Source organism: Mauremys reevesii, linkage group 1 (genome assembly GCF_016161935.1).
Source record: "Mauremys reevesii isolate NIE-2019 linkage group 1, ASM1616193v1, whole genome shotgun sequence".
In the NCBI taxonomy this organism is placed as follows: domain Eukaryota; kingdom Metazoa; phylum Chordata; order Testudines; family Geoemydidae; genus Mauremys; species Mauremys reevesii.
This window is the reverse complement of record NC_052623.1, coordinates 249,172,700-249,453,328: the sequence shown is the minus strand read 5'-3', so window position 1 is coordinate 249,453,328 and position 280,629 is coordinate 249,172,700. Positions and strand designations below refer to the sequence as shown.

Sequence of the window (280,629 nt, the reverse complement as noted above, 5' to 3'; positions counted from 1 at the left end):
ATAGGTTACCCCCCCCCCCCCAACTAGGGCTGCGATCCCATAGCCACATGACAGTAGACAGACAGCAGACGTCCCTCGTGCCACGGCTAGGGCCTTAAGAGTGCCACAGGGTTATTATTGAGCTGGTGCACCCATGACTGGGCACTAGCCCCTCCTGACCTCAGTCTGATCTTCAGCGCTCAACATGCAGGGACAGTCCCTCCAAGGCAGGCAACTGACCAAAAAAGGACCAGCGGGTGATGGCCAAGCATGACTTCAAGCCTCTTGAGGCCAGGTCTCAATGCTACAGCCCTATTACTGATAAAGAAAGTCAACCCCTCTTATACCCAGTAGTCACTGCTGGCAGTGCTGATGCCATACTGCTCGCCTTCTGCTATCTTGATCTGAAACGGCCATGTTTCAGATCCATATAAGAGGGTCGGAAGTACACAAGGTTGATAAATCCATGCTTTTGTATATCATTTCACCTTCTTTTGGTGCCAGCCCCTATGCAGGGCCTTCCTGGTTGAGGCCGCTAAACCTATTCTCCTTCAGATGGAACCAAGGTTTTGTCACTAGCCATAACTATTCTTGGCAGCATTGTTTTCAAACAACCGCGCTATAATGTTAGCACCACTGTCTAATGTATTGGATCTTTGTCTTCAGATTAGGGTAAATTTACTCACCTGAGCATGAATTTTCTCAGGTTGACACCCTGACGTTTGTTTCGCTGACAGGCTTGATGATGATTCTTCAGAAGTCTACTGGGTCCTATTGAAAAGCAAGAGCTTTTGACCCAATAAATCTCTATTGCTTTTAATGTTGCTAGCTATTATACTTTGAACCGTGAGACCTGTGTTTTAGTTCTACCAGTTGCATGGGTTGTGAATTCAGCTGTCACTCTGAAAATCTCAGGCACCAGTCCTCACCCACTTTGCAATAGTCTAGTTTATGGACAGGTTGCTCCATATACTATTAGTGTTGCTTACGGTAACTGTGTTGTCTTGATGGCTGCACCAAAGGCATCTGGATGTGCTCAGCAATGCACTGGGCTGTGCTATGAGCCCCATGCATTGGCTATATTCATTTAGCTACCCTGAAGGTATTGCCTCCAGTGCATGGATCATTTTTGCCTTTTGATTGGAGTTTTGTTTCACAAAGCTTGTGGGACTTGTGGTCTGCTGTTGGTCAGAGCGTCCTCTGTCCCATACACCTGGTTACTATGAGGAACACTCCAATTTACCATGCTGGGGGTAAGGGGACAGGAAAACTAAAAAGGTGGTACTAATAAGAGACCTAGTGAAAACCCTTGTGCCAGAGGCTGTTGGCCAGGGACTCAGATCTTTTTATTACTCAGTTCAGCCGGGGTACTGCGTACATAGAGAAATTCCCCTACTCCAGTGGGACAAAGCCCCTGGTTACATGTGGGAAAAATAGAAATGGCATTCTCAAGCTCAAAAAGCAAAATACATCTGTGGTCAAATCCTTGAGCACTGCAGGGTGCAATACAATGAGCTAACTGTTTCCCTGGTGATCCAATATAGCACAAAATTCCTGGTGCAGCACATGGAGGTGGTAACAGTTCTTTAAGAGCAAGCAACAGTAGCTATTAAGCACATAGACTAAATTGTAAATAACCTCCATGCATAGCTCCTCCATTTTCAGCAACTTTAAAAATAATGGCTAGGGTGTCTGATTAAAACTGATACCAAACCCAACTGAAGCCAACAGCTGCAAGCAGGTTTTAATAAAATAGCTATTGCAACTGCCTAAAAATTACCATGGTCAGGCTTCACAATTATTTGGGAAGTAGGAAGCAGAAGGGCCTCCAAAGCCCTCCCCGTCTCCCCCATCCCTCTTTAGTGGGAGGGCCTGGCTTTGGCAAGGGGCAATTGTTTTTGACAAAATTCAAGAGGAAACAAACCGGCCAAAAGTAAAGACCGAGTGCTAAAATCCTAATTATGGCTCTCAAGCACTGTCAGAAATTGGGAGCTTGAGGGGAAAATGGAAGAGGCTACATTGAATTCTGAGAGTTTGAATTAGAGGAATCACATTAAGCCACATTTAAAATGCAGCAAGCGTGGGATGGGAACACTGAACAGTGATTCTGTGATGCACATTTGATCAGATAACTGCAGTGTCAAATGTGCAGGATGGAAGTCTATAGCCTTACATAGAACATTTTCACCAGGCCAGTAACAAAATACAGAGACATTTCAATTTATTTATTTCAAACACTGAAAATATGTCACTAACGTGCTCATTCTGTACTGTAAATTCATGGCTACAGTCATTTTGCTATAGACCAGTGGTTCCCAAACTGGGGTTCATGAAATGTTACAGGGGGTTCTGAGGAAAAAGTTCCCTAATGGCGGACAGAGCTGTCCCTATGGAACCCCAGGCAGCACGGGGCCAGCAGCCTGGAGCCCCTGGACTTCCCAGAGCTAAGCAGATCAAAGCAAGCATATCTATCACATTGAGGGGATTTAAACTTCAAGACTCCTTATAAGAATTGGAAAGGGAGGTGGATATTTTTTGCTGTTTTTTAAATTAAATAGGCAGCTAGTGTTGTTTTTTAAATTATTATGAAGAACAAGTTTAAGCTTTGTTGTAACATGCATTGTTTGCCTGGACTGCTCAAGACCTGAATGCTTGTGTAGGAGGAACTCTTTGAGTTGGCTTCTTAAATACCTTCATGCTGTTTCACAGCTGATACTCCTTGATGACCCACAGGAGCCTTGTGTAACCTTGCATAACAGGCTTATTCAAAGTGATACAAGCTACAAAAGTGAGATCTTGGTAGAGTGTTGCCATTTTCATAATGTAATAAAAATACTGTAATGATAACTCATAATTAATAATAGTGTGTAATAAGCATGTCATTAAAAATCAATTTTATATTTCCAAGCTTTTATAATTTATACTCAGGTAAAGGAGCAAATCCCTGGAAATATTCATTTTTAGGAGGAGGTTCGTGAGACTTGACATTTTAGTGAAAGGGGTTCACAGGTTGTTAAAGTTTGGGAACCACTGCACTACAGTATCCCTGCTAGAAAAATTTTTCATAGCATACAAAAAATCGACAGAAACAAAGAATATTACACCAATGAACTGCCCTTCCCTGCCAAGAAAGGAAACTTGGCAGGAAAGTTAGAAGCACCATAGGCCAAATTAATTCCTGCGGTAGCTCCAGTGACTTCGGTGGGATTTATACCAGTGGTGAATGTGGCCCATTGATTGAAAATTGCTGCAAGGATGTATTGTTCAGGCCAAATGTGTCAGGTCATGCTCAGAAGTTTTTTGGACAAACAGAACAAAATACAGAAAAAGAGATGTCTCTTTAAAAAAAAACACAGCAACCCCTAAGATGACAGAAGCCGCTAAACTAGCCCTGGCTGCCACTGCAAACATTCATAAAACACTCGCTGTATTAACAGTTTTATTTCCCCAAACAACTTCCCTTAGCTTAGACAAATACACTGGTTCAAAGGAGTAGCTCTGGAATCAGATTGGTTTTAATATTAAAGCTAAAATTCACATCTAAAATAGATGTAAGTACACTATTACAGAACATACAGTAGAGCAGATGTGGGCAAACTACGGCCCTCAGGCCACATCCGGCCCACGGGACTGCCCTGCCCGGCCCCTGAGCTCTCGGCCATGGAGCCTAGTAGCCCGGCCCCTCCCCGCTGTCCCCCCTCCCAGGCCACTGCGCAGACCACGCTCTGGCCTGCCGCTCCCGCTGGGCAGAGTGGGGCACGCAGCTGCAAGTTCCTGCTGCTGGTAAGGGAGTGGGCAGGGGGTTGGGTAAGGGAGCGGGGGATCCTGAGGGGCAATCAGGGAGGAGGGGGCAGTTGGATGGGGCAGAGGTTCTGGGGGGGGGGGGCAGTCAGGGGATGGGAAACGGAGAGTTGGGAGTGGGAGTCCCAGGGGCCTGTCAGGGGGCAGGGATGTGGATGGGGTCGGGAGGGCAGTCAGGGGACAGGGAGCGGGGGGAGGGTTGGATAAGGGGGTGGGATCCCAGGGGGCAGTTGGGGCGGGTGGTCCCGGGAGGGGGTGGTCGGGGGATGAGGAGCAGAGGGCGGTTGGATAGGGGGTAGGAGTCCCAGGAGGGGGCAGTCAGGGGACAAGGAGCAGAGGGGGTGTTGGATGGGTTGGGAGTTCAGAGGGGGGCAGTCAGGGGGCGGGAAGTGGGAGGGGCAGATGGGGACAAGGGGCCAGGCTGTTTGGGGAGGCACAGCCTTCCCTACCTAGCCCTCCATACAGTTGCGCAACCCCGATGTGGCCCTCGGGCCAAAAAGTTTGCCCACCCCTGCAGTAGAGTCTGAAAAAGCTCTCTCTGGACTAGGGAAGAGAAGGATAAACTCCAGCATTGGGATAGAAGGGAGGGACTCCCTGAGTCTCTGCTCACACAGTCTAGGCTGGTGCCACTGATGGGATCATCTCCCTCTCCAGAGATTTCACTCTCTCTCTCTCTCTCTGTCACCCAACCCCCATTTCTACTGGATGAAATTCAAGCTCCTCCCCATGTACAAGGCCCTCAGTAGTTTTGCCCCTTTTCCTGCTCTGTTTTTCTCTTTTCATACTTCTTGCCTCATCCAAAGTCCACTGACATCAATGGAAGATGCAGATGCTCCGCAGCTGTCAGGATGAGCCCCTTAGAATGTAGCTGTTCAGGGCAAGAAGCATCGCTCAGTGCTTGGCCAGTGCTCTGTAAAAAGCACTTCTGTATCAATTAGTGAAGGCCCATATCTATTGCTGGTCAAACCACCCATAAAGAGGCAAATTCACTCCAAAACAGAAGGAGTTGAAGTGTGACAAGAATCTGTGGGGGTGGAGGGTGTATGCAGTTGGGAGTACATGATACACAGAGTACAAGAAGCACTGGCAATGATACTGAGGCCACAGTCCCACAGAATATTAACATGTCTTGTTACTCACTCCCAACTGTTAAATGGTTAAACTGTACCTCACCTGCAGCTAATTCCTATAGACCAGTGTTTTTCAACCTTTTTGAGATCAGGGACAGGCTTGCTGCCTCCCTAATCTGTGTCAGGGAGATCTCAGGGACTAGCACCATTGAGAGACACTGCTTTAAACAGAAGGCAAAGGGATTTCACTTCACTCCAACACTAAGGTACAGCCATTAAAGGACTTTTCTGCTTTCCGCTCCCCTCCCCAGCCAAATACACACACGCATGCTGCAAAATAGAACAGTCTACCAAAAAGGTTAGGCCCTTAAGATTCATAGACGACCATCATTTGGCCCAAGGTCACTCAGTGTATATAGCCAGAGGCTGCTCTAAGTGGTGCACTTGTTTTGGAGGGGTGGGGAGAAATAGTTTTTTTGCACCACTCTTTAATCCCTCACCACTTTTGGCTCATGCAAACAGACAGACTGCAGGATGCACTGGGTGTGCCCTTACTTGGCTAGAACCTGGATTTGAGAGCAGGGAGACGTGCAGGAAGGTCCCCTCCCTACTCCTCTACCCCTTCCCAAAGAAAAATGGCTTCAAAATCCTAATTAAAAGCCTTCGAGTGAAAAGTTATGGGTCAAAATACAGCACTGCCTCAGCAGCATGATCTTCAAGTAATAGAAGCATGTGATTAACTCACTACCAATGACAGGAGCTGCTGAAGGCCACCCTACACTCATAGCCACAACAGGTTAGCGGATCACACTGTTATAGCTATTGAGGCATCTAAAGATGCCAACAGGTACCTGGGCACTTTTGAAAATCCCACTAAGCACCTGCCTCCACCTTTAGGTGCCTAAATACCTTTAAAAATCTGGCCCAGAATGACAAGTGGAAGGAGTGACCAATAGTTATCAGTCAACAGCTGTTTTGTGACCCACGTCTATGTAAGGCTACTGCCTAGTGGAAAGCTGCCCACAGCAAAGAAGACCCATCATAATTAGCACCCTTACTGGCTGGCTATGTTGGGAGACCACAGACTGAATTATCATAGAGGATGAGCTCCCCTTCCACTGTTAGAGGTCACCCAGCTAGGTAAGGGTTGGGTACACAAGCTGAGACGATGGGGGCTGCTCTACAGCTAAACAGAACTTGTGCCCTTGTGATGGCAGGCTGGCACACATAGTAAAGGTCACTTAACACAGAAAATTCGCTTAGCACAGAGTGGCTCATGAATTTAGATACAATTCCTATGGCTGGAAAGCTTCTTCAGTGATGTATTAAGTCTAAAATCCTCCACATAAGCGACAGGTCTGTAAATGGTGTCATTTGGAGCAACACATATTAGCAAGACTTCTTTACACTTCCATAAACCAAGAAACTGAGAGCAAAGCCTCTGTTCTTACCACCACCCTGACTGTTCCCAGTAACACTTGACCCCCACTAAGACCTGTGGGGAGAACAAGCCCAGGTAGCTCCGGGGCGGCTAAGGAAGGAATAACTTCTCATTGTAACTTTCATAGGCCTTGCTACCAAGGATTCTCTGATGTTTGGCCTTGCCTGTCTTTTGTTAAAATGTAACTGTGACTGAATGCAGCCCTGTATTCACACCCTGTTGTAATAAGCTTTGTATAATATATGCCTTGTGAGGTACTATTTGAAAGCTAACCACTCTCTGGTCAGTAATAGCCTGGTGAAATATATGTAGCAACATTATATGTAAAGTTATGAACATAAGCTGAAATCATAATTGAAGTGTGTTTACCAGACAAACCTGGGGAATGAATAAACTTGTTTCTCAAACACAAAGGACAAGTTGACACCACTAGCCAGCTGTCATCAAAGCTGATGGGGCATCAAGTGGCCATTCTTTGGCAAGGAAGAGGGGGAGGAATGAACAGCTCTGCATCTTAGCACACAGCAGCATGAAACTTCCCCACCACCAGATTCCATAGCTTTCCATTGGAAAGAACGTTATCTAGGCGTCACTCCCAGGAAAATGTATTTCAAAGGAGGACTGAACTATAAACGTGAGGGGCAAAAACACCCCATGTTATCTCTCCATATCTGATGCAAGAGATCTTTCCGCTGCTCTATTGTGTGTAGAAATACAGCGCCAGAAACGCTGTCCTGAAAGCGCTGGAAGCAGACTTCAGCACTAAAAGTGCTGACCTGTCACCATTAGCTGAAGTTGGAAGCAATTGGAATTTGGTCTTGTTTGAATTACTAAAATTGGAGTGGTGACAGTGAAACATAATGTTAAGGTCCATATAAGTGTATAATTTGTTTGATAATTATAAGAGTTAAATGGTTAATAAAGATGGTTTTAAGCGGTTAGAGCTAAGGAAAACAAAATGGCATTGTAAGCAGTCAGTCAGATAAATCCAAAATGGAGATCTGGGAGAGATTCAACCAATAGCAAACAGGCAGGCTGAGGTGATACAAAGGTCACTCTAAAACCTGAGAAGAGGGGTTAGGCAGAAAACACAGGTCTTCAAACAGGTACAGCTTTGATTGACCAATAGCAGGCTTGAAGCTGATTGGTTCATGATAGGGATTAAAGAATCAATCAATCAGAACAGATCAAAATATGTATATAAGGCAGGGAGCTGATAGGCTTTAACTTGTTTTGTGAGGGAAAAGGTACTGGGGTGTGGGTGGCAAGATGGTATTGGAGAAAATAGAAACAGGAAAGAAGGAAGACCACTAAAAGAGCTAAATTGCCAAGAAGCAAGCAAGCAAAAAAAGCAGCTGCAATTAACATTAATGCTATTGCAGAAGGACCAGTTGAAGGGAAGAAACCTTGAAGAAGTAAGCATAGGGACATACAAATTTATACATTACATAGAGTATGTATGAGATAATAAAGCTGGATAATTGTGTGTGTGGTATATGTATAGTTTTAATGTTTAAGAGCTTGTAGTCAGCATCCTATATAACTGGCTATTGCACATAGAATGTAACCATTTAGAGATGTTTTCCAGTTGCAGGATATTACAATTTTGGGTACTTTAACATGCATCTGTGCTAACAACATTTTGTCTTTCTTAAGAAAAGGGGTGATTTATTTCTTTGATATATATTTTAGATCATCTGTGTTTTCATTGTTTAGAGTTATTGTATTAAAACATTTTTATTTTAACATTTTTGTTTTTGAAGAATTACTGCCTAAGTGTCAATCCTTTATGAGGACACAGATATAGCCTTTTTCTCAAAGGCTAACAGTCTGTTCTCAGGAGTCCTCCACAGGTTGGGTGGCAACCCCCCACTAAAACCCTGGCAATTCCTCTAGGGTGGACTATCTCCTGTTACCTACTAAACCAGATAAAACAGACAATCTATTTACTGATGCAGGCAGGCCATTATAGCTGTGCTTTAGGTTGGATTTTGGGGTAACATATCCAGCTCATCACCTAAGACAACAAAAGAAACAGCCAATGGATTTTTGGAAGCAAATCCGGGCCTGAGTTTGGTGAGAGTGCACTAAAAGCACGTGGGAAAGGATTTAACAAACTGGAGTTGGTTCAAGGTGAAGTTTAGAAAACATTTTATCTTTATTTTTCTTGTAACCATTTCTAACTTTAATACCTCATTACTTATACTCAGTCTCTTAGATAAACTTGTTATATCCTTTTTTAATTAAAACTAATCCAGTGTTGTGAATTGTTTGGGTAACTTCATTGAAGGTAGCAGACTGTTGTATGCTGATCACCTTAAAGGGGCAACAGACATAATATATTTGGACTGTCCAGGAGAGGGCTGGACACTGCAGAACACATCTTGAGGGAGAAAATCCAGGACTGGCAGTGTGTTGGGATCACCCTACAAGTAGTGACCAAAGCTGGTGAAAGCCACTGTGGCTGAGGTGTTGCTGGCAGGCTGCTAGGGTCAGAGCTGTGGCTATACGTGGGCACTCAGGGTGTGACCTGCATGCTGTTTGTGAGGAGCCCAGGTGGGAAGCTACAGTAGCTAAGTGTTGTGAGGCACCCCCAGTTACTGGTCAAGTGGTGACACAGCTCCTCCCTGGTCTGTATAACACTCCACAGTAACTAAGGGGGGAGGAGAAGACACATACTACCTCTTTGCCAGGGTCACTGACAGAATACACAGCTTGCTTCAGAAACTACGGCCCCCTGAATTAGTGTTTCAAGTGGAAGGAAGGAGCCTGGGTCCCTGTGCACCCCTACTAGGCTAATCCAGTGTTACCAAAGAGGAGGTATGAAAAATAAGGTGCTCCATAGGAAATCAACACACCTGAACTCTGATATTTTAACTGAGACCAAAATATATTTATGAAAAGATCACAGCTTATGCTCTGCATGAGTGGCTGCTTAAAAATGGGTATGTTTGCAAAGAGACTGGCCCTCAATGCTGATCTCATTTAGTGGTGTGAGTTGGTAACTCCAGTGATCTCAACAGAAGTGCAAAGGCACAAAAAACAGAGACATCAATCAGGCCTTTCCACTTGGTATCAAGAATCATTTGTGGTGCTGCCAGGGTGGAGCACATGAATCTTTAGAGGATTAAAATTAACCTGTTTCTGAGATGACATCTATCATAGGACTGGAAGGGACCTTGAAGGGTCATCTAGTCCAGTCCAGTCCCCTGCACTCATGGCAGGATTAAGTATTCAGGTTGAGTTTCATCTTTGGAAATTTTCAGATAGTCTGAAGCAGGGGCGGCTCTAGGCACCAGCGGCGCGCGCGCGCAGGCGGGGGGCCATCCTGGGGAGGCGCTCTTTGGCCTGGAGCTCCCGCCATGCCAGGCGGCGTCCACTCGGACGGGGGACGGGGGACCTGCGCGCTGCGGCCCTGGTCGCGCGGTCGGGCTGCCCCGCTCTCTTGAGCTCCGCGGAGGCGCAGGCGCGCAGGTCGCGTCCCCCGGGCCGTGCCGGACCTGGCATGCCGGCGGGAGCCCACCGGGAAAAATCTCGCCCCCCAGCATGCCCCAGGAGCCGCGAGGAGGACCCGCGAGGACTGGGGAGGGCGCGGCGCGCGCTGCGCTGGGCGCTAGGGCTTGGGGCGCCCCGAGCCGTGGTCTGAAGGGTTTTTAATGAAGACACAGGCCTCAAACTCTCCCCTAATAATGAGGGCTAAGGAACTGGAAGCTATCAGGGTCAGGCAAGGAAGGAAAGTTAAAGCAGGGTCTGGCAGTGCTGCAGCAGCATTAAGCTGCTAGCCCAGGGGTCGGCAACCTTTCAGAAGTGGTGTGCTGAGTCTTCATTTATTCACTCTAATTTAAGGGTTTCGCGTGCCAGTCATACATTTTAAGAAGGTCTCTTTCTATAAGTCTATAATATATAACTAAACTATTGTATGTAAAGTAAACAAGGTTTTCAAAATGTTTAAGAAGCATCATTTAAAATTAAATTAAAATGCTGATCTTACGCCGCCAGCCTGCTCAGCTCGCTGCCAGCCTGGGCTTCTGTTCACCTAGGCTGGCAGCGGGCTGAGCAGAGCCTGTGGCTGGGACTATGAGACCCCAGACCTGGGGGGGGGGGTTCCCAGGGGTCAGGGCAGAGGGCTGGGTGTGTGGGGGAGTTCAAGGGTCAGGGCAGAGGGCTGGGACTGTGGGGATGCAGGGCAGAAGGCTGGGTGTGGGGGGGGTGTCAAAGGTCAGGTCAGAGGGCTGGGAGGTATGGGGGGTGCAGGGCAGAATGCTGAGTGTGTGTAGGTGGGGTCAGGGCATCGGGCTGGGAGGTGCAGGGCAGAAGGCTGAGTGTGGGGGGGGGGGGGGTCAGGGCAGAGGGCTGAGGTGCTCGGCCTGTAGGGCTCATGGCAGGGGGCTGGAAGGGATGTGCCCTGTTCCACCCCTTCCCCCTCCCCCTCCCCCCAGGCTCTGTCCCTACCGCTCTCTGCGTCCTGCAGGGAGCTGCCTGCACACTGCTGCTCTTTCCCCCTCCCCCTCGCAAAAGCCATCAACTGATTGGCTCAGGGAAGGAGAGGGGGGTGGGGCAGGAAAGTACCATGCTGGGGGAAGCAGCAGGGGAGGGGGAAGCTTGGCTGCCACAGAACCAAGCTTCTGCCTCCTGCCCCCTCAGGGGAGAGCGGTGGGTGGGGGGCTGAGTTAGGGTGGGGGGCTGAGTTAGGCTGGGGGCCGGGACCGTGGCAGGCAGCTGCGTGCCGCTCAAAATCAGTTCGCATGCCATGTTTGGTACGCATGCCGTAGGTTCCTGACCCCTGTGCTAGCCCCTCCTGGAGTAGCAGTGACTACTTTGGAGAGCACTTCACTGCAATTTGGGGAGAGGAAGGAAAGGGAAAGAGAATTAGAGTTTAGAGGCATCCCTGAGGAGCGAACTACCTCTAGGAAAAAACTTCTGCATTTAAAAAGCCCAGTGACAAAATGTGGGAATGTCCACAGGCCCTAGGTGTGGCTGATGTTTATAGCTCCTCTCCCACAGGGCAATTTAACAGTGCTACATCAGAGAATAAAGTAAATGGGTGACCTATCACAGAAGCCAGCAATGCAGGGCAGGCTTGAGCTACTGACCCTAGCTCCCAGAACCCCTCCATGGAAGCAGCATCAATGTGTGTGTGCAGGGGAGGGGGGGGGGGGGGGGAGGAGAGAGACAGTAGGGGAGGTTTTATCACTCTTATGGATGATGCAAGGGTCCATTCTGGTGCTCACACTGACCCTAGTGGCGCTTCAGAACCTAGTACTGCTGCAAAATGCTGCTTCTTTGCCTCCGGTAGTTTATAATCCCAGGCTCATTCCTTGGCATCTTTGGAGCGAGACTACTTGTGTTTGCCCTTAGGCAGCAGGAGGGGGCCATTGGCAATCAGAGAATGCATTTAAGTTACAATGAGATTTTAATTCCACCTTTGGCACTGCACCAAGTTGCAGCAGCTGCCCAGGTTTTCCTATGAGCTAAACTACCCCCCACCCTTATGTTGCTGGGGAGCCATGAAACAGAGGTGAGGATGCAAGAGATAAAGTTTCTGATCCAGCACAAGGCCAGTAAGAGCACAGGAGCTATATCAAGACAACACTATGTGCACTCTCAAGCCCACGACAAACAGGTAGTTAGCAGGCCAGGGCATCAAAGCACGTTTGGAAGAGACATTAACCCTCCATTATCAATTTCACCCTGGGCAGAGGAGCTACAGCGGCCAGGCTCCACTTACATCCTACTTAAAAGGTTTGTGTAGGACATAACTGATGCATGGGTCTATGATGCTCCCCACCCCTCCGCCGTGTGTAACAGGGATAAGCCTCTCAAGCAGTGAGGGGATTTGAAAGGGAAAAGGGCTTTGGTCAAGCAGAGCCTCATAAACATAGGGGCAATCTTGTCCCCATTACAGTTTAATGCACAGGAGCAACAGTAGTGTGTAAACATGGACCTGGCCAGATTAAGATCATCATCCTGCTAGTAACAATAGACTGACCAACTGATATTAAGACAAGAGGCCTTTGGCATCAGGCCCCCCAATACCCTAGGAATTCCCCACCACCACCACTTTAGGACGAGTTAGGCTAGAAGATTCCCATCCTCCCCTCCCCTCCCCAATCCTGATGACTGTAGATTTTGCCACTCCCATTTCACTCATGGCTCCAATTCTCCTTCTCAAAGACAAGCTCCACGGCTTCATTCACATCCTGCACCACATAAGATGCCTCCACTAGGCTGGTGTCAAAGCGGAAATCCCGGTGCCCGTGAAACACAGTCTCCACCACGCTCTCGTATGGGTCAGCGGGCACATCTCCATGAGGACTGTAGACCCCAGTGCAGACCAGAATTGACTTGCAACTCTCCAACGAGACGTACCAATCCTTTTTCGGCTCTGAATGGTCCTCACTCCGGGGATCCGCCACCCCCACACTCCTCTTCACCTCAGCCTGGGCACGAGCCTGACACGCAGCCTTGAGGTAGCGATTGTAGAAGTTCGCACCATAGATGTCAGACATTGGATTATCCCTGTGCACGGCCATCAGATGAGGGAAAAATCAGTTACTTCACAAGTTTGACTTGAACATAGGCAGGCTGGATTAGTCCAGCATAAAGGTGGGTGGGGGAAGGCAAGGAATAAGCTAGTCAGGTACTTATATAGAATTGGGCAGGTCAGATCAGTGGCCTGTCTAATCCAGCGTACCAACTCTAGCAGAAGCCAATGCCAGATTATTGAGAGGAACATGGTAACAGCCCCGAGTCCAGCCATTTGCACAATGCTGATTACGAGGAAGATACTCCTTGTTTCCCCCATGCCCCCAAAGAATGTTTGATAGGCCTCGTCTGAAGTGGCTATAAAATGTAATTACTGGCTGGTTGATGCTATTGCACTGATTTGAAATCCCAGAGCTATGCTATGCATCTCAGTCACATCCTGTAGCAGTGACTCAAGCAGGCTGACTATTCCAGTCAATTTCATGGAGATACAGGGAGCTGTGATTTAGTGACCTTTTGTCCTAATGCAGTTCAGCTCAGCATTTAGAATAGGAAGCTCCAGAAATGCCTCAGGGGTTTAAATTAAAAACAAACACCCACCCACCCCCATAAAACTCTGCTACAAAAAACAGGGCTGAAGACCCCTAAGGAAACACTCAGGAAGCCGTCTTACCCAACAGCATAGAGCCTGCAGATGGGAGATGGCCACCCTCGTCTTTCCACCTGCTGTTTGATCAGATACTCAGCGTACTGGTAAGTGACAATGCTTGGTTTGCCGATTAGGGCCTCATACTTCAGCTCCCTGCCAGTCACTTTTTTGTAGATGTTCTCCAAGCAGACAAGAAAGGTGCCATGGCCAAATCTGCCCCAGAAAAAGAGTGTCATCAGTGCTCCCTGGCCCTTTGGCATTTGCATAGAAGCCATTATCCATCTTACAGCTATGATCATCTCCCAAAACAGATGAAACTCTACCCTGATCCACACCTACATGCAAACAACTTGAAAACAGAAGAACAGAAGTCCCCACCCTGCCATCCCTTCTTTTGAATTTACTTGGATATTAAATATGCAGAGAACCTACCCACCCCCAATACAGAAGCCCCTCCCAAAAGTGTGCATGACATGTTGATTCTCATGCTTATCTCATGTAGTCCTCATTGTTTGAGGCCATCTTACTAACTACTAGACATTGGAATATAAATAAATAACCTACCTTCGGACTAGGTTGGCTTAGAAACAACAGCAGCTGCAGACATGGACCAAGTTCTGCCTTTTTTAATGTAAAACTCAAGTTTTTTGTTTTTTTAATTTCCCACTTGGAATGAGATGTCTGGTGCTTGGGTTTGACCCAAGAGTGGTGAATCTTTTGGAAAGGTGTGAACTGAATTAAACCAGATGGCCCAGTTTATACAAAAAGAAAAGAAAAGAGGCTTTTTGCACTTAAATAAAAAGTGCACATTTTTCTGTTGCCTCAACAACCCAAAAAGAGTTGAACTTCAGAACTGTGAAGTCACCTAATCGTAGTCCTTGACACAGAAAGCCATCCTTGCTAAATATGAAGGTGTTGGGTTTAGCAGTACTGAAGTATCTACTCAGACTTAGGCCCAATTTTGAAAATATTGGTCTGAGTTCCCAATGTAACTTTGAGGCCTCTCCAAATAGTGCCACCTTTTCAAACAACACTAGAGAAACAAATATATACTGGAACCCCACTCAAAGGTCTCCTAGCCACATTACAGAGATGTGGTAGATTAGGTTTCAAGCAGAGCTCATCAACAGGGTATCTGAATAAACTAAGCTAAAAAGTGACCTTAAATATATTTTTCACCTTGGCATCTTGGCTTCTGCCATCCACAAAAGATCCATGTTACAGGCAAGGACAGGTATATGGGGATATGGCACTGCTGCCAGCTCTGCCCCAGGGTTCCCGTTGCTCAGGAGGACATCAATAATCAGCTGAAGGCTTGTCTCCCACCGGACCGGCTCCCCAAACAGAATCACCCCTGAAACATTTAAGAGATAGGGTACATGGAAGTTCAGAATGGTCACCCATTCAACAAATAAAATAAAAGGAACTCAGTCCACTACAATATACTTCTTCTGGAAGGGGATAAAAACAGCGTGTACTACGGCATCTGAATCAGTCATTCCATCAGGTGTCCTGTCACTAAACGGCTATCCAGCTGGCTTGGCTGAACAGCAAGCAGGATAACATCATAAACATGGACAAAGCATAGCACTTACCTTCTATGGTAGGGAAGTCAGTAGTCAGAGGAGGCTGCCGGAAAAAAAACAAAAACCAAGCAAGGCTGGGTTAATACAAAACTAAACAAATTTGATATTGACATAATGTGTTAGTATCATAGAATATCTAGTCCAACCCCCTGCCCAAGGCAGGGCCAATCCCCAGACAGATTTTTGCCCCAGATCCCTAAATGGCCCCCCTCAAAGACTGAGCTTACAACCCTGGGTTTAGCAGGCCAATGTTCAAACCATTGAGAGCCAAGAATTTCAGGAGTGACTAGTCATTTTAGAAGCCCCCATTTAGAAGTCTTCACAGGGTCTGATTTTTCAGACGGGTGCTCAATACTTGCTGAAAATCAGGCCCTTTTAAGAAGTCTTAAATTAGTGATTTTTAAGGGGGTGGCCAATCATTCTTGAAAAGTCTTGGTTGTAAACACTAGGGAACAGTGAAGAAATACCAGGGGTGGAGGGGGGTGGAGTGGGGGGGGGGGGGAAGAGGGTGTGTGTCAAAGCTACTGCAGCTCTAGCCTCTTCCAGCAGAGGCCATTGCAGAGAGCTATGCAAGAGTGCAGACCTCCAGGGAGCTCAGTAACAATCCCAACCTCCCCCCAGCAGGAGTCACTCTAATGAATGGTGTAAAGAGGGCTAGTTATAGATGATCTCACAGCTATTCTATCAAAGGCCATAACATACAAATGCTATAATCCCAGGTCACCAAGTCTCACACACAAGTTGATATTTACCAGCTCCTTTGGTCTACGGCTTTGATCAACCATGTCCAGCAGGGGAAATGCCTTCCTCACATCCCGCATGGTAACCACATTCCGGAACCCCACACTATTTCAGACAGTCAAGGAAGGAAATAGAGCCTGCTCTTTATACATTATGGGCTGATTTACAAAACCCCTAAGGGCAGGGGCAGCTCCAGGCACCAGCACGCCAAGCACATGCTTGGGGCGGCAAGCCACTGGGGTTCTCTGCCGGTCACTGTGAGGGCGGCAAAATGCCTAGAGCCGCCCCTGCCTAAGGGATTTAGGAGCACAAATGTCAGTGACTTTCAATAGGACTTCTGCTCCTAAGTCATGTACATGATTTCAAACAGCTCACCCCAAGTTTTAAATCCCATTACCCTATAAAAACTGGGTCATTTCCTTCCCCTACAGAGCCTGCTTGAAGTCCAATATTGACTCAGGGCATTACTGGAAGACCATCCCACAGCACCAGAGATGACAATTCAGATCAAATCCATTCACAGCAGCTTTGGAAGTCTCCAGAGCACAGCAGGACAGTGACTCTCAGAAACATTAGAGAAGGAAGGCTACCGATTCAGACCTGGTAAGTGGGTTCAAATTCACTAACTTCAGTGGAATTGCACGTGTCTACATCAACCTAGTGTGGCCTATTAGGTCTAAAGGTTAAAAAGAAAAAGAAGTCTGGATAAACTTGTGCAAGAGAACACATGGTGGAGTCTCCATCACTGACAATTTTTAAATCAAGATTGGATCTTTTGCTTTTAAAAAAAAAATAAAAATAAAAAAAAAGCTCAAAATTATTTTGGGGAAGTTCTATGGCCTATGTTATATAGGTCAGGCTAGGTGATCACAATGGTCCATTCTGACCTTGGGATCTATGAAAGAAGCTTACCCACCAATAGTCTCTGGTAATGAGACAGGTGCAGCAGAGATGGAATAGATTCATAGATTTTAAGACCAGGGACCATTGTGATCATCTATGTAATATACGCCATCATATGCCAGCTATGCCCCTCTGCTATGTACATTGGCCAAACCGGACAGTCCCTACGGAAAAGGATAAATGGACACAAATCAGATATTAGGAATGGCAATATACAAAAACCTGTAGAACACTTCAACCTCCCTGGCCACACAATAGCAGATTTAAAGGTAGCCATCCTGCAGCAAAAAAACTTCAGGAACAGACTTCAAAGAGAAACTGCTGAGCTTCAGTTCATCTGCAAATTTGACACCATCAGGATTAAACAAAGACTGTGAATGGCTTGCCAACTACAAAACCAGTTTCTCCTCTCTTGGTTTTCCCACCTCAACTACTAGAACAGGGCCTCATCCTCCCTGCTGATTGAACTAACCTCGTTATCTCTAGCCTGCTTCTAGCTTGTGTATATATATATATATATATATATACACACACATATACACACACACACACACACACACACACACCCACCCACCCCTGCCCCTGGAAATTTCCACTACATGCATCTGACAAAGTGAGTATTCACCCACGAAAGCTCATGCTCCAATACGTCTGTTAGTCTATAAGGTGCCACAGGACTCTTTGCTGCTTTTACAGATCCAGACTAACACGGCTACCCCTCTGATACTTGTGATCATCTAGTATGACCCTGCATAACACAGGGAAATTATCTAACCTGTTAAACACTGGTAGCTACAGGTCAGAATAGAACAGATATATTTTGGCAAAGCTTTTGTGGGTGGGTTCTAGATTTGGAGCAGCACAGGGAGTTAAAGATCAGACACATCAGCAGAGTTGGGGGAGCCTGGGACCCAATTAGCAGAGGAGAAGAGTACACTGACAAAAAACTGTGTAAGGAAAGATTGCACAGCACCTGCCTATAATATGCCTGACTGCTGCCTGGCATGGACTGTGTTATAAGAGATTACAGAAGCTAGGAGTCTTGCACCACTCACAGTAACATGGAGGTAGGAAGCATGGGCCGTAACTAACCCAAATCAGTGCAAGAAGCAAAACAGGCCACAAGGGTGCATCCAGAGGAGAGACTGCAACTTAGTCCAAAGTTTCAAGTCTTCCAAAGGGTCCCCTCCCCACAAGATGCTCAGAATGAATCAAAAGACCTTTTTCCATTCCCCCACCTCCCGCAGGCTGGCCACACAAGTGTCCCAGTACGTATCCAGATATCACTGCTCCCCGGGCACAGCCAACACAGCACAGTTGTGAAGCTCTGATGGCACAAGCAGGGTCCACAGCCTCAGAACTGCAAAGGATACTCCCTGGCATTCTCCTCCACCGGCCCCTGCCCGGACACCAGCATACACTTCTCATGGAACTGATGGAAGAGATTCAGGGGGCTGTGGGAGAGGATCACTTGTTCTGGAGACACCTGCAGGAGGAAAAAAAAAAAGAGACCAGAGTCAGCAGGATGGAAGCTCTCCATTCCCCACACAACACTCAGCTGTTCAACCCCCCCCCCCAACCTTACAAATGAAATGGGGGGGGGGGGAACCACACACCACACACAGCCTATGCTGAGGTGGACTACCAGGGCAACCCACAGCTGCAGGCTGAGTTCCAGCTGGTTGAGCCAACACAGAGAAGAACTCTGCATCCACAACCACCACCCAAACCAACCTGCATACAGATAATACTCTCTACTCCACTGTATTCTATTCACCATGGCACTAGGAGCAGATTCTGAAGTGGAGCTAGACCTCTGAGAGCAAGGCCACCACACGTTCCACCCTACTGAATATCTGGGGCTAGAACCAATCCAGCACCATCTTTTCATAGCCTTCTTACCAGCCCCAGATGTCTAATGAACTAGGGACCATCATCATTTAGATGGCAACATTGGGGTGCTTGGCAGTGTAAGGACTGAACACATAGGGCCTGCCCAGAGGCGTTTAGTCTAAATATTCAGCCACTATCCTTCTGAGCCTGGTGAATTAAAACACAGCTTTGAGAAGTAGTCTGGACTGAACAGCTTTAAATCTTTGGACTCAATGGGTTGATCTGACAGCTCTAGAATGCTAAGTTGGAGAGTATGCCTGGCTACCTTGCTCCACTGGGTCTTACTTGCTGCTCCGATACAAGGAACACGTGGATGAATTAGCTCTATGGTAAGGTCAGAATTGGCAGCAAGGCAGTGCTGGTGTCAGCTGTGCAGCTACATAACCATTTGGACTTGTTTTGTAGCAGTAGAATAGCTCCTTCCTCCAGCTCAGACATGATATTTTCAGTTAGACACTGGGATAGGTGACTGGCCAGCTCAGGGAAGTGGAGTTGAGATGCGAAGCCTTTTGACAACTACTGAGCATGCTGTTCTTGTGCAATATACAGCTGGTCACTTGAAACTAGTCTGAGATCACATTTCATACACCCTGCCAAACAGCCATCAGCAGGGAACATCTCCCCAGGGCCTCTAACTGGCTCTCTTGCTATTTACATGCTTAGTTTCTAATTTTGACTAAACTTGGATTCTTCTTTTAGCTTTGGTTTTGCAATCCTATAGCGCTGAAGAAAGTTAAATAAAGTGAATGACTGATGACAGTGGATTCCCACCAAGTTTCTGCTAGGGGGACACTGATGAAAAGAGACATGGGATTTCTGCTGTTGAAGTGAAGAGTCTCCCGCACATGTAATCAGCATTTTTACCTGTATACCTTCAATTTAAAACCCAAGGTCTCCAACCAATGCCCCAGAACAGAGGAGGCGGATTCTCTTGTTACCTCCAATCCCAGAGCATCGGAGAGTTCCTTGGCTTTGACATGCTGTGAGCAATTTCCAGCATTTGTCACAAAGACTACCGGCACCCGGAGCTGCCCATTAGAGTCTACCAGTTTCCGGAAGGCCTCCTGGGCAGCAGGAATCACATTGCGTCCCCGAACAAGCACTCCATCAATGTCAAACAGGAACCCAAAGGTCGGAGGAGTCTGCAACATAAGCAGATTTATAGCAATTACTGCGGCACTGAGAAAAAACAGAAAGAGGAAGAACAAAAGGTTCTTTTAAAAAGTGACCAGCTGCTCCTAAAAAAAAAAAAAAATCCACTGGTGGAAAAAAAAAAAATGAAGGTTAAGAAGGAGTATTATTCCCAACCTATCCCAGGCAATAAACACTCATCCAATCTCACCACATTCCCTCTCCCCCCTTTAGTAAGAAAATGCCAACATGTGTAATTAAAGGGAGGCAACGTAATCCAGTTTCTGAAAGTCAGGAGTTTTAGCTTCATTCCTGACTCTGCCACTGATCTACTGTGTGAGGCTGGCCATCATCTGACCTCCGTGCCTCAACTTCTGTATTTGTCAAATAGGTCTAATGATACTTACCTTTGTGAGCGCTTTGAGATCCGTGGATAAGAAGCCTATATAAAAGAGTGGCATGTGCTATTAATAGAAATGAGTCTGAACCCGAACACCACCAGGTCCATATCTCCCAATTAGGGGCTAAGTGAATAGATCCCATCTCTGTGGTTCCAACCCATCTCTGGCTTTTGCTTATTATGGTAAAGTGATGCAAACTGATTTGGACTGCACCATGCTCTGCTCTTACAGAAATCAAGGAAAAAATTCCCCTGGGAAGGAGATGAGATGGTCTAGAAGCATGATTACATTAAGAACATAAGAAAGGCCGTACCAGGTCAGACCAAAGGTCCATCTAGCCCAGTATCTGTCTACCGACAGCGGCCAATGCCAGGTGCCCCTGAGGGAGTGAATCTAACAGGCAATGATCAAGTGATCTCTCTCCTGCCATCCATCTCCATCCTCTGACGAACAGAGGCTAGGGACACCATTCTTACCCATCCTGGCTAATAGCCATTTATGGACTTAGCCACCATGAATTTATCCAGTCCCCTTTTAAACATTGTTATAGTCCTAGCCTTCACAACCTCCTCAGGTAAGGAGTTCTACAAGTTGACTGTGCGCTGCGTGAAGAAGAACTTCCTTTTATTTGTTTTAAACCTGCTGCCTATTAATTTCATTTGGTGACCCCTAGTTCTTGTATTATGGGAATAAGTAAATAACTTTTCCTTATCCACTTTCTCAACATCACTCATGATTTTATATACCTCTATCATGTCCCCCCTTAGTCTTCTCTTTTCCAAACTGAAGAGTCCTAGCCTCTTTAATCTTTCCTCATATGGGACCCTCTCTAAACCCCTAATCATTTTAGTTGCTCTTTTCTGAACCTTTTCTAGTGCTAGAATATCTTTTTTGAGGTGAGGAGACCACATCTGTACACAGTATTCGAGGTGTGGGCGTACCATGGATTTATATAAGGGCAATAATATATTCTCAGTCTTATTCTCTAGCCCCTTTTTAATGATTCCTAACATCCTGTTTGCTTTTTTGACCGCCTCTGCACACTGCGTGGACATCTTCAGAGAACTATCCACGATAACGCCAAGATCTTTTTCCTGACTCGTTGTAGCTAAATTAGCCCCCATCATGTTGTATGTATAGTTGGGGTTATTTTTTCCAATGTGCATTACTTTACATTTATCCACATTAAATTTCATTTGCCATTTTGTTGCCCAATCACTTAGTTTTGTGAGATCTTTTTGAAGTTCTTCACAATCTGCTTTGGTCTTAACTATCTTGAGTAGTTTAGTATCATCTGCAAACTTTGCCACCTCACTGTTTACCCCTTTCTCCAGATCATTTATGAATAAATTGAATAGGATTGGTCCCAGGACTGACCCTTGGGGAACACCACTAGTTACCCCTCTCCATCCTGAGGATTTACCATTAATTCCTACCCTTTGTTCCCTGTCCTTTAACCAGTTCTCAATCCATGAAAGGACCTTTCCTTTTATCCCATGACAGCTTAATTTACGTAAGAGCCTTTGGTGAGGACCTTGTCAAAGGCTTTCTGGAAATCTAAGTACACTATGTCCACTGGATCCCCTTGTCCACATGTTTGTTGACCTTCAAAGAACTCTAATAGATTAGTAAGACACGATTTCCCTTTACAGAAACCATGTTGACTATTGCTCAAGAGTTTGTTTTTCTATGTGTCTGACAATTTTATTCTTTACTATTGTTTCAACTAATTTGCCCGGTACCGACGTTAGACTTACTGGTCTGTAATTGCCGGGATCACCCCTAGAGCCCTTTTTAAATATTGGCGTTACATTAGCTAACTTCCAGTCATCGGGTACCGATTTAAAGGACAGGTTACAAACCTTAGTTAATAGTTCCGCAACTTCACATTTGAGTTCTTTCAGAACTCTTGGGTGAATGCCATCTGGTCCCGGTGACTTGTTAATGTTGAGTTTATCAATTAATTCCAAAACCTCCTCTAGTGACACTTCAATCTGTGACAGTTCCTCAGATTTGTCACCTACAAAAGCCAGCTCAGGTTTGGGAATCTCCCTAACATCCTCAGCTGTGAAGACTGAAGCAAAGAATCCATTTAGTTTCTCCGCAATGACTTTATCGTCTTTAAGCGCTCCTTTTGAATTTTGATCATCAAGGGGCCCCACTGGTTGTTTAGCAGGCTTCCTGCTTCTGATGTACTTAAAAAACATTTTGTTATTACCTTTGGAGTTTTTGGCTAGCCGTTCTTCAAACTCCTCTTTGGCTTTTCTTATTACACTCCTTCAGGAAACAAGCTGCCATATTTACCCAATATCCAGGTGACTACCCAGGAGTCTGGCTGCCCCTCTCCCAGAGCATCTTGCCCAGAGCCAGCCTTAGGAACATGCAAAATAGGTGGCTATTTGGGGCTTCCTGCAGTCCAGCATAAGTTCTGTCACTAGGGCATTGATTTGGTCAGAACGGTGAGAAAATAAAAGCAGAGTGAGCTACAGTTACCTTTAGCCCAGTTCTATGGACAGTTCACAGCTGTTAATGTGTCAGAATGCATGACACATGACAGTGGCACCAGCTCACGTTGCACTAGGGGCTGTAAAGAAGCAGCCGTCAGATTGCATTAGAACAGCCCAGCAACCACAATAGAGCACTAAGAGGCATTTTAAAGCATGCCCTTCATTAACAGCTATGTGTTCCTTAAGGGGCAGGCAGTGAGTGAACACTTCCCAGCATCCCTGTTGGAATTCTGCTCTACAAGACAGGATCAGGACAGGAGCCACTGCTCCCCGTGACTTGTGACCAGCCTTCCTCTCCTCCTGGCACAAGCTGTGAGCCTGGTTTGCAGGCTCAAAGGGATAGATAAGAAAACAGAAAATATCATATTGCCTCTTTATAAATCCATGGTATACCCACAGCTTGAATACTACATGAGGATGTGGTAACTCCATCTCAAAGAAGCTATATTGGAATTGGAAAAAGGTTCAGAAAAGAGCAACAAAAATGATAAGGGGTATGGAACAGCTTCCCTATGAGGAGAGATTAATAAAACTGGGACTTTTCAGCTTGGAAAAGAAATGATTAAGGGGGGGGGGGTAGGACAGAGGTCCATAAAATCATGACTGGTGTGGAGAAAGTAAATAAAGTGTTATTTACTCATCCTAACCCAAGAGCTAGGGGTCACCACATGAAATTAATAGGCAGAAGATTTAAAAACAAACAAAAGGAAGTATTTCTTCACATAATGCACAGTCAACCTGTGGAACTCTTTGCCAGAAGATGTTGTGAAGACCAAGACTATACCAGCATTCAAAAAAGAAGTAGATAAGTTCATGGAGGATAGGTGCATCAGTGGTTCTTAGCCAGGCTGGGGGCAGGGAGGGTGTCCCTAGCCTCTGTTTGCCAGAAGCTGAGAACAGGCGACGGGATGGATCACTTGATTACCTGTTCTGTTCATTCTCTCTGGGGCACCTGGCATTGGCCACTGTTGGAAGACAGGAAACTGGGCTAGATGGACCTTTCGTCTGACCCAGTAAGGCCATTCTTATGTTTTTGTGGACATATTCATCTAGTGTATTTTTAGTCAACAATTAAAGGAGCCTCTTGTGGTGATTTTAAAAATACAAATAAATCAATGAACTATTTCTGCTTGTCCCAGGACCAAGAGAGGGAAAAAAACAAAAACCTCTCACATTCTACTGCTACCCATTGCTTTAACTGGAGCTTCTGGTGGCTTCATAGGGAACACTGTACCAGTCCGTATGGAGCAAGTCACACTTTCAAAGCACTTCAAAACCTACCCAGATGGTGCAAGTTTCTGGAGACCCCTGTGACACAGCTGGAAAAGCAGAGGCACAGACATGGGGAGTGTGTGGCACAGCTCAGGGGTCCCACTCAGGCCACCTCCCCACCCCCACACATCCTTGGGGTTTTACCCCCTTGGCCTCACCCACCAGCCAAGCCCCACCAAACAAGAAGCCAGCTGAGCTCTCGCCCTCTGTACCAGCAGGCTACGTCTCCCCCTGCTCTAGGGTGACCAGGTCTCCCAATTTTATAGGGACAGTCCCGATTTTGGGGTCTTTTTCTTATATAGGCTCCTCTTACCCCCCACCCGATTTTTCGCACCTGCTGTCTGGTCACCCTACGCCGGCTCCGTTATCTGCCCCCGCGCCCCGCAGGCGGCAACCCCCAGCGCCCGCCCAGCCCAGCGGGGCTCTTACCTCTCTCAACCCCGGGGCGCCCGCGCCCAGGCCCCTCCGGCTGCTCGGGGGCAGCGCCCGAGGCCCCCCGCGCCGCCATCGCCTCATAGCAGCTTTGCTCGCGCTGCGCAGGCAACCCAGGACCATCCCCCGCCGCGAGCAGCCCCCCCTGGCCCCCCCGCCGCGAATCAGAGGCCAGGAACGGGGCGGGGGGCGCACGAGGGAGTCAGACTCTCTCGCTGGGGTTTGAGGGAACTACAACTCCCAGCATGCCTCACAGAACGCGGCGCCGGTTCCATGGCCCCGGGCGCAAGGCATCATGGTAAGCGGTGGTTGTATTTCCGCCGGCGGCCGACGGGGACGCTCCAGGACTCCATCTCCCAGAATGCAAAGCCCCAGCTCAGCGCGGGCAGGAAAGGGGGTTTTCCGTCCCGGGGCATGACGGGCGCTGTAGTTTTTGTACGTTAGCTGGCGCACGCGGCAGAGGTCATTATCCGGGCCGCGCGCCCGCTGCTGTCCCCAGCTGGCTCTCGCGCCTGCGCCCTGGTGCCGGCTGCGAGCCCTGCAGAGGCTACGGGCGGGAGCCCCGCAGCTTGGGTGGCACAAAGCCTCTTAGGTCACAGTGCGGTGAGATGACGTCTCTCCGGCCCAAACCCTCATGACGTCACAAGGCAGCGCGCACGGCCTGGCGGGGCTGTTCTCCCCGGGCTTGAGCTCGGGCGCCCCGAGCGGCCTTGTCGCCATTGTTGCCCGAGATACAGACAGCCAGGGGGGGGCCGCACACAACCGCAGGTGGTGGGGAGAACGGGAGAGCCTAGGGTGAGGAGCGGGGGAGGCAGCGGGAACTGGGGGCACACGCAGCCCCTGGCAGATGGCAGAGAGGGAACAGAGGTGGGAGGCACACAGAGCCTGTGGTGGCATGGGGGAAAAGGGGAGGGGGGTTGCAGGGAGTCACTGGAATTGGGAGGGTGGCAAACAAGGAGCTTGTGGGGAAGATTGCAAGTCACCGCAGGTATGTGTGATAAGCTCAGCCTACAGAGGCAACAACGTGTGCCACCCTCAACTAGCAAATACTTTCATTCTCATGCCCATGGCAAAGGGCAGCAAGTAGATTTTGTGTCCAGGCTGGTAATTTTTCCATGATAAATTTTGAAAATTTAGTATAAAGGTTGCTTTGCAGATCCTGGTACATCCAGGGTAAAAAGCAGGATGAAAACACTGCTTATTTTCAGACCCATTGTACACCACATTCTAAGAACAGGCCAGTTGTGAGTTCTGATACCCCACACCAGATGTCTCCCACCACCTGCAGAGATCACCCTGCATTTCATTCGTGCCAGGAATTCAAACACAATGTTATTCTAACTGGCCAGCAGGTGTCACTTTGTACCCCAAGAATACAACCACTGATGCATTAATAAAGTAATAGACGTTGGAGATCACAGTTAGAGAAATTAGCATACTGTTGGCACTCAGTAAACGACAGTAAAACAGAAAATGCCCACCCATTAACTAAGTCCATCCCCACTGCAGGTCCCCAGAACATATTGAATGATCTTAGCAAAAGTCCACCTCTCTGGAAACGGTAGCAGAAAGAGGTCCAAAGTGCCTACATTTAATATGGGGATATATTTTAATAGTTTATAACAAAAATTGAAGTTTTCTTGCTGTCAGTTTTTCAGGTCAGTCGTGAGGACAGCCTCAAAATCTTTAATTTCCTATTGGAAACAGATATGGTCCCCGTTAAAATTACAGGTTCAGTAACCCCAGATTGAAAGAACCGTTTCCTCCCAAAATATATTAATATTTTGTTAAATAAACATTTGATTGGGTACATATATTCTTGAGTATTTTCTGCCCAGGAATCATGTCAGTGAAATTGAAAGCGGCTGGTATTGGGTAACACTTTCTTGAAGCTTCTAAATGCTGAAGTGAACTAGGGCCTTATGTTCAGCACAGAAGGGTGGGTGCTGGAACCATGTTCTAGGGGCAGATGTCTTTATGCTCATTACTCCATATGACTAATGCAGAGATCAGCCTTTTGTGCAATGGGGGTTGGTTCTGTGATGGGTGGGGGGAGGAGAAGCATTGCTCACTACAGAGTTATTGCATTTGGACAGGCTCCCACAAATGACGTTTGCCCTCCAGCCAGTTACAGCAAATGTTCCTGTAAAGGTAGGAAAGGAGACTATACCTATTTTTATAAATAAGACTATCCAACAAGCTGAAGTTTGCATGCCATTCACAATAATCTACTACAACATGGCTGCCAAACAAATATCTGCCCCTCAACACACACCATCCATTGGCTGCTGAATCCAGATAATTCCAGCATCAGCAACTGCCATACCTTGATTCTCTCATCTCTGCACTAAATCCCTTCTGGATCAATTGCCATTCACAGGATAGCAAGACTCCCATTAAGTCCAATGAGAGTGTTCTTTTTTCCTGTAGGGTGACATTGGGCCTTAATCCTCCTTCCCCACACAATGCAGCTGCCAAATTCCAGCTCCCACTCCACAGCACCCCATCATTGCTACCTTCAGAGTCCTCACCTCCACCACCCCACTGGAGCACCAGACCTTTCTCTTCCTGCTCCACCCATCACCACCGGGGCACTGATCCCACTTCCCCTTCTTCACTCTCAGCACTAGTGTTTAAACCCAGATTTCTCTTTCCAGGCCTGGCTTTAACAACAGACAAAGCACTCAGTTGCTTGGACCCCTATTTTTTGGGCTATGTATAGTCTGCAATCCAAGTGATTGTCCTGTAGCAGAAGCAGTAGGCACAGTAATACCCACCTGTAGATCCTTTCACCTTTGACCACCCTGCTCTGTTAGCCTTCTGGCATCAGCCTCAGAAGAGCCAGCACTTAAGCCTGATTTCCTCCTCCCACACACTGGCTCTAATAACTTGAGTCCCTACCAGCGGTAGGGCAGCCAGTTGCCTTCTGCCTCTCCTCCTCTGCACAGCCCTGCATAGCTACTCAGCCTGCACCATGCTCATCTAGTGATGGGCAAGACAAAGGGAAAGAAAAATATACTAAAATACATTTCATATACTGTAATAACCAATGGGGAGGGCACTACCAGAAACTAGTGACCAACCAGAAGTGGTGAGGGCCCACACCCATCCTCTCTATTAATAGACAGAAGATGCTTGACCCTCTTGTCAGTATTGAAGCTATAACCCCTGAAAACACAAAGTTCTGAAGAAGAAGAAGAAAAAAAAAGAAATAAATTAATTACCTGATTAGGCATTACAGGGCTTGTTCGCATGGCTGTAAGGTTCTGTTCAAAGAACTAGTCTTTTCCTAGCAATGAGAGACTGATACAGTGACCAAGGCCAGAAGGGTTTGTTAATGTATTGAGGCAGGCTGAGTGGTGGTTGCTGATTGGGCCACATCTCAATAGCATTATGAGTTCAGGTGTGATGGTTAGAGGTGGGGCTGTGCTCTAAAGGTCAACTACAAAAACTTGGAGCTGGAATTTACTCAGTCCCATGGTTGAGATTGTAGTTGACAGGAAGTTTAGATCTAAGGGCTTAACTCTAGTTTCAACCATTTAAAAAGCAGCTATTTATTTTCCTTCTCTTAATGTTTTTATTTGCATGATTTGTGACATCAGTGGTAGGTGACCATGTGTACCTTGTTTTAAGAGACCATCCCTTATTTGATTGATTTGTCCTTACAGTGATTACCCTTATTTTAAGATGTATTGAAACATTAACTGTTAAACTTCAATTTAATGTTTAATTGCATTGTAAACTTGAGGACAGTGGAAATGCACACTTGAGAGAAAATACATGATATGCTAAGGGAAATGGTGTTTCACTAAAATGTCCCTTAAAATAAAGTATTTTTCCTTTGTGGTTTTCCCTTATTTCCATCCAACAAAGATGGTCACCCTATGATGCATGCCCAGAATACAGGATGTGGGCCCTCATTTTCCCTGTCCCCACCTGCATGACCCCACCACTGCCAGAATACATGTGAGATCCTACTGGCAGAGGTGGAGCAGGGTACTCTGCAAAATGGCCTCCTCTGTGCATGCTACAGGACAAAACCATGTCTGGTTTTACATCAGCACTGGATAGGGAACAAACCAGACAAAAACAGGACTATCTAGCTTGTTAAAACCAGACAAATGGCCTGCCTAACAACCACAAATGTGTCAGGCATTTCCTGGCTATTAGTGATCAGGGCATAAACATTTAATTTATTAAGGTACTTCCTAGCCAAGGCACTCAGGCCACTGTGCAACACCATACAAATATGATCACAATACATTTATAATGAAGAGCTACCCACTTACCATTCAAACAAATAAAACCAAAGGGGAAATATTACAAAATATTGAGAGAGTGATGAGGAAAGATAATAAGTGTGGGGCCTGCTGTAGTCAAAATAAAACCCATTTGAAGCAAGTGGCAGATTAAGGCCCCATGGGTTTTCTGTTCTACAATATCTGAACACCTCCTGAGGATTCATCTCAGCCCCTCAATTCTTCCAGCTGTTCATTCACTGACAGGAAGTGCTGTCCCAATGATCATTATTGCTTAAGGCAGAGGACCTCAAACTTGCTGAGCTGGTCACATGATGCCTGCTCTTTTCTTTGATTCCAGCTAATAAACTGTTAAAAGAAGCTAAAAATATGCTAATAATAATTAAAATACTGATGTACATAGAGTAAGAGATTATAATGATGAAACATTTACTCCTTTGTAAAGAGCTGTGAGATTTACTGACGAGAAGCTCTGTATATTATTATTATTATTGTTATTCGATAATTCCTTTTACTTTCCCACACAGGCAATAGCTGTAGCTGCCACAGGAATCTTACGTGAACACATGGGAGGCGAGGTGGTCCCGGCAATTGTAAATGGGACAGGAGGCGTCCATGAGACAAACTCTGTACCAAGATTTGGCACACATGTTGAACAAAATTGAGAATCCCTGATTTAGGGGCATGATTTTGAAAAGCCCCATGCACTTTCAACTCCTATTGTACCTCTCAGGATTAAGTCTGAAGTCAAAAGATTTTTTTTAAAGAGCAAGAAACAGAAAGAAACCCATGGAAACAGATTTTAAAACGTAAGTTTATTAAATTTTGAAAGAAATAAAGTAGGAGTTATTACTTACTACATGTCTGTAGAGCCCTGAGTATAATGTGGAGGATGGTATCAGGATTCTTTAGACACCATCACAAATAATAAACGATGGGTCACTCTAAACCAAACCCCACATCCAAACTACTTCTCAACTCTGAGGACATTTGAATCCTAACCTGAATATGTCTGACCCTTTCATTATAAGGAGTCAACCCAAATCCCTAGATGTTAACACACCTGGAGTTGGGGAGGTTTGGCTCTGGAGCCAGACTTTGTGGCCCATCTCTAATATAAGGCAAACTAAAGGAGAGGACTGTTCCCCAGCAGGGAGGCAGTCCAGGCCATTCCCCCTTCCATCTGTCACTCAAGAGAACTGGCTGTAGGACCTTCTCGAGGTGAAATTCATCCACTGCTATAAAGGTCTCTGGAAGACCTGATCCTGACATGGAGTACAGATCCTGTTCAAAAAGAGATGCGAGGAACATAGTGGAAATTCACACACAGAGAAGTCAGGGCCCTCCATTCAATTCAGACTTACTACATTAAAAACAAAATCTGATTGGGATAGTGATGGGGAAGTGTCTACAAGCAGACCTAACCCAAACTGGGATACCTCAGGTGGCAGGGCAATTGCTGGACTGGTCACTGGTCCAAAGATGAGCCATTTAAGGCAACACTTCATTTATTTGCATTAAGCATCTGGAGAATTTCAAATCCCATCAGATCTGCACAGTATAAACCTTCCTATAATTATGAAGAGTACCATCCACTGAAAGGTGCCAGGCTCTGAGAGCCTTGCACCACACTGACTGTCAAGAAGTAAGAGTCCCTGAACACTTACATCATGATTCATGCCAGACATTTGACTGGATCCTTCATAGGAAGGTGGGGGTACACTGGTTGCCAGAGCTGGCAACGGTAGAGCAGACATTGCAGAGAATGCTTGCAGGTGATGGCTAGAGCAATGTTTCTGGCCAAAAGGCCATCAAAGATTCAAGCCCGCAGGAGAAGATAAGTACAGCGTGTGTGTGCCACTACTGCTATTACTAAAGGCTTTTTGCCAAGGTGGAAATGGAGGGGATACTGGTGAGCCTGTTAAACAGCTCATTGCTTTTTTCACAGTTATACAGCAATATTATCATTTTCACCCCATTAAAGCTAATTCCCCACTCTGGCACTTCGAGTGCAGAAGGTGGGGGCCTGCAAGGATTCTAAAAATTAATACTGCAACTCCAGGCTTGTATTAAACTCCCAAGGTTACAGTTTTTCTCTGACTTTGGATGGGTAGATGCTGCCACCACCCAAGTGCAGAACCCCTTTGAGAACCCAGGAAGGCATACTTGGAAATTCCTTCCTGTGGTGTACCGTCAAGCTCTTCCTCCTCCCCTCCCCCCTGGGGAAGAGCTGAGGGGAAAAAAAGGGAAATCAGCTGTTGGCACCAGCTAATTAAACAACGTATGCACAAACCTCTTAGGACACAAAAATCCAATTCTGTTCTTAAAAAAAGGTGAATTTTATTAATAAAAAAAAGAAAGAAAATACATGTGGGAATTCAGAAAAGAGCAACTACAAGGATTAAGCACCAAGAATAACGTTCTTGAGGTCCAGCTTAAAGGTTACAAGCAAAACAAAAGCGCCTGGGGTTAGCACAGAGGAATCCACAAGCCATAAAGAAATAAAAGGGATAAACCTAATCACATCTTCCTAGACATTTCCTGATCTACTTACATATCTGGGGTTTTAAATGAGTAGTTTCTAGGTATGATACTGATGATTTTTCATACCTGGCCCAAGCTTCTTACAGCATAACTGCTACCCTATCCGCCTCTCCCTGGGAGAACAACAGACAGACAAAAGTGGAGTCTTTTTTTTTTTTTTTCAATTTAAAAAAGTTCTAGCCTTCCCATTGGCTCTTTTGGCCAGGTGCCCACTCACTTCCTTTTACCTATGCATAGCAGTGAGACTTTTTAACCCTTTACAGGTAGAGCAATTAGAGAACAGCTACTAAGAGGGATTTTATAGCTACTAGCTGGCTGGGTGTCCATAAAAGGGAGCCACCCCTCCCCCCTCATTTATTACACCCCTGTATCAAAGATTCACACCTAAGGGAGTCCCAACTCACTGGTGAATACAGGCTCCTTCTCCACTCACATGCAGCAAACTGAAATCCACTGAGCATGCTCAGAAGGACCTAAATTTAGACTAGTCACTAACACATATACCCTTTTCACGTCAGTTTCCCCAAATATTACAATAAAAGCATGTTTCACAGCCAGTGTTTGTGATGTGGTGCCATAACTCACTCACATCAATACGGAATGAAATACTCTATCACTTATGAGAGTCACAATAACCCCATATTAATGAAAATGTGAACATATAACCAATAAAACTTGATTGGAGTTTAAGAGTGGCTATTGGATGTTCAGGAGGAGGGTAGAGATATGCAGGCTGTGGGTTATGATATGGAGGCAGTTGTGGTTGAGAAAGGAACTGATGAGTGAGGTGTAGATGGTATGTTAAATGGACTTCATTGCTTACTTCTGTATTTTTTATGGTTTGCATTGGTGGGCTGTGTGGTCTAGCAACCTTAAATTAACCATCTTTTTTGCATAGGAATATACATACACAAAAATACGCTCCATGGAGTTTGGATTATTTAAAATGCACACAATACAGATGAACCACTTATTGTGGTAAATATATTTGTGCTCTACTGAAGCATTGTGACTGAGATTAGTGAAAATAAACACTTTGGTCAGACAGCTCAGGATAATTAGTATATGAGGTAATTAACCTGAGGTGGACAGACCTGGAAATGACAGGTCTACCAAGTCTTATGCATTGGAGAAAAATACTCCGTTAACTGGGACCAATTTTAAGAACATTTTAAAGTCTCCAGAGCAGACTTTGAGCTGGAGTAAATTGGTGTAGCTCCACTAAAGTCAACAGATCTATGTGAATTTACACCAGCTAAGGATCTGACCCCACAACTCTTATATTGAAGGATTTTGCTAAATCCATTTAATTGAGACAGCCAACATCTGAATCAGAATTTTTTTAAGTCTTTCCTATTCAAAACTGTCAGACCTGAAATCATCCTGGCACAATCACTTCTACTTCTGTAGTTTTTGTCACAGTTATTTCAAAGGACTCTATCTAGTTACTATTTAAATTGTGCTGTTGCTGCTTTGTCTTTCTTCTGCAGAGCTGATAACTGTGAATGCCACTGGCACTGTACTGAAGCCATATCGAGGGACTAATTCTTTGATACATCGGAGATCTGATTGCTATGGACTCAGGGGCTCACTGAAGGCACACTGGGACCAGATCCTGCAGTGGGATCTGCCAGTACACGTTGAATCCCATTGAAATCAAGAGTACTTCATATGGGTGCAGGGGCCTATACTAGTAGATTCCAGTGCTGGATCGGTGCTTTATTTAATATGGATCTGAGAGATACCTCTTGAAGTCAGGGGTTCTTTTCCAATTGAAAAGTGTATTGAAATCCCTACAAAGGTGGGTCCCAGAATGAAGTGCATCTCCTTTCAGCAATCAGTGCTTGCATTCTTTGCTGATCACTGCTTAATAAAGTATACAAGTTTTGAAAGCATTTGTAGAGGTCCATCAGCTTGTTTCTAGCCCTTACATCTTGAGATGTCAGACCTTAGACCTGGTTCCTCAGTCTAGCAGTACTATTTTGGCACTGGGCCCAGGGTCAAACATAACCAATCACAGATCTCAGACAAGAATCGCTTTCAATCCTTGCCCTCGTGAAAGTCAAGGGGCTCCGATGGTGGGATGTTTGTACTAGCCGTTTCCTGAGGAGATATTTATTTTATAATGATGTGAGGCAAAATCATGAAGTCCTTGCTCAGGGAAAACTCCCATTCACAATAATTAAAAAGTGAGTAAGCACTTCACGATTTTAATGGTATTTTGACTTTAGTTATATTGATCATTTACAGCATTTTCTGCTTCTGTTTTAAAGGCTCACTGCTCTGCTTCACCTGCACCCAAAGACATTAATGCATAGAGGTGTGGGCAATTGCTATTAACTATAATTGGCCAAAATCACCCAGCTCCAGGCCACAGCTTGAGCGCTGTTTGCTCAAGTGACATAGAAAAATAATTCTCTCTGCATTAGCAGTAGCCCCAGTTCCCTCCACCGCGCAGACATTAGAGGAGCCTCCTCCCCACTACAGCTCCCTTGGAAAAGCATTGGAGAGGTCAGCAATAAACTGGTCCCATTTTTTCTGCCAGACCCGTTTGGCCTGGGCTTTCTCCTCTGGTGGCAAGGAGCTGTATCTGTGGGATCAAAAAGAGCGAGGATCAGACATGGGATTGGGGTGGGTGGGGAAGGGAAACTATTTCAGGATCCGAATCCAAAATGAAAAGGCAGGAAGCTAGGAAAGATTAACCCTTTGTGTTGCCTCAGATAAAGATTAAAAATGTCTCTGTCACCTGTTCCTAATGGCAGGAAGTACCAGATTTGTCCTCCAAACCCCTATAGGGTGTCTAGGATTGATACAGGCCTGGGCATCAGCTTTGGGAAAATAGACAAAGCTTCAGGTGCAGGCCAGAATGCATTAGGCATATTGGCCAAGCCATCAGAGGATGCATAATGGGCTCTGCAAAATATACAACTAAGTAAAATTCAAACAAATGAAAAGTGACTTGAAAAAAATCACCTCTCTCCCTCCTGCTGGAGGCCAGGCTCCATAGGTAAATTGGCACTGGATGGGGGAGGGGAGGGAAAGAGACATACACCAAACCCCTCAAATCCTGCCTGCAGTGGGACAGCTACCCTACTCCTGAAGAACAGGGGGGTTAAAAGCAGCCCTGGAGAGGGCTGCAGCTGGGAAAGGCTGGGCTGATTGGGGAAGCAGCCATAGCTGGGGCCACGCCCCAATCAGGCCACAGCTGGCCCTATGAAAGTGCTGTGAGGCAGGTGCTGAAGACTCTCTCTCTAGCTTCAAAGAGAGAGAAGGACTGGCTACCTGGGAGAAAAGGGTACCTGGAGTGGAGTAGGACTGGGGAGCTCCAGCCTGGGAAACTCCCAGGCTGCAGGCCTTGCTAAAGGCCAGGAAAGGTACAGGGGCTACAGAGGTGCAGCCTGGGAATAGGCAGAGGCAGCTGGTTCAACCCCCCTTGCCGATGATGAGTGGTTTACAGACTGCAGACTGCCCCAGTGAGTGGGGGCTAGATGGTGACTGGCAGTAGCTGCAGAGGCAAGATGGGGATAGAGGGTTGGGGAGACCCAAATTGTGGGTTACTGCTGGGAGCAGAACCTGGACGTAGAGGGGCACCAGGGTCTGGGAGGGACACGGGGGCCAGTGGCAGGCGAGACACCAGCAGAGGGTGCTCTGGGCTGGAAGAGCTAATTCCCAGGATGACCAGCAGGAGGCACCATGCTGGTGAGTCTCACTTTGCTACACTGCTCTATGAAAGACATGGGGAGGACTTTGGGTCAGCAGGACCCCAGCCTGAGTGACAGAGGAGACTCTGGGGCTGAAAACAGAATAAGGTGGCTCTCTGCAGAGCAGGCAGATGTCACTCCTAGTGCGAGAGTGTGTGCTTACTTTAGAGAGTTTAGTGCCAGTTGTTTTAAAGTTCTCAGGTCAGCGTGCATCCCGCCGATGCCCATGAACACCTCATAGAAGTCATACGACACACCCTTTGATCCAAAGATAGATGGATCGTCTGGACTAACCACCATGGGGTGTCCCTCTGCCATCAACGCAGCAGCAGGATGGTTCCTCAAATCTGCTACTAACAGTAGGACCTTGGGATGAGGGGGAGGAAAAAGCAAGGATGGGTTATTCTTACAGATATTTTCAGTATATATAGTTATACTTGTTTGGAAGCTGTTTGGGGCAGAGACTGTCTTTCTATCATATGTTTGTACAGCACCTAGTACACTGGGCCTGGAGCCTGTGGACAGGGTTTCCTTCCCCAGACCACCTATCTTAGTGGATGGCTAGCTTAGTTTTCCCTACTTCTGTGCCTCTGGGGTACTTGCACACCACACAACGGATGTGGGGTCTGGTTAATTAATACTATGAAACAAAAAATATCTACCCTACACAGGAAGAACTCGCCCTGTACCCTTGTTACCCAGGCTTTCCAACTCCTTTCTGGCCCTTCTCCCAAGGCTTCAGTCACTTGTTTCAGGCCAAGTCCTTCCTTGTCTCTAGCCTCAAGCCTCCAGCCTCCACAGCGGAGAGCTGTCTTCTCCTCACCCCGGTGTCCCCAGCCTTTTGTAGAGTAGAATTTGTAAGGTATTAGCTAACACATGTTAACAGCCTAGTGTAAAAAAAAAAAAAAAGCAGTGTGCCTTTAACGTGTTAAACTGGTCAAGGCTTTAACTCTGTTTAACACATGTCAAATGTGCATTGCTTTGTCTACACTAGACTATCAACACGTTTTCGTTAACACCTTACAAATCCTAATCTAGACAAGGCTTCACAGAGTGAATCAAGAGTTCTGCTTTATATATTCTCACAGACAGACATATGATCCCAAGTAACCTGATCCCTTAGACATGTGCTCCATCTAATAACTAAAAGTCCCAAAACTCTTGTCTTAAAGGAGCTACTTCCCTGTAAGAAGCCATGCTAGATTGCACACATATCCAAAGGACCAGCTTCCTGTACCAGGCGTCTAGACACTACCACGATACAAGTAAATAATCATCATAATAGTTCGTATGCATATTCCTAATGTTATGCTCTGAAGGGGGAAAAATCCACCAAAGAGACCATAATGAGGGAATAGGTGAAAGAAAAAGCAGAGACCACATGTAATTTCCAACAAGTGTGGCAATTAAACTGAGCAGAGAATGTCTCCATAATGGTTAAGTTAAAGGACAGGGACTCAGTCTCCAGAGTAGTCCTCTGTCCGCCCTCCCCCACAGTACGTTCTTTAGAAGCTCCCACCTTCCAAAACTGCAAATATCCTCTACATAATGTATCTCCCTCTCAGAATGACCTTCTATGGCCAATGAGACAGGAGAGGCAGTCATGGAGAAGGATAAAGAGCACCTGGAGAGTGGTAAAGGATAACACAGATACATCCTGCTCTTAACTGGTATCTACACAAAGACCAATATATGTTGAGCAACACCCTGCTGCAGGTCATTTATCAAATTCTAAATTTCTGGTCCCAGCTCCTGACTTGAGACATAAGGTTACTCAGGTAGGTCCTACCTGGTTGGAGATTGGGCAGAGTTCTATAGGAACATCCATCTTAAGGGACAAATTCTTGGCTACTGGATGTTTAATGAGAGCAAATCCATGGCCAATCCGACTGGTATTGAACAGCAAAGCATCGAGCACATTGATGTCTACAGAGGTGCCCTGCCAGTCTGAGGAGAGAAAGATGGATCCAAATCACTGCCATGTTATATGGAAACAGATCTTCTCAAACAGGTAATTGAATTATTCTTTTTTTTTAAATAAATGCCTCAAAAACAAACTAACAGGCTTCCTCATGGCTTGTCTCCTTTGTCTACCAGGGACTACACCCAGCTTGGAACTCTCTACAGCACCGCACATCATCTGGTGGGTGAATAATATATTGCATGTAAACACGTTATTCCAGCAATCAAGGACAAAAGGTATGTTTAATTATTTGAACTAACATATTTAAGCTAAGATATGTAGCTGACTCAGTAACGTTCATTAACAGACAGGCTTAAAAACATGACTCTGGCTGGTGATGGCCTCAAAAATTCCCTCTCTGGTGCTGGTGCATGTGGGAGGAGACAACTGATCACACGTCTTTGGGAAGGCGATGGCTGTGCCACACCAGCAGCACCTCCTGCTGTCTGACTCCAGAAGAACAGGCCCAGGAACATCCCAAGATGAGGAAATCAGTGTGTTCAATGCAGAAGACAAGTGCAGGGGACAATGAGAATCAGACACAGGTAGAGGTGGTGGTGAGGGATATGAAGCCAATGGGAGAGAGTAGGGAGCATGTAGGGGATGTGGAACCTAGAAACTGGGAGGAACCATCCAGTGTGCTATGGCAGTGAGCTGATCTGCTGCTGATATAGAAGAACGATGGGAAACAGAATATACCAGACCACTTCTCATGATACGACCACCAGCTCTCCTCCTCAGTATCCAAGTATCCACTCCCCCACATGGCCTGTGTTCTCATGCTTACCAGTCTCACCAGCATGGAAAAAGTAAGACAAATTGACTCCTTGGGAGTGTGGAATGGTCAGGGCATCCTTCAAGTCCCACAGAGAGTGTCCTGCATCCTCATACCCAACCTGGGGAGAAGAATAAAGACGTTTCTGAACATGCTCCAGGTGATCACTAGTCTTTTGACTTGAAACTACCCTACGTTGCCATCTGAAATTCCTGTACTGTATTTCCATGTTTTGTTAAACAGATCCTCCAGTGGTGAAAACTAGCACAGTTCCATTGACTGACTTCCACAGAGTTATCCTGGCTTGCAACAGCCCGGAACAGGCCCTATCTGTAAAAGATAAGTCATACATATGTTTTTAAGAAGAGCATAGTGCAGCCAGTAAGGATGCTAGTGCATGTCGCTGCCACTGCATCTCCACCAGTAACAGAATTCCCTACATTTCTGCACTCGTGCCAACATACACATTCCCAATCCCCACCAAAGCTCTTACTCTTGAGATAGCAATGAACACAAAAGCAGCTTGAGAATGACTTTGCAGAAAGTCTAGGATACTGGTTGCTGCTCCCTTGCTTTTCACCTTGACAGATAATCAGGTTTTAGACGCTGTGTTTGGTGTCATGAAGAAAGGTAACTTATATCCCATTTTTCTGCGGTAGTTTCATTAGGTACTCTTCCTCTGTCTCAGTCCTAATAGTAATGGCCAGCACGCGTCTTATGCTGCAGATACAGCTGCTCGTGACTAAGTAGGTGGCATTCTTTTCTCTGAGTTAAGACTTAGGGCTTGGCTACACTTACAAATTTGCAGCGCTGCAGCAGGGTGTGAAAACACACCCTCTGCAGCGCTGCAAATTGCGGCGCAAAGCCCAGTGTAGTCAGCCCTCCCAGCCAGCCTATTCCCCCACAGGAGGGGGAGAGAGGACATGGACAGCGCCTTTCTTCTTTCCATGCTTTTGGCAGCGAAGTGCGTGCCAAGCCCCTTAGTAACATACCTGCAGAGTCTCAGGAGACACTGCACTGAAGTCCTGATTAGAACAGAGATCAGGACTACTTGTGGTCACTGAAAATCCCACTGCATTTTCTACAAGATTTGGCAGTTTCCTGGCCAAGTTCCAACTCCCCAAATTACATCCTGCTCACCTCAATTTCATCTGCAGTTTAAATTAAAAAAATATTTTTCACTTCACTTCCTAGATGCAGTTATAAAGTATAGCTGTGAGTATAGCTACTTCTCTCCAGAGGTGGCTGCACTGCAGTGGCTGATGCCTATGCAAACAAAGTTATTTGGGATTCTGCAGGACGAAAGACAGTGGGGCAGCATTTCAACAGCATGCTTTGCTGCTTTTCCCCTCCGAAATCTTTGTACCAATAATCACAACTCAGCCCTTGTGATATTAAATACAAAACCAAGTAAGAAATAATACAAAGATACCAGGTCAAATCCTGCCACAGTGTTTGGGAACATGGCTCGGAGGTCCATGGCCTTATTGACGGCTTTTTTAATCTCGGTAACGTTCTGCTTTCTGAAAACCAAGAGACAGAGAGAGGTGCTGATGCACATTTCCATGGAACCAATTTCTCAGGTTCTGTCTGTATTATGACCAGGAGCCTTAAGGGAATATCCAATATTTAAAAAAAACACATAAATGCCTAGGAAAAGCCCAAATGACTGGAGTTAACCAGCATCATACACACTGTTTGGGACTAATTGGCCAACCTGCCCTGTATCAATAAGCCAATGAGGGGGCAGAACCAGAACAGCTGTATAGGTAATATTTAAACATGCTCTGTGTATTATTTTGCTGGAGTTTTTCCATTTTAATTGTGTTTTTTAAATTAATCCAATACAGACCATCGGAGTCTATTGGATTTGAATGTGTATAATGGTTTCTCGGAAGGCAGCATTTGCAGGGTCTCTGAAGGAGCTTTGAAATATACAGTACCAACCCCCCGGCTGTTCTGCTGTTGCTCCTGCTTCCATAGAAATAGATGATGCATCAAGACTCAGGGAGAGAAAACGTAAGGCTTTGAGAAAACACACTCACTTCTCATGTGCATGCACAGAGAAACAAAGCCTCCTGCTCGCTCATTGCCACTCCCTTCAACTCAAGAGTAATCACTTTTCCATACACACCATCATTGCTAACAAACCCCAATCATCTTACATGTACACATACTCGCTTCTACGATCAACTGCACACATTCACCCTCAGTCATTTCCACTTGCAGGTGTTTATATGCTGGAAAGCATTTCAGGAGTTAATATTCTAGGCCTCACTACACTGGAAGCAATGCAATCTGGATCACTTCTAGGGTTTCTCTGTTGTAACCACTGGTGCCACTTAATTGTTCCTGCCTGCATGACAGCATGACCATTTACACATAGAACACTTCCACACTCGCCCAATGCAAGCAGCATCTACCTGTGTGCTGTAAATATAATTTTTGCTCCAATAAAATCAGGGTGATCCTTAACAAACTGCTTCGTCACCTCCTGATACGTTGCCACAGACCAGGATTCATTGTGTTGGGTCCCATCCAGTTCATACACCTGTGGAAAGAAAAAGCACATGCAAAAAAACAAAAAAAAAAAGAGAGAAGAGGATAGTGAGGAGAAAAGTGACACTACTAAACTTTGAAGGAAAGAGAGAACAATTCTGAAGTAGTCTGTGGCTCAAATTAAAAATGGCAGGTGTATAAGGCCAGAAATCCAAACTGTGTCCAGTGCCAGGAAGAAAAAAAAGAATCAGTAGTTAAATTGGGTCCACTTCAACGTTGACACTGATAAACAACAAAAGCATTTTGACATTGCAACTGTTTTCTCTTCCCAGCTGCCACAACAACAGACATTTGGGACCAGTAGGTCAAGCAAAATTGGCCAATCACCATCCTCTACAAAGCAAAACACACAAATCTGTGTCATTTTTTTTCCCCATTCAAATGTTAGTGCTGGCAGAAAGTGCCAGAATATCTGCTCTGGGGATACTGTACAAAGAGTTATGTATCTATGCAGGAAAGAATGTTCCTAAAATATGTTTTGGGGATAGCCTTGATAAACAAGCCTTCCTTAGACAAAGGAATGTGGATTTACCTGCCTGGGCCAAGCTTTGTAAGCCATACATATTAAAGTACATTTACATACAAGATAAACAAAGCAATCAAGCTAACAAGCAGCGGAGGAAACAGCTTAGGAAACAAACTGGGGGACAGAGTCTGCACCCCAAGGAAGTCTTCATGGTTCTTAAGGCCAAGACAATGGATGTTGGGAGCTATAAAGGGAGCAAAAAGGGACATTCTAGTGCTCCATCACTTAGGAGACATAGGGGACAGCAAACTCGGAGCCTGTGAATGGTGGATCCTCTTGATGAGGCAGGCAAGAGCTGCTGGTGGCTAGCTATAAGCGAGGAATTGTTTTAGGCCAAGATATAGCTTGTTCAAATTAAGTTTTAGGCACTAGAAAGCATGTTATTTTTGTTTTGTTTGTAACCCTTTTCCGTCTCTTTTCTTCTGCCTCGTGCCACTTAAATCTCTGATCTTTGTTACTAAACTTATTCTTAGTTTTACTATAGACTGTGTTAGCGCTGTTGTATTGAAGTAAAACATGAGTCTTCTGCTAATCTACCAGGCTGGTGTGTGCTCCCTCTCTTTGGAGGCAGCAAATGTGAATACCTTCTGTGAGTGTCCAGGAAGAAGGACTGGGCACTACAGAGACATATCTCTGGGGGAACTCAGGAACAGGGGTTCACTGGTTGTTACCTGCAAGGCAAGGTTTTGACTGGCACGTCTCAAGGAGTTTGCTGGCAAGGCAAATAGACTGTAATGTCAGGGAGCTGACCATACACTTTAGCAGCAGCCAAGCTCTCACTTGCTGAGCCAAAGGGTGACACAGTGGTTTACGGTTCTGGGTTCCCTGAGGAGACTGTCATACCAAGTTCCCAGCAAAGAGCTTTCAAATGAAGCAGATTTTTCCACCCCCATATGGTCAGCTGTGCCAGGGTCTGAATCTAAATACAAGACAGGACTGGAGAAAAGTTAGAGAAACAAGATTTTAAAATAATATTAGAGCAGTCAAAAAGTGTGTACCGGTGGCAATATAGCTCTTATCTCGACATACTGTATGTTATCCTCATAGAGCTCCAACAGCCCCTGATAGAAATAGGCCTTGAACACAGGTGCATAGCAGATGAGGCCAGAAGCAGTCAAAAAGGTATTCTCAAATTTGCTCCAAATTAAAGTCTGCGTTGGGTATGCCACCTCAGGGTTGTCAGTCACCAGGGTCAGGTTCTTCAGCAAACTACAGGAAGAGAAACAGGACAGCTGGATTTAGGAGTGTACACAAAATGAGCTGGCAGCTCTGTAGCCAGGAGTCACAGAACAATATAATCCCTTCTAGTTAAATATGGGCCTTCCCACCAAAGGCCAAGCTGTACGGATATGGGGATCCGCCATCCACAGTCACCTCAGAGGTGGAGTGGGGGAGCTTTTCTGCATCAGCAGCACTACCCAGTGTGTTTTAGGTCACATACTGGAGGGGAAGGGACAGGAAGGAACATGAAGAATACTGTCTCGCCCAATGGGGGCCCACTTCCTGACTGGAGCCTCTAGGCATATTATCACAATACAAATACTTTCCAATTTAAACTACAGAGGGGATTGTTTTAAAGTAATTACCTTCTGCCTCCCAAATTAGAACATGGCTGACATAGGGTTAAAAACTTAATCTTGCAAATATAACCATCCCCATCACCTTAATTACAATGATTGGGATCTCAGTTCTATTCTCTACCAACTCCAATAGGGTAACAGCCTCTAGTCACTAGGAGGCAGCATTGTTTCAATATCAGCCCCTTACTAAACAAGTTACTTTCCTTAATGTCAGAAAGGCACTACAGTGTGACTTTTTGAATCTACAGAATAAAATGGTTATCTATCAAAAACAAAACAACAACAAACCTGTAGTCCTACTGAACCATTCTGGCTACTCCATTATACCAATCCAAAACTCATAATTTGCCGACATCAGCAATGGATTTGATTTTTCAGATTTGCCACCTGGGAACCAACTGTCATGACTCAGTTCCTGCATGTTTTTTACTGGGATGGTATTCTGTTTACTTTACAGAACTTGCCTGAGCATGCATTTCCTCACCACAAGCATAGAGGGCACCAAGTAGTAATAACCAGGGGAGTTTGGTGGAAATAGAAAAAACTTGATTATCTTGCAATTACCATGAGCAGCTGCAGGCAATTCTGTTCGCATTTACACTGCGGTAATAGTTATCCTCTAAACAGCTCCAATCCTGAACCCCGGGTGGTCACTTTTCCTATGGCAGTAACTCTCTTAACTTTTCAACTTGCCACCTGAACATTAGTTTATCAAATGTTCAAGCTGGACGTATACAATCAAAATAGCAACACAACTGGTAAATAGGTTCATTTGGGGATGGAAAAATTGTAGAGTTACCATAAGTTGCAACCGAAGGGGAAATAGCTGGATGCTTAAAAGCTGACAGTCTTATCAGTCTGAGAAGGTCTGATTTTATCTAATATTAGAAGCTAAACAGGTTTGAGCCTGGCTAGTACTTGGATGGAAGATCACTGGAGAATACTCTCAGGGCTTGTTGCTTCTCTTTGATAACTGTGACTGCTCTTTAATGCTATTTAATGTGTGATGTCTTCCCTGGTGGATTAGCGATAGTGCTCTGCTGTGTTACATAGAAGAGTTAGATATGATTCACACTCTAATTATCTTGTTCCAAGAGGCATCAGTGTCTAGAATGAAAAGTCACTGTCCTATTGCTATACGATGTGATCTTGTCTAACCTCATAAACAAGCAGTGCGGGGCCTGGTCAGAAGGTGGAACAAGAGACCTCAAAGGGGTGACCATAAAATGGAGTCTGTTCACCAGACATCTTGTGCACTGGTTGCTTTTTTAGTCACTTAAGGAGCCCCTTCCTGTCATTCTGGCTGCACTTCTTCCTCACTTTTATTCATGTGGGGGGTTGTTTTTATTTTTTAAAGCAAAATTATATACAAGTGACATTCTTACCACCTTAAGAATGAGATTTTAACTGCACAAGAGTCAGGAAATTCAGAGCTAAGGATTCCACAACAACTTTAGCTCTGTACTCTTGGGCATGACAACAGGGCCTTCGTTCCATTAATACACATCAGCCAACACAAGATCCTGTTCAGGAAACAAGACAATAAAATGGAAAGGAACTGCACCTTAACCAGGGAGGCATATGTGAAGTATTTTGTATTACTGCATGCAATGGCATTCCGCATTTCAGACATGTTCTGGGGAGCACTGAGTGGTGACAGTGGAGCATCACCCTAGAAACCAGGAATGCAAGCACCAGAGGCATCTTTTCAGAAGCTTATCTAACTGAGTTCAGCTGCAGACTGGCCTTAAGTAGAGAGGGTGTGCTCCTGCTCAGCAGGGGAGGGTGGAAAGATTTTGTGTGGGAAGAACCTGGACTGCATAGCAAGCCTCTAGGAAAACAGATGCAGAGTTCCAGTTGAAGCAAACTCCCCCAGATACTGGCTCAAGGAAAGCTATTCTCAAAATGCAGAAGGTCAACTGAGAACACCTGCCTGTAGGGTGAGCCTGGAGTTTGTCCTTATCAGGTGTAGAAACACTGAAGGAAAACCTCAGGGTGGGTCAAAAGACCATGTAAGTCTATTCATGTGACCATGTGAGTCTATTCATGTGACCATACATAGTTTACTTCTAGATAAGGACCAATAAGCAGTTATTTATCAAAGTAATTTTTCCATAGATTTTCCTGGACACACAGACTTCTTCAATAAATATGTGTAGTGCTCTTTTTCCCCCTGTATATAGGGGAGAAAGAGTGGCCCCTTACATAGATTCTCTTATATATAACCTGTTGTGTCTATGTAGCCTATGCTCTTGTGTTAGAACTAGTAAGAAGCCACCAACACCCCTCCTAAAAAAATTAATTGTTACATTTCTTACAAATTCCCCTTCCCTTGAAACTAATTATTCCTATGTAGAACTGTGAGGATATAGCGATCCATCCTTGATAACATGCTACTCTTTTAAGGGATCACTAGGCCAACTTTGCCACGAATAACCTTCGCAGACAAATCTGAGGATTGCTGATTCTCTAGGGAAAAAAAGCAGGTGAGTGGTTGGATTCGGCTAGAACAGATGTGGGCAAATCTGCCAGCCACCGGTGCTCCAGGCAGCACGGTAAGGGGGCAGGGAGCGGGGGGGAGGGGTTGGATAGAGGGCAGGGGAGTTCAGGGGGCAGAGGTGTAGATAAGGGTTGGGGCGTTCAAGGTGGGAACAGGGGGTTGAATGGGGGCAGGGGTCCCAGGGGGGCAGTCAGGAAGGAAGGGGGGTTGGACAGGGCGGCAGGGGGCAGTCAGGGGCAGAGGTTCTGGGGGCAGGGAGAAGGGGTGGTTGGATGGGGTGGCAGGGGTCCGGCAGTCAGGGGACAGGGAGAGGGGTGTGTGGATGGGGCGGGAGTCCCGGGGGCCGTCAGGAATGAGAGGAGGGGTTGGATGGGGCGGTGGGAGTCCAGGGGCGGTCAGGGGACAGGGAGTGGGGGTGTGTGGATGGGGCAGGGGTCCGGGGGGGCCGTCAGGGAACAGGGGCGGGAGTCCGGGGGGGGGCAGATAGGAGGTGGAGGGTGGGTCACGACCCCCTCCCCTAACTGGCCCTCCATACAATTTACTAAACCCAATGCGGCCCTCAGGCCAAAAAGTTTGCACACCCCTGAGCTAGAAAGACCCTGCTTGGTTCATGTGTGACTATGTACTGAACAATGCTATTGCAATGCATAGGCACAAGGGGGCAAAATCACAGGAGACCTGCAAAAGTCTGTTTTGCTTCTTCATGGTGTAGAATGAAGGCCTGAAAGGTTTGATTGCTTGTTTTCTATTCTATATGGGTCCTTAGACTGCAATCATCACCATAGTATCTAAGCACCTTCCGGTGATGTATTAAGCAACATGTCTAGCATCTATCACATGTGGTTCATTTTCTCTCTCATCCTCTTTCTAAGGGGAGAACTGAAAGTGCAATGAAGTTTTGGTTTGGTAACACACACTCTGCTCTGAGTTTCTGTTAAAGAAAGTAGGCTGAAGAAGTGCACCTGGCACTTGGAACAGAAGGTGGTGAGGTTTGTGATGGTCCTTGATTCCCATGGAAATTGCCTGAGACCAGCACCCAAGAAAGCTCTATCTCCTACACTGACGAGCTTTACCCTTATGGCAGAAAGTTCCATTGTGCTCAAGGAGTGAAGTCTACATCCTGGATCTTTAGCTGATCTTTTAGATACGCTGGGCCCCGGCCACGGAGCTCTTTCACCTTATGAATGAATACCAGCAATGTCAACTTTGCTTCCCTGAGTGTCTCCGAGAATGTTTATTGTGAGCACTCAGCTAAACCACAGCATCAGAGGTATTGAATATTTAACAAAAAAAGTCTTTCCAAAGTGTTAATCATTGGAATTAAATAGGGGAGGATTTTTTAAAATGTTTCTAAACTCCCTGACCACAAACCTCTTCCCCTCTCTGTTGCTCGGCATTCAGTCTCTTGCAATATCACCACTTCACTAGCTCTCCAGCCCCCGCAGAGTACTCTAGGGTCAGGTCAGACAAGACCTGAATTTCTAATATGAAAAACAAACAGAAAAAAGAACGGAGTGGGGTGGAAATAACACACACTCTTCCAGGGCCTCTCTACATTACAAAGCAGCAAAAAATATAAAGACATGTCCCTTTAACTTTGCAGATCACCCTTAAGCAGGGGCATCATTTCAAAAATAGTCTGGAGAGGGAGGCAAAGTTGTGTGTCAGCATACAGAACATTATATGTGACTATATCATATCCTGCAATGGTGGGGGGGGGTGTATAGGATGTACACCTATGAAAAGTTGGAGGGGGAGGCAACTGCCTTTCTTCCCCATAGCAAATGACATCCCTACTTTTAGGAAGTAGTTCTATCTTCATAACCACACTGTAATTTTTGGAAGGAAGACTGTTGTAATAACCTGTCTTCCCCACACCACTTTTAAACTTGAAAATAAACAGTTTGATTGTAGGGATTGTTTGGTTTGTCTGTTTCCAGTCCTTCATTCCAATTTCACATTGAAAACTAGTGGAAGGGGTACAGTCCCTGGAAACACTTTCTCCCTTCCCCTCAGGCTTGCTGATCCTCCCCATCTTGTACGTAAGAGAGCCTGGACCTTCCCCAGATGCCATATGCCCTTGACACATATTTGCAGGCACCCAACTAACCATCAGTTCCCACCCACCCCAACATCTTCTTTCCTTCAGCCTGTTGATGCTCAGGGCAAACGGAAGGGAGGTCACTTGCGGGGCAAATGTTCAAGGGACTGGGAGCGTTTCCAGAAACTTAAAGCCATAGCAGATTGGGGCTCATTCCTGGCAAGACACCAACTCCTCCATTGCCAGAACACCTCCCCAACCCCCAGATTAGTACTCAGGGAAGAGATCAAAATAAGAGGGGAGCTCCTGAGTATGGTGGCTGTGATCATGTGCCTGGCCTTTATGTGGGGACATTGCATTACATCATCTTGTGGTGATGGACCTCTTAAGGGTTGTGAGAAGCAGCACAGTCTTGTGGATAAACCTGGTGCTGAGTTTCAGGAGACCTGAGTTCTGTTCCTGCCTCTGCTGCTGGGTGAACTGGGTAAGTCACTTCACCTCCCTGTGCCTGTTTCCATCCCCCCAACCCCTATTCTGTTGTGTATTTAGATTGCTTCTTTGGGGCAGGGACAGTCTCTTATTATGGGCTTGTCTACACTTAAAATACTACAGCTGCAGCACTTCAGTGTAGACACCGACAGGAGGGGTTCTCCCATCAGCATAGGTAATCCACCTCCCTGAGAGACGGTCGGTAGGGCGATGGAAGAATTCTTCTGCTGACCTAGTGCTGTCTACACTGGGGGTTAGGTCAGTAAGGCTACATCTCTCAGGGGCCTGGATTTTTCCCACCCCTGGGAGACATAGCTATACCAATGTAAATTCTTAGTGTAGACCAGGGCTATGAGTCTGTACATTACCTTACACAATGGGTCCCTTAACTCAGTTGGGGCCTCTAGGTATTACTGTAAAATAAAAGATAAGGGGACACTGAATGGCGATAAGTGTCTCTGAAGTAAGTTCATGTTCCAAGCAGGCAACTAGCCAGCACAGCCAAGCATGTGGTGTGGCGTCCTCTGCAGAGGTACTTCCCTGGTGCTCTCCTACCCTTATTCCTATAAATGGGGTTCTCTTGATTAGATCAGGAGGGAGAGTCAGTATTCTGTAAAATACAACGGAATGGGGGGCTCGAGGGATGTTCCTCAGAGCACACTGAAACATCCAGGGCAATCACCTCTGTTCAGATATTTCAAAAGGAGATTTGATGTAAAATCCCTCTTGTCTATTATTTCTCTCCCCCTCTTCTGGAGAGGCACCCCCATGTGAGCTGGTGTCATGGTCTCCCTTTTCCCCACTCTACCTTGGAAGGGGTGGAAAGCCAGCAGGGGAACAGCCTTTCCTCTAGAAGAAGCTGATGGAGATGGGACTTGCTGCTGGCAAACATCTGCTTCTCCCATGAGGTGCTGCTGCTTCTTAGCCTACTATAAAACAAGGCTGGGAGCCCTAGAAACTCCTCAGCCCCAGCACCACCTTCTCCTTCTGATTCCATTTCCAGTTTCCTCAGCTTGCTGACTTCTCAGCTCACCATCTGAGGAGGAGGGGATGCTCTGGGGAACCAGTGCTCTCTAGCCCAACAGAAGGCAGAACTCTCCCTCTGCTTTTAGCAAAGGAAGGGGAGCTGCACTAACTGGCATTTTAATGCTTGATAGCTCCTCAATCTGAACTGTCTCACAAATCATTAATGCTCCATTCCAAGGTATCTTCCATCTGATAAGTGATCAGTGCCCTAAGGAGCAAACAGTCTCTGTTTAAATATTTGTGTATATTACATTTTGAAAAACCCTACATTGAAAGACCATTAAGATTGGACAGTCAAGCACTCAAAAGTTAGGAAAAGCCAGAATTAAGGTTGCCTGTGCTCATGCATTATGGGAAAGTCTTTCGTTACAGGATCACATACAGGGAAACCCCACTATAATGCGCCCCGCAATAACGCGAATTCGGCTATAACGCGATCGTAAGGTGGCTCCGGCCGTCCCAGACCAAAAAAAAAAAAAGCGTCTGGAGCGCCACTGAAGCGCAAAAAAGAAAAAAGAAAAAACCGCCAGAGCACTGCCGAAGCATTAAAAAAAAAAAAAAAGCGGCCGGAGCGCCGCGGAAGCACAAAAGAGAAAAAAAAAAGAAAAAAGAAAAAAAACGCCAGAGTGCCGCGGAAGCGCAAAAGAGGAAAAAAAAAAAAGAGGCTAGAGCGCCCCCGATGAAAAAAAAAAACAAAAAATGGAATGTGCCTTCCCCACTGCCTCTTCCCCCTTACCCTCGCTTACCCTTTTGGTGAGAAGAGCAGTTCTCCTCCCCAGCTGCTCCTCGCTCTTCCTCTGCCCCTTGCACATCTCCCCTACTCTCCCCAAGTGTTTCCCTCTCTCATTGCACGGCTGAGAGCCCCCGCTGCTGGAGCTGCACCCTTTCAGTTACTGCTATGGGCAGTTCGCAAATGAAAGTAGTTTTCTGCCCAAGAGAAATTGACCGGCTTGAAACTGACCAGCTTGAAATGGTAAAACCCGCTATACCGCGACCCCAAATTTAGCGCGATCGAATTTTTTGGACCCCAATCATCATGTTATAGCAGGGTTTCACTGTACTATTTTTTCCACAGGAACCCAGTCTCATTCAGTACACAAGATAGACAGTGCATTCCCTAACTTATGCTTGTTTGACTTTGCAACTATAACATGCTTGTTACTGTGTGTGTCTGTGTGTAAAATGCAATTTTAAATTGAGAGTCGGGTGTGTGTGTGTAAAATGCTATTTTAAATTGAGAGTCCAGTTTCCAGAGCAGCCACCCCAGAAGGATGATGGGCCAGAGTGACCTGGCAAAACCTGTGCCCTGTTAGCAAATGACCAGCAAGCAAAGAATAATAGTGCTATAAAACTCCAGAGTGCCTCAGATCATTGCTCACACACCTGTTATCGAACTCACTGATGTTGTGCAGCTGCTTCCGGTAAGTCTCTAGCAACACCCACTCTGAGCAGTTCGGTGGCACTGGGCTGGGTGGTTGAGGCTTGGAAAACTTAAACTGAACAGTACCCGCATGGGTGAAGCAGATGTAGCAGTCAGGTAGGTAGGTGGCATAGTACACCAGCCAGTCCACGCTCAATATTGCAAAGTCATGCAGGTGTAAGACAGCACCTGTGGGGGAAAGGGCAAACATAACAAGAAAGGGCTGCTGAAGTGAAGGGGAAGGATGGTCAACATGACGACAATTAAATCCACCCATGTGGGTGTGCCTGGAGGGTCTCATAGATACAGTCATGAGCAGCCCCCATAGCAGCAAGACTGCACACCTGCCCTGCCTCCCCCCATGTGAGACACAGATAGCACATTCCACATCAAACACAGGCCAGGCAGAGCGTGATGGCTCAGTTTGAGGGGAGGGGGGAAATCAATAGGGAGTTCTACGCTCTACTTCTCCACTGGGATGGAAAATGCACTGAGTTATTAAAGGTCTTTCAGACACACTCCACCATGAGAGAGCTGGCTCACACCCCACTGATTTAAAGAGGAACTTTCACACTAAGCAGCACTTTACAACACATACTATTTAACAGACAGACCTGAACCAAATCCCTGGATCTAAGCAGTTTGGATTCAGATGTGATTTTCTTCATCTAGCCCCTATTTTTACTGTGGGCCAGACCAAAACCTCACATACTGACATGTTGGGGAATTCTGAGGTCAGAACAGAGACCTCTATTCATCTCTACTACTTAATCAAACACACACACACATTTCTGTCTTGTATTCATAGATTTCAAGGCCAGAAGTGATGACTGTGATAACCACTGACCTCCTGTACAACACAGGCCATAGAACTTCCCCAAAATGAATTCCTAGAGCAGATCTTTTAGAAAAACATCTATTCCTGATTTTAAAATTGTCAGTGATGGAGAATCCACCACGATCCTTAGTAAATTGTTCCAAAGGCTAATTACCCTGACTAAAATTTACACCTTATCTGCTGCTGGCCATCGCTACCCACACTATCCTGCAGTAGATTGGCAACCGGCAGAGCTTTTACTGCGACAGTCCATGGAGTGTGAAACTCATTCTCCTCACACACACATCCCTCTGCATTATCAAATATCATCCTAGAACTCTCCTTTTCTAGAGATTTTTTAAAAATCATAGAATCATAGAATTCGAGATCAGAAGGGACCATTATGATCATCTAGTCTGACCTCCTGCAAGATGCAGGCCACATAAGCCGATCCACCCACTCCTTAAGCAAGCGACCCCTGCCCCATGCTTCGGAGGAAGGCGAAAAACCTCCAGGGCCACTGCCAATCTACCCTGGAGGAAAATTCCTTCCCGACCCCAAATATGGCGGTCAGCTGAACCCCGAGCATGCGGGCAAGACTCTCCAGCCATACCCTCTGGAAAAAGGCTAACAATATCCTATCATTGACCCATTGTACTAATTACCAGTGTGGCACTTAATTGACCTATTGACTAAGCCCGTTATCCTATCATACCATCTCCTCCATGTTAGCTCTTGTGTAAAACCTCCCTTTTTAAAAGATGCTGTGGGATCTGGATTTTTTTTATATATATTAATTTGCATATCACAGCAGTTTAACTGACTGTGGATTACCCTGAACTCCTTGAGTGTTAAGAGGCACTTTATAAACACAATAGTTACATTATTAGAGTATTTGTCTTAAAGAAAACATGACTATGGGTACGTCTTCACTACCTGCCGTATCGGCGGGTAGCAATCGATTTCTCGGGGATCGATATATCGCGTCTCATCTAGACGCGATATATCGATCCCCGAACGCGCTCCTGTCGACTCTGGAACTCCACCAACCCGAACGGCGGTAGCGGAGTCGACATGGGGAGCCGCGGACGTCGATCCCGCGCCGTGAGGACGGTAGGTAATTCGATATAAGATACTTCGACTTCAGCTACGTTATTCACGTAGCTGAAGTTGTGTATCTTGTATCGATTTTCCCCCATAGTGTAGACCAGCCCTTAGTTGTTAGGATGCAAGGCTGCAGGTCAGAAGATCAGGGATCTATCCTAGGCTCTGCTACACATTTTTGTGTGTGACTTCGGACAAGTCACATAAGGCCAAAGTTTCAAAAGCACTCTCTGATTTTGCATGTCCAATTTCAAGGTGCTGAGCAACCAAAGTTCCTGACTTAAGTAGAACTATGGTGGTTTAGCACCTTTGAAAAAGCAGGCCACAGCAATCTAAAGTTGGGTCCCCAAAATCTAGACAGCACTTTCTGTGCCTCAGTTTCCTATATGCAGTCTGGAGTTAATATTACAATGTAATATTTGTATTACCATAATGGTCAGAGGCCCCACCCTTGATTGGGGCCCCAATGTGCTAGGCACTGTACAAATATAGAGGCAATCCCTTTCACAAAGGACTTACTATAAATACTGTAAAGAAGCTACAGGAGATTCACTAGTGCTTGGGAAGCAATTTAAGATCCTTTGGAGGAAAGGGATGTAAAAGCAAAAAGAGTTAAACATTTTCCTTGCCATTTTTTCAAAAAGCTAAGATACTTATATTTTTAAACCGCAAATTCCCTGCTATTTGATTCAGCAGTGAAGGGATAATGGTGAGTTGAACATCTCAGTTATTTCTGTGGTAACCAATCATGATGCCATAAACCCCGGAGTCTGACATCACCGCAGGGACACGCTAGCTGATTAGGGAGACGGCTCTTATTCAGACAGAAACAACAAACCAATTCAGAATGGTGGGAGCAAAGCAGTTTACTTTTTGTATAAATGCACTCTCCACAAATTTTCCCCAGAGCAAGGCTCCGCCTTGCACCACAATAGCCAGACTGAGAGGGTTCCAATATGGGATCTGGTACCTAGAACAGATCAATCTGAAAGGAGAATGCATTGCACAAGAGGGAAGTGTGTTCTCAGGTTTCAAAGTGAAAGCCTTCTGTCTTCACCTAGAAAAGGAAGCCTAATTAAAATACTTTTCACTGCATCAGAGAGAGAAGTGGAAGGGTAGAGAGAAGTCAGTCAGCTGAGAGTCAAGGCCTTCAGATGTACAAATACATTAACTCTTTGCTTCCCACATGGAACTGTTAAGGTCACAGAAATTCAGAGAGTCAGCAATAGCTAACCCCCTGCTGGTTAGACTGGATGGCTTAGATTTCAGATGGTCAAAAATATCTGCCCAACCACTCAGTATATTATAGTTATTAAGGATTAATTCTTAGAATGCCGACATGTTCCAGACTGCTAGCAAAACAAATGCTTAGGATGACACTGTGCATGTATTTTACACTCATATAGTGTCTTTCATCCTAAATCATCCCAAAGCACTTTACACACTATGTATGCACCATATGGTGTAATGCAGCCATCTCTGAGGTGAAAGGCTGTAGCCAGCTTGTACACAGCATGCTGCACAAAGGTGGAGGGAGGGGAAGTTTCGGCCAAGGACCATAGGGCAAATTCCTGCACTTACAAACAGAGATCTTTCTCATCTGTGTGGATCAGAACTCAGTTTTTAAGGTCTCAACTGAAAGGCCCTAACAGAAATTCAGTTTTCATATAGATGTTGTATAGATCATACAAACACACAGTCTAGGGTGACCAGACAGCAGGTGTGAAAAATCGGGACAGGGGGTGGGAGGTAATAGGGGCCCATATAAAAAAAAAGCCCCAAATATCACGACTGTCCCTATAAAATCAGGACATCTGGTCACCCTAACGCAGTCTCCAACACATTAATAGATCTATGCTGTACACCGTACTTGTATAAGGACATGTGTACAACACCACGTGGCAGCACGTTTGTTTATACAAGATCCGTTGCAGGCCTGGGACGCACTGGAAGGATGAGCACCCCCAGCGCTGAAGCGCACTACACAGAGGTCAGTGTCTTTCCCACATTATATTATTTTGTCTTCTTTCTCCTCCCAAGTGAGGTAAATGGTGCTGGAAAGGTCCATGCTGTACAGTTATACAGGATACCCACATGTTTGGAAACCCTCCCTGGCCGGTGTAATTCCTCCTTTCCCCCAGCCCAAAAGAGCCAGCCCTAATACAGCTCCTTTCAGGATCTGAAGTTGCTCTACTCAGCACCTGTTATAAGGTCCTTTTAGTTTCACACCGACAGATTCTTGCCCCCCTCCTGGTCTCTGTTTTATCACAGAAAGCATTGGGTCAACCAAGAACTCTCAGGCCAGAATCCCTACCTTTCGGCATACGTTTCAAGATGCTGAACACTGCACTTTGATCAATGAAGGCTTTGGCCCTGAAGAAGTGCATGCTGGGTGGGAAATTTCCATCCTTCCAGGCCTTGGCCACTTCCTTCTCCTTGAGGCTTATTAGATACTCATTGACCTGCTGTTCCCGCATCCCCAGCAACAGGTTGCCGCCAATACGGCGGACGTTCTCCTGCTCCATCAGGTAGTCCCGCAAAGGGATGGGAAGGCAAAGAGGAACCAGACTCAGAACAAGGAACACCAGCCAACCAGCCTGAGGCTTCATGTCATGGACACACCTGGGGAAAAAACAATCAGAGCTGTAAGTGCAGGTCAAAAGGTGACATCTCAAGGGTGGTGTATTGGATCTTTAACAAAGAAATGGCAGAATGATGTGTGCTAGGCCATCCTGCTGAAGGGCCCTTACAGGGGGGGGTAGGAGAATCTGAGATGAATCCAGGGAAATACCCGACACTCCCAAGTATTCAAAGGAATCAGTTTTGAAATGCATTTGATTCATAACCATTCAAGTAGGCAGTAAGATCCTGTGAGGAGAGGATTTATCCCTGTTGGATCAGGCTGACAGTGCATCACACTGTCCAGCTTACTCAGTGCTATGGGAAGGGGGTCTGTGGCAAAGGATTGGTCCTAGAAGCAGAGATTTGTGAGATCAAGACATTATGCTTCTGAGCCAGCCCTATGGTTAACAGACCGACTAAGGGACACCTAAAGACAGGGCACCATGCTCCTGGACCAGCCTGTAGGTCAGAGTATGTATGTGTGGGAGGCTGGGTGGAGGGGGATAAGGAGACAGGTTTGTTGTCATACAGAGTATGCTGAACTTCAGAACCATTCAGGTTCTGTTACTCGACAGTCCAGGAGAGACTGAGCTGATCTCACAGCAAAATGCATTCTCACAGTTAAAAGGGGACTTCACATCAAGCTCAGAGGGGAGAGATAGCTGCGTGGTTTGAGCATTGGCCTGCTAAACCCAGGGTTGTGAGCTCAATCCTTGAGAGGGATCTGGGGCCAAAAAAAGTCAGGGACAGTACTTGGTCCTGCTTGTGAAGGCAGGGGACTGGACTCAATGACCTTTCAAGGTCCCTTCCAGCTCTATGAGATAGGTCTATTACCACAGTGCACTAACTTCACACCAGGAGTCAGGCATCTCTAGTGCCCAGATACCATCTGCCACAACTACTGGTAGAGGGGAGAGAATGTGGTGAGTCAGAGAAGACAGACACATGAGAAATTACTCTCCCTCCCCAAAGAGCATTGTTGGAATCACAATCTTCCAGCAATGGGCACCAGTCTGGAGGGTTCCTAATCACATCAGACCAACCCAGTCTTGAAAAGGACTCAGGGCTGCAAGATGGTTCCCTTTGTATTACATTTCCTGCTTCAGTCCTCTACCCAACTCCCCCCTTTTTGCCTGCTGCCCCATCACACTCCTCTCCCACACTATAGCTGGCAGCAAGATGGAATCTCCTATACAATTTAGCTCAGGAATGAAGGGGTTAGATACAGCTCTAGAGCCAGCCAGTTCTGATCCCAGCATAGCAAAAGCATCTTAAAAAAAACACAACAGCCACAGTGAGACAGACCCACTTACTGTCGATTTTCTCTTCCTTGCATCCAGAGATCATCCAACTGCAACCGAGACAGCAGGTCCTAGTCACCGCTCCTTCAGACTACAAAGCAAAGCAGCTATTAAAACATGGAACAAATCAAACAAGCCAACACTGACAGTTCCACTTCCTTGTTTCAGTTTCACTTTTATGCTTATGGCTCGTCTAGAGACCCTCAGGAATATATTTTAAAAGAAGAGGAGGGGAGGGGGGCAGGAAAGGTTATGAGAAAAATAAACTAAAGGAATGTAAGGAGCAGAAAGCCTTGGCTGGCCAGGTGAAGAGGGCTGAGGTAACAATAGGCTGAGCTAGCAGGAGGACATTCCAGAGCCTCATGGAGAATGGGAAATGGAGACCCAGGGCAGCAGAAACATTCGACACATCTCCACAAAGGATATGGTCAGAGGAAAGGAGTGTTCTCTGGTGGTTCTCAGATAGCCAGCTGGTCACATAGCACTTTCTCATTCTTCTATCCCATTTGCTAAATTTTAACCTCTTCATTGCCCTCATGTGAGAGGTCATTGTCATCTCTGTGTAACTGCCACCCACTCATAATCTGACAGTTTTACATAGATGACAAACGTACTCTCAGGAGAGGCCTGGGCCCAGGCTATTTTACAAACTGCATTGCTTCCTACTCTGAGGCCCCACCCAAACTGTCACAGAAATACACATCTGCTGAGCTATTTTAACACAGTTCAGGGTAAGCCAGTTTAAACACAGTTTTGCCTGGCTATTGAAGACCAGGAACAGCTACATTGCAAACACCATTTAAAAGACCTTTTTAGACAAGATCCCCAGCTAGTCGTATTTAAACACACTTTTAATGGTTTTTGTCCAATCAACATTGACTATAAGAAAACTGGGCCAAAGTCATCCCTGATATAATTCCATTTTTACTAGAGCTGAATTTGGCACACAGGGCCAATTCTGCTCTCACACTAGATGTAAATCAGGAGTAACTCTGAGGTATAGTAGCATCAGAGCTGGTCACACAAGAAATCATGACAATTTTTATAATTTTGAGGGTGTTTCCACTTTGCGTGGTTCAAAATGGACCCCTTTGGGGTTTTTTTAAACATTTTAAATAAAAAATGTTAGAAATTGTGTTTATCAACGACTGTTTTCAGTACATAAAAAGAATAACAATCTAGATCAGAGGTGGGCAAACTACGGCGGGCGGTTGGATGGGGCGCGAGGGGCAGTCAGGGGTGGGGGATCCGGGGTTAGTCAGGGGACAGGGAGCGGGGGGGGTGGATGGGGAAGGGGTCCCAGGAGGCCATCAGGGAACATGGGAAGTTGGATGGGACAGGAGTCCCGGGGATGGGCCATCGGGGGGCAGATGGGAGGGAGTGGGCTATGACCCCATCCCCTAACCGGCCCTCCATACAATTTCCAAAACCTGATGCAGCCCTCAGGCCAAAAAGTTTGCCCGCCCCGATCTAGATAATGATTTTGTAACTTTAGCGCCCTCGTGGCCAAGATGGAGTCTGCTCTGCAGGCAGCTCTGGCCGAGAAGGCGTGTGCAGGAACAATCCCTTCCACCCCAGGGGCACCTGTTCCAAACCCCGCAGAGTGAACACCCACCCACCCTCAGGAACGTACAATGGATATAACAAAGGGGGATATTTATTTACAGAGGGATGAGAAGCGAAATACAACAAGGGGAAATATAGGGGGAGCAGTAAAACAGGGCTGCATCCAAACCAAGGCCCCCCAGGCCCAGTGGTGGCACCGTCTGGACGGGCAGACACCGAGCAATGTGTCTGCACACAGAGTTCAGGAGGCCTGAGCAAAGTTCCAGTCCGGTGCTGAGTCTTGGGTGCTCCTGGTCGTCTTCGGCGCCAGTGAACTCTCCCCAGCAAACCCCTCTGGTGCCCTCTCCTGCCGCTCTCTGCAAAGCCCCACAGAGCGACCACCTCCCCACTTAACTAGCTACAGCCTCCCTCCTTGTTCCCAGTGCAGAGTCACCAGCCCCAGTACTCACAGCCCCACGCAGCTCTGGGGAGCCGTGATACTGGGTCCAGCTCTGGCCTGTCGTCCTCGGGTGATTCCCCCCGGCACAGGGCTCCTCCTGGCTCCTGTCCTGGGCTGTCCCCGACCGATCGGGCCTGTTCTCCTCAGGCCTCAGGCAGGTTCTCCTTCTTCCTTCTCCAGAGCCCGCCCCGCTGCCTCTCTCCCTCCCTGGAGCTCCAGTCCCACCCCCTGGCTTTTCCTTCCTTTTTTCTTACTCTCCCCCTCCCACCTGGGAAAAAGATTTAAAGGGGCCATGCTCTCTAAACCCCAAAGGGGTTACAATTTAAATTACAAATGTCACCAAAAATGAAAAAAATCAACAGTTCTTGAAAACAAAAACAAAAACCAATCTCCAAACAAGTAATTTTTAATAATGCTTTATATTGCAAGATTTCAGCTGGCACTAATTGGTACTAACCATGATCAGAATCAGGTCCCTGGGGCTTAAACCCCTGTTAGCGTGGCTGCCCTCTGAAAATTCCAACTGTATTCGACAACAGGTGCCAGACCTGTCTCTTCCCCCTCTGACTCCACTCAGCCAAAAGTGACAATGGTTTCTCATGGGTGCGCACAGGTGGAACGGAGTTCAACACCTGTGGTATGAAGGGGTGACCTACCTGTAGTTCTATCAGGGATCTACCACACTGTCTTGCAACAACTGTTAACTTTGACTGAGCCTTGTTTTCAACTCCAGCTGAGGGAGCATATATGGAGGGCATCAGGGATCCATGCTTGATGGCCAACTTAAACATGGCAGAATGTTTTTTAGTGTGGATACAGCCTAAGATGGTCTCTCCTCTGGGGCAGTTTCAAGGAACTGGAGAGTATAACCTCTCACTGAACACCAGAGACGCACAGTGCTCCACAGCAACTATTAGTTCCCTAAAAACAATACAAGGATCAGAGGATAAAGTGTTTGAGGAGAGGTGAGGGAAGAGAAATGCATGTAGACTAGAAAAGAAAGTTCAGCAGGAACAAGAGCTCTGTCTATAAATACCTTCAAGGGAACAATATAGATGAAGGAAGGGAATTACTCCAATTATCTGAAAGTAGTAAAGCAGAGAGCAACAGCCTAGAGCTAGAACCATAAAACCAAATTCAGGTTAGGCATTAAGAAAAATGTCTTTACAGAGAAATAGGGCACTAGAGACAGACTCCAAGAGAAGAGTGTTGAGACATCATCAGTGCAGAGAGCTAAGGAAATAGACAAGACACATGTACGGAGAAACCGTAGTCCACAGAGCACTGACTGGTGGTTCTCAGATAGCCAGCTAGTCACAAAGTATTCGCTCATCCTTACATGCCCATCTGCTAAATTTCATTTAAGCTACAAATGCACAAAATACTTCCCTAGCAAGACTTTTCTATGTAAGCAATTGCAGTAGTTGCCATGAGGATTGTATGTAAATGCAAGGGGAGGTAATCTGTGAGATCATAAATAGGGGGACAGGTATCCTATGAAAAAGTTTGAGAACTCTGCACTAGCAGGAATAAGGACAATGAGATTGCATTTATATCATATGTAAAAGGATCCCAAAACACTTTATTAACCAAGCTGTACCAACTATCCATATAGAAGTCACTCCACCTGCTACTAAAACATAGCCCTCTCTGGCGTGAAACATGACAGCCATTTTAAGCCCACAGCAGTGAACAAGATGGAAAGCAGAGGGGAATTTAGTGAGATAAAATGTAATTACTCAAGTTGGAATTTAGCCAGACACCAGAGTTAACAGGCCTATCCTTGTGAATATCATGGTTTCTTTAATGTCAGGGCCTTAATTTTAGGCCTCCTTGGAAAGCCAGGCATGACACAGGGAAACTTGAACAACACAGAGGATCAATACAGATTAACTAGGAGGTCTTTTCCATAAACAACCACCTCTAACCTCAATTCTGCCAATCCCTCACTTCTCTCATTCAACCAAGACCCACTGGATAACATGGTCCACATTACCACTGGATAACATGGTGTGTGGCTCCATAACACAGCTTTAAAGGCACATTTGTGCCCTGTTGCACTGTGGGAAAGAGGACTTTTACAAAGCTTTCAATTGTCTTTTAGCAGCAGGCAAGTATTCTCAGTGAAGTACCCTTGATGCAATTTCATTCCCACACTCCAACCCAAGAGAGCCAGTTTTCATTTTATTCATTCATTCTGCAAAGTTCATCTTTCTTCTCCAGCTTCCGCTTTCAGGACCAACCCAATGCATCACAGCTCAGCATGATAATGTTGCAACCCAACATCATTGCACTAGCCCAAAAGAAATGTTAGGACACTTTGATGGTTTGCAGGGCAATGTGAAAATCAAGGCAAAGCATACACAAATCGTGTCTGGGTAATGTGTTCCTACTAACCCAGTTTTTAAAAGCAGTTTTGCTAATCCACAATGAAAGTGAAAAGACGCTCCCTGAATAGTGGTTTGAGAGTTGGAAGATTGGTGTTCTAGTCCTGGCTCTGCCACTGGCACGCTGTGTGACCTTGGACAAGTTACTTAACCTCTCTGCTCCAGTATCCTTATCTGTAAAATGGGGATGATCCTTTACCAGCTACTTCAAAGTGGCACTGTGAAAATTATGATTATTTATTTGTATAACCATAGTACCTATCAACCGCAGTCATGGACCAAGACCCCATTGTGCTAGGCACTGTACAGACACAGAACAAAAAGACAGTCCCTGCCCCAAAGAACTTACAATCTAAGATTAGTTAGTGTGTGTAAAGCACACCGAACATGCAAAGGGTATAAGTAAGTATTAAGTATTATCAGTTATTAAGGATTGACTGTCTCACAACACTTGGGATGACTAAAACATCCCCACCAGCCTGATAAATAACTGATACTTTTGTCTGGCTGGACAAATGAGGTGGTCAGTGGGAGATCTGCGGGGAGGAAGAGGCATGTCTGCTGTGGCCTGTGCTTGCAGCTTAGCATCCGAGCCGGTGACCCATCAAGTTCACCTACCTTTGCTTCATCTATGCACATAAACTCACCCTCAGGCTGCCTCTTCATCCATCCTGAGCTGCATCTACACCCACCTGATGACATTTAAAAAGAGAATCACAGTTACAAGAACTGAAATCTGGTAATGCAGAGCCAGAGAAAAAGCTACACTCCCAGGTTAACAATTAATCACACAGGGAATGAAGCCACTGATTTGTAATCATTGCCTGGCTCCCAAATATAATAGCCGTGAATTCCTGTGACCACCGTCTGAGACAAGGCGCTTTGGGCTATTCCCAGTGCACTTGCTAAAATTCAAATCGGTTGCAGAGCAAGTCTCTTAGCTGTGAGCTCAGCCGCTTAGCAGCAAGAGGAGTCAGTGGTGCTAGCCAGCAGCAGTCTGAATAACCTCCCCCCCATCACTGTGCTGCTACTGAGCTGAGGTTTCATTTTCAAGTAACCCTAAGTAAGAACTGCATCATCTCTCCCCTGCCTCCCGCCAGGACTGTTCTTTGCTTCCATAACCCCAGGCTTGTAGCTACAGTAACTGAAAGGACAAAGCAAAGAAAACCTTTGTATGGTAACACCAAGTCACTAAGGGCCAGTGCTGCAAGGTCCGGAGCACCCTCAATTGTCAGGAATTGATGTCACCCTTCAGAGTAGGGGCTCCGCACCCCACAGGACCAGGACCCAGGCTGTTTCCAAGGTTTCTGTGCAAGGCACCTAGAGAACATTAGCAGGGCCCCAAGTCAATTATTTGTTTTTTTCCCCCACCTCTCGTCTCTCTCCAATCTTGGGCAGTAAAAAAAGAAAGCAAACTGGGTAACAGACTGCATGTTGTACCTCCTGCTCTCAGGGTTACCGAGAATCCCTGTCCTGCTCACTCTCTCGCTTTAAAGGAAGGAGAAAACCCAATGAGCTCCTGTCTATGTGGGAATTTTTTCCATTAGTAATTTCACATCAGTGCCTGCCCCCACTGTCTAACCTTCACTCCCCACCACACATTAAAAACCACTTATCCTCTCTAGAGCTTATGCTACACATACTGTTGCTCCCCAAATATCAGGTAGAGGAGTTCTCTTCCTTAATTCTACCTACTATATAAGCTGCAACCTGCTCCTGTGCATGAGGCAGGGAACAGAGGAAGAGACTATAAGGGCTTGTCTACACTGGCGATTTACAGCACTGCAACTTTCTTGCTCAGGAGGATGCAATTCCTCCTCAGAACTTATACCTGTTTTTGCCTGAAGTTTATATGCTAGTTCTCCCACTCCTCTGTACTGTTTACCCTCTGGGAGAGAGAAAGGCTGGATGCTTGACACAGATAGTGATGCAGCTTCATCTGGCTTTGCTTGAAGGTGCAGGGAGCTGGAGGAGAGAAATGTTTTTTGGTGTTAAAGAAAGACAGACGTTTGTTGCTGCTTTCCCTCCTTTCTTTTGTGAAAATTCACTGCTGGAAAGAAGCAATGAAAGGTGATGTGGAAAGTTAGTGTAGCCAGGGCAAGTTCATAAAGCAATTGCCTGTGCTACAGAAATAAACAGATTTAAGCATAGTTTTGAAACACAGGTAGGGCTGTGGCAGGAAGCACAGTGTAGGAAACTGTGTTTTAAGCATTGTATAATTACACCGAGGGTAAAATAGCATTCCTTTTCATTCATGATACCACACTGGAGAAAGAAAAGTTTTAGAGCCCAGCTGAGCCACTTTATACCAGTATAATTCACTCCACTGACTTCAATAGTTTTTTTTCCTGATTAACACCAATGTAAATTGGACCAGAAATAAGCTCTTAGGAGCATCTTGTAAAGTGCATTCAGACTAGGATGACCAGATAGCAAGTGTGAAAAATCGGGACAGGGGGTGGGGGGTAATAGGTACCAATATAAGAAAAAGTCCCCAAAATCAGGACTGTCCCTATAAAATCGGGACATCTCGTCACCCTAATTCAGACCTCACTCTTGGATGCTGAAGGGTGACAAGACAAGGAGGATCAAAGTTACCAATAATTGCTGGAGTCTTTGGGATTCCTTGCTCAGGAAAGATGACTTAACATCCACCAATAGCCTTGCTAGACTGTCCTTTTCTCCTTCACAGCATCAAGGTGAACATTTTTCAAGGTATATTGATAAGGGGCAGCAGGCAAGCTGGCTGGCCGACATAATAGGTTCAAAAACTTCAGTCTAGGAACGTTCAGACTCTGCCCAAATGAAGGCCACATTGGAAACTTGATAGTAACATGGGGGGAGTGACTAATTCGCATAAAATAAATCAAGAGCAGCCCCAAGGCTACTTGGGTGAAGTTGGACCATAGCATGTTGGAACCTGCAGGCTCCTTGACCACACTAATGCCTGAAGGAAGAGCGCAGCTTTGAACAACACAGTAGAATTCCAATGAGAGCAATCTGGCCTGAAGGCATGTTTTAGCCACCCTAGCATTAGTTACCATTTATTTCACTGACGTAAACCCGTGATGGCTACACACAGTGATCGCAGGGAACAGGGATACATCCCTGTGTCCACTGAGCCAATCAGGCTCTCTGGCAGTGTATCAATTGCTATGCCTGTTAATCACTGAAGCTCAAGGAAATACACTTAAAAGAAAACAACAAACCGCTAGATACACTGAGCAGCCAGAACAAGCCTAGCCTGTTGAAATTACATTGTAATTAAAACATAATAAAAACTGGCATTTATTGATGAGTTATATTAACCCTGTCTGAAACCATTTGAACAAATTAAGCCTCATAATGGTATTTTTCTTCACTGTTAAAAGCATTAAGACATGACATAGATCAATAATAATACCCACGTTGGCTCTTTGTTACTGGAAGAAGAAAGCTTTGCTGCTGGAAAGCTTCAATTGGCATGGCTTCAGCCAATAAGAAGGCACCTACAAGGGACCCTGCTGGCAAGCCCCAAAAGATAATGCCAGGGTACTTACATGGGCATATAAAGCATGCTCTCAAAAACACTGCCAGGAGCCCAGCTGTCCCACTCCAGGGGACATTTCCAGGGTATTTGCATGAGCAGATACCAATGTATGCCCCAGAAACCATTGCCAGGGCCCCTGCTGGCACATAGCAGTGGATGCTTCCAGGGGACTTGCACAATCATATACCAGTGCCTGCCTCAAGTGCCAGTGCCCCCCTATACATATACCACAGATCCTACATGGGCACAGACATGTGGGGGGGAGGTTTCTGCCAGGGCCCCTACAGGAAAATATACTAGTGAATGCTGGGGCCTGTGTCCCAAGTGAATTGTTCTCTAGTTGTTTTGCGACGGTTACAAACCTGTAAGGCAGAAAAACTGATAGACCCTGAGCTCCTTCCTTCCTTCTCCCAGCTGCTTCTGTCTCTCTCAAGCCACACAACAGCTGAGCAGATAAACAACTTGCCACCTGCTCCCACCTCCAACCCCACCCCCTAAATCCGATATGTCTCCACCTCCTCGTCCGGCTCTGTTCCTGTGTCTGTATTCTCCTCCCTTAAGGCACAGTCCCCTGCAGCAACACAGCAGCCACTGCTGCCTGCCCGCCTCTTTAGCTAAAGGAGAGGCACCTTGTGAAGAAAGCAATAGAGCTGTCTGTTCTCATTGCAAACAAGCTGACACCTTGAAATAACAACTTAGCCTGCATCCAAACTAAGACAGGCAGGAAATCCCACCCTCCGTCTTTGCAATGCCACAGCATATTCAGATTCTGAACAGCCTGACCCTCCTCCCCTTCCGCCTGTGCAACTGGGCAGAGAAAGCAGGAGAAGATAAATAGTGAGCATGGAAGGAAGTCCAAGGGAAAAGGAGGCAAAGCCTATGAAATAGTTAACTGGGTGGTACCTCAGTTTCCCTGCCTGTAAAATGGGGATAATAATGTTTCATCAACATTGTAAAGCACTTTAAGACCTTCAGATGAAAAGTCATGAAGAGTGGCAAGTATTAATTATTATTACTACCATAAAGGGCTCCTAAACATGAATTAAAATAATGGAATGAACCATCCTCCATGCCCAGCAGCTTCTTTCAGCTTCCTCCTTATTTCTGGGGCAGATAAATCATTCTGTTGTGTTGAGTGAAGTATATAAAATAATGAATGGTCTAGAGAAGGTAGACGAGGAACTTCTGTTCTCTTTGTCTCATACCACCAGAACAAGAGGACAGTCAATTAAATTAAAAGGTAGGAAACTGAAAAAAGGAAATACTTTTTCACACAATGTGTGATTACACTGTGGAACTCACTGCCACAGGAAGTCACTGAGGCCAAGAACTTAACAAACTGATTGAACAGATTGAACAGATCCAGAGTGATCATGATGAATGACAACAAAAATGTTAAACCTCCTACTTCAGGGTTTGGACCCATCGCTGACTTCTAGAGATCAGGATGAGCTCCATGTACAGGGCAGATGATCCCACATCTGCCTGCTGCAGGGTTCTTACACCTTCTTCTGAAGTACCTGGTGCTGGACACTGCTGGAGACAAGATACTGAACTAGATGGACCTCAGGTCTGATCCAGCCTGGCAATTTGTGTGTGTGTGAAGCACCCACAGGAGTGCAATGGGGGATAGGTTTGGGCATATACAGTATGACTTGACATTTTGCCTAGGAACATAGGATCAGACCAATGATCCAATACCCTGTCACTGACAGTAACAAGCATGAGATTCTTCAGGCAAGATGTAAGATCTCACTGTAGACAGGAATAGGATTAACCTGGTCCCTGCGAAAATTACTCCATAACCCCAAATATCAGAGGTTAGATTTAGCCCTGAAGTATGGGGCCTTACATTGTTCCCACAATTCTTGTGTATTTTGTAACATTTTCTATTTTAACCCCTTTTTAATCTAGCTAAACCTCTTGGTCTCAATTAAATCTTGTGGCAGCAAGTTCCACTGGCTAAGTGTGAAAGAAAGTATTTCCTTTTATCGGGTTCTGAACTTACCACCTTTCAATGTCATTGAATGTCCCTCTGTTCTCATGCTCTGAGACAGGGTGAATAGAACTTCCTGATCCATCTATTTTATACCACTAATATTTCTGTATGCTTTTATCAAACTAATTGAGGGGGGGGGAAATTGCTTAGGTCCAATTTGACTCAAATGTGACTGTGAGGAAAATGGCCCTGTTTTATTGAACAATTCTGTTCCCTGTGTGTATTCAAAATGAGAATTATTTAATCTAGTGGTAAGAATAAGTTTTCATTGTTTTCTACCCCTGCAGAGCAAGTACAGATATAGGAACGGAAGCCGTCTTCTAGTGTAGTTGTGTGTTGCCTAACACCAAAACGTTAACATCCCCCCACAATCTGTACGTAACCCCCAATGACACAATAACTGACGCATCTTCCACAGAATTGTTGGCCAAGCTTTAACTGCAGAGCCAAATTCCATCCTGAGTTGTGCCCATACAACCCTGCTGAAGACAATAAGGTTGCACAGATGAAAGCAAGTGAAGAACTGAGCTTGCAGGATCTTATATGCTAATGATGATGCATGAGGAGGAAATAAGGCGATGAACCGTCAGATCTCATGCTGAGTTTGCAGGACTGCAAAGTACAAGAATATTCTCTTTATAGTAAACTGAGGAAATTTGCCCTGGAACAACTGAGAGACAGACACAGAATCCTAAGATGCCATTTTTACAGACACACTTTTCAGACTGAACAATACTTTAAAATGACAAATTAATCACTCAGAATTGTGGAAAGCAAAAAGAGCTTAGCTTTTATAAGGGGGAGGGATAGCTCAGTGGTTTGAGCATTGGCCTGCTAAACCCAGGGTTATGAGTTCAATCCTTGAGGGGGCCACTTAGGGATCTGGGGCAAAAATTGGTCCTGCTAGTGAAGGCAGGGGGCTGGACTTGATGACCTTCCAGTTCTAGGAGATTGGTATATCTCCAATTATTACCTTTTAACCCTGACATTTTCCAGACTGCCAGCCATATCCATGTGTAGGATGCCATGTGCATATATACCCACAGTCTCCAAAGGGATAACTAACACAACACACAAGTGGTTTTCAGATGTGACTGATGTTCTTCTAGTGGGTTTTGGCAAATGAAGTTGCAGGGTAGAGTCCAGTGCATCTATACATCTAATTAAGATTACAGTAGCATCCAAAATGTGGTAGGTACTTTACTACTTATAGAAAGAAACAACCCTTGCCCAGTCTACAAAGACAAAAAACAGGGGAAAGTGATATTATACATGCAGAGGTACTATTCCCAGTTGCCCTTCCACATAACCATCATTAGTTATTTTTGCAACTCTTCCCTGTTTACTAATGTGAATTTAGTTTACCTATGCCTATGTATGGTTTATTTTGTCATGTCTCCTCCCCCACCCCATATATAATGCAATAATTTCTGCCAAACAATGTACTGCATTAGCCACTTCTAAAATTATCACCTCCCCACCAGGTTGTCTCCCCTCAGTATGGGAGGATGGAAATGGCTAGCCTATCAGCTCCGAAGAGATTTTTCCCTCCCCAGTTAGTGGTATTCCCTGAGCCCAGCTGATGAAAGACACAGATGTGTCTGCTGAGGAGCAGCTCTCGGTGCCTGCCATGTTCCCAAGAGCCCTCTTCAGCCAGTTTGATGTCTAAGTGGAAGGGAAGAAAATAGGCTGACAGTAGGGTTACCACCCAGACGATTTTCTGAATTGATGAGCTGCTTTTTCATAGATCTTACAGCTAGACAAATAGTGATCTTGTTGGATCTCACAAGCTAAGTAATGACCTAGGACAGGAGTGCTCTAGGGAAAGCGTTAGGACTGAGACAAAGAAAAAGCAAAGGAGAAACATCATCAGAGGAACTAAATACCAGCAACAAGAAGCAAGGGAAGTGCAGCCTGCAAGTCAGAAGCAAAATGACTGCTGGTTTTGTCTCTAGTTTTGTATTTAAAGGGCCAGCAAGGCAGGCATGCTAGGAAAGGCTACAAACTACAGACTTAAGAGATGGCTAGGTGGGAAGAGAAAAGGGAGCTTAGGGTGACCAGATAGCAAATGTGAAAAATCGGGACAGTGGGTGGGGGTAATAGGAGCCTATATAAGAAAAAGACCCAAAAATCAGGACTGTCCCTATAAAATCGGGACATCTGGTCACCCTAAGGGAACTTGAATTCTCAACTTTTTGAGGATCAAGCCTCTGAGTGGAAAAACATACTAAGCAGGAGGCTGGTATTAAAAATAATTATAGTGTTCTTTGGTTTTGTTCCGATAAATGTGATATTCTAATAAAATCCAGATCCCTTTTGGACATCTCTTACTTCCCATGCTTAAAGTTCACTATCATATCATCACACCAAGGGCTGTCAGAAGTGGTGTTGGTGAATCAGGATATGTCTTCATTGCAAAGTTAACTCAAGTTACAATCTGAGTGTTTCCTCTAATTCAAGTCTTGTCCACATATAACTCTTACCTCAAGTGTGGCAGCACTTTTGACTCAAGTTGGTTCAGGGCCTGTCAGTGGGTAAAGGCAAATGTGTGAGTTAGCACAACTCATCAGCTGCTATGGGTTCTGCAGAATACCCATATTGTGCTATGCAGAGGTATTCAAAACTGTGTCACTGAATGAAGAGGATCTTTTTCAAGCATCTTGGGCCTAGAATGATCGCTGAACACAGAGGGCTCGCTTCATTCAAGTGCTTATAGTCCTCCAGTGCCTTCCCAAAATTTCCCTGCCCTGTGTGTCCAAGACAGGACAGACAAGTTCTCCCACAGTTCTCTGGAAAAGAATTCACAGAGCAGCTCATCTTACTGCAGTGAAAAGAACCATGAGATACGTCCCTAGAAGTTTTAGAGCTACACAAAAGTGAGTGCAGTGCTAGCGTGGACACAGCAATTTAAATGTTATTTGGCAATGGGGCTGTTCTCACTTGAGCTAGGTTAACTCAAGAGGAGTAACTTGAGTGTGATACTTCAAGTCAACTGCAGTGAAGACATACTCAGTAGGTGGCACTCTTTCCTCTGAGTAAGTGTGAACCAATGTCCCTGCATGATGCTAGGCTCCTTGCTGCGGAAGGTGTGGTCTTTCAGAGGAAATTGTTTATGATCCAATAGCACTTTTTTTCCTAAAGTGGGGAGTATTGACTTCAGCGTCCTGAGTATATTCCAGTTCTGGAAGAACTAGTAAAGAGGCAGCATGGTCTAGGGGAGAAGGCACTGAGTTAGGACTCAGAAGACCTGTGGTATGTTCCTGGCTCTGCTACTGATCTATTGTGTGACCTTAGGCCAGTCACTTCACCCTCTTGTGTATCTGTTTTCCCACTCATTTTGTGTCTTGACTACTTAGGCTGTGAAGTCTCTGGGGGGTAAGGGCTGCCTTTTGTGTCTACAGCACCCCGTACAATGGGCCCCCAATCTCAGATAGAGCTGTTAGGGTGCTACTGTAATACTACATCTAGCACTAACGGCGGTTATAGCAAATACGTGCATTTGTGGGGATGAGCTCCAGAAGGTGCCACCTTCGGCCATACAGAGTGCTGCTTTGATGCAGACCTTCCATAGTGGCACTCTACCTTGATACAACAGGGAAAGGTGCATTTTGCTGTACAATGGATAAGCTCAGGGAAAACATTGTGGAGAAATTACGTTGGATCCCGTAAGCCTTGTTTTTCTACACACAAATTGGCCTTAAACACTACACATCCAGATATAGGAGGGAGGACGTGGGCCAGACTTCCTCCATTCCCCTGGACTTCATATTGAAGCTCTAAACTAAGGCAGATCTGGTAACTGAGAAGCCTCATCTCATTGTCCTTCCCCAGCTGAACTGTGCTGCTCCTGCCAGAGGTTTTATTTGATGAAAAATCCTGGAAATAAAACCCCACTCTCTCTATCCCCTCTGCAACAATCTTCCCACCTCCAGAACTGCAGGCTGCTGCTTTCAGCTCTTCTAATTAGCTAGGCAAGGCAGTGCTCATTAGCCCCACCTGAGTCACTCAGCTACTTGGAAAGAAGAGTATTAACCCCCAAATAGCCATGTGGCTCCTGAAAAATAGGTGACTAAGAGAACTACCCTCAGTTGCCTGTACTGTCAGGCACCCAGGCCCAGACCCTCTACGGTTTTTGGCACCTCCCTCCCTTTGTGGATCTGGACCCAAGTGGCAACAGCACGACTAAAAGAGGTCCTTATTCTTACTGCAGTCTCAGACACTAAACAAAACCATGTCACCAGTTCTCTGAGGGACCCCACCATTCCCCCCTACTCCCTTTATAAAATCTTGGGTACATTTTCTCCAATGCTGATGCTTGGCAAGTAGGGAGAGGTTGGCACCCACAGAGTTAATGGGAACCAAAGCTCCTCTCAATACCCTCACATCAGAACTTCGCTGCCAATACACCCCAGCCTCTCTCAAGGGATTACCGGTATTTGGATTGTAGTAGCCTCTCAGGGTCTCAGTCTAGATCAGGGCCCCACTGTACAGGGTGTTGTACAAACAGATAAGAAGACACAGTCTCTCCTCTAAGGAGCTTACAATTTATAAGTAAAGACAAAGACACCAGGGTAGTATCAGAAAACAAGATAGAGTGGATATGATACGGGTAAACAAGATCATGTGGCTCCTTGCATAGTTGAGCACATCACTAAAATTGTATATTTTAAAAATCTTAATCTATAAGGAAATTGGGGCTGAAGCTTGGAAGGAGAATGGCTGGGAAGGAGGAGACTATCGAACAGAAGAGGTATGCAGGAGATGGAGAAAACTGATAGGAGCAGGAGCTGGAAGGGTGTTAGGAATATGGCTATTCAATCTTTCTCTGTGCCTGGCTACCAAGAAGTAGCACTGGCAGAAGAGAAACAACAGCCAATGGCAGATCAGAAAAACAAAGACAGAGTTTCAAAAATTCAGTGAACCTGATAGTATCTGCAGGCTGGATGGAGGTTGGAAGCAGGGCCGATGCAACCATTTAGGCGACCTAGGCAGTCGCCTAGGGCACTAGGATTTGGGGGGCGGCATTTTCTTCTGCAGTGACCGTGACCGTGGCGGCCGAATCTTCGGCCACCCCGGACGCTGCCGGCATTTAGCGGAGGGACCTGGGGCAGGGGAGCGCGGGGAGGGCCGCCTGCAGCAAGTAAGGGGGGGGCGGCATGCAGGGGAACTCCTCACTCCTCACTCCAGCTCACGCCTGCCCCACCTCCTCTCCGAGCACGCCGTGGCTGCTTCACTTCTCCCGCCTCTCAGGCTTGCGGCGCCAATCAGCTTAGGTGCCGCAAGCCTGGGAGGCAGGAGAAGTGAAGCAGCCACAGCGTGCTCGGGGAGGAGGCGGGGCAGGGTTGAGCTGCCGCAGGGGGGGCACCTCAGGGCGGGGAGGGGGGCTGCAAGGTGGAAGTTTCGCCTAAGGTGCGAAACATCCTTGCACCGGCCCTGGTTGGAAGTGCAGGCATGTCCTGGACTCCTGACATACCACAGCCATCCCCAGAACACAGCTAGTGAGTTGGGGGAGATACCTTTCATCCAAGTATCTGAGACCTTTTTATAGACCTCATTTAGGGCAGAGAGGACCTGGTTGGAACCTGGCCATTTGCGCCAACAGGCAAGTGTTATAGGACCAGGAATTATACTAAATACACCAAAAGCACCCCATTCACATCCTGCCCCTCCCTCCATTCGTTCCCAAAAGCCAGGGCCAGAGCAGAGTCAGGGAGGGCAATCCAGTTCACTAGGGCAAGATAAGTGAAAAATTGGTGATAATACTGCAGCAGAGTCCTTCCAGCCAGCAAATGACCAGAGATTCCAAAGAAGCCCCTCAAAGCAGCACTCAGCCATTCCCATTGGCCATCCTCTCCGCTCCGGCCCTGATCCTAAAGGCTGTGATGAAAAGAGGGGAGGGTTGGCAAACTGAAAGCAACAATCCTAACCTTACTTGGCAGCTAGCAGCAGCTGAAATGGTCCTCTCACAAACCTTGGCCTTTCCCACAGCATTTAAGATGAAGAGTCACACACACCTTTGGGCATGTGGAGACATCTCTGTTCAGGTGTTTGGCATTTTAAATGCAACTTGCTAACCTGAAAGACACTAAACGGACACTGTCTAGTTAAGTATATTTGTACAACTTCAAATAAATCATAATAAAAAATAATCCAAAGTCACCTATGACTTTGCAGTTGCCACTTTATTGCACACCATAATTACACAGAACATTAAGGTGAGAGGAGGGATAGAATTCGGATCTTCTGTCTTATGGCACAGGCACCTGATACTTAAACTAAAGGGAAATCTCTATGGGCTGTTAGCAGTATCGTGATTATGACACATAGTTAAGCAGCTCTGATTCCATCCAGCAAGGAGCAGTGGCACATCAGGCAGTTAATTACAATAATTTGCATTTCTGTAGCACCTTTCATCCAAGTATCTCAGAGCATTTAACAAACATCAATTAATTAAGCCACACAACTCCCTAACAATAGCTATGCATCTCCATTTTACAGGTAAGGAAACTGAGATACAAAGAACGAGGAGTACTTGTGGCACCTTAGAGACTAACACATTTATTTGGGCATAAACTTTCGTGGGCTAAAACCCACTTCATCGGATGCATGGAGTGGAAAATAGCCCACCTTAATTGATTAGTCTCGTTAGAGTTGGTATGGCAACACCCATTTTTTCATGTTCTCTGGGTATATATATCTTCCTACTGTATTTTCCACTGCATGCATCCAATGAAGCGGGTTTTAGCCCACGAAAACTTATGCCCAAATAAATGTATTAGTCTCTAAGGTGCCACAAGTACTCCTCATTCTTTTTGCTGATACAGACTAACATGGCTACCACTCTGAAACCTGAGATACAAAGATCATTGTTACTAATAACATCTTCGACCACTAGAACTGAGAGCATTTAAAAAACCTCACTTACTTTTCACTGTTTATGCTGCTTGATTACTTCTTTGTATTTCTCTACGTTTGTACTATAAAAATACTATGGCCAGTTTCCCTAGTATTTAAAGTCAATTTCACTTTTTGGATCTTATTCTCTAGCATACTCCTGCAATGTTTGGTTGTTAAGACAGCAGGGGAATATTTCAACCCAAACCAAAGAACAACTGTCACTTCATTGTATTTTTAACTTCATTGAAGCATTTGTATCATTATGCTTTAGAGAACCTGTTTTGTTTTATTTTATTTTATTTTGGGCCTAAACCACCTGTCCCTTTAAAGAAAAGCAGTTAGTCTGTCCCCCACAGTGCAGAAGATTAATTGAAAACAGGACTCACTCCAGAGGAAAAGGTTCCCAAGTGGGGTGCAATTATGATAGTGGTTTAGAAATGCTATTTACAACTGAAAGAGAGGTTAGGTAAGCAACTTCAACCTAAAAACCTTTGAGGAAAGGATACATTTAAACCAGAAAATGACAACTACGGGACCTACGGAATTATATACAGTCTTCCATATATCAACAAGATCTTCGACCAGCTATGCAAAATTCTATTCCCCATATGCTTGGGACGAGTGAGGGTTTTTGTTTTGTTTTGTTTTGGACAGGTGAGTAAAATATCATTTGACTTTTTCAACATCCATGATACTTACTCCTTAAGAATTTGGAGAATCCACCACATATAACTAATAAGCAAATAGTGGACACAAGGTAGAATTCTGATCACAGACTGTAGGACATTTCAAACTATTAGGAAGCGTGCCCTTAAATCCACAATAAAACACATCATAACCTGAAGCCCAACAGCTTCTGTTCTGGCTGAACTATGCTTGGTGCAGAAAGGGGTGGGGAGGGAGAAGGGGCACGAAAGGGCACTACATTTGTGCCTCCCCATGATTAGGAGTCATCTAGGGGCCTATTTCACCCCCCGTAAGTTTGAGAGGCTTGGAGGCTGTTGTACTTGTTCACCATTGTGGCATCCAAATATAGTGAAGCACAGCAGCGATCCAGAGATGTCCTTACTCCAAGGATGGCTCTATACCATCCAGGGATATCCCTGTGCTAGAGGAATTCCTCGGTGTGTAGATACACTCTCTTTATAGCCCCTCTACACAGCAGGAGGGGCGTAAATGGGATATAGAGCAATAATAAATTAAGCTCTGCTCCCCAACCAGTGAGACACCTGAACAGGTGCTGGCCCTGGCACAGCCCTTCTCTAAGGCCACAGAGAGCAAAGCATCCAAAAGTACTAATCACTACGGGTATGTCTACACTATGAAATTAGGTCAATTTTATATAAGTCAATTTTTAGAAATTGATTTTATACAGTCGATTGTGTATGTCCCCACTAAGCGCATTAAGTCAGCGAAGTGCGTCCTTACTACCGTGGCTAGCATCGACTCACGGAGCGGTGCACTGTGGGTAGCTATCCCACAGTTACCTCAGTCTCTGCTGCCCATTGGAATGCTGGGCTAAGCTCCCAATGCCTGATGGGGCAAAAACATTGTCACTGGTGGTTTTGGGTACATGTCGTCAGTCTCCCCTCCTTCCCTCCCTCCCTCCATGAAAGCAACTGCAATCATTTAGTGCCTTTTTTCCTGGGTTACCTGTGCAGACGCCGTAGCACGGGAAGCACAGAGCCCGCTCAGCTCACCGCTGCTGTTGTGAGCATTGTAAACACCTCGCACATTATACTCCAGTATGTGCAGAACCTGGCTAAGAGACGGCAGCATGAGGACGATTGTGAGGAGGACATGGACATAGACATTCCTGAAAGCACGGGATGTGGCAATTGGGACATCATGGCGGCAGTGGGGCTGCTTGATACAGTGGAACACTGATTCTGGGCCCGGCAAACAAGTACAGACTGGTGGGACCGCATAGTGTTGCAGGTATGGGATGATTCCCAGTGGCTGCAAAACTTTCACATGCGTAAGGCCACTTTCCTGGAACTCTGAGAGTTTCTTTCCTCCACCCTGAAGCGCAGGAATACCAAAATGAGAGCTGCCTTGAGAGCTGAGAAGCAAGTGGCGATAGCCCTATGGAAGCTTGTAATGCCTGACTGCTACTGGTCAGTCAGGAATCAATTTGGAGTGGGCAAATCTACTGTGGGGACTGTTGTGATTCAAGTAGCCAGTGCAATCACTGACGCTCTGCTATCAAGGGCAGTGACTCTGGGAAATGTGCAGGTCATAGTGGATGGCTTTGCTGCAATGGGTTTCCCTAACTGTGGTGGGGCAATAGACGGAATGCATATCCCTATCTTGGCACCGGACCACCTTGCCAACCAATACAAAAATTGCAAGGGGTACTTCACAATAGTGCTGCAAGCACTGGTGGACCACAAGGGACGTTTCACTGACATCAACGTGGGATGGCCAGGAAAGGTGCATGACACTCACATCTTTATGACACTCACATCTGTTTGAGCAGCTGCAAGAAGAGACTTACTTGCCAGACCAGAAAATTACTGTTGGGGATGTTGAAATGCCAATAGTTATCCTAGGAGACCCAGCCTACTCCTTGCTCCCATGGCTCATGAAGCCATACACAGGCAGCCTGGACAGTAGTAAGGAGCAGTTCAACTATAGGCTGAGCAAGCGCAGAATGGTGGTAGAATGTGCCTTTGGATGTTTAAAAGCTCCCTGGCACTGTTTGCTGACTAGGTTAGACCTCAGCGCAACCAGTATTCCCATTGTTATTACTGCTTGCTGTGTGCTCCATAATATCTGTGAGAGTAAGGGGGAGACGTTTATGGCGGGGTGGGAGGTTGAGGCAAATCGCCTGGCTGCCAATTTTGAACAGCCAGACACGAGGGCGATTAGAAGAGCACAGGTAGGCGCGCTGCACATCAGAGAGGCTTTGAAAACCAGTTTCATGACTGGCCAGGCTATGGTGTAACAGTTGTGTGCGTTTCTCCTTGATGCAAACCCGCCCCCTTTGTTGATTTTAATTCCCTGTAAGCCAACCCCCCTTCCCGCTTCGATCACAGCTGGCAAAGGAAATAAAGTCACTATTGTTTTGAAACCATGCATTCTTTCTTTATTAATTAAAAAAAAAAGGAGATAACTGCTAAGGTAGCCTGGGTGGGGTGGGGGAGGAGGGAAGGACGTTGCTTATTGTAGCCACACTACAAATCAAAACTGTTTGAATGACAGCCTTCTGTTGCTTGGGCCATCCTCTGGAGTGGAGTGGCTGGGTGCCCAGAGCCTCCCCACCCCGCATTCTTGGATATCTGGGTGAGGAGGATATAGAACTTGGGAAGGAGGGCAGGTGGTTGTACAGTGGATGCAGCAATGGTCTGTGCTCTTGTTGGCTTTCCTGCAGCTCCACCAGATGCCTGAGCATGTCCGTTTGCTCCCCCATTAGCCTCAGCATTGCATCCTGCCTCTTCTCATTGTGGTCACTTAATGCTTTCCTGGACTCTGCCACTGAATGCCTCCATGCATTCAGCTGTGCCCTATCAGTGCGGGAGGACTGCATGAGCTCGGAAAACATGTCATCGCGAGTGCAGTTTTTTTGCCTTCTAATCTGCGATAACCTCAGGAACGGAGATGATAGGGGGAGCGTAGAAACATTTGCACTTGCGGGGGATAAAAAGGGAGAGTAAAATTTAAGATGATACATTTCTGAGAACAAAAGGGAGACTCTTTCACAGTGAATCAAGCAATTCACAGCAGACAGCACATGTGCTTCGGGTACAATCTTTCATTTTGCCTTTTATATTGAGCGCCTGCCGGTATGGTGACACATCACACACGGCTGGGCAACAGAATTCGATTTCTAGGTAGCCATGGTAAGCCAAAGGGTATGCAGGTTTGGCTTCTTCCTCCTTCATAACATGTGGGAATGTTTTCAAACTGCAGCACCCTCCTTTCCCATAGTAAGCAATGCTGGTTGGGTTTGCCATTTAAAAGGAGGAGCTGCAGTTTTTGCATGGATGTGCAGCACACACCTTCCCCCACCCCTCCACGTGGCTATTTGGGATGATCCCTTCACCCCTCCCCCTGCCATGTGGCTATTCTCAGGGATGATCCCTTTTAGCCAAGAACAAACAGCCCAGCATGAACAGGGTCCTTTTACTGTTCCCTTACAAAAATTCCCCTATTTCAACCAGGTGACCATGAATGATATCACTCTCCTGAGGCTAACACAGAAAGATCTAGACCGAATGTCACTTGAATGCGACCAAAACCCAGGAGCACTTGCTGCCATGCTTTGTGCTGCAATGATTCCAGACTACTTACTACTGGCTTGGCATGGTAAAGTGTCCCACCGCGTAGAAAGAAATAAGGCAGCCCTCCCCAGAAACCTTCTGCAAAGGCTTTCAGAGTACTTCCAGGAGAGCTTCATGGAGATATCCCTGGAGGATTCCCACTCCATCCCCAGACACGTTAACAGACTTTTCCAGTAGCTGTACTGGCCGTGAATGCATCCTAAGTCTTCAGGGCAAATCAAACATTAAACACTATTGCTTTTAAACCCTGTACTCTAGTTACAAATGTGCACTCACCAGAGGTGCCTTCTTCACCTTTAAGGTCGGGGATCCCGCCATGGGAGGGTATTAGCTCCAAGGTGATGAAAAGGTCCTGGCTGCCAGAGAGAACGGATTCACCACTTGCCTGCTCCGCATTCTCTTCCTCCTCCTCTTCCTCATCCACAAAATCCTCCTCCATGTTGCGTGAGACTCTCCCAAGTGTCCACGGACAGTGGTGGGGTAGTGGTTGGGTCCCCCACAGAATGCCATGCAGCTGATCAGAGAAGCGTCATGTATGGGGCTCTGACCCAGAGCGACTGTTTGCCTCCTTTGTCTTTTGGTAGGCTTGCCTCAGCTCCTTGACTTTCATGCAGCACTGCTGTGTGTCCCGGTTGTAGCCTCTGTTCATCATGCCCTGTGCGATTTTGGCATATATATTAACATTTCTTCTTTTTGATCGGAGTTCTGCCTGCACAGATTCTTCTCCCCATACAGCAATCAGATCCAGTGTCTCCCATTCGGTCCATGCTGGAGCTCGTTTGCAGTTCTGTGGGGACTGCATGGTCACCTGTGCTGCTGAGCTCGCCACAGTGACCAAACAGGAAATGAAATTCAAAAGTTCCCAGGGCTTTTCCTGTGTACCTGGCTAGTGCATCAGAGTTGAAAGGGCTGTCCAGAGTGGTCACATTGGAGCACTCTGGGATAGCTCCCAGAGGCCAATAACATCGATTTGAGTCCGCACTACCCCAAATTTGACCCAGTAGCGATTTTAGCGCTACTCCCCTCGCCGGGGAGGAGTACAGAAGTCAATTTTAAGAGCCCTTTAGGTTGACGGAACAGAGTTGCTTGTGTAGACACATTCATTATAAAATCGACCTAACGTGGCTAAATTCAACCTAACCCTGCAGTGTAGACCAGGGCTTAGACTACTAAGTGCTTGGCAGGAAGTAGTGGGAAATGGAGAAAAGAGGGGCCAAAGTTAGAGGGCCTTGACAAGGAATCCCCAGCTCCTTCCAGCATCACGGTGATCAGGTTTGTTTCTCTTCCCTGGTCTCTTCACTTTCCATCTGCAGCTACTGCTAGGATTATGGTGTTAATTTTATATTCCAGAGGACCCATTACAGTGCCACTGCCAAATCTTCTATGAGCACTGTTCGATACTCTGGGGCCAATCCCATGGTTATGGTGAGCTGCACTTTGTCACCAGAGGAGTTTCACTTTACTGCTATGTCCAGTTGCTGGAAAACTTCACATAATCACTTTCAAACACAAATCTTTCAGGCAATAGCAGAACAATTTGCTGCTACTGCTGTCACCGACTAGGCTGCAGCTCTCTACTTCATCATGTCCATGTTGGCTATTCTCTTCTCCCATCTAATTCCTTCAGGCATAGCCACATGGGCTGATAACAATACTTTTAATATATGCAATGCCTTTCATCCAAGAATCCGATAGCTCTCTCTGGGTATTGTAGTATTTCCCCTTCTCATATCAATTCAGCCAACTCTGGGATGGAGCATGTGCAGTAGCACACAGGAACATCACACCTTTTTAGTAGAGAAAGGGAGGGATAACTCCCCTCACTGAAACTGCCTAGAAGTGTTTTAGACTAGCAGGATATAATTGCTCAGATTGCAATTTGGCTGGAAACCGGGGCTCACACCCTTCGTCGTGGGATTTTTAGTTACCACGAATGGTCAGGACCCAGATATTACATCTCACCTGAAAGACAGGACCTCCAGATGCACAGTACACCCTAGCATTGTGCTGTTAGATTGACTCAGCACTGACTCAGAGACAGGGGCGGCTCTAGACATTTCACTGCCCCAAGCACGGCGGCATGCCGCAGGGGGCGCTCTGCCAGTTGCCGGTCCTGCGGCTCCGGTGGACCTCCCGCAGGCGCTGGTCCCGCGGCTCCACCAAAGCCGCAGGACCAGCGGACCCTCCGCAGGCATGCCGCCGAAGGCACCCTGCCTGCCGCCCTCACAGCGACCGGCAGAGCGCCCCCCGCGGCATGCCGCCCCAACCACGCGCTTGGCGTGCTGGGGCCTGGAGCCACCGCTGCTCAGAGAGAAGACTGCTGTCTATTGAATCACTTCCTGTCCTGTGGTATCCTGGGAGAACTCCCAGATTGACCCAACCTATCTTATGGAAGCTAACAAGATAACAGCTAACCAAGCTTTTATATCATGCTCATCACTATAGTATCTGAGTGCCAGCTCAGGATGGCCTGGTTAATGTGACAGAAAAGGACAAGCCCTAGCTTTGTTGTAGGGGGTGAGAGAGTGCGAGGTTAGGATTTTCTGTTTGTCTGACACTCGAGCTCTCTGATTTAAGTCTCTAAACCCCCTCAGGCTGAGCTGTGACTCACTGACAGTGTTTGATCATATTTTCAGAGCAGGATTAATTTTGTTTTATTGCTTGTCCACATAACGGACTAATATCATCTTCAAAGGGCCATTCCTCAGAAGGGAAGGAAGGAGACGTGCTCCATAATTTACTGACCATTGCTTCTAAATTAAAAGGTTAATAGCTTGACAAATTCACATTTTAACCCTCTAGCCTGTCTCCCTCTCTAATTGCAATGCACAACATTTTTATTTGAATATAATGAAAGGTCACTAGAGAGATTTGTGTGTATGTCTATATCTATGTCTATATCATTAAAGCTTTACTTCTTCCTTTTGGGGCACATTCTGATTTCTCCAACACCAGCACAGAGATGGCGCTACCCTGATAAATCAATGGAGTTTCTCTGGTTGTATGCTAGTGTAACTACGATCACGATCTGCAGCCCCTGTGCTGGAATGAAAGAGTTGACAAACGAACAAGAAGGGGAAAAAGGGTAACTGGGAAAATCAGCTGGAGCTGTTGCATGCTGAGCACTTTTGAAAATCAGGCTTCTTATTTAGGTACCTAAATATGGACTTAGGAACCTAGCTTCAGGCCCTTTCTTTTGAAAATCTTGGCCTAGCAGTCTGAGATAGTGGGGTGTAGGTCAGACTTGAATTGTAGGGTAACCAGACAGCAAGTATGAAAAATCAGGACTGAGGGTGAGGGGTAATAGGCGCCTATATAAGAAAAAGCCCCAAATATCGGGACTGTCCCTATAAAATTGGGACATCTGGTCACCCTAGTGAATTGGGAAGGCTGCAGTGGAAGTTCATGGCTTGAAATCATACTAGAAACAGAAAAGACATTATGTCATGTAACTCATCACCCTACCAATGCAGTGTTCTTCCCTATTGCATATTCACTAATGTTTTGTCAAGTAATTTAAAAATATCTCAGGCAATGGGGCATCTACCACATCCTTAGGGTGACGACTATTCCACAACTTAATAAGTTTTACTATCAGGATGCTTTTCCTGATAGCTTGAATTTAGCATAGAGGACTGCAGGTTAGGCTTGAAGTGCACTGACAGAGCTGCTTGGGGACCAAGGACTAGAACAACAGGTGATTCTCAGATCAGGATTGAGATGTATTGGCAGAGCTTAGTTTGTGAACTCACATTTCACCATCCCACTCTATGCCTAGCTATAATGAGGACTTGCAGCTCTCACATTTATAGTCCACCACACCCATTTACCTGCCTATTGTACTGAAATCTGATTGGGTTGGTAAGCAAGGGACTTAGCTGCAAGTTTCATGGTGAACCAGAAGTAAAAGCGAAAAACCTGCGGGAACAGATGGCATAGCCTTTCATCTACATACGGCCAGTTTATACCAGACTAGGGACCAAAATTGGTAACCATCCAATAACACTTTTATGGCCTATGTACAATAAGTTTGGTGGTCCCACTGCAGGCCGTGGTAGACAGAGATTGCTCTTGAATGATATTTGCTGCAGAGAACTCAAGGATTGCAATTAGGCATGCCTGGGATGGTCACTCCAAAACCAGGCAGAGGCACTTTGCTGGGCCAGCATAGAGGAAGTTTGCACTTCTGTTGCCCATGTCGTACCTGTTCAAACTGAGGACTTCAATTTCCAGGGCCGTCAGAACCAGCACCTTTCACCAGCACTGGAAAAACAATAAGAAAAAAAGTTTCAGTTAAAACTGTAGCAAAAGCTCTGGGGGTGGGGGGGTGAGGTGGTGATGGTGTCTGTACCGTGTAATATACTGAGGGGTCAAATTCCGGGAGTGACAATCAGAGTACAGTGGATGAGGGCCTGAACAGTGATGCTCAGAACGTGGTACTTGTGTGGAGCAGGTGCCTGAAGTATGTGGCAGGTGCCCTGAAAAAGTGCAGAGTGACTATCCTCATGGCTCCTTGCTGACACATGCAAAATACAAGTCTACTTCCAAGCACCAGTAAATGTATGTTGGGGATGTTTGTCTTTGGCCTGATGAGTGTCATCAGACCAAATAGTCTAGCTCCATGGAGCGCTGTCGGTATTAGAGCTGCTTCATGAACAGGTATTTGAGAGGGTAGGGGAAAGGAGTGGAGAAAAGGATCCCAGCACCCAGCCCACAAGCTGCCAGCATTTTGGGTCTGATCCAATGCCACTGAAAGAAACTAATGAAAATGCCCATTGGGCTCCTGCATATTTTCAAGATTATCTTTACTAGGCTGATGGAGTAAGGCCCAGACATCCTGTAATTCACTAGTTACAGAGACTATTCTGGGAAGAGTCTGGAGATGACTAAATGGATTAGTCACCAGCCCTTTCCCTTTGTCACTGTACCAATTAAAATCCCCTCTCTCTATGAATCAGGCAGCTGTAACATGCACATATGCTGCCCAGAACAACCTACACTCCATCCTCTCACACTAGCTTTATGTCCATAAAATCCATAAAGGACTTAATGGAGCTCATCCTGATTTAGATTTTCCTATATTAGTTACACTGGTGGAAGCTGTTCAAACTGATTTTATTACATTGGTATCAAATCCTAATGTAGATGCATTTAAACCAGTTTAAATTGTGTTTACACTGGTTTATCTTAACTACATTTATTGAATTAAGCTGAACCAGTAGAAATGCTACTTCAACTGGCTTAAGAGCATCTATATTAGGGGCTTAAATCAGCAACTGAATCAGCTTTGTGACACACCAGGGCAAGGTGCCTTAGACCAATGTCACTGACAGGATAGTCAGCCCCCTTGTGTTTGGTACTTATGGAGAAACTGGATTAAGTGTCTCCATTTCACCTGGAATAATAATGATATTTAGCATTTAGATAGCACTTTACAATTTCAAAATAATGAATGAACACTCAGGTACTGCAGTGATTTGGGGGCATAGGCTTTTATACCACCTCGCTAGATACTAGCATTAGCTAATTAGGCCTCACAACTTCCCTGAGGTAGTTAAGACTATTCCATTTCACTGATGGAGAAAACAGGCACAGAGAATTGACTTCCTCAAGGGCACATGGTGATTCAGTGGCAAAGCTGGGATTAGAACTCAGGGCTACTTGATTCTCAGCTGGATGCTCATTCCCTTATACTGTAGTGTCTGGTTTCCAGACTACGTATCAGTCTGATCTAGTGTCCCATTTCTAAGGACATAGCGACACTGCATATGCAGTTCATATTTGCACCATCTGTAGAGATATCTGAGCTAGCTTTGATCTATCCAGCTGGGGTACTGATCACAGTGAAGACATAACAGGATGGGCCAGCTAGCTGGGTAATTACCCAGGTATCTGGGTGGGCTTGCATAGCCTCTGCTTCTTTAGATATACACTAAGGCATTAGTTTTATGCAGGATTTAAAAATAGACTACTCTTACATTCTACTTATGCTGCTGTGCTAGAGGTGGATCCTGCATTTCTTTAGCCAAATTCAGCAATGACAAACAGGGTTATAAGTAGAGTAAAAAATGCATGTTGGTAAAGTAGTTTAACTTGCACCAATTTGGCACTCAGCAGTTGTAAGTAAGGAAGTAGTTGAGCAGGAAAAGCAACTACCAGGTGGGTGTCAAATGAAGTGGGGGGGGGGGCAAGGATCTGTTTGATCTTATACCTTCCTAGTAGTTGCTTTTCCAGCCCTCTCGGTGTCTAAATTTGCACACCCACTAACTATCAAATCAATAGATGTCACACTGCTTTATTAGTTACACCCAACATAACTTACTCCACCATAGGGTGACCAGATGTCCTGATTTTATAGGGACAATCCCGATATTCAGAGCTTTGTCTTATATAGGTGCCTATTACCTCCCCCATTCCTTGTCCCAATTTTGCACACTTGCTATCTGGTCACCCTACTCCACCATTTACATCAACATTGAATCTGGCCCAGAGTCTTCCATGGAGGTCACATCTGCTTACACCAGGTTTGAATATGAACCCTATTGTCCAGGACAGAAAGTTGCAGTGCAAAACTTCCAGTAGCCTCTATTCGATCAGTGGTCTGGGGCAACCCAAGATCTCACATCGTGTCTTGGAAATCATGAAGGGGTTGTTAGAACAAAGGGAGTTCTAAGGGGAGCTTATATGCAGTTGGGAATTAAGGTATCAGAGTAGTCCTGTCCAAGGGGGTGTTATAATTGAGAACCTAATAGGTTGTAATCAAAACATTGTTTTAACTCCCCCCCAAGGAAAACAGTCTATCCCCCTCCCCCTCCCCCCACCATAGATATTGACAGGGCGTTGCTCTGTGCACAGAGTACCGTATTTTCCGCACTATAAGGCGCACCTAAGAGCCTTAAATTTTCTCAAAAATTGGCCGTGCGTCTTATAATCCGGTGCGCCTTATGTGTGCACTGAGTTCCAAAATCTGTAAAAATGTTGTTGTGCGACTTTGGTAAGCACTTTGCTTGATTGACTGTCGGACCATTTTTCGCTGACACAGGGACGTAATACGTAAACTACGTACGCTGGCAGCGATAAACCAATCAGAGAACATTACGTAACACGTACAGTACGTACGTTTACCTTCTCCACTCCTCCGGTAGGTATACTACCGGTATGCTGCAAAACAACATTTGTTTGTCTAAGGACCCCCGAAAATGGCACCAGTGAAGAGACATGCTTACGAGGCACAATTCAAACTGCAGGCTATCAGTTACGCGGTTGTAAATGGGAATAGAGCAGCTGCGAAAGAATTCAACATCAATGAATCTATGGTTCGGAAGTGGACCGGATGTTTTAGCATGCGCCTTATAATACGGTGCGCCTTATGTATGGGTTAAGTACAGAAATAGATCCCGTAATTCAGACTGCGCTTTATAATCCGGTGCGCCTTATAGTGCGGAAAATACGGTACTTCCATACTGAGAAATGTCCTCTTCAATTCATTCTGGGGCTGTTCTCATTGCTTTGAATAACTTGCCTCTGCAGCTCTTTACACCTTTACAGCAGAACAAACTGAAGTTCCAATAGTGAACCCCATGACTCTTTCACTAGGTGTTCTGACATTGTCTAGGAACCGGCAGCAAAGCGGGTGGTACCCCGTTCCTCTGTATCAGTGCTATCTGTACCATTGCTACTCAATGGACTAGAAACAATTAAGGCCTCTGTTTATCCAGACCTGCACAATATGCGGCCCGCGGAGCCTCACTGTGCGGCCCGCGGGGGGATTCTGAATCCCCCCCCCACAGCGCTCTGCGGGCAGCCCAGAGCCCTTTGAATCCCAGCTGCGGCCGGGAGTCAGAGGGCTCTGGGCTGCCCGCAACCGCGGGGAGCCCTTTAAATCCCAGCCGCGGCCAGGAATCAAAGGGCTCTGCACTGCCCGCAGCAGCAGCGGGCAATCAAAGGGCTCAGGGTTGCCCACAGCTGCGGGGAGCCCAGAGCCCTTTAAATTCCAGCCGCGGCGGGGAATCACAGATTTGAACACCTCCACTGGAGAAAGAAAGAGTGGAACAAAAGAATAATAAAGGCACTCAAACTTTTTCTCATTATGAGAGACAGTCTTATAATATGCATCCAGATATCCTCCAATCACACAGCTGGAAATTCTTCCACTTTACTGCAGCTCTGTAACCATATGGGAACCAATCCTGTCTGTGTTTTGTGCACATCCAAAATTCCTGCTGAATGACCCACCCTGGGAGCAAGTTACCAGTGACCCAGGGCTGGGGCGGCAGGAGGTGTGTGTGTGGGGGGGGCACTGGTGGGGAGCCCAGGGCTCGGGCAGCAGTGGGGTGGGGGGAGGGCAGTGGTGGGGAGGAAAGGAGGAAGCCCAGCGCTGGGGTGGCAGGGGGTGTGGGTGGGGGGAGAGCCCAGGACTGGGGCAGCAGGGGGGCACAGGGGGGAGCCCAGGGCTGGGACGGGGGGCAGCCAATTTTTTTTTTTGCTTGGGGCAGCAAAAAACCTAGAGCCGGCCCTGCCGGGTTCCCCCAGCCACCAGAGCCCCGGGCCCTTTAATTTGCCCCTGAGGGCTCCCAGCCACCTCTTCAGCTGGGAGCCCCTGGTTGATTTAAAATCAAGTATCACCTTCCCACCCCCAACCTTCCTTTTTGGCCCACAGCTGTTTTGGTGGGGCGGCGCTGGGGAAGGAGGGTTTGTTTTCCCAGGGCTGGGCGGCCCTGGGGCGGGGTGTTTCTGCGGGGCCGGGAGGTTTCGGCCCTCAGCTGTTTTCTTTGGAGGAATGTGGCCCTCCATGCTTTAAGAGTTGTGCAGGCCTGGTTTATGCCAATGCTGCTTGTTGAATGGCAGAGGACAGCAGACGTGGCGACAACAGACCTGGAGAGACTTGAAAGCATTTGGATCTGCATGTCTCTCCACTCTGCTACTTGTCAAGGATTCCAAATCAGATTGCTAGCTCCCATCTTTTGTCAGTTGTTTGTGGCTATTCAAGCCATCATGTTTCTCACTTCTCTGACAGAGCTACCTATCAATGCTTAGCAGTCACTCTCCGCCTCAGCTGTGCCCATAGCCGACCACAAAAGAACAGATACACATTGGGATCATTTTAGTTCAGCTCTTTGATCTTGAAGAATTCTGAAAGATCCAGATTCCAGAGCTAAAAATCCATTGCCACAGATTTTTGTTATCCTGATGATTGCTCTCCAGGGGACAAAACATCAAGTTACAACCTGTGGTTTTCAGATTCAATGGATTAGGAGCAGAAAATCTGTTGAGACCTAAGGTTTAGATCTCCTAGCTTGATATGTACTTCAGGAGAGGAGCTATAGTGGACAGGAGGCTTTACCATATCTATCCTAACCACATTCCCACTGGGTAATTACTTTCTGACTGCCTAAAATGCCCCCTTTAGTTTAAATTGGCTATGGTATTCCTAACTTTCTCTCCTAAGGTGCAGGGACGTAAGTGCTGTTAAGCTTCTGCTATGTTTCATCCCAGAGGTGGCTGCAATTCAGTAGTAGGTGAAGTTATTCCTGAATATTTGTCTTGCAGTGCATCAGCAACATTTTCAGCTACGTTCTAACTGCAAAATCTTAAATACTGTGACATCACAAGAGGCAGAAAGAGCACCGGTAGCCTTTCAGATGCTAGGTCCGACTTGCAGAAGCAACAGTCCCTGCCTTGTGATTTACAAATCATATTTTAACTTATAAACTGAGCAGATTGGATACAGAAATCCTGGAGGCAGAATAAATATGGAACTTCACTTTTGCAACTGCATTTTTAAAAGTGTAACAATTAGGGTATGTCTACATTTTAATTGTTAGTCATGTTTTAACATGTTGCTGAACATGTGCTAACATGACTGCAAATTCTAGTGTGGATAGGGTACAAATGTTTGCTGCTAATCACGTTTAACTCTTGGCTGCAGGACTGGTGTATGATCTCCTGAATCCTAGTGTTATGTACAACTAGGAACAAATTATTTGTGTCCTGTCCAAGCTAGAATTTGCAATCATACATATGTAAAAACAAAGCTAAAGGTTTAACCCTAGACATATCCATAGCATGCACCTCATTCAAGCAAGAGAAGGTGTGCCTCTGGTTGACTGCACCACAGCTACAAACTAAGGGCTTGTCTACACTACAGGTTATGTTGATACAACTTACGTTGCTCAGGGTGTGAATAACCCAGAGTGACATAAGTTACACCAACCTAAGTGCTGGTGTGGACAGCACTATGTCAGTGGGAGAGTTTCCCTCGTCAGCATAGCTACCGCCTTCCACAGAGGTGGTTTTATTATGCCAACAGGAGAGCTCTCTCCCATCAGCATAGAGCATTTTCACCAGCCATGCAGCTGCACCCTGTAGTGCTTCAAGTGTAGATAGGGTGACCAGATGTCCCGATAAAATCAGGACTGTCCCGATATTTAATCTTTTGTCCCACATCTCAATCAATGTACGATCGGGATGCCATTTGTCCTGATATTCAGGTAAGGAGGCAAGCGAGAGAGAGGCACTGGAGCACCCACGGGGGAAAAATTGCAGCGAAACTCCCCGCTCCTTCTTCCCTCCTCCCCACAGAGCGCTGCATCCCCGCTCCTCCCCTCCTCCAGCGCTTCCCACCACCTAACAGCTGTTGGCAGCACTTAGCGCTTTCCAGGAGGGAGGGGGGAAGAGCGGGTACACAGCGCGCTCAGGGGAGGAGGCGGAGAAGAGGCAGGGCAGTGGCGGGGACTTGCGGGAAGGGGGTGGAATGGGGGCACAGTGAGGGTGGGCAAGCACCCACCTGGCAAAGGGGATGTTGGCACCATAGGGGTGAGTGGCGGGCGGGCAAGTGAGCAGGCAGGGAGGCGAGCGGTGGGTGGGGGACGGAGGAGGGACGCAGCAAGCCAGCGGCAGGCCGATGGATGAGGAAGGGCGCGGTGGGGGGGCCGAGCAGGGGGGACCTGGGGCAGAGTGGGGGAGGAGCAGGGGTGGACTGTGGGCAGGACTGATGGCACCCCAATGTGTCCCAATATTTTAGTATGGTGATCTGGTCACCCTAAGTATAGACTAGCCCTAAGTGTGCTGGGTGGGGATGTCAGACTTCTCCTCTCATGCTACTCTGGCTTCCAACTGCTCCTCTTCCCCACTTCTTATTAGAGCAACACTCCATCAAGCCCTGTTCTCTTTTCTGCCTTTGTATAGTTATTATCTGTGCCCACCCAGCTCCTTACTGCCCTTCTTTGACTCTATCATCCGGTTCTCCCTTTCACCACACTCTCCCACCCTTATCCTCGATTACCTCAACTTTCACACTGATTTACTGTCCAAACCTCTCATTTCACATCTTCCTGATTTCACCTACTTGTTCCACCCTAAGACCTGCATTAACTCTCCTGCTCCCCAAAATAGCCACCTGCTTGACCTCATCTTTACTAAACACTGCTCCCTCCAACCATCTCCTTCCACATCCTCCTCCTGTCATTGCCCCCTCTCTTCCGCGCAAGCTTTTTCTTCTTCGCCTTTAACTCACAGAGCAGGATGTCTACAACTCCTGCCTCATGTTCCTTTCCTTTAACTCTATGCTAGATCTTCTCTAATCATGCTTCAGCTCTCTTCACTCCACTGAATTTGCTCTCCCCAGGGTCTCCGACAACCTCTCCAAGCCTCTGCTCCAGTTTCATCATCTCCGCTGCTTTTGACAGTGTCAGTCATATTCTCCCCTTCTTGAAATCTCCTCCTCCTTTTGTGATACTCTCCTTGTTCTCTGCCTACATCACTGCTATTCTGCTGGCACCTTTCTTGGTGGATCTTCCTCCTCCCCACACCCACTCTCCACGAGTGTCCCACGGGACTCTGTCCTTAGCCCCCTGTTCTGATCTCTTATGGACAGAGCATCCTTCCCAAATTAACTGGCAAAGCCGCTACCCTCTCCTCACGACCACTTCTGCTGTGATGCCTCCAAGAAATCAGCCAACCAATGATTGTTTCTTCGTGTGGGAGTCTAGTATAGCTGATTTAGTTTATTTCATATGGTTTGGAACTGTCAAGAAGATATGTAGTATGTAAGTCAGTGGCTCACAAACTCTGTTTGGCAGAAACTGTGCTGGGCCTGCAGCCAGCTGACTGGGCAGGAGGTGGCCCATCAGACTATCTACTAAAATGTGGTCCACACGATAAAAGTCTGAAAACCTCAAATCTAGCTTGTGTAACCACATTACCTTGTCATTAGCCTTGTCTTTCCTCCCCCTCCCTTTTTTGGTGTCTCACACTAGTATCTTGTCGAAAATGAAATTATAAACACTTTGAGGCAGGGACTCTGTATCTATATGTTTGTACAATACCTTGCACTATGAGGGCCTCATCCAGACTGGGGCTTATGGGCACATCCACAATACAAACAATAGCGAATACTTCAATAATGTCTGTCAGCTAAGAATCTCAAAATGTTTTATGACCAAGCTTCAAAACACCCCTCTAAGAAAGGTCACTATCATTCTCATCACATTACAGACAAGGAAACCGAGGCACTGACAGATCAGATAACTTGACCAAGGTCACAACAGAAGTCCATGGCAGATCCAGGAAATAGAACTCAGGCACCCTGTCTCCAAGTCCTGTGCGTTCAGCTACAAGATGTCCTGTGGTAAAGAAGGCTTTTGAACGGTACCATGTTCACCACCAAATCTATACACTCAGGAGGCAGAAGAGAGGGAATGAGAAACCTAAGGACATATGGAATTGGTTGGGACATCTGAGACAGATCCCTAGAGAATAGAAGCATCTTGGGATGTAGGAAGGTGACTAGATTGGAAGTATCTTCTATTTTATACATCAGTGAGTTAAATGAAGGAGTGTGCAGCAAAGGTGATGAGACTTGCTGATAATAAACTACTGAGGGAACTCAATACAAACCAGGGAGCAATAAAATTCAGAACTGTAGCTAGAGTAGTGAGCTGAAGCAATTCACACAGAGAATGTCAGGCAGTGGTTCAGGTGTTAAGAGTTCGACAAGTTATGGCTGTTTTGAATAAACTGATTTTAATCTATGTTTAAAACATTGTTCTCCTTGATTTTTATGAAAACTTGGACCACTCTGAAGCCCCATGCTCCTGGGAATGAGCCCCTTGTGAGAACAGGGCACTTCAGGTTTGGCTGGCCCTTCTGCAGTGCAAACAGTTTGAACACTCCAAAAATGGCAGACTGCAGGGATTTCTATATAGATTTTTTTTAAAATCTCTTCTCATATTTTGTTCAGTAGAGTTTAACCTAAAACTAGAAACCCTGAATGTAAAGGGAAGGAAGCAATAAAAATTAGAGACCCTTATTGATTACAGCACCACAGTAGTTAGAGATGGAACAGGCCTATTCAGTCACAATCCATCCTTGTCCAAGGGCAGGATACAGGCCCCTGACAGAAGACATATCTGACATTAAACTAATGCTGCATTTAATTTATGCCAAAGCAGGTCAAATATCTCAAGCCTTTCCAGGGGAAATGGAAAATATTCCTCCCTTTCCCTTACCTCCAGCCAATTGATTCCTTCACACAGGAGCTGGGACTTTTCAGTCCCTAAGTCACTTGGAAACATTTGTTTTAATATTGGCACTTGGAATTTGGCAGATTTCTTCAGGAAACAAGATCTGGAAACCCAGTGTTGATCTCGAACAAAGATGTGTGGATCTCCTTTGTTCCATCAACTCAGAGTTCCCTCTCAGTACGGTTTTACATAGTACAAACAACTCAGCTGCTGGAGGATTTGGGGTAGGAAGGAAGAAAGAGTATGTAGAAAAAAGGTGTAGGGGCGGGGGTATGCGGAAACAATAAACAGAAGTGTAGGGGGAGAAAGAGGACAAGGGGGAGAAAAATCGCTGAGCAAGTGGGGCATTAGAGGTGGCACAGAGAAACAACAAGCAGGAGAAGATGCTTGAGCGCAGTAAGGAAGAGACATTGGGCGTAACATGCTTTGCTTGTGAGATTGGAACACTGAGTATTTGCAAGAAAACACAGATGAGGTGTGTGCGCATGTAGGGGGTAGACAAGGACAAAGAGGAACTGCCGTCTTTGCACTGTGCACAACAGCAGGAAAAAGGCAAATCAAATCTGCGAGAGCACAGGCGTTTGTGTTGAATATAACACATCTAAAAAAGTGATTCAAGAACAGCTTGAGAGTCTGTCAGTACATACACTGCTGTGGGCAGTTCCAGGCACCTTCATATAAAAATAACATTATAGCAACAGAATGGGTTCACCATAAGTAACAGGGATGATAGAGGGAGCCAAATTAATCCAAAAATTTTAAGAGAAATTAGGACTGTAGCTCTTTTGAAAAGGAGAGATTAGGAGACTTCATTAAGATTCACAAAATTCTTAATGGGATAGAGAGCTGGGATGGTACAAAGCTGTTTGACCTAGTGTCAAGAACAAGGGGAGATGCGACAATAAGATAAGCCACAGCCGGACACTACAGGAATTCAAGAAGGAATGTCAGTACGGAGGGAAATGTACATACAAAATAAACTACCCTATGCAGCAACAGGATCAAGAAAGAGTTCTAAGAAGAAATCAGACCTAATTTAGAACACAAATAATATTACAGGGTTCACAGAGGCCTTATCACCCTGAAATTTCTCACACAAAGTTATTGTATTTTGTGCTGCACTTGTGTGTTGTTAAAATGCTATTTGCTAGGCTGCAAGCCTGCAACCTCCTCCCGCTGCATTTACCATAGGATAGCTGGAGCTGGATTAATCCAGCACAGGCAGATACAATACACAAGAGAGCAGCAGCCTCCCTGCTTAGTACTGAGTCTTAGAGTCCTCGCTTATTGAAAAAGGCTGAAATGATCCTGCCGCTAACATTTTGGTCTCATGTAAATAATAGATTGCCTGTCAAAGGACAGGGTTTTTTTTAAATTAACTCATGTACAGTTCTGGGGAGACTAGACACAAAGACTGTACTTAGAAAGGTAAATAATAAACTGAGAAACAGCATGTATCTAGGCAGGCAGCTTGACAAGGTAAGGAGCAAAAGAGTGCCTGGGAAATCTCTGCAGCAGGTGTGAAATTTACAACAAATGAGAATGAGGTCTATGTCTGAGGAATGCCTGATGCCAGCTCTGGTAACACTGTAAAACATGTAACACCATTTATCCACATCACTGCCCCATTTCAGTAGTGACATTCATAGCCCTTATCCACATAAATACATAGGAATTAGCATACCAGATCAGACCAGTGGTCCCTCTAATCCAGTATCCTCTCTGGACAGTTGCCACTACCTGATCCCTCAAAGGGAGGTGGAAGAAACCCTGGACAATTATAGAACACGCTGCATGAGGGACCTTTCTCCCTAATCCACAACCATTAGTTCAGTGGTTATTTTATGCCCTGAAGCCTAAGGGTTTACATCCTTTCTAAAATTTATTTTTATCCTGTCTAAAGTAACCATAAATGTTCTCAATATCCATATAAATGTCTAATCCTTTTTGAAATCCTACTAATCTCTTTGCCTCAATGATACCTTATGGTAATGAATGCCATATGTTAATTATGCATGGTGTAAACTATTTCCTTTTCTCATTTTAAATTTGCTACCTTTCAGTTTCATTGGATGTTCCTGGAGGATCTAGTATGAAAAAGGGTAAACAGGAGCGCACAGTTTGCCTTCTCTAGACCATTCATTATTTTATATAGCTCTGCCACAGATATTTTCAAACTTTTTCAGCTGAACCCCTGCCCCCAGTTACAATTTTGGCTACAACCCCCACCAACCCAGAGAAAAACAGACATGTAAAAGTATGCTTAATAGCTTACATAGACCTAACAGAGACCTTAATACAACTTGAATTAAATTACCTACACCTGTAACTTTCAAATACACAGATACTTACCAGTGGCACAGCCAAGGCTTCCTCAGCAATGGGCTGCTTCTACTTCACAGCGAGGTTGCACCATTAGGGCAGGGCCAATACCTGCCCCTCTCCCATCATGTTTTCAGGGTGGGGGAAGGAGCATGCGGTGGTCTCTTGGGGAGGAGCCAGCACTAGGCATGGAGGCTGTCAGGAGTGGAAATCGGCACGGCCATGGCAAATGTTGATGCTGACCCAAAGGCTGGGTGGCCCACTGAGGTGAGTCAGAGGGTGGAGGTGGCACTCCTTCCCTGCCCCCGTCATGCAGGATTGGCATGAGCTGCCTGGTGTTTCCGCTTGCCCCCCAATGTTCCTCCATGCCCCCATATGGGGGGGCACACTCCATAGTTTGAAAATCTCTGCTCTACCATGTCCTCTTATTTGCCTCCTCTCTGAACTAAACAGTCTCACTCTGTCTTCTCTAAGGTATTTGTGAGGGTTCACTTGGGCCAAATATGCGGTGGTACAGTGTACCAGCATGTCTCTCAAGCTGCCTTCTTTTTCTCCAACGTCTCAGCTTTCATTGTAAGACAAAGATTACGTGTCTAGCTATTATGGTTGAAAAGAAATTTTTTAAAACTTGAACAGAATGCAAAATGACATGATGACATCTGCCTGAGTTTGCAGAGAGTCTCAAATAGTAGGCCCGAGAGGAGTGAACTGTCCTATTTATCTCATTTGCCAATGATGATACCATTGACTGAATGATGCCACTAATCTCCCTCTCTCCTCCCTCCCCAAATCAAGGTGCTGAGTTCAGCAAGGTGCTTAATCTGAGAGCCACCAAGAGGAAGCCAACCTTGAGGAATGCCATGGAGACCGTGGGTGTATTTAAACCCCACTGAAGGGGAACAGAGCCAAACCCAAAGAGCCTACAGACATGTGTGGTCATACTTTGATCCCCTCCACAATCTACTGAGAGCATTATCTTATTTTGCTGTCAAGTAGGTGGGACTTGAAGGAATACCAATACCTTTCCCCCAACCTCTCCATTTTGACCCCAAAGTATTTCTAATGCACCCTCCCACATTTATACACGTTAGTCCATGCAAACATGAGGCGATACGTGTAGAGCGATAATCACTTGCTCTCTGCTTCTATTCAAATAGCAGCTTTTGGTTAACGCCTTACGTAGGAGAGGAGAGATGGAAAGTTGGAACCCAAAGGTTCCATAACAGCCAGTGGCAGCAGTCCAGAAGAGGAGGGGACATGGGAAGGGAAGAGGAGAAGGAGCAGCCGGTAAAGACAATACATGAAGTGGCATGGTCAGGTAAGGCACGTGGGGAGGACAAGGTCAGAGACAAGAAAGTGAACAGAATAAAGGAAAAAGGGAGATAGTGAAATTTAAAAAATGACTAGAACCAGGTGGAAGTATGAAGGAGAAAAGGGGGGAGGCTAGCCAAAGAACTTGTATACACACAGTCATTTAGTTGCACCAGTTCAACTAAAACTATGATGCTTAAACCCATGCAATTGTGTGTGTCAGCACTACGTGGCTTACATCTGTTGAGCTTGCCTTTGTAAAGTGATGTAAGCCAGGTTTAAACTGATGTATTGCATGCATCATCCCTTTAGTTAAGCTGGTGCAACTTCTGTTTTTAACCTAGGCCTCAAGTAGCAATTATATCTAGGTCTTATATGGTGCTTTTCATCAGTTGGTCAAGATCATTATCTCCATTCTACAAAGGGGGAAACTGAGGTGCAGAGACATGAAGTGACTTGCTCAAGCTCACCCAGTAGGCCAGTGGCAGAGAGAGAGCAGGCAAGCAAGCTCCTGGCTGTGGCTCATTGCACTGGGAAGGTGAGAAGAGTGAATTGCCAATTGGCCTATCTTTTGCTTAATATTAAAATAAATTAGAAAATGTTTCTTTTTCTCCAGTGCACTAAGTCAGGCTTGTGTCTCAGATACTGCTGATGCACCCAAGCACTAGCTTGAGGATAATTAGTTTAAATGGGGGGAGGTTACATTATTTACAGGGCAACATTAGTGAAGCAGAAGGATGATGCAATGTGGCATGGGGATTTAGGTGGCACATCTAGGTTTACTAGAAGAGAACTATCATAGAATATCAGGGTTGGAAGGGACCTCAGGAGGTCATCTAGTCCAACCCCCTGCTCAAAGCAGGACCAATCCCCAGACAGATTTTTGCCCCAGATCCCTAAATGGCCCCCCCTCAAGGACTGACCTCACAATCCTGACCTATACCCCTCCCCCAGCCTGCCTGGCCACAAAGAAAAGCCTGAAAACATGAACCCAGGTGCACCCTAAAAAGCTCAAAACCCACAATAGAGACTCTCCCGCCCCTTCACAGATTTGTTAAAGTCATGATTTCTGTTGAAGGCTGATTCCTGATTTTTGAACACTGGGTATTAGCAAAACTGACTCCTCCTCCTCTTCTACCTGATTCCCCGCTGACCTCCTCCCCCGCACCGGCTGCATCACCCATGTGCTCTGCTACCTGCACCTTCCTAAATCACAGCACCCCTGGCTCCCCAGCCCAGAAGCTCCAGGCGCCCACGCCCTTGGGCAGCGCCCCCAGCCCAGCTTCCAGAACCCTCCCCCCGCAACGCCCCAGCCACCGCGAGCCCGCCCCAGTGGGGAGCGAGCCGCTACCCCTCAGGGCGCAGCGCCGCGGAGGGGGCGGGGCGGGGCGGTCCCCCCCCTCCGGAGCACTGGTGCCTGCGCCTCTGGGCCGAGCCAGGCCGGGCAGCGAGCCGGCTCCTGTTGTTGTGATGAGAGCCCGGCCCCGCCCCCTCCTCGTGCGCGGCCCCGCATCGCCGGCCCCTTTGCTCCCCAAGCCCCGCCCCCTCCCCGCTTCTAACTCGCCAGCCAGCCAGCCAGCCCGCCCCCTGCTTCGCCCCGCCTCCTCTCCGGGGCGGCCCCGCCCCTCTTTTGTCCACTCCCCAGACCACGCCCCTCCGGCCCCGCTATCTCCCAGTCCCCGGCCGCGCCCCACGCAGGCCCCGCCCCTTTCTCCAGGTGGCCCCACCCCCTCCCTCGAAGCACCACCCCAGTCCAGAGGCCACGCCCCTCCCTCCCCCCTCCGATCCCCTCGGAGCCCCCTCCCCTCCCCCCGGCCCCATCTGTTTCCCCGGCGGTGCGATGGTTACATTGTATGGAGAGGGCAGCAGCGGCGGCGGCGCGAGGAGGAGGAGGAGGATGGGTCCGCGCGGCGGCCGCCAGCAGCAGCAGCTCCCCCCCGTGCAGCAGGGGCAGCAGCGCCACCGCCGGCCCTAGAGACCCCCGAGCCGAGGCGCCAGCCCGGAGCCCCATGCGCAGGCGAGGGGGCAGCGCGGGGCCGCCGCTGGTGCTGGGGGGCTGCTGCTGCTGAGCGGAGCGCGGAGACGGAGCGGGAGATGTGCCCGGAGGAGGACGGAGGCTGCGGCGTGGTGGGGACCGGGGGGCCGGAGGGGCTGGGCGAGCTCCGCTCCTGGTGGGAAGTCCCGGCCATCGCTCACTTCTGCTCCCTCTTCCGCACCGCTTTCCGTCTGCCCGACTTCGAGATAGAGGTGAGCCGCGGAGGGGAGCGGGGACCCGGTGGGACCGCACCCTCCCCCCAAAGGGCTGCCCCGGGGCAGGAGCTCTGCCCGCGCCGCAGCCCCGTGTTCCCGGGCAGCTGCTCTGCCTTCCCCGCCTGGTCTCGGGGCTGAGAGGGAGCCGCTGCCCGAGGTCCTGGGGGGCTGGGCGGGGAGCTCCCTCGCGGTCTCTCGCTGGCTGCTCTCGGGCTGCGTGGGTTGTTTGGGGAGCGGCCCTTCTGCCCTGCGGAAAGCCGCCGCCCGGGCTTGGTCCCTGCTCCGTGCCAGGGGGTTGAAGCCGGATCCTTGCTGGGCATCCCGTGCACACGGGGAAATTTCTTTGGCGGAGACTTTGCCTCAGGAGGGTCTGGCTGGAGCCGGTCTCTGCAGCCCCGGGAAACCGGCGATGCCAAGCCTGGATCCGGATCTGAACTGCCCCCAAGTCCCAGGGACGGGCCGGATCCCGCTTCGCTTCGGCCCGTTCTAGACAGACCCAGAGCCGCGTCTGCTCCCGGGCCGCCCAACCCGCCCCACGCGACAAACTTCGGGGCGGACCAGAGCCGGGAGCTGCCTGGGTGCCCACCTCCCCCAGGAGCTGCTGATTGATGCCAGGCATGTGGCTGCCTGCTCGCCATGAGCACCGACCCCTGCGGAGGGAGGCTGCTTCCCCTCCCCACACAGTCTAAGGCGAAAGATCCGGACTGGACCCTTCTAATCTCTCTCCTCCCACCCCCCTTCCCGGCCCTACCGCTGTGAGTGAGGCTAGTGTCCCCTCGGACGGCTGGCTTGGAGTTTGTTGTTGTGCCACCATTATCCCTGCAGGGACCAGGGAGGGGAGGGGAGGGGAGCGGAGCTTGGCTTCCCCTCCTGTGCGTGGAGGTGCCACTGCCCCAAGGCTTTGTGACAATTGAACTCAAGCCAGAAGGGTCTACGCTACAGAGGGTGGTTGTTCGTTAGCTATTCCCGTCTCACGCTGCCCCTACGGGCTTAGCTTGTTGTGGGGAGAGGTGTTGTTTTGGAGGGTGTCATGTTGAGACAACTCCAAATGTCGGTAAATCACGTTAAGGGTTTGGAACAAGTAATGGTGATGATGATTTTTGTCCATCAGTGCGTCTGAGTATAGCACTGCAAACTATCGAGTCAATTGCTACACTCTTAGTTACAGAAAGGAAAAAAAATCATTCTGTTATAGAAGCAAATTGCAATGCGAGTTCTGCTTTCCTTATCCCCCATTCTTAATGTTTTCTAGTAACGTTTTTTGGCTAGCTCTTTACCAGGATATTCATGGCTATTCTTACTTTTGTTTAAAAATTAAGTTTCAAGTTATGTTGATGTACTCTTTACATTGTTTGTTTGTTTTTGCCCAATGTCCCCAAACGTTTGAAATGCAGTACCACTTGCTGCCTTAATATTCTAAACTATAGAGTAAGTGTGTGAATTTGTGTGTGTTTCAGAATTTATGAATTCTGGAGAATAAGAAGATGAAAAGAAGGGAGGAATGAAGGGTGTACCCCAATAGATCTTCCAGGGCCTCTAGCTTTTACTCCCAAGATCATAAGCTGCTTAGACCAATGTGATTAAACCTGGGGTTTTCCATCTGTTTGTAACAGATGTAACAACTTTGGTGTTTCTCTGATGCTTTTTCAAACTTTAAAGTGTACATCAAAAGCAAAGGTTTTGCCAAGTAGCAAAAATGACTTCTGAGGGTTTTGTGGGAAAGATGCATGAGTAAAATATAGAGTAGATGGCTGGGGGAAGGGGGAGCTGCTTGGTGAAAGTGCAATGGTGCAATATGGTAGTGAGGAGAAATATTAAAGTGAATGGAAAGGGCATATTAAAGAAATTGAGAGAAACAACCTGAGATCTCATAAGAAACCAGGATATTTAGGGTCAGCAACTACCCTCACATACTGATCTGTCAAATAACAGATTATCATAGCACTGGGATTTTATCATCTGGTTTGCTATTATGAAATATAGTGTTAGTGTTGGAAACTTGCACAGTGCTTTGCAGAATATAAAATGTGTTCCCTTCCCCAGTCACTGCCCAAAATGGTGGTTGTGATAGGAGGAGCTTGTCCTGCAGTGACCTACACTGACTAGTGTCACCCTTGGCTGTAGAGATACAAGAAGACCATGGATGGGGTTGGAGTTAAGCAGAAATGAGCATAAGTTGAATATAGCTAAATATGTTTTGTTGAAATGTGGTTGCACAAGAAAGTGTGCAGCATTAATTTTAAGTTGTTTGGTCTCTTCTGCTAAACTGGTAAGAGTCTTCCTGCCTGGACAGTTTTTTCTTTTTGGTGGGGTCATACTGGGGGATGTTGGATGTTTTAACTTAATGGTGGATGATGCCAGTTTTCATGATTTGAAATGTTGAGAAATCCTGTTGGGATAGATGGCTGCATTAGGGGAACATTTATGTTCATTGTGCAACTTCCAAATAATTTCTGAAGTGATCTGAATGGAGTGCCACAAGCACGTAGTCTCTCTGCAGTGCACTATTTTCTAAATTGAAATATATTTTCAGATATATATGTATGGTTGTGGGCAAGTATCAGAGGGGTAGCCGTGTTAGTCTGGTTGTGGGCAGTGTCTTGTAAATATTTTGTATTTTGGGTGGTAAATGCTGCAAAGTTTGGTACAGTAAGAATTTTTTTTCTGTTTGCTTCTAAATGCTATCTTGGTAGCATATCGGCAGTAAACTGAGAGAACAGTAAGGCGCGGTGAGCATTTTTTTTAAGACAGTAATTGCCCCATGAATGTGAATTCCAAAGGCCCCTTTCCAGAGATGCTTAAGGTTCAACAGGATGTGTGAATTCTTAAAGGGCAAAACTCCTTGAGCAGGATGTGAATTTCTGAAGAGGGGGGAATCCCGTATGCAGTGTGAAATCTTGAAAGGGGAGAAGGTCTCTCAGTGATGCAACTCCTTTGGAAAGGGAACTCCCCTCCCCCTCCTATTGATGCAAAACACTAAAGGGGTGGGGTATGGAGGCTCTTTGGTCCAGCCTTGTGAAGTCTTCCAAGGAACCTAAATTTACAATGACAAAAAGCCAACTCACTAGCATTTCAGCTTAGCAGGCAATTAGCATCTGGCTTGCTTCACCAGTGAAGTGAATTTGAGCTCCACATCAGTTCCTAGTGGGGAAGCTAACATCACCTGGAAAGAAATTGGGAAGGAGTGTCTTATGTCTTCACTAAAAATGCTGCAGTTGCGACATTGTAGTGTTCAGTGTAAACACTCACTACAGGAACAGGTGGGGTTATCTGGTCACTATAGTTAATCCACCTCCACAAGAGGCAGTAACCGTCTACACTGGGGGTTAGATCGGCTTAACATCTCTCAGGAGTGTGCTTGTTTCTAACCTTAGAAATATTATACATATCCCGTCTCGTTTTCCCTTGGTTTTGCTGAAGGACATTATGGGATGTGGAGGAGTGTCTCTGAGATGTATATTTTGGTCTCTCGCCTTAATTGAAGGGGCACTGGTGTGCACCTTTCCACAAAGAGATCCTTTCTTCCAAGTGGTCATAGGACACTAGTGTTTATAAACAGGTGTTATCAAAAAATAAACAAGCAAACAGAATCTGAAATTAAGGGTTAATCCACACTTAAAGTTTTATTGGCCTGCGTATGTCAGTGATGGCTGTGTGTGTGTATGTGTGTGTGTGTGTATGTATGTATATATATATATATATATATATATACACACACACACACACACAAAGGGGATATATATATATATATATATATATTTGTTGACGTGATCCTGTCAGTAAAAGCCCTCGTGCAGATGCAGTTAGATGCAATATAAGGTTCTTTACATCGATATAGCTTAATTTGGTTCCCCAACCGGTATAAATTATACCAGTATAAACATCTTTATAACTGTCTACACTAAGGGGAGATTTGCAGGTTAAAGTTTTGCTGCTTTAACTATAGTGGCATAGTTAAAGTGTAGACAAGTCCTAATTCTGTGTTTTTATTTTTTAAATCCCTTCCTTTCTTATTTGCTGGGTTTCAGTCTCTTGCAATGTTAGATTTCACTAGTTCTCCAGACAGCATAAAGTTTCCTGGGTAGACAAAATCTGAATTTCTAACATTAAAGGTTTTTTTTTCTGATTTTTTAAAAAATATCTTTATTCATCATAATAAAAAGTAAAATCGACACAGGCAAATTTTTCCCCTTTGTATATCATCTTTAATTGGAGTACAGGGAAGGATGGGAGGAAGGTAGCCTTATTGTGTAGACTGCTTGATAATTCTTGGAAAGTTCTCTGTGATTTTGGTATAGTGATACATCTGAGCTCTTTTGTTTTTCTTTTTAAATGCAAACCTCTTGCCCTGTACTTACTGAACTGAAAAAAAAGTGAAGCTTCCAGATGTGGGCTGCCATCAGCAGCTGTACGTGTCAGAAACCTGGGAAGCAGATGTTTTGTTTTCTTTTTCCTGGACCATTGCGTGGTGAGAGGCTGGAGAAGGGGAGTGGGTTTATGAAGCTGGTTGGCTCAGATAAAGAAGTGCATCCATCAGGCCAGGCTCTGGGTATTGTTATGGGAAGGGCGGTGCTGAACACCAAGCCCCCATGCTGGCTTCAGCAGATGCAGTTGCCTGACAAGGCACAGGGCTCCTCTTTTCAAATCTACACGGCATCACACAGCAGTGGACTCAGGAGGGGTTCAGCTACAACCAGGTCAAAAGTTCAGTGGGGCATGAGTGAGTGCATGTGTGTGCATTGGAACATGTTTGGGGTCATGCAGAATTTTGCACACACTTTTATAAAATTAGGATACTACATACTGTTTTTGAGGAACAGCCTGTGAGCCAACTGTTATGTACAAACTTGTATTCCCCTTTAAAAATCAAATTATTTTTGTTTTCTTGCTGCTGTTAACATTGGTAGCACACTGAGAGTTTGCCCTCTTCCCCTTCAAATATTAGTTTGGAGTGAGGGCTGACCACAAACCCCTATTGCAGAGATTATCAACTTTCTTCCTAGGCTTTGTGTTGACATGCAGAAAAGGTGCTTTCTGCAATCATATTAGCTAACATGAATGAAGAAAGCAACTCTTTCCTCCCTGTCAAGACATAGCCATAGTGTGGACCACATCCCGATACAGTGTGTCTCTTGGACATTTACCCCTCCCATTTGTAATTGCATATAGAAGCATCTCTATGACAGCTACAGCAATTGTTTATGAATAAGATAATACTTGTGTTTAACATTTTCAGCTGTATGTTCATGTAGTTGAGAAACTGGAAATTGGCCAGAATCATGTCACCACTCAGCTGTTTTGGTTCCTTTAGCAAGTGCATGGGGGCCGTGAACTACAGTTTAAGAATATCTGCATTGGTGGGTCAAAAGGGGGTTACTTTCAAGTATGTGCTTCAAAATAATCAAAACATTGTTAACTTAGTTGATTTGCAAAGGAAAGCCACATTGCATATGGGAAATATAAATCTTTTCCTGTGGGTTTTAAAATTGCCTTTGGGCAAATTGCCTCTGTCACTATGGCTTTAAGATGCTTCTCTCCTCCTGCCTCCCAATGTAGTTCATACACTGACTGTATTGTTACTTACTTCTCTCTCGCCCTCCGAAAGAAAATGCACCACTGTTCTAACCTATCTATCTAAACTACCTTCTCTATCTAAACACGTATCTGTTCAATTTTCTGACCTGTTGCTCTTTATCTATTTCATGCTACTTCCATTGCCTCCCATGTGTTTAAAACTACACCTGCTTTGCTACACTAAGATTTTGTCACATGTTAAAAATATACCTTTTTTTTCCCCTAGTGAAGACAAAGCATCAGAGTCAGAATTTTGTGACCTCCATTAGCCTATCAAAGCACTACTTCTAAATGCACTTTTGTGAACAGGTCAACATTAAAATGATAGTTGCCCACACAAGGACTTATTACCATGCCTTTAGGGTTCTCCTCATTTTCTGTAACCAGGGTCCTTTATAATCCATGATGTTACAGCCACAGAATTTACTGTGGTATCTTTCTTGCCCCAAAATAGTGCTTTGGAACCTAAGGTTACATTTATAGTAAATAACTGCTAGATATATGCCAAGGTTGTCGAGAATATCTTAAAAAAAGAACAGAATATTAAACCAATGCAGAGTTTATCTTCCTGACTCTGCCATCAGTATTAAATGATATCTCTGAAATGTTTGAATGGCCCCATTCATCTTTTTGGATTGTTTACTCTGAAACCTAAAGACAGCACTTTTAAATATCAACAGTTCACCGCTTAACATTTTAGCAGCATTTGTGTCATCTCAAACGGCCTCTCATGCCTTCTTGGGTATCAAAATCTCCAACTTTTCAGAACTTCTAGCTTCCCTGGCTATCAACTTCTGATTCAGTGAGTTGATGCAAAAAGTTAAGGCATATGGAAATTAAGCATCCTAAACATTTCCATTCTGTTGAACCAAAGTATCACTGAAACTTATGGTTTTGCTGCAGTTTAGGTCCAGCTTGCCGTGTGTGTGTGTGTGTGAGCTTTCACTGTACCCAGCAACATTTTCTTTTAATAACTTTTCCAGTGCTTTAACTGATTTGTATTGAGATAATTATGTAAATGATTCACTCCAAAATTATATTGTTAAAATATCACCCCACTGCTGCTCTTCCTTTGGGTCACCACCCATTATTATTATTTTATTATTTGTATTACAGTAGCATCTAGAGAACATATTGTGAGGTCCTATTGTGCTAGACATTGGGCAGAAGGGAAGATGGTCCCTGCCTGGAAGAGCTTACAGCTTAAGGCAAATGCAACAAGTAGGTGTAATAATCACTCAGTACAAACTGGCCAGAAAACAGTAATAAGGCTGTACATATACAAAGACCAGCTATGTTTATAGCTAAATAAGTTGAGTTGGTTAAATATTTTAAATTCGATGTAAATAAATTAGAAGTTACTAGCCATTTGCCTGTCCGTTATCAGTTAGTATTTTTCTATAGGTATCCTAGGTTGAACAGGACCTTGACATCTTTTGAAAGTAGACTGCACGGTAGCTTTACAGACTAGTTCAGGGAGCTTGCTCCATCCATGAGGGACATGGAGGTGCATCTGGGAGAAGCAAACATTTGCTAGCATTGTTGGCTGTGGAGAGGAGGTGAGGTGCAGTGGGCTAAGATACAGAACGAATATGTAGGCCGTGAATAAACTGTGAAGCGCCTCAAAGATAAGGTCTAGACAAAGCATTAAATTTATTCTGTGGAGAAATCCATAATCTGTGTTTAATTATGATCGTTGGGCTGGTATATATAACTATGGGACTACATGCTACTGTTGTTCAGCAGTGGATCTCTCGCTGACATCAGTGGTTTGCACAAACATCATGGTGGGGGGGAATGTGATGTTTTTGTAGGATCTAGGCTTTTAGTTATCAATCGTTTAGTCAGCACTTGATTTGCACATTCACTATAACTTAGTGGGGGAAAATATGCTTTAAGGCCAGAGCAATTTCTGCTGTCTGTTTCTCATCCTTTCCCTGTTTCTCTTCTTCTCTCTTTGTGTCTTTTCTCTTTATATTTCCTCTCCTGCACCAGTTCCCACCTTCTTGGACTTCACTTCCATCACCTGCCTTATTCTGTTTGCTAAATGATCAGAAGCGAAATAATTAACACTTAAAATGGCAGTGTGTCACATCCTGGGGGTATCAAGGGTTGTGAGTCTCCTCACTGTCACCTGCCCTTAGTGTGAGGAAGCCTTGTCTGTCCCTGCCATGGGTCAGCTCCACCGATCATGGGCAACACAAGTACTCCCCACCAGGTCTTGCAGGCCCTGCTGTCACTCTACAGATTAGCGATTGGCACATCCCAATCTTTGAGCCCTCTGAGCTTCTCCCTGGAATGTTCAGCCCTTGGTCCTTTGGACGCTCACAGTATTCACAGATTCACTGCTTCTGAAGAAAACAATGCACCCCAGCTTACCAATTCTACCTCAGATCACCACTGTGCTTAACACACAGCAACTGTGTTTGATTTCACTATAAATATATCTAAATTTATTTAACAAGACAGAGATTCAAGTAATAAGTAGCAAGTTGAAATATTGGAAACAAGTGGTTACATATAAAATAAAATCATAACACACATTCTAAAGTCTAGACTTAACTTATCAGCTACTCTCATGTCTTATAGAATATTGCTCACCCAAAATCCTTGCAGTGCTTTACAGCCAAGATTTCTGTGACCCTCTTTTCATGATCAAGCATGCTGTCCATTTGCCTCCTTGGTGAAGGATTCCATGTTTCCCCTCATACTCCAAGATACACCAGAACAATCCTTTATCTTTATTCCTAAACAGGGCACCCCCTACCTTGTTTCATCCTGTACATTTCCTTTCTTGTAGGTTTCGGGACATGGAAGTTCACTTCTCAGTTATTGTTTCAAATTGTCTGCAGACTGGAACACATTTGGTTCACATTTTCACAACCATGGGAGCTAGAAACTTTTTTAAACAAATGCTTGAATTCTGCATAATCTGAATATACCATGCCAGTCATAAAAATACATCAAGCAGTCTAGGTGTTTGACACCTCTGGACCAAGATCTTGTTTTCTGATGCACTTGAAGAAGGAAAGGATGTGGGAGTCGCATTATCAGAACAACAGGCCAGGAAGATTATTTTAGCATTAGTGTTTTGAATAGACCCAAGGTGTATGTCAGAAAGACTAGAGAAAGAGGGATGCAGTAGTCAAGATGGGAGATAATGAGGGCCTCAGCAAGAACTTTAGTGGTGTGGACAGTGAGAAAATGGCAGATCTTATAAATGTTATGGAAGACGATACAGTAAGAATTGGACACAATCTGGATGTACAGGTCTAGCGAGAGGGAGGTGTCAGATGATGCCTAGGTCATGGAAATAAGTGACAGGAAGGAGGATGTTCTCAGCAGTGACTAAGATAGGGAGAATGAAGGGGTTTTGGAAGGGAAAATGAGGAGTTCCATTTTGATCATGTGACAGTTAAATTGATGGCAAGACATCCAGGAGGAAATATCACAGAGGGAACCAGAGTTTCAGGATCGGATTGATACGGGTCAGGAATTGAGGTAGAATTATGAGATGGTAGTTGAAGCTCTGTATACTATACTAAGGTTGCCTAGGCTGTGGGTATCCTAGGGAATTTCAGAGGGATTGGTGGAAACCCTAGTGTAGACAAGGCTTCTGATATTTTTACTACCTGGGTGCTTGAGCTGTATTCCTGGGCTCCCACAAGTACACGGGTACAGCTATACTAGTGTTAGCCATGGCAGGAATTTTTTTCTAAAATTCTTAAGTGTAGTGTAGGCCCTACAGAGAGAGGGTGCTGGAGGAGTTGTGGAGCTGTGTGGGACGCTCTCAAAAGATGGAGAGAGGAGGAAGAGAAGACACCGAAGGAACGCTCAGAGGTAGTAGAATCTGAAGAGCACAGAGCCAGAAAAGCCAACAGGAGGGCAAGATTTCAAGAACGGTGAGGTGTAAAATCAAGAGGTTCAGGAGGATGAAGATGGAGATTTGAACTGTCTGTTTTGGTTTCCCTTTTACCCCTCTAATCCCATCTTACTCCTGTCATAGTTGCTTCTTTTTGCTGCCCAGGACACTCAATAGAATTTGCTATGGCTCCTCTTAATCTGCAAATCAGGGTCACTGTAAATCTGGGGTCAAGAGACTGAGGCCTGGTCTACATTACAGCCTTGCTCCTGCCAATGTAAGTGCCCTAATACACCGACATAGTAACTCCACTTCCACAAGAGGCATAGGGCTTACGTCGGTGTAGCTAGGGCAATGCAGTGTCTGTGTAGACACTGCGTTACTTACATGGCCGTTGGTTGTGGGAGCTGTGAAATTGGCAAGAAACACAGACAGCGGGGAACCTGGGTGACATTCCAGCTTGGAGTGGGGAGTCTGGGTGGCTGCTGGGCTCCCAGTGGGGAGCTCCACCCAGAGCTGAGAGCCTGGGCTTTCAGCCCCCACACTACCCCTTTTAAGTCAGTGGAAGTGCTCCTGGTGAGGACGCATGCCACTGACATAAAGAAGGTAGGGTGTCTGTGTGTCGACTTAACTTACATAGACTTAAGTTTTTAGTGTAGACATGCCCTGAGAATGGCTTTAAGGGGTTGTCTGCACATACAAGCTACACCAGTTTAACCTGAATGTGTTTAAAAGCCAAGTTAGGTTAAATCTCTGTGTATAACAGTTCAAACATGACATATCAGTTTGCTTGCACCTGTGAGGGTTTGTCTATACACAAACTTGCATCAGCTTGCTTAAACCAGTTTGGTTAAATTGGTGCAAACCCATGTGATAGATAGATATAGATATAGATATAGATAGGTTTAAAACTGATTATATGAATTAGTAAGCCAGGTTTTCAGTGGTTTGAGTATGCACACAGTTGTTGGCACCTGTGTAACTACACCAGTTTAAAATAATACCTTTAAAATGGTGCAAAGTTATGTGTAGATCTCATAGCACTGTCTGTTGCTGTGCCATTCTGCCCCTGGCATCTGTTAAGTGCCTGCATGATGGGTGAAGAATTAACCTTTATAATGTCTATGGATGCTTTTGGAGACTATTTGAAGAAAAACTTTCTCAATAAAAGAGCTAGAGGTAAATGACGACTGTCAAGCAGTTAAAAGTAACCAAATTAAAGGTTTATTGCTTTAAAGCTTATTGCAGATGTTTATGAAAATTAATTTTTCCCTTGCCACTATAAGCAACAGCATCTGCTGTGATTGTGAGAACAATGCAGCCTAGTGATTCCTCCTTCCTTACAGTAGCCAATTCTTTTAAACACAAGCTCTGTGGCTCAGGGAGTGTATCCTTTCAGCAGGCTTGTTCTTTTTAATGGGTGCCCATTCCTGGGGTCTCCATTGTTTCAGCAACAATAGCACTAGGGGCAGCTGATTTGGTTGACAGAAAATGTGTTAATTTAACAGATCTATTCCCCGTTAGCAAGTCTCCTTTCTATTGTGTCTTCCTTTTCTCTTGGTTCCTTGGAAGGCTGTGTTAGCAGATTCTCTTAGGTGGGACATTCCTGTAATTAGAAGTGCTCTGCAGTCCTTTGTTTAAATAAACAGATAAAACACTTGATAAGGAAAATGGATTTTAGGGCATTTTGTTTGTTGCCAAAGTTGCTGGAACACAAATTTTCCATTTGGTTTCATGCTTGTTTTGCCCTTTTCTCCTTCGAAGATTGACTTAATTGAACTGGGCACAACTCACAAACTACACCCAAGGACTTTACTTTGTGATTGTCACTGCAAACTGACTCTGAGTAGCTTGTCCTTTTAAAAGCGGTTGTATTTCTTTATGAACGTATTTTATTTATAAACTCTTAGCTAAAATGCAGCTTTTCCACTGAAAATATGGCTGTGAAATATCAACAAGAATGGGAATGCTGAAGCTGGCTGGAGAGGTTGGTCCCGGTACATAAAATTAACACATTTGGTTTTAAAGGTTACTGCAGGGAGAGTTGAAATATGAGGGCGGTAATGTCTCTTAGACCTTATCTATTCTAGAAAAGAGCACCAGTTTAACTAGATCAATTAAAAAAATCAATCCAGTTAATCAGAGCAAACCTCTGCTAGGCCTTGTCTACACTGGCAAGTTTCAGCGCAGTAAAGCAGCTTTCAGTAGTAACTCCTGGGTTGTACACACTGCCAAACCACTTAGTGCACAGAAACTGTGCAGTTGCAGCGCTGTAAAAAAAAAACCACCCCGATGAGAAGTGTACATCTTTCTGCGCCAGGGCTACAACACTGGGGTGCCAGTGTAGACACCCTGGTCGATTACAGCGCTGCAGTTGGCCTCCAGGAGGTGTCTCACAATTCCTGTTCTCGCCTCTCTGGTCATTGCACCTCTGGCCCTGCCCCCACCCCTTAAATTCCTTGGGAATGTTGGAAGTCCCCGTCCTGTTTGCTTGGTGATGCATGAAGTGGTCTCAGTGCATCTTTCCAGGTGACCATGTCTGCTCCATGCACCAGGCGATCCCCTGTTTGGACCAATGCCGAGCTGCTGAACCTCATCAACATTTGGGGAAAGGAGGCTGTCCAGTCCCAGCTGCGCTCCACTGTAGGAATTATGATACCTTTGGACAGATTTCACGATGCATGACAGAAAGGGGCCATGACCGGGACACACTGCAGTGGAGGGTCAAAGTGAAGGAGCTGTGGAACACCTACCACAAGGTATGGGAGGCAAACCGCCGCTCCAGTGCTGTGGCCACGAGCTACAAAGAGCTGGATGTGATACTCAGTGGTGACCCCACCTCCACTGCAAAGGCCACTGTGCATACTTCAGTGGCTTGCGTGCCAGTAGAGAGTGGATCGAGCCAGGAGGAGGAAATCTTGGACGGGGAGGGGGACGCAGAGGCAGAGGATGACTCTGAGGTCAGAGATGTATGCAGCCAGGAGCTCTTCTCTACCCCAGAGGACCCTAGCCAGTCACAGCTATCGGAGCTTTGTGAAGCGCAAACAGAGAGGAGGCCCCTGGTAAGTGGCTTGGATTTTGGGAATCGCTGAAGCCAGTTGCTGGGGGCAGGAGGGTTCCAGAAAGCAGGCTTGTCTGTATGATGCACGTACCATCACATGCCTAGTCTGAGCGACGGAACAGGGTGTTGATTGACTCCCTCACTTCACGGGAATCTGCATCAGAGATTTCCACGAAACACTCATGCATCTACTGGGTAATCCTTTGCCACAGGTTCTTTGGCAGAGCTGCTTTGTTTCTTGTCCCATTAAGGGTAACGTTCCCATGCCACTCTGTCATGACTGGCAGGGGGAGGACCATTGCTGCACACAGGCGAGCCGCATAAGGGCCAGGGTGGAAGCCACAGTCTTGGAGAAGAACCTCCCTTGATTCCCTGCTCACCTTCAGTGGCAAGATATCTTCCATAATGAACACAGCCTGTGGAAAATGTGGGAACAGAAATGATTATAAGATTCCCTGCCCCCCGCCCCCTACAGTGCTGGCTCTACCCAAGAGCCACATGCCCAGTGTTCAGTACGGTCCTGGAACATTGATTTCCTCTACCGCTGCTGTTACTCACCATTTTGGGGGGCTTGTGGCTCATGTGTGCTTGCCTGGGGTCAGCCACTCAGGTATGTGAATAGTGGCTGTGTTTTAAATCACTGAATCAGTGGTCTGTGTGTTGCAAACAATACTGCTTCTGCAAAATGTTGCATTTTGGCTTCAGAGATGACCTTGAGAGCCCAGCCTCCCTCTTTGTTATCGCCAGCTGAACGGCTGCGCAGAATTAGAAAGGGGCCATGCAGAACTAAAGAGGACTTTCTGTGTGATGTCATGATGCACTCCACAGCTGAAAAACAAGAATTGAAGGAGTGGCGGGACAGCGAGAAGAGGGATCGAAAGGAGAATGCAGAGCACCAGAATGAAGCCACAGAGCGGCTCTTAAACATTATGGAGCACCAAGTGGACACGCTGCAGGCGCTACTAGCACTGCAAACTGAGCAGCTCCGTGCCCGCCCTCCCCTGCAGCCGCTGTTGCAAAACTCTTTCCCATACACCTGGACACCACCAACTGACTCTTATCAACCTCCTGGCTCCAGTGTGTACCCGCTGCATTCCACTCCTCCCCCGTCACAGTCCAGCCCTGCGGACTCCCATTACCCACTGCACTCAACACCCGTCCCTCTGCAGTTTAGCCCTGCTGAAGTACAGTAGCCACTGCATTGTACTCCAAAGGAGAAGGTTGGATATGATACCTGGACATACACAAATCGACACAAATCTTTAACCGTCCCAGGACCCCACGTCCTCCTGGGACCCTCCCTTCCCCCATCCCCCTTTGTGCTGATGTGATGTTTTTGTTTGTCTCTCTCCTCTGGTTGTTGTTTTTTAATAGAAGAATTGTTTTGGTTTGAAAGCCATCTTTATTCCATTAATTGAAAGCAAACAGAGTACTGCAAAGCAACAGGCAGTTTTCTTAAACCTTCACCATGCATCGTCTGCACCAATCACAATAATCTCCTAGTATTACAAGCACTGCGCTCCTGAGCATAGCAACAAATATTAGTGGCTTTCAGCTTCAAATTGCTGCCTCAAGGCATCCCTGATCCTTATGGCCCCACGCTGTGCCCCTCTAATAGCCCTGGTCTCTGGCTGTTCAAATTCAGCCTCCAGGCACTGAGCCTCAGCGGTCCAGCCCTGAGTGAAGCTTTCACCCTTCCCTTCACAAATACAAGTACAGCACTCGGCTATAAGTATAGGAATATTGTCATCGACCAGGTCCAGCCTCCCATATAGGCAGCACCAGCGGGCCTTTAAATGGCCAAAAGCACACTCAACAGTCATTCTGCACTTGCTCAGCCCGTTGTTGAACCACTCCTTGCTGTCAAGGTGCCCCATGTGTGGCTTCATAAGCCATGGCATTAAGGGGTAGGCAGGGTCTCCGAGGATCACAGTGGGCATTTCGACTTCCCCTATGGTGATCTAGTCCCGAAAGAAAGTCCCTGCTTGCAGCTTCCTGAACAGACCAGCGTTCCGAAACACACGCGTGTCATGCCTCTTTCCGGACCAGCCTGTGTTAATGTCCGTGAAATGCCCACAGTGATCCACAAGCGCCTGGAGAACCATTGAGAAATACCCCTTCCTATTAATGTACTCGGTGGCTAGGTGGTCTGGTGCCAGAATTGGCATGTGTGTGCTATCTATTGCCCCTCTGCAGTGAGGGAAGCCCATTTGTGCAAAGCCATCCACAATCTCACGCACGTTGCCCAGAGTCACTGTCTTTCAGAGCAGGATGTGATTAATGGCCCTGCACACTTCCATCAACATGAGTCCAATGGTCGACTTTCCTACACCAAACTGCTTAGCAACCGATCGGTAGCAGTCTGGAGTAGCCGGCTTCCACAGTGCAATCTCCACGTGCTTCTCCAGTGGCAGGGCAGCTTTCATTCTCGTGTCCTTGAGCCACAGGGCTGGGGCGAGCTCATCACAGTCCCATGAATGTGGCTTTTCTCATCCGAAAGTTCTGCAGCCACTGCTCATCATCCCAGACATGTCTGACAATGTGATCCCACCACTCAATGCTTGTTTCCCAAGCCCAGAAGCAGCGTTCCACTGTGGTCAGCACCTTCGTGAATGCCACAAGCATTCTTGTGTTGTAGCTACTACATGTGGTGAGATCAGTGATGAACTGCTATTGCCTTTGTAGTTTAAGGAATAACTCCACTGCCGCTCGTGACGTGTTGGTGAAACTGAGCAGCATATTGGTCAACAGTGTAGGATCCATTCCTGCAGACCAAAGAGGCAGAATAGAGCATGCAATACATAAACCGCCAAATGCGGACGGACGCATAAGGATTGCTGGGATGGAAAGCAATGCATCACGGGGCATTGGGACAGGACCCAGGATGCTCCGCATCCCCCTCTGCCTTCCCACAACTCTTAGCGGCAGAAGAGGAAGAGATGCTCTGTGGGATAGCTGTCCAGAGTGCACTGCTCCGAATACCGCTGCAGGTGCCACAAGTGTGAACACGCTATTGCGCAGGCAACTGATAGTGTGAACATACAACAGTGGTTTCACTTCAGCACTCTCTGAGCGGCACTGTAACTGCCGGTGCTGTAACTCTGCCAGTGTAGACATACCCTATGATACACCTAAATCAATATAAGCAAGGGTTAAACCAATTTAACTTATGTCAGTAACTTACTGATTTTTTTAAAATCAGTTTGGTGCATTGTTTAGTATAGACAAGGCCTTGTGCAGTATCTGGGGCTCTGTAAAACTTAGGCCTTGTCTACACTTCCACTTACAGCACTGAAACTTTCTTCGCTCAGGGGTGTGAAAAAAACACCCCCCTGAGCGATGCAAGTGTCAGCACTGTAATGTGGCAGTGTAGACCGTGCACCAGCACTGGGAGCCATGCTCCCAGCGCTGTTAGCTACGCCCCTCATGAAGTTGGGTTTTTTTACAGTGCTGGAGCCGCAACTATACAAGCCACATTAAAGCACTGCCACGGCAGTTCTTTAACATCAGCTGTGTAGCAGTGCTCTTGATGCTGGGATTCAGGATATAATAGGAGCCTTAAGATTTGATGGTCTTTGCCTGCATTTATCTCCTCATTGGTGGAACAGTTTGTGCTATGGTCCTCCTCCAGTTAGTATTATGTCCACACTAGGAGCAGGAGAGGAGGAATAGCTTCACACCTCCAAAACAGGAAGCATCTGTAAAAAAAACCAACCAAACAAAAAACCTAGTATTTTCACCACAGGTGAACCCTGTGCACTCAAGAGCACAGGGTACAGATTTTACTTATCCATGAATCAAACCACACAGGTCTTTTGCAGGGAGGGGGAAGGGGAGGTGAACATTAAGCTTAAGAGCCTAAGCGCTTGAATGCTAAGTGGAGCTAGTCAAAGATTAGAATGCGGGAAGGGAGTTGGAGAAGAATAAATAACACAGCACCCTCTTCTCGTATGCTGACGGTTCAAGCTCCGTAAAAACCCTTGCTGAGGTTATTTAACATGTGCATCATCAATGAATTTTGGGCCCAAAATGTAAATTGCTTAATGACACTTCCAAAAATAAAAGCAGGGAGTGCTGTACTAAAGGTATTTACAGTAAACTTGAAAACTGCATTTCCATCTGAGAATTTTGGACTTTGTATTGTTATGGGTAACCCCTAAGTTTACTATAGCTGGAAGAAATTAGAAACAACTTTTGGGTTTTTTTGTTTGTTTGTTTGTTTTTTCCAGTTAGTATATTCCCTGTTTGAAAGCACTTAGCATATAATTAGTTTCAGGGTGTTGTTAGCGCATGTCCTGCAAAAGGGGGTTTAACAGAAAATACAGCAGCAGTAGGATTGAAACTGAAAAGGTAGCAAGAGGTGTTAGGTATGCCAATGTGTGCGCAGGGAGGGCGGGAGAGGAGTGATGAGCTTGAGCACAGTTGGTGGAAAGCACAGGCATAGCTAAAAGACCCTTCTTAATCTAAACAGGGGAAGAAAAGTCCCTAAAACATATCTTATGAAGAATTTTTACTAACCAGAATATATTCTTGTAAAGGTCCCCTTTAAACCTTCCCCTCCAGTCCTGACCCCAAACACAAAGTGAAATTGACTGGTTTAATTTCACTATCTAAGATGGCAGCATTGCACTGGTCAGACATAAATTGTGAAAAGTAAACTCGGTTTAAAAAACAGTCAGCAATTTCAGTAGTCTGAATTGTCCCGTTGAAATAACTCCCCTCAACTGTTGTGACTTCTAAATGGTCTTGGAGGCTGTGATCACACTGAGTCCAGGTACCTAACATCAAGGCTTCCTGTCGCTGCTGAAAGTCTGTGAATTGCATTGCCTTGTAGGACAGGGCAGCCATGTAGAATAAACCTGGTATAGCATTCTTGCTTTCTTTTCTTTCAGCCCAGTACATAGTGCTAGGGCATAGGGGACCATTTTGCCTTTAAGATAATTGTGTGTTGGAGAGGATCAAAGAGCTTGAGGGTTTCTTGGATGAAAGGGGATTTTCTCCATGGACAGCTGCAGTAGTGCATTAGTACTGCAATGGATTATCTTTCCATGATTTGTGGGATCTCAACCAGATATAGGGGGCCAGAGTGAAAGCCTTCTGTAGTAGGGAGACCACTAGACTTTTTTCTTTTTAAACAGGGTATTGCAGAATGTTCTTAAACTGGAAATAGTTTTGGGGAAGGTGGAGAAACCAAACACAACTCTCCATTATGATTAACCGCAGCTGGCAGTCTACATTTATCCTGTTCTGTGATGGAGCTGCTCTTTGAGGAGGGTGAGCATGGAGCAGATCCCAACTGGATGTCTGATATCCTGCAGTGTCAGTGTGTACTTGGGAGGGAGCAGAGGGTCTCCTCAGGTGAACAGACTGGTTGTGGTAGGTATCAAGATTGTCAGATGCCCAGACTTACACTCATTTTGTGAAACTTCTGTTAATGGTTGCTCTGAAAAGTGACCTTATATTGGGGGGTGCCCCTTTTGGAGCATGGATGGGTGTCTGTCCTCTATTGTTTCTCAGTAGTGGAGAGCTTTTTACTACTGTCTCCGTGGCTGGCCTTAGAATTTGTGCAGATGGAGGCACTGCCAGACATGGAGATCAGGTTGTGATTTGCCTCCCTGATCTGGTTCCACTGCTAGAGAGAGAGAGAGAGAGGGGATCTGAATGTGCATTGCAGAGCTCTGGAATGTTGGTCCCCAGGTGGCCTGCTACCTGCTTTGCTTGTGTTTAAATCTGGCTGGATTGTATCCTTTTACTGCTTAGTTAACAAATGTTGAAATCATGCTGGTCTGGTATTAGTCATGACTAGGTTGTGCACTTCTTCAGAAGTGTCTTGAATTAATAGGCTGGCAGAGCTTGCTTAGTGTGGCCAGAAATATGACTGTAACAACAACAATTTCTTAGTCGATCTCTTTGCTCCCCTGTGTGTATTCAGAATATTTGCTGACTGTAATGACAAATACAGTATAAGTGATGTTACCTCTTTCTTAGACCTTGAGAGCCAGGATAGCTATGGGAGAGTGAACTGGGTTCTTTTCCAGCTTGTTATTCACAAAATAAATTTCAGTTATAGAATCTGTTTCACTAGTGATGTACGAGCCAGAAAGAACCCAACTTGACTTTCAGATCCCATGGCTTACAGTTAGGAAAAGCCTCTTTCCAGTTCTATTTGTAAACTGATGAGATTTAATCTGAAATCTTAAAGACAAACATGGACCTCCATATGCCATTTATAGTTACTTCTCAGAGGAAACACTACACTTTATAATTATAGCTTACTTAGCAGGAACTACTATGCCACGTGAATCTTGAGTATGCAGGACTATACTGCTAAGCAACAATTATAAAGTGTATTTTTTCCTCTGAAAAGTTGCTCCTTGAATTGTTAGGTGACATGCTTGACAGGTGTATTGGATAAGCCTCCTTCTAGCCAATCAGGAGAAATGCCATTATGATGTCGCTGATTGAATAGACCCTTTCCTGTTCCCCATGCTTGGATTTCTTGATATAACCTGTCCACTTCATCTGGAAAGACTGTAGTCAGTGGAGAGGAAGGAGGATGTACATCCTCCCAGTGCTAGATTTTGTCTGAGTAATGTGCTCAGGAAAGGGACGATTAAAATGTGATATAATGGAGGTTTCACGTAGAAAGCTGACACTCTGTCGCTATAAACAATATATCATTCTGGGAGTTGGAATTTCTAAACTGGATGCTGGTGTCAACAGAGGGTCATCCAGAAGGTGAGCTTGAACTGCGTCACTAACTTTGGGTGACTGGGGGTGGGGGGTGCTTATGCTGCTAGGACTGCTGGTGTCTGAAAGTAGGTGTAGAAGAGAATGCTGGATAGCAGCAATTTTAGGAGGAGGAAAACCCCCGAGCTGATACTTCAGAAGTGGTGAACTGGGACAGCCAGGGCTTGGAGCAGTGATCCTAGCTCTCTTTTCTCCTTCCTCCCCACCCCCAAACCCTCCATCACGCTGTGTGGAAGTGTCCCAGTTCTTGCAGCTGTGTTAATTGTAATGGGTCATTTAGTTCTGAAATCTCTGTTTATAAGGGGCAAGTCCTTGCCTCGGTGTGACAGCTGCCGCCTTGCACTTTCCCCCAGGCTGGAAATAACTGCATGTGACATCGGAGCAGAGTAGGGTGGGGGAGGGAGGAGATTTTCTGGCTTCCTCTTAGTGCTCTAATGGCTTTGCTGTGTGACTCTTTTCCCATGTGGACTATAGCCAGTCATGCCCCACATACTTAGCACATCTCTCCACTGGCAGTACCTAGGCAGTATAGAAACTCTCTTATGCAGTTGGAGCTCTGCTTCAAGACCGTTGCTGATTCCAGATCCGCATGAATGCTGCCGGACTACACTGTGGAGGTGCGGGGAAGCAAGTGTGAGGCTTCCTCTGAGCGTAAAGGAGGCCTGTTTGAAATGAATATATTTGCCTTTCTGGAAAGGGAAGCTGCACCACTCTGTAGAAAGGCAGGAAAGGCAAAGAGATTTGAATAGGGGGTTGGAAAAGGATTCCTTTCCCTACCCCTATCCAAAATCCAAAGCATGAGTCCATGGAAACCCTGCCAGCTTTTCCTTCTAGCTGAAGGGCCGTCTCCTGATTGGAATGACAGCTTTGAACTGGAAGACATTATTTCATTAGCCTGCTAATCAGATACAGAGATTACCTGATTGGCTACTTAATAATTAAATGAAGTTGCTTCTAATTCTTTGAGCACACACAGAACTAATTGAATTAACCCTTCACTGCCCTGCATGTCTGGGGTGCTCTTGTGTGAAATGGAGAGGGCTACAGGCAGAGCTGTAGAATTTGGGGGTGTGGGCAGAGGGGGTTATTGTGGGATGTGGATGATGGTACAGACCCCAAGATGTTGTATCCTTTATGAACGAAATGGCCAGTCAGGAGAGTTGTATATATACATTCAGCTTCAGGAACTAGACCTCAGGCAATGACAAATGCCCTCAAATTCAGTCAGTCTTTGATATCTTAACAGGAGCTGTCATCCTGATCATTATGCTTTGAGATGTCCATACTTAAAATCTTGTTTGAAAACTACCTCAGGAATTCCCCCGAGTTCACAACTGCATCTCTTGTCTAGGAGTTTGTGGATGGTGAATGGGCTGGTGGCTTCATATCCAACAGGGCTGTAAGTAGGAATGAAAAGACTCGGGTGGATCTTTCCTGAAGTGACTACTATCAAGTAGGGCTGAAAGATGCTTCCTGGAGCCCCCTGAGCAGTCTTCCTCCAAACCCTGCCACCACAAAAACCCAAAGATACCAGCAGTATTTATTTTTTTATTTTTTAGCAGGAACATGATTAGAATGATCCTCTGTCAACCAATATCCTGCTATATCAGTCACTCCCTTGGGCCTGGCTGTTTCAGTAGTTAGTTGTGTACACACCAGCAGTAGTGCGAGTGCGGCTCAAGGAGCTAAATCAGGGCATGCAATTTTCAGATAATGCTGTAAGTGTGTGGAATAAATATGGGAAGGGTGTTACGAAGAAGCATGGTCAGACTGGAACCCCACATCATCCTGTTCGTAGCCACCTTTCAGTGTCAGATGGGGAGACAGTAATTTTCATGAAAACAGATTTACACCATAATTCAGAAAGTGATGTGTAATATCAAATTTTTGCTGCCCAGACAGCAGTGCTGCTTTTGCTTATCTCTTACTGGCAGCTTGCTAGAGCAAGTTCCTACCTAGCAGTATGAAACATACAGTGTTAGGAGGCCATCAGATTCATAACTTTCTCAAATGCTTTCCATCACTCTTAACCTCCTAAACACCAAGTACCTAGTTACTAGACTAGTTGTCTTCCTTTTGCTAGAAGACTGGTGGCAGTAGTCTTGTGAGAGCCTGGCTGTCTATTGCGTGCTAGGTGTTTGGGCTGGCTGGTTTGTTTGTCTTTAAATCTTGCTCCCAACTGGTTCCACACATGGTGAGAAGCTGGAAATGTCCATGAAAACAAGGCAGCAGACTGCCGGCAGAATAGTGGGCAAATTTCCAGATAACAGTTGACATTTAGAGTTCTCTGCCCAGCGTAGAGCATTTGAGAGTGATGGCCCCCGCTATCTAAGGTCGTTATTAGGTTGGGATGGAGGTAGAAGGCTTTTTAAAGGAGAGAGAAATAAGTGAAAGGAGGGGAGAAGACAACTCTTAAATGTAGTGCCTGATGAGATAGGTAAGATCTTCATTCATAAGGTAAGCTAAGGATATACTTGTTTTCCTCACCCCATTGACCCTTCCTTCAAATTTCCACAAAATTATCTTCCTTTTTCCTCTCAAACCTCTAGCAAATCTGAAGCAGGATTTGCATTTTGTAAATTATCTACCTCTTTTTTTCTGTCCAAGGGAAGAATTGGGAGGGGGGGGGGGGTCTTGTCTGGCACGTGGGCCGAAATATATTGAAAATGAGTTTTTAGATTCACACTCACTGGGGCAGACTGGGTGTTCCTGGCAGAAACCAGTTGAGTTTTGGTATTGAGAATAATTAGTGCTGTGCTTTTTGCTGTAAAAGAGGGACGTGTAGTGACAAATGCCAGCCTAGCTTGGTCCATTTTAATACAAAGCTGTGTTCTGGCTTCATGGGGAGATTGCAGAAACGTAGCGAGGTACTCTAGTGGGATGGTGGATGTGCTCAATTGTGTGCAATTAACCATAATGCTTTTCTCTGACAGCAGTTTCGGTATTAGAGCTCTGGATGCACTCATGGAGGCAGTCCTCCTGCTCCACAGCATGCTTTGTATGCCAGAATGGGAGGGATTTGGAGGGGGGAAGGCTTTAGCCACTTCTCTCCTTTTTTGTTTTTGTTTATGGGTTTGCAAAATCAGATTAGCATTTCAATGTCACCAGCTTTGAAGCAAACGCCCCTGGGGTGTGGTGATAGTTTGGCTGTTTGAGCATAGCCAGTTTGAGATTGCCATTAATGTTTCTAAGCCCCCCACCCCACCGCAACTCCCCCTCGTCCTTCTGTGCTGGTGAGGATATGAAGCCTAAGGCCTTGTCTGCATTGAGGATATGCCCAAATTGCTCTAATCAGTGTAGCTGTGTTTGTGCAAAATCCTAGTATGGACAGGCAAAGTCACTATGCATTCTGATTTAGACTGGTGCTGCTTACTCCACTTTCAAGCCAAGTGTAGTCTGCATTGGTATGAATTGTGGAACAGCGATTTAAGCTATGTCTACACTACAGACTTTACAGCGGCTGTAGCTGAGCTGCTGTAAGATCTCCTGTGTAGCCAGCCGCTCTATGCCGATGGGAGCATTATCCTGCCAGCATAATTAAAATACCCCTCAGTGAGAGCATCTCCTGCCGACATAGCACTGTCCAGAGTTTTTGTCTGTGAAACTTACGTCGATCAGTGGTGTGGTTTTTTCCACACCCCTGACTGACAAAAGTGCTTGTGTAGACATAGCCTTAGCCTGCATATACTATGACTTTTACCTGTGCATCTACAGTGGTGGCAAAAATCGCTAGTCTGAACATCATCAAAAAAAGCATTTGTTAGAAGCTATTTTTGCTACATGGAAATCTTTCCTGCACTAGGAAAGCTACCCATTGATGACAGTGGGCACCACAATGAGTGCAGCTGGTGCTAAGCACTGTTTAGCTGCTAGCATGCTCAGCTAACCACAGTTCCTAATTGGTGTTGAGCATGGCTTGTCCTTGGCTATCTTTGCTGTTAATCTGTGGTGTGTACCAGTTCAGTTGTACCCATTCCTGGCACCCACTGTCTGCAATGGGTAGTTTTCCCAGTGAAAACGAGGCCTTAATGTTTAACAATCCTGGGGAGTGGGGGGAAGGGAAAGTGTTAACATGGTTGTGCCAGACAGTGCAGACACGTGCACAACTTTGTTAAAACAGTTTACAAGTTACCCTCCGGATCTGGAGTTCGTCTTTATTGTAATGTTAGCTCCAGGCATAACTTGAGGGTTGTCTCTAACCCAACACCCATGCACACACAAAAATCTCTGGCTTGAGTTAAGTTGCGCTTTAAACTTGAGCTAGCTGGTCCATCGAGGTCAAGAGCTGCTGACGCTTGAGCTAGTAATGCAGTTGGGGACTGGTGGGGGAGGCAGGGCTACTCAGTGATTGTATTAGCAACACACAGTGCAGCTTGAGTTGTTTTGCAGTGTGACTGCTCTCACAAGAGAGATCCTGAGCTAAGGCTGCAGTGAAGATGAGCCCTAGGACAGATTTTTAAAACGGGAAACACAGTCATCCCTTGTCCATTCTGACTGATGCAACTGCATTAGCAGAAGCAGTTTTTAAAAACCAGTGCATTGAAAGTAGGAGAGGTCCTTTCGTGCTGCCCTGTTCCCCTGAAGCTGCACTCATTTACATTGCTGCAAATTTGGAGTAAGTCCAGTTACCCCAAGTGGATTTATTCTAGACTTATGCTGTAGTCATTGCAAATGGGAGCATCCTCTTCAGGACACCATCTCGTTCTCTATATACCGCTACTTCATTACTGTGCGCCATCCAAAAGGCACAATGAATGAGGAAGGAATGACGCAGAAATAAATATGACCACATACTTTAAGATATATGTAAGGATGGCAGACTTAAGGTTGTGTGAGGGTAACATGTTAAAGGGAAAATATGGGTTTGTACCCTTTTTTCTTTTCTGATATAAAGAAAGCACGAGAGGCTTTTTCCCCTAACAAAATCAAATAAAATGATGATGATTTTTTTTACCACAGATATATGAGGAGTGATGAAACTGGTCCAAGGGTTTCTCAGTTTGTAGGTATTAACAAATGGAGTTTTAAACAGTCTGAATGAAAATTATTTCCCTTCTAAGCTAGTTTCACTTTCTTGGTATTTGTGAGGTTATCCTATCAGTCCTCTGGTCTTCAGAGAAACTTCTAGGTTAGACAAAACCTGACTAAAGTGGAGAAACCCCCCACCCCCAACGAGTAGTAAAATTAACCCCTCTATTACCTCCACCAAACAAACCAAAGCTAAAGAATCTTTCAGGCCCCTTTTACACACAATAAAGAAGCAAAAAGGGTACAACACATTTCCTTTTCCTTTACAGCTCACCATTAACTTTGGCATTTCAACTTAATGCTTCCCTTTCCAGCACCAACATTCTTTTAACATAAGTAAAACAGATCTGTACTCCAGCTACCTAAAGGAGAGGCCCCTCCCTTCCGAATTCTGGTTTTAAATCAGGGATTTTTTTTTTTTTTGGAATGGATGTGTGAAATGTCCCTTAAAACAGGAGATCTGAATGTTAGACTAGACAACTTTTGTGGCAGTGAAAAGGATACTTAGGATTAGAGGAGAAATGGCAGGATGGAATAGTGAGAAGGTGCTTGTCCTTCAGCTCTTACCGAAAGAGAAGAGCAGGAAACCTCCCCACCCCTAGGTTTGCGACTACTAGGGCTGTTGGAGCAGGGTGAGAGGAAATGCTCTAGATACTACAGGAGAATACAGGCTTTATGAACGGGTGAGCAGCTGAGTGATCTGGACCAGTTTTGTAGCCCTTATGGGTTTGAAGCACAGTTTGAAAATATGAACTGAATATTACAGATGCCATGACATCTTGAATCTGCAGACTGCCTGAAACAATAACTTAGAGATTGTGAACTTCCTCGTTCATTTCCAGTGGTTTGCTGTGCTGGAAATTTGAAGATGACATTTAAAATGTTGACATTGTTAACTATTTCACTGCTGATGGTTTTAGCAGAAACATGCAGTTAACTGGCTCCTCTCACAATCCCAGAGTGCCTTCTGAGGGGGCCAAAAATTCTAAACTGTCCTCTATTCAGCTGCAAAAACAACTCCAGCTTTGCTTTTATGATGCAGCTCTGAGTTGTCAATTCAAAAGTCTTTCACATATTGAAAAGTGAAAATATGGGGACCGTGTACATTTTTAAACTATAAAAATAAACAGGGTCTATTGCATTGAGTGTATTATTCATTTTATTTTTACTTTAAAAAGTACATTTTAAATATAATGAACCTGCTGCAGAATTTCCAGTCTGCCACATACACATACGTGAGGCCTAGAGTATAGGAAACAAGCAGAACTACTAGAAATGATACAGCTGTTAATGGAGATCGAGATCTAGAGAGCAAAAAACACAATTGTGCAGTATGGACATAACATTTGGAAAGCCAATCAAGACTGGTACACCTCTACCCCAATAGAACGCGACCCTATATAACATGAATTTGCATATAACTTGGTAAAGCAGTGGGGAGCCCCGGGCCCTTTAAAGCGCCACCCGAGCCCCGCTGCTTCACCACGTTATATCCGAATTCGTGTGGAGCCCCGGGCCCTTTAAATCACCGCCCGAGCCTGGCTGCCAGAGCTCCGACGGTGATTTAAAGGGACCGGGGCTCCCCACAGCAGCTGGAGCACCGGTCCCTTTAAACCCCTGACGGGGCTCTGGCAGCCAGGCTCGGGCGGTGATTTAAAGGGCCAGAGGCTCCAGCTGCTGCAGGGAGCCCTGGGCCCTTTAAATCCCCGCCCGAACCCCGCTGCCGGAGCGCGAGCTGTGATTTAAAGGGACCAGGGCTCCCCGCAGCGGCTGGAGCACCGGGCCCTTTAAATCACCACTGGGGAAGCCGGTCCAGTCCAGCACAGTGTACTGGCTCTTGCCGGTACGCCGTACTGGACTGAACCCGATATAGCGCGGTCTCACCTATAAGGTGGTGAGATTTGTTGGCTCCTGAGGACCGCGTTATATCAGGGTAGACGTGTATTATAAGGGAAGTGGCACGCAACTCCCCCTATATTTAAGTTGCCAAGTACTTTTTGTTAGAATTCTTCTAATGAAGTTCTTCTAACACCTCCATAGTTCAAGATTGTGCTTTGAAATTTTGCCAGGGTAGTTCTGGTGTAAATAGGGTTGCCAAGTTTATAATCGCACAAAACTGCACACCTTTGCCCCACCCCTTTCCCCTTGGCCCTGCCCCATCCTGCCCCTTCTCCGAGGCCCTGCTCCCCGCTCACTCCATCCCCCAGGCAGGGGGTTGGGGTGAGAGTGTGGGCTCCAGCTGGGGGTGCGGGCTCTGGGGTGGCGCCAGAAATGAAGGGTTCAGGAGGTGGCTCTGGCTGGGGGATGGAGCTGAGGGGTTTGGCTTGTGGGAGGTGGCTCTGGGCTGGGGTTGGGGTGTGGGAGAGAGTATGGGTTCTGGGCTGGGGGTGCAGGCTCCAGGGCAGGGCCAGAAATAAGGGGTTCAGGGTGTGGGAGCGGGCTCTAGGCTGGGGCAGGGGTTTGGGCTGGTGGTGCAGACTCTGGGAGGGAGTTTGGGTGTGGGAGGGGTCTCAAGAGGGGATGAGGGGTGCAGGTTCCAGGTGGCACTTACCTCGGGGGGTTCCCAGAAGCGGCAACATATCCTTTGGCTCCTAGGTGGAGGTGCGGCCAGGTGGCTCTGCATGCTGTCTACACCCGCAGGCGCCACCCCCACAGCTGCGGTTCCTGGCCAATGGGAGCTGCATTGGCTGCAGTTCCCGGCCAATGGGAGCTGAAGAGCCAGCACTCGGGGCAGGGGCAGCGTGCGAGCCCCATTGGCCATGCCTCTGCCTAGGAGCCGAGGGACATGTCTCCGCTTCTGGGGAGCCACGCAGAGCCAGGTGGGGAGCCTGCCAGTCCTGCCAACTGGACTTTTAACGGACACCTGGCAACCTCAAGGAGGTGCCTCTTGCTGGCTTTATTCAGTTTTGATCAAATTATAAACTGCTGAAAATCACCAATTCTGCTTGTTTCACACAGACCAGTTTTTGTCAGCGCACCAAAATCCCTCAGAATTTCCATTAGCACTGTGCATGCAGTAGGCCTCTCTTCAGCAGTTAGTGCACACACACAGCTGAACCTATGGGAGGGTACATATAAAATGGCAGCTTAGCATAGATGCTGACTCTGTGGGTGCTCCGGGGCTGGAGCACCCACCGGCAGCTCCCTGCCCCCCCACCTCCTCCCCCTGCACCAGCTTACCTCTGCGAGCCCGCCGCCGTGTCCTGCTTCTTGCTCCCTCCCTTCCAGTGCATGACGGAGAGGGGGATTATTGCACATTAAAAATAAAATAAAATTAAAAAAAAACCTACTTTAAATGATTTAGAGTACAAAATCAAGTACTTGATCATTCAGAAGTATTAGATTTATGGTTGGCTGTGCAACTTTAATTCTGCTCCCTTGTGCATACGCATTATAAGTCTTTAATTACAAGATCACGTACTACTTTTCTTTTTCCAGAGGACCCCTGCCTCATTCAGTACTGAGAATAGATGGTGCTCAGGGAGTGAATCAGGACTGTGTAGAGAATGAAGGAATTGCTTGTAGGATTCCCAGGGGTGAAAGGAATATAAATGACTTACTGGTACAGGGGCCTGCCTCTGAGCCCCTGGAAGGGGCGGGGCCTTAGGCAGAAGGGGTGGGGCTGTGAGTCAGCCTCCCCCAGCCAGCCCTTCCACACTGCCCCGCCCACGCCACCTGGGACTCTGGTGGGGATTTAAAGAGTTCGGGGTTCTGGCCGCTGTCGCAGTAGCAGCACTTTAACATCGGCTGTGTATGGGCCAGTATCGGCGGCCACTTCTTACCAGTATGTCATACTGGCCCACTTTCACCTCTGAGGATTCCTACCTCATTTGCTGTAGAATTTGGAAGGTGTGTAGAAAATGAGGCAAAGGGACTGCTGGAAGAGTAAGATTGGTCTTTTTTTGGTTGTCAGGTGTATTGCATCCAGGAGAACTTCTGATATGATCCTGGGCAAGTCACTTAAACAAAAAATTTCCCAAGCGTCCATTAATGGTGTGTTCCTTATTTTCTGGGTTCCCAACTTTACACACCTTTTCAGAAATGCAGAAAACTCACCACTGTAACTGGACTCAGTGGGAACTAGAGATGCAAGTTTGGCACTAAGAAATTGTAGTCTGGAGGAATGAGCATTGAGGTTTTGGGGGTCATGAGGTCTTGAGTTCTAATTCAGTCTCTGCCACTGATTCACTGTATGGCCTTGAGCAAGTCATTTTATCTTTCTGTTTTCCCCATCTTTAAAATAGGGATCATGATACTTTCCCACCTGCCACCCTGGGGTGATATGAGGATTGATTGATTGATGTCTACAATGTTTTGAACATATTAGGTGCTGGAAAAATGCCAAGCATTCTGAAAAATCAGGTGTCCCAAGTTGGAGTGCAGTCAGCTATATTGGAGATGTTTGCAGATGTTGGCCTTAATCTCCCTGTGCCTCAGTTTCCCATCTGTAAAATAGAGTATTATTATTACCATCTCACAGAGGTGCTGAGATGGATTAATTAATGTATGTTTGTTTCAGATACTACAGTTATGAGCACTATAGAAAAGCCTGTGAGGCAATTAATTTTACATTCAGTAGCAGGGTTTGTATGACATGCAGTAGATAAGGCCTGGGGGCACAGTGAATGAGGAGGATAAAAATAAATATTGAACAGCTGCCTTATTCAATAACCACTATCCGTCCTGTGCACTGAATGAGGTCCTATGAAAAAGTATGTGAGCATGCAACTAAAGACTATATCAAATGCATATGCACAGCAGGGCAGAATTAAGGTTGCACAGGCAGACTGAAATCTGACATCTCCTTTTTCAAGCACTTGTCTTTACAATTTCAATAACACTTTCTTTAAGCATCGTGGGGGGGGTTGTTTTTTTTTTTTGCATGTAATAATCTGTTTAGGAGTCTGAAGGAAGAACAGGTGGATGGGTAATTCAATAAGGCAAAAGTACTTAAAATCCCAGTGACCTGCAGTTGAGCAATGTTGTGGTGAACTACTTTGGGCAAGGATGCAAGGAATGAAAAAAAGGGAAAACAGTGGGTATTTGTTTAGACTACTAGGATTGGGAGAAAATGAGAATAGGGGAGAACTCCTGCATCACTTTAAATACTATGCAGAACTACACTCTATCATTTTGGTGGTGGATTTTAACTACCCATTTATCTGGTGCATGTTTGGCTGTACTTTTTGGCCAACAAAAAGATACAATAAATTACAAAATATGCAACTCTATGGTCCAGAAGAGAAATTCCTACCAGAGGAGAAATGTTCTTGGACCTATTTTTTACTGATTGAGTGCGTGAAAATACTATATTAGCTTGAAATAGATGACACTTCTACAGCTCCATAGCTTCAAAATACAGTACTAACTTTAACACATCTGATTGGGTAGATTATAGGGAATGGACATTCTCAAAAAGCGTCTGCTGCCCAATCTCTTCAGACTAGGAGAAGTTGGGAACAATTAGGAGATAACCGGCTCAGCTCCTCGGGACAAGAGCACATATCCTTGTTTTTCAGCACCCCTTTGGCTGACTCATGAACTGTTTTGACTTGCTTGGGAAGCATACGTATCCAGCTCTCCTCCAAAGGGAGATTCATGGAGGCAAGTCCTACTTCTAAACCCCAGTCCTGCAGGACATACAGAATCTGCAGTGGATTCTTAGTGATTAAATTATTAGGCATTTTTTCTTCTGTTTTGAGATGGTCTATCCATCATAAGGACGACTTAGCTTATTGTCTGGATTTCATAGTCCCTGTTTGATTTAAATTGGAGGATACCTAAACTTAGACAAAGACAGCAAGATCAGCAACTTGCTAGAAACCAGAAAGCTGTAACTAATCTTTGTGTAGTATATTCAAAAATAAATGCAGGCAGCCCTAATGGTTGCTAGTATTATAATTCTATCCATTTTGATAAATAGAGAAACTGTATTTTTGGGGAGATTCACAAAGCAACGGATTATCTTTGTTCTTATTCAGTTGTTAAAAAACCAGGCATGACCATGGACTGCATTTTAGGACTGCAGGTTATATGTGGACACCTCTGATTTTAACACACTTTGTATTTGTACAGTGTCTTCCATCCAAGAGTCTTAAAGAGCTTTACAAATATTAATGAATATAGCAGTACAACATCTCTGCTATAGTTATTCTCATTTTACAGATGGGGAACTGAAGTAGGCAGAGGTTAAGTGACCTGCCACGGATTTCCTATGTGACTTTGGGAAAAGCTTAGACTATAGTGCAGATCTTCTGATTCCCAGTCCTGCATGTGTGAAGCACAAGATCGTTTTAACTCTGAAAATAGAAACCCTTTCTTCTTCAGCATGGTTGCTTAGTTCCTCTGCCAAAAGTCTGTCTTTGTAAAGGGACCATAATATTTTAACACTGTCTCACACACAAACTTCCGCTCCCCTTCATGATTAAAGAAAACTTGCATACACTCAAGCCTGCACAAGGAAAAGATGAATTGTAAGAGCAGGACCTCCCATTAACCAAATTTGGCTTAATAATCTGACAGTCAGGGAGGAGAAAACGGCCAGTAGGTGAATCTACTTCCAAAGCCTGAACGGGCGGATGACAGGAGAAGCCACTGGTGGAAAAATAATAAACCTCTGCTACTTCAAAAACACCCATGCAGAATGACTGTGGTGGGTGTGTTCTTTAACTTCCCAGAAGCTACAGAATAAAATAAAAAGGCAGCAGGATCAGCAAGTAGATGAAAGGCAGCAGCCCCTTTAACATTTGCTCCTGGAGTCCAGCAACTCTCAGCAGTTGGTTGGAGACTAAGCTGGACGGTCCTGTGGAGCTCCAACAAAGGGACGAAACAAACTCCCATCCCTTGGGGCCCCCCTCCCCGACAACGCGTGAAACAACTTGATAAATGATTGCTCTGTCAGGGGAGGAGGAGATGGAGAGTCTGGGAGCACAGGGGGAATGTATCTAATTTAGGAGCTGGAGGAGTTGGGGGGTGAAAGAAGAGGGAGGTGTGATTAGAAGGTGGGCTGCTGCCTTCCTGGCAGTACACAAGAGCATGCAAAAACCCTACCGTCCCTTTTACCCCCCAAAATAAGAGAGAAGCTGGGTGGATGGTAAACAAAGGGGCAAAGAAAGCTTATTCAGGAGGATTTTTCCAAGCGGAGTCTCTCTTGGGAACAGATCCCCACTGTAAGCAAGGACTTCGGGGAAATTCCTGCCCCACCAGCCTGCTCTCTTGCCTCCGGTCCAAGCTTTGGAGTCCAGCAGTCTCACATTACCTCATTTAATCGGGATGGCAGGAAATACAAACCTCCCCCCACCACTCTTAGCCCAGTCCAATAAGGCTGCTGATTCAGAATTGAAAGCTACAGAAACAGGAGCCCATAGCATGGCTCTATTCAAGGGAACATTAATTACCCTAAAACAAAAACAAGAGGAGTTCACAGCTGGGGCCCAACACTTCAGATTCCCCTCCCTCCCTCCCCCGCTGCTTCTCTAGAGTGTGCGCGCCAGCTATTTATACAGTCTCCTCGCATACGATTGATTTTGGGCCCAGAGGACCCTCATTTGCCCCCTCCTCCCCCATTGGGGTTATAGGACAGTGTTGTTGACTTGAACCCAGCCAGCTTTGCACAGGCATTTCAGAAGTAGGCATGGAAGGGCTTCCAGAGGCACAGTCTGCACAGTGAAACGGTGTTTGATTTACTGTGCAGTAGTTGTGGAAAGCTGTAGCAATCTGATTACAAACAAATCATTCTTGTAGCATGCTAGTCCAGTGGGCTATCCAGAGGAGACCCATGGTAGTCTGCTTATTAGAATGACCAGAGCTGTCGTCAGAGGTGGGCAATGGGACATTTTAGGGTGTATCACTGGAAGTGAATAGCTATCCTGTTTGGTTTGCGAAGGGGAGAGTGGAGCAGAGAACTTAATTTGGGTACTCTCAAGCTGCTGTTTTAACAGCAGGGCATTCCAATAGGCAGCTGACAGAAGCCTTATAAGGGGTCCTGTAATCTCCTAACCAGCCCACAATGGCATGAGCACCTTTTGCCCAAGAATAATGAATGCAATACATTAGAGTGCCCGTGTCCTGCGACGGTGAGGGCCATACTGACAACTTGATGGGAATTCAAGGGCTATGTCTAATTAGTGTCTAAATCTACTTCATCAAAAATAAAAGTTTGGAGTCAGTTTCTTTTTCTTGTCTATCTTCCATAGTTACATGGAAATGGCTTGAGTTTATTAGCAGCTGGCAAGCGTTATCACAGTGGCTGCAAGAAGAGAAGAGGGACATGAACTGTGTTTTAGGGCTCTCAGCAGAATTCAGTCCCTTGTCACTTTTGCCATATCCATGATATTAGTAACTTGCCTTGTGTACTGCGAACCCTACTTTTAGTGAAGTGGAGTGAAAGTCAGTGCATTTTAATGGACTTTCTTCACTGCTCTAGGCACTCACTATAAACTGATTTATTGGTAATTGTTCTGATACTCTTAGACTGCACCAATTGCCAGCTTATCACTTAGGGGTATGTCTTTAGGGCAGAGGTAAAAGTAAGCTGGTACGGTCCAGTATGGACTGGACCGGCTTCTCCGGCGGTGATTTAAAGGGCCCAGGGCTCCAGCTGCTGCGGGGATTTAAAGGGCGTGGGGCTCCCTGTTGCAGCCAGAGCCCCAGGCCCTTAAATCACCGCTGGAGCCCTGCTGCCACTACCCCAGCAGCGGCAGGACTCCAGAGGCGATTTAAAAGGCCCAGGGCTCCCCGCAGTGTCAGGGGTAATGGCGGCAAGACTCCCGCGGTGATTTAAAGGGCCTGGATCTCCCTGGCGGATGGAGCCCCAGGCCCTTTAATTCATCCCTGAGCCTTGGGGCTCCCAGACGCCTCTGCAGCTAGTAGCTCTGGGGTGATTTAAAGGCCCTGGGGCTCCCAACCACAGCCGGAGCTCCAGGGCCTTTAAATCTTGAAAGGCCCCGCCTCTTCCAATTGAGGCCACGACTCTTCTGATTGAGGCCACGTCCCGCTCAGGACTCCAGCGTACCGGTAAGTCCTTTGTTTCTTTCACCACTGCTTTGGGGGTATCAATTAGGGGCATGGTTTTACCCAGGCTCGTTCTGGTGTTGTCCCAACCCTCCTCCCATCCTGACACACACAACCTCCAACCCAAATTTAGCAGTCCTTTCAACCTGGGGTAGCTGGCTTCTCTCGGTCTAAAGCCTGGGTGCTGCTTTCACTCGAGTTAGTAATCTATCCACTTTGCAATGAGAACACAGGTTAAACCACTTGAATACTGATAGTCCTCTCCAGTCCCTTCCCACAGTTTCTCCGATGTGCCCAGAAGGCCAGACAAGTTCTCCCACAATTCACTGAGAGAGAATCCTAGAGCAGTGGCTCTCAACCTTTCTAGACTACTGTGCCCCTTTCTGGAGTCTGATTTGTCTTGCATACCCCCAAGTTTCACCTCACTTAAAAACTACTTGCTTACAAAATCAGACAAAAATACAAAAGTGTCACAGCCACTACTGAAAAATTGCTGACTTTCTCATTTTTACCATATAATTATAAAATCAATTGGAATATAAATATTGTACTTACATTTCAGTGTATAGTATATAAAGCAGTATAAACAAGTCATTGTCTGTATGAAATATTAGTTTATACTGACTTTGCCTAGTGCTTTTTATGTAGCCTGTTGTAAAATGAGACAAAAGTCTAGACGAGTTGATGTACCCCCTGGAAGACCTCTACATACTCCTAAGGGAACGCGTACCCCTGGTTGGGAACCAGTGTCATAGAGGGACTCAGCTTACCAGAGTACAAAGAACCATGGGATGTGCCCCCAGAAGTCCTAGCAACACACATGGGGAGCGTGGCACGAGTGAGGACACAGTAGACTATCACCAAGGCGAACTCTGCAATGAAGATATGCCCAAAATGTTGAATGTTCTGTTCCAATGGGCTGAACAGAGGAGGAAGGGGAGTAGCATTTGCCACTATCCCATACAGAGGGGTAATAGGGATTCACTGATCTCCAGTCATACTGCGGCTGCAGTAGAGCATAACTTTGGCCAGCCTGAGGGACCCCCATATCCAACAATTTCCAGTTCTCCCTGGAATAGAAATCCAGTTGCTAGTCTTGGGATGAAAGGAGGCAGGGAAATAATCTTTTGCCAGGTAGACCCCCTATTGCTTGAGTAACTCCACTTATAATGACTGCTCTGTCGGGTTGGAGGTGGAAATTTGAAGAATAATGTTAAGTGCTAACGAAGCCAAAGAGGATTCCACTGTAGTGCTGTGCATGCGATGGATCACTAACATTCTCTCACCGAACTTGGTTACAGCATGGTAGTGCCCTGAACATTTAGAACATAGGTTGATCTTGCAGCACAAGTGAGACTGGATTGTTTTTTAACAGCATTCCTGAATTGTTCTACAGCTATGGATTTTGCAAGCCTGTAGCACAGTAAAATACAGTTAAAAGCCAGCTCATTCTCATCTATACTGCCGAATACCACATAGCGCTAACCATGTAGTGCACTACCAGGTTGTATTCAAGTCCTGCAGTAAGGTAGGAGTTTGGAGTCCAGACAAGGCTTAAGGTGCTTCATTTTCAGAGGGGAAAACGGGGGAACATAGAGGTTAAAAGACTTCTCTGGGGTCATTCAGGAAGTAAGTAGCAGAGTCAGGAATAGATCCTGTGAGCCTTCTCTCCTCCCAGTCTCCTGTGCTAATCACTAGACTACACTTCTTCCACACTCAAAAGCAAGGTAATACAACACCTAGCTTAATACCAAATAAAGAATGCAGATTAATGGCATTTAGATACAGTAGATTTAAAAGTCTCTCTAGCCAAGAAACCAGTTTGATTTTTTTCTTTAATTTCATATTGCTGTTTCAAAATCAAGTGAAGCAGCTCTCATCCAGTGTTCTATTAAAAACTCAATCATTCAGGACAGATTAAGTGTAGTACTTCATTACTGTGGCATGTTTGATTTTTAGTAAAACATTTGATATGTCTCATGAATATTGTTTATAATTAATTGAAATTGATATGTGAATTAAACTGGCTGAAACACTATAAACAAAGGGTAATCATAAACAGCAGTGTGCTGTGCAGGGGGCTGTCTAGTAGAGTACCACAGGGATCTGGGTTAGTTCTTGTTTTAACTTCTCTAATGATCTAGAAGAGGGAATAAGCAATATATTAATGAAATTCATAGGTAATATTAATTGAGAGGGATTGCAGATGCCGGTCGTGGCGAATGAGTAATAGAAGAAGGACCTAGATAGAGATTAGAAATGTTGATTAAAAATTCAATTTAGAAAATGCAGACTATTATATATAAGGATCAATAATCCAAAACACAGATATTCAATAAAAAGGTGAAACTTGGGAATTGGTATTGCTAAATCTTGTAACTTTTTTTTTTTATCCCAGGTCTCTCCGTAGTTGTTTTATTTAAAAACCCAGCTCCTAGAGAGAGTTTTTGAAAATGACCTAAGTGTATCCTAAAGATTTGAAAATCAGAAGGCAATAGAAAGAACGCATTATTTTGTAACACGTTGTGATTAATTTTTTAAACCCAAATCCCATGATTTTTTGGGGGCCCCTCACTCATAATTTTTGAATATTTTGGGTTAGCAGTACTGAATGTTGCTGAGGGAGACCTAAAGGAGACCTAAACATAAGTGTTCAAAACATGAAAGCCCCCAAAAAGCCGGTGAAGTTTTGGATTGCATTTACAGAAGGCATCATGCAGTAGGGAAGATAATAGCCCTTCCCTCTGTGGCTTTTGTGTGTCTGCACCTGAATTATTGTGCTCATTTCTGAGCACCTGAATACCAAAAAGATTAAAAAAATGAGGAATTTATGGAACAAAAAAGGATCAGTAGACTGAATTTATGAGGAAAGATTGAAAGACCTAAACATGTACAGGGTGGCTATGTATTGATTATGCCAGAGGACATACTTCTTACATGTAGGCACCAAGGAAAGTAGAGAAATTGAACATACAAATTATGGAATGAAATGAAGGAAGAGTGAGTTGATTCTGAATACTGGGAAGAGCTTCCTGACAAATGTATTAGAGACGGTGAGATGGTCTCCCATGTGAAATGGAGGAAGCCTCCCTCTTGGGACACTTTAAATCGAGATCTGACAAAGCATTAGAAAAACATAGATGGTGGAGAACGTTCCTGGAATGGTAGGAAAATTGGCTAGAATTGGGATCTAACACACCTTTTGTGTCTCTAATATTGTGATTTTTTAGAAGACCTTTTGGAAGAGCAACAGAGAGCCTGCATTATTAACCAGTAACGCACCCATCCCATCCCACTGAACAATGCCAGGGTTGGTTGACAAAGGAGAGAAATCAGCACTCTTCTGACACACATTTTCTTAGTAGAGCTAGACTAAGGGCTTGTCTTCACATACAGTGGCACAGATGCACCCAGCACAGCTGTGCCACCGTAGCACTTTAGTGAAGACGCTACAATGGGTGAACTTCTTCCATCAGTGTAGTTAGCTCTCCTCCCCGAGAGGCGTTAACAATGTCAGCGGGAGATGCTCTCCTGTCGATTATAGCACTGGGGGTTAGGTCGGTATAACATCATCACTCAAGGGTATGAATTGTTCACACTCCTGAGTGATGTAGTTATACTGATATAGGTCTGTAATGTGTCAGGACTTAACGGAGAGTGGGAAAGAGGCAAACAGCAAAAATACTGTAGTCTTTCTGATGCATGTAAGCCAGTGCTCTGGGGATTTTGTGATGGGGAGGGGCCAGCTGGCTGTGAACCATGATGAATTTTTGATGGGAGTTCCTTTTCTTCCTTCATTATACAGCGAGAAGAGAAACCTGACAGCCTTTCCATTGAGTAAAGGCATGTCTACAATGTTCCTTATAAGCTGCATGCACACAGGGCTGGGAGCATGGCTGGCACCCAGGCCCTCAACCTGCTGGAATCAACAGCAGCTCCTCTGGTGGCCAAGGACCAGCACAAAGCCTTGAGCCAACAGGGAGGAGGGATAAGAGCAGAAGGAGGCAGGGGCTCTGGAGGGAGCATGGCCAGCACCTGGGTCCTGCTCTACCTGCCAGGCCCTCCTGTCAGAACCTGTGGCAGCTCCTCTTGGCACTGTGGGAAGCCTTGAGCTGGGGAGAAGGGGAGGGTGCAGGGGCCAGGGGCGCCATTTAGGTGGTGGTGGGGGGTGGGGGTGGTCAGGGAGGTTGTTCATGGCCCCGTCCCAGGGTGCATGGAGCCAGCTGCAGAGAAGCTGGATCATGGTACTGGCAGCAGTATCCCAGGGCTGGCACTGCTAAAATGAGCCTCTGGCCTGGCAGGGGGGAAGGGGAGCCTGTGCTGCTGCTAGGGCAGGGGTGCCTGGCCTGTGGGCTCCTGCTCTCTAGGCTGTGATGGCAACTCCCTCCCCACCACTCTGGGGATGGGGGGTAGGAGCAGGGCTGGCTATGGGGCAGAGAGGGGAAGACCCTTAAATCCCTTCTCCCAAGGAAGCCTCAAGCTAGCAGAGAGAGGCTCCTGGCAGGGAACAGTAGGGGGGCTTCCTGAAGGGCTGAGGACTAGGGGGATTCTGGGGGCACGGGGTGATGCTTGGTGGGAGTGTCTGGGTATGGGAGGTCCAGAGGCATGGAGGTTGGGCAGATGGGGGAGCAGCTCTCTGTAGAGTGACCCCTCCTCCTGCAGCTGAGGAGTGGTGAGGGCAGGAAGCAGGGGAGTATGCTGAGCTTCCTGCAGCTGTGGGAGGATTTTGCGGGTGGGTCTGACACAGCCACTGTTGCAGTGGAAGAGGAAATCCCATCCTCTCCAGCCCAGGTGGGACTAGCAGCTGATCCTGGATCAGGGTAGGAGCCAGTGGCTGGGATGTCCCCAGCCCTGCAGTGATTTACCTCTCTGCCGGCTGCTCCGGGTGCCTGAAACGATGTACCTGTACAGTTTAAGGAGCTTCCCTTTGCTTCCCTGTCAGAAAGTCATTTTTCTGCGGGGAAGCAAAGAAATCTGCGAGGGACATGAATTTTGTGCACACGCATTGGCGCAGAATTCCACCAGGAGTAAATTTGTTGTCAAAAGGGGATCGCAGTGCAATGAAGTTTGAGAACTTCTGAAATACAGTGTTCAAGGGGAGGGCGTACTACCTATTTATAGACGGGAATTGTGTGTTCAGTACTATTCTCTATCCCTGTATAATACAAGCTAACTTACCTGTTTGCTTTTTTGACTACCACTGCACACTGAGCAGATGTTTTTCCTAAGCTGTCCACAAGAGCACTGGGCTCTTTCCCCCAAATGGCTACAATTAATAAAGAACCCATCCATGTGTACTAGTAGTTCAAACTGTTCCTGCCAGTTTGCATTACCTTGTGCTTGTATAAGCTGCATGTTGCTTACCATTGTGTGGCCCAATTGCCTGGCTTTGTTAGGTCTTTCTGAAATTCTTCACTATCCTCTCTGTCTTGACTGACCTAAATAGTGTCACCAGCACATTTTGCCACCTCACTTTTTATACCCCTTTCCAAATCATAAAATATATTAAACGCTGATCTAAGCATCCATTCTTGGGGTTCCCTATTAACCCTGTTGAACGCTGGCCATTTGTTCCTGCTGTTTGTTTCCTCTTAACTAGCTTTAATCTATTGACAGATGTTTACCTCTTACCTGAATGACTAGTTTCCTTAATAACCTGTGGTGATAGATTTTTACCAAAGGGTTTTTGAAAATTCAAATTAATTGTATCTACCAGCTCTTCTTTATCTTGACTCCCCTCAAAGAATTCTAATAGATTGGAGGAGTTATTTTCATCTATAGAAGCCATACTGGTTTGTGCCTCTGGTATCATGTTCATCTGGGTATTTTATAACTACATACTTCAGCTATTTTACCTGGTACTGTACTGAAAGAAGGCTCACTGGTCTGTAATTCCCAGGATAACCCCAGTACCTTTTTAAAAAAGAAAGCCACAACAGTGCCTACCCTGCAGCCTTGCTGCATATAGTATCTAATTTTAATGATAGAGCTGCCAACAAAATATGTAATCTGCCACTTCATTCTTAAATTCCTTTGGAACGCTTGGATGAATACTATCAGGGCCAGTCCGTTCGCAGTTAAAATTAATTCGTTTCAACATTACCTTAAACACTGCAGTCTTACAGGACTTCATTGTTATGGTACCTACTTGAGAGGTACTCTTTTTACAGGTGTCTCTCCAACATCCTCTGGTGAAAACTGATGCAGAGAATTTGTTTAAATTCTCTGTATCTACTTTATCCTCCTCATTTGCTCCTTTTAGTACCAGATAGCCTAGAGAACCCACAATCTCCCTTGCAGGGTTCCTACTTCTAATATACTTAAAAAATATATCTTTTAATATCTCTGCCTTTGTTCTAAAGTTCTTAGCACTCTTAATTCCCATATTACATTTTACCTACTATAGTTTTGTTCCTTGTATTAGCTTCAGTTGGGTGGGATTTCCACTTTCTGAAGGATTCTTTTTGACTTGAATAAACTTCTTGTGCCTTACCATTTTAACTACACTTTTTGTTGTATTCCTGCTTTTATTTTTGTTGACGTATACATGCTTTTTGTGACTGTAATACAGTATGTGTAAGTTTCCTCCCTGCTAAGTCTAAAAGGATGTTAACCCTTTACCTCTTTTATTTAAGCTCTTTCAAAACAGGATATTTATTTTTTAAACATACAATCCTTCTTCAGAGAGTTTAGTGCCACAGTGCTAGTTTATGGAAGGGATCGTACCAAAAGGTTACTGAAGTTAATTATGTCCTGGTCACTGTTACTTAGTTGTTCAACTGCCAATTACTGCTTGAACCAGTTCAGGTACCATACTTGTGACTCCTGTTGTTTGCTCCAGTACTACAGCTGGTTGGAAGATTTTCTACAAAATAGTTTTCCTTTAGCAAATGCAGTTCTGTTGACACTGAAATACTTTGAAAAATCATGGAGATGTCAGTAACCATGTGTTTTTGAAATTTTGTATTTTAGAAAAGCTTTTGTTTTGGAAAAATTTTGAAATTTTGTTTTGAAACAATTTTCATTTTCAAATTTGATTTAATTTTCATACATGCACTACTACCAATCACTCCTTAAATATTAATTGCAAAACAAACATTTCATTTCAAACTGAAATTCCAAATGTTTTCAAAATGAAAACTTTTTAAAATGATTTTTTTCAGACTTTGTTTCACACGTAGTTTAAAATTTTTTTAGTTTCTATTCAGATTTGGAACAAAAACAAAATTTGAAGTGTCGGTTTACAGCAAACAGGAAATTCTGAGTTTCAGCCAGCGCTATTCACAACTAGCTGTTCCAAGAAGCAATTATTTATGTTGTTAAATTGTTTCTCTAAAGTGTCTTAATGTAATGCTTGAAACATTATTATCTGGATAGTTGAAATCGCCCGTGCTGCTGTTTTAGCATTTTTTTGGTGCTGTCGCTATCCTGAGGAAGAGGCAGGTTGTATAGTCTCCATTAGTATATTTGTATTCTTATAACTTAGAATTTGTATCCCAGAATCTACTGCAAAGTGCTTTTCCTTCAAATCACTTTTCAATAGAAATCTATGAAAATTTTAGATATAGTGCTGCCCCACCTTACCTGCACACCCAGGGCCGGCCCTAGACCAAATGGTGCCCCAGGCCAGGAGAGTCTTCTGCGTCCCTCCCCCCATTTGTTAAACTTCTGAATACCTTATTTGTTATTGCATTTGTAGCCCATTTCACAACTTTGATGCACGATTTGCATGATACATTTGCACACTAGGATCTGTAAATCTGTGAGCGCAGTGTCCCCCCCCCGAAGCCCGGCATTCCAGGCAGTGGCCTGGTCCGTCTGCCCCATAATCTTGTCCTGCACACATCCTGCAATATGTAATTTGCCTTTCATATATAGTTTAGATCCAGATATTACAATATAACATTCTGCTCAGTTTCTCCGTGAAGTCATGTTGACAGTTTCATGTCCCTGGCATTCGTTTTCAGAGGAATTGTAGTTTGTCATCACCTTAAGTAAGGCTTTCCAAGTCTTCTATCCTCGTGAATTTTAATATTCCTTTCCATTACGCCTTATTAGATTTAATTTCCCAAAATTGGTTTCCTGAAATCGCATACCTTTGTACTGCTGTGTTCTGTGCCTCATTCTGTACTATGCTGCAATCCAGTAAACCTGTGGCCAGTACACAGAATTCAAGTATTCTTTTTGGATACTTATGGTCATCATCCTAGTGTCTGAGGACCTGACAAGCATTTGCTAATTTATCTGCACAACACCCCCTGTGAATTAGGAAAGTATTTTCTCCATTTTACAGATGGGCAACTGAGGCACAGAGAAAATAGCTGACTTGCTCCAGGTCATGAGGGAAGTCTGTGGCACAGCTGGGAAGTGAACCCTGATCTCCTGAATCTGTCCAGTGCTGTAACCACAAGATCATCCTTCCTTCCCAAATCATTCTCTTTACCTCCTGCTCTCTTCCATTCTGTCCAGATTCAAATCACTGCCCATCTCTCATATAATCTCCTGGATATTGGGTACTTCTTCAAGCTAAACGAACACATCAAACTAAATATCATCTTCCTTTCCTCTCCACCTCTGTTAGGTTGCCTTGAGGAATTGGAAGGATGGTGGAGTTTTTACATCTTGGGTTTCCTCCTTCCCTCATCCCTTTTTTCCGCCCCTCTTGTCACATCAAGGCTCCCATAAAATCACATCTTTGCTCACTCTACATCTGAAATCCCCTTCCTTATATATATCTTCTGCCAAAATTCTCATCCATACCGTCATTATCTCTCTTCCATAGTACTTTAATTTCTTTTCAAGGCTCTCATCTCTTGTCTTTCCAAATCATTCAACACTCAGCAGCCAAAATTTTCTGTCTCTGCCATTTGAAGCTGCTTGAATCTCTCCACTAACTTGTCTGATTCTGTATCAAGTTTAAGCTGTTTGTTCTTACTTTCAAAGTTCTGCACAGTGCTACCCTGGCTACAAGTCAGCTGGCCTTTTCTCCTATACTCGTGTTGGTGCTCTGTACTCTGCCAGCTACTCTCCTTTCACAGGAATCTCCTTTTTTTCCCCACACACATCTGCTCCTTTATTCATTTCTCCTCTACACCTGGAACAGCCTCCCTCCTCTAGAGTTCTTAGTCACCTCACTCTCCAAATTCCTGCTAAAGACTCCTTCCAACAAGCCTTTCACCACTAATCATCCTCCCCCTTTCTTACCTACTGTACCAAAAAAAAAAAAAGGGTCGGAAACGTATTTGAAAGGGGAAAAAAAATCCTGGAACTATACAAGACTTGTCAAACCTAAAAACTGCAAATACACATTACTTGGTTAGATCCACTCCTCTTCTCTCCTCTCACATACATCATCTTATTTAGGCCCTGTCTACATTAAGGAGTATGTGGAGTACCCAGTAGCTTGAAATAAGAGGAAGCTGCTGGGGCTCCAAATTTTTGAAAAATCATTTTCATGCTTCAATATGGACTTCGGAGCCTAATTTTATGCACCCATAAAAAAACAAACAAACAAAAAAAAAGTTGACCTGAACTTTGTCTAGTCCCAGCTCAAGCATGGATTCGTAGTGTTCCATAGCAGCCTATAAATGTGGGGAGATGAGCTTAAAGCACTTCCTCCACTGCTTCTCTGGAACCAACAAGTTTAGTTGCACTGTAATTTGCAGTTTGGAGATGGCCATTGTTTTAGCCACACTTATTATGGAAGTGCTTATTGTGGCTCCATAGTTAAAGTTGAGTTCCATTGTCCACATAAAGCAGGTATTCAGTGTCTTGTGATGTATGGAAAATATAGCATAACCTCCTCAGGCTTCTTGAGTAAAGAATTAATTTTCTAAGAATTTATTAAGTAAATCTGTTAAGTAAGTTATTAATTAAATTTTACCTAAGTAAAAATGAATAATACAAAAAATGCAACCCTGGGTCATTTCAGAAATTTAATATCTGCCACTCTTTTCTTTGTCCAGATGTCCTTAATAGAATAACTCAAACACTTAAAATTTCCCATATACACCTCTACCCCAGTATAATGCTACCGATATAACACAAATTTGGATATAATGCAGTAAAGCAGTGCTCCCGGGGGGGGGCGGGGGGGGAGACGACTGCGCTGCGCACTCCGGTGGATCAAAGCAAGTTCGATATAACGCGGTTTCACCTATAATGCAGTAAGATTTTTTTTGGCTCCCGAGGACAGTGTTGTATCGGTGTAGAGATATACTTAAAATTCTGAACTCTTGTGCATAGACTATAGTTGGAGAAGTTAGGTTGAATTAAGTCAGATTTATTAAAGATTGTTGTATCTAATGGTTATGGTTATATAGGCTACAGGGCTAGCTCAGGGTGCTCTTAGGTGGGGCTGATATGTTTGAAAGGTAGCAAAACCAGTCATTTACCAATGATACCATGGGGCAGGGAATATGGGAATATAAATTGTCGTTAAAAATCAGTTTAATCTACTCAGGGTTTACAGACACTAAAATGTGCCTTAATCATAATCATATAGTTATTATATGACCTCACTACAGGGTAGAGTTGAGATGTTTGGATGTGCATTTCCACAGTTTACCATGTTTGGATTTATTTAAAGTGTAACCTTAACTCCCATTTTCCTGGCTTTATATTATAATATAATGCTTGGTTTTTTGGGATAATTACAACCTCCCAGTAATGGTTGGGGGTTTTTTTTTTGTTTGTTTTTTGTTTTTTTACACTTACATACTCTCAACTTTAACTCCACCATAAAGTAGTTTTTAGTCTGGGAGTAAGATCATACTAAATTACCCTGAATCTGTCCCCTTCCAGTATTTGGGACTCCTGCTTTTTGCCATTGTGTGAGCTTGTCTTTTAGAACTCTTAGCCATTTGACATTGTATATAGCCAATGGCGAGTATTAGCATTTGTGCAGATAAGCACGTTGTGCCAGAAAAGTTAGATACTTGTTCTAAGGGATGAATGCAGTGGACTAGGCTATATTCCAGCTCCTTCAGAAATGCTGCTAGAACAAAGAACTGGTCTCCCTTTTTGTGCCTTTTATCTCCTTATATGCTCCCTTTCACCTGGAAATCAGACTGGCACATTGGAAACATGCCCCTTTCAGTCCAAGAGGCAGGTGGGATAAGCTGGCTTTGATTCCAGGCCCAGCTTTGCAGCTTGGCTAGAAATCAATGTGGCTGCACTTTTGAAATGCTTTTAATGCAATGTTAAACAAGGTCCCTTGAGCTCTGGCCCTGCATAAGGAACTTATGTTTCTGGAAAGTGCAGAAAGTCAATGACCCAGGCCTGGCCTTGGTGGAATTCTGCTGTCGTTCAGCTGAGAATTTACTCTGTGCTGGGGGTTTATTTGAGGGGAAAATGAAGCTTGGTTGTTGTGGTTTGATAACTTCCTTCTGTGCGAGTAACCCTAGAATGGGCAGAGCTGACAGTCTCTTGAGTGGAGGCTCTTTTGATTGGGGTGGATGTGGTTCAGAGGTTACTCAGCTGAAATGACCTCTGGGATCTGCTGTGTGCTAGGAGAGAACGAGTTGAAAACAGTCTTTGGGTATGGAGTGTGGCTAAAAAAAAAATAAAAAATCTTATGCTTGGTTTGCAAAAAATACTATTGTGCCTACCAACGAAGGTGATATTCAGGCGCCTTTAATCCATAGATGAGTTGCTCAAGTAGGAACATATGAATGCCATAATCAAACTGTTTGTAAATCCCAACTCTGGAAGTGGGCAGTATTGGATCCTTGGCAGGTTTTGTGGGACACCTTTTGGTACAGTCTCAATATATATCACAGTATGGAGTGCTGATAATGCTTATGGCAACAGCATGGCTATAAGTAGTACAAAAACACGAGGATATCTGAAGAATTTTGAACAGAGATAGGGGGCCGCCTTCTCATAGAGCTATGTTATTTTTTTCCCCATTATTTGTACCATTCACGAAAGTGTGCTGGGCATGTTACAGAACACACAAGATCCAGTCCCTTCCCCATAGAACTTACATTCCATCCTGTTTAAAATTAGAGTGTATGCAGTAATAAAGGGGGAAGAGAAGACAAAGATAACTATGATGATCTCAGTTCCTCAGGTCTGTTGTGTACACATCTTAGTGGTTCCATTAGTCACATCTAACAAATATAAATGGTAGTTGTGAATATGGTGTTTGCATTCTGAGAAAACCCTTTATGCTGGAGCCAATATTGGTTTCCAGAGCAGAAACTTCTAAAAATGTACTTATTCTATGAAGCAAATCTATGGCGGCTGTTCCACACCCTGAATGTTATGTTTTGCCTTATTGTTTGTTATTTTGGTGTCTCTCTCTATTTTAAACCCTGAAAATCAGGGACCCTTTAGGGCACTGATATTTGACTTGTAGGGAGAGGGCACCATGCAAGGGAGATCTATCGATTATAGCCTTGTCTAAACTGACATTTTCCTTAAAATCTCCCTTCTCGTTCACTATTTGTGGTTCAGCCCCATTTGTGGTAGCAACAGTGGAAGTGTTAGTGTACACTGGACACAAGCATATTTACCACTGTGTCATCTAGAACTGCTTGGAGTGGGATTAGACAACGTGATGCAAATACTTGTGCCCTGAGTATCCTGGTAACGCCCATTGTTGCTAGTACCAGTTGAGATGCACCATTAGGAGAGGTTTTTTTTAAGAGAAAAGCCTCCTTAGACAAGATCTATATGGTCTCTCTATCACAGAGGTCTGTAAAGTATCCAGTGAGATTCTTGTTATATTAAGCCTGATAGGAGGTTTAGGTGCTCTCTCTGTTCTATAGATGTGGGAGACCAAAGCATAATGTTGAATTGACTTGCCCAGTGTCACACAAGCAGTCTGTAACAAAATGGGGAATAGAAATTGAGTTTCCTCACCCCCAGACCTGTGCTTTAACCACAAGATCATTCTTTTAAAAAAAAACCTGTATATGCAGAAAAGGTTTAATAAACCTGATATTAACCCTGGTGCTGTATCTAGTGAGGAATCTAATTTCTGTTCTGACAAAATAAAGCTGTTTCAAAGACCCTGGCCTTGATGCAAGTCACAGTCAGTCCTTGCTGTGTTCCACCTCCAAGGTCTGTTGCCACCAGTTTAATATTTCCTCTGCTAGGGGTCTCCTTAGTCCATCATTTCTGAGAAATGGAGAAAACCGTGTACTGCTGAGGGAAGGTTTCCAGTCAGCAATTTGCAGATAATTGAGGACAAGTTCTATGTAAATCTTTGTTCATTTAGCCACTACACAGAATGGCTTTTGTACAGAATATATTTGAGAAAAATATCCAGTCTATGCACTAGAAAGATAAAGGAGAAAGAGATGGAGCTGGTAAACACTTTACCATTGTTGTTATGTAGAACAGCACCTCAGGCCTAGGATCGACTGTGGAGTGTCTGACTACTAATGACTTATGAGATGAGCTCCATTTCACTCCTTAGTTTACTCTGGTGTTCACTATCTGCCCCAGCTCTGGAGGTAGCTCTGGATAGTTCATTGTCATGTCTGGCCAAGAGGTGTTACTCTGAGTTGTTTGCACTGATGTAACTGTAGTAATGTCAAGTTACTCACTGTGAGTCAGAAAGTGTTCCAGGACCTTAGGCCTAAAATTCGGTTCTTGTCTTAATTTAACAGTTTCAAACCTGCCCCCCAGATTTTGTCTTCTAACCAGACTCTTCTCCCCAGCTGTGATTAGTGGAATGTGAATTCCTGCCGAGATTCCTGGTTCTTTTCTCAGCTGCTCTGAGTGGTGAGAGCAGCCGTCTTGGTCACTAAGCAACACGTTGAGTCCTATTTTTTTTTTTTTTACTAGCATCCTGTGGAAGATGACTGCTCAGTGGAGCAGGGCAGAACTGTGTGTTCAGCAGGAGAGCTGAGGAAGTGTGGAATTCCAATTGGGATTGAGAGGCCAGCCTGAGAATGTTAGTGTGCAATTACTGAGGGACAGATACATTCAGTTTCTACCAGACTTTAAAAGTACCTTTGCATGGGTCTGATAACATTTTGACATGGAGTTGAAGGCTGTGCTATGAGTATTTGAAAAGGTAACTTCTCCTTAGATTAATTTTAATGGCTTGGATTCTACAGGGACAGGCACCATCAAAAAGAACTGAGATACATTTGCATTAAGGTCTCACATTAGACCTCTGACACCAGTGTTCCAATATCTGGCATTCTTCCTATGCCCTTTCCATTGACAAGACTGACCACTAGTTCATGTATCATATCAATACAATAGTGTCGGTGTATTTTGATGTCAAATTTAATTTGACATCAAAATACACAGACACTACTGTACTGATGTGATACATTTCCCCCATCTTTTATTATAAGACCATAGTTTTTGTATTAACGTATAACTCCATTGTGGAAGTTGTCTGGGGCAAAGCTGGTGCTTCTGGCAGCTAACTATGGGGTAGGGTTGTGATTTTTGCCACCTCGAACAGATGGAAAGCAGTTTGGGACTGTGAAAGAGGCACATTAGCTGGAGGTTTCTGCTAAATGATCAGCAGTGAGCTAGTTTACAATGTTTGTCTTCAAATGTCCTCTTTAGGCTTCAGACTAACCCCATTGAGAGAGGCAGTTTACACTTCTCAGCGTGATTGTTTCAGGCTGCCTACATACGCAGGATAACAACACTGCATTGATTTATTCTCATTTCACCTTTTCAACGTTTTCTTTGCTAAAACCAAAAGATTTTTGAAATGGAAGTTTGGATTTTGGAGTACAATTTTGTGCAATCATAGAATAGATGGGTCCCGATGCATACTGACAGCAAGCTTTATAAACTCCATAGTTCCAATCTGTTCAGCTTCAAACAGAGATCGGTGGCTTCTCCCTGCTTTTACCCAGATTAAGTATTATCCTTACTTTTGATGTTGCTAGCACTATAAGAAGACCAATCTCCCTGTTGAATCACAGGCTATGGTTTATTTGTGGTAGGTATTTAGATCTGACTGCACTGGAAGTAGCGGGGGATAGCAGCTGACAGGGAATTAGAATGGCTGGCTGGAAAGATGAAATTAAAGGAAATGCAGGGCTTTAAACCGTTTTATATCTTAGTGTGTTTTCCTTTAGCATTGCATCCTGCTTTCTCTCTGGGGAAGTGCAGGGTGGTGGGGGAACCTTTTCCTCAAATAGAAAAGTTGGACTATTGCTGTGGTTGAAGATGGGCAATAGAGCCACAATCCTGGAAACTGGGCTAATGGAACCTTCTTAATTCTTGGGAAGGTGTTCTCTAAATCTTTTTTGTCCCAGCACACAAGAAGATGGATCCTCATCAGGTGGTAATACAATATCCGTGTGTGATCATGTAGGAGGTGGGCGAGTGGTGGAGGTGCTCTTCCCTCTATGCAGAACTTTCATGGTGGTAGTGTTCCAAACCACTGCTCGGCTTGTATGGCTGCTGTTGTATCATCTCTGACAGGAATGATGGCAAATTGCAAACTTTAGCTGACACTTTGGCAACGAGGAAACGAGAAAAGTGAAAGTTGGCTTGAATAGACATGTTGTTTAGTCTAAATATGCAATGAATCATGCAAATCCCTATAGAAAGTTACTATTTCAACTAAGACTTTAAACCTTTACAGGAATTTTAGCCAAATAATCCACTTCAGGTATTGGTGCCCATTCTTTCTCTGTCCCCTATCCACATGCTGGGCGGCAGATGAGCACTACAGCCAGACCTAAAATGGAGAACATCCATGTCCTGATCTCATCCTCTGGCTGGAGAGGAGATGTTCTGAAATCAGATTATTACCTCAAGCCTTTTGGCTTTGGAGCTACAGCCTGTTCACCACATTGCCAATGGGTTTAAAAGCTTAACAGACTCTCAGCAGATACCCAGGAAGCCTCTTACTGTAGAAGATGGTGACATCACAGGATCAGCCGTTCTGTATTTATCACACTGCACTGTAGTCACTGGATCTAAACCGATGATGCTTCTGGGAATAGCATCAAGCACTACTGTATAGACAGCAGTGCTGATGCTATTCCCTAATAAGTATGTGATCGCAGTCATCTTACAACGCTATGTAAATGTAAGTGTGCGCAGACTCACCCGGCAGCGCCTCCTGCTGGCTGTCCTCAGGAATTAGCATCCAGCCTCCAGAGCGCCCTCTTCAGACTGGTATCTCACCGCCACTGCTGGCCACCGTGTCCCTCCCAGGACCTCAGTCCCCTTTTAACTGGGTGCTGCCCCCTGGCAATAACCCCAATAGTTCTGGGTCTCCCCCTCCCAGGGGAACCCCCACCCACTATCTCCACTTCGCCTCAGTCTTGGTTACTGCCCAGTCTCCATCTAGCCCCCGTTCACTGGGGCAGACTGCAGTGTATCAGCCACTCATCACAGGCAAAGGGGTTCGGACCTGCTGCCTCTGCCTACCCACAGGTTGCCCTGTTGCAACCCTGCACCTATTCGGCCTATAGTCAGGCCTGCAGCCTGGGGCTTTCTAGGGCAGAGCTCCCAGCTCCTCTGGCCCTTCCCCAGCCTTGCTCCCAATCTAGGTGTCTTGCTTAGGTCCTTGCAGCCAGGCCCTTCTCCCTCTCCAAGCAGAGGGAGACTTACTGGGCTGTGGCTCACAGCCTCTTATAGGGGCCAGCTGGGCCTGATTGGGGCATGGCCACAGCTGAGTCTACTTTCCCCAATCAGCCCAGGCTCCTTGGCCCAGCCATAGCCCTCTCCTGGGCTGTTTGAAGCCCAGTAGGGCAGGAGCGGGTAACCACCCTGCTACAGTAAAACATAGTTGCTACGAGCTTTGAGCTGTTCGTAACCACATGGCCAGTGAAGGGGGACATTAAATTGCAGCATGTGTGGACGGGCTGCCTTTACTAAGTGAAATCCAGCTAGTGGTTTGCAGATGGGTGCGTCTCAATTTTTTGGAGCTTAAAAACTTTCCATGGTTTATGCAGCAGTGTGTTAACTGCAGAAAAGTCCTAGCATCTACTTAGCCTCTTGCTGACCTCCATCCCTCTCCTCTAGAGAGCCCAACCTAGTTATAAAGTTATCTGTCATCCCATTTAAAAAATTGGAGCTTAAGCTGGTGTCAAATGGTGTGAATGCAGCTGATACAGGTGGTACTAATGGGAGAGATTAATTCTAGGCAACAAATTGTACCATGTCTATGAGGTACAAAATAAGGCTGTTCCAGATACTCGCGTGGTCTTTGTCTTCTCTCCTACTGAAGTGCTGGAGTTATTTTCAACTACAGAAGACAAATGTGTGGGTGGAGTCTGCACGTTTTGTCCCCCTCTTATTTAAAGCATGATCAGTGCTGTTCCATTTTAGAAGCTGATACTTATTCTTCAACCAGCATAATTGACATATGGATAAACGGTGTAGATGATCTGCTCTGGAGGAGAGGGATTATTTTGAAAGGGAGGAGCTATCTGTTAGCGAAAGAAAACAGCATGATCTCCACGTACTTTGTCTGCTAATAACATTGCTGAAAAACAGAGGTGATGCATTGGCTAGAACAGGAACCTGGAGTCAAGGCTCCTGAGTTTTCTCATCAGCCATGTCACTGAACAAAGTGTGCCCTTGCTAAAGTCAGTTGTTCTGCGGCAGTTTTCCCCACCTGTAAAATGGGGGATATTACCGCCTTCCCTCACAAGGGTGTTGTGAAGCTTCATTAAATGTTTGTTAAAGCTTTAAGAATTTTGGAGAAAGGTGTTATCGGAGTGCATAGTGCTAATATTTGATTACTGAATAGGAACCACTAGTTTGTTACTTCACTGCTCCAAATGCTCTGCAGCCCTGGTAAGAAACTGTTGTCAACACCAATTTTAAGCCTATTATTGTAAAGATTGAGACTGCACAGTGCAAAGCATAAAATACAAAACACAGCTAGACCTTGCCCCAAATGGCTTACAGAGCAGACAAGACATGATGGAAGCCCAGAGGAATGAGTACATTATTGTCATTATTGATACGCAGCTTTGGGGCACTGGGGGCACGTGGGTTGAACATTTTAAGCCCTGTTAAGCTAGACATTGGGGGCTGCTGTTATTTGTATTACTGTAGCGCTAGGAGCTGAAGCCATGGACCAGGATCTCATTGTGCTAGGTGCTGTACAAAGAACAAAAGCCCCAAAGCGCTTACAATGTAAGACAAGCGACAACAGATGCAGGCAGACAGACAGGAAGTACAAGGAAACAATGAGACACTATTGGCCAGCATGATAGGCAGCACTCTCAACACACCAGCATCCTCACCAGGGTAAGGTTTTTTTAGGGCTCGCAGCAAAGGAGAGTTTTAAGGCGGTACCATGCCAAATCATGTTTTTTAAATATTCCAGCCTGCACAAAAATATTCTCCCCTAAATAAAAACACACTCTGAGTCCATTGACACCGGACAGCGGTGTTGTAGTTGTGTTCAGCGTTTTCAAATCTAGTTACGTTTAACTGAACAGAATTCAAAATCAGTCCACGGACTCTGTTTTAGAGGCGGGAGTGGGGCTGGTGGAGAAGAGGAAGAGGAAGGTTTTCCCATCAGGCCTCTGATTCATAGGCAGCGGGTGGGGTTTGTTTTTGCCGTTGGCCGTTGATGGGGCTGTCAGGTTTGTCTGGCCATTGTGGAGGTCATGCCACAATCTCTCCCTGTTTTTCTGTTTGTAACCATCTCTTTTGTATTAAGCTGTAATCTCACACCTCTACTCAGCCCTATTGTAACATTATGCCCCCTGTTATAATAGACTCCAAAGTGTACTTATAAAAAGTGGAAGAGGAGGGGCAGAAACTCGGAAGTCTCAAAACACACTAGCATTAGAAACAGATTTGAAGAGCAAAAAAGAGGGACGAAGTTTTTTGTCCTCCTGCCACCTTCCCTTTGCATCAGGAATTGCTATTCCCCATGCAGAATTTGCTCCCACCCTTCCTATACCCCTCATCTCTGCACACAAGAGCCAGTAAGCCCAAAATGTTATCTGCTGGGGCCACTGAACTGTTGCCTGTTGTTAAGCCTCTTCCTCTTTCTCTGTGAGATGGCTGTAGAATGCTGGCTCCTCCAGAGTTAATAGTCCCCAGTGGATGAGGTGCCAAGAAGCTGTTTCCTTGAGGAGAGCTGTCGATTAGGTTCCTGTTGCCAGGAGTCAGGGCAGCAAGGTGGGGGGGGAGTTGACACTTAACTCTGGCATTGTCTTTTGTCTTTGCTGTGGAGGCAGTTCAAATACAGAATGGGGGGAGGGGGAGCTTTTAGCTCAGGAAGCCATAAAACACTTGAGCATCTTATTGAAAGTGGGTAATAGACTGGGCTCGCCAGCAGGACTGCAGGGAAGCAAGGACACTGAGCTGTTTGGGAAGGGGTGCTTAGCTGCAGCTGGGGCAGGCAGGAGGAGTGCTGCACAAATACCAATCTGAATGGTGTTGCCAAGCCACCCATCAGTGAAATGAAGGCACAGGAGCCAGAGAGTAACGTTTGTGTGGCTGAGGCAGTAGGAGTGGAATCTCCTGGCAAATATTTGGGAAATCGACATCCACTGTCCATGATGTAAAATAATCTGATCTGGAGACTCCATCAGGATCTGGAACCTTCCAGATTTCTTTCCATGACTTCTACCCTTTACCAAAACATCCAGTGTGCTGCCATCTGGGTTCCTGGAGTGGCGTAACCTCTAGGAATCCCATTTTTTCTCCTTTCTCTTCCATTCGTTGCAATTTCACAGGCAAAGAGGGCCTCTGGTTTTTTGGAGCCTGTTAGCTCTGCTAGGTGCTGGGTGGATGGTATGACTTGACAGCAACATAAAACACCCTTTAGGGCCAAGTATGCTGCCTGTGCAACAAGATCAAGATCTCCCCCTCAGGATTCCCCTCCCCTGTGGGGTAACATCATTCTGGGATTACCAGATCAGGCAGCCACTTTGGGCTCATCCAGATATAGCTGGATGTTTTCCAATCAACAATCTTTAACTGGGATGTTTGAATAATTTGAATGGTCTCTTCTTAGTTTACTCCTGGCGGTAGTGTGGAAGTGGGTCTTTGTGGGGGTCATTCCCTCCCCCAAATATGAGTAGCATGTTGCTGTTCATCTGTGGTTCAAGCTGTCTGGGCAGGTTAGTGACAGAATCTGTTGTAGCCTGTGGTCATTTTCCCTGTGTTGATTCCTCCCATTACCAAAATGGATTGAATGGGTATTCTCTGGGATTTCCCTGGTGATATTTGAGGATAAGGGGTAAATCCAAGCTCTGGGGTCCGGGGCAGTTAAATTGGGAGGTGATGTCACACTCTTATACCTGGAACATATTGCAAGCTAGTACTGTCTGCTTCCAGTGTCCAGATAAGGGTGGTTGCTTCTTTCCACAGCTATGAGAACAGCTGATTAAATAATGGGAGGGGGAAGTGGGAATGGCCAGGCTGAGATGTAAAGCAGATGTGCCAGCCTTGGGGAACCCTTGGATAAATAGTGTGGATTGGAAGTGTGATAAAAAACCAACTCCAGGTCTCCCCATTTTTATGCCTAATCTGGACAACTGTATTCCTTTCTTTACCCCTCCATGTGGCATGCCCTTTATCTTCTGACCAATTAATTTTTTTTCAGAGAAAAGCTTGCAGTCTTTTTCAGGCTATGTCTCAGATGAGGAAACATACTCTGTGAAGAACTTGATTAATCCTCAGGAATGCTCTCTAAACCCCTGATGTCCACACATGCAAAGTGTTTCATCGGGTTTTTATGTGTTCCACGGACTGTTTGGAGTAGATGCTGCTTTTCAGCAGGTCCAAGAACTGGCTCAGGCGAAACTGTTTCAGGCTACACTGTCTTAGCTACACTGTAGATGCCGAGTAGATGAAAGTGTGGAACTGTGGGATCAATACCCAGAAGGCATTGTCATTGAAAGTTTAGTACAGCAAGAGAGTCGACACAGAACAAAAGAGCATGGGTTATTAAACTGATTTGCAGTGGAGAGCATGGATATACCTAACCTTGTGTGCTAAACTGATTCTGTCACCCAGTTCAGTTACAGGCGGGTGAGTTCTCTAGCATAGACATAGCATTAGAATTCTGTCCCATCACCTCATCAGACCAGTCTGTGTGCCTTTCAGAGCACCTGCTCTCTGTGTCCTTAAACTTGTAGTGCCTGCTGGTTTGGGACCTGGCTTCCGAAGCAAAAGCACCCAAATGTTGTGCTCCGTGGTCCATAGTCAGGGCCGCCCAGAGGGGGGGGGGGCAATTGCCCCCGGGCTCCAGAGGGGCCCCAAGAGAGGAAGGCGGAGGCCCGCCCCTCCCTCCTCTCTCTGCAGCGCCAGCGCCGGCGCCCGGCCCGCCCGTCGCCCGCCCAGAGGCCGTGCGGGGGGGCGGGGGGGGAGGCTGAGCTGAGCTCTCTCTCCTCCTCCTCCGCTCCCCTCCCTCCCCCCCCCTCACCCCCTCCCCTGCGGGGGCTGCGCCGCCCGGGGCTCGCCGCGCCCGCGCTGGGCGGCTGCGCTGGCTGGAGGGCGGCGTGAGGGGGGGCGGAGGAGGAGGGGGGGAGGGGGGGGGGGGGGGGGGGGGGGGGGGGGGACGGCGGCGGCCGCAGCGCGTGGCGGCGGCCGGGGGCCCGGGACCCCGCCCGCCGCGACCCGCGGGAAGCGGGCGACACCCCGCCCGGGGCCCCGGCGCACGAAGCGGGGCAGTCGGCGGCGCGGGGCCGCCGGCAGCCGCGGGCGCCCGCCCGCGCGGGTCGCGCACTTCGCGGGGTCGGAAAGCCAAGGCCCCCGCCGCCACGCCCCCCCCCCCCCCTCCTCTGGGCCCTGTCCATAGTGACAGCTTGCCAGAGAGCTGGAGTGTCACCGTTACCTTGAATTGACCTTTCATCAGAAATAAATGGACACAAGCATTGTTGCTGGTTTCTGTATCATCTCTGAGTTGACGTTTATAACAGTTTTTAGGATATTCACTGCTGCAATATCAACACACTAATTTTCATTATTTTGTTCTTTGAGTTCACCAGCAGTAACCTGCATGTGTTGATCAGCTTTATCCTCACCTGGACACTGAAAGCTGCTTTTTTGGGATTCTGCAGGCACAGTTGCCTTTGAGCTGTACTTGTAACACTCTAGCTACTGGAAAGGACCCTGTACCTATGTGTATCCTACAGGCCCTTCAAGGAAGGAGTGAGGTAGAAACTGAGAACAACAAGACACAGCGGCAAAGGCAGAATGTGTTTTATAAAAGTTCCTTAACAGTCCTCACTTCACACACGGACTTTCAGGACTTCCAATAGAGCACTGAAAAGGTTAATTATACCTGCCCGGGGTTGTCAGTAAGAGGAAAAGTGGGGAGTAATGTGACTCCTAAGCAGGGCAGAGTATTTGCCTGGCAGACAACCTACATCTCTCAAAGCAGAACTGCAAGCTATTTCCCAGCTAGTGCTGAGGGATCTATTTCTGCCCTCTCGCCTCCCCCGGATAACCCTGCTTCAGGCCAATGCTTCTTGGTGAGGTGGTTACCCTTGCTCTGTGCAATGTGCTTTTTCCCAACAGCCATTGCATGACACAGAGGGATTTAGTCATGGGGCTGGGGGGAGGGAAAGACGTTAAACAGGCTTTTCCCTAATGAGCTGTGACGCCAGCTGGAGAGGGGGAGAATCCTGCTTTTCTCCTGTCCGTTGCTCTCTGAAACTACAGAGGAGGAGGAACTGGGTCCCCCCTCTGCTGATTTGCTGCCTCTTCTGTTTCCTTTCTGTTCTGTCCCCAAAGCATTTTGGCAAGGTTCAGATTTCTGTGCTCACAGCTCAGTGCTCAAAGAGAAAAGGGAAAAACAAAGGCTTGAGGGAGGGTGGCGAGGAGGGAGAGTCACTTATTGCCCTATCCCAGGACTGAGCTCTGGGACAGAGCGCTGAGGGGTAAAGTTAGTGAGAACCTTGTCTTTCCAGTGAGAGTTTCTTCCTGAAGTACTGTAATTCCTTGCTGTATCGTTTTATTGTCTCCTGCTTAAACACTGCACAAGCTATCATCCTGGCTGTATTTTCCCTTGTTTGGATTGAAGTTTAAAAATGTGTTCTTTCTCTCTTCATACAAGATCTGGGTTAATGGAGTAGATGAAAACATATTAAGAGTATCATGCTAATTCTTTGTTCTCGAGCTGAAACATTAGAACTGCGCTCTGCTTAGTCCCTTTCAGGGTGTGGTGATCCTGCCATGTGTCCATCCCCACAACTCCCCTTGACTACAGTGACAGTTATGCACGTGGAAGAATTGCAGGATTAGCCTTTTAGGTTAAAATCTTGCCTGGCTGGAGAAAAATGACATTAAATTAAATAGACCAGTCAGTGGACCACTCGGCAGGAATTAAACTAAAAACCCTGTTTGTGCCTGACTGTTCACATTGCATCACCCACGCATCAGTAGAAAGAGATCCCTATGGGAAAGATTATAAGTCATTATCTTTTTTAAACAGATACCAAAAAGATCACAAGAGCTGTTTGGGTCTGTCAAACATTGTCGGGCTGACACTGAGACTGTGACTAACCCCTCTTCTTGCTCTTTCCTAAAATTTGGTGTGGGTGGAGGAGGGTGATCCCAAGAGTCGGAGATGCTGAACTTCTGGAAGATGAGAACTCAGCTGAGTTTCCTCCTTCCCTAATCCCACTCCCGTTTTAGTTCTAGTGAAGTGTTTGTGTTGCAGCTTTAGAACTGCTTTAAAGCCCAGTTGTCCTTTTTCCTCCACTGGTTGCAAAGTGACTGGGACATATCTGAAAAGGTAATGTTGTTAGTGCCCTAGCTTTTTGTTTTGGTAAATAGGTAGATGCCACTGCAGTCCTGTTTGGTCTGATTCCTCATATGTATGACATCCTCCTTCAACAGCACTTTGCCAACGCCTTATAGAATGCGCATTGCATCTTCACTAGTGACTGGTGAACTCTGACTGTGTAAAGGTCAGAAGTTTTCTGGCCCCACCCCCCTATACTTTGAAAACAATCACAGTAGATACTAGGCTATCTTAGTGGATTGTGTCCACTGTTTGATGAGGGTTAGTCAAACAGCATATCGAAAAGGCTCAGGGGAAACAATTTGTATATACCTTGTTACAAAAGGCTCCCACATCCTGGCAAAGACAGAATGCTGAGTGACTGCTTTAATGCACAAAAGTAAGTGCCCCGGGGACAAGGGTGTTTTAGGGGGTGTGTGCCCTAAATGGAGTAATCTCATGGGTCTCCTTTCTTCCTGTGTCCTAACACTACATTCTCCGTGAGCTGGACTTTGTCCGTGGTGAGTTATCTGAACGGGCAGATGTCTTGTCACACCGCTTACCTTTTTTCCCTAAGCACATTTTATTGGAATCTGTAACCCTTTAAGCCCTGCAGAAGGTAGATACCGCCAGAATGTTGCCCATTTACCAAACAAATTTTTATGTACCTCATGGTTGCTATTAATATAGAGATAACATTACCTCATGCAGGTGATGGCAGGCATAACCATGGGACATAAAATCTTTTAATTATCATCAGTATTGTCTAAGCAGCAAAGAGTCTTGTGGCACCTTATAGACTAACAGACGTTTGGGAGCATGAGCTTTCGTGGGTGAATAAGGTGCCACAAGACTCTTTGCTGCTTTTACAGATCCAGACTAACATGGCTACCCCTCTGATACTTGACAGTATTGTCTAGTGGCTAGAGTAGGAAACAAGTAACTTCTAGGGCTTTGGCTACACTTGCATTTCAAAGCGCTGCCGCGGCAGCGCTTTGAAGCGCTAAGTGTAGTCAAAGCGCCAGCGCTGGGAGAAAACTCTCCCAGCGCTGTCCGTACTCCAGCTCCCTGTGGGGAATAACGGACAGCGCTGGGAGCGCGGCTCCCAGCGCTGGGGCTTTGACTACACTGGCGCTTTGTAGCGCCGCAATTTGCAGCGCTGCAGAGGGTGTGTTTTCACACCCTGCTGCAGCGCTGCAAATTTGTAAGTGTAGCCAAGCCCTAGGACTCTCTTCCTTTCTGCCACTAATGTTCAGTGTGGCCATAGGCAAGTCACTTACCCGCTCTGTGCCTCAGTTTCCCTATTTGTAAAATGTGTTTATCTCCCTCATGAGGGATATGGTGAGCTCTGTTTACAAACACAAAACCGCATTTAATCATTTTAATCTGTTATCAATAATTTTATTGTTGTAATAGCAGGAATCTAATCAAAGAGTTCTTGGCACTTAAAATGTTTTTCTCATTATTGATTATTCTTTATTCTCTAGCCATTTATTTAATAGTGTGTTGGGCAACATCCAGCCATGAATCTGTATTCAGTCCATTGTATACACCAAAACCATAAAAGAATAGTGTCTTATGACTAGGCTATCTATCCATACTAAATTTTATTCTATTAACTCTTGCTATGCACTCTCAATAATTACTAATGGAAAGCAGATTGCTTCGTGTCATCTTGTTGTGAAGTTTTTGAACTAAAATTAAATATTTTTGATATTGCATAAACTTTTAGCCATATTGAGTAAATATTCTGTGAATTACCAATAGAAATAAAATTACCAATACATTCTCTCAGTGTGTACAAGATTTGTATTAATCACTGTTTAAGAAGTTTATCCTTTTTGTAGGTCACTTCCTGTATTACATATTCTAAGTGAACTCCTTTGTACTGAAATAAGCCATGCTATTTTCCACTGTTCTTTCAAGGAAAGGGAGTTTGGGGACAGATCATGTGGTCTGACAGCACCTTTTCTCTTTTAAAAAAAGTTTTCTGAGAGCAAAATCCCTGCTTCCCTTCAGGGAAAGGAGCAGCAACTCCATCTGTGGCCTCTGTCCCTCTCACCATGCTTTCTCCTTTCTCTGCTTACCTATCTGAAATTGCTGCTCATCCTGGGTGAGTGGGATTTTCAGGCTGTGTTCCTGAACAAGTGTTTTAAATGAGCTCACCACTGATAACCAGGGGAAGTTTTCCTTACTTAAGGAGGAAATGCAGGCAACAGAATTAAATTGTTCAGTTTCTGCCTTCCTGCCTCCCATCATCCTCAGATGGGAGAGGCTTTGTGCTACTTACTAGGTTGCAGTGCCTCAACCTCACTGGAACAGGGGGACCCCATCTTCCATATCTGCTTCTGGACAGAAGGCATGGACTGATGCTAGTAGGTGTGTGGTAAAACCTTTTCAAAGTTTACTTGTGAGTCCTTGCAAGGAAAAAGTAATGAGGATTGATTATAGTGGAATTTGGTGTGGAAGAATGAAACTTCTACAGAAAAATAAAAATGCAAGTTCAGTTGTGATTGTAGCGGTGGCTGCAGGGGAACGGCCTGGCTAGTCCAGAGGATGGCACTCCCTTGGGTACAGTACGCATCAGTTAGGCCATCTAAGGCTTCCTGCTCTTGGTTTGCCAAGGGAGTATTTTAAGGAATTTGATCTTTGTTTCTCTCTCTTCCCTTCTCAATAGGAACTGGAAGCTGCTCTTCACAGGGATGATGTGGAGTTTATCAGTGACCTGATTGCCTGCCTCCTTCAGGGTTGCTATCAGCGCAGGGACATCACGTGAGTAATCTTGCTGTATGGTTTAAGCCCTTTTGCAAGGGAGCTAATTAACATGGTCATAGAGATGTTACTCATCTTCAGAATGATGCTATAGAAATGATCTGCAGTCACCGATGATCAGGCCAGATTGCTCAATAAGTGCAAGGGAGTCCCATTTCTCTTATACTCCAGCCCCTGCTTAAATCACACGTGGTTAATATTCACACACCCCACTCTTAGGCAAATTCTTCTTCTTTTTTTTTTTTAAATTATCTTTTACCCTGAACACCACACACCTGTCTTGTACTCTGTGTATTGTTTCCCTTCATTGTTAGTGATCTGAATATTTGTGTGTTCTTTATACTCTGCCCTGTGCCTGATTAATTTAGAAATGTCACAGTAAGTGTTTGCAACATCATAACACTTTCATTATGCTAAATTATTTGAAAAATGGCAAGGAGCTTTATCTTGGAATGAGTTGGATAGTAGGAGTAGAGAGTCAAATATAGCAACTGTTCTCTTCTTAGGAATAGCTAACACTTGGCCCGTGACATCAGAATGATAGGTTGTTGGTGTGTTGGCCAGGACTTTGAGGTATTCTTCTTGATGTTTAAAGATCCAAAGGCACTTTTTTGTCAACATCCACCTGGATAGCCCTTAAAAATTAGCAGAAAAGACTTCTGTAAAGTATCATCCTTTAGAAGATCTCCCTCCAACAGCAAAGCAATATGCTCTCTGCCCAAAGAGTGAAGCTTCATTTATAACGAAGCAAAACTGAAGTCTCAGCTTTCTTCACTGAATTCCTGTGAACTTGAACTGAGAGCAGAGCATAATTCTGGACATGAGGCAATCTTGCTGCTGGTGGTAGGTAACTGAGTGGGTTCCACTGTATTACTGGGTTGGCACTGAACATGGCGCAGAACCTGAATCTGTAAGCAGCTGACTTGATGGGTAGTGCCCACCCACTGAGCCAAACTGGTGCTTGCCCTCCCTGAATGAATCTGAGATGGAGAGTAGGCTGATCAGAAAGCATCTGAAACCATATATACTGATTCTATCAGAATAACCGTAACAGTGGTGTATAATCCTGATTGTTGATTTATGGTATCAGGTGATTTCTATTTCTTCAATTAGAATTAGAAGTAGAAAGGAAGAGTCTGGCCATCTCATGTAATCCCCATTAGCCAATGCAGGATTGCTTCCTAAGTATACTTTTCAGTGTTTTGTCCAGTTTAGTTGTAAATGTCTCAAGCATTGGAGTTTCCATAACTTCGTTTAGGAGATTACGCTGCGGTTTAATGTCAACATGTAAGGCACTCTTAAATTAGTTTGAGTGTGCATATGTGGGTGGCACCGATTTAACTACATCAGTTTAAAAAATGATTTTAGTTAAATAAATACAACTTCTCTGTGTAGATTAGGCCTTGGTTAATGACAAGATGCAACAGGTGGAAGAAACAAACCTGACAGTAGAAGGAAGAAGGAATAACAGGAGTGTGTTTTTGTGTGTTTGATGTACCTTGCCACCTCTGTAGCCATTCTTATTCGTAATGAGGCCCGCAGATCCATGACATGAGGTACTCTGCTGTATGCAGCCTTGGAGGCAGGCCAGACCTGTCTATCAGAGATACGGGTAGGTGTGGCTCCACCTCTGAGAGAGCACCAGATTTTGTCTACTTGTCCAGCTGTAGGCATGCAGACCAGCTCCTCCGTACTGCAGAGCAAACTTGAAGAAGAAGGGGGGAAAATGTCCTTAAAAACTCCAGGTTGTTCGGGTCTGCCTTTATTGGCAGAGAAGAGTGCCCTTCTCCTCTGTGCCCCTGCTCACCCATCCAAAGTGCAGCATGGCAGAGAAGGCTAAGAGAGAGAAAGCAGACACTCTGACTCCTGCATTTCCCTTGCTGATTATGTGCCTGCATGGAGATTTGTGCCTGTTCTGTGGAGACCCAGGCCCCCGTCAAATCCTCAACCAGGGGCAGGGTTTCTTGAGCCTCCTTCCCCAAGCAGGAGAGCTCCCAGCAAACAGTGACAGCACCTCAGCAGCAAAATCCCCTGGGTCTGGTACAGGCTTGCAGTGATGTCAGGACCAGCAAGCGGCAGCTATCCTCCCTCCCCCACAAAACATGGGTGGAGTGTAAGTTGAAGCACAATATCAAAGGGCCAGGGAAGTTTCCTGCCCAGCCACTGGAGCCTGTGCTCACAGCCATGTCTGTTAACCACAGAGCAGTTCCCTGGCACCTCCCTGCAACTACTGGAACAGCAGGGAGCTACTGACAAGGATCCAGAGACAGAACAAGGAGAGCCCGGCAAGGGGAGCTCAGGCCCAATCCTTCCCTCCATTCTACAGCTCGCCAGAGGACAGACATTGAGCAAAAGTGTACTGAGTATATTGAGTATTGTAAACTACACTTACGAGGTCTGCAGATGTCTCAGATGACCCATAGTTATAAATCCCTCCCCAGACCCCCTGTGAGTATGTGAGTGTGGAACATGGATTTTCCTGCTGCACCTAAAGATTGGGAAAGCATCAGGCTGCCCCCCTCAGCTTCCACTGCAGATCACCATGTCCAAACGATTGAGCTGTCGTTACCAGCTGCCGCCGTGAGTCTCCAGGCCCTAATGGTTCTGGTTATTGCTCCCAGCTTCTGTTACAGGTTGCCATGCCGTGCTTCCACCTCCCTCCCCCAGCAAATGGCTAGGGAGGGATGAGAGGGACAGCAGCCCAGATTGGAAAATTGCAAGGCAGTAATGGACCTCTTGGCCCCACCATTTTTCTTTCTACCTCACACTTCCCTCTGGCCTCCATTTTATAAGGTCAGAAGGTTCCTCAGTATGCACCAGGCAAAACGTATCCTGGCACCATTACCAAAGATAAATGGGCCTTTTTCCCTAGTGGTCAGGGACTTGTCATTTCTAACTGAGAGAGATTTTTACCCGTAAGAGTGGCTTCAAGAAGTAAATCAACTAACTCAGCATATTCCAGAGTCTGGTTGAGATTTACCCATTGGTACCAGGACAAAGGTCTCAGCCCTACCTTTGCATTGGTACCACAGATTGTCAGATTTCTTCACAATGAACTCAGGCTAGGCCTGGCACTGCAGACACTGAGGATCAAGTCACTGCTTTGTCAAAAATCCTTAGTGCAGTAAACAAGTAGTGAATATCATCATACCCAGATATCGAGCCTTTTTCTTATGAGAGCAGCATCTCTTCTACATCCTCCTGAAGTGCATGAAGTCTCTTTATGGGCTCTAACCTGGTTCTCAGTGCCATTACAGACCCTCAATTTGAACCACTCATGAAGCTGTCTCATTACTTTCTAACCACTAAGGTGGCCTTTTTGATAGCAATCTTGTCTGTTTGCAGGGTGCTCCTGAGACGGAAGCTCTTTTCCTGCAACCTCAGCACTACATTCCGTAAGGGTAGAGTGGTACTCAGATCCGACCATGCCTTCATACTAAAGATTAACTGCAGACTTCATAGAGCACTGGACATTGTTCTGCTATCCTTTTGCCCAGTTCCCTCACACTCCAAAAAGAAACTGGCATATTCTAGATGTCTTCTAAGCTCTCAAAGAACGTGTTCACCAAACAGGTCAGAAGGACAAAGTCTTTGTTTGTGCTTTATGACCTAGTGTCAAAGGGAAAGACGGTTTCAAAATCCTCTGTTTCCAGGTGGATGAAGTTTTGTATCTAGGAAGCATACAAGTCAAAAAGTGTAACTCCATCTTCCAATATCAGAGCTCATTCCCTCAGAGCTGTAGCAGTTTCATGGGCAGAAAGATAACATACGTCATACAAGAAAATCTGTAAAGCAGGCATCTTCTCAACTGTTCATACCACCTTCAAAATTCTAGAGGCTGGACTTCAGTCATTGTCTGATGCTGCCTTTGGTAGATGAGTGCTCCTCACTGTAGTATCCCAGTAACGCTTTTCACATCTGTACATAACTGTATATTGTTCCCCCATTATATTGTGTGGATAGTGGTATGAAAACCCCAGTGTCATAGACCTGCAGTCCTGAGAATGAATAAGAATAGGAAAATTTATCCATATCTTGCCTGAAATTTTTCTTTCTTGGAGTAATGAGGTCCACAGATCAAGCCAGCCTTGAATGGACTGTTAATTGGGAAATGATATCGGATTATTAATTGGCACTCAAGTTTGTTATTCAGGAGAATTGTTCTCTTTAGTCTCAGTGCTTAATTCTCCATACTGATACAGAGTGCTTAGTTTTTCCTAGGTATGGAAGTGTAGCAACTGACAGTTTCTCAGAGGTGGCATGAGCCACACCAGCCCTGCCTCTGATGGACAGGTGTGGTCTGCCTCCAAAGCTGCATAGAGCAGAGCACCTAATGTCATGGTTCCATGGCCCTCATTACTCCAAGAAAGGAATTTTTTAGGTAAGACATGGATAAATTTTCCTATTACTGTCTGGCAGTGTTCTGTAGGCATCATGGTACAAGTGAATTTGAAGGAGGATTAGGTAGTGGCTTTTTCAGTTTTGTGCGGGGGGGGAGGGGGGCGGGGGATGCTGTGCAAAAGAGGTGAAATGAGAAAAAGCATTGAGGTCCTTGTAGGAGAAATGGACAAATGAACAATGAAGACTGAGAATATTAGTAGTGAAGGCGGCAGTCATTTATATGGTTATAGGTAAAGAAGGGCTAAATTATGGTGGGCCTTAAACGTTGGATGATGCAGAGGAGAAGGGAGAGCCCATTTGGGGGGAGAATGGTGTGATGGGTAATAGGACTAGTACCTGACCCAGGACAAACTTCTGTGTGATCTCACTATGTGCCCCCAGTTTGATAGCGAACCATTGAGTATGTTTTTTCAACCAGTTGTGCATTCATCTTATAGTAATTTCATTTAGACCACGTTTCCGTAGTTTAGTTATGAGAATATCATATGGGACTGTGTCAAAAACCTTACTAAAATCAAGATACGTCATGTCTGCTGCTTCCCTCTGTCTACCAGGTCAGGAACCCCGTCGAAGAAGGAAATTAGGTTGGTTAGGGTGATTTGTTCTTGAAAAATCCATGCTCGCTATTACTTATCACTCTGTTATCCTCCAGGTGCTTACAAACTAATATTATATTTGAAAACGCATGGTGATCGGGGGAGGTCCCGGATGACTGGAAAAAGGCTAATGTAGTGCCCATCTTTAAAAAAGGGAAGGAGGAGGATCCGGGGAACTACAGGCCAGTCAGCCTCACCTTAGTCCCTGGAAAAATCATGGAGCAGGTCCTTAAGGAATCAATTCTGAAGCACTTAGAGGAGAGGAAAGTGATCAGGAATAGTCAGCATGGATTCACCAGGGGCAAGTCATGCCTGACTAACCTAATTGCCTTCTATGATGTGATAAGTGGCTCTGTGGATGAGGGGAAAGCAGTGGACGTGTTATTCCTTGTCTTTAGCAAAGCTTTTGATACGGTCTCCCACAGTATTCTTGCCGGCAAGTTAAAGAAGTATGGACTGCATGAATGGACTATGAGATGGATAGAAAGCTGGCTAGATCGTCGGGCTCAACGGGTAGTGATCAATGGCTCCATGTCTAGTTGGCAGCCGGTATCAAGCAGAGTGCCCCAAGGATCGGTCCTGGGGCCGGTTTTGTTCAATATCTTAATTAATGATCTGGAGGATGGCGTGGACTGCACCCTCAGCAAGTTTGCAGATGCCACTAAACTGGGAGGAGTGGTAGATACATTGGAAGGCAAGAATAGGATACAGAGGGACCTAGACAAATTAGGGGATTGGGCCAAAAGAAATCTGATGAGGTTCAACAAGGACAAGTGCAGAGTCCTGCACTTATGACAGAAGAATCCCATTCACTGTTACAGACTAGGGGCCGAATGGCTAGGCAGCAGTTCTGTAAAAAAAGGACCTAGGGGTTACAGTAGATGAGAAGCTGGATATGAGTCAACAGTGTGCCCTTGTTGCCAAGAAGGCTAATGGCATTTTGGGCTCTATAAGTAGGAACATTGCCAGCAGATCAAGGGACGTGATCATTCCCCTCTATTCAACATTGGTGAGGCCTCATCTGTAGTACTGTGTCCAGTTTTGGGCCCCACACTACAAGAAGGATGTGGAAAAATTGGAAAGAGTCCAGTGGAGGGCAACAAAAAATATTAGGGGGCTGGAGCACATGACTTATGAGGAGAGTCTGAGGGAACTGGGATTGTTTAGTCTGCAGAAGAGAAGAATGAGGGGGATTTGATAGCTGCCTTCAGCTACCTGAAAGGGGGTTCCAAAGAGAATGGATCTAGACTGTTCTCAGTGGGACCAGATGACAGAACAAGGAGTAATGGTCTCAAGTTGCAGTGGGGGAGGTTTAGGTTGGATATTAGGAAAAACTTTTTCACTAGTAGGGTGGTGAATAACTGGAATGGGTTACCTAGGGAGGTGGTGAAATCTCCTTTCTTAGAGGTTTTTAAGGTCAGGCTTGCCAAAGCCCTGGCTGGGATGATTTAGTTGGGGATTGGTCCTGCTTTGAGCAGGGGATTGGACTAGATGATCTCCTGAGGTCCTTTCCAACCTGATTGTTTAATAATTTATTCCACTATCTAGGTATCAAAGTTAGCCTGACTGGTCTATAATTCCCTCAGTCGTCTTTGTATTGCTTTTTAAAGATAGGTACTATGTTTGCCCTTCTCCAGACCTCTGGGACCTCACAAGTCCACCATGAGTTCTCAAAGGGTAATTGCTAACAAGAGTGCTTCAACTACTTCCTTCAGCACCCTAGGATTAATTTCACCAGGCCCTGCCAGCTTGAATACATCTAACATATCTAACTAGTCTTTAACCTATTCTTTCCCTATTTTGGCTTGTTTTTCTTTCCCCTAGTTCATATTAATTGTGTTGAATATCTGGTCACGATTAACCTCTTTAGGGAAGACTGAAGCAAAATAGGCATTAAGCACCTCAGCCATCTTGATGTCATCAGTTATTAGCTCTCCTACTACTTACACTTTCCTTCATCTTACTCTTGCTCCTAATCATATATATAAAGAACCTCTTCTTATTGCCTTTTATGTCCCTTGTTAGGTGTAACTCATTTTGTACCTTAGTCTTTCTGATTTTGTCTCTATGTGCTTGTGCTATTCTTTTGTACATCTCCTTAGCAATTTGTCCATGCTTCTGCTTTTTGTAGGTTTCCTTTTTTATTTGCAGGTCATTACAGTGCTCCAGATGGAACCATATGGGCCTCTTACTATTCTTCTAATCTTTTATTCATGTTGGATAGTTTGCAATTGTGCCTTAAATATTTGTTTCTGCATCTATATACTACTATTTAGCTGCTTCTCAGTGTTGAAATGATGAGTTAATTTTGTATAGTACTTTACCTCTTCACTATCCAAAGTATTGTGTATTTATATTTTCTTGCAATCTACTGGTAGCAGGCTGTAGTTCTCTACATGTCTAGTTTGACAGCATATAGAACTCGTAACTGGACTGGAGGTGCCTGACTTTAATTACGTAGAAGTATAAAACTGTAAAGTACTTTTGCTAATTGTGGTTTTGTAAATATTTTAGGTATCTAATATCTCTCTACCTCTTGTTCCCCTTCTAGCTCTTCTGAATACATCATACTGGTCAATGTTAATACGTTAATATAGCAGATGTGATTTGCCCCACCAAACCGACATCCACTAGGTCATAATCTCACACGTCTAGCTCATTTAATGCATTTCCCATGCCCTTTGCCTTTGTGTATAGACCGTTAAGTGTTTATGACTTTCTAGTCTTGCAAAAAATGACTCCAGGAAAAAAAAATCACTTATACAGAATATGCAATTTTTATATAAGAAAATTATCAAGTGGTATTTTAAAAATACTTGATTCCCCTGTCCCGTCCCCCCCCCCCCCCCCAAAAAAAAGTCCACTGATACAAATTGGGCAGCTGCATAATCCCTGCAGGCTACCACTTTAATTCCAACAGGAAATGCAGCTTGATGACTTGTATCAAGACAGGAAGATCAGAGCTGCTGCTAAAGGCAAAGGCCACAGCAGGAGACTTCTACAGCTGTTTTTAAGTAAGAAATGGCCGTGTTACATGGATGTACACATTAAATTAAAATAATCCAGAAAATCTCCTGCTGTTCTCTGTTTCTGGCTAGATCTGTTGTGAAAAATGTTGTCATGCTGACCATATAGCTGTTTCCTGTTTTTGTTTCATATTTACAATTTTTAATGTTTTAACATTTTAAAGAAACAAACAGTGATTTGATTATTTTACGTTGGAAGTTGCTTTATATTCCATTACTGTCCCCTCAAAGCTCCTTTTTAAATTCACCCTTTGTTGTAAAACATCATTTTATTAGGATTCCGTTTGGAAGAATATGTCAGATGGTAAGATAACAGAACCCACTCTTTTCTACTTTTTTTTCCCTTGACATCTTGAATCCTGAATCATCTCTTAATGTATAAAAAAACACCGTATTCCTTGAAAGGGCACAACTGATGTAACTGGGTCCTTGACATCTTGAATCCAGAAGATTGGTACCTCGCCTGCTTAGATGGACACTGTCTAACTCACCTTTCATCATGGAAGGCATTAATGTGCTTCGTGAATCCCAAACTCCCCTCTCTTCCAGTGCTTAGTGAAGAAAAGAGAAGAAAAATTTCCAAATAGATCACCTCTGTTGACCCAATCTTCACCTCTTTCCAGATCCCTAAAGCCAGCTTTGAATCTATGGCATCTCTTTTCAATAATGTTTTGTTCTATCATGGAAAATAGGAAGACCTTCCACAACATTCTCCAGGATCTCCTTTCCTCTCCCTGTCATGTCCTTTGTCCTGATGCCCAGAATGTAGCATCCCATCCTGTTCTATCAGAACCATGCTTCTCTGAGTTTTCATTCAGGATTACTTATTGGCACTTCTATTCCAGCGACTTCTTTTCAGGGCTTTCCATCTAATTACCTTCCTCCCAAACCGTAGCTGGGCCAGCAAAGGACAATCTGATCATCTCCTGACTCATCAAGGACAGAATATCTGTTGTTACTGACCAGGTTCAATGGCTCTATATATTTCACTTCTTTCATTCCTTTTGTCACATTTTTCTGTCTTTATTCCCTTGCATGGAACAGATCCTTCAAGCGTTCCCTCCATGACTACTCTCTCACTGGTTTGTTTTAAGAATAAATGTTAAATTGCCTTACAGTCTTCATGCAGCTACATCAGTTGTGCCCTTTCAAGGAATATGGTGTTTTTTTATACACTAAGAGATGAGGTTTGTGACAGATGTGGCAATTTATTGCAAAATCCTTGGAAAACTTTATTGAATTAATTTTAAGTATCTTTGGAGTCCATTATATTAAATGCAAATGTTATATTTTATTGTGAGCCCTGGGAATTATGAATTTCAAAGGACTATCTTGAACAATGGGCCAGACAAGAGTGGACTTATGGACAAACAATGTCAAGTGGTTCACCTGGAGCAGTGGTCCCCAATGTGGTGCCCGTGGGTACCATGGTGCCCGCCAGGGCATTTATGTGTGCCCGCCTAGTGCCCAGCAGGGGAGAAAAGCCGGGGCCCCACGCTTGCTGGGGACAGGGTACTCTGGGGCTGCAGGCTGCGGGCGCCAGTGTTCTCTGTCCTCCCGGCTTCTCTCTGCACTGCCCAGAACTGGCACCAAAAAAACCACAAAACACAAAAACAAAACAAAAAAAACCAAACCACTCCGATTCTGCAGAATGGACGGAATGCCGCCCCATAGCATGTGCTGCCCCAGGCACATGCTTCCTCCATTGGTGCCTGGAGCCGGCCCTGTATGTGAGTAATTGTTGGCAACCTCCACACTCTTCTGAAAACATGAATGTGGTACTGGCCACAAAAAGGTTGGGGACCACTGACCTGGAGAATGTCTAGTGGGAAGGTGAATGCAACCGCCCACCCCCTCTGGTTATGCAAACACCCACCCTTTAAAAGCTTTGCCCTGAGGAGGAGAACATTATTTACTTGATTATAGCTGTTCTAGGGATCCAAAGATCAAAGACCCAAATTATATAAAGGAAAGACAACCCATTCATGGGGTGGGGGGTGCTTGTTCCAAGCTAAAGCTGTTATGGACACAGAACCCCTCCTCCCTCCACCGCTTGGGTTTGAAGGACTGACTCCAACCAGAGCCCTGCTGGAGTTGGGGGCGAGGATGGTCTCCAGTAAGATTATTTGCATGCATGTAGTTTCTTTTATTATTTTTAAAAAAGTTTTCTCGGCAGTGCTTTCGCCTTAAGAATAAATGTGCTTGCTTAGAAGAGCTATGTAGTCACTTACAACTGTGGGCAATTATGGTGCGTATAGCCTCTGAAAAGAGAGCAAAGCATAGACATTGGCCTGTTTAGTCTATGCTGGGAATAACGCAGTGTAAGCAGGGAACTGTGCAACCTGGGAAAATCCCAGAGATACAAGTCTCCACCCAAAGAGAGGTGATGGCTGAGGATCTGGGAGCCTGGAGCAGGTGCCCTCGGTGGACCACAGAGATGAAATGCAGGTGCAGTTGCCCTGAACTGTGACAAGGTTGATTAGCTAACCTAGGTTGCTAGTTAACCTTTAGTCTCTTTTCCTGAGCTAGGCAAAGTGAGTACTAACATTCAGGCTCGCTGATATTATGGTCAAGGGGACCTTAGAAAAAGCTAAAGTGGAATATCCTAGTGATCCAGTGGATTTATCTGTATAATCCTGTGCAATAATCTTTGGGGCCTGAAACATAAACCCAATCATGATAGACAAGGGGAATACATGTTTGTATTAACCAACATTTACTGGCATGCTGCTGATCTTGGCTATAATAACTACACCAATGGCTGGTGCAACAGAAAACCACAAGCAAGCTGAGGCTCATACTTACAGAGTTGTGCTTCGTGTGTTACAGGACAGATGGAGGACGTGTTCCTTGCTCTCAAGAACTTCTAAACTAATTCTTGACATGAGACCATGAAAAGATTAGAAGGAAGAAAGGACAGAGGTTACAGCAATAAGATCACATGGCTAATCAAAGGCTAGTGGACAGCAGGGTGGAATGAAATTGTGGCGTGTAAGCGTGAATAGAGTTAGATAAATAAATATCTTTTGACTCACTACTTATAGACACTGCGCCAGAAATCAGTCTTAAAGAAGAAATTAAATGAGGAATGGTTGGTGATAAAACCAGGAAGAATGTCCCATGCATGTGGTGTGCAGTAATGAGCAGAGATTGTGGGAGAAGTGGACAAATGAAGCATGAAGGTTGGCACCGTTGGTGAGCATATAGGTGATATGCTAAGAGACTGGATAACTCAGAGGAAGAGTTATGGGGGGCATTGTGAATGTGAGGATGAGATGTTTACATTTGAAGTGATGTAGGAGGAGTCTGAGACAGTGACGGGATTCAGGGAATGAGATGAAGTGACCAGATTGCCAGGCCATGAAGATGTTCTGGACTGCAGCATTTTGCATGAGTGCAAGAGGGAATGATGTTGGGAGTCAGGGAAGCCTGTGAGGAAGAGAGCATTAATCGAGATGGGAGTGAAGTCCCTGGATGAAAGAATTGGCTGCTTGGACAGAAAGAAAAGGATGGCTATTCAGATTGTTTGTGGAGAGAGGTATGATAGGGTTTAGACAATCCGGATGTGAGGGACATGAAGTAGAGGAAGAATCAATAATGACTTCCAGATTATGGGGTCTTAGTGACGAAAGACAGTGGTATTGTCGACAGTAAGAAGGATCTGGGAGAGTGGAGGAGAAACAAGAAATAAGTTAAGCTTAAACTGATAGCGGGACATCCAAAGACACTGGAGACTAAATAGTTCAAATGCTGTTTGTGTCTAGGGACATGAAAATTATGTGATTGTTACTGGTTTAAAGACCACACCACAAGATACTTACCAGGGCTAACAGAACAACTGTCAAGTTTTTGGTAGAGGAATCCCTGGGATTCTTTGTCCTAAGAGTCTTTGAGTGCCAAAGTGGGTGAGACTTCCCACACGCTTTGTGCAGGATTTCATGTCCAGCATGACTGTTCTGCTCAGCTAGACACTGAAGCAGATCTTCAGCCCAGGGATGGAGATTGGCATATTAATCACTTCTATTGCCTGGTCCATCCACCACCTCCAAGCAGGGATGTAAAGGCTTTCCCACCTCTTGTCTGAATTCATCTTCAGAGGCTCCCAGATCTAATGAACTTCCTGAACATCCTTGGAGAGGGAGCTGTCCAGATGCAGGACCAGTAGGCTGACCGTTCTTGTGTCCCAGAACGATCTACTATCTTCAGTCACACACACTCTGGCCCTGTTATTATTTATTTGTATTTTTGTAGCACTTAGGAGCCCCATTATGGACCAGGGCTCTGCTCTGCTAAAATGTCCCATCTCCTTTCACCTCTTGTTTTCCCTCAGCACCTCCTGGGTCAACCACTGAACAAAGACAGTTGAAACACTGGATAGTAGAGGCTGTGAAATTACTGAGAGATGTCCAGACGCCACATGCAAAACAGACCCCTCTTCTTCAAAGTAGACCCCTCTTCTAATGGTGAAAAGCCAGTGAAGAGCAACTAGAGCCACTTGAAACCAAGGGAAACATTTTCAATTCTGAGTGCTAAAAGTTAAACTCCTAAATAAGTCCTGATTTCTGCCCAGCCCCCAAGGTATTGAGTACCTGCATTTCTCTGGTTTGAAATTTTAGGTCCAAAATTTTTGACCGCCTCTTTCAGAGAACGTAACGTGACCACACTGAAGCATGCAGTCATCCGATCAATTCTCAGTAGTCCAACTTCATGTCAACTACACCCCAGTCTCCAACCTCCATTTTCCTGGGCAGAATTATTGAAAGTTCACAAACTTCTGATCTCTACCCACAAAACCTTTCACAATCAGGCTTCAGACAGGCACATGACACTTGTATTGTTCTGGCGCTGGTGGATGACTTCCTTGTGGCTACGTACAGGGGACATATCTCTGTGTTCGCAGTACTAGCTCACAACAGACAGTTGGACACCAAGAGCTGCTGACTCGCATGCCACATCTCAGCAACTTTGTCTGCTCTGTCAGAATATGAGGCCTCTCGGTGTGGCTATGAGACTACATGGGTAACCCAGCAATAGGTCTGTTTCTCAGCAGATACAGCATCATCCTCCAAGTGACCCAGTGCTGGAAAGAAATGGATGAAAGGCAGCTAGCACAGACTACAGCCTGGTAAGCCAGAGGTAATACTAGCCAGGGGAAATGCGTTCAAGACCTGGTCAGGGCACTGACCTAATAATCTATCAGGGGGCATTTGCCTTCTGTCACACTAGTGCATAGGCTGTGAGGCAGTGGCAATAGATACCTTCTTTCATCCTCACCCAGCCAAGAGACTAATCATTCCTCTTGGATCCAGGTGTAGTCACATTGATCTATATTTCATTGCTTGTAGGTTGAATTATTGCAATATACTGAACGTGGGGCTGGCTATCAAGGTCACACGGAAGCTATTAACTAGCAAAAAAACATGACCTGAGCACAATAGAGCCATGATTCTCACACACTATAATGTGTATGTGTGACATAGGTTTCATTCTGCATTACCTGAGAGTGCAAATCTTTAGACTAGTCCATTAAAGGCTTTAACTATCTAGACTGCCTCTCCAGCCCCAAACCACCAAAGCAGGGGCTCTCAATGAGCATGCTGTGATTGACTGTGTTGAGGATGAAACTTTCAGGAACCTGAGAGAGATCATTCTCAGTGGAGGGTTGACTGTGGTACTCCTTACAACCGGAGATCAGAGGGAGCCAAAGCCCCCCTGTGACTGTTCCGTGAGGTGTACATTTTTACCCAAGCCTTTCATCACCGAGGGATGGACAACAGCCTGGCATTATTTTTCAGGGTTTAAAATCTAACAGCAACCGAAACAGGAAGACTGGAGCCATAGGGTCCTTTGTGGACAAAATAGGCAGTTCTGCTTCGTTTTTAGTGCCCAGATTCCGTGGTGATGGATTCACTAGAAATCATCATATCATGGTTAAAACACTTGTCTACTCTACAAGACAGAGCTGTGTTTCAACAGTGTCTGGAGACCACCATGTTCCTCCCAACAGTAGTTTCTACACTGTGGATGGGACCTGAGACGACTGTGAAGGGGTATGGTTTCAGGGCAGTACTCTAACACTCAAATCACTCACTGCGGGTGTGGGGCTAGTTGGGGTGTACATTGGCTGACTGGTGCACATAAATGGGGGAGGGTAGAGTGGTTTGGGGATTAGTTTACTGAACAAAGCCGTGTGATTGCACTTCAAGATGCATTCTCATGGGGACACTTGACTATGTACTGTTTCAGCAAACAATGACGGTATCTGCAGAAACATACATCAAGCACAGTTCATATTACAACAATGTTCCACTGAAGAAAAAATATTGAAAACTATTTAAAATCTCTTGCTTTTCCCATGCATTGGGTGTAAATAAGTTTTTTATTCACTTGTCACTGCTGACTAAATGGTAGTCTTGGCACTGGTGTTTTTATAAATATATTGTGTTGAAAACAAAAGGATTCAGAAATTTTTGACATTTTTTCCTTCAAGCCAATTAAGCACCTCAGAAAAAATGCAGCTGCCCAGACCAGCACTTTATCTTCAGCCAGTCTTCCCTAAAACTAAAGTGACTGTAGTTGTTGTTTTTTCCCAAACCCATAGGAATAATTTGCCCAGTAACTTGTCTCGGGGTCCAGTCCTCCTCCCATTAAAGTGAGTGACAAAACTTCCCTTGACTAATGAGTAAAGGATTGGGCCTTTGGTCAAAAATATGTTAATTTTAGGTTTTATTTTTATCCCTTAATGTTTTCTTAACTCTTTTGGGCCGTCGTTTGCATACACTCACCTGTCTTCCTCTTGGCTGTTCCTCCCCCATCCCAGACAGCCGGCAAATACAACTCCTCTCCACTTGCTAGCACGCCTCTTCAGCTGTTACTCTGGATTCCCTGACTGCTCCACTTTTCTTCCCCACTCTGCCCAAACCAACAAAACTTGTATACAATCCTGTCCTGGGTCAATTAAAAATACGACTCATGCACTTCCCACCAATGAACATCTTTAACCATGGATCTATGCTTTTCATCTTCAGAGTATTTTATAATCTTACTTGGGTCCAACTCTGTTTTTCTTTAGGGCTTATTCTCTTCTTTACATCAACTAGTTTCTCTGGATCATTTGGGTGAACAGACTGGTGCTTTGAGATGAGAGAATGTCAGAGTCCTGGAAGGGGAGGTGGCTGGTGAACAAAGCAGTTTTTAGGAGGGACATTGGCAATTTCATGTGGTGTGATAAGAGGTTTTTAGTGCATCAAGATCAAACATTCCCTGCCCAGCCTGAAAGTCACTTTCATGCCATGGGTGGGGAGAGTAGACTTGCAGTGCAGCACACGTCACCCTGACAGTTGTGGAGCCACATCCTCCCTGGCTTAAAACCTACATAGAGGACAGGGAGCTGGAGAACCCTCCACCCACCCAGAACTTCCTGGACTTGCCTTTCTGTTGCCTCCATCCTACTTTATGTATTGGAGAACAGCTCCACACTGGTACCCTCCTGCTGCTACCAGAGAAGGAGAAACAAATAAAAGAGAGGCTCACACATACATGGATACTTGGAGCTCGAAAGGGAAACTGACAAGACCGCTCAAAGTAACACGTATGTGTGATTTCTCCTGTGCTGCCTTTACCTAGCACATCCAGTTACAGGCGTTGTGGAGCAAAGATTGGCTGCTTCTGTTTTGTTTTAACAAAACAGTGAAAACTCTAGGTGAATGTGGGAGGTAAGATCAAATAGACTCTCCTTTCAGCCCCTGTGCTGTTCCCAGGCTTCTGCCAGCCTTAAGGGAAAAGCTTCTTCAGAACAGAGATACAGGTGAAGCTTTTTCTGTTTGGTCCAATATATATGTCCCTCTTTCTTCTCTCCGCCAAATAACATTCAGTCATTCCTAAGCCATTCCTCAGTATTTGCCGGGGTGAGTGGTGGACATGGAGAGGACACTAGCTAAGAGTGGAGTCATATGGAGTGTTCAGACCACAAGCTCTCCAGGGAAAGCTTGCGAATGCCAATCTACTACATTGGCTTGTGGGTGAATTCACTTCCTCCACTGGTGCTTTTGGTGAGCTGGGAAGACAGTTTCTGTTGGTTCAGTAGTCTGGCCTTGCCTCTGGTGTGGAGAAGGCGGGGTGGGGGATATATGAGATCAGTGGTAGGACGTTTTGGCTCAGAGCAGGTGAGAGGGTATCATGGTGTTTCCCTGGAGTGGATAAATGCTGAAATGTCTGAGTTGAAAAAAGTTTCTCTGTTGTCATTTATTTGTATTGTGGCTGCTGGGAGCAGCCTCTAAATGCAGAATTGGAACCTCTCCTAGGGGTTTGCAGCTGCGGTGACCTTGCTGCTTTCCTTTCTTCCTTCCTGCTCCACTTTTTGGGGGGCGGTAGAACAATATGCCTGCCTCAGCTGTCATATCCAGGTTAAGTGGTTGTGTTTGCTTCTGTCAAGCTAGCACATGCTTCTGTGATGTGATCTCTTATTAGATTAGACAGCACCCATCGGCTCTCCAATCCCGCAGCTTCCCTGGAGATTTCCCTCTGCTCCAACGCTGTTCCTGTTCTATCTCGCTGTGGGAGTCAGCATGCCAACTGGTCTCTTCCATAGCTTTTAGTTATGGAGGATTATTTGAGATGGAGTGGGAGTGATATAGGAGTATTTTGAGCCACACAAACCAAGCTGTGAATAAATGGTCTTGGTTTCTATTAACTAAATCCTTCCTTCCCTAAACTTGGATGGATCAAAAGTTCAGCTGAGAAAATACTGGATTCCCCAACACACTCAACTATATAAATTAAAGGTGGAGAATTACCTTGCTAAGCAAATCCTTCCCACCATCAGATTTCCTGCCCCCTGCTTCAACTCACCCAAACTATGGTACGCATACCCTGGGGTTATGCAAGACATCCTGGGGAGAACGTGGGAGAAATTGTGTAATGGTGGATTTTATTTATTAATTATTTTATTTATTGCATTTTCATAACCAGCTGCTCAGATGAAGCTTTAAAACTCTGTGGGAATTTGTTACATAAAATACGGTAATTAATTTACTTCAAGATGTACCAAGAAGAACACAGATACACAGAGACGCTCAATCACCATACAGCGCAGTGGTAGTATACAACCCAACAACTGTCCAGTCTAACTGAGCTCAGAACTTAGGGTTGCGGATTTTTTTGATCATATATGTCACACTATATCTGTATGTTACAGTGAAATATGGACAGATGGCTAAAGACAGGTAGTGTTAAGAAGAACACACAAAATATCAGTGATGAGAAGGGTAGGGGTATGCAGGCAGCTGGTAGATCTGGAAGGGGATACGCAACCAAAAAAGTTTAGGAACCTCTGCTGTAGAGGAAATTCCTGACTCACCCTATAAAGCCTATAGAGCTATAAAGTCTTTTGTTTTCAGTCTGTTCATAGAGCTGCCAGTTTAATAGAGGCTTGAAGTTTGTGTAAATGACACATTGGGGCTCTTGATGCAGATTCCAAGGCCAGGGTACGTAGGGAGTGATGATGTTGCCTTGACCTTTTCAGAAGACCCAGAGGCATTTTGCAGGGGTGTGGAAACTTCTGATCTCCCACACTTCAGGCTGTTGAATTCAGGAGACAGAACTGGACTCTGAGGCAGAGGCTGACTCATTGTTTGTCACCACTTACTAATCCAGCTGAGTTCATATTAATGGTTTGCGCTAATGGTTTGCAACAAAGCAGTGTGTCGTCCCCGTCCCCCCCATCAGAGGGGAAATGTCATTGGCTCAGTAAGAGTAGAAGGAAAGAGGTAAAGTGTGGGAGGAAGGCAGTGGCATTGTCCACCCTTGAACTCCTGGAGCCTCTTTCTTTTGTCCCTCCAGCTCCAACCCTCCCACATAGTCATGTACGTGAACCAAAGGAGTATTAGAGGGTTGATTATCCAGGTGCTGTCTCCATTTGGAAAGCTGGCTGTGTGGATACGAATGGGTTCTTTGACATGACAGGGTTTCTTGGACAAGAGGCCGGTCACGTTCCATGCCTTGAAATTGCAGAGAGATCATTTGAGCTTTGATTTCCCCCATTACGCTTCTTTTCCTGCCCTTGCCTAGGAACCATTATTACTAGTGACTCTTCGTTTGTCCACAGCTCCCTGCAGAGTCCACTAATGTTCTCCAAGCATGAGCCAGAAGAGTTCACGTCACCTAAGAGTGATGTGAGGCAAGGTGTTCCTCACCCCTGTTGCACTGGTTCTGCTATGCACTGTCCCTGTATAACTCTGACACCTATCTGGCATGGTAGTGCTAGACCATCAGGATTATTCCTTTTTCCATGCCCTGCATACAGTCTAAACCAGTGCTCTGAGGTTGCCTACTTTACACTGGCCTCCACCAATTCTGATAACTCTCTTGCATCACAGAAATCTCTGAAGGCGGTAGAGAATATACTAGTTAAACTATTTTCCCTGAAGGGGTAATACCTTGCTCCCCTCTATTCTGCCTGACTTCGCTTTTCAGTAGCTTCAAAGACTTTAGCCTAGGGTACAAGCTGGTCCTTCGAACTTCCCTCCCCCTCTAAAGATAAGAATGCTAATTTGTACAGTTAAAAAAAGGCCTCCATTGTTACCCCACTGCCCAGCCCAAGGCCAGGCCTGCAGCTGTAACTCACATTGCTTCTGATAAGGTCAGCGTAACCTTTCTTTTTTTTTGACAAGTCATGATAGACTGATTGATTTGTGAGGGAAAGAACCTTAGCTAGGCACTTACATTTTTTTTTCTCCTGAAGTAGTCTTTGCTTCTCCTGACCTCGCTAATGATATCTGACTGAGGTCATCTCAACAAACACCAGAAATCCTCCCCACTTCCTTCTAGAGGACTTGCCTTTGTGGGGAAAAAAAAATTCCCTACTTATTCAGAATTAAGCTCTCCTGACCTCAGCTATTACTACTGCCCTTACTGTAGAGGGGAAAATATCTTGTATTCACCTGTCTGTTAATGCTCTCATTAACACTGGAGTGACTCCCAAAACTAAGTTTGCCCCTTTTTGTCTGTACTACACGCTGCCAGCTGATAAGGGAAAACAAATGTCCTTCGCTTCCAAAATGGACTCCATGGTGGTCGTCTGTCCTGTTGAGATATTTGACTATTGAGCTAGAGAGAGACTTTCCAACAGCCTCTTCTGTATACTGAGAGTCATCTGTTCAGGAAACCTATAGACTTCTGCTGATAAGGACGTTGCGGGGGGGGGGGGGGGGGAAGGGGTGTGGGGCATTGTGCTGGGTAGCCAGAAGAAACCCAAGTCTGTTTCAATTTTCACAGCTGTAACCAGACGTAAATACATCTTTCATTATTTTCTCTTATTGGCCAAGCAGTAGAGGGAACTTGTAGAGTGACCATTCCTTTCACCCCAATGTTTCTTGAGGGGAAAGGTTGAGACTCCTGGTCTCATTGTTTCCAGATTCCTTCAGTCTACCATTCTGGAGAACTCTTGAGTAGGGGGTAGAGGAGGACTACTTCTGGGCCCCCATACAGTCTTGAGGTTATGTCACAGTTCTTAGTTTTGTCCCAAATAATGTTGTTTTCCTCTCAAGCTTAAAACATGCATGCCATTGTCCCAGCTTTCTGTGCCATTTACTCGTTCATTGTTACAAAGAATAGGCAAAATGGTGAAGTAGCATTTAATATACAAGAGATTTAAAATACAGTAACATGACAAATATTGTAGCAATGGGTCCAGCCAACTATTTGGCATCTGTGAACCTTCAGAACGCTCAACTACATGTGCCAGGGTTAGCTGAACATCAACCATAAAAAATTCTGCCTCGGGTATATTTCCAGTGCACTATCACACCTTTCCTTTTTGATCTAATATTGACAATCAGAAGTTGGTCTCGGTTTTTCCGTTACAACATTGGCAGTGGGTAGCCCTTGTAAGAAAGGATGATGTGGTAATAATTCTATACTTGGACCACTGTGAGGGGCCTGGGTTCTTCTTGATGGGAAGTGGAGATAGACTCTGGAACTGTGTTATTGAATCAGGTTATTGGTAAACAAAACAAGTCTTCTGTCTTCCAGTCACGCTCTGTCTTGGAGCCTGTTTCGGTAAAGGCGCAGTCAGCCTCTCTCTTAGAAGAGGACAGTGAAAATCATAATAATTTTTTAAAAATTGTGTCAATCCTAACAATGCTGCACTGCCTGAGAAGGGATTTCAGCTGTCTCAGACTGAGATCTTTCCCTGGACTGTTTTGTGGGCCAGATGTCTACAGCTCTATTATGTCTTCTCTCAGCCCCACCCTCCACAAGCACTGGACAAATCTTGCCATTTCCCCCGAGCCCTTCTGAAAGCCTCCCAGCTCCTTGTGGTTGTCTCCTGTTCCAAAGGATCTCCTTTGGGACCTGACTCTGCATACTGAGCACAGATAAGTGCCTGCAAGGAGGTTCACTCAGCATGCAAGATGGGGTCAGGAGAAATACTCTTTCTGAGAGAAAATTGCAGGTCACTGCACTAAAACATAGAGCTCTGAGAAGGGTGCTTTGAATGCAGGGAAATCTATTGTTAGGGCACATTGCTCAGTACTGATTATCTGCCTGTGGGAGAAGTGCCAAGCTTCTCTTTCCTTGAGTAGAGATGGTCTAAGCTGCAGTGCTGTCCTCTTGGGAGTGGAGTATGTAAACCCTGATGCCCAGATGGAGGAGCCCTTCTGTCGACCTGTTCCCATCCTCTCTATGCCAAACTGCCCTGAAACTTTTGCAGCTGCTACCACAGATCATGAGCCACTCACATAGTACCCATGTATTAGGTGCTCTCCAAATATAAAAGAAAGTGTGATAATACAAAGAGTATTAATGGCATGATGGTTTAGAAAACAAAGAGGAGGGCAAGGGGAGGGAGATGGGGTGTGTGTGTATATATATATATTGTTTTTTTTGTTTGTTACAGTTTGTCCAGACTGATGATGATCTTCTCTCTGTTTAAAGATTTAATGGGTTTTTTTTGTTACAGTTTTGTATTTATTTGATTTGTGGCTATTCTGCAGTTGTGGCATAGTTCCCTGCATTGTCTAGGGCAGTCAGCTGGTGCCAAAAAGGATCCAGTTGAGCTGCCTCCATGAACACCATATACATATACCGTATACGTGTGTGTGTGTGTGTGTGTATATATATATATATATATATATATATATATATATATATATATATATATATATATATATATATATATATATATATATGTGTGTGTGTGTATTATGGTTCCAAAGTATCCTGTAACAAGCCTTTATAGTTACTTATAACTGTCTTTGTGGAGGTACATCTTTGGGAGAGTTTTCTAACATTCCTTTGTTTTAGAGTTCTATGAAAAGCTCTGACTCGTTGGGTCTGGGTGTGAAAGGGTGAGATCTAGAGTTGTCAAAACTTGATGCTTTATGACTGGGGACTCGGTTCAAAAATTCCTTTCCAGTAGCAGCAACTTACCTTCTAGAGAGAGGCCAGGGTATTTAATCAAAACTATTTTTAGTCCCCAATAGAAACAGAGTGTTTTGACCAATATTGGACCTGTCTTCCCTGAAGCTGGCAATCAAATATACTCCTCCTTTCTTATGGAAAATCTCCTCTTATCATTCAGGATCCCCAGAAAGATTTTTTTAAATACACTGTTCTGAGATCTATAGAATATCTCAATCCACCAATTAATCCTTTCAACTTTAAATACCTTCATTATGCAATGGAAGGACACATTTTTCAGTATCTAGCCTTGCCATTTGGCTTAGCATTGTCTCCAGCAATTGAACTTTTGTCTAAGGCTATGTCTACACTACAGACCTTACAGTGGCACAGCTGTACCGCTGCAGCTGCACTGCTGTAAAGTCTGCTCTATGCCAGTGGGAGAGAGCTCTCCCTCCGACATAATTAAACCACCCCCAATGAGCAGCAGTAGCTATGTTGGTGGTAGAGCATCTCCCACCGACATAGCGCAGTTTGCACCGGTGCTTTTGTTGGTGAAACTTATGTCAGTCGGGGTGTGGTTTTTTTTTTCCCCAGACCTCTGACCGACAAAAGTTTTGCCGACAAAAATGCTAGTGTAGACAGAGCCTTAGTTATGGTGATTTTTGATAACCGCAGAAGAAGGAATTATGCAAATCTCAGTATCTAGATGATCTGTTGCTTTGCTCCCAGTCCAAACAGACAGCTCACTGGGATTCGCAACAAGTAATAAATCCTATAGACTCAAGGGTTTATGATCAGCTTCAGCAAGCGTTCCCTAACCTTTTCACCTTAGGACTGTGAAAATGGTCGAGATCTAGGTATAGAGTAGAACTTATCTTGATGCCCCACCTTAATCTGGTGATGATCCTTCAACTCCTGGACTCAGACACTGTTAATGGGCAATGCAACACAAGACCTAAGCATGTCCACTATCTGTAAGGGATCGCCAACAGGAGTCCTTGCACAGTCAGATCACAATCTTCCCAGCAGGTTCTTCCATCTCCAGCAGAGGAGGACTGCTCCAAAACCCTTTCCAGAGGAGAACCATTAATAGAAATATTAGAGGTGAGAAAAATCATGGGTGTTTTTCTGACAGGCTGTGAAATCCACATATGGACCCATGCTTGTCTGGGGGAAATGGCCAGCCTGAGAGAGGAGGATAAATATAAATTGGCTGGATGGAGTTGAGGGTTATTGGGAATGCCGTGAGACATCTGGTTCCCATCTTGTGTTCTCATTCTGTCTTGATTCAAAGCACCAAACACACAGCAGCAGCTTTTGCAAATTGATGAGAGAGACACTGAGCACTCCTGAGAACAGAGGCTGTGTGCAGCTGATATCGGGCTGACATTACGTCTAGTTCTAGCCACTTATGTAAAAGTAAAACTCAAAAAACCATTTTGTTGAGTCAACAACCCCTGTCCCCAGAGAGAATGTGAATTAAATGACCAGGTCCTTCAGATCATCTTTTGGAAATGGGGACCTTCATGGATCAATTTGTTTTCTCTGAGCAGCAACAAAAATGGAGAGCAAGGAAAATCAGTGCATTCTCATTCCAGTGGTCCAATTGTCTGACGTGTGCCTTGCCTTCTTTTCCAATTCTGGCTCAGATAGCCAGAAAAATCAGAACAGAGAAAACCATACTGCTCCTGATAGCTCCTTCTTGGCCCCATGGGCCCTTGTTCTCCAGGAACCTGGAAATGTTGGTTTGGTTCCCCTGAGATTCTGCCCTCATTAGATGATCTTCTGACTCAAAGTTCAATCAGATTCTGACATCTTGAACTTGAGAGGGTAGAATTTGGATGCTGTTAGTTTGTGGCTTTATTCTTTCAAACCTGGAAGGAAGTTGTCTGAGATGTTATATAGTTAGCATATTTCCAGGAAATGGGGTCCAGGCATGACATCTGTTCTAAAAGTGTGTCAAATATTGCCTCACTTACTTATTTGATGACTTTATTAAAGATCTAAATGTTTAAGCACTGTGTGTGATCAAATAGAAGTTTTAAGGGCGCTCAGTCTATAAAGAGAATCTGATATCCTCCTGTCTGCAGGTTTTCAAGGCAGTAACCAAACATTGCCCATTTTAAAGTTCCCAGTTGCAAGTTGGAAATTGAATTTGGCCCTGAAATGTGTTATAGAACAACCATTTGAACCAATGGCTGCTCTTATTTAAGATAGAAGGCTGTATGTGTTGATTATTTTGTCTTAACAAAAAACAATTTCTGCACTTTTTACCCCACAAAGTGAGTACTTCAGCTGGCACAGGAATTCTTCCTTAAAATAATCCCTCCTTCTTATGTCAGTAGAAATATTTCCTTCTTATTCAAGGAGGTCACATTGCATTTACTTGATTGGGAGGTGAGCTGAGCAGAATAAAGACATTCAGAAAGGCATGTGCTTTTTTTTTTTTTTTGGGTCATAGTTGGAAAAGAGCAACAGCAGAGCTGCTAAAGCCACCATATCCAATTCTATACAAGTATCTGTCATTGAATACTATAGGAGGTCAGGTAAAACTCCTTCAGGGAAATGGGGTCAGTCAACAAGGAGTCATTTTCCACTTTAGGTGCAGAAAGAAACAGGATCATATGGAGTAATCTGCAGAGTGGGGACATAGGCATCTCTTCGCTCATTTATAAGACACTGTCAGGTGGACGTTTCTTCCACAAAGGCTGTGGCCGTCAGGTCCTGCAGGTTGCTGTTCTATCTTTACCCCTCTTTCCTATCTTTTCTTTCTTCCTCCCTCTCTTAACATCTGACCTTTTTGCTAGTTCTCAGTAGTCTTCCTCCAGACTGATGATGATCTTTTCTCTGTTAAAGATTTAATGGTTTTTTTTGGTTACAGTTTTGTATTTATTTGGTATGTGGCTATTCTGCAGTTGTGGCATAGTTCCCTGCATTGTCTAGGGCAGTCAGCTGGTGCTAAAAAGGATCCAGTTGAGCTGCCTCCATGAACACATGTGGGAATGGCTATCTGATAGTATCCAGTCAGGCACACAAACTTCCTGTGTGTGAGAGAGAGAGGCATGTTTGCAGCTACAGACCACAGGTCTGGAACGCTGGCAAGTCACAGGAGTCAGGCAGTGGCACCACTCCAATAACAAAAACAAATAAAGTTTTAACAGTCGGTGCTTCATCTCACCTAGATTCTGTAGACTGAAGCTTCCACGCTCAGAACAAGCTGCGTCTAAAATTAGACACACACTTATTTATCTGAGCACAGTCGGCAATCTAAGGAGTGACAGGGCAGCGCTTGCACCAGAACTGTTACTATTTACAGCAACCTTCAGTGTAAGGTGAGGACAAGAAGTTTAATATGGTACTGTGGGCAAGGTGGGGAGATAGTGGCAAAGGATATTCAAAGAGGGGAGTATGGTGGTCCTATTGGCAGGCAAGGAAGATAATTCTGGTAACTGCATTTTGGTCAGAGAGGACAGAGTAGTCCGGACATGGAGAAGTGTTTTACCCTTTAGGACAACAAAGGGCCTGACTTCCAAAATGATTTGGAAGAAGGCGCAGGAGTTGGTAATTACCTGGCTGTACGGCCAGGGAAAGTTCCCCGGATATGGCCAGGGAAAAGAGAGAGATGGGTGAGCCTGGTAGATAATGATGGTGTCAGCTAAAATGGAGGAAGGCAGAAGAGGATCGGAATTGTCTGTGAACGCTCCATTGCATCTTCCCTTTATAAAAGTCAGAGTCCGTGCTGATGTGAACAGCTACCTAATGTGATGAAAAGGAGGGAGACTAACAAAGAGGTTTTAAATGATGCAAAATCCTGTATTGTTGCAGTTAGGAATACTACCAGCAGGTAGGAGAGGGTCAAGCCTAGCTGCTCCGCTTTAACTAGCTCTGGCTGTCCTAGGACTCAGCTCTTAAAAGCATTTATGAAAGTGTCCCAGTGTCAGTCGCTCCACTTCCTGCTACATACTAAGTTCAGTTAGGTTGTGCTGAGCCAGCAGGGCACAGTTTTCAGCCTTGCCAGGATCTTCTAATTTCATTTCCCACCTCCACTAAGTCCTGTCTTTTTTGCATATTAACCTACAATGGAGGGACTTGTTCTCTTGATTAGGTCACAGACGTTTCACAGCTACCTTGAGGACATTATCAACTACCGCTGGGAGCTGGAGGAAGGGAAACCCAACCCCCTACGGGAATCCACTTTCCAGGAGCTGCCGCTGCGCACCCGCGTGGAGATCCTGCACCGCCTCTGCGATTATCGGCTTGATGCAGATGACGTCTTCGACCTCCTCAAGGTGCTTTGGGCCACAGCAGCTGTTGGATGGGGAAGATGACAGCTACAGGGAGCTAGGCTGGGTTGTGAAACCTAGGTGGGGATGGAGGAAAATGTTTGCCTTCATGGAGGCTGTTTTTTCCTTTTTCCTGCCACTGCTTGTATACATCAGCGAGCCTCCAACCAAGGGAACAGGCCATTTAGGGGCTGATGCTCCTGTGGCATTTCTAGTCTGTCCATTTGGGGAGCAAGAAGAGACTGGGGATTTGAACTATAGCTTGGAAGTATTTCTCTCTAAAGTCCATTTTTTCTCTTTGTCTCCAGACCCAGCTTTGGAAATATTGGTGACTGGGTCTCCCCATTCTCTCTCCTTCTATAATGTTCAAGGGGTTGGGTTGGGGTGGGGATTTTTGAGCCAGCATCTTAGTGGGGTACATAGGTTTCCCATAGTCTGTGTATTTTATGGGTTTGGAGATGTAATTTCTTTTAATCAAAAAGAAATGTTTTAAAGTCATGTTCTTGGTGGTAGTGCAGTGAATAAATAGTCGTGTTTTTTCCACATCCTGGAGACCTGGGTTCAGGGGCGGCTCTAGACATTTTGCCGCCCCAAGCACGGCGTCATGCCGCGGGGGGCGCTCTGCCGCTTGCCGGTCCCATGGCTCCGGTGGACGTCACGCAGGCGTGCCTGCGGAGGGTCCGCTGGTCCCGCAGCTCCGGTGGACCTCCTGCAGGCGTGCCTCTCCACCAGAGCTGCGGGACCAGCGGCCCCTCCGCAGGCATGCCGCCAAAGGCACTCTGCCTGCTGCCCTCCCGGCAACCGGCAGAGCGCCCCCCCGCAGCATGCCACCCCAAGTACGCGCTTGGCGTGCTGGGGCCTGGAGCCGCCCCTGCCTGGGTTATGTCGAGCTACAAAGGATCTAGGCAAGTGGTAGGGTCTCTCTGTCATGGATGCATTCACAGCACAAACATCACTACGTAAATTGGCCTGACTGGCTACATCTCTGAAGACCGTGACTTGAATATCTGGCAGTGCTTCCAGGGTATTGATAGCTCTGTGGGAGCTAGGAGTGCAATTCTGTCCTGCAGCAGTGTCCCTACCATCCCCCATTATTAAAGTGTATTGGGAGAGCTGTATGTGGGAAGTTTCCACAGTGCCTCCCATGCTTAGCATGACGCTAGCCAGGGCTAATTAGGCCTTCACTGTCATGAGCACCAAAAAATGAAATATTAGAACTAAAGAGAGCGTGCAAATTAGAAATGCCAATCTAAATCTCTCCCTAGGTGGAGAGGGAATGTATTCTTTTCTCTAGAGTAATATCTTCCCAGAACTGCATCAGAACAGATGTGTTGTAGGGGGTGGGGCGGGGTGTTTGTGGAGGGATGTCAGCGTGTTTTGAGTGACAGTGCGGCTGTTTTTCAACTTGTCACTGTGTCTCTGACTGCATGCTCCCAACTGAATGCAGGGTTTGGATGCAGACAGCCTCCGTGTAGAACCACTGGGTGAGGATAGTAATGGCGCCCTCTATTGGTATTTCTATGGCACTCGTATGTACAAAGAAGAGCCAGTGCAGGGGAAATCAAATGGAGAGCTGGCTTCAGACAGGTAACAACAGCTTTGAAGTTTTCCTAATTTCCACACCGCCCGGGTAAACAGGGAGACGAGGGCAGGGCAAGTGGAGCAGAATGGACTATGCAGCAATAAATTGGAGTTAAATAAAATCTGTTTGACTGTCGCTGTTGCTGGGAGGGTAACGGTGGCCTGAATTTGTGCAGGTAAAATTGACAAATGCACCACTAACTAAATCCTGATGTAAGGCGACTAAAGCCATGCATAGCGTTCATGGCACTACAAAAATCTGCCAGTGGGGTAGGAAGATTCTTCTGCCACCACCACCGCATTCCAAGCAACTTGCCCCTCGGAGACAGCAGCAGTTACGAGTCACTGTCTGCTCCTGAATTAGTCACCCAGCTAGTGGTAGTCCGTCCTTCCCTCCCTCCCACTTGGCGGCTGTAGTTAATCCCTCCCCTAGTTGGGCCCATAGCAGCTGTTCTGATTTTTTTTTTTCTTTTCCACTCTTCTCTCCCTCCTCCCCTGCCAGCCACAGTTCCTTTCTTCAGGAGATATTTTCTAACCTTTCATTGTGTTCCAGGGGAAGTGGGGGCCAGACAAACACCCCAAATGTTCCTGGGAAAACAGGCAAGAGACGAGGGCGACCCCCAAAACGGAAGAAACTGCTGGAGGAGAATCTGTTGAGGTAAGGAAAAGGGTGTTCCTGGAATGGTTATGTGATCTACTCTCATATAAGGAGGAAAGCTGGCTGGTCTTTCTTGGCATTGATAGTACTGACGCACCTTTTGGGGCCTCCCATTGGTACTGAAGATCCCCTGCACCCCAATATGTGTTTTTCCATTTGGGAGTCCAAAGGTAATTCTCCCTGCAACCATATCCCCTGAAGCCAGGATCTCAAATCATCTTGTACAGACAGGCTGGGTGGGTACTTAGGTGAGGACTTTAAAGAAAATCCCGGTGCTGCAGGAAGCAATGTGGGTGAAACAGTGGATGCTGTTCTTCCCAATGAGTCCGTACTGACCCCTTTGAGCTGCATGTTGCTAGGGGACACATTGCAACTAGAGTGACTGTATTTAGATGCTATTTTAAACCAAAGTCCTGCCTACCTGAAGTCATTAACGATCTCTTGGTTCTATCCACAAGAGTAAGGGATGTTGTATCCTGGCCACATTCCAGTTTGGCCATTTACATAATTTTCCTTGAAGTTTCATTCAAATAGGATATTTCTACTTCCTGTACAAAATGTGTGTGGTGTTTGCATTCTTCCCCAGAAATGGCTGCATTTCAGCGGCTGGTGATGTCATTGCACAATTGCCTTTTTCTTTATAGGGAGAAGGCTGAAGAGAACTCGCTCATGCATGAGACCCAGATGAAAAATGGTAAAGACATTATGGGAGGGTGGGAGGAATTTGATCTGCTATTGCAGTTTTAAAATCATCCAAAGCTAAGAGAGACAAGATTCCCAGGAAAGGAGGAGGGTCTGCTTAGTGAGAGGCTTTCTGGAAGTGGTGCCCTGTGTCTTTAGCCCGATTGGTTCTGATTGTATTTGGCATGAGCAGTTAAAGAAATAGACTAACTTATTCCCAGGAGCCTAGGCAGCCAAATGCTTCCTGTATAACAAGGCACTGTTTTGGGATGAGGAGCGACTAATGAATTAGGTTATTGTGTGGGAGGCCTGAGTTTGGAATAGGCTTGCAGGGGGAACCCTCCTCTACTCACGCACTAAGATCAATAGAGAAGGACTATGTATGGACAGATGCTCTCCTGAGAGGGGGTGAGAACAGGCTATGTGGACACACATCCTGTTTGTGGTAGATGCATTTTGCCCTCTCTGTTAAAGGGAGAGAGTCACCAGGGTGGGTAGTATTGTAAGAGAACAAAGTATTCTCCTTGCCTGTCTCCCATCTGGTGTCAGGTGCATACACTGTCAGTACTGTGTAAAACCAGGAATTAGGGAAATCTATGTTCCAGGTCCTTACTGGGGAGCCCTTGGTCCACAAGGAGTTAATGAGGTGAGATGCTATGCTAACATATTGTGACAGTTTCTCCAAAGGGACTGGGTGGGAGACTCATTTCTCAAACAATCAGTGAGAATCCACTGGTCTGAATATTACTTATGGGTTAGACCTGCCTATTCTTCTTTGAGTGCTTGCTCATGTGCATTCCATATTAGGTGTGTGTGCTCGCCACATGCACCAGTGCCAGAAGATTTTCCCTCAGCGTTGTCTGTAGGGGACAAGCTCTGGCCGCCTTCTGGAGTGGCGCCCGCATGGCACAGTATAAGGGGCACAGTCGGCTCCCCCCACCTTCAGTTCCTTCTTGCTGCCAGTGACAGTGCTGGAATGTGTGCTGCTTCGGCTAGCGTTGTTTCGTTCTCCGTCCTTGCAAACTTTCTAAAATCCTGTACTATAGCTAGTAGTTGAATCAGTTACCCTTACTAGTAGTTCTTGAAGTCTTTGTTAGTCCCAAACAGGACTCAGCCTGGGGACGGGGCATGCCCCGGTCCCCAGGCTTTAAGCCCTGCGATCATTGCAAACAGCCTATGCCCATCAGCGATCCACATAGTAGCTGCCTAAGTTGCTTGGGCGAAGGGCACATAAGCGACACGTAGGTCCCTGCCTCAGCGGCACCATTCCCCATCGCGTGGGACATCCCGCCACCGCTCACCCACCCAAAGTCATCACGCCTCAGAGAGGCAGACTCAGCGGAGCCCTTTTCGGTTCCTGGACCTTGGGCACCGACAGCGGGATTCGAGGCGTACCTCACCGGTAGCTTGGTGTAGACCCACCAAGGCATGCGTCCCCCTGGCAGGAGCACCAAGACCTACCCCTTATGCTGCCGAGACCTCAGTACAGATCCCGGGACCGATCGAGGGACCAAAGCCACCAGTCACCAGACCGCTGTCAGTCTTCAAGATGGGGATTGCTGCAGTTGGGAAGTTACTCTCAGCAATCAGCTTGTGATAGCTCCCGGTCCCGATCAACATCCTGGCACCGGTCGGCTAGCATAAGGCTTAGATTGCCAGGTTTCCGATGCCAATCTGCCGAACACCCGTCAGTCCCTGAGGCCCCGACCAAGATGTTCGTCTCACTCGGACAGGTCTGCCTCCAGGCGCAGCAGCCGGCACCAGTCAGATAAGAGCCGCCGCTCTGCCCGATGCTGGTCGCCGGGTAGCGACCGCTCCAGCTCCAGCACCAAGCAGGGCTCCCTAACTGCGGGGCAGCTTCCGGTGCCTGTGGTGCCGCCTACATCATCAGCACCGAAACCTGTCCCATGGCCCCAGGCACAGTGACCAGTGCCATGGTACCCATGGAACCCCTGGGGGTTCTCCCAGCCTTCACAGGCTGCCCGATCGGTGTCGGGAACCTCGGACAGGCCAGCAGCCTCAACATCCTAACTCCCTCCAGTCCCCGAGACTTTGGGGGGAAGGACCCCACAGGTCCAGGAGGACCTTGGAGAGCAGCCTGCTAGACCACCAATGGACGTTGAGGCTCCTGCAGTACCGGCATCGTCCTCGTCATCGCCAGATGAGGCTATCACGGGGCCCCCTCGCCCAGTTCCTTAGGATGATGCTAAGGCGCACCAGGAACTATTGAAGAGGATCGCATCTAACCTGGGGCTCCAGGCCAAGAAGTTGAAGGAGGCTTTGGACTCCTTGTTTGATGTCCTTTGCACCTCGGCACCTGCCAGGGTGGCTTTATCCCTTCATGAGGGGGTATCAAACATTATCACTGCACTGTGGCAGACTCCCTCCTCGCCCCCATCTCCAAAAGGGCCAAGCACACAAGTACTTTGTGCCAACAAAAGGGCATGAGTACCTATATTCTCACCCGGCCCCCAATTTCCTGGTAGTTGGGGCGGTTAGCCACAGAGAAGCAAGGCCAACCCAGGGCTGCCCACAGGAACAAAGACTCAAGGAGGCTGGATCTTTTTGGACGTAAGGTTTATTCATCTTCCGGCCTGCAATTGAGAGCGGCCAACCACCAGGCCCTCCTTGGCTGCTATGATTACAACATGTTGCAGGCCATGGCCAACTTCGAGGCTTCGCTCCCCAAAGGGTCCAGGAAGGACTTCTGGGTGATCCTCGAGGGGGGCATGATGGTGGCCAGAGCAGCCCTCCAAGCAGCTTCAGACAGCCGGTGCCATGGCCTCCGCCATCTCCATGTGGCAAGCTTCCTGGCTGCTCCCCTCGGGCTTGTCCACCGAGGCTCAGCAGTCGATGCAGGACCTTCCCTTCAGTGGCCAGGCCCTGTTTGCAGAACAGACTGATACCAAACTGGCACAGTTTAAAGGACTCCCATACCACCCTGAAAACGCATGGGCTGTACGTCCCAGGCCTGGCACATAAGCGGTTCAAACCGCAACAGCCTCAGGGACAAGGGAGCCAGCCTCAACAGGACCCGCCTCACAAGAAGTCCAAGGGCTACAAGCGCCGCCTGAGCCACCTTCCGCCCTCAGTTGGGCTCCACCCGGAATAAGCAAGGGGCCAAGCTATCGTTTTGAGGGTGCAGCCAAGGGCTACCTACCAGACTGTTCCCTGGATCCATCTTCCCTGTTTTTTTCCAACCACCTTTCCTTTTTCCTCCCTGCGTGGGCCACTATAACCTTGGACCACTGGGTCCTGAACACAGTGGCACAGGGCTATACCCTCCAGTTTCTTTCTAGCCCTCCCTCCACCCTTCCCTGTCCCTCTTCAGGGACCCTTCTCACGAGAGTCTCCTCATGCAGGAGGTTCAAGGGTTGCTACATCTGGGAGCGGTGGAGGAACTTCCTCCACGGTACAGGAACAGGGGAGTTTATTCCCAATATTTTTTAATCCCAAAGGCCAAGAGCAGTCTACATCCCATCCTGGATCTGCAAGACTTCAAGTACCTAAAGAAGCTGAAGTTCTGCATGGTCCTCCCTGGCCTCTCTCATCCCCTCCCTGGATCCGGGAGACTGGTATGCTGCCCTCGACCTAAAGGACACATACTTCCACATAGTGATCTTCCAAGGACACAGACGTTTTCTCCAATTCACGATGGGACCTGGCCGCTACCAATTTACGATCCTCCCATTTGGCCTGGCAACAGCACCGAGGGTGTTTACCAAGTGCATGTCGGTGGTGGCAGCTTACCTCAGGCGCCGGGGTATCCAGATGTAGCTCAGTAGTTTGAGCATTGGCCTGCTAAACCCAGGGATGTGAGTTCAATCCTTGAGGGGGCCATTTAGGGATTTGGGGCAAAAATCTGTCTGGGGATTGGTCCTGCTTTGAGTAGGAGGTTGGACTAGATGATCTCCTGAGGTCCCGTCCAACCCTGATATTCTATGATTATATAAGTCTATGATCTACCCATACCTCGGTGACTGGCTGGTCAAGGGCAGCTCCAGATCTCAGGTCCAAAAGGATGTTGGGGTGCTGCAAGCCACGTGCCACTCCCTGGGCCTACTGGTGAATGACAAAAAGTCTACGTTAGTTCCAGTGCAAAAGATAGAATTTATCGGGGCGGTGCTCGACTCGACCTGCGCCAGAGCGTTCCTGCTTCTAGAAAGGTTTCAGACATTGACACACCTTATCACGGAGGTGTCTGTGTTCCCCCTGACTACAGCCAGCGTCTGCTTGCATCTGCTGGGCCACATGGCAGCTTGCACATATGTTGTCCACCATGCCAGGGTCCGGATGCGACCCCTGAAGCAATGACTGGTGACAGTCTATTCCCAGTCCAGGGATCACCTGGAAAAGATCGTTACCATTCCCCCAACAGTATTCACCTCACTGGACCGATTGTGAGACGGTCCTAGAGGGAGTTCTGTTCAATAACCCCCCTCACTCCATTGAGTTGGTGTTGGACGCCTCGGACCTCTTCTAGGGTGCATACCTCGGAGATCTCCAGACCCAGGGTATGTGGTCCCTGGAGGAGATGGTGGTACACATAAATGTCAAAGATGCGGTGTCTTCCTACCTCACCTGTTGCGCAAGGTGGTGAGAGTCCTGATGAACAACACAGCCTCAATGTTCAACATCGACAGGCAAGGGGGAGCGCGCTCATCGGCTTTCTGCCAAGAGGCTCTCCATCGACCACGAGATCCACCTGGAAGCTTGTCACCTCTCCTGGCATCAAGAACACGCTAGCAGATCACCTCAGCAGGGCCTTCTCCTCTCACCACAAGTGGTCGCTCCACCCAGGGGCGGCTCCAGGCCCCAGCACGCCAAGCACGTGCTTGGGGTGGCATGCTGCAGGGGGCGCTCTGCCGGTCGCCGGGAGGGCGGCAGGCGGCTCCGGTGGACCTCCCGCAGGCGTGCCTGTGGAGGGTCTGCTGGTCCCGCGGCTTCGGTGGATCATCCGCAGGCACGTCTGCGGGAGGTCCACTGGAGCCGCGGGACCAGCGACCGCCAGAGCGCCCCCCGCGGCGTGCCGCCGTGCTTGGGGCGGCGAAATGGCTAGAGCCGCCCCTGGCTCCACCTGGAAGTAGCCTACATGATCTTCCAGACCAGAAGTAGGGAACTCCCCAAGTGGACCTGTTTGCTACCAGGCAAAACAGAAAATGTCATCAATTTTGTTCTTGGCAAGGTCTGGGCAAGGAATCCCTCTCCGATGCCTTCCTCCTTTCATGGTTGGGGAGCCTGATGTACGCGTTCCCTCTGTTCCCACTCGTCGCCAAGGTCCTGGTAAAGATCAAGAGAGACAGGGCACAGGTTATCATGATCGCTCCAGCGTGGCCTCGCCAGCACTGGTATGCTCATGAACCTGACAGCAGCCTCTCCCTGGTCCCTGCCCAACCGACCGACCGGACCTGCTGTCACAGGACCATGGTCGGCTCCTGCAGTCCAACCTCATGTCCCTCCACTTCTCGGCATGGATGCTGCATGGCTGAACCCAGAGGAGTGGACAGGTCTACCTGGGAAGTAGGAAGCCCTCAACCAGACTGACTTATCTGGCCAAGTGGAGGAGGTTTTCCTGCTGGCCGTCCAAGCGTGGCATCTCTCCTTCGCGTTCTTCCATACAGGCTGTCCTGGACTACCCTGCTCCATTTGAGGAATCAGGGCCTGAAATAATCTTCCATTAAGATGCACCTTGTGGCCATCTCCGCTTTTCACCCGTTGATCCAAGGACAGATGGTGTTTTCCCTTGACATGACAGTCAGATTCTTGAGAGGGCCCGAGAGATTCTTCCCGCAGGTACAGGCTCCTGTCCTGCAGTGGGATCTTAACTTGGTCCTCTCTAGGCTCATCGGCCCGTCCTTTGAGCTGCTGGATTCCTGCTTCTTTTCCCACCTGTCATGGAAGGTTGCTTTCCTAGTGGTGATGACATTAGCGAGATGAGTCTCTGAAATTAAAGCCTTGACCTCAGAACCGCTGTACATGGTCTTCTACAAAGACAAGGTTCAGCTGCGGCCCCACCCAGCCTTCCTGCCAAAGGTGGTCTCCACCTTCCATATGAACCAGGACATCTTCCTCCCAGTGTTCTGTCCCAAACCGCACAAGACCAGTGAGGAGAGGCATCTTCACTCCCTGGCTGTCCAGAGGGCCATGGCTTTTTACTTAGAATGTACCAGGCCTTTCTGTAAATCAACTCAGCTCTTTGTCACTTCAGCGGAGACGGATGAAGGGCCTTCCGGTGTCTTCGCAGAGGATTACCTGTTACGACCTGGTGGGGGTTCTGCTGCCACCAATTGTCAGCACCCACTCACAGGCATCTTCGGCAGCCTTCCTGGTGCACATCCCTATCCAGGACATTTGTAGAGCCTCAATGTGGTCCTCTGTCCACACGTTTACCTCTCATTATGCCATCACTCAGCAGGCCAGGAACGACGCTGGATTCGGCAGAGTTGTGTTGCTTTGGAGTCACCTAATATGGAATGGACATGAGCAAACACTCGAAGAAGAAAAGACAATTACCTTTTCCGTAACTGGTGTTCTTCGAGATGTATTGCTCATGTTCATTCCACAACCTGCCCTCCTTCCCCACTGTTGGAGTTTCTGGCAAGAAGGAACCGAGGGTGGGGGGAGCCGGCGGCGCCCCTTTTACTGTGCAACGCAGGCACCACTCCAGAGGGCGCCAGAGCCGGTCCCCTATGGATACTGCTAAGGGAAAAACTTCCGGCACCAGCGCACATGGTGCGCGCACACACCTAATACGGAATGGGAATGAGCAACACATCTCGAAGAACACCAGTTACGGAAAATGCAACTGTTTTTCCACCACAATACAGGCAACTCTGGCTTTGTCTTTTCTCTACCCCTTCCTCAGAGTTCAGCTTCCCTCTGGACTGCTGCAGCTCCACACTCGGAATTCAAGAGAGAACTTCCAAAGCTGAAACTACATAAATAGAAATGTGGTAGTTTTATAGGATGGATGTTTACTGGTAGTTTGGATAGATTCCGCTTTAGAAGTTCTCTCCTGGGTCAGAGCGCCATGCTGCAGCAGTCCAGCAGAGGGAGTCTGAGCAGATGTAACCCATGAGTAGTGTCCAGACCCAGGTGATGCCTTCCATTATGAAAAATAAATTACAGCTAAGGAAACTAATTCTTCCTTTCCCCACTTGCCTTTTCCTCCTGTGGGCTGCTGGATAGACATGGGTGTGTTTTTAGTGTGGGTTAGGTTAATAATGGCATTTCACCCAAAATATTCCAGGTGCTGCTGTTGTTTTATTTCCCATTCCCGTGTACATTGGGAAATAATACAGGATTGTGTATTACTGGCACTAGGGGCCATACAATGCTCGTGAGAGAGCTTGGAATGAAGCCATAGCTATGCAGGTCTTCCCGTTACATGAACGATTCTTCTTGCTTCTTCCTAGACCACAACCCATGTCACCTAGGAGCGTGTACACAGTCAACGTCTTTCTTTCTTCCCAAGTTCTGGAGGGGAGGGCGTGGGTTAGAGGAAAGCCACCAACAATCATCATTGCAGAGCTAATATCCCTTTATGTTCCTGAAGGGTCCCAGGGACCAGGCCGTGGGACATGGTGGCTGCTGTGTCAGACAGAAGAGGAGTGGAGACAAGTCACAGAAAGCTTCAGAGAGAGAACCTCCCTAAGAGAAAGGCAGCTCTACAAACTCCTGAGTGAAGACTTCCTGCCCGAGATTTGCAACATGATTGCCCAGAAGGTGTGTGAGAGCACATAAGGCTGGGGAGATGTTAGCCTGCTTATCTCTGTATGGTGGCTGCTGTTGAATGCAGGGACAGTGGATGGCTGGGAGAGTGCTAAATCCAGCCAGCCATCAAACCCCCCTGGGAATAGGGAAGGATGTTTTATCTGTTGTAGCAGAGACACTGAGCAGTACGGGATCTCTAAACACTTTCAAGGTACCATGTAAACAGAGGCTACTAGGCTTTGTTTGCAGGGAATGGGATTTTTGGTGATGGAGTGGTGGCTAGAGGTGGATAGCTAGACTCTGAAGAGTGCTGCTCATCAGATAACTATTTTAAGATGGGACAAATTTGGTGTAAACTTCCTGAGAACATGCCTCTAAAATCAACTCCATAGCCAGTCTGGCCTTTGGAGAGGTCTGTATGACGCTACCCTTGTAAAGCTAATAGTAGTTTCCTGGTCACACCTAATACAAAAATTCCCCTACGAACATCACCGGTGTGCTCCAATCCACATCTTCTCCTTCTCTCCCTTCCTCTACCCCCATTTCAGGAGAAGCGTCTGCAGCGCACGGAGTTTTCGCCCAGATGGATGTCTGACCGTCAGCCCATTAAACCAATCCAGCAGGAGGTGAGAAAATTTGAAAATGGTTGCAAGCAAATACCTCAGGAGAAAAATAACCCAAATCATAGCTATTCAGTGGGAAGGGAAACTTAAAAAGCATTAATGCCGAAAGAGAGGTTGATAGCAGCCATCAAATTAAAGATGAATATGCAATGGTACCAAAAGAAGCCAATGCAATTATGGGATGCATGCACAGAAGCATCATATCATGAATCAAGGAAGTAACAGCCTTTCTCTCTAACTCAGAGGCAGCTGCACCCGCAGGAATGTGTTCACTTTGAGGAACTTCACTACTATAGAAATATTGACAAATTGGAGACTGTTAAGAGAAAATCTAAATAGGACCAGGGATAGAAGGATTGATTTACGAAGGGAAATTACAGAAGTGAAGAATGTATAGCTTAATAAAGGTAAACATGAGGCTACATATACTTGTCAGGGAGTAAAGACTAAAGGTGGAGATGAATTCTTTCATTTAGTACGCGAGGTGTAATGTGAAGAAATAGGATGGAACAGGGAGGGAAAATTTAGGTTGATTGTCCTAGGAAAGCTTAGAGTCAGATGTATTAGGTCATGGAATACTCTCCCAGTGGAGGTGGCAAAAACCCCATTACTTGCATGTTTTAAATTTAAACTGGACAAAACATTGGAAAACATCCTGTAGGGAACATCCCACATGAGCCAGGGGGCAGGACTTGATGGATGATTTTTGTCTGTTCTATTTCTAATGCCTGTTAGGGTTGCCAACTTTCTAATTGCACAAAACCCAAGCACACTTGCTCCGCCCCCTTCCTCAAAGTCCCGCCCCCCCTCTTTTACCCTCACTCGCTCATTTTCACCGGGCTGGGGCAGGGGGTTGGGGTGCGGGAGGGGGCTCCAGAGTGGGTTCGAAGGGTTCAGAGTGTGGGACGGGGTTCCAGGCTGAGGCAGGGGTTTGGGTGTAGGAGGAGATACAGGCTCTGGGATGGGGGTGTGGGCTCTGGGGTGGGGCAAGGGGTTGGGTCCACGGTGTGTGTGCATGGGGTGTGGGCTCCAGGAGGGAGTTTGGGTCCAGGAGGGGGCTCAAGGATGGGGGTTAGGGCATGAGAGGGCGTGCGGACTCCGGCCAGGCGGCGCTTCCCTCAGGTGGCTCCCGGAAATGGCCTCGTCCCTCAGCCCCTTGGCGGAATCACAGTCAGGCGGCTCTGCGTGTTGACTCCGCCTGCAGGTGCTGCCCCCACAGCTCTCATTGGCCCTGGTTCCTGGCCAATGGAGATGCGGAGCCAGCGCTTGGGGTGGGGGGCTGCACACTGAGCCCCCCTAGCAGTGCCTCTGCCTAGGGGCCGCAGGGACATGCCGGCCACTTCCGGGGAGCCAGGTTGGGAGCCTGCCAGCCCCACTGCGCCACCAACTGAACTTGTAACGGCCCGATTAGTGGTTCTGACCGGAGCTGCCAGGGTCCCTTTTCCACCAGGTTCTCCGGTTGAAAACCGGACACCTGGCAACCCTATTTCCTGTGCTACAAAGAAGCTTACCATCCATGAAGTGAGATGACACATTTATACGTAGGCAGCAAAAATCCAAATGTGCGGGCAGGGAAACACATGGAGTCTGAATGGCTGCTAATCAGTAACACAGGTGCTCCAGGTCCACGAGTGCAGAGGGCTGTTAATTGCTGCCTGTGTACCAGTACATTGGTTCCAGTGAGCTCAGGGCTATCCCTCCACTGCTTCTTACTGTGCTTTGGAGTTGGGGGTGCCAGCGGTTACTGTGTCTCAGGACATTCATATTTGCAGAGAGGGGGAGTCTGTTAGCTGCCCAGCATGACATTGCAGTGACATGTGCCACGTGGGAGCCAGGAAAAGTGCCAGAATATCTGGTGAGCAGTTTGCTAAAGGTTGGTTAGGGGCTGCATTGGTAAGATTCAGGCACAAAATGTCATTCCTGCTCAGTGTGGTGTTGTGTACATGACCCTTTCCCTCTAGCCCCAGGCTCTGGATGCTTCTTAAATCTGAGCTGTAACTGCTCCGTAGGCTTCTGACCCCTCCGGGGATTTCTCAACAGGTGGTTCAGATTAACTCCTCATTAAAAACCTTCTGAGCAGCACCCTCATTAAGGAGAAACTGCGGAAATCCTAGCAGAGAACATTCAGGGGATGAGGGGAAGGGGCACGAGCTGTGGGAGGCCAAGGGGACCAGTCCTCCATCTCCTTATGTTGACTGAATATCCTGAGATGGCCCATTTCGGAAGCCAACGTGAAAGGCAGAACCTAGGGATGGTGATGCTATGTCTCGCAGTGCCCTCTGTAGGAAGGAAGGAGGTGGTTACATTGAAATTGCAGAAAAAAAATCCTTGCCAACTATTGGGTTCAGAAAGTTTTATTTCTGTTCCGTGCTGGCATTTCTCATTCCAAACAGGTGTGCAAGGAGACACCTTCCAACACAAGACCTGGCTGCCTGCTTGGGTATCTGTGGCCTGATTTCCAAGATGAGCACCCATAGCTCTAGCTGACTTCATTGGAAGTTGCACACACTCAGCCCCTCTGAAAATCAGGCCACTATCCATCTAGAACATCTTAAAGCACCCATCCTATATCTGGTGTAATCAGACTTCTTGAGCAGGCCCGGTCAGACTGCCAGAGACACTGGGAACAAATGTTGTTTTGGGGTGGCTGTATGTTGGAATCGCAGTGCTCATTGTGTTGGGTTGGTGATTTTTCTGTTTTCCTCTTAACGCACACCAGAATGGCACCAGATCTGCTAGGGGAGGAAGGGGGCATCTTTTGGTTTGTTTAAAACTCTTGTATGCTTTATAAACACCGTCTTCTGTCCAAAGGGTAGTATAAGCCCTGTGGCTCCTGTCTCCACATTGTGGGGAGATACTGAATGTCATAGGAAAGATAAGTGCACTTGGACTAGCTCTGAAAACGGTCTTTTGAGAATTGCATGCTAGATGTTCGCCAACACCTCTCTAGAACACATTTATATGCATGACCATAACCATTGTGCATATAAATGTGGAGACTGAGAGAAGAGAGGATCGTATTAATAGCTTAGCATCTGCAGAAATGGTGTCTGGTGAGACATACAGATTGGCTTGGATCCACTGTCATGTGTATAAAAAAAACTGGCTGATGCATCATAAATAAAATCTGCTATGGACTTGCCACCGGCGCCTGGTCATCCTTTGTCTTATTGTCTTCGTACATGTTAGCACGCTAATGACATTAGCACATGCTAATCAGGGAGGTGGTTTGAACCTCATAGAGGGTAGAGACATGTAAGGAGACTAAGAATCTAAAAATATGGGGCCCAGTTGTGTACACGCTTATGCATATGAGGGACTTGACTCACATTAGTAGCCCTACTGATGTTAGTGGGATTACTCTCACCTCTACATTTATGTATGCTCCTGTTCATAGGATTGGGCCTCTGGTCAGGTCACAAAGCTAATGAGACCTCCGGGTGATAGAGGAAGTTAAATTAGAGAGACGTTCGTGTTTTGATATGGCAGTGCAGCTCTGAACCTCATACAAAGAGGCATCGTCCCATGGAACAAGGAGCTGATACTCCCTCTCTTTGCTGCTCTGTTGTGACTGCACTTGGAGTACTGAGTTCAGTTCTGGGCATCTTGAGACTAGGAGGATGTAAACCCACTGGAGGGGATTCTGAGAAAAGCAGCTACAGTGACTGAGGGCTGGAAAGGTTGACTTACAAGGAAACAGATTTAATTTTAGATTTAATATCAAGAGATATTGGCTAATAGTGGGGTGCATAAACCCATGGAATAGTTTCCCTTGGAAAGTGACAGGAGTCCTGTTGCTTGTGATATTACAACTGGGCAAAGATCTTACACTATAGGAAGAGTCCTGTAGTGGCTGGGGAAATGGACTACATGTTGTAAAGAGTCTTTACCATCTCTAATTGCTGAGATTCTGTGCTAATTCCCCTGGGATGCAGGCAGTGAGTCTGGCAGGATTAATTGGGTACTGTAGCCCTTTGGGGATTCTGAATCTTAATAACTGAGACCACTCCATGGGGTAAGGTAAGGCCCACAGGGTTCACTGCATTCTGGTCAGAATAGAACAGGTGTTTCTGTTTTTTCTTCAGTGTGCACTTTAATGTGGGATCCACTGGTAATGCTGTAAAGCACTCCAGGGCCCTGACTGAACAAATCTCTGTAACTATTGTATGAGTCTACTGGTGGGCAACATGAGGTGAAGAACAATTTCCCCTCAAGTACTGTTCCCGCCAGAGGCAGCGGGTAGGGGATAGTGTGGGGTGATTCTCCAAGGGGCATTGCTGCAGGACATTGCTAAATAGCATTTCAGGAAAGAAAGAAAAAATGGAGGCACTTACAATATGTCTGGGTTCACTGTATTAACCTTTCAAGCCATTTATCAAAGCACCCACAGGTCCTATTTCCAGGCAGGTGAAACAGTAAAGCAATAGTGATCAAGGTGCAGGGCTTTTTCTGGGGATTAATGGTGGGCAAGGAAAAGTTGATGGCCTGAGAGGCAGCTGAGGGACCTCATCTGATCATTAATCTTCAGGAAATGCCTTGTGCCTAAGTGATTGTTGCTGTTTATACCCTGAGACTGGAGGTGGAGAGCCTATGGGCATATGGGTTATTTCCAAGTGTGATAGTTTTCCTTGGTATGTTCAGGGCGTCTGTGCTTTGTAGAACTGTCAGTGGGATGGGAATGTTGATGGATGATCCAAGCATTCGGCTTATAATGAAATCAAGCAAATAAAGTTTTTCCCTTGGTGCCTTTTCCCCGGTGCCATATGTGTGCATGGCACTTCACAGATTAATAAGAGGATGTGGTACCTGCTCCGTGGAATTTACAGTCTAGCTGGATCATACACACGAATTACAACATGCCAGGGATCGAGGGAGAAGGAACTGGGATGGGATAAGAACTGTACACAATGGGAGGAGAATACAGCTCATAGAGTGTAGCCTCTTTGACAGAGAGATTGTAGGTGTTTTTGTTTCCATCACTTATTGTAGTTACATTTTTAAGTCTCCTTCAAAGTAAATCTGCAGCTGATCAGATCCGTATAAGCCCATGCCACCTTACGCTTACTCCCATTACAATTTCATATGTGGCCCTTTATCCCAGGTGACTCCAAGTGTGCTCAGCAGGATGGAGAAGCAAAGGCGCAGGGAGGAAGAGGAGGAGCGCCAGATCCTTCTGGCAGTGCAGAAGAAGGAGCAGGAACAGCTGCTAAAGGAGGAGAGGAAGAGGGAGATGGAGGAGAAGGTCAAAGCAGTGGAAGGTACCTGTAATTGCTGTGTGAAGTGGAGGTGGGGACATTGAAAAGGGCCCCTGATGGGGTTGTTAAACTGAATTGAGATATGTCCTTTGTGCTCCTTCCATGCCATAGACTCCTTCATATACGTCCAAGATGGAATCAGTGATTGTGTTACCTCAGAAGTGGGTTTGTTATTCTCTGGCCTCTTCTTGTTTGGGCGCCTGTATTCCCTTTTCCTTCTCCCTCCTTGTCCTCTTGTATCCCCTTCAGTTCTGTCTTCCTCCTACCATCCTGGCTTCATCACCTTCCGTAACTCTGTCCTTTCCTCCTCCCTACTGTTTATGCTCCTCTTGCAGTTCCCTCCTCATCTTCTGCCTCCCCGCCCCTCTTCCACCTCCCCACAGTCAACCTGCCCAGTTGGGTTTTCATTGCCTCTGAGCAGCACTCATTCCATTCTGCCAGAAGCAGGTGGACAGACAGAAACACTGCAAGGTGGAACTGCCTTGCAAGGGGGAAGGGTGGGTGCCGCAAGAGCAGAGTTTCCACATTGATGTGGGCCATTAAATGGCGAGCTCATAAATCAGGGTCCAGACTGGACCAAGGGTTAAAAACTAGGGGACAACTTTGTGCAGGGGACAACTTTAGAAGCTTTTCCAAGTACTAGTTCATGCTGTCCACACACCATTGCCTAACAGATAACTGTTTGGGGGTTAAGCAGTCAGAGGATGTGAACACCTGTCATCAGACAGGTGTGCATTGGCACTAGAATGTCACAGGAATAAGATGGGGTCTGAATGTCCTTCTGCCTTTCAGCTGAGTTACCGGGATTCATTTATTTGCTGTGGTTTGAGTCTATTTGCAGTTTATCCAACTCCTCAATCTCTCAGCTGAGCAGAAATTACTCTTCCTTTCTTCCTGCTCCTCTTCCCGCTGCAGTAATTCTGAGCTAATGGATCAGCAGGAAGTGTGAGCTTGAGAAGTCAGAGGTGGTACAGGTGTGGGGAGGACAGGTTTTTTCTGGGCTTAATGCAGCATTGTCAGGTTTCATTTCACTCTTGCTTTGGGCTGCTGCAACTGGGTGCAGGATGAGTCAGTCATTTCATCTGGGGACAGAAGTGCCAGATCTGTGGTTATCGCAACAAATGACTGGGTTGCTGCAGTGCCAGGAAGACCCAGCGTGTCCCCAGAAAACCGCTCTGGATGTAAATGTCTGGGGTAGTAAAAGTGCTTGTGAATTGTTTAAGATGATACAGAATTAGTGTAACAAAAAGAAAAACTAAGTACACAAAACCAGTAAACTTTCCAATACAGAATAGTCTGATAACCAGATGTTTGGTAGTAGGCCAGATATCCTGTAACAGAGTAGCTTCTTCTACCTGCTACCCCTTTAGCCTTTTAAAACGCAGTTACACAGATAACCTTTATACTTTGCTAGTTTTCAGTCCTAGCTAATCTAGTCAAAAACTAGTGCATTAATCATAAATCCATTCAATTCCAGATCTATCACAGACTTCCTGTGTCACTTTTCCAAGTGACGTAATTTCCTGTGCTTCAATTCCCCATCTGTAAAATGGGCATAATACTTCTCTACATCAGGTGTTGTGAGGATAAATCTGCAAATACATGGGAGATGCTCAGATACTGCTTTGATATCAGCCATATATGTACATAGAGAGATGAATAGAATCACTGCATTATCTGATGGTGTTAGGCCTTGTCTACACAAAAAAATTGCTCTGGGTTAGCTTAAATCTGTTTTTAAAAACAATTTAATTAAACTGGTGTCAATTTCTGTGTGGACTGTCTCATTTTGGTTTAAGAGTGGCTTATTCTGTGTAGTTTAAAGCTGCTCCCAATTAACTTAAGCCAAATCAAAATAAGTTTGTCTTAAACCAAAATAAGTGTCCATGAAATCTTACTGCATTGGTTTAACTAAACTGGTTTAAAATCAAACCTTTAGTAAAATCAGTGCATATTTTTATGTACAGTGGGCCTTAGAAACATCAGTTATCCAGGTAATATTTTGGGTTTTCCACAGTTCACTTTATTACTAGACACGCTCTCAATGAAAAGTTTTTTCATGACCGATCAGCAATGACCCTAAGATGAAGTAGTTTATTTTGTAAGACTGGATGTTCACATACATAGGTTTTCAGGATTACAAAGACTTTGACATTTATGGTTCATCTTAACTGAATTTTGTAAGGGGTACTGCAATGACAAAAAACTGGAGAATGGAAGCATTTGTACCATCTAATGAGACTTCACCTGCTTTTTAGTTTCAGGCTATGGGCAGACTTAGATCGTCTGTACCTTGTCAATCTGATATTTTGCTAGCCCAGGGGTAGGCAACCTATGGCACATGTGCCGAAGGCAGCACGTGAGCTGATTTTCAGTGGCACTCACACTGCCCGGGGGGGGAGGGGGGGGGCTCCGCATTTTAATTTAATTTTAAATGAAGCTTCTTAAACATTTTTAAAACCTTATTTACTTTACATACAACAATAGTTTAGTTATATATTATAGACTTATAGAAAGAGGCCTTCTAAAAATGTTAAAATGTATTACTGGCACGCGAAACCTTAAATGAGAGTGACTAAATGAAGACTCGGCACACCACTTCTGAAAGGTTGCCGACCCCTGTGCGGTATAACCCAGATTGTGAACCTCTGCTGGGCCCATCTGCATTTCCTTGGATTTATGGTTTTAACCAGCTTTCTGGATTTCCACCAGAATAGCTGTTAGAGATTTCAACTTCTCCTCTCACATGGCACTATATATCACCTAGATACGCAGTTGGAAAATTATGAAGTACCTTTGGGACACTGGCAACCTTTCAGAGTTTGATGGGTAGTGCCCCATGTAGGCCAAAAGCATTCCAGTGAATTAAAACAGTCCAACTGTAGGGTTAATGGCAGGTGCCTTTAACTGAGCTCCAGCCTGGAAATATGGTAGCTTTCCCCCAGATTCATAATCATCTCATCAGTGCAAAGCATCATCAGATTTAGACAGCTTCCCAAAGCCTACACAAAGTGAACACTCCCATTTTTCTTGGGCACTATCACTACAAGGCTTGTCCATTTAGTATTAAATGGCTCGGTTACTCCTAGGTCATTCATTTTCCTTAACTCATCGTATGGGTATCCATTGCACCTTTGGTCTCAGTGACCCTAATCCTGTAAAAAGTTATGTGTGATATTAAGGTAGTTCTTGCTGGATCAATTTAATGATCCATATATATACAGGAACATATGTTGGGATTGCTCTATTCCAGGTTCAAAGATAAGCCAGGTGGATTCCTCCTTCCCATCTTTCTGACCAGGCCAACTTGGATCCAAAGCCTTTCTTTCCCCTTTGATCTTCTGGATCAGCTCACAAGATGTAAATTCCCCTTTTGATTCCTTCTACATATGCCACCTTTTCTGGTTTCCCATATACAGTAGTTCTTCTGGAAAAAAGTTGTTTCTCTGTAGCTGAAGACCGAGTTACCACACATGATATTGGACAGTCTGCTACAAGTTGTGGTATTCTAAGTCAGGATAAACCAATTCTGTTAGAGGGGATGTTTATCAGCCATACTTTCATCAAAAATTTACTGGTCCTTAATTTCTATGCAGAACACCAGAAACCCATGTAATCTCCATGTACACAGCACAATTCCAAGATGTTGCTTACATCCAGACCTTCAGTGAGGATCCATTTGTGGTGGACAAAGGTCTGTGCACTACCTGTATCAAGGAGGCCTCTTAACTTCCTCTCATTTAGGAATCACACACACATCTGGATGCCATCACCGAAATGGCTAATATTAAGATTCCTCCTGGGAAAAGACACAGGTTCATCATCCATGACATTTTTCACTGGAGAGTACCCTGATTTATGTCACACTTGGTCACAGTAAAAGTATACCTTGGTTTTTATATCCATTCCACCCCTGTAGTATCCAGGTTTATCTTACACCAAGTCCCCTCTCGCCTGCTAGCCAGAGTCCTGTAAGAGTAAACTTGAAAACTCTTCACCATTCTTTGTTCTGACACACGCCCAGGTCTGAAACAGCTCCTGAATGATAATATCCAGTATCTCCTCAGTGGATTTCTTTGGATGTAGCAATCATGTTGTAGAATTAATTTTTTCTCAGGGTGCTGCTTCTGATGAACCCTTCAGCAGTATTCAGAGACCTGACCCTTATCTTAGGGTTAGCAATTTTTTCTTAGGAGTAGTCACTGGGGTGTCCTCATGTGGTGCAGTAGACCTCAGGTGCCTTCTCAGATAACAGGGGTACCAGGAAAGGAATCCACCAGCTCTGTGGCTGGTCACAAAATATGGACAGCCACACAAAACAAAGAAAACGCCAACATCTTCCCCCTTGTGGTTCTGCGAAAGTTTAGGAGGCGTTTGCACCATCCTTGATGGACATTCTCCCTCAAAAACATACCTTTGAAGACAGGAATGGTGCTTCTGGTGTCAGTGGGAGTAAGGTAGTTCAGAAACATTCATTCTCAGTTTTTTTCTCTTCATCCCTTTTCACCTCCCTCCTTAGTTGACAACCTGGAATGTAGCAATAGCTTTCCTTCAGGGTGTGGCATTTCTTGAGCCCTGCTCATCTTTTACTGCCTTTGTCTCGTGTCACTTTGGCCCTTTAAGAACAACTAGAAAAGGGACATGAAGGCTGCCATCTCACGGAACAGGCCTGAGGTGCAGAGGCTGTAGGAGGCAAATACACCAGAATCTCCTCCAGTCTCTCATCTTCTGCTACCCTTTCTTTGGGTCTCCACCTTACATTTCCAAGTCTCTGGTATTCTCCTCTGTGGGAGATCCCACCTTCATACCATATGTGGGTTGCTGCAGCTGCAGTGACCAAGGAAACAGAGTCTTCTCAGAAAACAGTTCTGGAGACATAATCTTGGTACAAAAACCATGTGCTTGTGAATTTAAGTGACTTAGAGCTGGTATTAAAAAAAACAACTAAACTCTCACAAAACCAGTAAACTTCCCCATCTGAAACAGAACAGTTGCTAACCAATGCCTGGCTGCAGACCAGAGGTGGTCTGAAAGTAGCTCCTACCATCCCTGCCACTGACCTCTTAAACCTCAGCAACACAGCTGGCCAGTTAAGTGGAAATTTGTTTGGAAACAGGCTAGCAGCAGCTTTGCAACAGTGACACTGCAAAATAGGTTGTTGTTAAGGTGGAGAGGAGAGGAGGAAAGGCAGGTATGGTGCTCCTGTATTCTCTGTTTCCTTGCTGCTGCCCTTGCTGGAGGGATGACAGCGTTTACTGGGTAAAGCCCTTGGCTGTCGGACCTCCTGGAACTGGCTGCTGAATAGCCTTCTTAGTTTTCTTGTGTCATGTTACTGATGAGGGGGCTAAACGGCTTTCTTTCTCTCACTGCAGAACGAGCCAGGAGGAGGAAGCTCCGGGAAGAACGGGCTTGGCTTCTGGCCCAGGGGAAGGAGCTTCCCCCAGAACTTTCCCACTTGGATCCCAGTTCTCCTGCTAGGGAGGAAAGGAAGACCAAGGATCTGTGAGTACATTGCAGTGTGTGCAACATGCCTGTGCAGTCATACGCTTTCAGGGTAGGGGATAGGAGGAATGTGGCCAGTGATAAAGTAAATGGGGTGGGTGGTAATAAGGATGGTGAGGAGGGGATTGAGGTGGGAGGAATGTCTGAGGGGTGTAGAGTGCGGTACAGACAAGAGAGTGTCTGTTTGAATGAGTGTTCATAGTGTGGATGCACGCACGGGTTCTTCTGCAGAACCTTACTGTTGGCAGCACCAGGTATGGGGTGGAGGAATGATGCAGATAAGAGTGTGTGTTCATTATTGCATTTCCCATTTGCAGCTTTGAACTGGATGATGAGTTCACCGCCATGTACAAAGGTCAGTCTCCTACTCTCGCCTTTCACTTCGCAGGAGTTAAAAATAAGTGAATGTCTGCCTGGTTGTGCGTAACAGTTTCTCTTCCTTTTGTTGCGGTCAGTTCTAGATGTGGTAAAGGCTCACAAGGACTCTTGGCCCTTCTTGGAACCAGTTGATGAATCATATGCTCCAAACTACTACCAGATCATTAAGGTATGCAACATGGTCCAACCTGCTCCATCGGTCTTGTATGTGACTCTTTGGATTGGTAGAAAGCTAGGTCTTTAGTCAGTTCTTTGCCCATGTGTTAAGCAGGAAGTCAGACTAGATCATCATAACAGTCCCTTCTGGCCTCTTTGGGAAGCTAGTAACACCACCTTCTGGACCTCTCTCATGCTTTGTTGTAATTGAAGGGAGATCTTGATGTGTTTCAGGCTCCCATGGACATTTCTAGCATGGAGAAGAAGCTGAATGGAGGTCAGTACTGCGCCAAGGAAGAGTTTGTGGGTGACATGAAGACCATGTTCAGGAACTGCCTAAAATACAATGGTGAAGGCAGCGGTAAGAGCCATGAGAAAACTTGTTCCATCTGTCGATAGCTCTTGGTGGTCAAAAAGCCCTACCCTCTACCTAGTCATCCATAGCTGGCTCGTACTGGACACCAGAACTCTTTCTGGATACCTTCTGGAGGGTGGAGGTGACAGCAGAAGTTCATGGATAGTAAAGCCCTGATTCAGCAAGGTTTGTAAATGTGTCTGTAATGGTAAGCACATGACCAGTCACATTGACTTGAGTTGGGGCTACTCACACGCGTAAAGTTATGCATGTACTTAAATACCTTGATAAATTGGGGCTTATTAACTGTACCAAAGGGTCTAGTCTAGTTGGGCAGAGTGCAATAGGTGCAAAGAAAAAAGACCCTTCAGGAGTTTGCTCTCTTGTATGTGTGTGTTCTCTGTCTTCCGGGGATGGTATCTGAATTACAGGGATTGTGTGGAGGGTAGGACTATGCTTAGCCTTCAGTATCTTTAAAGTAAAACTAAGGGAGGAACACAGTGTGTGTGCAGCCTTTTGGAGGGGAATGGTGTTCTTAGGTTCTCCTTTGAGTCTTGGACCATCAGCACGAGTCAACTGGTGGGAGCCCCTGGAACCATCAGGACTCCCCATTGCTATGGCAATTAAAATCAGGTGCCTCACTGAGGTGAAACATGCAGGTTACCAGTATGGGAATATTGCAGGCTCTGTCTTGCCAGCACCTGCCAGTGTCAGCCAGTGTAACAGTGAAGAGTAAGGAGTTTAGATCCATCAAGCATTGTCCCCAAGTGAAAGTGAATTCCAACGTCACAGAGGGACGAGATCTCTCTGTTCTTCCTCGAGTGCTTGCTCATGTTGATTCCATTCTAGGTGTGCGCACGTGCACAGTCGTTAGAGATTTTTGCCTTAGCGGTATCATAGGGTCGGCTGTGGTGCCGTGCTCATGCTTAGGTATATCAGGTGCTGCCGGCCCTACACCCTCTCAGTTCCTTCTTGCCTCCCATAGTGGTTAGTTGGAGCACCTCTCCTTGCATAGCAAGGGCTAGTGGTTTCCTCTCTGACTTTGAGCCTTAGGGCCTTGTAAGTAGTTGTTAAATGTAGTTAGAAGTTAGAGTCCCAGAAGGGACTTTGCCCCAGGTGGGGCATGCCCTGGTCTCCGGGGTTTAAGCCCTGCGACGACTATAACAAGCCTATGCCTTTAAGTGACCCCCACAGCAGCTGCCTTAAGTGCTTGGTGGAATCACATGTGAAGGACAAGTGTCGTGTTTGTAAAAAAACACCCAGGACTCAGAAAGAGCGGAATATTCGTTTGAGGGCTTTTCTCATGTAGGCTGCTCTCGGTCCAGCTTCTGAGCCATCCCGCCATGACTTAACTCCAACTACCTCGGCCTCGGTGCACAGCACACCCCCGGCACCGGGTTCTGCTAGGCACCGCTCTCCGTTGCTGGTACCCAGAAAGAAAACTAAGCAGCACGACTCCCCGGCACTGGGCAAGAAAGGCCATGGGGCATCAGGAAAAATACCCAGTTCGGGCTGCCTGGCCACTCCGGAGCCACGTGGACCCAAACTTGTGGCAACATCGATGCCCTCCCCTGGCGCCGAGAGAGCAGAGGCCTCCGCACATGCCGCAGGAGGTGACAAAGGCTCCCTATGTGGGCAAGCCAGCAGCTAAGACCCCCAGGGGCCAGTGGAGCACCACCAATCCCCCCGAGCCAAGGCAACGCTCTCCGTCTCCACGTTGCAGATCTCCGGCATCACAGCCCAGATTCTCTGGGGCTCACCCTTGATCACTGGCACTGCATTCGCAGTCCCTGCCATCTCAAAGCGGATCACCTAGGGCAAGGTGGCTGTCTCTGTACAACTGGCACCATTCGCCTTCCCACTGGTCATCCTCTCGGTGCAGATCTTAATCGCTTGTCCTGTGGGAATGCTCCCCATCGCAATACTGGTCTCCTCGGTACTGGCACTGCTCCTCCTCCAAGCACCCGTCTCCGGCGGCGACAGTCAGCAGGCAGACACAGGTGTTGGCAACCTCGCCCTGGTCACCAGAAGAGGATTTCTCTAGCACGGAAGGGCAGTTTAGCCCCTCGCCGAGACTCCACTGGCACAATTGGGCACCTGAGGCCTCATCGACGTCTACGGTGCGGCCTTGGCAGCATGGCCAGGAGCCAGCGCAGTGGCCTTATTGGAGTGTGTGGGGCATGCCAGTGATGATGATGCCCCTTTCGCACCACTAATCTGCCGTCACCTCGGAGCAAAAGTTGCCGGGTTTGGTGCATGAAGCACACTCAGAGGTTGGGGTAGAGGAGACAGCGCCCACCTCAAAACCCCCTTCCCCCACGGGGGATGATGCCCTGGAGCCTCCCTCAGTGGTACAGTCGTCATCCTCATCCCTGGACAAGGTGATCACAGGACCCTCAGTCCAGTCTGCTGGACAATTTTAAAGAACACCAGACCCTGCTTCAACGGATGACCAAGAACTTGGGCCTAGAGGTGGAGGAGATGGCCAGGCAGGTGGACACCATGTTCAATGTGCTCTTGGCCTCTACCCCTGCCCGTGTTGCAATACCAGTGCATTATAGGGTCCTGAAAATTGCCAAGGCCCTGTGGCAAACCACATCGTCCATCCCTCTCACCTCCAAAAGGGCCGAAAAAAAGTACTTTGTCCTGGCCAAAGGGTTCAAGTACCTTTATGCCCACCCACCTCTGGGCTCGCTGGTCGTCTCTGTGGCTAACGAGAAGGATAAGCAGGGGCACACCAGTTCAACTCCCAGAAATAAAGAGTCCAAAAGGCTGGACCTTTTTGGGAGAAAAATGTATTTGACAACCAGCCTGCAATTCCGGGTGATGAACCTCTTGGGCAGGTACAATTTTAATGTATGGGACTCCCTCTGTAAGTTCAAGGAGTCACTCCCGCAGGGTTTGGCCCAGGAATTTGGCACCCTGGTAGAAGAGGGCAGCGCGGTGGCTTGGTGCTCCCTCCAAATGATGTGGGACACGGTGGACTTGGCAGCTAAGGTGGTTGCATTGGCAATGGTCATGAGGCACAGCTCCTGGCTTCAGACCGCCGGCCTCTCCCAAGAGATACAGACCTCGATCCAGGACCTCCCATTTGATGGGAACGGACTTTTTGCAGAGCAAAGGCCATGTGGCTGCATGGGTTTAAAGGACACTCAGACCACCCTTCACTCGCTGGGTATGCATATGCTGCAATCTGTAAGGAAGCAGTTCTGACCACCCCCGCTGCCAAAGCCTTGTCAGGGGTCTGCAAGGCGAAGGGATAGAGACACGAGTATTAGTCGTTGCCACCCTTCCAATTCCCACTCATCCACGCATTTCGGCCCAGCTAAGCATCCAGGGAGCCTGAACTGCTGATTTTGAAGGTGCAGTTGAGAGCGACACCCCAGTCAACTCCCTGGATCCACTTTTGTTCTTTCCTCAGCCGTTTTCATCCCCACTGTTCGATCTGGTCGCGGGTCACCTCAGACCACTGGGTTTTGGACATAGTATCTCGGGGCTATGCCCTGCAATTTTCAGCCACTCCTCCCTCCCAGCCCCCCTCTTCTCCATCCCTCTTCAGGGACCCTTCTCACGAGCAACTCCTCATTCAAGAGGTCGAGAACCTCCTGCACCTGGGGGCGGTGGAGGAGGTCCTTCAAGACATGAAAGGAAAGGGGTTCTATTTCTGCTACTTCCTAATCTTGAAAGCAAAAGGGGGCCACATACCCATTGTGGACCTGTGTCGCCTCAACAGGTCTCTCAGAAAGTTGAAGTTTCACATGGTCTCCCTGGTCTTGATCATCCCCTCCCTGGATCTGGGAGACTGGTACGCCGCCATCGACTTGAAGGATGCTTATTTCCATATTTCAAGGTGTGATAAAATGGGCAGTGTTGGTATGGTGGGTCCTGCACTTTTCTTGGGGAGGAGGAGGAGAGGAGGGTGTTAGGACGCCACACCTTGCCCCTGCTCTTGGGGTGCCAAGGGGCCCGCTAGTGGCCCGGGAAGGTGGTAGAGGAGGGAAGCGGGGAAGGGGTCTGGGTTTGCTCCTCACTCTGAGCCGCAACCCTTCTCAACCCCTGCAGGTTTCTTACCCTCTTCCCAATTGGGTAGGGTTACCCTTGGTCCTTGATGCTGTGGGAGGGAGTCTACCTGCCCTGCTGGGGCAGGGTCTCCCTTCCTCCGGTTCTCTGGTCTTTTTAATTCTCAGCAACACACCAGCATACTCTAGTCCTCTCTCCTTCCTCGCTCCAAACTGTCTGCCTGAAGCAGGGGTTTTTTATTAGGTTCCTGACAGGGCTTAATTGGCTACAGGTGCTCCAATTAACCTGTAGTAACCTTCCCTAGTCTACAGGGAACCACACCTTGATTAGCCTAGGGCTTTTATATCTCCCCTCTACCATTCTCCCACTGCTCCCTGGCCCTGCTGTATCACAAAGGTCACGGGCGTTTCCTCCATTTCATAGTGGGCAGACGCCATTTTCAATTCATCGCACTGCCCTTTGGCCTCTCATCGGCCCCAAGGGTGTTCACAAAATGTATGGTGCCAGTGGCTGCTTACCTGAGACGTCGAGGGGTCCAGGGTCTCCCTGTATCTCAACGACTGGGCTCATCAAGGGCAGGTCTCGGGAACAAGCACAAAGGAGCCTCGATCTGGTGTGTTCCACCTGTCATAACCTGGGCCTGTTGATAAACGAGAAAAAATCCACCTTAACGCCAGTACAGTGAATAGAGTTGATTGGGGCAGTTCTCGACTCCACGCAAGCCAGAGCCTTTCTTCCAGAAGTGTGTTTTCAGGCCGTGTCGGACATGATCTCTCATATGAAGAACCACCTGCTCACCACGGCTCACACCTGCCTGCGGTTGTTGAGCTACATGCACATCTGTGGTAAGTCATCCCCGGCTCCATATCCGGCCCCTACAAGCGTGGCTGGCGTCAGTCTACATCCCCACCAGGCATGACTAAGACCGGATAGTCAGGGTGCCGGATTACATCCAGTCATCCCTGGATTAGTGGTTGGACCCTGGGTTGGTGTTGGAGGGAGTTCCCTTCAGACCTGGACCAGCTTCGGACCTGGGTTGGGGAGCCCACCTGGGCGATCTCGGCACCCAGGACCGCTGGTTGTGGGATGATCTGGCCCACCACATCAACATTAGGGAGCTCAGAGCAGTTCACCTGGCCTGCCAGGCTTTCTTGCCCCACCTGAAGGGTAAGGTGGTGCAGATCCTGAAGGACAATACCACCACAATGTAATACGTCAACAGGCAGGGTAGTGCCAAGTCTTCAGCCCTTTGTCAGGAAGCTCTCAGCCTTTCGGATGTTTGTGTGCAACTGCCATTCATCTGGTAGCTGCGCACCTGTCCAGAACCAAGAATGTGCTAGCAGATCACCTCAGCAGGACCTTCTCGTCTCACCATGAGTGGTCGCTCCATCCGGAGGTGGTCAGCATAATCTTCCAGAGGTGGGGAACTCCCCAAGTGGACTTGTTCGCGTCCCGGCAGACCAGGAAATGTCACGTGTTATGTTCGATCCGGCGGATGGACAGGGGCTCCCTATGAGATGCGTTTCTCATCCCGTGGTCAGGGGCATTGATGTATGCCTTCCCACCCGTGCCATTGATTCACAGGGTCCTTGTGAAGATCAAGCAGGACAGGGCAAAGATTATCCTAATAGCCCCCATGTGGCCTCATCATCACAGGTTTGGCAGGTTGCTGAAACTTTCAGTAGCTGCTCTGCTGCAACTGCCCCTCTGGTCAGATCTGCTGTCCCAGAACCATGCAGCCTTCTGCACCTGAACCTGGCGGGGCTGCACTTGACAATATGGCTAAGCATGGATGAGCGGAAATTCTAAGCTCATGTTCAGCAGGTCTTGCTGGGTATCAGAAAACCCTCCACCAGAGCGACTTACCTGGCCAAATGGAAAAGGTTCACATGCTGGGTGTCAGAACGGAGTATCCGGGCTGAGCAGGCCCCACTGCAGGAGATCCTGGATTACCTGCAGCACCTCAGACTCCAAGATTTGTCTCTGTCATCAATCAAGGTCCACCTGGCCGCTATCTCGGCTTTCCACTTTCCGTGGGACGTTCAGGCAGTTGTCAGAACAATCCTGCAGGAAAAATAGGATCGGACCCAAGCAAGCGGCCATCATTCCTCCTGCATGCAACAGATTAAGAGTTGAAATATAAACTGGGAGCCCAGAGGGGCATTGTGGCAGCAGTAAGGGGAGGACTAGGTGCAGATACCAGAGGTACTTCAGACCCCTGAGATGATACTTCCCTAACGAGGGATATTTGGACTGATCCCGAGGAGACAGATCCCGGGTGGCCATACCCCTCACCCCCATGCCTTTCCCAAAGGGCCATATGCCCCCTTGAGAAGGGAACGGCAGCAATCATGGATGGTAGCAGAATTTACAGACCACCTTAAGAGACTGGAGCTGCGACTCGATCCCAAGTGAGTAAATTAAAAAAAATGTTTTTTCTTCAAGGTGAAAAACGGAGTGTGAGCGGCTTAATGCACTAATCCATGGAGTTGCCCAGGAACAATTAATTGCAGCAAAAAAGGGGAATCCTGCCATCCATTTGGCATGCAAACAAAGGCAAAAGACACTGGGGGAACAAATTTGAGGTTTGCAAGAGCAAACTAAGGCAGCTGTGTTGCAGGGACGGTACTTGGTGGCAAGTAATTACAGGCAAAATGCACCTCCTAAAATAAATGCAAAACACATAAGAAGCAGCATAACTGATAAATATAGCACATTATAATTGAATAATTTATAATTGAATAATTGAAATCCAATTGGCTTTGCTTTTAAGCATGGTAATATTGGTGGTATGGGTAAAAAAAAAACATCCAAAAAATACATACGGCCAATATGCGAAATCAATTGTTGCTGACCATACCCGGAAAGCATACCCTAGTAACGTAACATGGGTATCCTGTGGTAATGATGACCGCTTTGGTGAAAGCGTCATCACGGAGGAGAATTGTAGGCCTGAGACCTAATCAACCCCCAACCCCCCCAACCCCATATGAAACCAGCCTTGGGTAAAACTCAGCGAGTTCACCACTAAAATTGAAAAAAAGGAATGTTCTGCTGCTGATAAAGCATCCCCACCTCAGGAATGTCCTTAACAAAAGTTATAACCACCAAGATTGTAAAAACACTAAAAAAAAAAATTAAAAAAAATATATTAAAAAAAAACCCTCAACAAATGGTAAAATAAGCTCTAACCAGCATTTGATGCTGACCATCTGCACAAATAAAAAAGGTCACAATTAAGTTACAATTTGGGCATAAAAAATAAAATGTAAAAAACTTAAGCAAAAAAACCCACATAAGTGCCAGTGCATAATTGATTAAAATTTTTATTATTTAACAATATAAAATGTAGTACCTTTTTTTAAAGCCTAGTTTTACCTATATAATATAAATAAAAAACAATGCTCTTTAAAAACCATTTCTGGACTGCAGTTCAACATCAAGCTGCTAAAACTCTAACCCCTCTGCACGACGGTAATGTGCAGAGGCATTGCCAAAAAAACCCAAAATAAATAAATCCTGACTAGTCATCGGGTAAAATTTGTCTGTTTATTAAAAATGGTAAGCATAAAAAATGTTTTTAATATATGTATTCTGTGTGTATTGCTAATAAATAAATGTTTAAAGCACAACTGTGTAAGGTTCTTTCAATAAAAAAAGGTTCCACAGACCCATAAAGCCCTAAGCCCCCCCGAAAAGGGCAGGTACTTAAATTGACCAAGTTTCTTCCTAAGCCCCATGGATAAAAATAGGTGCCTTACACCATAAACTGCCCTCCCCCCACCCCTCCAAATGAGAGTACCTAAATTAATTGGGTCACGCCTTAAGCCCTCAGTAGGGTATAAATGGGATGTCCTAAATTAACCAGGACATGTCTTAAGCCCTCAGTAGGGTATAGGAGGGGTGCCCTAAATTTTCGCAGGTAACAGTGCACTTACCCAGCAAGCTCGAGATGATGCTGGCTTTGGCAGAGCAGTGCTGCAAGACCATGAACTCCGAGCCCAACTCAGTCGGCACTGCTTGTGAGCCACCTAGAATGGAATCAACATAAGCAGGCACTCGAAGAAGAAAAAAACGGTTATCTACCTTTCGTAACTGCTTTACAAGATGTGTTGCTCATGTCCATTCCATTACCCGCCCTACTGCCCCTCTGTCGGGAGTTGCCAGCAAGAAGGAACTGAGAGGGCGTAGGACAGGCAGCGCCTGATATACTGATGGATAAGCACGGCGCTCAAAGGGGCACTGCAGCCAATCCTATGGGTACTGCTAAGGCAAAAATCTCCAATGACCGTGCACATGGGCGCACACACACAGCATGGGAATGGAATGGACACAAGCAACACCTCTCAAAGAACAACAGTTACGAAAGGTAAGTAACCGTTTTTTTCCAGTAGTGGTGTGCTGCAAAGAAAATTCTGGAGTGGTCTAGAGGAAACAACTATCATGTGATTTGCACTGAGTCACTCTCTTGATGCCGCTGGCATGCCATTCTACTTCTTATGGACTCCACTGAAAACCAAGAAACTACATCTGAGAAAATTTTCCTGTGGAACTAACACACATGGGATGACTGACATCCATGTATCACGTTCTGTGCACAAGGATCAGAAAGTGCTTTCAAAACTATAGAGAGAGAATTTCACCTTTTTCTATAATGCACAGCAAAGCTTAATAACAGTCCAAGAAATTGAATATAATAACCAGATTACACTACTGTGGAATTCCAGTTGGGAAAACATAAGAATTTCTCCAGGACCTGGAGGTTGTCACTGCTCTTAAAAATACTATAGGATTGTTACTGACTGACTGTTCAGATCCAGTATCTTAAGTATAATTTGAGAGTTGGCACTTCTAGCAACATAATTCCCCTTTAAACCATTTTGGGATGTTAGTTTGATGTGGTCTCAAAATAAACTGCATCATGAAGGAAACTTGCACAACACTTTCAAAAGACAAACCTGGGAGCTTAAATTCATAACTCTGCTAGACACTAAAAATGACGGACTGAACAGGGACAGGATTTGTGGTTTATTTCAACAATCTGTAACCCAGTAATCCCCTCTTTTTGTCCGATGACTGCAGAGGTGGTAACGGGCCACTCTACCTTAAATGTGATAAACAATCTGTCCTATCATGCATTGTGCTATGATGCTCGCTCTCCCAGATGTGTAAAAGAGCTCTGTGTAGTTCAAAAGCTTGTCTGTTACCAACAAAAGTTGGCCCAATAAAAGATATTACCTCACCCACCTTCTGTTTCTTGAACGTCTCCAGTCCAAGTACTGACCAAGTCAGATGAGATCATAACCCAGAGTGGGCTGGTTTCAAACAGCTCTTCCCTCTTCACCTTTCTATTTAGCTTCTCCACGTAAGATATTTATATAAACATGAGAAGTCAGAGCCTTTAGAGTAGAGACAATCTGACTTTGTCTGATTATCTTTATCCATTAAGGTCTGTCTCCCTGCCTCTCTTGTTTTGAACACAGAATACACCAAGATGGCATACAACTTGGAGAGATGCTTCCACCGGGCAATGATGAAGCACTTCCCTGGTGAAGATGGGGACACGGATGAGGAGTTCTGGATCAGAGTGGATGGGAAACGGGAGAAGAGGAGCCGTCGGACCGGGCGCTCCAGTACTGGCAATGTTTGGACCCGATCTAGAGACCCTGAGGGATCAGGCAGGAGACAGCAACACCTGGAGAATGGAGGGAAACCACCACCATTCAGGGCTACTTCCCGGGCTCCTGTTTCCTCCTCATCTTCCTCCTCTGCAGAGGAACCAAGTGGCAGCACAATGCAACCCCCTCGGGAGGTGGGCGCTTCCAACGGCCAAGGCTTCCCTCGCCCACTGCATTATGGTGGAATGCCCAGCCAGGTGCCACACCCTGGCCAAATGGTAAGGACTGGCCTCTATGGTTTTTCACAGATTATAAATGCAGAGAAGGGCCCGAGAATAAAACTGTCTCCTGTAAGTTCCCAGAAGAATCCCTCCTGTATGATCGGAACCTCTTATTGGTGGTGGAACATGGGTTCTCATTTCTCTTTTCCTCCTCCCTTTTCCTTCTTTGTCCCTCTATAGTTTTCTCTCTATCCTTTTAACCTTCTTTGGTTCACGCCTCCATTCTTCCTTCCTGGTGTGATCCATGCAAGACTTGAAAAGCCCCCAGGGCAATGGTAAATAAAACACTTTTCTTTGGTGAATGGACTTATGCCCTCAGTTCTACAGATTTTAAGCTTAAACATTTTAGCTCTTAGGGTTGCAAAGATGATACAGTTTTGTCTTCCTGAGTCTGCACATAGACAGCTCAGTTGCCTCTGTGGCTACTTATAGCTTCCTAATCAAAAGCCAAGTAAAATTAACAAGACTGCTGCTTGGAGCTCTAGCCCCAGAGGCTCACGTGAAAGATGGAGTTACCAAGCATCCTGGTAGAAGAGTCCCCCTTCTCAATTAATCCAGGCTCTGTCAGGGTCTGGGAATTGTCCTGGAACTAGCTGGTGGGAGCTCCTCCCTAATCTGTCTATTGTTAGCCTCAAGCTAGTTAGGTGTCTGGCAGTTGTCTAAAGGGCTGGTCTGTGGGATTCATAGCTGGGAAATTTCTTCTGGTTCCGTGTGTGAAGGAGTAACTTTGTGGCATGTGAGCTGTATTATTGTACACCACACTCTCCAGCATAGCTCCTCGAAATAAGCAACTGAATTCAGTCAGAGACTCAAACAGCCTGTTAGACGCACTTCAGTCCATGGCTGCCCAGTATCTGTAGCAGCTTTGCTCTTCTGCAGAGTCTTACAGCAGCTTTTGTTTTTCTTTCCAGCGGCCAGCAGTGCCAGGAACATTTGGCCCTCTGCGGGGATCAGATCCAGCTAAACTGTATGGATCACCGCGAGTACCAGAACCCCACCCTGGAGATCCAGTTCAGCAGCACCAGCACTTTGCCATGCAGGTAAGAGATTTGCTCTGAAATTCATATGTACCATGTTCTAGCCTCTTAGAAGAAATAGAATGGATCCAGAGAGCTGGGAGCCATGATCTGCCCTTCTGTACTCATGGTGTATGAGTCAGTGACTGCGGTTTCCACCTCACTGCATTCATTGGTTACAGTGCCAAATGGCATCCTCTGCCTGGGGAGGGATCTGTCCAATGCTGTGAGTCACTGATTCTTTCCTGTCTCCTCCTGTTACTGGTACATGAAAAGCTACAAAGAGTAAGTGGTGACTCTTTCACTGAACCTGGCCTCTTTTTCTCCCTCCCACAGTCTACAGTCGGACTGAATGAACACAGAGGACACAGACTGGCTGCACCAGAGAAGCAGGTGTGTGCAGGGCCAACACATGTCTCTGCACTGGGGCCACAGCCTGGATCCCTGCAGCTTGGGCGGATGAGTGGCCCTCCCCCAGATGCTAGTATGTACCCTCCAGTGCAGTTCCAACAAGGATTTATTCCTCCAAGGCACAATGGACCTCCAATGAGACCACCTGAGAGCTCAGAGGTCCCCCCAGGCCATATGTATAGACCATATAAATATCTAAATCGAGCGCATCCTGCTGCATGGAATGGAAGCCACAGTGCTACAAACCAGACCTCCCTGGGCCCAGACGAGAAGCCCCCATTGAGCACAGGACCTTCTTTGCAGTCTCGTGCTCTTAGTCACATGATGGACCCTCGGGCAATAAGACCACCTCTGCCTCCCAGCCAGTGGACTGAGCAATCAAATTTCCTACCTCATGGGGTCCCTGCCTCAGGATACATCAGACCGCCTGGTAAAGCCACCGGTCAGAGAATGCAGCAGCCTCCAGCCTCTGTGTTTGGGGGACCCCCTCAAGTTCAGAGAGGATGCCAAGGTGGGGATTCCATGATGGACAGTCCAGAGATGATCGCCATCCAGCAGCTGTCATCTCGTGTGTGCCCACCGGGTGTGCCTTACCACCCCCGTCAGCCTCCTCCCCCGCATCTGCCTGGCCCCTTCCCACAGCTGGCCCATGTCGCATCAGCAAATGTGCAGCCTCCGAAACCGGTCTTGGGTAACGGAAACTCTCAGGATACCAGTCAGACAGTGGAGCCAGAAAGCAACCGAGGTAATTTTAATTCTGTTGGTCTGAAGAGGCCAGCAGTCCCTTCCAGAGTTGTTTAACTTTTCATTTCCTTTTTTCTTTTCCACACCTTTCCCCCTCACCATTATACTGGGTTTCACTCACTTCTGATAGACTGCCCATCTCACAGGTCAATAGGTTTTGTTGTTAAAGGAACATTTCACTATTTTTCTAGACCAAGCAGCTCAAGCCACTCTTTTCACCTACACCAAATTGAAATGGGATGGGGGGGATGGTCACATGTAATTATAATTTAGCATTTATGCATCTAGTACTGACAGCTGCTCTCTTTCTTGCAAGGTGATCTCATTTTGTGACAAAGTCAGTGTTGGAGCCCAACGCAGAGACTGTAAGCTAGATCCCAAACTACTTAGACTGGCTTAATACATGTTGATACATAGTTAAACATGTTAAATATTGGCTATACCAGCTTCTAAGCACCCAGATATACTTAATTTTTTATATTTATATAATTAGAAATGCAAGAATTCAAAGAGAAATCTAAAATCATCAGACTGTTATTAAAGCATAGACAATTTGTTTTTTGGTGTTTATTAAATTTTACTTAATATCAGTTGAAATGAAGCAGCAAGAATATCCAGGGTTTGGATTACAGATAGCCCTTTAAAGCTAGGACCTTATAGAATCATAGATTATTATTAGGGTTGGAAGGGACTGCAGGAGATCATCTAGTCCAACCCCCTGCTCAAAGCAGGACCAATCCCCCAATGGCCCCCTCAGGGATTGAACTCACAACCCTAGGTTTAGCAGGCCAATGCTCAAACCACTGAGCTATCCCTCCCACCTCCTTTCCACATCACATCAAGAGTCCTGATCCTGCTGGGCATTACCATAGGACCAAAAATAATAGTACACAACATTTCAAGAGTTTACTTGGAATTTATGTAAAAGTTGATTTCCCCGAAGTGTTAGAATTGACTTTAATTTGCAGTGTCGTGATGTGCGTCTTCAATGCATGATCTAGAAAGCTGTTTTGTCCAGGGTCTTCTCTAATTTTTAAACAGGATTCACCTACTGCCTCTGGAGCACTAGTAGCTTTGTTGGTAGTGGTTCCCAGCATGGAAAATGTGCTGGCTGGCAACCAACACTGAACATTTAAGCCACTGACCTAGAAGCTGGCTAGTGACCGTTATCCACAAACAGCCAAGGTAACATGACAGCTATGTAAAGAAATGGTTAAATATAGTTGTTCAAGAGGTGAGGTGCAGTGACTTTGGGCTGACAACAGCAGGAATGGATGTCAGGGACTTGAAGAAGGAGTTGAGTTAATTCTTTCCACTTCCTCTTTTGCAGTGGAGCCCCCACCTGGAGTAGAAGAGAAGGCTCAGTGCATCAGTGTTCCAGAAGGGACGTACCCCAAACTGCTACCTCATTCCAACCCCCCCCTACAGATGGACTGCACCAGACGGAGCTTGCCGCGGGAGGAGGAGGGAGATGACTCTGGAACTAAAAATGACCCGAAGGCAATGCAAAGCAAGAGTGCCTGGCCAGGACAGAGCACCTACACTGGCCCGACAGGTCAGGCGTGCGTGAGAGACCTTGTGACAGCACCTGAGAGGGGGCCTGGACCTGAAAATGGGGCTGTAGGTGAAGGACCCTCCAGTGGCAATGAGGGGAAAGGACTGGCTGTTAACATCTTGGAGAAGCCCCTTTGTCCTGGGGGGAAGACTTTGTCAGAAGTCGCTGTGCCTTGTATGGGACAAAGCACCAGTACACCTGGTGTGGATGGAGGCTCAGTGGGGGGGGCTCCGAGCCAGTTTCCCCCTCTCTACATGCCTGGTTTGGAATATCCAAATTCAGCCACACGTTACCATATCAATCCAGGACTGCAGGGGTTCAGCCCTATGATGGGAGGGAAGCCTCCCTCCGTGTCCCATCCACAGCATTTCCCCACTCGGGGCTTTCAGCATAGTAACACCCATCCCGGTGTCTTTCCTCGGTATCGCCCCCATCAGGGGGTGCCATATCCCTATCAGCCACAACCTCCACCTTCCTACCACCACTACCAGCGACCTCCATACTACACTTGTCCACAAGGCTACTCAGACTGGCAAAGGCCTCTCCACCCCCAGGCCAACCCTGGTGGGCATCCGCCCGCCCACCCCCCTCTGGCTAGGCCTTCTTTCTCAGACAGGGGGAATGTGGGTAGTCTGCAGGGCTGCGAGGCATTCAGCACTGCCCTGGCGTCCCCAAACCGAATGGACATGGCAAGCGCCAAAGAGGTTCCTCCAGGCGATGGGCAGGATCCGGGGCCTGAAGATGAGAAGTCAGATGAATCCCAGGAGAGGCCAGAGAGTCCCAAAGAGTTTCTTGATTTGGACAACCATAATGCAGCCACCAAGAGGCAGAGCTCAGTGGCAGCAGGGGAGTTCCTATATGGGGCTCTTCCCCCGCCTCTGAGTTCTGGGATCAGATTTGGTCCATCAGCTTTCCCTCCTCATGGGGTGATGCTGCAGACAGGGTCTCCTTATGCCTCTCGGCATCCAGCCAGTCATTTCCAGCCCAGGACCTATGGATCACCAGTGAACGCTCACCTGTCTCGTCATCCAGCCACCGGCCAAGCCAATGGCCTCACTCAGGAGGGACCCCTGTACCGCTGCCGGGAAGAGAACATGGGTCACTTTCAGGCCCTACTGATGGAACAGAGAGGCAGCGGAGGTGGCATGGGGGTGGCCCAGGACATGTACAGACCACTGGGGTAAGATTGTTTTCCACAAGAAGAGGGGAAAATTGCGGGACGTGACGAGTGTTGGGTACTTTTGGAAAAGGTCTAGATTTGGAATCCAAGGTGCTGGTAGGAAGAACAAATTGACAAAATAGTTCTGCTGTCATATGTCAGGCGTCTACAAAACTTAGGGAGAATTTCATGCCAGTCTTTTAAAGAGCACAGTAATAGAAATGAGAGACCCCCACCAGGCTGTCTTGTCTATTCCTTTACCAATGCTTCATCTTACCAATCAGAACATGTCTATTGTTTTGTCCAGTTTTACATGTCTCCTGAGCAATGGGGGAAGCCCCCACCCCAAAGTTCCTCAGAGGAAACCAGTCCTTCCTGCCATTTTACATGCCACTTTTCATTCCAGCATAGAAAATGATGCTGCTTTAAGAATTGGCCTCCCACCCAAAGACAAATGCACAAAAAAAACCTGGCTTAGGGGTGGGGCCATGGCCTGGTGTGGGAGATTCCAGAGAAAGACGGACAGGTCTAGACTGAGTGTAATTCGAATACATATTTGTATGTAAATAATCTGTACACACTATGCAGCTGAGATTTATTCTTGCTCTTTTTGTGCTAAAACTGTCCTTTCATTCAACATGGTTCCAGAATGCAAATACACCAGACCCAAGCACCCTTCCCAAAGGTGCCTACAGCAACCACGTCCCGGGAGGAGCTGCCACCACAAAAAACATCAGCATTGCCTCTGGATCAAGTAAGAGCCAGCGAAGAGCAGAGCTCGGCTGAGAACTTTTCTCTTTTCACTAATTAAAGAAGTAAAATATTTGGAAGTGGGTTGGGGGAAGAGGGAAACGGAATAATTCTGGTGGGGAGGAAACAAGACTCTCCTGATGCTCATAGCTGAATCCCTGACTGTAGTTATACCTGGGACAACACCTGTCCCGTCACTCATGTTGAAGTAGTTGTACTGTGTAAATGATGGAGACTTTTCTTTATCAAACTCCTTGTTTAAGCAAATAACAGTGCAACTTTTGTTCTTCCTCTTCCAGAGCTAGTCCAAGGAAGGAAGAATCCCAAGGAGATGAAAGCCACACATTATTTGGACATGGGAGAAGGAGGACATAGGCATCCTACCTTCCCCCTCTCCCCAGTGGCATGTAGCTTCCAGGGTCCAGTGGAACACAGTGTCTTGATGGCTCTTGTGTGTGTTTAAACATGGGATAGTCCTGGGTCCCTGGCTACCGGCTGTATGGCTGATCTCAACAGCGCAGAGGATGCATCTCAAACTAGTGGCTTGTCATGACTGGAGAGTGTGTCTCATTCAGGGTTTGGGTTGGGAGGGGGAGATCGAAACTGTCATGAACTGCTAAACTCAGGTATATTTTTTCAGGGTGGAAGAGGGACGACGATGGAATTTACTTGTAGTATTAACGTGTGTGTTTGGAGCTGGATCCAGTTTACAGAATTTACCTGTTGCCTTTTTTAATAAATTTCTGTTGTTGGTGAATGTATTGTACATAATGGGGGAGGGATGGGACCCAGCTTGTAGTGGGCGTAGCACTGGGGTGATCCTTTACTGTTTACAATCATGTCACACACAAATCTTTCAGGACAGGGCAGCGGGGGAGATGATGGGAACTTTGCAACTTTCTATTCCTCCCCTTCCTCCAGTCCTCTGGAGCTAAGACACGACCCTGTAATTGATCACAGGGACTGCTCAGGAGCAAAGCATGGCACTCTCCTCTTCCACGCAATAGTTGAGTGCACTTCCACCTCCTGCCATCATGGGGAACAAGGAAACCCGGACCAGGAACTGAAAGTCTCTCATAGCATTGTCCTCTAGGCATTTCTGGTATGAGTCATCTGGGTACCAGCAAATGGCTAATTATTAATTTGTACCTTAGTCCTCTTTAGGTGAAGCCAATGCAGTTTGGAGGAAGAAACGTGGAGTGGTATCATGGAGTTGTTGTCTTTATTGGAACAAGTAATTGTGCTAGCATATAATACCCCTTAGAAAGGAGACAGGAATAGAGATATCCCCGGTTTTCTCTCAGTGTAACTTGTCATCTTTGATGAAAACAAAGCAGAAATAGAGTCCCTCTTAAATGATGAGAACTCCAGCTTTCATGTGAAATAGGAAATGGAGCTGCTTTAGGGAGGGTCTGTCTGATGCAACGCGAACAAGTTGTCAACCTGTGACGCCAGCTTTGGACGTTTTGTAAATTAGTAGATAAATGTGAATCAGAAATTATTTCTTCTAGCTAGAGTGATTAAGAGGCACAGTGGTGGTTGTGGAGTGGGGCAAGAATGCCTTGGGTTAATGCACTAGTCTTTCCTGCTAGAACTTGCGTTTAAATCTAGCTTTGATTACAGATTAAATGAGTTTGGTGTGGTCTTATCCTTGCCCGTTAGAAGCAGATATTTGTCCACATTGTAAAGCCACTAAGCAGGCACAGCTGTGAGCCTTGGAGACAGGACTAGGTCTGTGGGACAAGAAGGGAAGGTGTTGCCACATTGGTGGGACTGAGCAGGGGCCCGGTGTTGGTATAAGGCATACTGCCGGATAGGACTGTGGTGCATCAGCACCTGTGACTGTCCTGTTACTGCTTTTATCCACAGCTTTTGTGGATAAAACTTGCTGGATTAAAAACAAACATTCTTGAAGCTGTCCAGATGAGGACAGAATAATGTTTTAGTGTTTGCCACACTTCCTAGTAACTCTAGCTGGTCTGCTGCTGTGATACTGTTCACCTCTAGTAGTGTTGGGTTGGGTTCTGGCATTTTCCTAATTCTGGGCCCACAAACTTAACAGGAGTTTAAGCTTCAGTGTACTCTGCTACCCAGACACACACACTTAGAGTGGTATTCACACTAGAAATCAAATAGGCATTGAGTGACAAGTGTGTTTCTAAAATGCAACTCTTCTTACTCCATGTTGAAGTCAACCTGTGAATTGTCTGCCCTCTGCTTATAGCAGTGCCCTGATTATTTGGCGTATGCCCGACCCCAAGCCCTCATGCAACTCAGAGGAAAATTAGTATAAATTATTTGAATATCTAATTACATAGAACATCATGTTAGTAAAGTGTCAGTTTTAATTAGTCTTTATTCTGTTCAGCAGACAGGGAGCAGCTATCCTTGGCAGTGTGGTGTAGGCTAGGGCAGGGGTTCTCAACCTTTTTCTTTCTGAGCCCCCCCTCCTCCCCAGCATGCTATAAAAACTCCACGGCCTGGGGGGGCAGGAGGAGGGGAGAGGGAGAGTGGCTCTGGGCTTCAGCCCTGCACTTGGAGGCGCTCGAGGCTTCTGCCCTGCAGGGTGCCAGGGTTCAGGGCTTCTGCCACAGGGTGCCAGCACTTGGGGCTCTGAGCATTCTGCCCTGGGTCGCAGCCAATCTAAAGCTGGCCCTGCTTCGCGGACCCCCTGTAAATGGCTCGCAGACCCCCGTTGAGAACCGCTGGGCTGGAACACAGGAAATGGAACTGCAGCTCACCGCCGGAATGAATGGGAGTTGGGCAGTCTCTTCCCTCAGAGAGAGGCTTAGGCCCATTCACTGAATGGAAGTACTGAAACAGTGTCAAGTATTTATAAAAAGTGAAATGTGCATGTGTGGCCACATTCCCAGATAAAAAACCTGGCTGGCAGGGAAAGTTTTAAATACAGCAATTATTCCTATTTAAAAACCTTTGGTTCATTGTGGATATTCAAAAACTAAAACAAAAGAGCACATTTAAAAACCAAGAAACTCTACATATAATGTTATGGCCAAACTTCTGAAACTCTGGAAATTGAATTCAGATTCTACAAACAACCTCTACTCCAGTACGGCACAGGTCCTGCATATGATGTAAGGTGGCAGCTACACCAAATATTTGAAGTACTTTTCAACTTCCTGTAAACTCCTCTTTGTCTTTGTAGGGTAGGAGGGTTTGTAAATTGTGGAGAATGAGATAAAGCACTTGCATCTCCAGTTAGTACTAGTATTGGAAATGGGGTTTGAGTGGAGATCTCCGTGTAAATGGAGGGTCCGATGTCAGCCCCACATCAAAAAGGGGCAGAGCTGCATATGATGAGACTAGTGTGGTTTGTGCTTTCTCCTTAGAGAGGGTTGTGGAATGGTAGATAATGCTGAGTGTTTGAACACCATATACAGAGTGTGAGATATCAAAGTATGGCCGTCTCTTGACCTAGTGGAAATGTGGGAGGGAGGAGGGACAAAGGTGATCAGTATCTAGTGAACAAGAGACAGGATGGAGTAGCTAACTCCATTCTAGGAAGGCCTGTACGTGACGGCTCTTATGTACCACGGAGTTAGTATATTATTGGATTATGGGCTGCTGTAACGGGGTACATCAGGGCCGTAACCAGGGTGGAGCAGCTGCCCAGGGCGCAAAGCCATGGGGGCAGAAAAATGGGGCAGAGAAATGCCAGGGAAAAAAAAGCAGGTGGCGCAAATATGCTTTCTCGCCCCAGGTGCAAAAATGTCTACTTACAACTCTGGGGCACATGGCTTATATTGGAAATATATGACAGGAATCATGATTGGCTACAGTAACAGGAGTAGGGTCTTCTGGGACAGAATTGTTTGTGGAATCCTAACTCTGAATCTCCAGCTTTTCAAACAGTTCATAAATTGTTATTTCTATTACAGTGTTGCCTAGGAATCCCACTCAAGGATCAGGGCCGCAGCCCATGAGGCACTGTACAGCCAAATCACAAAGAAAACAGCCCTGCCCCCAGGGGCGGCTCTAGGATTTGCACCGCCCCAAGCAGGGTGGCACGCCGCGGGGGGCGCTCTGGCGTTCGCCGGTCCCGCGGCTCCGGTGGACCTCCTGCAGACGGAGCCGCGGGACCAGCGGACCATCCGCAGGCATGCCTGCGGGAGGTCCACTGGAGCCGCCTGCCGCCCTCCCGCGGGACACCACCCCAAGCGTGCGCTTGGCGCGCTGGGGTCTGGAGCCGGCCCTGCCTGCCCCTGAGAGATCACACTCTACATAATAGACAGGATACAACAGGTGGGAAAAAACAGAGTCAGAGTGGACTGGGAGAATGAAGGAACAATAAAAAGAATGGAGATTAGTGGAAAAGCAGAAGTTACAGCTCACCACTTGCCTAGCCAATGCCAGGCAGGAGTGATTTTAGGCATCTTTGCAGAGAGGTTTTTAAGGAGGATTTTAAAGAGAATAGGGAGTAGCTCTTTATGAATATTGACCGTATTTTTTCCATTCATTGGTGAGAGAATTGTAACTTTAAAATTTTCTGACTCGAGCATTTGAATTTTATCACTGCTACACATCAGCAAGGTTTTTAGCAGATGTAGAGTGGGTTGTAGTGCTTCCTGATTGGGCCCCTAAGCACTACAGTAATACAAACGAACAAGAAGTATTCCCATTAAACCACTGATATGTGGAAACTTCTTGTAGCTACACTACTTCAGGTGCAGAGAACAGATTTTGCTATAATTACCAATGTGGGGTAAAAACAAGGCTATATAATATTTAGAATAGATACTGTGCTGAAAGATCTTGTGATCACCAACACACATGACATAAAGAAGTAACTTCAAAATGACTCGACCAAACCACTCAAAAATAATCAAGGCACCAGCCCTCAATCAGGACAATATAGTAAACCAAATTTGGAGTTTCTAGCTGAGCTGTTTGATAACTCCAGAAAGTGTGAGGAACCTTTTTTGGAAAAGCAAACTTATGGGGTTTTTTTGGTGTCAAGTGGTTGCATCTGATTAACACCTTGCTGTATGACTCCCCAGATTTTCTAAAACACGTCTCTGACACAGGAGCACCATGTGTGAGAAATCTCAAGTGGATTGGTATAATTTTTGCAAAGTTAGCTTCTTGGAGGCTTCGAGAGGTATCAGAATTAATGGTTTAACAGAAAACTAGTCACGGCCTTAACTAAGGAGAGAGTGTCTTCCCTGTTGCTGATGAATGCAGGCTTTCGTGCAGCTTTTCTTCCCTCACACCGCAGCCATCCTCCATTTAAAATGAAAAAGGCAGTAATTAGACAATAACCTGTTGTATTTTCCCTTCTGCTATTCAGTCTCTTCATAATCTGTAGGTCATTAGCTGTGTCTTTATGCCCAGCCAGGATTGTTTCCATATCCTTTATGACCTCATCCTGTTTCCAGTTTCAAGGTGGCAGTGGGGAGGCACCTCTCTAGGGTGCTGCCTTTTGGTCATTGTGCAGCAATACTCTGACTTTTGGGGCATGCAAAGAACGTGGTACGGTGAGGAGAAGATGCAGAATGAGGTCATGTTTAGTGGTAAACCTGCAGTTCCCATCATCTCAAGGGTACTTCAGGGAATGAACAGTGGCACCTGTATGGATGCTAGTGGTTCCTATTGCATAGCAGCGGTGCAGCTGGATCTAGTTTAATAAAACCACCCTGTAAAAACTTTACTTCAGCCCTTTGGTGTGGAGGGCTGCTGCTGTGTATTTCCCATTCTGCTTTATGCACACAGCACTAGTGGTTGAACAGCAGGTGTGTGAGCACTGTGCCATCTCTCTAAAGCTGAGATTGAGATGGCAGGTCATGAAAGTGTTGTTGCAGCTGCAGGTCATGTGACGGGCTTAATAGCTTGTGCATATTGTAACCGAAAAGGCGTCTCAAACACTGACCTTCCAGCCTTTCCCCATCTGTATCTGTTTAGCATACAGATGGGGTAAAGCACATTCCAGCTTTGCAGGACCCCTGCCGCTCAGGCGGAAGGAAAATACTTTTAACTGGCACATAATGAACCTACCATTCTTGTTCCCTCCACTCCCCGCCCCACCAATCAGGAAAAAAACCCTCTCTGCTTTTCCAAATGCCTTTGAATAAGAACTGTCCTGGTGAGAGCTGGGCTAATCAGTCCCCTGTGTGTGGGAAGCCAGGGCAGCGTGTGTTTGGTGGAACTGGGAATCAGGATCCAAGTGTGTTTTCTGTGCCTGTGTTGGGTTTAATGAGCTGCATGATGCTACATCCCTTGGGGCAGTCCCCCTTCCTGTCACTACCATGCTCACTGGCAGTATTAAAGAAGTGGTGGGATGTTGTAGACAACACTGTTTACAGCATATTGGTTTGGATTTGCCTCATTCCGGTCATCTGCATCTCCATTGATGAAGTTCTTCCTTCTTTTGAAAATGCAGATGGAATGGGCGCAGATCAGTGATGGGGCCCGTCCCAGAAGTCAAGGGAAGAGAGACAGACCAGGTGTGTGAAGGGAATGAGAGAGCTGGGTCCATCATTAGAAGGGATGCAGGCCGGGTGTGGGGCCATTACTGCAGTACAAATTATGCCTGGATCCCTATGGCAGGAAAGCAGGGACCTTCTAAAGTCTAGCCCTTTATTGAATTTAATGGAAGTTAGGTGAGTTAGCTGCCATCTGGAACTGAAGAGCCTTCCCCAGAGCCACTCTGGCTTTTTTCAGTCAGAAGGCACTTGTCTCCAATGCATTTCAGTTACCCTTGCATGTTCTGTGTCTACAGGCATCTTCAGAGGGGAGAGGAACCAGTCAGTAACTTTCCTGTAGGCTAGTTTCAAATGGGTGTGTGAAAGGGCAACTCCTGGCTGCTGCTGACACACACTGCTCTGCACTGCTCCTCTTCCCGATGCAGTTAGGAGCATACAATGTGTTTGCATGTCTGGGAGCTGAGACCTACCTGGTACAGTTTGACTTTACATTGAGTGAGGAGTTGGGGAAATCCTTTGCCAGTCTCCATTTTTCTGAAGCTGGGTCATGCTGGGAATTGTATTATTGTAAGTTTGTAAAGAATGTAATTTGTCTGTTTGGGGAAAGATGGGGCCTTTCTCTTTCTAGGGTAAGGCTGCTATTTGTTGGGAGAAGGGTGGGGCCCAGTGGCCTTGGGCGCAGGACCCTGACCTTTGTCAAACAACTGTAACTGTAACTGGGCACAGGACTGCAAATTGCTGCCGCAGCAGAGACCTCCCCCACCAAGCTGTGAAAATAAACCATATACAAAAGCTACATACTCCGGGGATCTGACTCTCACAGGGCTCTGCAATGCAGCATTTGGCTGGATTACAGGACTCTCCGCCTGTGCTGCATTACACCAAGTTTACACCAGGGGCAAACGTGCATAGAACCTACTACACAGCTCAGCAGGCACATATTGGAAAGTTGTATTTGATGTCCTAAAACCATCCAATTTGAGAATGGCGCCTAATAAATTTCTCCCCTAACTTCCCAGGTGCATCCTTCCTCCCCAGCTGGGGCTCAGGTATCTCACTCTAAAGCCTTCTCCACTGCTCCTGGAAAGCCCTGGTGTTAGTCCTCCCTGCCTCGCCCCGCCCATGGAGCACAGTGTCAGGGATTCTTTCCTCTCTCCTGCTGCTGCAAAGCTGTGTGAACTTTCCTGGTCGATACTGGAAAGGGGAATGCTATTTATTTTTATATTGTGTATATTTTGTCTTGGTCTGCTGACTCCCTTTGTTCCCCGAGAGCGACAGTTACCTCAATAGTTAGTTTAATACTGTGTGTTGGGTAATTTTTTTAAGAACTTTTTTAAAAGCTTGATCCTTGGAGGTCTGTAGATTTATTTCCATATGAATTGGTTATTTTGTATAAAGTACATTCTTAAAATAGCAACTGCCCTTGCTGTGCGTGTATTTTGTCTCCTAAATAGTCTTCCTATGGAATCTGGAGTGGTGGGACTGAAGAAGTGCCTCTCGTAAAGGCAAAGCATTGAACTGTAATCAGCTAAGGTCATGCCATCTGGAAATGTCCACAGGGTCATTTATAAGAGCACCTGCAAAACCAGCTGGGCAGCTGTCTGGGATTTCCCATTCCTCAATGTAACTCTCTGCATATGAACTATTGAATTATGAAATTAGAGGTGATGTCATCTTATCTGTCCCATGAACCAATGGAGGACTATTTCCTATGCTGTAGTGTTTTCCTCAGGCCAGTTTTTAGTCTCACGTGATGAGGGATTCACCTGTCTTCTAATCCCTTCTGAGACAGTTCGCCGTGTAACTGATCTTAATGCTAGTACATTCCCTCGCGCTCGTCCTAAATCTTCCTTTGTCTTTAAAAGGGCGGAGAAGATTTGAAGGATGCAATTAAGCAAAGTCCACAAGGCCCAGCTGCTTTTAAAGGTGAACTAAACTTCACTTCTTTGGTTGCCTTTAATTCTTTCTAATGCTAAATGTGCCAAGAGGATGGAGGCCTGGATAGTTCAGGGGATTGGTAATGGAATAGGGAGCCCTTCAAGCTGGAGGTCACTGTTTTGAGTCCAGACTAGATCCAAAGTGACAGTTAGCGTCTGCTGTCTGTTAAACAGCCTCTGTGAAATGAGGCGGTGGTCGTCGCAATCTATTTCTAGTAGATGGGTGTTTCATGACAGACAGTGCTTTAGTTGACAGTTTCAGCACTAAAGCTGAGAACTGATCTTACACATTCATACTTAAAGGTGATTCCTCAAGGTATATTTTGGGAAGCTTGCTCTTGTCATTCCTGGAGCTGTTCTCTGGATAACCAGTGAGCTTGTCTGTTGATCCAGCAGCTTTTCATGAGTACTAAATTCACCTTTAAAAAGAAAAGACTACCAACAAATCTCAGAGCAGTTGATAACTGAGTGGGAGGGGGAGACTCAGGCAGCATTTTAAGATGTAAAGCACTGCCTCTCCCGTTCCTCCAAAGCTGCTACTCATAAAAGCTCCCTTCTGTCTCCCTGAGGGTTATAGCAGACATTGTTGCTCACATCTTGTTACCTACCACACCTGCCACTATCAGGTACTTATGCTGACACTGCTTGTTTTCCCTTCCCTTGGGAGCCCAAGCTGGTTCCTGCTAGGCTGCAGTCCATAGAAAAAGATGTGAGGCTGCTCCTGAACCTGACTTTCTGATGCTGCAGTTTGGTCACTACAGCTGCCCCTTGGCTTTGAAAAGAAACGAGAGCAGAATATTCATTGTCGAAGCTGTCTCTGCACTTGCATGGCTGCACTGTGCCCTCAGCAATCAGACTTTTATAGCACCTCTTTCTCTGGTGCTCCTAGGACTCAGAAAGAGTGAATTAGCACTATGGGGTTGTAGGTGTTGTCTTCATTTTAAGGACAATGGGGAGACTAAGGCACCGATTGTTTGCTCAAGATTAAACAAACCTTCTGGGAATAAAAACCCAAATCTCCTGCCCCACTCACTGTCTGCTCCTGGGACATGTGCATGTAGCTCCCTTTGACCAATTTATCTGAGGGCAGATTTTGGCCCCAAGTGAATAAATTAGGAATGATTTACTACATCGTTGGGGCTGGCTGTACCTTTGTCTAACGTTATGGGCACAGCCACCGTGCATTAAACCTGCAGAAGTACATACTGAGTCACTGCTAACAGGCCATTCAAAGAACCCCTGAGTGACAAAGGATGTCATGTAAGCTATAGCACTGAATCGTGGATCGGCCCATCAGAACTACATTTCCAGTTTCTGCTGGTGCCAGCTTGCCTTCTGTCTCTTCCTGAGGCAAGGTAAGTGAAATGGTCCACCACGCATTTCCTGACAGCAGCCTCCAGACACTGTGGCTTCTAATGGGGTTTGTTCCTCTAGGTTGGGGGTCTCTGTAAGGGGAGATCCATTCCCCTGGCTGTCACATTCTCACCCACTACTTCCCTGGCCCCGGCATGTATGGTTCAGAGGTCGGGGGAGAGTGAAGCTGGAGTCCAATTTAGGAGGGGAAGGAATTCTGTTGCTTCCTCAATCCCAGGAAGCTTTTGAGTCAGAGGGGATTTGGGGAGGGGGCTAGGGGGATTCTAATCCTCAGGCTAAACCAGCTCTGAGCTGAAATGACACTAATTGGAACCAGTCCCTGAGAGGGGGTGATAGTGGCTCTAAAGGCAGCAGAATATTAAACAGAGACAAAGCTCATCTGTTTTATAGAAAATGCCATACTCTAATCTCAACAAGCTGCTGTCATGTGCTTTTGACAGGGAATGTCAGCCCAGGCCATGTGCTGGTGGAGGGAATGAATAGCACCCAAACTGATTCTTCAGCCTGCGCCTTTCTAGTTCCTCCTCTGGGCCAACTGGGCTGTGTGGGGGCGGTGGGTTTTTTTTTGGGGGGGGAGAGCAGGGTTCCCTGTACAGAACAGTTTGCAGATGACATCTAAACAGACCACTCTTTGAGAGTGGTGTAGGTCCCCTCTACCTGACTTTCTGAGAACTGGGCTGTGCCTCTTGACTTCCCCTCCATTTCAGCACAGCTGTCAGCTATGCTAACCTGAATAAGGGAGGCCTTTTTAAATTGAGTGTTTATTTCAGTGCCCAGTTTGTCTGCTTCCAAGGCTGGCCTTGTGGGAAGCCCCCTGGGCCAGCTTTCTTCCAGTGGAACACACATCCTAAGCTGCTCCATGAGACCACAATCCCCTCTCTTTCAGATCTCTCAGCATCCATCCTACTACAATACCTGCAACAGAGCTGTCAGAGGCATTTATTATATACATACAGAAATTTGCTCCATCATGCTGTGCACAAGTCTTTGCTGAATGACCACGTAATTATTATTGTAACATCCCCTCACTACTGTTTTGATGATCTCCCCTCCTTTAGTGTGTCATATTTAGAATTAGATTGCCTGGGACTGTCTCTTTTTTTTTTTTTAGTGGGAGGAAGTTTTGCCTGCTGGAAAGCTTCTATTTGACTTTTCTCTATAGTACCGATCAGTGTAGTAGTGTAATGTGTCTTTAAAAAAATGGGCCAGATCTGAACACCCCCTTGAGTTTTTGAGAAATGGATTTGAATTCTATAGGTCAGATCTTCCTAATTCGCACTGAAACATAACAGAAGCCTTCACCACATTATCTTGCTACTTCATAGTGTGTAATATCTGCCATACACCCTGTATCCTGAAATATGTTATATTCATATATAAGACTTAATTTCTCCCTCTGTTATTGAAGAAGAATAGAAGTGGGAGAACTGTGATGCATTTGGATGAAATGGTGAAGGTGAGAAACCTTAAGAGTGGAGAGACAGCCCAGCCTTACTGCATCACTCAACTGCACATCACTATGTTTTTCTGGAAACTCAATAATACACACTGAAAATGCATTGGTCTCTCCCCAACCATGCTTTTCCACAAAGATCCAAGAGCAGAGCTCATGCAGTGCTTTTAGGTGATAATTCCAAAGGTCTTTACAAAAGTGGGAAAGTATTAGAGACAGTTGGGAATTGTCAGTTTTTTTAACTAGAAAAGCATTTTCCACAAAAAAAATTTTCCCACGGGAAAATTTAGATTTTGCTTAAACTTTTTTATTTATTTTTTTTGCATGGATAAAATCTAAATGAAATATTTTGTTTTGAGTCAAGTTCACCTGAATCATAACAATGACATTTGCTGAAACTAATCGGAATAGATGTCAAAATGAAATATTCTGTGTCTACCTGAGCAACTATAGTGCCCATGGGGGCTGTAGTTTGCATCCCCCATTCCCCTATTCTTAATGGTCTGGGCTCCCTGGCAGGACTACATCTTCCCTGACACACTGCCATGTCCTCTCTGGTTTGAACTGCATCATGAGCATAACTTGCTGCCGTGCATCATGGGAGATGTAGTTCTGCTGGAGAGTCCACCCCGAAAGGAGAGTGAGGGCATGGACCACTCAAACTGCAGCACCTATGAGGCACCGTGGCAGCTCATGAGGATGCCAGTTTGCCAAAATAAACCCATTCAGTTCTGTTAAATTAAAAAGTTTTGTTTTGATTGAAATGTTTCATTGTTTCCAAATTGAATTTTTTTGGAACTTCACATTACATGAAAATTTTTTAATATTTTGGTTTTGTCCCAATTTGAGATTAAAAGACAATTTTTTGAAATATTGGCATTTCTTGGGCAATGGAAATCCTGATTTTTTTTTCTTTTTTAAACCAGTTCTAGAAAATGTTCTTGTTCTACAGTCAGGGAGACCAAGGCACAGAGAGGTAAAGTGATTTGACTAAAGTCACACTCATACCAAGCCTATGGAAGAATCAGAAATAGAACTCAAGGTCTACTGGCTCCCAGCTGTATGTATGTTCAGTCCATTAGAGCATAGTTTCCCCTTTAATGTTTTTACCAAAGAGGGTACTCTGAAGTCTTTTGCATAAAAACTCTAACACTATACACCATTTGGTACAAAACAGAACACGGCTGATTTTGCTTTGCTCCCTGAGCCTGTATGGGCCTCCCAGGCATTACTGCAAATTGAGAGTTTCTGCTAGACTATAAAAACAGTCTTAAAATCAATCCCCAAAGGGAGAAGTCCCTCCCTGCAAATGTGTGAAGCTTGGCAGCTCTGTGCATATTCTCTGAAGCTCTGGGTGGAGAAGAAAAGGCTCGGGTCTGGAAGGAGGTAAATGGGCTTTTGGGGAGAGGGTAAGCATGGGAAGGGGCAGGTTGGGTGGGGTTTGTAATGTGATAGCAGCCCTCTGGCTTGACGTCTCTCCAGCTCTTGGCTGCAGCATTTCCTTTCTGTTTGGGTGGAGCTACCCATGCTCTCCCAGCAGCACCAGGAAACCACATGTGCCCTGCCCACTTAAAAAAAAAATTATTTCCATAACACACTCTCAGTAGTTAGGGATCGTAAAAAGTTCACCCTCTCTTCCCAAATGCACCAATTCTTCCGTGGCTGGCGGGCAAAAGTTGTTTGCAATTTCCTGGGGCCTTGACCTTTGTGTTTTGACCATAGCACAGGAGAGGAGAATTGCAATCGATCAAACCCTGGCTCCTCTCTGACACATAGAGGGAGGGGGAAGGGCCCCTTTTCCCCATCTAAAGCAGTGTGGGCAAAGAAGGATTTTGTTAAACACTGAAGGGCTTTGCAATTGAAGCTTTTTCAAAGGGTCAGCTTTGTCCTCAGTGTAATTACTCCATTGAAGTCAGCGTAGGCTTGCCAATTTTGGTTGGACGTATACCTGAAGAGATTAATCTTTAATTCCTGGAGACTCCAGGACAATCCTGGCGGGCTGGCAACCATAACTCAGTGGAGTTGTTATTGCAGGGGTAAACCTGACCCTTTGTGTCAGTTACTGTGAGCTTTCTCCCCCCTCTAAGGAGAATGTACTGCAGTCATGGCTGGCACACTCAGCATATGCCAGAGCACCAGCTTTTAGGCACTACTTTATATTGTTTGCATACAGTGGAGATATCTGCCTGCCTTCCCTCCTCCTCAGGGGTGAAAGTAACTTGAGGGACTTACCGGTACGCAGGGCCGGGGTCCTGAGCAAAGTGGGGAGGGGTGCTCAGCTAGAAGGGGCGGGGCCTTGGGCAGAAGGGGCGGGACCTTTAAAGGGCCAGGGGCTTTGGCCACTGCCGGAAACCCTGGGCCCTTTAAATCGCCACTGGAGTCCTGGGGCTCCTGGCTGCCGCCTCTATCCCAGGGCTTCGGTTGCAGTAGCAGCGGCCGAGAGCCCCGGGCCCTTTAAATCGCTGCCGGAGCCCCGTGGTGGCGGTGGCTGGGAGCCCTGGGGATCCGGCGGTGATTTAAAGGGCCAGGAGCTCTGGCTACTGCCGGGAGCCCTGGGCTTTTTAAAATTGCCAGCCTGTGGAAGCTGCCCCCTGCCAGTATGGTCGGCTGCGTACCAGCTCTTGCTGGTACACCAGACCGGACTGACTGACTTTCACCTCTGCAACTCCTTCACCCACTTAATCCACGATGAATGGCAAAAAGGAAGTTTATTCTCTCGAACCTTCCTTCCTGCACTAGCTGTAGGTGTTAGACGGGGCCACAGTTTCTTCAGCCTCCCTCCCTTGGGCCCAGGTAGGCTCCTGGCTGAGATTTTACAGATCCACAGTTATTTCCTTAGAGTCTTGATGAGCTGGAACAGTGAGGAGTGCAGTCGGACTTCTGGGTTGTCTTGTCTGCACAGCCAGAACAAGCGCTCCCCTAGGCAAGCAGAACGTTCAGTCTCAGTAGCGCGCCTCAGGCTGAGGCCTGGACTGTTGTCTCACCATGCCTGGGGCAGCACAAACCTTAGAGCTGGAGCTAAGAGCAGCTGGCCAGTGCCAATGGGTTATACCACTGGTGAGGACTTCAAGCTACCATGCCAACTACCAGAATGTGTCAGCGGTGCCCTTAGGCCCCTTCTAGCTAACGCTTAGATATACCCTAGTTATTGGTGGGGTCCTTGTTGTTTCAGGGCAAATCTAGAGACCCCCCAACCATGTACCTTCTTTTAAAGCCCCGTTCCCTGAAAAGATCAGTTCTGGACGAAGATCCTGTTTAGGCAGGGCATAGGCTGAGGGGGGAGAGGATGTCCATAACAGAACTGGGCTGAACCACACTCTCTTGGGGATGCATCCAGGCTCTAGACACACTGATGTTTCCAGTGCCCTTTAGCTTCTGTGGGGTTTTAGCAGGGCCACCCAAAGGATTCAGGGGGCCTGGGGCAAAGCAATTTGGGGGGCCCCTTCCATAACAAGAAGTTGCAATACTATAGACTGCTATATTCTCATGGGGGCCTGGGGCAAATTGCCCCACTTGCCCTCCCTCCCCCCCGGGCAGCCCTGGGTTTTAGAACATTTGGCAGCATGGGGCTCTGGAGTGACAGGGATTCTTCAAAATCTGTTAGTTTGGCTCCTGTTTTGGCTATTAGACTCAATGAGAGTTAAGCAGGACCTGGTATCAAGTAGTTAAAGTAAAGGGTTGGAGGGCAGGAAGCAAAGAGGCAGGAGAGAGTCCTAGGGTCTAATCTGAGGTTGTGAGTCTCAGTACTGATGGTTTAAACTCCAGTGTCCGCCACTCAAGATCCTTGTGCCGTCACTGCAGCAGAGAATTGAGGTTGGGAAAAAAAAAAAAACAGGAACTTTGCTGGGGAAATATATCCCACCCCAACCTGCCTTCATGCTAACGTTCCCTGGAGTAATGCACCACAGAACCATAGTCACCCTTGCACAAAGTATCCCTGGGGAAATGCATCACAGCCATACCTGCATCTGAAACAATCTTTCTTGGGGAAATGCAACCCACAAAAACCTTAGCCAAGCTTCCCTTGGAAATGTGCATCACGCTCCCACACACAAGTTTCTTGTTAGTAATGCACCTTTCGTGAAGGGGGGAAATCTAGAACAAGAATTACAATTCAGTGGATACAAGTCACTGGGAGTAGGAAAGCAACTCTTTAAATGAGGATGAAGAGTTGTTTGGAATTGTAGGGGAGAAAGCAGAGGCTGCCCAGAAAGGCCCATGTCAGACAAATTGGTCACGAAGTGAGAGAGCCCCATCATGCACGACTCTCATAAGTGAGTGACTAGGGACGGACAGCATGGGGTTTGGGGACCAGATTTGCTGACACATTTTTGTTAATCCTACAAGTAAACCTCAAATGTCTCTTAGGAATTCTCTATGGTTTGTTACGGTTTGTTAACAGCCTTCTGAAGCCATTGTTGCATAGAAGGCTGAGTGCTGACTGGATTGATTCCCTGGATCAGCTGACTAGCCCTTGAATATGGATACCAGGCCAAGTTTCTGTAATAAAGTGGGTAAAAGAAAACTACCTGTGGGTGGGAGAGACCTAAATCTACAAGCATGTGAAGAGTGTAAGCATCAAGGGCTGAAAGAATTGGTTCCTGTGGAACAAGGGGGAATTACTAGGAGCAATGGGATGAAATTAAGAAAGAAAAGGTGGAAGCTGAATATCAGGAAATGCTTCCTGATGGCGAGAGCTGTTTGTCTATGAAACAGTCTCCAAGGGGAAATGGTGGAAGCCCCATAGCTAATGACATTTAAAACTAGAGTGGGGAAAGCCAGAGCCAGCAGGGATAGGGACTGACTGGTCTAGCAGGTCTATGGTTCTGTTAACTGAATGATTATAGCCTGCCAGTCATGGGGCAGGCGGGCGGGGCTCAGCAAAGTGGGAGGAAATCCAGCCTTTGTTAGTCTAAAAACCTGTTTTAACTTTTTAGGTTAAAAACCTAACAGGCATTTTTGTGTGAGATGTGCCCCTCCTCCACCTATCTGTCCCCACCCAGAGGGAAAGCTGTGGCTGAAGGGACCAGGAGTGACTTCTTTCTCAGGCTAAGGAAGGAAAAGCTAACCAAACAGAAAAGGCATTTTTACACTGCTTAAAAACAATGGGAATTTGTGAACTGTCCCTTAAGCCAGGAATGGGATTTGCTTGCTAGTGGAATCCAGCTGTGAGTCAGATATTTGGGTTTGGAAGAGGAGCAAGGACAAGGAGAAGGGAGAAAACTGATGGGTCAGAAATAGAGGTAAGTCTCATCTCTTTCTCTTCTGACCCTATAGCAGTCCCATCTATACATCAGCCCAACACATTCACACAAAACCACTCCTGATCGCTCATAAATACATGTTTTCTGGGTAAGTCACAGCCCGAGGGTATCAAGAGGGCTAGCGTGAATGGCACTCTGTGCAGTTCTAACCCGGCCTTGGGTCTCCTTAAACTCCTGGTGCCACTTGGATTCCTAGAGCTTCAGAAATGCTTGATGGTGGTGGAATCTGGAAGTTGGGTTTCTCTTAGATGTGGGTCCAAGCTGCAAAGTTCAGGCCTGGATCAGAACTTCCCCAGAGTTCAGAGGTGTTGATTCAGGCCTGTCTCTGATTTCTTTAGTAATATATGGAGAGTGGATTGCTTCACAGGAGGCTAGCGCATCCTACATTGTACTGCTTCTGTGGGTTTTTTTGGTCCCTGTCAGAATCAGCTGCCCCAGACAGATCAGGGTGCAGTCTAGAAAATAACCTACCAATGTGTGCCTCGCAGCCTGGGCTGTTACTGCTTGGGGAGGAGGGTGATAATGGGAGTTAGAGGAGTAGGAACTGGACTGCCGTGTTGCCACGCTCACTATTTTTTATCATGCATCTTGTGATTTTTGTTTTTTTTTCCCTCATGCCCTGGCTGTTGGAGTCAGGGTATTGCCTGACTATCTGTCAGCTTTCATTTAAAAAATCAGATAAGTGTCTAGCCCTCGTGGCTGTGAAAAAGAGCTTGAAACACAAGACACTCTGCCACCAAAAGGCAATTAAAAAGAACCCCAAACTTTTTTTTAAAATCTCATGATTTTTAAGCAAATCTATTATTATTATTATTATTATTATTATTTTATTTTTATTTTATTTTATTTTGAACCCTTGGGGGTTGGCAAATCTGGTCCTGGGTGTCAGCAGAGACTGCCCAAGGCCAGTCTTGACATCTCGTCACCTACAGCATCATCCTACCTGCTGTGTAACCTGCTTTGCGACCAGAGAAGAATGTACAATGGCCGCAGGCTCTAGCTTTCTGTTAGGGGATTCTTCTACTCCGTGCCCATGCTCCAGATCCATTGACATTTGAACTCCCTCGCTGCCAAAACATCAGACTTTGTCCCCACCCAGTCAACACACAGTGTTTGTGTGTGTCATGCCATTCCAATGAGTCACAGCTCCCTGGCACTGTCCTGCCCCAGCACCCCCCTTCTTCCTTCAGGTCATTGCATAATGTGACCAGGGGAAGGGGGGCGGTAGGGGAAGTATTGGACCTAGAGTGCATCTTCTCCCTGGGCCATGTTGGCAGCAATCAGCTTTGTGCCACATTGCCTACTATTCACCTATTCCCTGCTAAGTCAGGGCCCCATCCAGTGGCAGGGCCCACTTTCCAAAGGATCCTCCCTTTCCAGTCCTCTTGTATCTCCCCCGCCCCGGAAATCCTAGCACCATGTTGACCCACTCTCTAGCTGGCGGTGATTGGTGTCTGCTCCCCCTGGAGCCATGCAGTGCTGCTTTAGCATTGATCAGAATAACGCTTCTGCACAAGAGATCTGCATTTAGAACAGCACTCATTTCAGTTCCTGCCTCCCTCAGAAGCCAGCTGGGATCCCAGGTCAGGAGTGCCATGCATTGACAGAGCTGGGACTGGAGGAGGCTGGGACTGGCCCAGCAGGGGGTGCTGCAGGGCAGGGCTGAGGTGCACAAGGGATTTTGGAGGAAGGAGGAAACTGGAAGAGGGCCTGCATGCCCTCTGCCTGACTCCAGCTACTGCTATTTTTTCATGACAAGCACAAAAACTGCCTATACTCCTTGAAAGAGAGAGCCGCGCGCGCAAACAACTGGAAATGGCCATGATCTCAGCCCCAGATTCAAGCCACCTTCTCCACCCGCTCGCATGTCTGGGCCTTCCCGCTGGCCCCTGGCACCTTGTGCTCTGAGGGCAGATATTCAGAGAATGGCCAGGTATTGGTGTCCCTAGAGATCAGGCTACAGAAAGCAAAGGCTTTGCTCACTTCATCTCCTCTTCCAACCCCACTCACAATTCCAGGCTGCTGCTGCATTTGTCTGCCTTCCACCCCCTTGTTTCTTGCATAGCACTCTGCAAACAAGGCCACGCTAGTCCCAGGAGGAGACATCCTTTACTGTGAATCTTGGAGCCGGCTGTGGCTTGGGGAGGGGATGAAGGGTGGGGGGGGGACACCTCATAGTCTTTCAGATGTGACTTTGTACCTCAGGGATTCTTTTGCTCCTTGCTTCTTACAAGAGACAGAAGGCCTACGACAGGGGAGCTTGTGTACCATCTGTTCAGTGGTTCCTCAACAATCCTGTTGCTAGGATAAGACCAGCTTAAAGAGCTGCGGCGAGCTATGCTGGCAACTAGAGATGCTCTCAGGCCCCACAGAGAGCTGTCAGAGCAACTGGAATAATAGGGCTAGCTGTTCTGTATGGCTTGTCCGTCTTGGGGTTGTACGTGACTCTTCAGCCCCTTGGCACTCAGCATGAGATTAGACCTTGAATGTATCTCAGGTGCAGAACTAAAACTCACCTATCCAGGGACTGAGGGGGGTGTAATTTGGGCAGGAGTGAGGGTGGGGATTTCCATAACTGGAAAAAAGAGGGGAACGTTTTTGTAGTGAATTGATTTAGAAAAAGAAAATGGTGGGTGTTCGAAGCTGCCCAGCACCTTGGGATGTTAGGCGTAGGCCGAGATCCTCAAAGGGATTCAGGCATCTAAATCCCATTTAAATCAATGAGTGCTAGGTGCCTAAATCACTTTGAGGATCTCAGCCTCACTCTAAGGGGAGGTGGGTTAATGGGTAGAGTGCAGGTGAGGCAATTGTATGGTGCGTGATCAATTGTGAACCCACTGATGTATGCCATGGGCTTGTATTAGATCACATGTGGTAAATAACAGAGACAAGTGTATAATATGCCTGCAGATATTAAAGCACATGGCAATTGGTGCTGTAAGATCTGATGTTCTGTCCCCCAGCTGAACAAGGCAACCTCTTTCAAAGGGAAGAGTGTCTCTGTGGTGAAAGAATCCCCCTGTGTCTGCAGCAGTCAAAGAAGAAGGTCCTCGAGGAACTATGGGGAGCAAGAAGAAGATCAGGTCAGTGCCATTCCCACAGTTTCCTACCCTTCGGGGCATAATTCTGGCCTGTGTCTAAACTGCTAGCTGGTTGTCAGTTGCAGCAGTTGGGAGCCAGGTGGGCCTGGTCTTCCCAGTCAATTGGTAGATGAAGTATGAGATTTCCCAGATCCTCATTTCTTTGCATTTACACAGAGCTTGGTTTTAATTCACCTGTAAGGACCTAAGAGCATTATCAGTAGACATGCTAATCCTCCTGCTTGTTGCCTGATTTTATGGGAGGTTAATAATATTGTTAGATAATATCGGTTATAGGATCGCCAATTAATCTGATCAGAAGATGATATGGTTCTTGTCCCAGAATCAGGCTACATAGAATTTGCAGGTTCCTTTGGGATGTATGACAAGGAAACTCTCCCTGAGAACAAAATGCAGCCTTAAAGCCTCTTATTGAGATAAATGGAACAGTAATGGAATAGTAATCAAATAATAAATAATCAACTGATTACAAAAGCAATAATGTTCTAGCAGATTGTGTGGTATTGTATATACTATAAACGTTTCTCAGTTAATCTGTTCACACCCTTCCTTGGTAACCTGGTGATAAGAGACAAAAGATTAGCCTTGCCTCTGACATGCCAAGAGAGTTCATTGGTCCAGGTTCCTCAAGTCTTGAGGGAGAGATGAAGAACTTACAAGAAGCTAGAGCTAAATGCTATAGAAAGGCCATAGACGCTAATGTAGAGTTTACTTAAAACAAGTAAGAACTAACAATGACGAACTAACAAAACCAGCTGAACCTTCCCAACATGGTGGGTTGCTTCTGTTGTAGGACCTGATTCCTATGTGCCCTCCTTCCATGTCCAATCTTAACTTCCTCACCCACAAAAATGTTAGGGTCCGCACTTGTCCTATAGGCTGGCATGTTCATGTGTATTAATGACATATTCGTAACCATTAGAGACCATTAGCTCATCCTCACCTCCGTTGTTTCTGTCCTATCCGGTTATTTCCATGTTCTTTGTGGTGTATCTGTTAAGTCTGACAAAGGCCATGAACTTAGGTTGCCTTACCTACCAACTTGCTTTAATTTGCCCACGTATCTATGCGAAAGATAACAAACCTATATACTAACTTGTCTTAGGTTAACCTACAGAGCCTGCAGCCATTGTAGGTACCTTACGTTACAGCTAAAATACTCTAATACAAATTGATAAATGTATTATAACAACAAATAACAAACCTATAATGTAACGTGGTCAAACTCATAAGAAAAGAGATCTATGCACCGAAGCAGGCTAGCTCTATAGGCTATTGTCCCAGCATGTCCACCACCTCTGGGACTTCATAAGCAACCCAGTTCTCTTTTGCAGCTCTGCTTGGGCTAGTTGTGTGAGGTTGCCGGGCCATGTTACTTCAGTGAGTATGTTGCAGGGAGATGGGACCTTAAAACCCTGGTAAATCCAAGGCATCTTGGTGCTCATTGAGCTCTACAGTCTGTGCTGAGGTGGTTAGCGGACCACCTTCCCCTTTCTTCCTGGGAAGGAGATGTTAGCCAGTCAAACTGCAGAATCAGTCCACTCACTAGCAATCTTTCCTAGCCCATCCAGTGAGGAAGAGCCTGGCCCAAGGTTTGGTGGATCCCTGCGTGAAATCAGTTGAATAGGGGCTCAGGTCGGCTCCTACTGCCTGGGCTGTGCACGTTCAAAGGGTTTGGTAGCTGATTTGGGTGGAGGAGGGCTTGTCACAAGAGGGTGGGGTTGCAGCTGCGGGGCCTAACTGTGCTAACTACATGGGAAATCAGGAAGCAGCCGTCACACTCTTGTTCCCATGCTCTGGGGATGGGGTCAAGAAGAGCAGCAGCCCTTAAAAGGGGCCCGGCCTCGTGCAGCGTCCCTGTTGGTAATTGCGCAGGGCTGACCTTCAAGTATCATTCATTCTTTCTGTTTGTGGCTGAGATTTTCAAAGCTGCCAAGGAGGGTTTTTCCACACAACTCCCATTGAAAGGACCTGAAGAAATCCCTTGGGCAGCTGTCAGTCTCCACTCTTTACTCTTCACTGTGTCTGTCTAAGGTACTTACATGGGCCCGTTACCACCTCACAACACAATCTTTAATGCGTTTGTCCTCCCCACACCCCAGTAAGGTAGGGAAATGCTATTAGCCCCATTTTACAGATGGGGAACTGAGGCATGAAGAGACAAAGGCCCAGGTTTTTGAAGGTATTTAGGTGTTGCTGTGCTTGGCATCATAGCACCTACCTGATTTAGGAGCCTAAATCTCCTTTTCAAAAGGAATTTAGGCCCTTAGGAGGGGATCCAGGAGGGATCGGGGGCAGGGCAAGCAGCTGTCATTCTATTGTTGAGAGTGCGGTGTTGACCTCTCCCTTCTCATTTCAGTGTTCCAGCAAAGTTAATCAATGGAGGTGTGGCCGGGCTAGTGGGAGTGAGCTGCGTCTTCCCAATTGATTTGGCGAAAACCCGTCTTCAAAACCAGCAGGGACAAGGAGTCTATACTGGAATGTATGTGTTCTTAGAACCCCCCAGGTGGGGGCACTAGTAAGTGAACATAAAACTGTCCCTAATCCTCCCTGCCCCCCCCAACAATGGTGGTGGTGGCTGGAGCTGAAGACCTCTTCCTCAACTGTCCCTGTCATTCATTCCTCCTCCACTAAGGCACAGGAGGCTTCTGCTCCCAGCTGACTCCCCGTCGTTTTCTTGTGTGAGGGGATCTACCAGCTAGCTCAGTCTTAGGGCATTACCACTGACAACAATACATCTTTGATAAGAGTTCCTGCTGGGCCCCAAAGTGGATTCTGCTCTGCATTTGGCTGGAGGCCACAGGGAGGGGCAGGAGAGGAACGAGGCATCTCTAGGATCCGGGGTGGTGAGATAAGAAAATCATGTAACCCAAATCCCTCCACGAAATAAAATAGAATATAAAAATTCCTTATTAATAGACAAAGGACAGAGAGGAACTTGGTTGGGGGCTTGCAGAATAGAGTTGTGCATGTATGACTGAGCATACGTGGCTGTCCTGTGGCTGTCTGTATGCTGGGAACGTTTGCCTCTCCCCATCCCCTCCTCTCTCAGACATGATGCATGCTGGGAAGTATTTCTCTTGAGTTTGTTCACTCATGTTCCAAGAGCCTCATCCTGATGAAAGGGGTTTGTACAGAGCAGGGCAAGTCTGCACTGCTCTGTACAAACTGCCAGCTCTCAGCCTCCAGCAGCCCTCAGGGCCCTGCTGCCCTTCCCTGGAAAATGTTGCTTTCCTTCTGTTGATAAGGGCACAGCTGAGATGTCCTAAGCCAGTGGTTTTCAAACTTCTTTTCAAATTGTTGATGCCTGCGACCCAACGGAGCTGGGGATGAGGGGTTTGGGGTGTGAGAGGGGCTCAGGTCTGGGGCAGGGATGAGGGGTTCAGGGAGTGGGAGGGGATCTGGGCTGGGGCAGGGGTTGGGGTGCGGGGGTTGTCTGGGCTCTGGGGTGGGGCCAGGGATGAGGGGTTAGGGGTGCAGGGAGGGGGCTCTGGGTTTGGGGGGAGCTCAGGGTTGGGGCAGGGGGTTGGGATGCAGGAGGGGGTCAGGGCTCTGGGCTGGGGGTGCAGGCTCTGGGGTGGGACTGGGGATGAGGGATTTGGGGTGCAGGAAGAGGCTCTGGGTTTGGGGGCGGCTCAGGGCTGGGGCAGGGGATTGGGGGACAGGTTTACCTCCAGTGACTCCCGGTCAGCAGCACAGCAGGGGTGCTAAGGAAGCAGCCAGCAGCAGGTGTGCCTCCTAGGCGGAGGTGCACAAGTGGCTCTGCGCATCTCTCGCCTGCATGCACCACCCTGCCCCCAGCTCTGAATGTGGAGCCGGTGCTCTGGGCAGGGGCAGCACGCAGAGCCCTGTGGCCCCCCCGCCTAGGAGCCAGACCTGCTGCTATCTGCTTTCATGGTGCAGCACGGTGTCAGAACAGGTAGGGACTAGCCTGGCTTAGCCGGGCAGCACTGCCGACGGGACTTTTAACGGCCCAGTCAGTGATGCTGACCAGAGCCGCCGCGACCCAGTGCCTTCCATTCTGTGATCCAGGACTGTCTTAAGCTACCAGTGCTTCTGGGACTACAAACAAAGGAAAAGAAGGAGGCCCTACAGGCTCTGGACGCTAGAGGGTGTTGGAGGGCAACAGAATTGATTAGTTAGTGAATGCTTGTAATGCACTATGAAGATGTGAAGGGCTATCCAACTTCATTACCACCCTCCCCTGGAGATTTTAAGGCCCTGTCCACTCTGCAGATCAGGGTGAATTCCATTAAATAACATTGCTTCCCTACTTAAACCCACCCCCAAAAGCAAAAACCTCTTTTCCTGACAGGCAAGAGACGTTCTAAAGGGTCAAAACTGTAGCTACAACTGTTTAAATACAGTTGTTGCTAATAGAGGTTCTAGCACAATTTCTCTGACCAATGGGTAGAAGTAGTTTTTTTTTGTCCTTGAGAACTCTGCTTACCAAACTGTGCTATAGATCAGTGTCACGGCCCCTGCAGGGCGAGGGGTAGGGTGGAGGGGAAAGGGGTCACAAAAGGCAAATAAGGGGTCACAAAGCGTTGAAAATTTTATTACACTCTGAAGAAAAGAAGATCTTGTTCCCCCACTCTCCGCACACTCTTACACTTCAAGGTCAGATATTCTCAGTCAGTCCCCAGAAACACACACACACACGAATTATCCTAGCTTATTAGTACCTTTTACTCTTTTACAGTCAATGGAAGAGGGGCTGTGGAAAGTTTTGACTTCAAATAAGGGCTCTCCAACATGAAAAGGTTGAGAAACATGGAGTATTTCTAGAGTATCCTCCAGCACGCAGTCTCTCTAGCATGATTTTATTATAACATTTTACTATTGGTCAGAGTATCCCTGTCCTGTCAGAGCCATGCTAGCCATCTCTGTGTTAAATATGGTAGTAGCTAGGATAGTTCTTTTCCCAGAATGGGACTTCTGTCTCGTTTCTGTCTATTCCCTCTACAGAAGGAGCTGCCAAAGGGTGGTGGGCACATGTGTTTGCATGCATGTGCTACTGCCCTGAGTGGGCGACTCTCTAAGGCGATCCAAGCGTGTTATCATGTTGCCCCCTAATGGCCTCTACCTGCAGAAGCTGTGAACTCTAGCTCTAGTGCAGCTAAAGGGTCGTTAATAGCAAACTAATGGCACAATCCTGGAGCAGCAGCAACTCACCCCATTTCTCTCTCTCTGGTTCCAGGCGGGATTGCTTGGTGAAGACTCTGCGTTCAGAGGGATTCTTCGGCATGTACCGAGGTAGTCTCTGGGGGAGCGTCAGGGGCCCCTTTGCAGTGGATTGGCCCATTGTGTCAGTTACAGCCGCTCAGCAGAAGCGCATACTGCCACGTGTACGCCTCTTCTCTGGAATAGAGGCATTATTTCAGACCCAGCTGTCCCTGAGGCACACAGTCATTGCTCTCACTGAGCACAGCTGATGATTACTGACAAGAGAAATACTGGCTCAAAAAAGGAATCTTTCAGAGAAGAGCACTGGAAATGATCAGAGGCAGGGCGATATGAGAGAGAGAGAAAAATTAAATGATGACCAGAAAAGACCAGTTGGATGCTCTAATTTACCTTATTAGTAGGCTTGACAGAATTTGATTTTTATTTATTATCATTTTGACAGATAATATTGATGTTCAGTTGAAAGCATTTTTAGACTTTTATTCATTGTATTTATTTTTATTTAAATTGTGAAACATTAGGAGGGAGGTCATACAATAATTATTTAATAACAGTAGCTGAGATTCAAGCAGTTAGTTTTATAATAATTACAACACAAATTGTAATCATCGCATGTCAAAATATATAAGTAAATATCCTTAAATCAGACTCTTAAGTTCTCAAGCAGCATTTTTCTTACTTTGCCTACCTGTACATTTCAATTATTATCGATGGAAATATTTGTTGTCTGTTTGTGTGTACAGTGAAATTGAAGTTTACTGACATTTACCAATAAAAATCTAATCCTTTCAAGCCTACTTAGTAGAAACAAGAGGGTGCTTTCTGGAACTGAAAGACAAACCATTTAAAATGGATGAAAGCAAATACCTGATACCCTTCTACCGGATATGTAATTAGCCTGTGGAACTTCCTGCTGCAGGATATTATTGAGACCACTATCTTAGCAAATTTATTTAAAAGGAAGATATATTTATATGAATAAGAACAGCATCTACAGTTACACTAGTTAGGTTAAAAAGTTACAAAGGTGTAAGACAAGGCACCGTGTGCCAAAGGCGGCACGCAAGCTGATTTTCAGTGGCACTCTCACTGCCTGGGTCCTGGCCACCGGTCTGGGGGGCTCTGCATTTTAATTTAATTTTAAATGAAGCTTCTTAAACATTTTTTAAACTTTATTTACTTTACATACAACAATAGTTTAGTTATATATTATAGACTTATAGAAAGAGACCTTCTAAAAACGTTAAAATGTATTACTGGCATGTGAAACCTTACATTAGAGTGAATAAATGAAGACTGGGCACAGCACTTCTGAAAGGTTGCCGACCCCTGGTGTAAGACCTCATGCTTCAGAGCATAAAGTGATCGTCAAGGGGGATCAGAAAGGAATTTCTTCCCTTGGTGAAGTACTTCAGAATCAGGCATTTTAGAGGGTTGGCATCTTCCTATGACATACTACCTACTGCCGTTGGCAGAATGTTGGCGTGAACGGAGCATTGACCTGTTGGGATGTGCCTGTTCCTAAACTCCAGTGAAAACAAGGGCAATGGGAAACCTTATCACTCTGTTAGCATTCCTCCGTCCTAATATAATCATATAGATTATTTTGTAAGATGGAGATTCTCTCCTGTCCCAGCAGGCCCCAAGGTCCCTGTGCACTTGTAGTGGGAGTCACCAAGGGCTCTGCACACTTGTCCCAGCAGTCCCCTCCCAGTGCTAAGCATTTAAGTCTGAGGACTACCAGGTAGGGCTGAGTGGAGCTACTGCTGCTCCATAGGTCGCAGTTTGAGTACACTGCTGTCCATCAAAGCACTGGCTCTCATATACCATTCACAATCCCTCCGCCCCTGGGCTATCCTGCCCCATTTCCTGGTTCTGCCTCCATCGTTGTCTCTTTGAAAGGCCCCTCTTCCCCTGCCATTGGAAGCTGTGACCAGCTGAGACCTCAGACACTCGCTGCATGGAATCATTTGCACATGAGATGTCTCTCTTCCCCATTCTTACTTTGGGTAATCAGTGTGGGAGGGATTTTTAATACATCACAGAATGTGACTGAATTAACCCTTTATCGCCCCTTTTGTCCTTGACCAGGGGCCGCAGTGAACCTGACACTGGTCACGCCAGAGAAAGCAATCAAGCTGGCAGCCAATGACTTTTTTCGACAGCTGCTGTCACAGGACAGGTACGGAGGAAATGTCACTGTCTAGTTTGGGCCTTGCAGAAATTTCTATGTGTATGTGTGTGTTTGGGAGGGCGGGGGCAGTATTTGTATGACGCTATAGACAGACATTTAGTTTTGAGTGTGCATATGTGTAGTTGTGTAGTTGTGGGTGTGTTTCTATGGGGGCCTGCATAGTTACGCAGGTGCGTAGATTTGTGTGCAGCTGAATACCTGTGGTTTTGTGTGTACAGTATGTGGGTGACTAGTATGTGTGCGTGTCCAGGATCATTATAGGTATTTTTTTTCATCCTCTGAAGTGTCTGATGCACAGCATTATCAGAGACTAGGTGGACCATTGATCAGTTCCTATGGATGTGTGTGGGAGTATATATCAAGCATGTGAGAGCGGGTCTTCGTATGTCTGTACAGTAGAGAGGATCATAGAAATTAGAGATGGAAAAAAATGTTAAATGATAAAAGTCCAGACTCCTGTCAAGGAAGGATATAATACCTGCATTCATAAGGGATAAAGGCAAACAGCTGATACTTTTTATCGGATATTAAAATTAACTTGTGGAACTCACTGCTGCAGGATGTTATTGAGACAAGTATATTAGTAATTTTTTTAAAGGATAAGACATGAATATGAATAAGAAAAGGATCTATAGTGTCTAAGAGTACATTAGCTGGGATCAAAAATTATAAAATTATATTCTTTAAGACATTGAGCCAGTCATCAGCTGGGGTCAGGAAAGAATTTCCTCCCTTGGCACACCAGTGCAAAATCAGGGGTGTTTTAGAGGTTTTGTGCCTTTGTACAGCAAAGGTCACTATTGTAGGCAGGCTGTTGGAATAAAGACAGCATTTATGAATGGGTGCGTATGCAGCGTATGTACCTGCATACTGTGTGGGGAGCACATGGATAATCAAGGAGGTGTGTGCCCTTGTGTGCCTGCTTCTATGTGGATATGTGGCACAGCACGCGGAGCTGTCATGCTGGGGTGGCCTGGCAGCATCAAGATGCAGCATGAGAAGGCTGTGTACCTCCACCCCCCAGATAGCTGTGTAAATCTGTGTGTCTGCTTGTCTGTGTCTCTGCTGTGCATTCCCTTTACATCTGTGTTGTTCCCGGCAGGAAGGAGTTGACGCTGATGAGGGAGATGCTAGCTGGCTGCGGAGCTGGGGCCTGCCAAGTGGTGGTCACCTCCCCCATGGAGATGCTGAAAATTCAGCTTCAAGATGCTGGACGACTGGGTTAGGCCCTCTTTTGCACGGCAGGGGTGGGAGTGGACATCCAGATTGTTGCTTCAGGTTCTGCAGTAAATCCCTTTGTCACCAACTTCTTGAGATCCTGCAGGTATCATAGTGAGATTTGCATTCTAAAGGGACTGAGCCCTTGATGCTCAGAAACAGAGTTGTGCAGTTCCCACCATCTCGATATTTGCTGAAGGGGAGTCCAGCCTCTCCCAGTAAGCAGTACCACAGGGAATGACATGGGGACACTGGCTGTGAGAAGAGATCATGGCCCCTGCTTTCCCAGCCTCAGCCAGCAGTGATTATAATTTAAGTGTAAAGCATAATTTGGATTTAAAAACAAAAGAAATCCCTGGGGCGAAAGGTAGAAATGCAAGACTCTTTTACCTGTTCAGCTGTCTGCGTGACTGTTCAGGATCTAATTTCTGGACTGGTACAATAGACCAGTAATTGCCTCATGCTCCCATATTGGGATCTGAGTTCAAACTCCACCTTCAGGGATTTACTGTCAGGCTGGTTGTTGGTGATTACATAGAGAGGTTACACTCTCCATTCCTTAGGGTGGGTTGGGGGCAGTAGGGATGAAATGGTTGATTCTGATGCTCTCAGGATTACTAGGGTGATTTGGACTGGGAAGCCCTAGTTGGTGACACAGAGAGGTGGTTAGAGCTGGGTGACATTTTTTCAGCATTTTTCAGGATATTGAAACTATTTGCGAATTCGGGTTGAATTTGGCAAATAGTTTTGGCTGGGGAAAAAAAACGTTTATTTTTGTAGAAATGTTTTGTTTTGACATTTTTTAAACAGTTTCCACATTTCATTGCAATATGGTATTTTTTGAAACAAAATGTTGTTTTGAATCGACCCGAATGAATTTTTTTCTTTTTTTTCATGTTGACAAAAAACCCCGAGAACAATTACTTTTCTTTTTTAAACTAACCAAATTGTTTGGGCTTTGTTCAGTTCAGCCATTAACCTACAAAATCAGTTATTCTCTCAGCACTAGTTGTTCTCACCTTCTGGGCAGGAGTGATCTTTTGTTGGGGAAAGGATCTAGGGGCAGGTCACCGGGAAGCCAGGCAGTGACTAGGGGGCAGGGGCGGTTGCTTAGCAAAGCTCTCCCTCCAAATACCTAATTCCTCTTTCTTGTTTGTTTTCAGCTATTCATCAGCAAAAGGTTTTGGGAACAGATGGCCCACAGGCTCCCTTCTCCCAGCCCCCGCAGGACAGGCCTTACACCACTGGCACAGCCTCAGCATTCAAGCGCCCCTCGGCCACTGTGATTGCCAGAGATCTTCTGAAAACCCAAGGGCTAGTGGGACTGTACAAAGGCCTGGGAGTCACCCTGCTCAGGTAAGAAGGGGGGGAGACACAGGGAGTGATGAATCAGGATGGGAAACCAGTGCCACCCTACTCCAAGGAGGAAGGGTGGGTGGGGAACCTTCTGCAAACCAGCGGCTTGTAATCAATCCCTCCCTCCTTACTGCATGGTTTTACCATCTGTTCCTGAAGGACTTGCCCCAGCCACCTGGCAAACAGGAGGGGAAAGCTGTATCAGCAGTGTGGCCTAGTGGATAAGGCATTGTACGGGGACTCAGAAGACCTGTTTCTATTCCTGACTCTGCCACTGGCCTGTTGGGTGATCTTGGGCAAGTCACATCAACACACTTTTCCTGTCTGTAAAAGGAGGATAATGACACTGATCTCATTTGTGAAATGCTTTGAGATCTACTGATGAAAAGTGCAACATACGAGCTGGGTGCTATTAATTATTATATCTGTATTAAGGAAATTCTTCTCTGTCAAATCAATTACTGTATCTAGTTGTCTTTTTCCTTTCTCCCTTCTATTACTGCAAATTACGGGTTGACAGTCTCCACACAAGAAGTCCATTTTACCCTCCTAGCTGCCATGAAAGCAGTGACCCAAGAAGTGCTAACCAGAACTGGGATGGTGAGGCCACATGCAACTCTAGAGACAGTTCATGCAACTCCCACTGGCTTCAGTAGCACCTCAGAGGGTCACAATGTAAGACCAGAGCTGGCTGGAAAATGGAACTTTCTGCCTGCAAAAAATTGCAAGTTGTCGAACATTTTTCATCCTGAATTGAGACAAAAAGTCAAAACCTTGAAATTTCTTGTGGGAAGAAAATTCCAAAATATTTCATTTTGGAAGCATCAAAACATTCCTGCACGAGAACTTTTCTGTGTTCCCAAAACAAAATATGCTTCCTGGAATCCCCAGCTCCTCTGGGTGCCTTAATTGCTTCCCCATGATACAAATATCTCCCTAGAGAGCTGGGCAGCCTGCCCACCTGCCAGCTGGGAGCAGTCCAGGGAGACAGCCACCAGGAGGGAAGCCTGGGGAGACAGCTGCTTGCAGGACTTGCAAGCCGGGCAGCCCAGATACCCACTAGGTGGGCTACCAGCTGAATGAACCACGGATCTGTGGGAGGAAAGCAGGCAGGCAGCCCAAGAGCTGGAGAGCCCCAGCATCCCGCCAGGCCCTGGGAACCCTGACTCCTTGGTAGTGCACTAGGGTGGCGCAGGGTAGCTGACAGAAAACCAGGCGGACTGGAGCTGGCTATCCTGCCTGGCTGGTTTCCATTGAAAGTTTGACAGAATCAACACTTTTCACTGAACTTTTGGATTCTGTGAACCAGCATTTTCTAAGGGAAGCCTGTTCTGTAGGAAAACGTTCAACCCGCTTTATATACGAGACACCCCTTTTGTTCAGGCCTGTAGGCATTGCGGTCCCTTGGCATTTAGTCCACTGCCTAGGTGACATGAGGGCCAGTGGAATATTTTTTTAGTTGAACTGATCTAGCCCACGCAAAGTGCACCCAGATAGGATGAGGGCTGGGCCATGAGAAATGACTGGAGCGATATTTCATTCGTGTTATTACTGGTCAAACTGAGTGACACGCACAGAGTACACAGGCCTCATCAAGGGGAGCAAGTCACGTAGAAGAGTGAATGTCGTTCCTTTTTACAGTGTGAGGTGGTGGTGTAACCATGGCGGGGAAACGGGGCTTGGGTGGATGGTGGTGTTAAATAGGAATTTTTCCCTGAAAATGTCCCTTCTGCTATGCATAAAGCAAAACCAAACCAAAGGGACTCCTGGACTGCATGGGACATGTACCTGCAAGGATGACTTTGGTTTTCCCAGTTTGCTCTTTTGGCTGAGATTGGTGGTGGCTATGCTGGTAACTTTCCAGCTCTGGAGGGGACCTTGGGATTCCTGTTGCTACCCTGATCCCCCGAAACGTTGTTGAGAAGTATGCTTGACCCAAGACAGGGGCCTACATCTGTCTCTTCTGTGCTTTTCTGAACTGTCTGACTCAAACGCTAAACCTGACTACAAGACATTTTGCTCGCTTGGTCCAAGCTGTAGCTAAACACCTTTGCCTGGTTGCTTTACAGCATTTTAACATCTCTGCTCACCAGTTTTCCCCAAATTAATGAAAAGCAGCTATTGCTTGTAGTTTATTTAACTGAGGGGAAATCCTTTGGTTTGAACCTTTCTCAGGGGAAATGTCCATTTATTTCAACACTTCAGTTCTAATGGAACACAAATAATTTTCCTTTCATAACCTTCCAGACCAACCTTCCCTTTCCCCTACCTCAGCAGCAGATGCTGAAGCTTTCTTGCCAAATTCTGCTCCTCTCCGTGCCAATTGGAATGTACACTCTACTCTGCACTCACCTGTTCCATTCCCTGGACAGATCCATTTTCACATCAGTCAGGAGACTCTTGACCTACAAACCACAGCTGTGTCTCATCTCAGAGTCACTAGCGTCATATTTCAGTGAGGATGAGGGCTTGGTCCCCATCTCCTCCCTGGCAGATAGTGATGGTGACCCACTTTGTACAAGAGCCTATAGACTGCATTGGGAGCCTGGCCTCTGACACAGGCTCGCCCTTATCCTATTGGTCTATGTTGGGTGTTTATCTAACTCTTTCCCCTCCCAACAGGGATGTGCCTTTTTCCATTATCTATTTCCCACTGTTTGCCAACATCAACAAACTGGGACAGAGGCACTCTGAGGAGAAGGCACCCTTCTTCCATTCATTCGTGTCTGGCTGCGTGGCAGGATCCGTGGCTGCAGTAGCAGTGACCCCACTGGATGGTGAGTATCGGGGGACAGTACAGCCAGCCCTCCAGAGAGGGAGGAGATGGACTTCTTTAAACTCAGGTTGTTCAGCTGCTTTCATACCACAGCCCCACATTTGGCCAATCTCCCTTGGTGGTCCTCAGGTGCATTCCTTTTTGCGAGTCCTTGTGGTGTCTTAGTGGTGGTGACACAGGAACTGGTGGTGCTGGTGGCAGACCAAAATTACTACAGCAACTGACTGAAGACAGCGAATAGGTTCAGGCTCCAAAACCCCTGCTCTTACAACCCTCACCTCTTTGCTGAGGACACTCATACAACACATGACTTACAAACACTGCTGGTGGTGAACTCTGAGGACATAGATCCTGCTCTTCAGATAACTGCTGTTGAAGGCCTGCTATTTCCCACATGTGCAAATGTTGGCAACTTCCTGAGGTTAGGGACCTCACTCACAAGAACGGCAGATGTTGCTCTTCAGGGTCGCATCACTATTCTTTAAACAAAACATCCTTGTCAACATCATCTGATTGTTGTAGACATGGTTGCGTTTTCCCCAAGGCTGGCTCCAGTCAGAGGGCTAAGACCCTGGAATCAAACCCTGCAGCGTCTCCATTTTCTTGATGAATAACATCCACCTTCTGAGCGCAAGAGAGCCGGTTGAGAGTCCCCTGGAAGAGGTTACATATCCAAACAAAACTAACCCAGTGAGCACTTTGAGGACTCGCCTCTTTCAATCACTTCCTGGTTGTTTCCTCTTGCGGTTCTCTCAGATTCACACCCACATGCATCCCCAGGGATCATTCATGTAGCATGTCTCTCAGTGATTAACATTAGCATCTCTCCAGCATGAAAAACCAGGATCTAACAAGATGTGTGGTGATATTTTCCAGTTCTGTACGGACTTGTTAGGTATCTTGTTGTGAACGCTGCCTGGAGAGGATTTTTAAAAAAAATGTTTCTTTTCCATTCCATGCAATTTAGTTTTAAAAACCCGAATTCAAACTCTCAAGAAAGGCCTGGGAGAGGACACCTACAATGGAATCATTGACTGCGCCAGGTAAACCAGAATATTCCCTCGCTTCACGTCTGGTGTATTACTGTTCTATGTCACCCTGTCCAATTGCCATTCCATTTAGCCCCTCCTTACTGTGACAGTGGATTACCTGGAACACCTGCCCCCCCTTCTCCCCCAACACTCCTGCATAAATCCCTAGAGGGTCTCCTGGTGGGAAGAGTCTAGGATTAGATTGGATTAGAGCTTCCCATGAGCTAGTGCTCCTGCGCTGTTCTCTACAGTAGCTCCTACAGGGACTGGCTGGTACAAGAGTGAGTTCCCACAACATACCTGACAGTGCCTCATACCAAAACAGCCTGCAGGAGAACTATAAACCAAGATGCGTAAGCCAAGTACTTTAAACAGCTGATCTGCTGGGAGATGATCACCTGGTTTATTACTTGTTCAGATGAAATATACAAGGAAAATGCTTAGATCATTTCCTGTGGGCCCAAGGAGCTTCCCCTCTGAAGGATTGCTGGGTAATCCATTAAAAACCCTGGCTTTGAGTACATCTGGTTTTTAATTGAAGAGGACTGAGAGTCTTGGTTTGTAAGTAGCAACTGTCTGAAATGCTGCTTGTCTGGCCATCTAATTTTTTTTTCTTTTTTCAATATACAGGAAGATCTGGACACATGAGGGCCCTGCTGCCTTCATGAAGGGGGCAGGCTGTCGGGCCCTGGTTATAGCACCCCTCTTTGGCATAGCCCAGGGTGTCTATTTTATTGGCATTGGTGAATATATCTTGGGATATTTCCACTAGAACTTGTTCTGGCTAAATCAGGCCTGGCTGAAGATCGCACACAAGTTTACTCCCCACTGCTGCAGAACTGGATTTGCCAGAAATGGACAGGACCATGTTGTAATCATTTCTCTTATGGACTGCACCACCACCTTCAGTTTTCTCTGCCCACGAGCAGGGGCCAACACTGGCTGTCAGCTATATTATGGCTTAAATTTCCTGCTACTTTCATACATCCACTTAACGTTCTGCGTGCTACAGCTAGCCCCTGCACATGTAAACACCGGGAAGAATGATCTATGTATCCTTACTTGTTTTTCCCAGGATAGTATAACACAAGAGTTTGTCCTTTGAATGGCTGTGTGTAAGTAGAGATTCATTGTTTTCTTATAGAGGTGATCTCAAGGATTGTTTGAGGTCAGAGGGTCCTGTATGAACCAAAGAGGCCTAGATAGGACTCAGCTCCCTAATGACCAGTTTGACCATATATGATCTGCAATCTCTTGTCCATCTCGCTTTGTTTTTAAATGCATCACTGTTTGCTTTGCTTGGCTGCAGTGGCTGTTCCATCAAATAGTCAGAGGGGGTTCAAACTCACTTGTTCCAGCAGTGTCTGAATGTAAACAGGTGAGGCACAGCAGTCGGAACACAAAGGCGTAAGTGTGAAACAGTTTTGTTCCTTCCATGCAGGGTCAGAATGCAGTGGGGGGAGGTGGAGGCGAGAGGAGAAGGCAGCAAAACTAGAAAGACTTACGGCTTAGGTGTACAATAGTTACAATTACACAGAAATAAAGACTAATACAAACCAACTGTCAATTTTATAGCAAAGCATTAGGGGTTCAAAAATACTGTGTGTCAGCTGAAGGCATCCAGCAGCTGGGTGTGTCAAAGCCATTTCTGGACCAGCTGTTGCAAATCTCAAAATGGCGATAAGCACACTTACAAAAATTGCTGAAGATTAGTGTTCTGGTGCAGGGCCTGCATGGGGGAAACTGTACTATAATGGGAGCATTTCCTTTGGAAATGGAGGTAGAGGGCAAGATAAAAAGAAAAGACACTAACTCTGGGTTAAGTATTTTTCAGGATTCAGCACTGCAGGATTGTCATGGTTTGCAATTTGAGTAGAGGAGTTAGGCTCAAATTTTATTTTTTTTACATGCTTTTTAAAGCAAGAAAATAACCTGTAGTTCTGCCTCTGAGCCTGCAATATGAAGGATAACACTTTATTTTATAACTGTATCCCTGCAGCCTGCTAAGCAGCATATTCATGATGGCATAATATGAAAGCCTTATTACCACTGCATGAAAGTATGAAAGGTTGGCTGAGTTTCATTTACAGGACTAAACATAGGGCTAGGAGTCAGGAACTGTGTGCGCTAAGCATAGCTGCACAGTGACTTCATTATGGAACTGGGCAAGTAACCTTGGTATATTTCACTTCACAATCTGTACCCTAGGGATAATACTTAACATCTCAGGGATATTAACAATGAGGGTTTTATAAAGCAGGCCCTGCCAAGCAGATGATGCAGGGACGATTGCTGTATTACTGTAAATCAAAGCTGCACAATGCTAGGAGCAGGAGAGAGGGTAGTAGCAGCTGCTTTTCTAGCTATGTTATTTGAGACCAGCCTACCTAAGCGCTGAAACGTAGCTGCTTAAAGAGTAAAGTTTTTAAACTCCAACTGGGGAGGGAGGCAGGAGTACATCTGGTAGAAGAGGCTGATGCTTTTACAGCTAGTAAGCCGCCCTTAACACTGTCTCACTCTAATTCTGTCCGTCCAATACCAGAAGGGGAGCTACTGCCTCACATTTAGGAAGGGAAGGAAGGAAGGAGGCTGGTCCTAGATTCCCTTAGTCAGAATATTAGCTTAAATGTTAACAGTGTTAATGTACTGACAGAACTTCTCCATCAGTTCAACTTGCAGCCAGGACAATGCTCTGAGACTCAGATTTTTATCTTAAGTGGATCACAAGCCAATCAAAACCAAATGTTAGTAGATAGTAATATATATATATATATATATATATATATATATATATATATATATGCCACCTGCTCTTCCTGGCCAGAGCAGATATTCTGTGCACATTACCTCTCTACTTCTGGGAAAGAAAGTTCACACACTCTAGTCTAATGAGCTCAGTTGTGTACTCCGTCCAAGCTCTATTTATAGAATGTGGAGGCTGCCGCAAACCAGAGAATCCAGCTGATTGAGTAGCATTAGGGGCAGTCTCCTCTCTGACTAGGAGTCAATATTTTAGCTTACTCGCTAAATGGTGTATTATGCATCCAGTACTATGTTCATATGTATTTTAATGTTTCTACCACCTATTAAACTACTACAAAAAGCTGGTTCTGCAGTACAAAGTATTAGCTGCTTATTGCCAATTTGATAACTGCACTGATTACATGAGCACTGTCTTAAAGGTACTTTTAATTACTTCTGGGGGAATTCTGCACCACAATGTAGTGCAGAATTTTGCAGAAATTAAAGTTGTGTGCGCAGAATTTTCTCCTCCTCCTCTCCTCCCACCCCCGAAATGGGCTGCAGAGATGTTGGCTGCCACTAGGGGCCACTAGACTCAGCAGAGCCCATCTCACAAATAGGTTCCCAGCAGTTGCAGTTCCCAGCATGCCCTGAAAGAAAGAGGTGGCATGCAGGAAACTGTGCAAACCCAGCATCAGCCTGTTTCTCTCTCTGGATCCCTAGACTCCAGGAAGGTAGGGGGTGAGTGTGTCTGGGCTGGAGGGGTGGCCCTGCATCTGGCCCCTAGGAGGAGGGGGTAATTGGGTTGGGGGGGGCCCTGCAGCTGAGCTCTGGGAGGTAGGGGATGTATTAACACTCTACTCCTGGGGGAATTTGTGTGTGTCTCTGTAGTATTATAGACATACTTGCTGACAAGTATTTTGAAATAAGTTAGTTACCAAAATAATTGAAACTGGTGTGATTATAGTGTTTTGACAAATTTTGCAGAATTTAAATTTTTTGGTGCAGAATTCTCTCGAGTATTTTAATATCTTTCTCCTATAAAGCTCTCTACACAGGAATCAGGTCACACAGGACACAGACTTCAACTCAAGTCTGCTAAAATTGAGAGTTAGCAAGAACCTACAGACAGACGATCCTATTAGAGCTGGTGACCTAGACATCCCTACCCAACCTCTTCTAGTTATTCTTGAGTCACAGCATGCTGGTCAAAGACTACAGTGCACTCTGTATACACACATCTTTTTATTTTTAATAAATTAAGTAGTATAGGCTCAGACTTTTACTCACATATACAGAACAGAAAACTCTGGGCCTGACCAAGTAACAAGCTACACTTCTCACCCAGGGAAAGGGTGCATGCCCTCTGTGTAACAGAACACTGAGAAGCCCTTAACTGGAAAGGTTGCTCCCCTGGGCAGCACAGTCCTTCACAATCACTAATTTAACTATAGCCACAAGAGTGCAGTACAAGCCAAGAGCCCAGCTGCATCCATTCTCCTGTGTCACTTCTGGATGGGTTGGTCTTCACCTCATTTTGATTAATACATTGTAACCACTTGATAAGTCAGGCAAAGCGCAGCAGTTATGCAAAATTATTCCACTGAAGAACACACATTGGACAACACATTATAGCATTGAAAAGGTACTTTTTTTTAAAGAGTTTAAATGACCAGATGCTTTTTTGCATCTCCCCTCAATATGGCAGTGGAACACATTCCACTTTTCCTCAGGTTTAGTCCAAAAACTTCCTGTTGGCATTGGCACCAAAGAGTGCCCCTCGGATTTCTGGCATCATCTGTTGAGAGAGCGGGTGCACCAGTTAAGAGGCTTTGTATAGAACAGCACAGTACTAACTACTAAAATAGTTAAGCACTAACACCAACTTAATATGCACAAAAGTTAAGAAATCCTAAGCTGCAGTTCCATGCTGGAGACATGAATGAACAAAGGACTTCTGTCAGTGCAGCCAACTCTTTAGGGGATTTACAAGTTCACCTGCCCGATATTGGTGGTGCTCTCTCACTGTGAGCAGACTACAATCACTAACACTGTTGCAGCCTGAGCCAGAGGGATCACCTGTTAAGCTCAGGCATGTGATCATCCCACCTAGATCAAATCCATTATCTGCATTAGTTATGGACACAGAATTGTTTCTAGATTAGCTTGCCCTAAATCTCTCCCAATGACAGAATTTAGTCTTTTGAATATGGAGGTCTATATTTCCAAAACCAAGATTCATTGGAGGCATGGTGGGGTTGCAAGGTCTTCCTTCTACACTGGACTTTAGAAGATTCTCACATTGTCTAGTGGAAGGGTTCTCTATTAGCCCATGTACTGCCACTAGCAGTGGAGTTTTACGAACACCATCTATTTTTGTACTATTCAGTTATAGGATCTTTCAGTGCAGTTTGGTTTTTTAGAGACTGTCTTTCAATAATCTAGCTTCTCAAGAACCTAGCTAAGCATAAAACTCTGAAGAGAGAATTTCTTACTGTGGTAGAGATGTGCTTCTCCCCAACCTCCATACAACCAGCTGGATAGTTTAATTTTCAAGTCTACTTTTTGCAACTGTTTGCTTGTCATCCATCTAAAAAGACTTGATTCCATAATAAGTTATTTTGAAGATTAAGAGGATGATTGAGACTAAGGGATGCTGACTTCACGATGAAGCTTTCCACCTTACCAATCAAGATGAACATGGCATGAAAGGAGACAGCCTAGCAGATTGAGTAGGGAGGGCTCCAACTCCCGCTTTCCCAAACTCACCTGCTGGGCTATGAGATCCAGCCGGCTTTCCAGGGTATTGGAAACCTTGATTTTACCATCACTGTTATAGATCTCAACACCTCCAGCACTAGAGAGAAAACAGACATTATAATAGACCTCAACTGGACAAAAAGCCACTCTCCCAAACAACTGCTAGAATGTGTGTTAAAGGGATGAATCAGTAGAAGTGCATGGCCTCCTTTCTGCCTTTAAATGGACTCCAATCTTACTCCCATTACACAGGAAGCTAAAATAACCTGATGAAGAGGATGAGAAAGCCCATACAATGGTGTTTGCAGAGCATCCTAATGGGTAAGGGTCATCACCACCTAGTGTTTTAAGGATAGATTGGACCTAGGGAAATTTTAGGTATGAAAAATGACTGACTGAAGTAACCAGCTGAGCCTCTTCTCCACCACCCAATAAATATAAATTATGCTATGAGGGTTAATTTTCAGATTTTAGGAAAAGAGGCAAGGGTACTATACAGATACCTGTAGAAGTGTTATTTCTTGTACAATTCACAGCTATGTAACAAGTTCATTAGATCTTAACTTGAGTGCATCATTCAAGTGTTCTTTTCTATGTTACGGAACGAATTTTCTGGCAGTTTTGGAGGAAAAAGCCTATGAGTTGGACACCTATAACCCATTCATTCCCTGTCAACTTTGTTCTTTGCTTTATGTTGAACCTTAAACTTGGGCTGCACTTGCATTCCTTTCAACTCTAACAGACTGAGAAGTTATACTGAGTTACTAACTGCTGTTGCCTAGACCAGTGCTTCTCAAAGCCGGTCCGCCACTTGTTCAGGAAAAGCCTCTGGTGGGCCAGGCCGTTTACCTGCCATGTCCACAGGTTCTGCCGATGGCGGCTTCTACTGGCCACAGTTCGCTGCTCCAGGCCAATGGGGGCCGCTTCCCGCAGCCCCATTGGCCTGGAGCGGCAAACTGCGGCCAGTGGGAGCTGCCGTCGGCTGAACCTGCAGACATGGCAGGTAAACAGCCCGGCCCCTTTCCCTGAACAAGCGGTGGACTGGCTTTGAGAACCACTGGCCTAGACCAAACATTCCCCTGCGCTGTGAATTGGTTTGGGGGCTGCAGCAAGATAACTATCATCTTTAGTTGCCTGGGAAACTGCACAGCAGGCAAGAGGATAGATCTTCAGTGTCAGGAGGAGTCAACTCCCATTAACTAGTGGCAGATGTGCTCTCAGTGGTACTCCTTTTGCCATTTCCCATAAGAGATGTTTCAGACTCCCTCAACAGTTAAGTGCATTGAATCGCCAACAAGTTACTACTCAGCACTAAAAGCTACTGTATTCCTTACATATCTTCTGGCAGGAATGTCTGCTGGTCAATGTGAACATCAATGTCTTTTTTGGTAGCAGCTTTGTAGATGGGGATGCTCTTCTGTACAGCAGCCTGGAACACAATAGATATTCCAATTCAGGCCAGAGATTTGAAAGACACATGGAGCCCTCTGCTAGCATTGCACAGAACTGATGGCTACTTAGTTTGCACGAGTGGACAGGCACAGAGGGGAAATAATCAGTTAGATGCCACAATCTCATTCATTAGTTCAGCCTCTCCAGGAAGGTGGTGCTGTAGGAAAAATGGTTGTGGCCTACCTACTTTGCAACACATTTACTCCTCCCTTTGAATCTTGAATCAGTAGCAGCTGCCATCATTCCTTATATTATGGCAGTATCTAAAGTTTGCTAGGTGCTTTTCAAACAGAGGAAGGCACTCCCCAACCTGAAGAGCATATAATGCAAGAGTTGAGGTATTTGCAACAGAAGTGTTTTACTTGGTAGTGAATCGCCCCAGCCCCACTGTCTTATGATCTTGCCTAACAGGTTCCAAGCAGGAGACCTTTGCAGTCACAATCCCCTGGCTTAGTTTTTGGGAGACATTTTATGCTACTGTAGCCAGAACCCCCTTACCTTAACCATAGAGAGATCCTGTTTCCGGCAACGGACATTCAATCTGGGCTCAAGCAGCTGGTAGAAACCCTATATGAGACAACTATAGTAAGAGGAGATGAAGGAAACTCCCATCATCTTATAATTGATTCATCTGCTGTTATTTTTGGGGGTTAGTTATAAGACTAAGCAACTTTCTGCCATTACTTATTTCATACAGTGAAGATGAAAGGTCATTGGTTACAAGTCCCCTTTTTATTGTCATTCTGAAATAGGACTGGCTATCGATTACTGGGCAACCCATGGGAACCAAAGGTTTTGTTCATGCAGGAAGTAAATAATCCTGATTTTGGGGTGCAACAGCAACTAAATCTGGACAACACTGAGGGTTGGTTGAGAAGAATGAGAAAAGGCAGGCTAAGAATCAAACAGTCAGACACTAGACTGAGCAAATATGCAGCTTCTAGTTAAGGCATGCAGCAGTCTTTGGTCTCTGAAGAGATACCACCAACTGTGCAAACTGTTACAGGAATAAGTGGACAGTACTACACGCTGGAGACCACAGAGAGCATCAGACTTCTGACCAAGACAAACGTTCATTCCAAAACACAGAGAGGTTGGGTCATGCAGTGTGCAAGTGAACAGCAACAGGCAGGGCCTGACAGCAAGACAGGCAATTAGAAGTACACTATTGATCCCTGCTATGGAGTAACGTAGACTACAGCTTTCAAGGCACCCTCAACACTGAGGGGTGGCAAGAGGAAAGAAATACTGGATCAAAACCAAGACTTGAAAGAGAACAGAAACTGTTAGACTGCAGAGGAGAAAACTAGAATGACACTTTAAAAAGTTCCTAACTAAAGGACAGGGGGTAATATTTATGACAAGCTCTTGTATTAGAGCAGTTGCCAGTGGTGGCCACTATAGTTGAGGTACAAGTTTCCATTAAAACCCTTACTTGCAAATGCAAGTATTCCAAAAGTAAAACTTATGGGGCTAAAAAAAAAGCCTAAAGTGGAATTTTTAGCCAGACATGTAGTTTAGGGGAGCAGCATCTATCAGACAGACAGATATACCAAACCACAGAAAAAACCCTGCTCAAAACTACAGCCATACAAGTCTGGATTTGGTGTAAAATTTGGAATGAAAACAGACAGGACTGTGCATTTTCCTAAACTTTGTGGGGGGTTGAAGGAGATATTTTCCAGAGTGTGCATTTGAGGAGCTCATCCTGAGTATGTGCAGTAGAAACTCGAGATGTGCACATCTCTCTCCTGAAGTGCACACTCCTGAGCTGTGCTCACTTAGGGACATCTTAAGATGCAGCAGTTATATTGTGTTTTGTGACCGTTACATTGTGTTTGTTTCTCTCATATTCAGATGAAAGTACTCAAGAATTTAAGCTTTCTGCTCCTCACCTCTTCCAAATCTCAAGTACACTGGGGCCTTGTGAGCTAAGACTGGAAAGTATAGCGAAAGTGGTAGTTTTAAATATGCCTATTCTAGGTAGTCTCCAAACAGCAGTAGTACTCCTACAGAGTGTTTGTGTTTGAGGCTAGGGATGCAGTCAGCCTTTTACTATGGCTTGAGTATTTTACCTGGAGAACCAGTCCATCCAGCAGAGTCTGGTACCTGGCACCATCCTTCACCACCTTGGCAAGTCTCTGCTTGGCCTCAGCCAGCAAATCCTACAGAAAGAAGAGATCAGGTCAGTAAAGTCCTCCTGTTTCTCCATTTGGTTCTATGCCTACCATCCTCCTGTACTCTTAGTGCAGCTATGCACCCTGCCAAGAAGCGAGCCTACAGTGCAGCTGATAATTCAATCCAGACCCTCCTCTCTGTGTGCACTGAGCAACAGCTTTCACAAAAGGTTTTCTTTCCCCACTACCCTGTTCAGTACCCAAAGTGAACGTTAACTACGAATTCCTTTTTACAGGCAAGGAAAAAATCATAGTACAGTAGAACCACAGTGTTATGAACACTAGAATTACAAACTGACCAGTCAACCACACACCTCATTTGGAACCAGAAGTACACACTCAGGCAGCAGCAGAGACCCTTCCCCGCCCCCTCCTCTTCTCCCCCCCTCCCTGTCCCCCCAGAACTAGTACAGTACTGTGTTAAACATAATCTACTAAAAAAATAAAAGGGAAAGCAGCATTTTTTCCTGCATAGTGAAATTTTAAAGCTGTGTTAAGTCAATGTTCAGTTGTAAACTTTTGAAAGAACAACCATGATGTTTTGTTCAGAGTTATGAACAACCTCCATTGCTAAGGTGTTCATAACTCTGAGGTTCTACTGTAGTAAAGGGTTACTTATCCACAAGCAATACCTATTCAGTTCATTAATGCTATGCTAGCTGAATGAGCTAGAGTTGTTTCTCCTACTGTCTGCTGCTTCAGGGTGTATTAACAGAAATGTCATATTTATGCAATGTGAGGTAATTGTCCCATTCTACTCAGCACTGGTAAGGCCTCAGCTGGAGAACTGTATCCAATTTTGGGCACTACATTTGAAGAAAGAGGTGGGCAAACTGGAGAGTCCAGAGGAGAGCAACAAAAATGGTAAGAGGTTTAGAAAATCTGACCTATTAAGAGGTTGAAAGAATTGGGGAAATTTAGTCTACAGAGAAGAGAAGCCTGAGGGGAGGCCATAAGTCTTAAAATATGTAAAAGTTTGTCATAAAGAGTATGGTGATCAATTGTTCCCCATGGCCACTGAGGGTAGGATAAGAAGTAATCAGCTTAGTTTGAAGCAAAGATGATTTAGGTTTGCTATTAAGAAAAACTTTCTAATTAATTATTAAGGCTAGTAAACCACTGGAACCAGGTTACCTAGGGAGGTTGTGGAATCCCCATCGCTAGAAGATTCTAAGAATGGATTAGACAAAACACTTGTCAGGGATGGTCTAGGTACAAATTATCCCCACCAAGATGAGATGGAATTAACATGGTGATATCCTGAGGTCCCCTCCAGCCCTACATTTCTATGATATACTACAGGCTGCCTTAGAGAGCAGTCAACTACAACTTCTTTTTCCTACCCCAAAATTGTACGGAAATCCTTCACATGCAAAATGCAAATCTGCAAAGTGATCATAACATTCTAGAACTGGCCAGGTCGAAGACTCCAGCCTGGGAAAATAGTACTGCCTACAATAGGTGACATTAAATTTAGACTGAATTCAGTACCAAAGAATAGTAGTATTTTTCTTGAGTGCTCACCTGGCTGTCTTCACTTTTGAGAAGTTATATACTCTAAGATAAGATCTATAAAGTAGTCAAAGCAGCATAGCACATCCTAAACATGGCCTAAGGGAGACTAATTATTCTCGCAGCCCAGATCCCTGTTCTATTAATTTTAATAGCTCCTAGCATCCTGTTTTCATTAATAAAAATATATACCTCTACCCCAATATAACGTGACCCAATATAACACGGGTTTGCATATAGCACGGTAACCCCGGGGCTCCGACAGCGATTTAAAGGGCCCAGGGCTCTGGCTGCTGCAGGGAGCCCTGGGCCCTATAAATAATCGCTGGAGCCTGCTGCTGCTACCCCGGAGCTGCGGCAGCAGGGCTCGGCCAGCGATTTAAAGGGCCCGTGCTCCCCACAGTGGCTGGAGCCTGGGGCTCTTTAAATCACCGCTGGAGCCCTGCCACCGCTACCCTGATATAACGGGTTTCACCTATAACGCAGTAGGGATTTTTGGCTCCCGAGGACCGCGTTATATCAGGGTAGAGGTGTACTTTGTTCATCAATCTATTGAAAGAGCTCAAGTAAATATGGCTGTGGACCTCTATTTGTCTGTGGTAAATTATGTAAAATGCTCCATCTGTCAGTGTAAACTTTGACATTAAAGTCTGGATTCTCCGTTCTGAGGCAACAGAGCATCAAGTCTTACTTCACAGAGGTCCTGCACCCTATTTTAGGGTCCATGTTTAAGGATTTCTGCTGCTGCCCTGTTACTCTCTTCCCAGCTACCACATCACCTCACCTTCAAATATTCTTTCCTCAATGCCCCAGAAAAATAAAATATCCTAAAGTCTCGATCTGAGTACAGTCCCCCCCCGCCCAAAAAAAACCCTGAAATGTTATGGTACGTATATAAATAGATGCAACCCCATGATGTGCTGTTGTATCGATATTTCCCTGCTTCTGTTTTAAAGGTTACAAGTGATTCCATGGGGCAGGAAAGTCTGTCTTGATAAACAAGAGGGTGTATTATGTTTTGAATGCTAGAGTATTAACAAGACCATCCCGAGTTCCCCTCACTGTCAAGCCTAGTTATGCCTTCTGCCCTAGAATCCAAAAATTCTGGAAGTTCCCTTCCCTTACTGGCCAGCCTTTTGGAGACCAAGTAACAAGAAGGTAAGACTGAGTTAGTACAATAGGACTTGAAATACTTTAAAATGAGGAAGGAAATGTCTTATGCACCATTCAGAAGCATGTGACTCTGTCAACTCAAAGCATGGTCAGGGAGAGATTATTCAACATAGATCGTTTCACAATGGAGTTAACTATTTCCTCACCCTTCTCCTCTAAATACACAGTATTAGAAATCTCAGCAAATTCACAATGGTTGACAAATGTGGCACTAGGATGAAAGAATCAAAGACCCTATATCTATGCTGATATCCCCTGCTACCAAATCCTTTTTCAGAACAGTGTTGTGAACAAGCAATACTACAGATGGTATTTTATTCTTCATTTCTGTAGTTCTCACAAACAGGACTATCTGATGGCTCAGCAGCATCACCTAGTATTTGAAACACACAAGAGTGTCTCTCAGACGGGACAAGGGACTTTACATATCGTGTGATTGGCAGGTTATTCTCACAGAAGCTATAACTGAGGCCTTTCGTAACATTGCAGTATGGCTACTGTTATTCACAGTAAATGTAACCGATATATTATCTCTGACAAGATGATTACAGGGGTTATAAGTCTTCATGCTCCCAGGCATAAACTGTCCACCAGACAGACCAAGAGGAAAGCCTTTCCATCCATCCTGGGCCACTGTTGGAGACAGTCAGTCCACTATGTGGATTTTTCTGGTAGTATTTATTTACAGGAAGTGCTTGTCAAGCTTGCTGAAGCCCAGCCATTCAGTATCACTGCATACATTCAGTTCTAGTTGCCTGAAGCAACATGGCATTTTGTGGGCCTCTTGTCACCCAGTTGCTTCCTCTTTTTGCACTCAGTTGTGTAAGAGACATTTCCCATTCTGTGAATAAAAGATCAGCTGCTGTCCAGGGCTGAACTCAACCACAGACTGCCACTGAGATTCCTGGCAGACAGATCTCTTCCCTAAACAGCAAAGTGTAGCGGTGAAAACACAATACTAGTGTATGCCAAAAAAGCCTGACTTCACATGTACAGAAGGCCACCAACTAAGAATGTTTTTTTAAAGACAGCTAGCAACACCAGTTTTTTAGTCTACATATGCTTCAAGTACGTATCTCATTTGATCACTATAAAAAATAAAATAATAAAATAAATCAGATGCTTGTTTAATGGTTGGATCAGGTAATTCCTTAACTTCTGATGGGGAGAATCCCCTGTCCCTTTATTATAGAGGCAATATATACTCACTGAAATAAGGTCGTCTCTTGCCTTGAGGACCTTCAATCTTGCCTGATTCATCAGGTTGGACATCTGACTGCAAGTTGCATGGAAAAATTGAATCAGTGCATCAAGCTTTAGATGGCGATAGTGGCGCAGCAAATATTTTAACTGCATGCTTTACATGTTAGAGCAACACACTGTGTGTTGAACGCAAGCCAGTTCACTTATTGGAATCTGCTTCAAGAGCAGCTATGATAAATTCCTCGCTTACTATAAAAGCCATCCTGTGTGCATTGAATTTGCATGAGTGACAACAAAAACAGAAAAACTACTCAAGAGAAACTAGCCACCAAGACCAGTACTGATAGAATTAGTTGTGCCAGCGATGGAGCAGGACAGAGCATAAAGAGTTTGTTAGACCCCTCCACCACATCTGCTGTTCTCTTTAGGTATTATCCCTGCACTTTGCTTGGGACTATTTATAATTAGCCTATGGCTGACGTATCTGAAGCTTACCAGCAAGGCCCCTCATGTACCCTCAGCTCCTGGAAGAGAGAGTTTTCTCTTCCCTACCTTACCACAAATCAATCCAGAATCTTTCACTTGGGGAAGAGCTGGAGTCTATTACCTATCCACCCCTTAGGCTCAATTTATTGGGACATGTTTTCCTGTAAGGAGCATCAATGCCAGGTCAGCTTCACTTTGCTGCCATAAGAGTTGCCAATTTTGATGCGTTTGGGAAAGCTGTAAACAGTAGCAACAGTGTCTCTGCAGATTCAGGAAGATTATAGTGCCTCAAGTCCACATTCAAATTTTCTTCTCAACAGTAAGGATTTAAACCTTTTCTGCAGAAAGTGAATTTTCACATATGAAAAATGTTTAGCTACGTCCTCTCCACTTGCTAGCGAAAGATTGTTTGTGTATCGCTGGCAAGCTGCTGATTTTTTCAAGCTCTGTTGTAGGCCAGGCGGCCTAAGTGACTTACATTTTCTTCTGTTGTTCAATTTGTTTTTCCTTCTTTTCATAGTACTCCATGATTTTCAGTCTCTGTGTCTGCACCAGGCGACCCTTCTCAATGTTGAACTCTTCTTCTGCCTACAGAGAAACAGTCACACAGTTGAAATTGAGAGACTTTTAGAAGATACTCAGTTCAATTCACTTCACTTCACTAAACTAAAGGCTAGGTGATGAGACTCAAGGTACTAATTAAGCAAAGCATTTAAGCGTGTACCTTAAATCTCACTGAAGTCAGTGGGATTTAAGCATGTTCTTTGCTGAACCAGGGTCTTACTAATTGCTGCTCCGTTAATCTGAGCGCTGCAATATCCTTGTTTGGCACCTATCATTTGCTTTCCTGTCCAGTTTTGATTCCTGAAATAGGGATGATATACAATTCTCAAGTATCAGCTAGTGAGCAAAGACTAGTAGGCTAACTAGGAGTAACCAGAAGTCCAATCCACGACACTTGTTCTGCCTGAACTCTAGAATTGGTTTAATCTTTGACTGCAGCAGTAAAGGCGATGGGAGAGATTCTGAAAGAATCACTAAATATTATAACTGTCAACGTAGCACAGTTATTTTACTGTTCTTGAACCACTTACCATTAAGCCTTAAACAAGGATACACGTGGGAGTTACTATCTTCTTAGAGCATGTTTGGTCCCCTCACATATGAAAACGTGGTAAGAGCTGTACACTATTTACAAATACACAGCTACAAAAGTGTTGTGAGTCTTGACTATTTACCCATACTTTGAGAGAAGCGACAGGGCCCATTTTAGATTTAAGAAATAAGAAATAATAAGCAATGTATTTGCTTAGTCACTTTGCATAAGCATTTCTAGTATGTAAACTACTGTGCTAAACTGATCATATTCACAATCTCATTTCAACAAGACATTGGCTATCATTCCAACGGATCCATACATTAGACCTTCTTTGCCAATATGAACTGATATAATTGGCCCTAATGTGTAATGTAGTCAACCACTAATGATTGATTAGTGGATCCTTACAACTTTGGCATAATGCATTCCATTTCGTTAACATAGAAGCGTTCATGCTTTCCCCCCAACTCTATTTAAATCTATGCTGTGGTTCCTTAACATGGCTGCAAATCATAGCTGGCAATGGATTAACTGTCCTATTTTGATTCAGGAATAAGAGCATCCACACACAGATTTACACCAAAAACAAGAAGTGAGAATTAAAACCAATTTAGTTATTTTGGTGAAAGTTTGTGTGTACACAAGCCTTAAGTAAAACAAATGTAGAAATGGGTCACTGAAGGTAGAGGGACAAATTTAACCCAGTTTGTTTTAGGCAAAATCCATGCTCACACTACCCTTAGCACCCCTGAAGTATTAACAAATCAACATGTGATCTTGCATATAAATGTGTTCACATCTACGCATTAATAAGGAGACTCCAGGTGAAAGGGCAGCTTCAGCTCAGTTCCCTTGATTGTATTAATTTGGCACAAACTAAAATATTTAACTGTATTCAGTAATTAACTTGCTCCAATACAGGAATTACATGACAAAAAAATAACGTGGCTTCTAGGAATATTGTAGAACTGTTTTTGATTGTATGACTGGGAAGCAATTCAGAATGTTAGATGCAATCCACCTCCTTTTGGAGTTCCTGATATTAAACCATCTAATGGCTTTGTTTGTTTGTTACCTTGGCATCTATTTCTTCAGCCTTTTCATTGGCTTCCTGCTCGATGAAAGCCATCATATGCTTGATCTGTAATAGAATAGACACAGTTACATTCTGCTGAGAAGCACTTGCTCGAGAAACAAACTTTTCCTTTGAACTCCACAATATTTCTACACACCCCTCAAATCCCTTCTCACATACAATAGTGGTTCTTGTTTTCCTCCTACCTAACAAGCAAACAAGTCACACGAGTTTAGAAGAGAAACAGCCAGAGGCTGTTTTAGACAAGGTTCCATCTAACACCATTTCTCTGGATAGCATCAGCAGCTCTTCCCTGGATTATAAGCAGGGCTTTGGAGCTGTGCTCCGGCTCCGCTCCAGCTCCAGGCAAAAACCTGCAGCTCCACTGCTCCGGAGCTGCTCCGCGCTCCAGCTCCGGGCTTCACTCCAAAGCCCTGATTATAAGTATACTTAAAGAGTTTTGCAATAGTCTGTGGTGGGTGGGGAGAAGCTTAAAGTGCATTATGAACTGCTTCAAGGACCTGCATACATGAACCTTTCTAGCTAGAGCCATTTAAAAACAACAACATTTGACCTGTACATGCAACAGTCAGGGGACCAAGTTGCAATATGATTCCAGTATGTTGTAAACTTCACTGTTCTGTGACTGAGCTAGAAGTTCAAACTAAAGCCTTGGGCATGTTCAATAGCAGTCCCAACTACACTGCAACTTGAAACTATGTTGTAACCAACTCTGGGCAACAGTATGCTAATCATTGAGTGGCCTATTCTGTACAGACAGTTTCAGTATACAGACAGTGGTGAAGAGACTTTTCTTGGACAAGGCAAGCCACAGCAACATGCAGGAAGGATTCCCATTTACATCCTTTGTACACATGACCTCAGATTCTTTTCTCTGTGTAGGAAGATAGGTCAACGTGTGCAGTAGAGCATGTGATTCAGGGGATGAGAGGAAAGTGAAGTGAGTAGACAGGCCATAGATGGAGAAGTTCAGACACACAAGGCAGAACAAGTGGATGAAGAGTGTGTTCTGAAAACACAAACAACAAATCGGATTTGGATTCAGAGATTATATGACTCCAAGTGTTAGTTATGGGCCCACTTTGTGGATAGAATCATTGGGCCACAGCTTTCTAAAATCCTCTGAAGTTCAGAGCATAGGGACCATTATAAAAGAAGGAATCTCAGTTCTTCAGAGGAAAGTGATTCTGGCATGAATAGTGATTTTAGCAATGACCAGATCAAACCAAGGATGAACTCTGGCTTTGTTTCAGAGAGCAGAACTGGGAGTGGGTGGGGAGGGAAAGAGTTAGCAATTGAGTTAATTTTCTGATTTTAGGAGCCAAACTAAGCTGGAAGCAGAGCATCTCAGTGGGACTCAGAATACAAATTGGGAATACCCACTGCTAGGAGGGATGACCAGTTTGTTATGTAGCATCATACTACTTGGCAGAATTAGTTCTGGCAGCACTAGGATTACATTGGGTGCCTCAAGAAACTCTGCCTCCTTACTCAGAGGATAAGAGAGAAATTATGTGACACTACAGAGTTTCCCCATGTTGCCATCTCAGTAGCACATAGCATTGCCTGCAAACATCAAAAAGTATCCTATTACTGTGAAAAGCTTGAGTTCTCAGACCAAGGGGATCAAAAGCTCATTTTGTTTTTTGCAGAATGCAAAAAACAAGATGGGACTTCCACATCTCTAAATAGTGTAAGTTTTAATAGGACATTTGGCAAACAGTTTTATTTTTGTAAAAGAGAGCTTAGTTTCTCCCAAAATTGATGGCCCTTACCCAAGAGTTTCCTAGAGAAAGAAGGCTGGTGGATTTTTCAAGAATTGTAATAGTCTTTGATTAAATTCCCACAGACGGTAGGTAATTTATTAAGTTAGCATTAAAAGGGCTTGCTTACTATTCAACCAACTGCAACACAATTTTCTAACTATGGTCTGCAGAATGAATCAAGTATTGGAAGTGGTCATGGGAGAGTCTCTTAAAAACTGAAAATATTGAGCATATTGAAAGTGATACGGTCAAACTGCTTCCTACCTCTACCAGGGCCTATACTGACCTGTCATACAGTTTACTGTGTTTTATATTTTCAGTTAATACAAGGATAGGATCATCCCCTACTTTTTAGCGGAACAAAATCCCATTACAGATATATTACAGTTGTTAGATTTGAATACAGAACAGAGCTCCAGTGTTAGGATCTATTCCCCTTCCAATGTCAAAGCTCACCCTTCAAGTTCAGTCCCATAGTGACTAACAGTGCCAGCTCAAGTTATGATAACTGAGGACATGCCAAAAAGTTTGGTTGTGCAAATGAAGGTAGGGAGCTAAGGGAGGATCTTCAAAAGGCAAATAGGGATGCTAAGTTACTGTTTGTGTAATCACTACACAGTGGTCCTTTGCCAATCAGATTTGCTGAATGAGAAGGGAAGAGATGCAGTAAGTGTTTATGGGACCTGAAAAGGAACTGCTGATCCCACATCAAACCTGTCTGATCTGCCCATCACTTGAGAGGAAACTTCACTGACCAGCATTGACTGGCTCTGTGCAATTTTCATCACTGTGCACCATTTGCAATTCAGGTCAGACCAGTTGTTATCAAGGATACTATTTACTGTCAATGAGAACAGTGTGTGTCCGGACTCAAAAGGACAGCCTGATAGCTTAAAAACACCAAGCCTTCAGTGGAAATTTACAAAGGAGCAGCACAAACTAAGCTGCTGTTGACAGCTGACTGCTTTCCCTCCAGATCTGAAGTACAAAAGTCATTAAACAATTGAAGAGTCTACACGCTTTAGGAGCCAGACTATAAGTGAGTACTGCTCAGCCATTATAACCAAATTCAAGTTTACACCTAATTTCTGTAGGAAATAATCTAATGTCATGTGCAAAACACCAGATGAGTGTTAGGGTGATCTGATACTTGCACAATAATATGATAAAAACAAGATCAACCATGACCACTTCCATCATCTCTTGTCTTCAGAAGCCATCCAAATACTTTAGCAGCCTGTCAACACAGGAGCTCCCAATGCTACTGGGAGATGTGTTGAGCTTCCAATACAAGTTTTGATATTTTTTTTTAAATGCCATTGTTCAGTCTGCAGTCAGATCCCCTTATTCACCGGCTAGCATGGGTATTATTCATAGGATTTTCCAGTTGCTGTTTCTCCATGGTACAAGGCTGTCACTGTTCTTCCTTCAGCAGACACTCTTTAAATGGGGGAAGGGAGAGGTTTCTTACTCAGCTACCTTTGCCAGGAGTGTAGCAATAGGTTACCAATATCTCTGTCATCCCAGTCAGCAGGGGATAAGACAGCTTTTATTTTTGACGACTATTGTTTTAATGAGTAGTTTCATACCTTGACAAAAAAACATGTCCACTTTGAATGGAGAGAGAGAAGCAAGCTTCTCTTCCTAACCCGGGCTTTGGTTATTAATGCAATCCCTAAGTTGATGGGGGGTGGCTAGAGCCCCCCAGCACTTTCCAGCACCAACTGCACTGGTGTGGTCAGCACCGCCACCAATGCAGCTGCTCCTCGCCCAGGTCCTGGGCATGGTGACAGCAGCAATACAAGACTTTTAGGGCAGGAAATGAGGGAGGATCCCACAGCCCATGGGGAGACCTGAGGATGGGTGGATGTCTTGGCCCACGGCCCTGAACTCTGCCCCCAAAGCTCCCCACGGCCTCAGCCATCGGCAGCCCCAGGACTGTGCGGTGTATTCTCTAGCCGTTAGAGTGAGAACTTTCTGTCCTAGTGATAGAAAACTCTTGTGCTTTGGAATCTCGAGGCCTGTGTTTTGGACATGAAACGTGAGTTGCAAACCTCAGGTGTAGAGCGGTTGTTATTATTAGTCCATGCTGACGTGTGAGTGACAGGACATCAACTACACCACTGAACTGTGTCGGTACTTCAGGGGTCAGTGTTTAAATAAAGATTATTTGACCTGGTCACTAGATTTTATACAATAAACAAAACCATGAACCTGCCCCCGCCCCTGTCACCAGGGCCCGAGCCCCTGGCACGGCCCAGGCGAGAGCAAAAGGGTCGGGGAGGAGGAGCAGCGCCAGCGAGAGACCGGAGGAAGAATCGCGCCGGGCCCCGCGCCCCGGCCTGACCCCGCCCCCCGAGCAGCCGGGCCGGGCCCGGTACCTGTTTCTGGACGTCGGCATCGCTGAGCGCCATGGCTGCGGCGGCGGGAGAAGGGCGGCGGGTGACGGTTGCCGGGGTCACTCGGGCTCTTCAGGCTCTGACTGAATCAAATCCGGGCCGGTCGGGTCACAGATGCGGGGGCTGCGTCACTCCAACCCCGCCCACCGCCACTGCCCTGCGCCAATGGGAACCGAGGCGCGGGGTGACGTCTTCGGGCAGGCCGCGCATGCGCGCTGGAGCCCTATATCGTGTGACTTGGTGAGACCGGGGGGCGGAGCCGCCCCAGCCAGGGAGTTGATCCCTGTCCTAGTTACCAGCCCGGAACAAGCCTGTCAGTGTTAGGAGGTGACACAGCAGTGGTGACCCGGGGGGCTGCGGCGCTTGCTCAGTTTGGTATTTTTCTTACAGCCCAAGCACCTGGAAGCATTTCACTACAGGAGAATTGCACCATTCATTTAAAAAAAAACAACATTCCCAGGGCTGTGGTTGCCAAAAAGGCTTGAAAATCTGAAAAGACCCCAAACCAGAAGGCAAATAAATAATCTGACATTATTTTCTAAAATCTTAATATTTTTCAGTGCTTTGGGTTGGCAGCAGTGCATCACGGGACGGCACGGTGGATGGGGCATTCCAGGCACGGTGTAGTATGGAAGAATACAAGAAGCCAAGGTCAGGAAGAGACAGGGAGCATAAAGGTGGCAAGAGGCTGGGCAAGATGAAGCAAGAACTTGTAGATGCATATATGGATGGTTTTATGATGCCTCCTGGGGGCACTGAGGGCCACTATACTTTTATGGCTTAGAGCTACAGTTCCAGAATTTCATTACAGAAGTACATCAGAGATACAATAACTAGATTTGTTGCCTCCTCTCTCTTGCCTGATATTTTGTTACCTAAATTATTCCTCATCCACCTTTTTGGGGAGCATTCTCAAATACTGTGTCCATTCTTACATGGCCGAGAATTCTGGTGGGTTTTTTTTTAAATTCTTTCTGTGTGTCCAGATTTAAAACAGCTTCCCCCAGCCATATATATTTATTCTGGTTTGCAGAATTACTGGAAAATAGCACTATTCAGTTACGTAATGAATATTTGTCACATTCATACTTCTCCCTACATTTCGGGTTGTCTCTGTTTACTGAACATTTACAGTGCCTCAAACCAAATAATGTTCTGACACAAGCTAATTATCTTAACTCATCTAATGAAATAATAGTACAAGAGATTATGGCAGCTATTTGAATTAATCTTTAATCTTTATGAAAGTTGTCAAGTCATTAAATACAGAAGAAAATATACACAGACCTTTTTTTAAAGTTCAGGAGTTTCTAGTGTAGGAAGCAACTTGGACATTATAACATGATCACGTTTAAAGTAACTTCACAAAGAATCAGAACAGTATTATATTTAGTGTTGGTTGTCCAAACAAAGTTTCCATACTTTACTCTCTCCTTGTACTTAATTTAAAAAAAAGATCCCAGACTTGCCATTATCTTCTTCTTTCTTAGCTCTCCAGAAATTCTGTAAGCTATAACCTGTACCTATGTGGACTGGATCGCAGACATGCAGTTACGCTTTTGTAAAAGCTTCTGTCATCATTATTTCAAGTAATTTTTTTCTGCAGAATTTCCTAAAAAGATCACCAACAAGTATACAATTGTCGATTACCAAATTTCCTGCTGGAATTATTATCTAGATAATTATATATTTTTTTATCCTTCCTACCATAACAGGTATGTGTACCACTGTTCTCTAGTGGATGGACTATGAGATGTTCTTGTGTGTGTAATCATCATAAACATACATTCTGTACTGAGGACGGTTGCACTGACCAGAGTCACCTGGTTGATGGTGTTGCACCAGCCATCATGAAGTGAAGTTCCCAGATCTGGCTCAATCCTGCAGATCCACAAATCTCTGGAGAGGCCTCATGAGTGGCACTAGGTAGGGTCAGAGCGTGCACCCCTTTACATGTCCCTAGGGAGTTTGAGAACACAGTGTGAGGTGCTGTTTTGTTTGTTCATCCAGGTGACATGGCTGATGAGCATGCAACACCACTTTTTAATAAAATGAGTGATTGAAGGAAGGACAGAGCTCTTCATAACTGTGACATTTCACTCAAAGTCAAACCACTTTATACTCAGTATTTGGTGCTGAAAGTGCACATGGAATGCCTCTAGCAGCTCCAAGTCTGCCAGGAAATTGTGTAAGAGTGAGAGATTATCTTGCCACCTAGTGGCACAGTTTACAAACTATTTATTGAACTCTAAAAATGTGATATCAGCTGAAGTATGAACATTTAAGTGTTGGAGATCATGTCATCCTTTTGTCTCTGAAACCTATGCAGGATATCAAGCCTAAAATTAGTGTACAAGCATCTACAAGTTTGTGAGGGATGAAAACAAATTTGGGTCTTACATAGGCTTGCCACTTTTTCAACTGGCAATAGTGTGATATTGTGGTATTTCTCCTAGTGCATGTCAAAAAAAAAATCCTATTTTTCAACAATGTCCTTGTTTTGTATGAAAACATCACCATGTGGAAAATGCATCTTCACAGTATAATATTTTGTGGGCTGCGTAAGTGATTTGAGCCTGAGTAAGCTAAGGCCATGTCTACACTACAAAGTTAAGTCAACTTTATGTAAGTCGACATCAAGCCTCTGATTTAAGCAAGTCAATCTTGTGTGTCCACACTATGTTCATTGTGTTGGTGGAGTGCATCCTTACTAACAGGGCTTGCATCGACACACGGAGCACTGCAGTGTGGGTAGCTATTTCACAGTGCATGTAGCCAAGTGGAATTTTGGGTTGGTCTTGCAAGGCCGTATGGGACCAAAACATTGACGCAGGTGGCTATGGGAACATGGCATTAGCCTCCCATGATGCACTTACCTCCCTCACTCCCTGGAATCAACATCAAACAAACCAAGCCTTTTTTTGCGCCTTTTTTCATAAGCCTGGGTTACTCACGCCAACGCCATAGCACTATAAGCATGGACCCCGCTCAGTTGTACACTGTTGTTGTGAGCATTACAAACACATCACGCCTTATCTTGCAGTATTTACACAGCCGATACAGGAGCTGCTGCATGGAACAATGTGATGCCACTCTAGCAGCCCTGCTGGAAGGCATAGAGCAGAGCAATTTGCAGTTGCTGGCGACAGTCACACATCACCTTGACATGGTAGAGCACTGTTTCTGGGCCCAGGAAACAAGCATTGACTGGTGGGACCGTAGGCGCCGACTTATATGGGGCTCTGGGGCTTTAGCCCCAGGAATAAATCCCAAGCAGGGGCTCTGCCCCACCAATGTTTTTTCTCCCCTGCTTGGAGCGCCCCCCCGCCGCCGCCAGGGCTGGAGAGCTTCCCCCCTCCCCTCCCCGCCCGGCCCCAGAGAGCTTAACTGCCTGAACGCAGGCAGCTGCGTCTGCGTGTCTCAGTCTCTTCCTTGACGCTCAGCTGCCTAGCATAACAGCAACAGCAGTCAGCAGTGAGTGCAAGCTGCTGCTGACTGTTGCTGACTGTACCATCTCCGAGGGGAGGGGGGCCCACCGTGCTGGTGGCAGCCCTCTCCTCTGCCCCACCCCGGAGGCTGGAGGCTTAAACACAGGCATGTCTCTCTCCCTTGCCTTGCCTGTTGCCTCTGCTGCTGCCGGCTGCTGTTGCTTGCTGGAGCACCGGCCGGGGGAGGGGAGGGGGCTGTGCCATGTTTGGCATCCCTCCCCTCCCCCTACCTGGAGGAGATGCAAAGGGCACTTCAGGCCAGGACTCGGAGACTGACCTCACCCACCTGAGCAGGTCCTGGGCTTCCGTGAGGGTTTGAACCTATGATTCCCCCCCCAGCCCCCACTCCTGCCCAACGCTGGGGAAGGGGCAGCCCCATGCCATCCCCTCCCACTGTCCCCCCCCCCACTGAAGCTACGGTGAGGGGCTGCAGGCTGCAGCAGGGGTCAGGGAGGCAGGAAGCCATATGTGAAGGCAGTGCCCCTCCCCTCCAGCACCCACCCACCACAGGGCAGATGGGGGAGGGGGATTCATAGACCTACCTGAGCAGCTGGGGCTTGGGTGAATTTTATGACACCCTGCTCCCCTGCCCCATAGCCATCACCATGCAGACCCCACTTCTGCCCCATGCTGGGCAAGGGGCAGCCCCATCCACAGTGAAGTTATGGTGAGGGGCAGCAACATGGAAGGCCACCTGTGATGGCAACCCCCACCCCCAGTACCCATCACAGGGGAAGTGAGTGGGCTTTCTGGACCTGAGGGGCCCTAGGAAGGAACATATGAAGTGACTGTGGTGCAGAGTGTGTGTGTGCTGTGGGGGGCAGGGGGGAGAGGAGGGGTCCCTCCCCTGGAGCTTGCTGCTGCCAGTGGTGGTGATGGGGAGTCCTCTCTGGCCCTAGCCCTGGGGCAGCCTGTCTGCACCCCAAGTTCCTCATCCTCAGCCCTGCCTCACCCCAAAGCCTGCACCCCCAGCACCGAGCACGCTCCTGCACTGTGAACCCCTCATCCCCAGCCCCACCCCAGAACCCTCACCTGAGGGGAAAAACATGCAACTTAAATTTGGTGGTCAGTTTGGAGTATCATTGTATTTAGCACAATATTTGATTATTTTACACCCTTCAAAGTATGTAACTGGTCATATACAGGTGTTTTCTCTGAATACTGTCTGTGTGCCTCAGTTTCCCCAATGCATTTCTTAAGGCTCTAGATGGTGGGATAAGGGGGTGTGATTGTTGTAAAGCCCTAGAGGGCCAGTGTGATGCTGTCTGCACAGAGAATGGCTGACACCCTGTCTCCAGGCAACTGATGGCCTGGGCCACTCTCCTGCAAGGTGCCAACTGAAGGTGTTGGAGAACAAAGAGATCAGGTGGCCTCCTAATGCTTGGAAAAGAGACAAAGGCCAGAGGAGGGAGTGTCAGTGCCTGTGCAGACTTCTGGGAAGCGCATGGTGTGGAAGGGGATGCTGGGATGCTTTGGAACAACTCCATACAAAGCCAGTCAGGACTCTGGGGGAGCTTCCTCTCTGAGCATACTGTCTCCAGGGCAAGAAGCTTACACCTTCCTGGGTCTGACCTCGGAGCATTCAGCATGCCCTTCCACACTGTGCACTTTCCGCAGCGAGTCTGCCCAGGCAGGTCCTGGGGCAACCAGAGGTCCCTGCACCCCAACTCCGCAGTCAGATGTGACTCTCAGCCAGACAGTAAAACAGAAGGTTTATTAGATGACAGGGATACAGTCTAAAACAGAGCTTGTAAGTACAGAAAACAGGACCCCTCAGTCAGGTCCATCTTGGGGGGTGGGGAGCCCAGACCCAAGTTCTGGGCCTCTCCCGATTTCCCCAGCCAGCTCCAAACTGACACTCCCTCATCTGGCCTTTGTGTCTCTTCCGGACAAGGAGGCCACCTGATCTCTTTGTCCCCAACACCGTCAGTTGGCACTTTGCAGGGGAAACTGAGGCACCCACACAGTATTCAGAGAAAACATTAAGAACATTCCCACTTTACATTCCCACTAAACATTAAAAAGGTTGTAGAGCAGTTTTTAAACTAGGAGATGGGGGAAAGCCGACTGCTGCAGAGGAGCGTGTGGATCGGACACGGACTTCTCTTAGGAGAGAGTCTGATGATAGAGAAGAATCTCCAGGGAGAAGGCAGAGAGGAGAGAAGTAATGAGTAAGGGGGGCCGGATCAGATGATAAACAGTCACATAAAAAGAAAAAAAACATCAGCAAAAGGCAGGCTAGGCAGGCTAACAAGTTTTTAAAGTGCTTGTACACAAATGCCAGAAAATAAAATAATAAGATGGGTGAACTGATGTGTGATAAATAAGGAATATATATAGATATAAATAGGCATCACTGAACCTGGACTGACTGAGAGCAATCAATGGGACACAAACCATACAACAAAAATATATGGAAGGAACACAGGGAGGCCAGGGAGGTGTGGGTTAATATGAGTGTAAAATGTTAATTAAAAAAAAAATAAAAATCAAAAAAAAAAAAATCTCTAAGCAGGTTATCTAGAGTCTTAATGCTCTCATAAATAATAAAAAGTAAAATATAAGGTAATATAACCATTGAGGACAGTAATAGACCAGTGATGAAACAGGACAGTAATAGAGATGAAAAAAAATTAGAGAAAATTAGAAAAATAATAATTCAATTATATAATTATGAACATTTTCATTTGGGAACATTGGGAAACATTTGATAAAATTTTTCGACTCAGCTCAAAATGATAAAATGACTGCTTCACTTCAAGGGAACCCACAAGGGGAGAGAGAGGACTCTAGATTTAGGGAGATCCTGAGCGAGAGCGCAGGAGAGGTGCAGAAGCAGAAATAGTGGGACTAATACAACTATATATAATATAATACATTACAACAATAACATCCAACATCCCAAGAACATCCTGAACAACTCAACTGCCCAAAAAAGGGGGTTAACTAAAAATGAGGGAAAGGGTGACAAAAGTTAAAAAGTACAAAACAAAAGTGAAAAAAAGGTACAGTGACTAAGCCTTTTAAAGACACTTTTAATAGAGGCCCCAAATAAATAATACATTAAAATAGAAAAAAAAAAAAAAAAACTAAAAAAAAAAAAGAAAAACAGGCAAAAAAAAAAGAAAAGCCACTGAAAGAAAAAAGAAAAGTAAAAAAGAGAAAAAGAAAAAAAAGAAGAGAAATAAAAGAGAAACTTAAAAAAAAAAAGAAAACACTAAAGCCAAAGTGTAATAGAGAAAAGAAGAAACAAGAAGAGAAAAGTCAAAAAAACAATAAAAAAATTGAACAAAAGCAGAAAGTAAAAAAAAAACAAAAAAGCAGTGGTTGATCAGCCCAAAAAAGCCAAATTAAAAAACCAGTAAAAAAAAGAACCAAAGGAAAAAAATTGATGAGAGCTTCTTTCAAAGGAAGTCTTAAAGGAGGATGTGGATTCTCCCAAACCTGAGCTGAGGATGTAGGTGACAAATCTTCTGGACTGAAACTGAGTGGATGAGTTTGTAGAGGAACAGTCATGTTTTGATATTAATTGTCAAGTGTCACAACTTTAACAGTCAACATACACAGAAACAAGAAACCCAAAGTCATCAAGTTAGAGAAAGAAAACTATTAACAAAGAAAGAACTACTATGTGAAGTTATTAACTAATAAACCTGGTAAATAACCTAAGCTTAAAATAACTATAACGGCTAAATACTAGAAGTAAATAATGTAACGCAGCAATAGAAAATAAATATAATTATAATCCGGTAATTAGTTGAAAAAAATAAAAAAATTAGTTGAAAAAAAAGAAAATCATAAAAATGAAAAAATAAAAAAAAAATAAGATAATAAATAAAAATGAAAACATTTAATCTAGGTCTTTAATCAAGAAGAGTAATCTTATAAGGTCAACTTTAGAGGTCACAAGGGGGATTTAGGGACAAGTGGGGAAAGATTCAGAAGGTGTATTGGTATTTCCTTAAGAAATTTGACAAGGTCGCAAAGGAAGCTGTCAAGGCAAAAAGGAAGGAAAGGAGAAAGGGAAGGTGGAGTAAGAATTGAGAAAAAGGAG

The 280,629-nt window shown here is 46.0% G+C and overlaps 5 protein-coding genes and 3 long non-coding RNA genes across 17 annotated transcripts; 4 read left to right on the top strand and 4 right to left on the bottom strand.

Annotated features, from left to right (window-relative positions):
* Positions 1-11,233: 11,233 nt before the first annotated feature.
* Positions 11,234-27,673, bottom strand: HDHD5 (haloacid dehalogenase like hydrolase domain containing 5). Of its 2 annotated transcripts, none has more exons than XM_039519897.1 (8): positions 27,517-27,673; positions 19,488-19,691; positions 18,030-18,142; positions 15,765-15,858; positions 15,022-15,055; positions 14,606-14,780; positions 13,451-13,639; positions 11,234-12,810 (listed from the first exon to the last, which is right to left on the bottom strand). In XM_039519897.1, exons 1-8 carry the CDS (start codon positions 27,544-27,546, stop codon positions 12,435-12,437), a joined length of 1,215 nt encoding a protein of 404 aa, XP_039375831.1. In that variant the 5' UTR covers positions 27,547-27,673; the 3' UTR covers positions 11,234-12,434. The 2 variants fall into 2 exon arrangements, with proteins under 2 accessions (XP_039375831.1, XP_039375830.1); XM_039519896.1 differs by lacking the exon at positions 27,517-27,673 and adding an exon at positions 24,290-24,817.
* Positions 25,000-29,672, top strand: LOC120395460. Its single transcript, XR_005592636.1, has 3 exons — positions 25,000-25,087; positions 26,389-26,443; positions 29,079-29,672. It is a non-coding gene; the product is annotated as an uncharacterized LOC120395460 (long non-coding RNA).
* On the bottom strand, positions 25,775-27,432 carry LOC120395462. Its single transcript, XR_005592637.1, has 3 exons — positions 27,070-27,432; positions 26,619-26,716; positions 25,775-25,986 (listed from the first exon to the last, which is right to left on the bottom strand). It is a non-coding gene; the product is annotated as an uncharacterized LOC120395462 (long non-coding RNA).
* A 1,389-nt stretch (positions 29,673-31,061) lies between the features above and the next one.
* On the bottom strand, positions 31,062-92,772 carry ADA2 (adenosine deaminase 2). Of its 4 annotated transcripts, XM_039510268.1 has the most exons (14): positions 92,495-92,772; positions 80,824-80,882; positions 61,743-61,876; positions 60,559-60,603; positions 55,532-55,610; positions 53,911-54,218; positions 49,639-49,864; positions 41,618-41,828; positions 39,958-40,085; positions 38,967-39,057; positions 37,547-37,655; positions 36,586-36,743; positions 34,960-35,162; positions 31,062-33,685 (listed from the first exon to the last, which is right to left on the bottom strand). In XM_039510268.1, the coding sequence occupies exons 5-14, from the start codon at positions 55,552-55,554 to the stop codon at positions 33,577-33,579; spliced, it is 1,566 nt and encodes a 521-aa protein (XP_039366202.1). In that variant the 5' UTR covers positions 55,555-55,610; positions 60,559-60,603; positions 61,743-61,876; positions 80,824-80,882; positions 92,495-92,772; the 3' UTR covers positions 31,062-33,576. The 4 variants fall into 4 exon arrangements, with proteins under 4 accessions (XP_039366202.1, XP_039366209.1, XP_039366196.1 ...); XM_039510275.1 differs by lacking the exons at positions 80,824-80,882; positions 92,495-92,772 and adding an exon at positions 71,367-71,382; XM_039510262.1 differs by lacking the exons at positions 80,824-80,882; positions 92,495-92,772 and adding an exon at positions 63,803-63,874.
* Positions 92,773-95,910: 3,138 nt separating this feature from the next.
* LOC120375653 (cat eye syndrome critical region protein 2) lies at positions 95,911-220,648 on the top strand. Of its 2 annotated transcripts, none has more exons than XM_039496434.1 (19): positions 95,911-96,022; positions 155,634-155,728; positions 181,258-181,441; positions 182,883-183,022; positions 183,570-183,674; positions 184,319-184,368; positions 191,911-192,080; positions 192,617-192,694; positions 197,793-197,949; positions 203,319-203,448; positions 203,766-203,803; positions 203,904-203,995; positions 204,217-204,343; positions 213,841-214,253; positions 215,168-215,296; positions 215,609-216,428; positions 217,758-219,162; positions 219,790-219,895; positions 220,191-220,648. In XM_039496434.1, exons 4-19 carry the CDS (start codon positions 182,967-182,969, stop codon positions 220,194-220,196), a joined length of 3,882 nt encoding a protein of 1,293 aa, XP_039352368.1. In that variant the 5' UTR covers positions 95,911-96,022; positions 155,634-155,728; positions 181,258-181,441; positions 182,883-182,966; the 3' UTR covers positions 220,197-220,648. The 2 variants fall into 2 exon arrangements, with proteins under 2 accessions (XP_039352368.1, XP_039352378.1); XM_039496444.1 differs by lacking the exon at positions 95,911-96,022 and adding an exon at positions 113,803-113,898.
* Positions 220,649-232,387: 11,739 nt separating this feature from the next.
* Positions 232,388-255,978, top strand: SLC25A18 (solute carrier family 25 member 18). 4 transcript variants are annotated; one of them, XM_039546012.1, is made up of 11 exons: positions 232,412-232,481; positions 236,033-236,338; positions 239,323-239,442; positions 241,820-241,942; positions 244,661-244,716; positions 246,739-246,829; positions 247,944-248,062; positions 249,223-249,415; positions 252,038-252,192; positions 253,159-253,234; positions 253,853-255,978. In XM_039546012.1, the coding sequence occupies exons 3-11, from the start codon at positions 239,420-239,422 to the stop codon at positions 253,992-253,994; spliced, it is 978 nt and encodes a 325-aa protein (XP_039401946.1). In that variant the 5' UTR covers positions 232,412-232,481; positions 236,033-236,338; positions 239,323-239,419; the 3' UTR covers positions 253,995-255,978. The 4 variants fall into 4 exon arrangements, with proteins under 4 accessions (XP_039401958.1, XP_039401946.1, XP_039401949.1 ...); XM_039546024.1 differs by lacking the exon at positions 236,033-236,338 and having other exon boundaries at positions 232,388-232,481; XM_039546015.1 differs by lacking the exon at positions 232,412-232,481 and having other exon boundaries at positions 235,967-236,338.
* Positions 255,979-257,194: 1,216 nt separating this feature from the next.
* On the bottom strand, positions 257,195-273,224 carry ATP6V1E1 (ATPase H+ transporting V1 subunit E1). Its single transcript, XM_039546045.1, has 9 exons — positions 273,070-273,224; positions 268,902-268,967; positions 267,206-267,315; positions 266,248-266,314; positions 262,252-262,341; positions 260,675-260,743; positions 260,059-260,153; positions 258,734-258,821; positions 257,195-257,762 (listed from the first exon to the last, which is right to left on the bottom strand). Exons 1-9 carry the CDS (start codon positions 273,100-273,102, stop codon positions 257,700-257,702), a joined length of 681 nt encoding a protein of 226 aa, XP_039401979.1. The 5' UTR covers positions 273,103-273,224; the 3' UTR covers positions 257,195-257,699.
* An 85-nt stretch (positions 273,225-273,309) lies between these two features.
* LOC120408901 lies at positions 273,310-275,596 on the top strand. 2 transcript variants are annotated; one of them, XR_005601002.1, is made up of 4 exons: positions 273,310-273,414; positions 273,648-273,738; positions 274,803-275,013; positions 275,098-275,596. It is a non-coding gene; the product is annotated as an uncharacterized LOC120408901 (long non-coding RNA). The 2 variants fall into 2 exon arrangements; XR_005601004.1 differs by having other exon boundaries at positions 273,324-273,457.
* Positions 275,597-280,629: the final 5,033 nt, after the last annotated feature.

Excerpts from the sequence above, each read along its gene's own strand:
- HDHD5 (XM_039519896.1), bottom strand. The coding sequence starts at position 24,415 with ATGGTCCTGGGTTGCCTGCGCAGCGCGAGCAAAGCTGCTATGAGGCGA. Across the intron at positions 15,056-15,764 it reads GCCGTAGACCAAAGGAGCTG|CCTCCTCTGACTACTGACTT; the intron begins GTAAATATCAAC and ends TTTTTCCGGCAG. Across the intron at positions 12,811-13,450 it reads TGCAGGCTCTATGCTGTTGG|GGATAATCCAATGTCTGACA; the intron begins GTAAGACGGCTT and ends GGCCGTGCACAG.
- ATP6V1E1 (XM_039546045.1), bottom strand. The coding sequence starts at position 273,102 with ATGGCGCTCAGCGATGCCGACGTCCAGAAACAG. Across the intron at positions 268,968-273,069 it reads ATGCCGACGTCCAGAAACAG|ATCAAGCATATGATGGCTTT; the intron begins GTACCGGGCCCG and ends ATTCTATTACAG. Across the intron at positions 262,342-266,247 it reads CAAGAGACGACCTTATTTCA|GATTTGCTGGCTGAGGCCAA; the intron begins GTGAGTATATAT and ends TTCTTTCTGTAG.
- ADA2 (XM_039510268.1), bottom strand. The coding sequence starts at position 55,554 with ATGCAAGGAAGAGAAAATCGACA. Across the intron at positions 37,656-38,966 it reads CTGTGGCAGGATTTGACCTG|GTTGGGTATGAGGATGCAGG; the intron begins GTATCTTTGTAT and ends TCTTCTCCCCAG. Across the intron at positions 35,163-36,585 it reads TCTGCCCAATCTCCAACCAG|GTCCTACTGTTAGTAGCAGA; the intron begins GTAGGACCTACC and ends CCTCATCCCAAG.
- LOC120375653 (XM_039496444.1), top strand. The coding sequence starts at position 113,803 with ATGGAGCAGATCCCAACTGGATGTCTGATATCCTGCAGTGTCAGTGTG. Across the intron at positions 183,023-183,569 it reads GGAGAGCTGGCTTCAGACAG|GGGAAGTGGGGGCCAGACAA; the intron begins GTAACAACAGCT and ends ATTGTGTTCCAG. Across the intron at positions 203,996-204,216 it reads ACTACTACCAGATCATTAAG|GCTCCCATGGACATTTCTAG; the intron begins GTATGCAACATG and ends GATGTGTTTCAG.
- SLC25A18 (XM_039546024.1), top strand. The coding sequence starts at position 239,420 with ATGGGGAGCAAGAAGAAGATCAG. Across the intron at positions 244,717-246,738 it reads ATTCTTCGGCATGTACCGAG|GGGCCGCAGTGAACCTGACA; the intron begins GTAGTCTCTGGG and ends GTCCTTGACCAG. Across the intron at positions 249,416-252,037 it reads CTGGGAGTCACCCTGCTCAG|GGATGTGCCTTTTTCCATTA; the intron begins GTAAGAAGGGGG and ends CCCTCCCAACAG.